The 280,786-nt window shown below is 37.4% G+C and overlaps 3 protein-coding genes, 1 long non-coding RNA gene and 1 pseudogene across 8 annotated transcripts in view; 4 read left to right on the top strand and 1 right to left on the bottom strand.

Moving 5' to 3' along the window:
- The window catches only part of LOC109065737 (CUGBP Elav-like family member 2), a 132,758-nt gene extending 102,130 nt beyond the window's left edge, over positions 1 to 30,628 (top strand). Inside the window, exons 5-15 of the mRNA XM_042742984.1 lie at positions 1,915 to 1,963; positions 4,790 to 4,924; positions 10,522 to 10,601; positions 15,030 to 15,191; positions 17,525 to 17,588; positions 21,608 to 21,742; positions 23,220 to 23,345; positions 26,437 to 26,634; positions 27,373 to 27,516; positions 27,928 to 28,093; positions 29,778 to 30,628. Of these exons, the coding sequence (XP_042598918.1) occupies positions 1,915 to 1,963; positions 4,790 to 4,924; positions 10,522 to 10,601; positions 15,030 to 15,191; positions 17,525 to 17,588; positions 21,608 to 21,742; positions 23,220 to 23,345; positions 26,437 to 26,634; positions 27,373 to 27,516; positions 27,928 to 28,055 (1,221 nt within the window). The 3' untranslated portion in view covers positions 28,056 to 28,093; positions 29,778 to 30,628. The remainder of the gene's footprint in view (positions 1 to 1,914; positions 1,964 to 4,789; positions 4,925 to 10,521; positions 10,602 to 15,029; positions 15,192 to 17,524; positions 17,589 to 21,607; positions 21,743 to 23,219; positions 23,346 to 26,436; positions 26,635 to 27,372; positions 27,517 to 27,927; positions 28,094 to 29,777) is intronic.
- Positions 30,629 to 39,633: 9,005 nt separating this feature from the next.
- On the top strand, positions 39,634 to 89,465 carry LOC109065866 (USP6 N-terminal-like protein). Of its 4 annotated transcripts, none has more exons than XM_042742970.1 (15): positions 39,634 to 39,908; positions 50,031 to 50,116; positions 70,586 to 70,659; positions 72,778 to 72,860; positions 74,216 to 74,255; positions 75,026 to 75,106; positions 79,216 to 79,323; positions 79,750 to 79,859; positions 81,290 to 81,338; positions 81,515 to 81,635; positions 82,104 to 82,198; positions 82,703 to 82,768; positions 82,894 to 82,993; positions 84,133 to 84,285; positions 86,111 to 89,465. In XM_042742970.1, exons 2-15 carry the CDS (start codon positions 50,113 to 50,115, stop codon positions 87,535 to 87,537), a joined length of 2,511 nt encoding a protein of 836 aa, XP_042598904.1. In that variant the 5' UTR covers positions 39,634 to 39,908; positions 50,031 to 50,112; the 3' UTR covers positions 87,538 to 89,465. The 4 variants fall into 4 exon arrangements, with proteins under 4 accessions (XP_042598904.1, XP_042598913.1, XP_042598888.1 ...); XM_042742979.1 differs by lacking the exon at positions 39,634 to 39,908 and adding an exon at positions 39,934 to 40,465; XM_042742954.1 differs by lacking the exons at positions 39,634 to 39,908; positions 50,031 to 50,116 and adding an exon at positions 59,352 to 61,316.
- A 6,277-nt stretch (positions 89,466 to 95,742) lies between these two features.
- On the top strand, positions 95,743 to 133,863 carry LOC109086964 (carboxypeptidase M-like). 2 transcript variants are annotated; one of them, XM_042742946.1, is made up of 9 exons: positions 95,743 to 95,957; positions 97,075 to 97,241; positions 103,511 to 103,608; positions 112,446 to 112,615; positions 125,941 to 126,128; positions 127,304 to 127,474; positions 127,695 to 127,847; positions 130,021 to 130,169; positions 133,135 to 133,863. In XM_042742946.1, exons 2-9 carry the CDS (start codon positions 97,076 to 97,078, stop codon positions 133,378 to 133,380), a joined length of 1,341 nt encoding a protein of 446 aa, XP_042598880.1. In that variant the 5' UTR covers positions 95,743 to 95,957; position 97,075; the 3' UTR covers positions 133,381 to 133,863. The 2 variants fall into 2 exon arrangements, with proteins under 2 accessions (XP_042598880.1, XP_042598873.1); XM_042742939.1 differs by having other exon boundaries at positions 95,744 to 95,957; positions 97,042 to 97,241.
- Positions 133,864 to 165,645: 31,782 nt separating this feature from the next.
- LOC109056054 lies at positions 165,646 to 274,733 on the top strand (annotated as a pseudogene).
- Positions 198,550 to 211,389, bottom strand: LOC122140198. The gene is made up of 4 exons (XR_006156899.1): positions 211,240 to 211,389; positions 210,110 to 210,298; positions 199,506 to 199,575; positions 198,550 to 199,264 (listed from the first exon to the last, which is right to left on the bottom strand). It is a non-coding gene; the product is annotated as an uncharacterized LOC122140198 (long non-coding RNA).
- Positions 274,734 to 280,786: the final 6,053 nt, after the last annotated feature.

Here is a 280,786-nt window from a genome sequence, read left to right as displayed (position 1 = left end):
CAACATGAATATTGGGAGACAGATGCCATACACACGGAGCTGTATGTGTGTGTGGGTTGGACAGATCTGGTCTCTGGCAGTATATCAAAGCTGGACTCAAACTTGTGGAGTTGACCATGAAGCTGAAGGTGTTACAAGAGGAGGAGAGGTTTTGAGAAAGAAAAAGAGAAAATAAATGAGCAATCAAAAGGGTGTAGGCTTAGCAGATGTTCACACAGAACATGTTCTTGCTTTCAAAGACCGTAAGTGCAGCAGAATTAAACAGAAAGCAGGGGTTTCAAGACTGATGTTTTGAATGTGAATTTCACAATGGTTTTAATGCAGTTAATTTAGCTATTAAGTTTTCTAAAAGTGTGCTAATAAACTAGGTTCACACATCCTTGTGTCGCAACTTTTGAGTTTTTGAGCACTAAGATAAAGATTTTGAATAGCATCTATGATTTTAAATCTTAATACAAAAAAAATGAATGGGGAAGATGGATTTATTCACACAAATCAGTTCTAATCAAAATGTTCATTGCAACAAATAGGTTTTAAAATTTGATATGTTATTAAAGGGATGCTCCACCCCAAAATGAAAATGTTGTCATTAATCACTTACCCCCATGTCGTTCCAAACCCGTAAAACCTCAGTTCGTCTTCAGAACACAATTTAAGATATTTAGGATGAAAACCGGGAGGCCTGTGACTGTCCCATAGACTGCCAAGTAAATAACAGTGTCAAGATCCATAAAATGTATGAAAGTTGTCGTCAGAATACTCCGTCTGCCATCAGACGTACAATCTGGGTTATATGAAGTGAAGGGAACACTTTTTGTAAGTAAAGAAAAAAACAAAAATTAAGACTTTATTCAACAATTCCTTTGTCAACAGTCTCCTCTGTGTCTCTCCATATCACTGTATGCTGCATATGCCCTTCTGTATCAGCCGTGCCACAAGGATGCACTGTTTCTACGTGTATTAAGCTTTGATTTGAAAGAAAACAGCACATCCTTGTGGTGCGGATGATACAGAAGAGCATACTCAGCATACGGTGATATGGAGAGAGGGAGGAGTATCCCTTTAATGTTTATATGAAATATTTGTTTCACCATTTGTTTGGTCAACATTTATTTATTTATTTTTTATTTTATTTTTTTTAGGAACAAATACCTAATTATGGTGACAGTAATACCTTATTAGGTCAAAATATAATTTCTGTTCTTTTATACACAGTCTTTTATACACAATATTATATTATGTACTATATTAATACTGATTTTATAATGTGTGTATGTGTGTGCATATGTGATATATAGTTGTTGTTGTTTTTGTTTTTGGTCATAATAGAGAAAAGAAATAACCTTGCTGTGGGACATTTTAGACCAAATGCATAAAAATGGTTATATTGTATTGCATATTGTCAAAAAGTAGGGGAAATTGTCAAAAATCCTACATGACACAACACCTTAAAAACACATTGCTGAAAATTCAGTATTACACAATGAACCCCCCCCCCCCCCCCCCCCCCCCTGCCAGGTTTGAGCAAATTATTGTACATAGACTGACAATTGAAGAACAGTGCAGACTAAATGGCATAATGCGTACAGCAAATTATTCAAAAAAATCGTCGGCTAGAGATTAAGAGAACAAGAACAAGAGCGCGTGAAAGAAAGATGGAACACAATAAACACTTCATCGGCAAAGTGCTGACAAATCACCTTCATCAAACCCCCGACACGCGTACATCTTCATTCCAGTAGCATCTATCGAGATGAAGAATAGAGTCAGCGGAAAAAATGACGACACATTAACAAGATTACAGCGATAATGTAGAACATCAGTGCGGCAGTGAGACAAGGTTGATTATGTGCTGGTGTGAGCGTTAATGAGTGTGTTGTAGTAAATGTGCCTCGTGTGTGTCCTGTGTTTCAGATGCACCATCCCATACAGATGAAGCCTGCAGACAGTGAGAAATCAAATGGTGAGTGTTTGTAAGCGTCTCTTTTTTTTTTTTTTTTAGGTCGTCCGACTGTACGTTTGTTCTGGGGGTTTGTCACTGTGTTTGTGTGAGGGACTGGGAGATGGATGAATTATTGAAACCCAGGAGAGCCGGGGGTCAAGAATAGTTTAAGTGTCTGCCCTGGCAGTGACCTAAACACATATACACACACTCACATAAGCCATATCGCTCACAAAAAGATTTTATTGATGTGCTTAGGAAGTCCAGTGTAAAGGAGCTGCTGCTTGGCCAGGGGCCCGCATTTCCCGAGGCTTGAGAGCAGATTGATGACACCTTTACTACTATAACCTGCCCATAAAAAAAATTAAATAAAATAAATAAAAATAAAACATGCCATAATATAGTCTTAATGTAGTATAAAGTTTGCTTTGCCACCGTTCAAAAGTTTGGGGTCAGTAAGATTTTTTTTTTTCAAGGCTGTATTTATTTGATCAGAAATACAGTGAGAACAGCAATATTGCGAAACATTGTTACAATTTAAAATATTATCTTTTATTTTAATATATTTTCAAATCCAGTCTTCAGTGTCACATCATGATACTTTAGAAATCATTCTAATATGCTGATTTAATTTCAATTATTGCCAGTGTGTGGAAATCATGCTACACCCCCCCCCCCCACAATTTTTTTTATAAAAAGAAAGTTCAAAAGTGCAGCATTTATTTATTTATTTATGTGAAATCATCTGCAATTTTTAAGCAATTTAATGCATGCTCACTGAATACAAGTATTAATTTCAAAAAAAAAAAAAAAAAATCATACTGACCCTCAGATTTGAAAATAAAAAATCATTTAAAACGTGTTTGTAAATAAAATGAAAAAAATATATATATTACATCAAAGGTGGTCTGTGTTTAACACACAAGCTAAAATATTTAATCAGATAGAAATTCGCTACTGTGTAGAGTAAAACTTGATTGCAAACCATATTAATGTTGATTGTTCTTTTGAGTCGACACTGTGAAACCAATTTCAGTGTCAAACTGGTTCACAAATTGGTCTGGATGATTAATTTCCAAATTACTCTGTAACAGAATTATTTGCAAAAAAAAAAAAAAATAATAATAATAATAATATCCATTGATTTTTGTAAGTCTGTGGATAATAACTTTCTTAATACTAGTTATCGGTCTTATTGTATTTGATTTGCTGCATGTTATTCCAAAGAAAAATATTTGTTGTAATATTTCATCAAAATGTAATAACTTGCTCTGCCTCTAAAATGTCTTATTATGGAAATAAAAGGGTGTGTGAATAGCATTTCATGTATTTTCTTCAGAGTCAGATCGGGCTCTGCTGCTTATCTGTGTAAAAGGATCCGTCTCTGTCTATCTCTCTGAGTGACAGTGATGTTATAGATGTGACCCTCCATAAAACGTCTCACGTAGAGGATATTACATCAGATGTTCACTGTAAGCTTAGCTGTAATGCATTGATTCTGCTTATTAGTGAACACTGTAACCCATCAAACTGAGAACCCTGCTGCTGTGTGTGTGTGTGTGTGTGTGCAGTTAATCTTCTGATATGACACTGTGTGTGCGTAAAGGCGAAGCCTTTGAAACAGCACTTATCGCTGGCTCATCCTGTCGCTGTTAAATGCACAAACAATTCAAACAGCAAAATAAACAAGTGAGCTATCGATTTCCCAGAGTGCAGCGGCTTGCTTATCGGCCGCCCAGCGGTAAGAGCTGACACATTCTTCATTAAAAAAAATTGGATTACAGTTGCCTCTCTCTCTCTCTCTCTCTCTCTCTCTCTCTCTCTCTCTCTCTCTAACTGCAAACTGTCACGACATCTTCTTGTTATGCCGATCAATTCTAATTAGAAACATCTGAAGGTTTGCACATTATCTCAAGTTGTAGGAATGTTATTTACTGTATGGGAACTCATTTCTATGTCTAAAAATGTAATTGTGGTCACAACTGTGATGTAATGTTAAAAATAAGTAATACATTAACTCTGTTAGATTAAAAATCACAGTTTGTGGCTATGAAGTTTTATTTTATTGTATTTGTAATTATTTACTAGTTTAAAAGTCTTTGAATTTTGTAAAATGATGCATGATTACTCTATGGTTAATACACAAAGTCATATTATAAGATTGCAAGTATTCATTTATGTATTTGAAGTAATTTATATGAAGTTGCAAATTATTATTTTTTTTTACATATTTGCACGATTATATTGTAATGTTAAATTGAACTGAGTGTTTTATAGTCTTACAGTAAGCTGAATGCAAAATCAAATTTGCATATTCCATATGTTCAATATACACATTTTATCTATTATTGATGAAAAATAGCAATACAGCTTGCCAGAAAACACTACTCATTTAGCCGATGAGGGGAGCGTCAAAACTACATTTCCCATCATTCTCTATGGCAGCACAGGAATTAGAATTACACAGCTAATGCACTTTTTCCTCTTCATTTTGGTGCAATAGCGCTAATAGAGCTTCCTGTCTTTATGGCGAACTGAAAAAGAAAGAAATAAAAATAAATTTGTCCAACGCATCCATTTTATTTCAAACATAAATGCACATTACATCATAATCATGGCCTCTGAGCTCATAAATAGGATCTTCCCAGTAGGACTAGAAGGCAGCTTACGAGCAAAAGAGAGCACTCGGGTCATTGAAAGAAAAGATCAAAGAGAACCAGGCGAGAAATTTGTGGTTGTGTGTGTCTAGGCTTGATGTGCTAATGAGACATTGAGCTCATGCAGTCGTAACGTCTTTTTTACCACACGTTGGTCACATTTGCTTTCTCCGCCCTTCTTTTCTCTCAGCGGTGGAGGACAGAAAGCTGTTCATAGGCATGGTGTCGAAGAAATGCAACGAGAATGACATCCGGGTCATGTTCTCTCCTTTGGGACAGATCGAGGAGTGCCGTATCTTGAGGGGACCAGACGGACTCAGCCGAGGTGAGACACATGCACATACTGTATTCGTTTTTACATTTTTAAGGGAACATATGATGGAAAACAGCATTTTTTCTCGCGCTTTTGAAATAAGTTTGATGTTTTCATCATAAAGGTGAAACTGTGAGCTAATAAGGTATGAGGCAATGAAGCATTACACTGGGTAGCCACGCCCACATTAAAACCTCATTGGTCCAATAAACCTTTCCATGTAACTAAATAGTAAAAAAAAAAAAAAAAATAAATAAATAAAATAAATCCTGATTGACAGTAATTGTTTCACGTCAGACAGAATTTCACTTTTTATGTGAACAGACTAGATGTCACAACTGTGACATCATAACCATAAGCTCATTAACATATGACCGCCCATCAACCCTCATTAATTATTAAGCAGCTTGCGCTGACCTTATGAACAACAGAGTGAGCTATCAATAAAATCTCTTGGCAGTTTGTAACTATTGTACATTTTGGTGAATCGGCGGCTAATTCGTATGACTTCGTACAATCTCATTTATCATTATCGGAGTGATATTTATGTTTAGGGGTGATTTTATTTATTTTTTCCTAAAAATCATGTGTTTCTTTTGTACATTTCGCATCATTTGAATTCATACAAAAGCGACACTTCATAAAATAGTTACATTATTCTGTGAGATCGGGTTGGAACTACAGCAGTTTGACATTTAGCCAGTCATCACAGGGCTTATTTAAATACAGAGGTCTTAAAGGTACAGTAGCACAATCAGCCTGTTAAAAAAGAGTGTGGAAAATGCTTATAAAAACTATTTTATGAGGGGTTTTGGTGCAAGAAACTAATTTTATATGTGGACTTGCAACAAAAGTGTAGAATCCAACTCTTTATATGGAGCACGTGTTTGATAGATTAATATGCTTGTGTTTTTATACTTCATTAAAGGGATATTCAAGTGAAGATCCATTGTGGATTAATATTGACCGTATTTTTAACTTGTACCTTACCTTAAATAAAAAAAAAGTGATTTAATTGCACTTACAAAGACTTAAGTCTTTGACTCATTTACACTACACCATCCAACCACCATTCCAATTTAAAAACTAAAACATCACCTCTTTTTTTTTTACATAGGTTTGTTACAGACATGTGCATACAGCCATCTTTTATCACATCCTCATCCACTCCTCTAGTTGTCCCTCCATCCTCTGCTCATTCGCGTTACTCCTCAGCAGTCCGTCTTTTCTCCTGTCCTCATGAATATTTTAATTCCACAGGAGATTAACTTTATTCCCTGAGCTCGTGGTTGGAGATATATTTAAAATGCTTCTATGAGAGAAACTAGCACCCCCTCCCATAAAAAAAGGATTGGATGAATAAATAGATGAGCAAATGTGTACTTAAAGGAGGTTTACGGTAAATCCCATGGACTAGGACAACTTTAAAAGCGTTCTTGTGCCGCTATTAAAGCGGTCTATCAATCATCATTGAACTTCACTATTAATAAAATATAGATCAGGCCACTTGTGAGCACAGTGCCCTGGGAGCTACCCCACTTTCTTCGAAAAACTCTCATCTTTTGCTCTCTCTCTCCCTCGATATCACACGTCTCCCTAGTTCATTCTCTTTTGATGACACGGACAGTTAATTGCGTTATTTTTGACACATTTGAGGGAAAATGCACAGTCAGTTGCTCATTATTATAAGAAAAACACCCAACGGTGAATTAACTAAAGAAACATTGATTTGACCTGAAATAATTTTAATATGTAAAAAAAAAAAAATAAAATAAAAAAAAAAAATTAGCAGAGGAAATCAGTTGACTAGAACAATAATGCCATTTTGCGCTCATTATGCCAAAAGAAATTGACCCTGCGATTAACCAATCACCATCAAGTATTCCAGAGGGCTGTGTGAAAAGAATAATCAATCGCTTTTCTTGGAAATTCTTTCATTCGGTCTCATCGTTAACAGCTTCTTATCTCAACAGATCATAGTTTGTTTGAACCGTGAATGAACTCTGTAGTCACAGGTCAGAAAAAACGAGGACTTTAAGAGATGAAAGAGTTTTTTTTCCGCGTTTCTCCTCTACAAGACTGTTTCTCTAGGGTTTCGCACCCTGCCAGTGCCCTCAAATATCACCCTTAGAGTGTCCAAAACTGCTTTAATGATGAGGCTAATTAAACAACTCTAAAAATAAACAGGCTTTCATTCCGCTTTCACTTGTGGCGATGCTCCAGTTCACCGGGGCTAGATTTACCCACTCTGAAGACAGAAAGAGGTTGTATCAGAGTGATAGTGAACAGAGAGATGCTAATGAGAAGAAGAGAATAAAGGTATGTTCGCTGGAGCAGGTAGACTGTGCCAGCAGATATACAGCGCAACCGTGTGGTCGTAACACCACATTGCAGTGCAAAATTATTGCCGTAAAATGTAAAATGACATGATGCTCCTTTTTTGTCCTATAATTTAATTTGAATTAAAATACATTAAAATGCATTTAAAACATGCAGTGAATACATTTCTTCTATGTGGAGCATCTTTTGATTTCTGAATGTAAAATTACTTTTGGTATTTTTTGGGTAGGGGGTTGGGAAGAGCTACTTTTTAATTTTATTTATTTATTTATTAATTATATTAAAAGTATTTTTTTTTAAATATGCCATATCAAGACAATATTAAAATATAAAGTAATAATGAAATAATAAAAAAAAAAAAAATGATTTATGACTGAACATGGTTAGTTCAAATTGTGAAATGTCATGTGGGGCAACTCCCCAAAAACAAAAATAATATTTGTGAATTAATAAATCATGATATTTGTAAAAGAAATACTGTTTACCTTAATAATATATATATAATATATATATATATATATATATATATATATATATATATATGATGAGAGTTTGGTTCCAAATGCAATAAATCCATTTTGATCAATTTGAGTAAAAATGTTTTTATATATATATATATATATATATATATATATATATATATATATATATATATATATATATATATATATTTTTTTTGTTTTTTTTTTTTTTTTTTTTTTTTTACCAAGAAAGTGGCAAGATGAAAACCACTGTTTTCTGTTTCAAACTTTCACATAGCATCTTTAAGTTATAATAACATTAAAAAATCAAGTCCAGATTTTGATTTTCAAAGATTTATTATAAAATGTTATTATAATTCTTTTCCCAAAATGCAATAAATCCATGACACGTTTTTTGTTTGATTGTTTTTTTCCATTGAATCAATATAAAAGTTATATTTCAAATTGAAACTGTTGAAAATACACAACATAGTAAGCTGATCAACATACAGTACATGAACAACATCACATTAAACCACAGAAATTCCAAAATGATATTTCACTTACATTCAACTAGCTGCCAAAAGTGCATTCATCTTTGCCATGTTACATTCATTTAGTTGACTAGTGCTATACGCCGTATTAACAAAAACATTAATGGCATTAATAAAAACACTTACACTGACAAGCTACGCAATATCACGTTCATAATCAAATGCGACTCATCTACGATTATGAACGGGATATTGCATAACTTGTCAGTGATGTACGGCTCTGTGTATTAAATGTCACTCCATTTGAAAGCACGCAGTGGAGATTTATCACAGAACCAGCTTTACTGACGAGATGCGCATGACAGTCACATGCTATTTATCATGCAGCCCTTGTTTGTTGAACACAAAGTACAAAATAGATGAGGAAAACTAGGATGCCGGGTGTATTCAGAGTGCCGCCATTACTGTCTAGAGTGAGTGGAATGGTGCGCATTGTTTGGTTGAGCGGATATATCGCATTCTGCAAAGATAGCAGACTGGCGCTTGTCGCGGTTTGGAAAAAAAGGGAGAAAACATGACAGAATAACTCCATGGATATTGCATTTTGCATAAAATTAAAAATGGACTTTTCAATTCCAACCAGACACAATAATGATTTTTGCGGAAACTACATTTAAAAAAAAAAAAAAAAATGGTGTTTATCGCGAAAAAAAACCAAACTCATCGCGATTTAAAAAACTTATATCATCATATATAAAACTTGATTAAGATGTCTGCAGTGTAGGAAAAAAATATATTTTTACTTGGTTACACAATGTTATATCATGTGACACATGACATATAAAATGTAAAAAAAAAAAAAAAAATAATAATAATAATAAAAAAACAACTTTTTTCTGGGAACATACAAAGCCAACTCTAAGAATTGTCTATGTGTGCAATTGGATTAATATTACATTTTTATTGTTTTTTTTTTGGGGGTGAGTGAATGTCATTGGATGTCATTGACCGCCTATGAGATGAGGAACCACTATGTCCTCATTTCTAATGGGAAAGTAAAGATTTTCTTAAAGAATCAAAGTGGAAATGTGGTGGTATTTATATGTATATCATGTGACTCTTATGTATTTTGTATGCAAATTATGTACTGTGGATGACGAATAGCACTAAAGCTTTCCAGAAAGTACAACTTGTTTAGCCAATTTATGAGCTGACAGGTTTGTGTGAAAAAATACATTTCCCATCACTCTTTGTGGCAGCATGGGAATGTTGCAGTAGGAAAAGAGAGAAAGTAATATGAAATTGCACATCATGTCCATGTTATTCTGGCCAACAACACTTGGACACAGATTACTTTGTAAAATAGAGTTTCCAAATTTAAAAGGAACCATTTACGAAAAAGACAGGACTCCCAAGTCTTTGTTCTTTCCTCTCCTCCATTCTTTCCCTTCTATCTCAGCGTATTCGCATATGTAGACGTGTGAGAAGTAGTTAACCTATTAACTAGACTGCCCATGCATGCGCTTGTGTGTCTCCTCCATATGTATAAATGTGCTGGACGGCACAGTAGAGTAGAGCTCTTCAAACGGGGCTGCGTTTTCCCCCAGCATGCCTCCATATGGCCTGTTCTGCTGGCTCCCACTTGCACCGCTTCGGTTCCAAGACTTCTTGTCCCAGATGCCATTGCAAGCTCTCCCGAAACACACACTCCCCTCCAGGAATTGTTCGCCTTGATTACAGTTGTTTAAAAAGAAAGAAATTGGGTGTGTTTGTACATATTTATGAAAAGACCAAATATTAATAAAAATGGGTTGGTGGGGATATCAATAGTACAGGTACTTTGGCACAAAGTTAGTATTAAAATATCAAGTTTTTGTTGTAGTATCAAAACTAAAATCGAGAATCAAGAAATTTTACTGGTATTGGTATGAACAATTGCAATTTTGGTATCACAGTAACCCTACAGGTAGAAACAATTTAGGTGTGTGTGTGATAAAACTAGCTGCACACTCTAACCCCATACTACAGTTTCCAAGCCATCACACCAAATGAAACTAAAGAACTGGTTCCATTGCTGACATTTTGTCGAGTGTGTATTTTGAGATGTTGAATGTTTATCTGAAGCTGAATGTTGAATGTTGATTGTTCTATTCTAGCAACTGTATAGCACTGTTGTCTGCTGTGTTCTTTGTACAATCTTTGTTTTTTGGCTTTATAACAACCTGTCCAACCCTTTTGTCTTGTTTTGTTTCTCTCTCGTCTCTCCTCCTTCCTCTCCTCTCCTCCCTCCCATGTTCCCCCCTCCTTCCTGCAGGATGTGCGTTTGTCACGTTTTCTACCAGGGCTATGGCACAGAATGCAATCAAAGCCATGCATCAGTCTCAAACCATGGAGGTACTGTACCCTTGTCTTCACTCTCTCTCTCTCTCTCTCTCTCTCTCTCTCTCTCTCTCTCTCTCTCTCTCTCACACTCTCTCTGCTCTGTTCCAAAACATAGTGAGCTGTGTTTTAAGGGTGCACTCCTGCTGCAAAAGTTGTTCCAAAAAACGTCCTTATAACTTTCTTCTGACCAAATTGTAAGGTACACTTTGACAAGACAATTTCATATTGCATTGTGTCACAGTGGAAAAAAAAAATCCTTCCAAGATGGCATACAATGCAGTAAGAAATCTCTTTTCTAAATATAATTCATCACATAACATCAATAAAAATAGTTATTTCTAATTAAAAGCAACCATTTTAATTTTTTGCTTACTTTTTGTTAGCTTAAATCTAATCAGTACTAAAATAGTTCTGTCTAATTAAAATGAACTATTTTACCTAGTTTTTGTGTTTTCTGTTTTGTTCATTAAAGTGTTGTGCTGTTAGCTTAGCAACATGCTAATGTAAAACTTTATAAGTCAACTGTGAGTTGAGTCTGGCTTTCACATTAGATTCTAGTTTGTTAAACCTTAAACACACACAAATTTGTCGCATTATCCAATATAAAGCTGCTGAGTTTGAAACTGAGCTAGTCATACACTATTGATCATGGACAATGCAGTTTTGCTAATGTAATCAGAGTATTGTTGTTTGCTTAGTATAATGCTAATGTGTCCACATTTACCATGGTATCATTTTTTTTTCTCTGCTTTGTTTTGCTTATTAGAATATGGTTGTTAGCTTATTGTTAAAGGGATAGTTCCCCTGTTGAAAAAAAAAACAGCATATGCTGGTTAGGTAGGTTTTGAAGCTGGGATCCTGGTTTGAGCTGATTTAATTGGGTCCTTAGCTCCACCACATCACCAGCAAAACAACAATCTGGTCAAACCAGCATCCCATCTTCAAAACCACCAGCTGAGGACCAGCACATGACCAGCTAAGGACCAATCTGGTCAAACCAGCATCCCATCTTCAAAACCTACCTAAAGATCATGTGCTGATTTTTCAACAGGGTCAACTTCAGTTGCTGGTCCCCATTGACTTTAATAGTATGGAGAAAAAAAAGAAAAGAAAGAAAACACTATGAAAGTCAATGGGGACCAGCAACTGAAGGTGAACTATCCCTTTAACAACATGCTAACATTAATTTCACTTAGGATGCTCCTAGGCAAGTAGACAGTAAAGCAGCTCACTCGATTTAAGAACAGAGCCTCTCTTGCTCTCTCTATCTTCTTCTCTCTAATTTCTGTTTGAATTGGCGGCCAGTATTACTACCTTGTACAGATTCTAATATTTTCCCTATGAAGTTGAAACAAGATGAAACTTTTTTTAAACAGAATTTTCCCTCAGTCACTCACTTTTCTATAGAACTTTCAACACCATATTAAGTGCCTCTTCGTTCCCTGTTATTACTGTCAGGCATTGCCAAAACCACCCCTGGCCAAACGGGTCAAACTAAGAAGGACCCCCCGCACCCACCGCGCAACCAGTCTGCCATTAGCAGATGGGTCTCACGGTGACGATGTCACAGACGCTTTAATAACAGCCCTCCGACGGGCCTTGCATTGTGATTGCCCTGTAGAATGCCGGCGTGCTGCTCTCAGAGTTTAGCAGTCCGTCTCAGTGCCTGTCAAGATGTCAAAGCTCTGACACACCAAATCAGAGGGTGCTGACAGCTGTCTAATACAGGGCCCTAACTATTTGACTGTGTGTGTGACTTTAGGTCTGTGCACGCATGTCACCACTCTCCGCGAATTTCCCAGTTTTTAACACCAACGCCCGGTTTTGAAGACCACCTTTTAACCAATCAGAAATCACTGACACTAATGGATGTAATCTGTCTTCTCTAGCCTCAGAAGGCCTGCAATTATCAATTTGTGGCTAAATTCACAAATATATTCATCCTTCATCTAGCTGACAATGTATAATTGATACCCCCCACAGCCTGTAAGCTACATCTTTACCCCGCAAAGGGAAAGTAATTACCTGGTTTAGAAAAGAGTGAGTGAGTAAATTGTGTTGGGTTGTTGTTTGTTTTCAGTCATCTCTCCACCCTCCCCTCTCACCGAGGAATTTGTGGCCTTTCTGAATGTCATGACTTAATGAAAACAGATATGACAGAGGGTGGTCATGCATGCGCCTGGGTACATAGATATAGTTGTGAGTGGCCTTGCTGCTTTAGTTTCGTCTGAAAGGGTTGTTTTCAGAGCATTGGTTTGCAATAGTCTCCCTGGACATTAATCTCGTTTGATATGTTTGTCTCTTTTTATCTCTGTGATTGTGTTACTGTTTTTTTTTTTTTTTTTTTGTGGCGTGTGTGTATGTGTGTCTCTCCACAGATGCACGCTTGTTTCACCTGTATATTTTATGGGAGTGTGTGCATAGCAGCCCAGGTCATATACTGTATATCTCTCTAAAATATGACAAAATATGAAAAAAGGATATATTTATATATATATATATATATATATATATATATATATATATATATATATATATATATTGAAATGTTACCGATTTTAACAATGTTAATTTAAACTAACATTTTAGCTTCATTCTACTATGTTTCACATTAGTCAAAGCCTGTAGAGAGTATTTGTGTGTAGGAGAGAAAGACTGAGACAGAGCCAGTGAGTAATGAGATTTTTTAGGTCTCTTGAGATGTTCACATGGCGATGGCACCACTCGATTGACAGCTTGAGTTAAATCTCATTTTTTTCCCACCCCTTACAAGTTTTATTTTTACCTCCCCTCTGTCTGAGAGCAGAAATAAGAAAATCAGCTCTCTGAATGGAAGGAAGACTGTAGAACGCTCCGGGTGGATGTGAGGCGCTCCACCTCCAAGAAACTCTCAAATGTTCTCTTTCGCACACACACGCGCACACATACACACACCGTCGTGTTCTAGAGGGTCTGTGATCTTTCATCTTTTTTTGTCAGACTGTGGTTTGCAGTTCAGAGAGAGCACAATAAAAGCGGTAGAGTGATTTATCAGAGTGAATCAGCACCTGTAAGGTAGAGACAAGAGACAGAGATGTAGAATAATTGCCTTGAAGCACTCGTCTCAATCTTTCGTCCTCTTGTGGCTCCATATGGCTGCCCTGCGTTAGCTGCTGTTGCCTGAGGAACAGCTTTGATATTAATATATGTAATGGTGTTGCTGAATGTTCTTACTGAACACTATTCACAAAGTCTGTTTTCTGTAATGTGAGCTTATGTGTTTGCGTCAGAGAAGGCCTGTGTGATGATTTAAATTTCAGTCTGTTCCTCACACAAAGCAAAGTCTTCAGAAGACTTTGAATATAGCAAGTTATTTGTGTGGACTGTTGCTACATTTTTGCTATGGTTCATCTTGAGTGAATCTCATGCCCAGGTCAGATTTTATCCCAAACTATTAAAATTATGTTGTGAATCATGAAAAAAAAAGAGCTAATTAAGCACATTCCTTACCATAGTTCTTATTACCATAATGAAAAAAATGCATTATTGTACTAAAAAAAAATATTTAAATTAAGTATTTTTGTTGTTGTAATGTTGTCAATTTATGCAAATTTCATTACAGTAAATTACTGTATTATAGTAATTGGAATCTGATTAGAATCACGATTGAGAATAAAATCGATATATTTAAATTGTAAAAAATTAATTGTCTTTATGCAGATTTCAATAAAACAATAGCATTGTGTTAGTTCTAATTTAGTAATTAGAATCTAATGAGAACCACTACTGACAATAAATTGAATTACAAAATAAAAATAGGCAAAAAAAGAGAAAGAAAGAGTCCTTTTGAATGAATGGAGTAAAAAGTACCTTTTGGAACTTTTAATACTAGAGATTTTTGTATGCAACATTCTGCTCAGCCTTTGTGAAAAAAGAAAAAAAAACAGTTTTCGAGGAACATAATGGTGAGCAGCTCACGAGGAAATGTTAAATTTTGCTTGAATAACCCATTCAAGAACTAACACATCACTTGCTATGCACACACACCCTTCTCTCATTATATTCTGACCCCCAGGTCTTTAGTTAAACGGGCATCACAGGTCAGCCTCATGATGTTTAGATTTGTTTGCTGTTGTCGGGGAGAGAGACAGAAAGCGCGAGAGATTAGCAGAAATGCAGCAGGTCTGTAGGCTCACTCTCTCAGACAGATGATGAAATAGTTTTATAAAGCAGGAAATCGCTTTCCTGGGAAATAAAATCAGCAGCACAGCACAGAACTCTCATTTCACCAAGAACTCCCGTCGCTCCAGCGGTTGTGTGTGTGTTTGTGTGCCATTATGGGTTTATGCAGTACCACTGCACATGATCATTGCTCTTCTAGATATTTAGTGTTCCCTCTTTTTCTTTTTACCCCTTTTCCTTTTCCACTTTCCTTCTCTCTCTTTCAATCTGTCCACACAGGGCTGCTCCTCCCCCATGGTGGTGAAGTTTGCCGACACGCAAAAGGATAAGGAACAGCGGCGACTGCAGCAGCAGTTGGCGCAGCAGATGCAGCAGTTGAACAGCGCGTCTGCCTGGGGCAGCCTGACAGGCCTGACTGGCCTAACCCCACAGTATCTGGCAGTAAGAGGACACACCCACGCAGCCATGCCAACCAGCAGCACAGCCAACGCAGCCGCCGCAGTCAGTCACTGTCTCCGCCCACTTGCCCCGTCCCCCCCACCTCTCTTGATCTCTCTGAGCCAGTCTTAACCCTTTCCAAATCTCTCATATGTTGAACTTCGATCATGCCTTGATCGAAACCGGTCCCCATACTCAATTGTGAAGGATGGTGCTGCCATTTAGAAGCTGTTAGGGCATTGGTTCTTAACCAGGGGGCCTCATCAAATGTCCAAAGGGGCCTCAAGACTTCAAATGATTTAAAATAAGACCAAACAAGCATTTAAATAAACTAATACACATGAAAATCAAGATATTCTTATTTTAATTCATACTCTCAAAAACAGTTATTTGTTTCTTAAAATAACCAGGATTCCCACTGTCTAGAAAAAAGTGTGAATTTAAAAGTGTGATTTATAAACCTGGAAAATTCATATAAATATAAAAATCTTATAAGTCTATTGCCATATATATATATATATATATATATATATATATATATATATATATATTATATGTATACATTTTCTGGTTATGCCAAGCTCTAAAATATTTTATTGGGTAGAAATTGTGATGAAAACATATTTTAAATAATCCTTATCTTTAATCATTTTCCAGTAACTCACAAGTAGGAAAAATCATGGGGCCTTTGAATATTGTTGTGGACAATTGGGGCCTTAGAGTCAAAAAGACTGAGAACCACTGCATTAGGAGCTACAATTGCTCCAGCTTTCTTATTACTTTTAAGAAGGCAGACAGAGAGGGGACAGTTTTTAAGCAGCCTTGGTTTCAAAAGTATTTTTCGCATTTGTTTTCTTCAGTGACATTTTTAAAATCTATATTAAAAAGCCTCAAAAAGCCATGATCCCAAACCAACCAATGCTGAGATCAATCACCACAATTCAACATTTCATCCCATGGCATGATGCATTGCAAAGAATGTAGGCCTAATCAAATAAAAATGTAACAATAATTTTTTTTTCTTTTTTTTTTTTTTTTTACTTAATTATAATTATATAAATAATACATATAAAATTAATATAGGAACGTATACTAGGCTTTAACAATCATGGTAGGTCTGTCTTAAAAGGTTTATGCAATATTATTAAACATCTTTTTCTCTGTAGAGAAAATGAAAGAGATTTTTACTTCCAGAATCAGGCTTGGGTTGTGTTGTGTAATTGGATTGGGTTGAGGACAATGCATAAATTCCCTGTTTCACTCATGCCCTTCTTCATCCTCCTAAATATAAAGAGGATATACCATGGTGGTGACATTTACTTGCATTTATTCCATAAGGACAGTGGGTGAGGATTTAAAGGACTATGCAAGAGCATTGGGACAGGGCCATCTCTCCCACCATTCCGCTTCTCCTTTTTCTGCCTTTTTACACTTCCCTGTCATTTTGAGGTTACGTTTAGCTTTTAAGCAGTCTGAGGGGTCTAACTCAATCTCATCCTAATCCTCTAGAGTCATTTAGAGTCTGCTTTCCTCTTCCCTTTCATATGCAGAAACTGCCCAGGACAGCAACACACTGCCAGCAGAACTGACGGGTGACTCTTAGCATGACAGTTTTCACTGGCACCGATGTATGAGGCTATTACCTTGAAGTGGTCCTGAAGTCTTTTATGATTTTGTTCCTCTGAATATTTTTACATGGTTTTCACTCTCAGCACTATGTTTTATGTTAATCGGAAATTATTGTTTTAAGAGACCACAGTTGCCGTTATTCCTTGACTAAAATATATTAATTGATTTAGCTTGACAACCTTTCTAACACAGTATTTTAATCATCCTCACTTGTGTTAAACTTTTAAAGTTTTTAAAGTTAACTTCTTTAAAATTAAAGTTTTTGTCCTAGCCAGCTGCATCGCAATAATGTGCCATGCCACAAGCCATTTTGTTGCGCTAAGAAGTTCTATTAACATTAGACAGCACATATGTTGTGTATTAGAAATCAAATATATTTTAATTGGCTGTGATTTTGTTGGTATGAATTCATTTATTACACGGAAATATTTTGTTTCATGCAAAACTAGAGCGGGCCCAATACTAATACTTGAGGAACACCAGGTGCTAAAAAACTCGAAATAACAGATAGAGGCTTTTGTGTTGCTTTACTGTTGACAGACTGCTCACTCCAGACAACATGAAACATAAAAACAAACCACAATGTTTCATTCATATTTAGCTAACACTAGCTCCTTCAAACATTATCCTTAAATATCCATCACCATAAGCCAATACATAATAGTGATTACACATTAATGGTCTGTTTCTCTCTCTTTTTGTCACAGTTGCTCCAACAAGCGACCTCCTCCAGTAACCTAGGAGCGTTCAGTGGTATTCAACAAATGGCAGGTGAGCTACTGAACTCAGATCTGTGTTAGCCCCATTGTATCTCTGCAACTAAACTTCCATCACCCCTACTAAACCATTCAAACCAGCTCTGGATTGCATTAAAAAAAAAAAAAACAGTTTGGAACCTCAACCCTGAGCAGATCTAGGATCAGCAGAGGTTCAGCTGAGCTAAACATTCTTATACTGCCTCAGAGTTTAGATTCAACATGCTGCAGAGTTCTTGGCTTAATACAATGTGCAGCACACCTGGACACATTGTAATGTTTGTAAGTGTGTGTGTGTGTGTGTGTGTCAGAATTTGATGATGAACTGAGACTTGATTGATCACATAAAAGCCATTCTTTCCACGCCTGTTCTGATGTGCATCAAACCTTTTTTTTGTTGTTGTTTCTTGGAAGAGAAGTTTGTCTCATCATCAAATCACATCTCTTTGCCTGAGCTCTGGGAGGCTTATGGGAGACCAAATCATGATGATATGCCCCATCAACCCTCAGATGTTCTCAGCTTTTTACATTTTCACTTTAGCAGTTCTCAAAGAAGAGGAAAAATGAAAGTACCCTTATCCAGATAGGCCACTTATCACAGTTTGTTTATGCCATGAATACTGTCAAATTCACCAGAAACCCGCAGAGAATTCAGCAACTCAAGATGGTTTCTTCATCGAAGCAACATGATATGTTATTCTATCTTCACGCTGACTTGTTTTAGCACTCTGGAATATGATTAGTGTTTTAAAACATCTGCCAATGAGCTCCTGCTTACTCCGGGTGTTAGACAGGTGCATGTTGTTCTCTCTTTGACAGTTTTTATGCCTCCGACATTATGCTAGATGCAACAAAAAATTAAAGTTCCTCTTTGCTCACTTTCCTTTTCTTCTTTTTTGCATTTTCAATGTTTTTTCGCTGTCTTGTGCGTTACATTCCCAGTGTGCATCTCTGTTCTTGTCAGGTCTTAATTGTGGTCTGTTTATCAAGCTGCCAGGCCTTCAAGGGAAGTGAAATATTTATAGCACACGCTCTCGCCTAATTGCAGCTTCTAAGGATGAAAGAAAAAGAACGTATTAGCATCCAAAATGGCTTACAGTGTGTGTAGGATGAGTGGCTTTATCTCCTAAAGCCTCCCCCCCCGACAACAGTTTTGCACACCAGAGAGTGGCTTCCTCATTAATGTAGGCTCTTGTGGAGAGGGTGAGCAGGACTGTGGTGTTTTTGTTTACCATTATGAAGAGTTCTGGAAGCTCTCGTTTAAGTTTAGTGGTACATCTGTGACAGCCTCTCAGCGAGAATGAAGTTCGCATCGAGCCAAACCAGCAGCAGCTGCCACCACACAATTAAAGAGCGAGAAATTCCCATATTACCATAACAATTGAATTTTCTGGACCTCATTTTTTTTAAAGCAATATATTCTTCCAAAACAGATTAGTTTAGACATTTAATCAAACTGGTTTATTTGAGGAAATGAATGGGAACTGGTCAGGCATGATGGACAAAGTAGTTTTTTATTATACATACAGATTATATACAGCAATGTGTCTGTGCTGGATTAAAGAAACTATTCAACCATTTGCTCATGTGTCGTTCCAAACCTTTTTGGCTTATTTCTTTTGTGGAACAGAAAGGAAGATATTTTTTTTAAACGTCCAAGCTGCTCTTTTACATATGGTGGAAATCAAACAGACTGTTGTTATGTACGTGTTATACATTTAAATATTGCATATAAATACTTTTCACCAGGTTCAACCAATGACATTTGACTGTGTTGACGCTAAACTTGGTGCGACACATCTTGATTTGCCATATTCGAATTTACCTCAGCACAAATGAGCCACACTCAACCAAACATCTAAGTATACAGTAGTCATAGCCATGGCCTAGTGGTTGACGTACACAAGGGGTGTCCAACCTTACTCCTATATTACCACTATCCTGCAGAATTTAGCTCTAGTCCTAATTAAACAGACCTGAACCAACTAATCAAGGTCTTAAGGATTACTAAAAACTTTGAGGTAAGTGTGTTGGGGGAGGTTGGAGCAAAACTCTGCAGGACATTTGGCCACCAGTAGGAGGATTGGACACTTCTGGCATACAGACATGTCGAGCTGTGAAGTTCATGCAAGAGGTGCAGGTTTAAATCCGATCTGCCTCATCCCTCATCAATCCCACTATACTTTTTGTTCTACTGTCTGTTAAAGTGGAACAACGGCCAAAAATTTAAATGTAAAAAGTTCAAAGTAGACCATTGCATAAACCCAAGCCAGAAACCTGCTCAATGTGACCAGATAAACATATCAGTCTGTTTGAGACACTGCTTGAAGTGCAAATCGACAGGAGCTCTCAAACTCAACAGGATTTGAAAGCTTTTCTCGGCTGAATTGTGAAATCTTTGGGCCTCTCCATCTGTCGCCTGGCAACCGTCTATGATTGGCAGACGATATATACAGCTGACATCTGCTGTGTCTGTGCTGTGGGTGGAGTTACGAGCCATAAGGAGCTCCATTACACATGATGAACATTCAGCGAGAGCCAGCATCACCTCTTTCCTGACACCTCTCTCTCCGCTCAGTACGCTGAGAGTGTGAACATACTGCATGGATGGATCTCTCTCTCTCTCTCACACACACACACACACACACACACACACACACACACTAGCAGAAGTGCCCTTCTCAACCACAGAACTCGCATTGTGCCAAATACTCAATGCCCATTTTTTGACACTTGTGTGCCAAAAACTCAAAATGGTTCCTTTTCCGCTTTATTCAGAAGCACAAAGGTGGTCACAAAGCCCTCAATTTCAGAGTCCATTTCTGTCGTAACCTCCTTCTTTGACCTCCCAAGACTGCACTTTCTCATCCAATGAAGCTTTTTCTAGCTTCTTTTATATTAAATGCTATTCAAGGTTGAAGACTTGAACCATGAAGTCAGAGATGACTTATTTTCTTCTTTTTATTTTCTTCTTTTTATTTTTACTGTTGAATATTCGTTTCTTTCGGAAATGCTACATTACGGAAGTGGACTGGGTCTTGAGAGCCATTTCATGCCAATTTTAAACCTGCTGTTCAAGATCTGCAACATGTTATGAAATCATCTCTGCTCTTATGTCTTGACCTGGGCTTTGTTTTGCAATTAGAGGTAGATTTCCTGTCTCTAATCACCTTCTGTGATGTGCTAATTAGACTCTTAATGCACTTCTCTTGCTTGCTCAGTGGATCGGGAGGGCAAACAACCGTGGCGTCCCCAGAGCACTGTCTGACCAATCCAGATTACACACTACTGATGTCTAAAGGGATAAGGCTGGAAGAAACAAAGACATTTTTTTCCAGATGGCTTTGGATCCTGTGTTTGAGCCTTTGCTTTCAGTCTCACTTGACAAACATTGATGTGTACTTGTCGCCTTTCAGGTTGTCACTTGTCCGTGAAGTCCATAATACTTTTTTATTTTCAAATGGGTGCTCACAATCTTCTCTTATTGCGCACTTTCATCGAGCCAACACTTGGGATGAATACCAGACCATCATGGGGCATTGGTGACCTAATTGTGGACTTGTAGGAGGGTGGCAGTTGGGACAGGGCATATAATTCTTCAACAATCCAAATACTGTAATTCTGAAGTCTGATGTGTCTCTTGTGCGTGCTTTTTTTTTTCTCTGTGTGTTTGCGTACTCCCTCATAGTATAGAGTATATACATTTTACATGTATATACAACACATGCTGTGCATTTTCCTGTACCACTTCCAATCTCTGTTTTTATTGGCTGTGAGCCACTTCCCATAGCGTGTTGGCATCATGGCCACTGCATGTAGCCTTGCCCCAAACACGCTAATCTAGAGTCACCTTTGGAGTACCCGGGCTCACAAGTAGAATCGGATCTTCTGTACGAAACGCCTCTACACACAACTCTACGAACTCTCGCACACAAAGACCTGCTCGTGTAGAGCATTCTGTAGCACATGTGGTTCCTTTAGTTTTACATGCACAAAACACACACATGCACACATTGACACTTTCTCTTTCTTCAGGTATGAATGCTCTGCAGTTGCAGAATCTGGCCACTCTAGCAGCAGCAGCGGCTGCAGCACAGAGCTCAGCCAGCCCGTCCACCGCTAGCGCCCTGACCTCCAGCACAGGGTCCCTGGGAGCCCTGGCCAGCCCAGGTAACCAGAGGCCGTCCCATCATCATTATCCTCTTCGAGATCGGTATCATTTCCACCATAGCGTCGTTGTCCCTTCATTTGTTGTAGTCGAGTTCACCATTTCGTGTTTATATGTGTGTGTTTGTGTGCGTAGTTCCTTGGTACCATCCATCATGGTTCATGTACATCATCATTATCTTCATCCTCATCTTGTTTGGGAGAGTGTGTCCATATGTGTGGCGTTGAGCTGTTGTGCTCCTTGGCTTTAACCGTGCTCCATTTGTTTTGGAAAAGATGAATTGTGAAACCAGGAGACACTTATAAGTGTGACACATGGTTCTCCGGTCTTGCGTTGAAACTCGAAAATTTCTTTCAAACTTGCAAAAATGAAGCAGAGAGAAAAGCTTTTATATGATTCAGAGTTCTTTTGTTTCAAGAGATGCTTTGTTTGTATCTTATTGCTCTTTTTTGAAAACATTGCCGTCATTATCATCTTCATGATTGCAATAATCTTTATTGTTGTTGATGTCTCTATCTTGTCTTTTTTTTTTGTAATTTTAATAGATTCCCTTTAGGAATTAATAAAGCACAATGCATGCATATATCTATCCATCCATTCATTTTATCCACTTTATTAGGACTGCAGCATATAGCCAAAAAAATTTACAATTATAATAAATCACAATAATTTCTAGTTCATTGGTGATGTTCAGTGTCATTAAAATAGGGTGCTTTTTTTAAATCATAAAAATCTCTGTAGTAAAGTCAATTTTAAATGCGAAATAAATACTGAATGAAAAAAAATAAAATAAAAAATAAAATATTAACTAAATAAATACACAAACATACAAACAATTTAATTAAGAGATTAAATACATTAATAATACTGAATCACAAGTTTTGATTCGATTCGTTGTACTGTCTGGAGATTAAATACATTAATAATACTGAATCACAAGTTTTGATTCGATTCGTTGTACTGTCTGGCTTTAACCGTGCTCCATTCATAGTCACCACTTATAAGCTATGCCGAAATATAATGTAGAAACTTTCATTTTGATTTGTAGCGTGAAAAACGCTATACAAATAAATGTGAATTGAATTGAACAGCATTCAAAACCATTGAACTGATAACTTACCAACTTGAATAGCATTTATTCTAAAGTTTAAATCAGGGGCACTATTAAAAAATTCCAAAATCAGTCTAATGATTCCCTATTTAGAAAACTAATAAATTTCATTATTAAAAAATAATTGCGATGTTTACAACGTTGCTTTATGTTACATTGCCATCAAAGTGGCCAACCCTATCATCTAATCAGTGAATCAATCTTCATGCATCATTCCCTCTGTGTACCTCCACCCAAGCTTTTATATATGTATCTTTAACCATTTCAGTATCATCTGCGATTGTATGTGTGCGTTCAAACATCTATCTTTTTCTCTCTTCCATTCTCCACCTGTCTCTCCTTCCTGCTCTGTCTGTCTTTCCCCACAGCAGGTTCCACGGCTAACTCCAGTGTGGGTGCGATGGGTTCCCTGGGTTCTCTGGGAACACTGCAGGGTTTGGCCGGGGCCACCGTTGGCCTCAATAACATAAATGCACTAGCAGGTAGCGTCAACAGTGAGTACTACCGTCCATTGGCCTCTCCATCCCAATCCATACAACATCACCACTGCTCATAGAGATGCCCGCTTCTCCCAAGCACACACATAGCAATTTATTTTTTAATCGATTCACTCTAAACTCTCTAAACTTACACCAGCTAAAGCAAGGGCATCTCTCTGGGCTTACGCGAGAGTATGTTGGGTGAATTTCTCACATTGAGTCTTGCTGATATATTGAAATTGTGTGTGTGTGTGTGTGTGTGTGTGTGTGTGTGTGTGTGTGTGTGTGTGTGTGTGTGTGTGTGTGTGTGTGTGTGTGTGATTTGTAAAAGGCCTCATTATTGAATCAGATCAGATCAAATCCATTTGCTAAGTCAGAACAAATGTAGTCCATCCCTTGTGTTTGCACCAATCAAACACATCTCATTCCGACATGCTAACACACCGCTAAACCATTGCTCTGGGTGTTTCTATAGACGTGCACTTGTTTTGTCGCTATCGTGTGTGTTGTGTATATGTGTCTTTTTTACTTGGGGTTTGAATGATTTAAGACTAGACTAGGTTCTCAATTCCAGTCATCTCGCACCCGCCCTGCTCTGCAGATTTTGTATGTATCTTGTATCACTTCAGACGTTAGTTCTATTCGGCCGTAAGTGCCCTGCGAAGTGTACATCACAGGATATTCCACCATGATTCAAAAATGGATGTTCTACAGAAGACAAAAGTCATACAGGTGTAGAAGTGCATGAGGGTGAGTAAATGATGACAGAATAGTGAATTTTAAGGGATAGTTTAGCCAATAGAATAGCCAAATAGAAGTTTTGTCACTATTTAATCACCCTCATGTCATTCTAAACCCATAAGATTTTGGTTTGAAACACAAATGTATTTTTAATGAAACCTGGGAGATTGCTTTCTTCATAAGCAACTTAAAAGTAATCCATAAGAGTTCAATTCAAGTCTTTTGAAGAATATTTAGGCTTTTATTCATGTAAAAACAGTAGCTCAGCCATATTTGTTTGACAGGCGAAAACAAACCTCAACGGCCTTAAGAATGTTTGAGCTTCCTTTTACCATATTTGATATGATACGGATTTCTTTTATGATCTGTTTATGAGTTGTGGTGGAATGGACTTTCAGTGGCAAGTTCCTCTGTGTTTTGACAATAAACAAAAGTCTAATGAGTTTGAAACGACAATCCCTTAGGGTTAATAGTTCTCTTCTCTGGCTGTTGTGATCTACACCAGAAGCTGGTAAACAGATGTTTCGCATTATAACTGTTACCACATTCTGTATTTTTAGCACGACTGGAACGCTGTATTGACAAATCAGCATTCAAAACCAGAACTACTCATTTTATAATAGAACGTACCTAATGGGCATTGCGGAATGTAATTAGTATGAATAGGCGAGCTAAAGATCACCGCGACCTGTGCATGTGTATATGTCAGCACGCGGACAAAATCTCTATCTCCACCAGTGACCTTTCAGCCAGGTTTCTAGTTTTATAAATCAAGCGCTCTCTAACAAAACGCCTACAATTTAAATTCATTCAAATGACTCTCTCTCTCTCACGCACTCTCCCAGTGCTCATTTAAGAGGCTGTATAGTGTAATTGAATATAAAAGGTCAGTATTGTAATTATTGCTGGATAAATGAGGGAGCTGGCCGTCCAAGCACTTCGCTCATCATTTATTGTTTCCAGGCCGTCAAGCCAAAAGGCCAGTCAGTAAATACTCATGAATCAGTCTTTATAAACACACATACACAAAGACTAAAAGATAAAAAATATTGTGTACACAGTACGTGAACACAACTGCTTCTACTGTAGCATGATTTGATGTGTTGTTTTACATTATGGATATGCATTGCCACAAGGGATTCTCTAGTTTAAGTGTCTTTTTTCATTTTGCACAAGGTCAGTTTTTGAACAAGATGTGGAACATCCAGTTAATCAGTTAATTTAGGAAATAATTGACAGATTATTTGATAATAAACTGATAAACTAATATAATATATGCTCTGTCACCCTTTTTATGTAATGAGGTTTGTTACCACTGAAAGTAAAGGCAGTGTATATGAACGAAATACTGATAATGTTCAATAATTATATTTAAAGAAATTAATTATAATTATGTAATTAATAATTATATTCAGCCGGAATGCATTAAAAAATAAAATAAAAAATAAAGTGTTATAAATAAATGTTCTGAGCTTTCTATTCATCAAAGAATCCTGAAAAAAAAAAAAAAATCTTGGTTTGATTACAAGAAATGTTTCTGTCTATAAGTTCTAAGCATAAGTGTTTAAGTAACAGCTGCTAAATACATCACAGGAATAAATGACATTTTACAATATATTAAAATAAAAACCGTTTCAAATTGTAAAATTTCACAGTATTACTGTTACTATATTTTATATCAAATAAATGCCTTTGAAAGCAAAGGAGACTTTTCCAAAACCTTTTAAACCCTAATCTTAACAACCCCAGACCTTTTAACAGTAATTTGTGTGTGTGTACATATCTAGTCCTATAGATTGGAGTTACAGGGGTTACTCCCTGAAGCACATGTGCATCTGCTTTAGCAGTCAGGGGTTCTGTCGTTAATGGATCCAAGGATGCATTTGTATTTTATTAAAATACAGCCAACTTATTTTTAATACAGCCAAGATTGCTGACACGAATAATGAGATAATTAGATGTAGATTTCCACTGTGTGAGGTTAAAAAGGTGATTGGTCAGATGTTTCAGTGTGTCTGAGGGTCGCCGTGGTGATCGTTTCGTGCTGCTATTGTGACATTAGTCTGCATGTGTAGGCCGCGCTCCTCATTTGCATACACTGGTCAGTATATTATGTATCTTTTCTATCTTGTGTTTGTGTTTATATGTGTGTGTGTGAGTGGGTGCTGTTTATGATGTAATGTCCAGCGTGTCGTTTGTGATTCTGCTGTTTCGATGATGATGTCTACGTATGTCATTGTGTTTTATGTGTTTTGTCTGTATTTGTGCGTGTCGTGTTGTGCTTTGTTGTAGAAACACACCCTGAGTCCAAATTCTAACGAGTAAGAGCACTTCTTTTTTCTTTATTGTTGGGTTTTATGTAAAGTTGCTCACATGCTCTCAGGTATGGCAGCTCTGAATGGCGGGCTGGGCAGCACGGGCCTGAGTAACGGGTCGGCCGGGCCCATGGACGCTCTCACACAGGCCTACTCAGGGATCCAACAGTACGCGGCTGCCGCCCTGCCCACCCTCTACAGCCAACACCCACTACATTTAACAACGCTGAAGTGTAAAGTGAAATCTAGTTCAACTTCATTTAAGTAACACGTGCTTAAAGGGGCTACACTAACTTCACTAAGTAACACAGTGCTTATGACAAAAATTGGGACAAAAAAGAGTTGGAATTTTTGAGGCTAGCAGTAACATGGTTGATACATAGTAGAATAATTTTTTTTTTTTTTTTTTTTTGTGAAACTTTATGTCACATCCATAAGCGAAATGACAAAAATCACACACTGGTTTTTTTTTTTGTAATGGAAGAAACAAAAACTTTGCAAAAAAAATTTGTAATTGCATTTTGGAAGGATTACAGTTATTTGTCAATCTACAGTAAACATGGTTGAATATTTAAATATACATAGAGAGAGAGAGAGATAGCGTCTCAATTTTTTTTTTTTTTGTGAAACTTGGTCATTAATTTAATATTGAAGCTGCTCCATAACGAAAATTACACACACTACAGTTTTTTTTTTAATCAACAATATTAGAATGATTTTTGAAGTAACATATACCAATGGCTGCAAAAAACTCAAATAAAAATCAAAAAAATATCAATTAAAAATTACATCAAAAAATTCAATTTCACATCAAAATATATTAATATAGAAAAGCGTTATTATCTCTCATAAAAACTTCACAATATCTCATCATTTTTTTTTTTAATTATTTTTTTTTATTGTACTTAATATCCTTTAACGCGACACCGTAGTTGTGGTTTCTTCACTAAACGTGGACACATGTATGTTTTGTGTGTGCGGAACAGGACCTGAAGGAGCCAACCTGTTCATCTACCACCTGCCACAGGAGTTTGGGGACCAGGACATCCTACAGATGTTCATGCCTTTCGGAAACGTGGTGTCTGCCAAAGTCTTTATCGACAAACAGACCAATCTGAGCAAGTGCTTCGGTATGAACTGACATTCAGTCACTCATGGGAAAGACAACACAAAAAAAAATACCAGTAACATATACACACAAAACTAAAACTGCACATACACATATAAAATTACACTAAAAAAATACACAACAAAACAACAAAAAAAAAAAAAACATCTTTTATATAAAAAATAAAAAAATAATGAATATTTTGCCATCATATTAATGGCATTATATTGTTGTTTTTCAAAATTGAAATTAAATTGTGTTTATGAACCCTTTAAAGCTTAGTATGTAATACAGTTTTTCATTTTTTTCTACATTTAATTTTATATTGTATTTCATGCTGTCGTTTAGTTTTATTGGACATGGCATGAGCAGTTGTTTTGCTGGCAAACATGACTTGATTACAATCAAAAGACATTGTGTATGTTCCTTGCAGGTTTCGTCAGTTATGACAATCCTGTGTCAGCGCAGGCCGCCATTCAGGCGATGAACGGCTTTCAGATCGGCATGAAGCGTCTCAAAGTCCAGCTCAAGCGCTCAAAGAACGACAGCAAACCGTACTGATCTTAGCACTAGGGCCTCTCTCATGTTACACTGCTAGGGTAAGTCCCCACTGCTGCCACGGTTACCAAACTGGGACTCTGGGGGGAGGGGGTGCACGAGGGGGAGTTTCACCCTTTGACCACCAGAGGGAGCCACTCTCCCATAACCTTCTTTTCAGCTTTTTGAATTAATAACAGTATTATTATTTTTGTCTCTTTTTTTTTTTCTTCACATGAACGCTTCCATTTCCGCCATTTTTTGTATGACTTGCGATGGACGAACAGCTATTATCGGTCAACTTTTTATTTATTTATTTTTCTTTTCGTTTAAGTCATGTGTAAACTATTTGATTTTTTTTAAATTAAATATTTATACAATAGCTATTTCAATCTATGATGATAACAACAGCAGAAAGAAACGATGTATAAAGTATTATTTGTTTCTCTTTGTGAACCTGAGGCTTGTAAGGACAAGTAGAGAAGGTTCCGATATGATTAAAGCACCAATATGCACATTAACCTTTGCCCTTTGGCCTCTGGTGTCGGTTCAGGGCTTTGCTGCTCCTTCGAACCCTTGGCCCACTGGCACTAGAGAGGAAAGGGTTAAACCCGCTGTGGCCTCTCTGTAGTCAACGGCAACAACTGCCAAAACAATTATTGTTTCTGTCATTTTCTGTCAGTAAGGTTTTTTATTATTACTTTATTTTTTTTTTGTTTTTTTATTATTATTATTGTTATTTTCTGTCATAAGGGTTCTTCGTTTAGTAAGGTTTTTTTTTCAGATGATTGTGGTCTTTGTCCAACATAATTTTATTTTTTGTTTTTTAAAGAAAAAAAATTAGTCCGAATTTTATGGGTCAGATGATTGTGGTCTTTGTCCAACAGAATTTGTGTAGAGCATTAAAAAAAGATTTTGATCTGTCGATGGTTAAAAAGAATAAAGCATTCTAGGTTCTATGTGGAGGTGTGGGCAACTGAAAACTTGATATTTATCGAAAGAAAAAAAAAAACATAAATTACAGAAAGCCACAGGCCTGTAAATTTTATTTGTAAAAAAATGCAGTTCTATTTTTATACAAAATTTCTACTGCCTCTGAACTAAAGGACTTTATTTATTATCTTTTAAGTTATTGGGTTTGGAAAGTCGTCTTCTTAAACCACACAATCTGTTGCGTGACGAGAACACAGAATCACGTACAAAAACCCCTCTTTTTCTTTCTTTCTCTCTCACCTTACCTCTCGCCATTTCCCACAATCCCATCCGTCACGTCCCCATCATATCTGTCTCGACTCTCTCTTCCTCTTCTCTATTTCGTCATAAGTAGTGGGCCTTCATAAGTGAAATCTCTCTTTTTCGTTTCATTTTGTTTCGTATTGTTTGGTTTTTGTTCGTACTCTCAAAAAAAAAAAAAAAAAAAAAACGCGATCCATCTGCGGTCTCAGATCGGGAGATCAGACCAGGATGGATACTTTTGGGTGTATGTCTGTATGGAGGAGATCGAGTGTGTGTTTGTATTCTCTGTGTGATTCTTGTGTACATGTTGGCAGATTATTAAAAATTTGTGTACTGTATGAAAAAAAAATGCTAATGTGATGTTGGTGAAACGCTGGTTAAAATAGCGCTGCTGCTGTTGTTTGTTTGTACGTTTGTTTTGTTTGTTCGTTTGTTGTTCTCATGGTTTAATGATGTTAGTTGTGTGCAGGAGCTGTGTGTGTAACTCTCCTCTCCCGTTTTCTTCCCTAGAACTCATCTCCATGACTCTATGCTCATCGTTTGCCTAGCATGTCTACGTGGTGTACAAAAAAAAAAGTCTCATCGTCCCGTCATTATTTCTGATGTCTTTCTGAGTTCTCCTGCTCATAATCTGGTCTCCTTTTACTGATCTTTGTACTTTGATCTTAGCCTGATCTGTTTGGAAAATTTTGCATGTGACCTCATTTTGATCTTTTTTTTTTTCCTTTCTTGTTTTTGTTTTGTTTTTTGTTTGTTTAGACTGGTGAGGGTGGGAATGAGGGAGGGAAGGAAGGGAGAAAAAAAAAAAAAAAAACAATAATAATAATGTGAAAACGCTGCATTCACACTCTAGAGACAGAGTATATTTACTAACATAACCAGAGCATCATTTTAAGATAAAAGAAAAGAAATAGAAAACAAAACAAACAAAAAAAAATCCTGTGGCAAAACAATTACGAATATTTGCGTTTGACTTTTTTATTTGTCAGGTTGTTTTCTCTCTCTCTCTCTCTCTCTCGATTGTTTTGTTTGTTTGTTTGTTTTTCATTCATTTAGAGTAAACTTGAACGTTCAATACAGGGATTGGCGTTGGGACTTACTGTCGGCAACACTCTTAATTTGAGGCCTGCCGTAAGAAACCCATGCTGGTTTCTAAACGAATAGACTACTTCCACGCAGTTTTAATAATAATAATAATAATAAAAAAAAGCTGTCTGATCGATATTAGAATCTCTCAGAGCTTGCTCGTGGTTTTTACATTTTTCAGGCAGTGTAAAGTTTTTTGATAAGGCCATTTTAAGTGGCTTGATTTCTCATTAAAGTCTATATAAAACCACTTTTTTCTAGAGTAGTAAAGGTATAAACACACACACACACACACACACACACAAGATTGCCCTGTTTGGGGGGAAATGCTACCTACGTGTCACACCTTTTGCTGAACTGACTTACAGTTAGACAATCTGTGGTTTAAACTGCACATGAAATGACCTATATTTTATACTGTTTAAATGTATAGAGGAAAAAAAAAAACAGAGTTTGTGTAACCCGCCCACCCGCGGTCCCGTCGGTGTGCTTTTCGTGGATAAAGTCGTGGTTTCATCAAGTCTAACAGTCTTATTTGTCTCATGTTTTTAAAGAGAAGACTAAAAATCAATTTACTTGAACAATAGATAAAGCCTTTCATAAGTACTATTACTACTACTCCTTTTTGTTTTGTTTTGTTTGTTTGTTCTTTTCCTTGTTTTTTTTTTGTTATTCTTTCTTTTTTTTTTCTTTTTTTTTTGATAGGAGTCCCTCTTTGCTAAATTTCTTGTTGGGTAATTAGCTATATAAAAATTCTTAAAAGTTACAGTGTCGGCTTGTGAAGCATCTATGTCATTATATTATTTCATTTCTATTGTGGGAAACAATATTTAGATGTGTTATGTTGTTCAGCAAAAATGTGATTTTTTTTTTCTTATAAAGAAAAAACAAGATGAGTGGAACTTAGTGCCAAATTCTGACGGTACATCCTGCCTACAGCTTCAGTGTTTTACTTGTGAAATTATTTGATAACATGGGTATTTTATTACGTAAGTGTTTTGTATGGAACCCTCATATTTAAAGATATAGATTTAAAAAAGGTTGTTAACTTGCTCTTCTGTGGTCTTGTTGCCTGAAACTGTTCATGTTTTTGATTTCTTTCTTTCTTTTTACTTTATTTGTAAAGATGTAAAAAGTGCCCATGTGTCATAATCACTCTCACAAGCACACACACACACAAACACACACACATACATACATTCACAGGTAAGCACACACACACACACACATACACACACACGCGCGCACGCATACACACACCTATGCTAAAGGTTGACCTCACAACCCTCTTTTCTTTGACGGTGTGTGTATGTGAGCCCCTGAGATTGAGTCTCAGCAGTTCTCCTTGTATATATATATATATATATACACACACACACACACACACACACACACACACACACACACACACAATGCACTTACACCACAGAAGGCCCAAAATTTGACCGGACAAATTCATCTGATAAATCATGTTTGTCGGTGAACAGTTTATATATGATGGAACAAAATATTGACGTATTTTTGTGAATTGTGAATCAGGCGTTAAACTTTTGACCATCATAATATAATGCAGGGCCATCAAGACAGCCACATAATCATTACGCAACAACTGATCGGTGTTCCTCTACGTTAAACTCGAAACGTCTCAGTGTAGTCTCGCTTTCTGCTGCCTTTATCAGGACTATTTTATGTTCGTAGGACAAGCAAAACTCTGTCCTGATGCCAAAGTAGTTGAGCATGATCCACAGTGTTCGATAGCGCCTGTAGCACTTTGCTGTAAACGTTTACACATCTTTCGAACGGCCCGTAAAAATATTGTTTACAAACGTAGTTTACAGGCAGCCCCCTCAAACCAGTTTACTTCACTCTATAGCACTATTTTATACCCAAGCTCTGCCGTTGCCTTAACACGTCGATCAGTATTAATGGGCTGGAATACATTGCTGCACATTTAATATGTGTGCCAAGGTTGTGTGTGTGTGTTGTGTGACGGTTCTTCGTTGTATATTCGTCCACGTTATTTGTACTCTTTAGCCAAAACCGGATCTGCCCAACTTTGTGCCAGCCAAAAAAACAAAAGGGACTCATTCATGAAACAAGAATAAATTTGTTTAAATCATTTGTAAGCATTTTTATTACAATTTTCGTACAAGCAGAACAACTTTTTAGGTGTATAAATGTTTTTCCTTAAATTGTGTGTAAGCAGCATAGACGGTATAAAAACATGGACGTAGTGTCCGTGACGTCACCCATAGGTTTCCGAAAAGCGTTTTTGAAGCTTAAAGTAGGCGGAGTCAACCGTCGCCATCTTGGCAGTGCGTCACCGTGCGTCACTCACAGATAATCGGAAATTATCAAAAAGGCGCGAGCTGGTTGCTGAAACCACACCCACCTATCTCGACAGTGGTGACCGCAGCAACAATCCACCTGTCACTCAAGTGGCCACGCCCTTAATTATGCAGAACTTTAAGGCTTCATATAATTTAAACGGTTGAGTTATAAAAATAAATTCACCCCCTCGCAGTTGTCATGAAGGGCAAAATTAGCTATACAGACCAAAATATTTTTTTTGAACCAGGCTGTAAATGTTTTTTCTGCTGTAAAGCTGGGCATTTTAACACGGGGAGTCTATGGGATTGACTCCCTTTTGCAGCCAGCTTCTAGCGGCCAGTTGACGAATTACAGTTTAAGTCACTTCCGTGTTGGCCTCACGAGAGAGAGCGGGAGGTTGCTGCTTGGTAAGCAGAACACATTTCTGTATGTATTATATATAAACCACATAAATTGCCATATAAAACCAGTCTGAAGTAATTAATTTAATTTTTTTGACCATTCTTATGTAAATTGTTGCACACATGCTGCAAGTTTAAAAACATGTAAATCAAGTGTCTGTTCTCCAAACTAACTGAACTGTTATGTGACCTATGGCTATTTTTGCACACAAGAACATTTGTATAAACTGTTTGTAAAACTGTGACAGTTTTTGTATGAATGGTTTCTACAGAAATTAATTCGACTTTTTTTCATGAAAGAGGCCCCAAAAAATGTTTTTCTGTAATTCACCCCTTAATGAGCAAATTTCGTATTGGGAAGTTCGAGTCAGTTAGTTTATGATATACTGTTGCCAAATCGTATAAACACAAAAAAGCACATGCGCACTAGCACAAAACGCACAGTATTAAAATTGACGACTCCTTACGCTCACCCGACTCGCTGCTTACCCTCTTAGAAAGTTGTTGAAAATTCTGTTCGCAAGACCGAGTTCTATGTTGCATGTAAGTAATTATTACCATGCTAAATTTTTCATGGAATGCCTCTTTGTTTGACCTCATTTTAATTGGTTTGACTTGATGTAATATCACTCTGTAATGAACTGCGGTTCGGCTTAAGTGTTTTTACCTCAGCACAGTGCATTATGAATAGTCGGCCGTTTCCATCATTTATCACACTTCATCGCAATCAACTTCAGACAAACAGGGTAAGCTTTCACGGCCAGCACAACTTCACACACACATAAAACCACACATTTGTCAGATGTTTAGTAAAGCACAAACTCACAGGGAGTTCTCGCTGAGACTCTTCGCTCAGGGGTTTTACACGCCACACGCATCTGAAAATCTGTTTGTTGTTTCTTATGTTTCTTTCTTTCTCTTAAGTGCTATTTAACAAGTGTATTTTAAAGAAAAAGAAAAACGATGTGTAGTTTCTTTGCATTTTGGCTTCTGTCAAGTTTTTTGGAAATGTATGTGTTTATCTAATGTGCCGTAACAAAAGCTTGTCGTCTGTAGATTAATATCATTTTGTTTGATTCGAAAAAGATTTCAGTAGTTTTAAGTATTGTCTTGAGAAAAGCCAAAGTCGATGCATTTCAGTGGATTATGTAAGCGTGATACATGTTTGTTTGACAACACTTTGAAAATCTGTCTTTGGATGGGAATTTAAAAATTACAAAAAAAAGCAGGCTTTCCTATTTCTATCACTGATTGTACTTATGCCTTTTGTACCAGTGGAACTTTTTATACTGGCAATTAAAGGAAAAAGAAAAAAAAAACTATCCGACAGGCTGCGGGCCGACAGCGACTGGTTCCCGAGTTTGATTTCTAGTTGGCGTCCAGAACGTTAGGTTTTGATATAACGATTTTTTTTTTTTTAGAAGAACTTTGGCTTGGTATCTTTAGCCTCCTCTTCTTTATTCTTCACATCAATATTTGCTTTCTGTTTCCTTTTGTTCGGAAAGAGGGTCGAGGAGTTTTCCTTTTTGGCTTCTAAATACGTAACACCGTTTGTCTTTACAACAGCGGTAAGTTTCATTTAGTTAAGTATTGTGCAGTCACCATGATAAAGACGATTTAGAAGTATTTAGACACCTTCAGTGGATAAATGTATTAGTTTGACAAACAAGATAAAAGTAATTTGAGGACTTTGCTTTTAGCTGTTTAGATTTTTCTGGTTTCTCTGTCTTTGCTGTTAACCTAACTGTGTAGCTGGAACAGTCAGACTTATTTTTGTAAATGTATGTTCTTGTGTGATGCAGTTTTTTGCCTCTGTCTCCGATATTAAACCATTTTTCCTAATACTCGTCTCTTTCTCTGTGGCGTGGTGTTCCAGTACCTGTCCGATGTTGTACAAATGTTCACGCAACCCTCCGGTGTTTCACGTCTCTTTTCTATCTCCCTTCTCACTTTTTTTTTTTCTGTACCGTTTCTTGGTTATTTGGTTTCTTTTACGTTGCGATTAATTTCAGTCTCATCACCAAACATGGTAAATATACATAAAGATTTATATATGTATATTTCTGCGCAGCCCAACTTGCTGTAACAGTAGATGGACAGCGGTTTTATAAAACACCCTTCTGCGAGGCCCCCGCTTTTTGGTTCCCAATGTTGGACCTCAAAGCCAAAAATGTTACATTTTTAAAAACTGACCCATTTTTTCCACTAGATTTGATTTGAAATGTAACATACATACTGTTCTGTACTGTACCGCTGATCTGGGCGAAGCCCCCGTCTGTCCTTCTGTCTGTGTCCCTATCCACTATGTGCTGTCCATGTGTCCACTGCATCCCTACAGAGATACCAGAGAGTCCCAAATCAATTAACTGCCATTATAAAGTGATATAAATGATACTTGAGGGTTCCAGTTAGAGCAGGTGCCAGGGTTTCAGTGCTTGATTTTTGTTTTGTGTAATCTCATTGAGAAGGGATGGTACACCCAACAATGAATATTCTGCCACTCTAAATGTGTATGATTCATTTTCCTCTGTGAAACACAAAAGGAGATATTTTGCCGCAACTTTATGTGATGAAAGTGGATGGGGATTTTGAATGTCAAGCTCTGAATGGGACAACAAAGCACTATAAATGTAGTCCATACTACTTGTGTGTTTTATTTTAGAAATACGATTGCTTTTGTGTGAGGGGCAGAATTGATGGCAAAAATGTGCATTTTTAGGTGCACTGTCCCTTTAACTCTGAGATTCCACCAAAAACTGTGGTTTTATAGAGAAAATAGCAGGATAGCACTTTGTTCTTGAAGAGGTTTTTGTTGCGGGAATATTTTACTACAAAGACACACATCTAAGGATGTTTTTTTTTTTTTTTTTTTTTACTTTACCTGTGGTACAAAGAAGTAAAAATGTGAGTCACAATAGTTATCCATGATGGTATGCTTTCAGATATGACATTGTCAAAATGTGTTATATCAGAATCACTTCAGAAAAAGCAGGACTAAGAGAGTCCGTGTCACTGTGTGTGGAAACTGAACTTAGGGGTATATAAGAAATCAGAAAGCTTTTATCAAAGACGTCTGCTGCTGGAACACAGAAACAAGACATCAGACAGGTACAAAAGACTTTCCTCTGACTTTGGGCGAGAGGATGATTATATTTTATGATACAAATAAATAATAATAATAAAAAAAAATGGATCAGACCGATAATGAGCATATGGCTACAGGTAAGACTAAACTTGTGATATATAATGCAACTATATGATCAAGACTCTAGTTAAGATAAAGCAAAATGTATTAGTATAACAGAGCCCATTAAAAAAAAAAAGATAGATAGATAGATAGATAGATAGATAGATAGATAGATAGATAGATAGATAGATAGATAAAATTGAATAAATATAAAAATGAATGGAACTGTTGTGTGCTTTTTAATGTAGCTTTACTGTTTATTTTACATTTATTTTATATTATTTACTGGTCAAACTACTACCATGGTGAAAAACAAACTATGTAACAATATATGAATGGAAGAAATGACAAATAATAACTTCCCAATGTGCCATAATGTGAATATTAAAGCAGTGAGGAAAAGGCTGATAATTTTAAGGTGTTTGAGGGTGAATTCTGCCTCATGAATTATGAACAAGTTCCTAAAGCATACATTACAAGGAAGTAGCTAAAGCATTAGTGAAGTGACGGGTATTTAAAGTGAATGTTTTGAAAGCAATTAACGCAAAGAGAACAAAAGAGTCCCACAGTGTATACTGTATTAGTATTACAGTTTCTATTGAAATTAACAGTAAATGAAAATGAACACTTTCAGCACACGGTGTTTGTTGCCCTTTAGTGGTCACCCGACGCAAGTGCGTTTGTGCAAGTGGAAGATCACACAAAGTGGGTATTGCCATAACTATATAATATGGTAAATAAATACACTTTAAGAGTCTGATGGTTTTAAAGGAAAAGTCTTTATGTAAAAAAGAAAAATATATGTATTTGGATTACACCGTAGCATGATAATACAATTTGTATTCATTGATGTATCTTGGTCTGACATATAAATGCTGTGGCATGTCAGTAATCTTTCACTACCATAGTAGACTACATATCATGATATAATGGCAGGGAATACCTTCTTAACGTTAAGCTTAAAGTAACTACATGTAATACAAAGGCAAACAATGCAAGGGCAACACGACCAAAGAGAAGACGTTTGAAGACAAAGGCATTTCACCGCTGGATTTGTCTAAAATACAGTAAGTACTACACTAACAAATGGCCCTTGAAATTCTCACGAAATGATGGCGTTATGGATTGTGTGTCACCTGCTCATATAGCCTATGAAAAAGCATAATACAGTATAACCCATATACATTACACACACAGACAAAAAAAAAATAATATATATATCTATATATATATATATATATATAATTTTTTTTATTTTCTGAAAATAAAGGGCTCAAATCTAGTGTCCTTGTTACGTAACAAGTATGCTACTCAGTAAAATATGTATGTTTACAAGCAACTAACCTAAACCAAACACCAACCCTGTAGTAAGTTGATGTTAATTAATATTACTCAGTACTTATTTGTGTAATTACACTGTAACAAAAGAGATTGCTAATGTGTCGTCATCATGACGTATTCCCAGTGGTAAACGCAAAGCATTTTGGGAAACCGCGGCACAAACATAACGCGCCAGACTTCTATGCATGGAGGAAGAACGCTATAAACTGGAATAGAAGTGGCGTAAAGCTTAAGAATGGATATCCTTTTATCGTTTTCCAGCGTGGAAAAAATAATAGTAGAAGCCATGTTTCAGAGGTGACAAATAGTTGACGAATGGCATGGATAGCAGCAGTAACGGAGCCCAAGATTACCTTCGATAAACACTCCACCACACACGATGGTGTGTTCAAAGCATTTTCACAAAGGTAAGTTACAATTACTCTCTGTAAATGTTATGTTGTGGGCAAAAACCAGCGTGTTTTGTTTGACTTAACCAGACCATTAGCTTAAGTTACCAACGTACTAAAGCGTAACGTTAATCAGTTTTAAATGTTGTACATATAGGCTACATAGCAATTTTTGGTGACTGTGTTTTGCAGGCAAACCTGCCTATGAAATGTTGGAGTGTGATCCTGACTGGACCCCTTCTCTGTACCTCGGCCATACTGAGGTCAAAGTCACGAACACCGACCGGTTTTTGGAGAATTATATACCATGCTCACATCTAATATGTAAATGTTTATTGTTTTCCAAAAGATTTTGTAATGTCTCTTCTCACATGTAATGATTTTTAGCCATGTCTGTAACATAAAATACACAAAGACCGAATGAAAATTCTGCCTCCTTTATCTGTATTAAGGAAGAATTGTGCAAAAGCAGTGTTCTTTGGTTGCAAACAACATTACATAACTTAAATAGTAGTAACAATCCAAAGCTTAATTTCAGTTTCTTTACATATTTAACATGTAAACACATTTAGATGAATACATTTGCCCATTATTAAAAAGTCCGTAGAAAAAAACTTCGTGTGTGTATGCACTAACACTTAGTATCATGTAGTTGTAAATATATGGGTGACTGGAAGTTGGGCAAACAGTTTGACGTCCCTTGACCAGTCGCTCTGCTCGTAAGGATATTCCCTTTTTTTTCTCGTCATATCTCGTCTTTGCATTAGGATTTAGTTTTAGGCGGATTTGTATGTACGACAATGTTTTCTTTAGGTCCGCTGCATTTTGTACGATATTTCTGGTTTTCACGCTAATTTTTCATTCTTTTCATGCCAGAACACTAGCCTGTTATGCCAACCCATGTAAACTGGCCAAACATACCCATAATTCTTTGCGTTCTGATGACGTTGCCGCCCAGTTGGTCACATGTCTTAGCAATCTCTATAGCACTAAAAAAAAGTGTAACCGTGTTTTAAAAGTGAGAGTTACATGTAGTTCCATACTTTGGCCTCCAGATGGACGCATTACTTCTTAAATTGTTCATCATCACGACATCTATAAATATATGATATTACATAATTAATATTAATACTCAGTTCTTAAATGAATAATTACACATTAACAAGGACACCTTAAAATAAAGTGTAGCCAAAGAAAATTATAGAGAATGCTAGTGTTAGTCTCTTTTTTTATATAAAGAAAGCAAATAGTAAGAATAGAAAAATAACAGAGCGTGCTAGTGTGAGAAGGGTCTCTCTCTCTCTCTCTCTTTTTTAAGAAGACAAGTGGGCCTAGTAAGAATAGAAATAGAATAGAAAGTGCAAGTGTGTTAGAGGGTCTTGTTTTTTTGGGATTGCATGTCATTCCACCAGGAGGAAAAGTCCGTGAAAGTGATTTTATTCCTCTTTGGGATGGCACAATAATGCGCCGTTCACATACAGACCGCAAGCTTCTAGAGAGGACAAATAATTCTTAAGTAGAATATTGAAATATTTTATTTTATTAATATTAATAATCCCGTCACATTTTATTCTGAACTTCGCTGGCCAATTAAATACATTATAGTAACTAAAAGTGACATGCACAGGAAGGACTCACAGTCATCACATTACACTATGGACCCGGGTATGTACAGTAACTGCATGAGTATTGCATCGTGATGATGTGGGCAGTGTCTGTCGGGCGGTGCGCGAGCGAGCACCTGAGCTGCTGCTGCAGGGGTTTCCATAGCGCGCGCACTCTCACACTCACTCACTTCAGCGGGAACACCGCGGACTTCCTGATGCGGGACAATACATTCCGCTCGCATTTACGCCACAGAACCGGCTGAAGGGATGTAGGCGGAGCGCGGACGCGAGCTACAAAGGTAAACACGTATTAATGATCAGCTGTGATCGGGAGATATTGATCTGGATGAAGTTCTGTTTGTTTACTGTGCTAAAGTAGCGCTAGCGGGGCAGTGGAGCCCTGCAGAGTCGAACGGGGCAGTTAAATGGAGTTTAATTCCCGGAAATAGGGCGATATGCTTAATCGCGTATGTTTATGAACTATTTCAGAGGGAAATGCTGCTTTATTCACTCTAAAGTTGTTTATAATTGTATTCAATGAGGCCTAGCGAGCCAAACGCTCGGACGGCCTCCTCCAACAGCAGGATTAATGCTGTTGGTCGGTTCATAAACACAAACGACGCGCGCTGATTGGCGGAGTACACAGATGCAGAACGTTGATTGGCTGAGCGCGCTGTCTTTCACGAGGTGCCCCGAACGCCTTTTAAATGTTTTGGTATATTAATTTGAGGAGCTGCAAGGAATTTCAGGTTTGAAATTCACACAATTTCAAATTAGAAATTCACAATACAAATATATTCCGGTTTTAAACCACTATTTGTCCAGCATACTGTACTGTAGGAAACCACTCAAATAGGTAAGTCAGTTTCCTGACATTTCAAGTTACTATGAAGTACTGTGGTATTACCAGTTTTTTTTTTATTTTTTTTTTATTATTATTATTTCCAGTAGTATTCTTTAAAATGCCTTGAAGTACAATGTAAATAGTTTAAATGTGGAAGTAATTCGAGAATCATAGTTTTTTGTACATGATCTTTGTGATGCAGTCACAACTCACCTCGTGAATCACTGCCTAATTAAGCATATTACATTACAAATTGATCATATTTTTTTTTTTCTTTTTTTTCTTCTTCTGTGTAGTTTATATAAATCAGTGCAGATCCCTTTTAAAGGGCTTGGGTGAGTGTGTGTTTTCATGTCTCACATTCTGCTGAGCTGTGTATTTCATCTGCACATGTACATGTGCTGAACACACACATCACTGCCCTGTTCTATAGAGCAGAACCCTAGCTACCAAGTGAACGTGTGTGATTCAGAGCAAAGAACATCCAGTGCGTGTGTTAATTTGCAAGAAACACGATTAACATTCATAAAAGGAAACGCAGTGGAACATAATGGCAATTATATTAAGGAAAACAAACTATGCATTCATGTTATGCTTAAACAACTAGATTTTGTTCTTAAATGTGCTTACAGTTGATTAGATAGAATTCATTAGATAATGTATTTCACTGATCTCATGAGGGAAACTGTGGTGCATTAGCGGCCAGACAAAACTGTAGAGTACATTGCAGATTCTTATGTATGGTTAATACAGTGGTCAAGAACATATCACAAACACACACACACACACACACACACACTGCACTTCAAATGTTTGGGATCAGATTTGTAATGTTTTTTTTTTTAAAGAAGAATCTTCTGGTCATCAATTATACCAATATAAAATAATAAACAAATAAAAATTACATTAAAAATATCAACCTAAAACAAATTTATTCTATTTAAATATACTTTAAAAATATTTTATTCCTGTGATGCAAAGCTGTATTTTCATTATCATCACATGATCCTTCAGAAATCATTCTAGTATGCTGATTTATTATCGATGTTGCAAACACTTTTGCTGCTTAATATTTTTTTAGAACCTGTGATACATTTTTCAGGATTCTTTGATTAAAAAAAATTTTTTTACAAAGAACAGCATTTATTCAAAATAGTTGAATAATTGTAACAATGTACTCTACTGTTCAAAAGTTTGGGGTCAGTTTTTCTTTCTTTCTTTCTTTCTTTCTTTCTTTCTTTCTTTTTTAAAGAAATGATGCTTTTATTCAGCAAGGATGTGTTAAATTGATTAAAAAAGTGATAAAGACTTATATTGTTATAAAAGATTTACATTTTGAAGTAAATGCTTTTCTTTTTAACTTTTATTCATCAAGTAATTCTGTAAAAAGTATCACAGTTTCCAAGAAATTATTAAGTAGCACAACTGTTTCCAACATTGATAATAAGTCAGCATATTAGAATGATTTCTTGATGACACTGAAGACTGAAGTAATGATGCTCGAAGACCAGCTTTGCATTTATTTATTTTTTGGTCAAATAAATGCAGCCATGATGAACAGAAGAGACTTATTTAAAATACATAAAAAATCTTAATGATCCCAAACTTAAACTTTTGAACAGCAGTGTGTGTGTGTGTGTATATATATATACATATATATATATACATATATATATATAGTTCTTCTAACTTCTGTGAATGAAGTAAGAGGCAGTCTAATAGCTGAAAGACAGATGTTTGATGGATGGACTCAGCCGGAGAGGTAGAGGGGAGCAGATGAGGAACTCAACTGGTTTAGTCTACAGATAAGGAAAGATCACTTCCTGTGTGTGGGGGAGGTTGTACCATGGCAACAAAATAGAGCAAAGCTTTCATAGCTGGTATATTAGACAGTTCTCTGCTTGGCACTAGTGTACTTTTGTGAAACACTTCCCCCAACCCAGAAACACACTCACACACACATTGTCATTGTTGTCTTGTTATTTGCAATTTGGAATGAGTGATGTAGCTAAAGCAATATCTCTGGATTTTTATTTATTTTTATTTACTTGCAATAAACAGTTTTTTTAAACGTTTTGTTTTGTTTTGTTTATTTGTTTGTTTCATTCAGACCAGATCAATTCAACCAAACAGCTGCAGCTGATTCAAAGCAAAAAGCAGTAATTCAGCATTTTGTTTTTTAAGTAATGATGCAAATGATTAGTTTTTAAATGTTTCATGATTTCCGTCTTTTGCCTAATGTGTGTTTTGATCCTATGATTAAAACAGACTGTTTGAAAGAACTGATTTTGAATCAGAATACTCAACTCATGCTTTATGCTATTTAAATCAGAGCTGTGATTAATACCTGTCTGCACTCTGCACCCGACCTTTAGGAAATGCAATGGGCAACTAAAAAGTATATTAAAATATTTTATATTCTCAACAAAATAATACATAACTTTATTACAAATGGTATATAATATATAGCCCAAACTTCCAAAGCTACTACTCTAACTGCAAAACAAAACAAAACAAAACAAAACAAAACAAAACAAAACAAAACAAAACAAAACAAAACAAAACAAAACAAAAAACCTTCATGTGAAGACACAGCGCTAAAGGTCTTCACATTCCTGAGCTGCTGCTCTTGCACTGAGGGGTGGCCGGTGCTGTTACTGAGAGAACTGATCTGGCACAAAACAAGGCGGTCAGCCCACAGATACAAACACGCACACATTCAGATGTTAAATCAAATATGATGTGCCTGGGTGATGCAGTAGGTTAAGTTCACTCTCCTATGGTTGTTCTTCTTTGTGTCATGCTATTGACAGCACAGGTGAACATATGGCTGCAGTAATCCCAACATTAAGAGCAGCTTTCCAGAGTTCTCCCTCTCTCTTGCTCACCTGGCTGGTGTTTGTACTGTCTTTTTGACTTCCATGTGATCTGAAGGGGATAGTTCGAAGTGAACATTCTGTCATCACCAAACCCACGTGACTTTCCTTTTTCCATGGAACGCAAAAGATTTTTTGAAGACTGGTTCACGCTTTTACATGCAATGAAAACATATAGTGACCAGTCAAACTAAAAGAAGGAGAAGAAAGAATGTAAAAAGTTTGGTACAACTTGTACTCAGTATTACAAATCTAAACGGTAACTTTGTGTGAGGAAACAGACTGAAATGTATGCCTCTGTTCATTTTTTTATTTATTTATTTTTCTCTCCACTGTAGCTGGTTAAAATAAGTCCAAGCCATGATTTCATATATGATTTTTAACGGTGCAAATTAAATGACTCTACAAATGTCAAGTGGTGTAACCAAGTAAAAATATAACCAACTTTACAAATATTGTTAAATTGCCACACACACACTTTTTTTTTACTATTATACTATATCAACATAATTATTACGTTTACAAATATTGTTAAATTGCCATGTTGCCATGCCATTTTAGTGACTTCACACAGAGGTTGAAATATACATGACTTTGATTTAGCAGGCAAAAGTTTTCAAATATTTATAGTATAATAAATACTATAAACAGCTTTGATTATAGTGTACAAGAATATTGACTGGTATTAGTCGAATCCCCCCAAAACAATATAAAAAAAAAAAAAAAACATTATATTTTATTTTATTTTTTTTATTGAACAAAGTTTGTTTTATTTAATAACTAACAAAAACAAAAAGAGAAAAAAAAAATATGTAGGCATATATATAAAAAAAAAAACTAACAAAAATCACAAAAAAAAAATTAACTGAAAATGGAAAATATAAGCTAATTTAAAATATTAATGAAAACTATAAGAAGTTATTCTAAAATAACACTGCTATGGACTGGTTTTATAGTGCTTTTTTTTTGTCATTTTTGGTCACTGTTTACTTTCATTGTGTGGTAAAGACAGGTTTGGAACAATGTTAGGCTAAATAAATAATGACAAAATTTTCATATTCTGATGAGCTATTCCTTTAACTCAAAGCTTGCTTATCACATAAGCATGCGATGGGAGATCTTATTCCTGTCCCGGGTCGACCCTTATCATTTCCTGTTACCTCCACCCGGTCTGCATCATCTTATTACAGTGATTTCCTCTTCTTGCTGCCGTCCCATTACTATCATCCACATACACACACAATGGAACTGATCATTAATCTACTATGCTGAATGGTGACTGCAGGAGACAGGGGGTGGTGTGTAAGAGAGAGGGGTTATTAGTTGTCCTAAATGAAGGAGTGAGACAGGTAAAATAAGAAAATGCAAGAAGGGTGGGTGGGACCATCACACTGGGTCATGATAGTGAGCCTGATGCGACAGTCCTGATATCATTGCTGTGTGTGTTTGTGTGTTTGCATTTAGTGCAAAGTGAAGAAATAAGCTTTCATGGGGTCTTATTTAATAGACCACTTTTTTTAAAGCATTTGAGTTGCTGTGTTTTTTCCCCCTTTCTTCTTCTTTTTTTTCCTCCAGTCGCAGCTTAATGTTTAGAGGCAATAAGTAAGCCATTTTTGTTTGACTTCCTGAAAAGTGTTGACTTCCCTTTGATACTGAAAGATTCCTCTCTTTGTTTGAGCTGTTTGACATGTCAGTTTCTGCCTGTTGAGGGGGTGTGCTGATACTTTTATAACCAGTCAGATTAGTTTTGCCAGGTGGATGATAATATTGGTGGAAAGTCCCGCAGAGTTACACTTAAGGAGGTATTTGAGCCATTACCTACAGACTTAAGATTTTTATTACTAAAACTAAAATTAAAAATTTAGAAAATAAATAATTGGAAATTTATTTATTAAATGTATTGCTTTGCTAATAGTAAGTATATATATATATATATATATATATATATATATATATATATATATATATATATATATATATATATATATCTGATTGTAAAATAATTGTGAAACATGTTTGTTGTTCATAAATATTATATGAATATAATATATTTTATATTATAATATATTTATATTTTGGTAGCATCATTTGTACTTCCTTTTATTTGTATTATTATTAGAATCACATGTATCACAGTGATGAGAATCATCAAGAATTGCTCGAAAATAAAGCAAAATAAAATGTCTCACAACAGCAAGTAATAATTATTATTAGCAAGATTGAGATTTGCTATGTGGTATACTGTATATCTTTTTAATCGTGTGATAATTATGTGAGTGTACTATATGCGGGTCAAGTAGGATATACATGTATCATGTAATTACCCTTGAAAAGCTTTTTAATCAAGTTAATCCAAATTTAGTCTTAAATATTTAGCTAGTGACAAAGCTAATTAGGGTATTTGGTGATGTATATCACTGCCATGATGCATATCGGGGTTTAAGATTTTGGTCATTTGTTTTGAGAAAAGCTCTTGTTTGCACATGATGGTGATATCATGCATACATTTTTATGTATTTAAGTCTGAAGTGCTTAAATATTTTTGCTTCGAAATATAATTTGGGTGTGTTTGACATCTGCATACTTTGAAACAGAAATATTTTAGGTACAATATGTTCTTGAAATAGCTACCAACACCACAGTGCAACAAGTCTGTAAATACTTCTAACGAGGGGTGTAACGATTCATTCATTTTATCGATGCATCGATTACAAACCCTGACGATGCATATGCATCGATCTTGAAACATGATTTTTGAATCGTGTATCGCTGATTTCGGACAGTAATCGAAAAGAAGTATAATACATACATACCTAAAATTATTGTATTTGACATTTCTGTCCTGAAATTATGGCTACACCCCTGGTGTGACAAAATGTTAGCCTATGCATAATACTTTTAAAGCTCTTTTTTAAAATCTTGGCTTACATAAATTTTTACGTATGCCATGTCACGCCATAGCATCATTAAACTAGCATCTAACAATGGACAAAAGTGTGTGTGTGTGTGTGTGTTTTTTTTTTTTTTTTTCTTTAGGCCTAATATGGTTCTGTAACCATAAAGGCTGCTGTGTAATTTGCCTCCTGACTAAGCATTTAAAGAATTTAGGGGAAGCATTTAAATAATCCTGTGAATGCACTTAAAGAATGTGAATTTAATTGTTAATCGAATCGAATTGAATCGTTCTAAATTTGCAAAAATCGTTCTTGAATCGAATCGAAAACCTATGAATCGTGAATCGAATCACTGTCTACCCAAAGATTCACAGCCCTACTTCTAACCATATGTTTTGTAACCAAATATCATTATACATTTGATATTTATGGCTCCAACACCATAACATACATTTGATGTTTATGGCTCCAACACCATAATCAAATTTGCAGATGACACCACGGTGGTAGGTCTGATCAAGGACGACGATGAGTCAGCCTACAGGGATGAGGTGCAGCACCTAGCTGTGTGGTGTGCCACCAACAATCTGGAACTAAACACCCAGAAAACAAAGGAGATCATTGTGGACTTCAGGCGGACTAGGAGTCATGCACACACACCCATCTACATCAACGGAGCTGTAGTGGAGCGTGTGTCAAGTTTCAAGTTCCTTGGCATCCACATCTCTGATGACCTCACCTGGTCCCATAACACCTCCACCCTGGTCAAAAAGGCACAGCAGCGCCTTTACTTCTTACGGAGCCTTAAGAAAGTTCACCTGAGTCCCAGGATCCTTGTGGAATTCTACCGCTGTACCATTGAGAGCATACTCCACAAACTGCATCTCAGTATGGTACAGCAATTGCTCCGCATCTGACCGCAAAGCACTCCAGCGAGTGGTGAAAAACTGCTCAACGGATCACCGGCACCCAGTTAACTTCCATTGAGAACATCTATCAGAAGCGCTGTCTGGGCAGGGCAAGAAAAACATCATCAAGGATGCCTCTCACCCTAACCATGGACTTTTCACTCTCCTTCCATCCGGCAGACGTTACAGGAGCCTACGCTCTCGGACTAGCAGGCTCAGGAAGAGCTTCTTCCCCGAGGCCGTGACCCTTCTGAACGCCACACCACCAATCTAACCGGCACCTACTGTACTTTATTACTGCACTGGTCAAAGTACTTTACATACATGTATTTGCAACTACTCATATTTTGCACAGACTCCACACTGTTCTAGTTATCGCACTGTAAACTAGTTGTTACTGTACAAAGCACAGTAAACTTTTCTATAAAAAATATAATTGCACTACTGTTTTTGCATAGAATTCATTTTAACAATACTTTTGCACACTCATCCAACCTGTATTTATTACCACTGTTCTCACGATGCTGCTGTTCATAATGTGTATATATAATCCTACATTGCTCTGTTCATAATGTACATGCAATCCTACACTGCATTCCTATTTATATTCTGTATATACTCTGCTCAATACTTTATATAGCAACCCCACTGTACATTCTGTAAATCATAGCTTCACTTATTTTGCACTTTTTATGTATATAAAACACTATATTCTTGCACTTCTGGTTAGATGCTAACTGCATTTCATTAGCTCTGTACTTGTACTCTGCATAATGACAATAAAGTTTAATCTAATCTAATCTAATCTAATCTAATATTTAACGTTCTTATGCCAGATAAAAAAAAATAATAATAATAATATATTAGGGGTGCGACGAGACACTTATCCCACGAGACGAGACACGAGACTGGGTTCATGAGAACGAGACGAGACAAGATTTTTTGACTTTTTTAAAGAAATCCTCAATGATGAAATATATAGGGAAAAATTGTCTTTAATTCAACTGAAAAATACAAAATGCAAAAGAATGTAGGTTCATTTTGAAATCAAATTGTACTTTATGAAATTATCTATTTTAATAAATTTTATGCAGGTATAAACAACATGTAAACACTTTAACAGAGACAGGCTGAACATGCAGGATTCATATTTAAATCGACTTTTTAGAGTTCATCCCACTAGTCGATGTGAGAATATGTATTGGAACAGCTGAATTTAAGGCAGATGTAAAAGATTAAAAGATAATATTTAGTTGCAGATCTCTTGCATGCAATCAGAGCAGTGAGTCTGTGACCCATAGACATCACCAGACTCTTGGTCTTATGCTTTGAAATGCTTTTCCCCAGCCATTAATGCAGCCAATTCCAGCTGTTGCTTGTTTTGGGGAGTTTCTGTCTTTAGTCTCCTCTTCAGCTGGTGAAATTAATGTTCAATCGGATTTAAATCTGGAGATTGATTTGGGCAATCTAAGACTTTACATTTCTTTGTCCTGATAAAGTCCTTGACTGAACTGGCAGGGTGTTTTGGGTCATTGTCCTGATCCAATATGAAGTGCTTTCCAATGAGTTTGGTGGCATTTTCTTGAATATAATGGTAGCCAAGATGATTTTGTATCCTTCCAAATTCATTCTGCTACTGCTGTCATCATTTAAATGAAGAGGTCCTGTTCTAGAGACAGTCATGCATGCCCATGCCATGACACCACCTCCACCAAGCTTTACAGATGAGGTTGTATGCTAAGGATCATTTGCAGTTCCTTTTTTTCTCGATACTTTTGCTTTCCAATCACTTAGATAAAGGTTAATCTTTGTCTCATTGGTCCATCAACTCAGTTACAAAACTCTACTGGCTCACCTTTGTGAAGAATCATGCCTTTCTATTTTTGGTGCTGATCAGAGGTTTCCATCTTGCTGTGTAGCTTCTGTATTTCTGTGTCAAATTCTCCTGCAGACTGTGGATTGTCAGAGCATCACCCCAGCCTTCTGGAGGTTGTTGGTGATTTTATAGACATGGATTTTAGGGTTCATTTTCACAGCTTTTATGATTTGTCTGTCATCAACTACTGTTGTTTTTCTCAGCCGATCAGGTCATCGTTGGTTGCTGATGTCGCCGGTAGTTTTCAAGCTCTTGATTTCTCCATGCCCTTTGTTTTTCCTATAGTTTTTGAGTTCTTTTAGCATTCAAATTGCTTGATTTTCTTTCAGAGTCGGCTTCCTCGTCTTCATCCTGGTTTGTGTGTGTGTCATCTTCGAATGCAAGACTTACTGTAGAATGCAGAAGCAAAGACATGTTCCCTGCTACTAATATCTGAAGAATTAATGCAACAGGACACAGCTGAACACTTAGAAAGACCTGTGAGGCAACTGTTCCAATACTTATTCTCACATCAGATAGGGAGATGGTAAAACATCTTTGTGTTGAATCACCCAATAATAAAATGTGACATTCTGTAGTTTTGTCTCATATTTATCTTTAATCATATTCAAAGATTTCTTGACTTCACAGCAAACAGAACATAATGATTTATGATATATGATACAATGATAATAACATTGATTCACAGTCTTGTGAATGACACTCATATAAAAACTGAAGCTTGTTCAGTGACAAGACTTTTTTTATGGATTATCTGCTTCGACATTCTACTTAGCATTCCTGGGTCACGTCTGAATTGGATGGAGGAATGTTATCTTTGCTCTCTTTGGGCGATAACACTGCTTCACCAAATTTGGCTGGCTGACTAGAATGCTGTGGTTTTCTGCTGGGTTTTCTGTTGCTTTTTTAGTATCAATTCAAGAGGTTTTAGTATTTGTTTCTACACCAGTTGCTTGTCATTTTTAAATGAGCATTCACAATGGTTTTTGCGTTATTAAAGAGGTATTTGTTGGATGTGTACAGGTCATGAGTGCCTTGAGGAGAACAGCTGTTGAGAAGAACCTCACCTGGACCACACACTCCTACCAACTCCCAGCATCCCAGTATGAGTGAGTACATCACCAGCATAACACTCTCTAAACAGAGACTCACCTTGTGGCAAATAGTGAAGTACTCAGCAGAATGTGATGTGTGATGAATTAAAAACATTTACCTGATACCTGACAAAAGAGCCTACAATAATACTAAATATTAAATACTGATACTAAAGTGACACTATGAGTAAATGTGATGAGACCGCTTTATTTATATATACATTGCTGTACAAATCTGATTTGAAATCAGCTTGAGCTTCATGAAATCTAGTTAAAGAACGTCCCTGATTCACATCAGATCAACGCAGATCCTTCAGTAAGTTCCTGTAAGAACAGGGTTTTATGGGAGTTTGACATGTAATCTCACAGATGGTGTGTTTTAGAGGACTAGGGGTGTATTTAAGTGTGGTGTGGGCAGTTGCTGTGGAGACTATGGTCGATTGGATTGGTCAGCTGCCGAGTGCGTTGAGAGATTTAACTGGATTACACAGTGGAGTCCACACCAAACCAGCAAACAACAGTAATGGTGCTACATACTGGACTATATATCTTTTTTTTCAGTAAAGTGAATTATAGTGATATGATGGCTCATTGACCCTGACTTGATTACTTTGACAGCATGTTAATGCAGATAGACAGAGAAAGTACAAACTGAAATATATTCTGAGCACTTTTCTTTTATACTGAATGCTTAAAGGGATGAAAATGCAAATGCTGTCATCAGTTACTCACCCTCATGTCGTTCTAAACCTATAAGATCTTTGTTCATCTTGAAACACAAATGATATTTTGATGAAATCTGAGAGATTTCTGAGATTTTCTGTCCACTAAAATGTTGATGCTTAAAAAAAAGTAATTGTAAAAGTAATACATTTGAATGTATTGAGCAGTTTTTAATCCAAGTTTTCCTATGATGAACAGACTTAGGGTTTGGTTCACATATAAATATTAATCAACAAATATTGAAACATGAATCTGTTCATGTTAAGCAATCATGTCTTTTCAGAAGACTTGGATTAAAGCTCTCTATTCATATGTTTTTTAAGCATAAATATTTTGGTGGAATGACAATTGACTGACTGACTGAGGCACTACAGTGCTCTGTCACGACACCTTAAAGAGCCACAAAACGGAATTTAAGTTTTTGAAATTCTTAAAAAAATATTACAAAATTTGAAACCGGACACTTTGTTTACCAAAAGTAACCTGCCCTGTTTCTTCTTTATAACATGATGTGTGGTGTGAGAGCACCATGGCTTTTCAAGACATAGCAACAGTAACTAAGGGGGCCGGGTCCTTGCAAAAGGTCACATTAAAAATATCAGTTGTGTTTCGAAAATAAAATATAAAACAAGTGATTGAAAAAATATAACATCTGTAAAGAAAAAAATATAATTCAATGGCAGAGGGTGAATAACTGATAACAGAAGGTTTGGCCCTTTAAAGTTGCCTTTTTCCACTGCTTTATTTTATATAATGTGGTGGCCGTTTTGAGTTCACATGACAAATTGTATATACTGCGTACTCTATCTGTGACATATTAGTACTACCGGGTCCTTATATTGCCAAAAATATCTAATTTTTCCTCATTTTTTTTAATATAATATCCAAAGCAGAGTCTCAATATATAATCAATAAATACAATTTACAACATAAACATAGACACTTTGGAACATCTGTAAAGCAATAAATATAATTTATTATTTCCTTTTACAACAGAAACAGTTTTCTATATCTTAATATTTTTCTCGTTTTTTTTGTGAAGTAACCCTTTTTTTTAGCTGTTGATATTGTAGCTCAAAAGTTTTGATTATTTTGGATGGCTATTGTTATTTCTCTTGGATGATTCATTTTGTTTTTCTGAAATGGATAAATTATGATTCACTCAAAATATTCCGTGATTGGACTCTCCTTATTGATCTGATTCTCTTTTTGCATGGGATAGGAAACCAGCAGTGCTTGAACAACCAACTGTTATATCTAATGCTGGCAAAAAGATCTGAATTTATTAATAAAAGTGCACAATACAGTCACACAATGAGAACTTCAGGTTTAGTTGCACAGAACAGAAAAGGACAAAATAAAACATTGTTTTGAAAAGCGAGGTGTATGCTGATTGGCCAGCTGTCCGGTGCATTGTGATTGGCTGAATACCTCAAGCATTATGCAAATCTTCCCACATCGTGATGTAGACATGTAGGGGTGTGTTAGAATGAGCCGTTTTAGGGGGGTATGGTTGACTCTTAACTTTTATAAAGAAAATCTCTTTGGATTTGAGACTTTAGTCTTTGCAACTTTACAGATCTTTTTATGCACCAAGAGCTTGTAACACACCAAAGAGAAAGGAAAAATGTAAATCGCATCATATGACCCCTTTAAGCGATTCTCAAACTTTTCACCAAAAGCTCTACAAGTTCTGGGAATCAAGCCTTTAAGGTTTATTTGTGTTTGTTTTAAAGTCTGAAGCTAGTTACACCCCTCTTCCTACACCTCTCCACATTTTTCATCTAGTGCACTACACCTCACGGTCTCAATTCTTTCATCTTCAACATCAATCAGGACAGAAATAGAGAAATCACACAAAGACCAATAGCAGTGACTGTAAACACACCTAAAATAGCGAGACAGCCACACAGGAGAAGTGTGTGTGTGCGTGTCTATGAGCTCGGCCACTCTTGAGGATGTGGTGTAGACAATATAACCCAGGGAACGCAAACTACAGCCTGTTTATTAGCTTCCCTGTTTCTTCTGATCTAATTTCAGCCGCTATTTTTGTGCAGAGTATTGGCAGTACAGACTATTTTTTGACCTTGCTTGTGAGTTGTTTTGATGCTGAGGGAGAGTGTGTGTGTCAGTGTGTTTATGTGTGTCTGTTGAGTTAATTACCCTCATTACCCCCTGCTTGTACCCCTGTGAGTGGCAGCGCTAATGAGAGAATGACTCATCCAGGATGGACTGAAACAACATGAAGGGGGATAAAAAGAGAAAATGCTGTTTCACCCCCCCACCCCCTCAGCATGACGTTTCTTAATCTGTAAAAGATTCGGTTGCAATTTATGATTTATATGAGTGATAATGTACTGTGACGCAGAGTGGCTTTACCAGCTTCCAACAGAAGATTGGTTTTATGGATCATATGGCCACAAATGCTTGTAGAACGCTAAGAGCAAATGGAGCATTTATTATAAATCCAAAATATTCAGCACTTATGATAATTATGTTGTATGTTTTAAATATCCTACTAATTAGCCTGCGTTCACCATCAGATTAAAATTGAATTATGAATCATTGACAAAAGCATAATGCGGTTTTCCTACTTGTTGACCTTCATAGAAAAGCTACGGATAAGTACTGTAGTTGCTTACTGGTCCAAGTTGAATGAGCTCCAAATCTCTAGATATGACTCGGATTCCTGTTTCAATGTAAGTCTATGGGATTTTTGCCAGTTTTATTTTATGCCAAGTGAAAGTAAAAGTGCACCTCTTCTGAACAAGCCGCATGATTTAAGGTCTTATTCATATTCGTAGTAAAATTGCTAGATGAGTTACTGAACTTTTATACTAAAGGTTTGGGGTTTGTTGAGATCTGGTTTTAATAATAATAATAATTGAAATTATTGTTGTTGTTGTTGTTATGAATAAATAATAAATTATTAACATTAAATAGTGAAGACTAATAATTTGTTATTATTATTTATTATTCTAGTATTTATAAATGCATGCATGCACAAATACCCAGATATATCATAAATACCCAGATTACCTAGATGCGCAGGTTGAGCATAAGGGTGTGTTTGAACAGCTAACTAGATGGATGATCATAGGAAGGAAGTCACTCAGGAATGTGATTACATTTCACAGTAAACAGTGGAACATGAGGAAATGGATCCTGTGTCTTTTTGCTGTGTACACACACACACACACACACACACACACACACACACACACACACACACACACACACACACACTGCTCTAACCTTGACAAGTGAAGTAGTTTTTTTACAGGTAGGATGAGGCAGTCACATAAGCTCTAATATAAAACCTAGCTTACCTGATGTGCAGGATCTTCTGAAAGGTAGGCAGCTTAATTGTGATGTCTTCTTTTGAACAAATTCTAGGACAGAATCACATGTATCCTTCATGGGGAAGGCAATCCCAGAATGCATTTAGTGTGTGTTTTAAGTGTTGTTGGTCATGTTTTGAAAGTTTTCTTACTGTTACACATGTCTGGTTCAAGGGTGTGCATGTGTGACTCAGTGCATACACACAAACTCATAGGGGCATGATTGTGAAATGACAGTTGCTCACTCATTTTTAAATTCCTCTTTACATAGTCACTTCCCCAGATGCCTAAATGGACATAGTTTACACTTCATTATACACTTCATTATAGGAAAGCACGCACACACAGGCCCATAAAACTTTTTTCCCCATTTTGGAAAGATTTCCATTTTTCCAAGAAGCCATTTTTGTTGCGGCGCCCTCAAGGGTCTCACCTCAGTCGTGGTATTGAGGGTGGAAGAGAGCGCTGGTCATTCACTCCCCCCACATACAATCCCTGCCGGTACCAAGACTTGAACCCGCAACCTTTTAATAGGAAGATGTAATAGCAGTACACTAAACTGTTTATACCAGTCTTATCTTTAAACTCCTATAACCTGGCAATCAGTGCAAACCTGTCAACAAGCAATAAATAAATCCACCAGTTAATTGGAACAATCAGAATTAAACATTCATTACACTATATGTGAAACATAACAGTGACGATGTGAAAGACTGTTTTCTGAATCCACTTAACCCCCTCTCTTTCTCATCTGCATTTGTCCAGTATTAGAGAGTGAATAAAAGAGGGGAAATTCATGCCGGGCATTTTAAGAGGTGCATTATGATCCGTCTTCATCACATACACTCTGATCGGAGTGTGGTGCTCTGAGATGTCACTGTGCCTCTGCATATCTGAATCAAATGAATCCATGCTTCTGCATGCATTATTAAAGCTCAGCTGAGCCATGCGCTTTCACATCATTCAGGTTCTAGACATCCAGTACTGTTATCACATCAACATAACACTCCATCGTGCTTGTTATTTCTGACATGCTCAGGGTCTGGACTGCAAGCCTTACTGTAGAAATGTTGATTTCAAATGAGTCCTGCTCTGTCCACACTGATCAGTTTAACAGAAATCTCAAGATCCAAATACAGACCAATGCCAGATACCATAAGAACCAAACCAATACTAGACACCTTAAGAGCAATACCTGACTCACTGAGATCCAGACCCAACCCTGGATAAGCCAGTGTCCAGTCTGGCCAAAACCAGACCCTTTAATGATCAGACCGATTAGAGATCCTTTAAAGGGGGTCATATGATGTTGCTAAAAAAACATTATTTATTTTATTATTTATAAGTACATTATTGTTGCTCCTCTATGCCCTGCCTTTTTGAAATTTTTACAAAGCTCATCGTTCTAAAAAGTGAGGTGTGCTCTGATTGGCCAGCTATCCAGTGCATTGTTATTGGCCGAATACCTCAAGCGTGTAACGGAAATGTTACGCCCCTTACCATACTGTAATGCTGTGTCCCGGCGCGATGAGACAAAAACAATAAAACCAATTACAAACAAGGCATTTGTTGCATCCAGTGGGGACATAATTACGGATTATAATGACTTATTTTGTCTTTTTAAGTGTTGCGTTGCATATCGTGCCCCGTAAACATAAAACCATTTGCCTGCATTTGTGATCGGAGAAACAACAAACAACAAGCGCTACACTGCTCAAAACTTTGAATTTGAATCATCACTGGCAAATTCTTTAAATATGAGAACATACTTACAATTGTGAGCATACTTACAATTGTTACAATAGGTTCAGGAAAACAGTCCTCCATTAAATGCATTGCACTGTTCTGGAACAGTGTTGTAAATACAATTTAACCACTGATTTCTAGTTGTGTCTTCTTTTGGAAGGCCAAACAAAGTAGTTTCGCTTTCACAAGGAAACACAGCATCTTCACGACATGGTGGCGGCAGCAACAATACTGCAGCGAGAATCAAAGTTACTACTCCTTTCTTTGCGTGGACATTTGGGTGGTGTTATGCAAATATTCCCACACAGTGACATAGACATGTGGGGGCGTGTTTAAACAAGGCGTTTTAGGAGGGCGTGGGACGAGTCTTAACTTTTATATAGAATATATCTGGGTTTGAGACTTTAGTCTTTGCAACTTTAGGGATCTTATCTATGCACAAACAGTTTGTAACACTTCAAAGAGAAAGGAAAACTTGAAATTGCATCTTATGAAATCAATCAGAAAGATTGGCAAGCTAAAACTGGGATAGTGGGATCCCACAGTTTCTCCTTTTAATGTTATCTTTCTCTCTTTGGATCTGTTTTACTGAAAGTTGTAGTATGTCGAACCCATTGATTTCCCATAAGGCTACAATGACAGAGACCCACATATTGATTTTTATCCGTGTTTGTTGTCTGATCAGCAGTCTGATTCTATAACTTTTTTGCAATTTAATCTCTGTGTAGGGGAAAAACAACACAAAATTACCAGAGTACAAAAGTGTCTGTCTACCTGTCTATCTGTCTGTCTTCACCCCTGAGCAGTGCTGAACATGAATTTAAAGGTCTGTTCCTACACAGATTGCAGTAACTCTAAGAACATTCCAGAAATATATTGTAAGTATTATTTACTGGTTGCTGTAATGTCACACACAGTTAGGTTAGCACAGGCTTGTGCAGTACTTTAGCTACATTCCCATGATAGCTACGGTTAAATCCAGTCACATGGATCTCATGGTTTAAACATGGTTCACTAGTGTTATTTTGTGGTGAGCAGTGGTGAGGTAATGCTGATGTAACGTTGTCAGGCTATTTTGTTTTTTTGACGCTTTCAGCACATTTCAGGGAGGTAGAGGGTAATTAGATCCAAACGAGGCCATTATGTAGAGATTGATTTCAACGGAGGTTACATGTGCTGCTGGATGTCTGCACAAGACATACACACTGCTGCAGCAAGCCATGATAACACACTGTCCTTGGGCAAGATCAGGCACTGTGAAACGTAAAGGTAGATTAATAGAATGCTTGGAGGTGGTGTGTGTGTATGTGTGTGTGTGTGTGTGTGTGTGTAATCATTTAGACATGCATTAGTATTTCTGATTTATCTCTGGGGTTTGGCTTTTGATTATAGCTTTGCAGGTTTGCTGTGTCTGCGTATGTGTGTTGTGTGTTAAGACTAAGTGACTAAAAATTACATTGGCAGCATTTACCTGACTTCAAATCTCTCCCAAATGTCTGTTTGATTTCACTTTATATTGTGAGTTGTTGCATGCTGCATGACTCTTGTGAGGAGTATTTGATAGAAGGATGACTGGCCACCTTTACGATCACAGTTGGGGCCTGTTCCAGTTATGTGATGGCATTTCAAAATCCAATCAAATAACAATTTCCAAATAAGAAATTATTTTTATTTGTTTTTATTACACACTGCTTCTGTTTGTCTGTCTGTCTGGTTCTCTATCAATCTATCGCTCTGACTTTCTGTTAACTGTTATGAAATGTCTCCATACCTGTACTGATAAAGTCAAGTCAAGTCACCTGTATTTATATAACACTTTTAACAATAAAAATTGTCAAAGCAACTGTACTGCATTAAATAGGAAAATAGTGTGTTAATAATGCAAAAAGGCAGTTCATCATTGAATTCAGTTATGTCATCATTCAGCTCAGTTCAGTTTAAATGGTATCTGTGCAATCAAGTCGACGATATCGCTTGAAATTAAGTGTTAACTACTAAGCAAGCCAGAGGCAACAGCGACAAGGAACCAAAACTCCATCGGTGATAGAATGGAGAAAAAACCTTGGGAGAAACCAGGCTCAGTCTGGGGGGCCAGTTCTCCTCTGGCCAGACGAAACCAGCAGTTCCATTCCAGGCTGCAGCAAAGTCACATTGTGCAGAGGACTCATCTGGTTCCTGTTGTCTTGTCCCGGTGGCCGTCTAGGAGACAATGCCTTCACTGGGGATCTGTCTCTGGGACTCATCTAGTTCTAGGTCTCTGTGACATTCAGGGCTGTAGAGATCCTCTCTAGGTGCTGATCCACCATCTGGGCTGGATACGTACTGGATCCGAGGTGACTGCAGTAACCATCTGATCTGGATACAGTCTGGATCTGGGTGGCTACGGTGACCTCGGAATAAGAAAGAAACAGACTAATATTAACGTAGATGCAGGAAAGATTACTATCAAATAGCACACCTAGGTTCCTAACTGATGATGAAGAATTGACAGAGCAGCCATCGAGTCTAAGACAGTGTTCAAGGTTATTACATGCTGAGTTTTAGGTCCTATAATTAATACCTCTGTTTTTTTTTTTTTGTTTTTTTTTTTCAGAATTTAGCAGTAAGAAATTACTCGTCATCCAGTTTTTTATATTGACCATTCATTTAGATTTTTTAGATTGGTATGTTTTGTCGGGGCCGCAAAGAAATAAAGAGCTGAGTATCATTAGCATAGCAGTGAAAGCTAACACCGTGTTTCCTGATGATATCTCCTAAGAGTTGCATGTAAAGCATGAAAAGTAACGGCCCTAGTACTGAGCCTTGAGGTACTCCATACTGCGCTTGTGGTCAATATGATACCTCTTCATTCACTGCTACGAATTGATGGCGGTCAGATAAGTACGATTTGAACCACACTAATGCTCTTCCATTAATGCCAACAAAGTTTTCTAGTCTATTCAAAAGAATGTTGTGGTCAGTGTCCAATAGCACTAATAGAGAGATACAGCATGATCAGATAATAAGAGCGGGTCATTTGTAACTCATTTGTATACACATTATAATCATTTGTAATGAGAGTAGTCTCAGTACTATGATACGGTCTAAATCCTGACTGGAAATCCTCACAGATACCATTTTTCTCTAAGAAGGAATATAATTGTGAGGATACCACCTTTTCTAGTATCTTGTAAAAAAAACAGATAAACAACATCCATCTTAAATTTACTAGTTCTTTGGGGTCTAGTTGTGTGTTTTTGATGAGAGGCTTTATAACAGCCAGTATGAAGGTTTTGGGGACATATCCTAATGACAATGACAAATTAATAATAGACAGAATCTATGACTTCTGGAAGCATCTCTTTTAGGAGCTTAGATGGAATAGGGTCTAACATACATGTTGTTGGTTTAGATGGTTTAACAAGTTTATACAATTCCTCCTCTCCTATAGTAGAGAATGAGTGGAACTGTTCCTCAGGGGATCTATAGCACACTATCTGATGTGATACTGTAGCTGACGGCTGCATGGTTACAATTTTGTTTCTAATAGTATCTTGGAAGTAAAATAGTTCATAAAGTCATTACTGGTATGCTGTTGGGAAATGTCAACACCTGTCGATGCTTTATTTTTCATTAATTTAGCCACTGTATTGAATAAATACCTGGGGTTATGTTTTTTTTTTTTCATATAAAAGAGACAAAAAGTAATCAGATCTAGCAGTCTTTAATGCTTTTCTGAAGGATAGGGTTCTTTCCCTCCAAGCAATATGAAATACCTCTAGTTTTGTTTTTCTCCAGATGCGCTCCATTTTCTGGGGTGCTCTCTTTGGGGCACGAGTGTGCTCATTATACCACAGTGTCAGACTGTTTTCCTTAATCTTCCTTAAGTGTAAAGGAGCAACCATACAAAACCGCCAACAAAGACAACTGGCTTCTCTCTCATTGTTTCTTCAAAATTGCAAAAAAAAAAAAAAAAAAAAAAAAAAATTAACAAGATGCATCAGAATCATTCCGTTTCCATTCTGTAATGCATCCTAGATTGAAATATTCCACATTTACCATCCCATCTATATAATCTTTTGAATATAAGATCAGCATTTACATTTTCTCATTAAATCCTAAAACAGGAGGAACAGGGGAGAAAAATGTGAGAGAGAGAAAGAAGGAAAGAGGGAGATAGAGTTAAGGGGAGGGGCTGTTGTAACAGATGCTCTCTAATTTAAAGCTAGAACGTGTGTGTCAGTGGCGAGATGGGCTGTGAAGAGCGCAAGAGACGAATATAGTAGAGCTGTGTTATACAGCTTACCCTAGCTGTATTGATTTGGATGCCAGAGACTGCGATAGAGAGAGAGAGAAGTGTAGCCACTTTTTCAGATGGTCTCTCCTACCTGACACACAAACATGCTGCGGTTACAGGAAAGAGAACTGGACAGTGACTATCTGCGAAATAGTGAAATAAACAAGTGAAGAACTGCAGATGCCCAACTCTGCTTGGAAGAAGAGTGTGTGTGAGAGACAGAGGCAAGTAACAAGATATTATGTGAGGGATAAAAAAGACAGACGCAGACCCTTGTGCTTGGACCGGTGGGACCTGAATTGCAGAAAGCAAATTCTGCAGGATGCATTGCTGTTTTTAACCCTCGACGCTGCTTCTGAATGGATTTGATGCATTTTATGAATTACAGAAGAGAACAGAAAGTGTGTTTTGGATGCTGAATAATATATTATGTGAAAAATTGATGTGTTATGAATTAGTGGTGTGATTTAATTGGTCTTACGGACCGAAGCTGCCTATGGATACATTTTGTACACAAAATGAAAGGAAGAAGCTGGAAATTAATGGAAAAGACAAGAGACTAACATCAAAGATGGTATAAGGGAAGAGAAGGCTCATGACACAATGAATGGAAGGATTTTCTATTTAAAGTATGGTGGCTGTAGAAATGTAAATTCAGCCTTTCAATTAGAAGAAACAATCATCTTTTTTTAATTTGTAGGCCTCGGCTGCTTATTTACTCTTGAACATGCATTAGCTGGAAAAAACAGTTTTGAGTGGTATTTTTCGCTAAATATTTATTTGATTTTATTATATTATATTTTGGAATTTTGACCAAATGTAATTTTTCATGTTGAGATGAGGTTTAATGATTGAAGGGTTTACAAAGATTGCCACCAATTAAACCGGAGTGATAGTTGCACTTATTTTGTAGCCAAATTTAGTCTAGTAATGCTATTTTCAGTCATTTTTGTGTGTGGGTGGCGAGAATGAAGCTCTTCGTGCTTTGCTCTGCACTGGCCCCGCCCCCCACAACACCTTCTATTCACGCCTTGGCCCCGCCCCTGCCCTCTTCTGATCATGCAAGTGCTGCAGATTGTTAAGGAGCTGGTGTCGCCCTCTCGCCGCCGTGCCAGTAGCCGATTTGCAGGTGTGTATGTGAAATTGTACAGAAGTCTACATTTGTATGTGTTTGGAGTAACAAAAGTCCCTCTCGTGATTTTGGAAAGTTTTTTTTTTGTGCTTTCGCTCTAGTGTATGTGAAAATGTTGTACATTGTTTTATATGTCTGGGTGGATGGGAGGGGAGTCAAGGATAAAGTAAAGACCCATCTATTCATAAAAGCTGCTTTGTTCTTTTAAAATTGACTCACCTTCATGTTGTTCCTAACTCATGATTTTTTTTCTTCTGTGTAACACAATATGCTGTTCTTTAAAAAAAAAAACACACACACAACTTGTAAAACTACCATTCGGCAAGGCTGATGTATTTGTCTTTTTTTAAATGTAAAATTTTCCTGTTTGGCTTATAAGTGTCTGAAGTTGGGAATTTTTTTAGGCAGAAATGGCATAGTGTTTACTTTTCTATTATTGGTTATATAAGGCAAATTATACAATACTTTCTAATATACATTAATAAGCATTTATATATAAGTGAATCTTTGAATCTCAGTTTTAATTCCATGAACCTTGCAAACTTTAGGGATTCCTCTTGTTAAATCCGCTGAAGTGTGCATGTGTAGACTGCAGAAAAATATGGATTCTGTTTTACAGTCCAATTGGTTGGAAGACAAGAGAGTTTGGCTATCACTGGATAGTTATCAGTATCAATCCTTGATTTCAAACTAAGCTGTGCTATATCAAGTTGCCTGTTATGTTCTGTATTAAAAATTACTTTTACCTTTATATCAGCTATCAGCCAGATATTGGCCAACAGGAATAGATCAAACGTCACATCATTATTTGTTGAAAATCTTCCCCTGCCAAAGAGCAGCATCAACATTATTCAAAATTTCTCCCTTTGTGTTCTATGAAACACAGAAGGTCAAATGGGTTTGGAACAACGTGATGATGTAATTGAGTGGGTGTACTTATTAATTTAGGACATGTACTGCACATTTTATATGAACCGTTCCAATCTGTGTTCATTGATTTATGTGTGGGCAGTTGCTTCACAATGAAGCATCCACTCTTGAGAAACACCGCAGCCTTGAATCAACTAAACAGAAGTCTGCTTTGCATCGTTCTGTCTTCAATTTCAAAATAATGTGAAACTTTATTGATCAATTTAAACTCTAGGTTTAGCAATCCATGCAAGTCCCCTGCTAGCTCATGGTTTCATAATCGCGTATGTTTGCTGCAGGGGTTTTATTAAGAAAGTATGTGATATCTCCAAGTGAAAAATGAGCTCATTTCACTGCGAATTTGTGTCATATTTAAAATCGTTTTGACATCTTTAAATTGTTTTTCACTTCCTCTACCAGCTTCTCCATTCATTAGCCTTTCTTTGTGTTTGTATGTGTGTGTGTGTGAGAGAGGATTTGTAAAGCGGGCACCTTTTGTAGACCATTGGATTCAAAGTGACAGTTCCTTGTTGATAATGTCGACTTATTTTTGTTGTTGCATTATTTCCTGTTATTTTTCACTAGCTTCCTGGCAGTTGGAGTCTGTGTCCCTTGCATGCTGTTAAATCTTACATCCTACACTGGAAAAAAAAAAAAAGGAAGAAAGATTCCAAAAGGGGCTTTACAGACAAATATAGCAGAAGAACCATTTTTAGGTTCCCCAAATAACCTTTCAATAAACAGTTCTTAAAATTACCATTTTATTTTTGGTCTGAAGCATATTTTAATAATCTGAAGATCTTTATGGTAAAAATAGTATATCAAAGGCCTTTTAACTGTATACAATTTTAGGAATAGATATCTGTGCATGCTTTTTAAGTTAAAATTACCCATAATCCTCTGCACAAGAAGAGAGTGTGGAGTTAGTAATGGTTTCTTTTGATTTTATTTAATTATTATTTTTATTTTTATTTTTTTTTTATCAGATTTTAAAAATTTTACATTTTAGGCTATTGAATTTAGCTTGATGTTTATGGTAGCATGCGAGGAATAATATAATGCCATGGAACAGGTTTAATACATGTAGGCCTAGCTGACAATTTGATTGGCTGTTCTTTACTGGAATGTGTTGATTCTGTCATTTGATTGGTTGATAGAGTCTCAGGTCAGTGGTGTAACACGAGGATACGTAGGGGTAAATAATTTATTCACTGCTTCTCTCATCCTTTTCTATTTATGCCTCTTTTCTTTATTTTGCTCTCTTTTTTTCTCTTCTGACTTGTAATAATCTGCCTGCTTTTTCCTTTTCCTCCCACACTGCATTTTTACTACAAGAAAAACTCAATCAGTTATTTAAATATGGTAACAGAGCCAAAAGCTAAAACATGTTGTCATCTCAAAGGAAAATTGTTCAAAGGAAATGTTAATGAGGTCTTAAGATATTAGTTCATTCAAGTATAAAAAGTATGTGATGTTTTCCCTACAGTTTATTAGGAGAACTGAAATAGACAAATGAGACAATCGTTGACAGCATAGAGCCATAAGGAGAATGTGGATTTCAGATAATCTTTAATATTTAAGAAAGGTTTGAGCTCATATTGACATCTTTTGACTGGTATCTTGGCAAATATGAGCACATTTTGAGATGTAATTGATGAGACTCTCGGAGACTCATGTTAAGATTTACCTAAGCAAGTTTACATTTCAATAACTAAGATATGTAATAGATTTGTGTGTGTGTGTGTGTGTGTGTGTGTGTGCTGTGAGCAATCTGTAAAGTGTGTGTGCCTGTGTATATGTGTGAATAGGAGCCCTTGTTTGTAAGTCAGTCTGGTATGTGCTGTGTGGGTCTGAAGTGTGACGTGTCTCTGAAGTAAACAAACAGCCGTATTGTCAGAACATGTCACGTTGCCTCCTTTCCTCCTTGCTGTCATCTTTCCTCACCATTCCTCATTCTTTTCTTCATTTCTTTCTCTTTTCTCTTATTTCTCTGCCTCACCGTAACATCTTATTTGACTCGGAGCGATAAGAATCTGGATTTCTGTAGTGTAGCTGCTGAAAGTTGACTTTTATCATGGAGAGTAAAGAAAACTGATACTTTGTTTGTATTGGTGTGTGTGATCGTCACACTCATGCATACCGAAAATCTGAACTGTGACACAGATCATGGAGAGATTGAGCCAGGTAAGATCCGATGACATCATTCATCTCTCTCTTTAAGCTGTAGCTCTATGACATCATTATATTTCATTATGATGTCAGTTCTTAGTTTTACTGTTAGTTTTAATATCAAACTAAAACATCAAATCACTGCATGTTCAACTGGAAACAAAAGTGTTTACATGCAAAATATCATTATATGTTATTTAATATATTGTTTGCCTGTAACTTTTAATGTAACTTTTACATAACAGTCAATTATGGACTGTAATGTTTTTAACTCTGCGTTAAAAAATTAAGCATAAATAGATCATTAAAATGTATGTATGAATACTTTATGTTAGAGGTTGTTATTTATTGCTAATAATAATTAGATTTTTTTGTTATTATTAGTATTGTAATTATTATTAATAACAACACCAGTAACTGATGATGATGATAATGATGATTAAATGCATTTAAATGTACACACAAATAATTATTCTACATGATTATTTAATAAAATATTAATTTTCAATATGTTGATGTAGCTTATTGTTAAATGTGTGTTAAAGCAGATAACGGTAATTAAATACAAGTTCTACAATTTTGTTATTGGACACACCATAAAAATAATCAGGATCTGGATCTCTAGTTTATGTTTGTTCCATATAGCTGTTTTTTTTTTATCTGTTTATTAACTCTTTCCCCGCCAGCATTTTTGAAAAAAATTGCCAGCCACCACCAGCGATTTTGATAATTTTCACTAAAATTTGATGGCCTACAGTATAATTTGCTGTATGAATATTTGAATATGCAATACACCAAAATAAAGTTCTTTTAAACAAAAAAGTATGTTTTATTCTAGCTTAAAGCATTCTTTTTTTTTTATCAACACTTGAATATAGGTAGGTTTCAAAAAAATGCATAATTTTGAACAAAAAAGTGAGAAAATCAATTTTTTTTATCAAAAACTGGATAATATTCAGTACGATTATCAAAGCATAAAACCAGTAAATCACTTCCATCAAGACCTCCAAAGCTTGCACAGCCATATACCATTTCCTGGATCATCATTTTACTCCATAACATTATGCAGTTTTCATTTATATGCTGTCTATTGCTGATGATCGCATTATTTCTCATATGTTTACATAACAGATCGCTAGTTTTTCCGTCCCTATTCACGTGTGTTTTTTGTTCGGGAGGTTTTGTACTCATTCAGAAGATGTGTAATAGCGCCCCCTAGAGTATAACAGTGAAAACATGAAAAGCTGTAAAAACTCGTCAATGGCGGGGAAGCGTTGTCTTCTAAATGACGAGATAACTCGTTTATGGTGGGGAAAGAGTTAAAATAAGAGCAAAGGACTAGTCTGTTCAAATATACGTCATGAAAGATGCAGCCTGTGTTGGAATCTTGTTTGTTCTCACACAGTCTTTATTCCTCAACATCTACATTTGAAAGCAACGTGTCACAGTAGAAAAGTAGCAGCAATAACCGCGTGAGATTGATTTGTCAAATATTCGATTTGTTTTTCGACCGTATGCACCCTTGGTCTCTGCGCCATCCTGTCTTTCATTAAAGATAAAATAAGTCAAGAGTCAAGAGGAGAGAACAACAGGGGGGGAATGAGCGTGTCACCAATCAGGCCTGACATTACAGTTACTCACACTCTGATGAGAGGAGTTTGACTGAGAAAAAGATGGAGGCAGAAAGAGAGAGAGAGAGAAAGAGAGAGAGCGAAAGAGGAGTTTGACTGAGAAAAAGATGGAGGCAGAAAGCATAATGAGTCTCTGAATGCAAAAATCTTCAGCACAAACTCATAGTGTGTGTTTATTACACAATAGTTAAATGTTTGTTTTTGGCATAAATACAGCTTGTACTGTAACTTCATTAGGCATTGGCTTTGTCATTGTTAATAAACAAAAATACTATTGCAATTTACTTAAATTAATTGCAATGTTTGGCCTCCCTCAAACAAATTGCTTTTAATATGTATATATATATATATATATATATATATATATATATATTTATATATATATATATATATATATATATATTATTATATAATAATAATTACATGTGCATTGTAATGTTTAACCCATTAAAATGCCATGCACCAAAATACACCATAGATTTTCCTTATAAATGCTTTAAACACTGTTATTTTGTAACTGTTAATAAATGAATTTGTTGAATTAATTGTCATGTTAACTGGTATAGTGTTTAATTTTGTACCAGACTTTTTAAAACACAGTGTATTATAACATACAACTTGGAAAAATGCCTTGCACCATTGACTTCTATTCTAAATGCATTAAACATGATTTTCTGTTTTATAAACCAAGGGACAAGTTGAAATTATATTAAAAAAGCTTTGCTTTTAGAGCTCTGATTTTTACAGTTCATCTTTTCCATCGTGGGCTGGACTTGACGTACAGAGGCTATGCTTTGAATGATGGCTTGCTGTTTGCGGCTTGAAACCGCCCATGTATGAGTGTGTGAGTGAGCTGTAATGACAGACACTTCAACAGCGTTGTGTGTGTGTGTAAAGTCATAAAGATCCAGACCATTCAGTGACATCACACCACTAAAAATACCACTCTGAAGAAGTTCTGGGTATTTTCACACTAAAAAGAGGTGGCGAGATCGAGAGAGGCAGAAGAACGTTCTGCAGGAAGTGGGGAAAATTAGAAATAAGTTTCTTAAGTGTTGATAAAAATAACCAGGGCATGTCTGCATGACTGACTTCCTTTAAGAGCTGTATGATTCTTTGTTAAATGGTGTCAGACAGTGTCGTGTGTGTGTGTGTGTGTGTGTGTGTGTGTGTGTGTGTGTGTGTGTGTGTGTGTGTGTGTGTTTGTGTGTGTGTGTGTGTGTGCGTGCGTGTGTGTTTGTGTGTGTGTGTGTGTGTGTGTGTGTGTGTGTGTGTGACAGAAAGCTGGACGGCTTTTGAATCTGAGTGGAATCGTCTGAGAGCATGCCAGAGTGAAAGAAAGAACAGAAGAGCATGTGTTGCTCTTAGTGCGTCTGCACACTAGAGAGACAAGTGTGTGGTTTATTCAGGCTGTGTCCTCACTACACTACTGTCAGATTAGCAGAATCACTTTACTGCTCACATTACACACATTGGCAACTCGTCTTATCTTTATGAGTACACTTTGGTTTCTTATAACAGTAACAATTTTCAAAGAAATCGATAGTAATTTTGTACAATTAGAAAGAAATAACAAGGAACACATTAAAGTGGTCATATGACGTTGCTAAAAAGAACATTATTTTGTGTATTTGGTGTAATGCAATGTGTTTATGTGGTTTAAGGTTAAAAAAACACATTATTTTACACATAATATGCATTGTTGTTGCTCCTCTATGCCCTGCTTTTCGGAAAATGTGAAATTCTGGAGTAGAAAAACTGAAATAGTATTCTCATTAAACATACTCCAATATTTTTTTGTTTTATTTACAACTTTGACCATTTTTTATAGTGGTTCCTAGCATAAAACAACATTGCTGTACATTAGTTTTGTTCTTGAATGGCGTTTTTACCCTACAGTGACATGTGCACAACAAAATTTTGCACTCGCACAAGAATCTGAATCTTAGTGTACATACAGGAAGAATCTTGCATGGGCACCAAAAAACTATGCATAAACATGTGAACGTTTCCCACATGCACATTAATTTATTAACTTTCTGTGTGCAAATGAGAACATTTTCCAGTGCCTATCTTAAACGAAAGTCTCTGATTCTTATTTATTTTTACTTTTTTCCTCCTCTGCAAATAGTTGTCTCATTTTTGAAGGCTGTGCCCTTTGGAGTTTTTTGTCAGATGCATATGTCACTAAAGATGACATATTTCAGAAAAATAACCATTAAGCTTTTGAAATGAGACACAACTAATATGTCAGTATATTCCAAACACTGTGTTGGTTTTTTTTTTTTTTCCCTTCTTTTTTCAAATGCAATGGCAAATCGTAGCGACAAATCGAATGTTACACTTATCTTTTTTTGCCGGGACACTCAGCTGCATCTAAATTTAATTTCAAAGTACCTAATCAAGAATTTCACTACCACTGATGACAGTGCTTTCTTCAGTTATTTGGGTATTTTAAACAAATACTTTTCCAGATACACTAAATCCTCCACTGTTGGCATTGTCCTTTGACCTGGATGTTTATTGACCTACTAGCAGCAATCGTGAAAATAATTTACTCAAGTGTTGTTAAAGATGGAGCAATCAAGCATGAGGAACAACTTTCATGGTACCTATAGAACTTACAAGTTGTGCTACAGAAATGAGTTGCTCTGCTCACAGTTTTCAGCCATTTTTCAAAACTGACCTGCCTTCATGGGTCTGCATAATGTTAATTGGTCCTTGGACTGGTCCTTGCTGGATCAAAGTGCTGAGCTAACTTTTGAGTTTCTCATGGACATAAATATAAACAAATAATAATACAAACCAGTAAGTCTCAAATTCTTATGCAAAACAAAAAAACTAATTTAAAAACTCCTCAAAAACGAAAACAGTTAATAAACAAGATCATTGAGTGATAGCATAGCATAGCTGAGTCAGTGAGTGAGTGAGTGGGTCAGTGAGTGAGTGAGTGAGTGAGTCAGTGGGTCATTGAGTGAGTGAGCCAGTGAGGGAGTGAGTGAGTCAATGGAGTGAGAGAGAGTCAGTCAGGGAGTGAGAGGTGAGTCAGTGAGTGAGTGAGTGAGTCAGTGAGTGAGTGAGTAATTGGGTCAGTGAGTCAGTGAGTGAGTCAGTGAGTGAGTGAGTGAGTCATTGGGTCAGTGAGTGAGTGGGTCAGTGAGACAGTGAGTCAGTGAGTGAGTCAGTGAGTCAGTGAGTGAGTGAGTGAGTGAGTGAGTGAGAGAGAGAGTCAGGGAGTGAGTGAGTGAGTGAGTGAGTCAGTGAGTGAGTGAGTGAGTGAGTGAGTGAGTGAGTGAGTCAGTGGGTCATTGAGTGAGTGAGTCAGTGAGTGAGTGGGTCAGTGAGTGGGTCAGTGAGTGAGTCAGTGAGTGAGTGGGTCAGTGAGACAGTGAGTCAGTGAGTGGGTCAGTGAGTGAGTCAGTGAGTCAGTGAGTGAGTGAGTGAGTGAGTGGGTCAGTGAGTGAGTGAGTCAGTGGGTCATTAAGTGAGTGAGTCAGTGAGTCAGTGAGTGAGTGAGTGAGTGAGTGAGTGAGTGAGTGGGTCAGTGAGTGAGTGAGTGAGTGGGTCAGTGAGACAGTGAGTCAGTGAGTGGGTCAGTGAGTGAGTGAGTCAGTGGGTCATTAAGTGAGTGAGTCAGTGAGTGAGTGGGTCAGTGAGTGAGTGAGTGAGTGAGTCAGTGAGTGAGTGAGTGGGTCAGTGAGTGAGTGGGTCATTGAGTGAGTGAGTCAGTGAGTGAGTGGGTCAGTGAGTGAGTGAGTGAGTGAGTCAGTGAGTGAGTGAGTGGGTCAGTGAGTGAGTGAGTCAGTGGGTCATTAAGTGAGTGAGTGAGTGAGTGGGTCTGTGAGTGAGTGAGTCAGTGGATCATTAAGTGAGTGAGTGAGTGGGTCTGTGAGTGAGTGAGTCAGTGAGTGAGTGAGTGAGTCAGTGGGTCATTGAGTGAGTGAGCCAGTGAGGGAGTGAGTGAGTCAATGAGTGAGTCAGTGGGTCAGTGAGTGAGTGAATGGCCAATTCTTAAAATATCTTTTTTTATCTAGCTAGCTATTATTTTTTAGCTTTTATTATTTTAATTTTAATATTTTATTTGACTACTGGCACAAACTGAAAAGACTTGTGATCTGTTCTCTCAATATAAAGAACAGAATATTTTTTGAAGAGGGATTTTTCTTATATACAAATTGAGGGACACATTTACAATATTTTCAGTGCATAATGTAGACATGCTGTCCATTCCGGAAAACCTTCCTATAAAAGCAGACCCAAGTTGTTTGCTTTGGATGTGAATGCCGTAGTTTGCCCTTGAGAGCCACATACTGGCTCAGACCTATTTGAACAGCCACTTGTTGCTATGCTCTAGCCCATAGAAAAGAGAGAGAGTGTGTGTGTGTGTGTGTGTGTGTGTGTGTGTGTGTGTGTGTGTGTGTGTGTGTGTGTGTGTGTGTCTCAAAAAGCAAAGAGGTCTTTTCTCTAAATGTCTGTAAACCAGGCTTATTAAAGATGATTCACATAGTGGACAGTGAAAATCACAGCTAATTGGTATCTCTCTGTTTCTCTTTCCAGCGTCTGATTCAGAGCAGGATGCTGCAGTGAAGTTGGAACAGGAGCGAGCTGAGATACTTGACAAATATGACAAGGTGAGAGAAAACAGCTGCCATTCACTCACCAGCCAAATACCCTCCAATCCATTTCCAAGAAAAACAGAAACACAGTAAAGACATACTCAGATCCAACCAGATACCTCCTTCCATCGTACAGTAGTTCACAACCTGCGCACATCACATTTGCTGTAAGAGTTTTCATCTGGAAGATTCTCTGTATTCTTACCTGGTCCTAAAATGTTGCCTGTCAGATTTTAGCAAATATTTCTGCTATGTTTCTGATTTAGAGTGCCACAGAGAATTCTCTCTTGTGATTGGTCAATAGGGCATTAAATGTGAAACACCTGTTCTCCAGCTGTTGTGTATATCACTCATGTTGGGAGGCCAACTTTTATCCTTAGGTCATGTCTGGCATTGTATCTTTAAAACAGGCTTTCCAGGCTTTCCTTTTAAAATACATATTGGAATGATGACTTACAGGAAAGAAAGTGGCCGAAAAAAGATAAATAAGAGCTTACATTGCATGAATGCAATAATGATTATGTGGTTATAAATATTAACTCAGAATGTTATGACTTCCTGTGGCCGTTCTTAGAGTAATGTGTGTCTTCACCGAAATGTTTAATGATTTTTATTTTGTATTTTTTCCTCATGAAATCTCACATGTTTCCAGTTTGTAAATTGATCGCTTAAATTGAGTGTAATCTGAGCTCTAATTAGGGGGCTCTAATTCTGTAACATGTTTGTTAATTGGATTGTGATAAGCCCCATACACTGGGATTCGTCTCCTGACTCAAGAAGCATAACACGTATGGTCTTATTACATTTACATGTACTCACATTATAGTACAATATTGTCAATGTAACTGTTTTTGCTCGATTTTTTTTTTTTTTTTTTTTATGAAAATAGTTTGTGAAATCGTTCACTTTTTTTAAATTAGGTTATCCATTTCACAAAAACAGTCTGAATAATTTGTTGGCGGACTGATTCACTGAACTCACTGATTTATCTTCAGAGCGGCGTGTTAAAACAGATGAATTTAGAGCATAACTTCCTTCCCAACAGTAACAGTTGATCTGTCAGCACAGTAAAACCTTTTCTGAGAAGATATGTCGCCTTTACAGCCATCATCTGCAACAAACTCTTTATTATGGAATCTTGCCACTGATGTTAATGTTGTTTAGGCTCTAGTTGTGTGTGCTGTCATGTTTACATGGAACATTTCAGAAGGAAGTAACAGAAGGGAAGTGTGAATGCCACTGAGTCAGGTAGTGATGTCATTTAATCATTGTTTAAATGTCAAATGTTTGCCAAATATCAAATGCAAACTTGTTATTACACGTAATATTGTTCTTGTGAGGTCATTTTCTCAAGTGGCAGGATGAATAAATGGAGAAAGACATGAGAAAAAGCCTTGGAGGATGGGTACGTCCTTGGTGCGTGTCGCAGGCCTAAATATTTCCCACAGCGATGCATGTCACTGTGACATGCTATTAGATTATCACATCCCACTGTAGATTTATGCCTGACACACACACCAGAGACAGAGATAAAGAGTGTGTGTGTGTGTCTGCCCTTGATATGGCTTCTCTCTTTACCAGTTTATACTTTGTCTCTGATTCTCGATTTCTTTCATACTCATTCTTTTTTATGGCTCCCACTCTTGTTCTCGCTTCTGCTGATTGATTCCTCCTGTTCTTTTCTCATTCTCCAGTCCTCCCAGATCTATTAAGATCTTTACATTTGTGATACATTTAAATTTGCATACATTTTCTTGCCAACATGACAAAGTGCACATATTGCATAGACAGTTAGTTATTGGCCTGACAGGTTAATGTCTTTTGGGATGAATGATTTTGTCGTTGGGAAGAAGAAAAAAAAAACTGTGTATGTGTGGTCAGAACACGACCCATGTATCTTTCTTTTTTCATAAACACACTGTTCTTACTCAAGGATGATCTGTTTCTGCCCCAGGCATCTCTCTCTTTATTTCTCTCTTTGAATTGTTTACTTTTTATACTGAACCTGTCCACATTCTGTCCACCCCTCATTAAATATGTATGAACAACGACCTTCAGCAACTTCGCACATACACACTAAAACTGTGTCTCAACTGATGTGTACTCACAGCTGTGTGTTATTTGTGCTTTCAGGGTAAAGAAAGTGCGAAGGTGGAGCCTTGGGAGGAGACCAATTTTGATCTGTATAAAGTGGTGGACCGCTTCGGATTCCTGCAGTAAGAAATGTGCATTATTCTGTTCTGAGTGAGGAGGTGCTACTGGAGAAACCCAGCAGATAGCTCAGAGAGTCTGAGCGTTCACTGTACTCCTTTATCCTGATGTCTGTCTGCTCCTTCAGCCTCTGCTCTCTTCGTGCCCTGGCAGGGAGGATTGTGGCTTACCCAGGCCCCTTAAACAGCAGTGCACTATGTGATATTTATAGGGTGCCACATGTGTCTGGCAGATCATGACTCTATAATTGTAGGGGCAGAGAGACAGGAGGAAAGAAAAACGGCTACAAAAAAGACAGTAGCAGAGAGAAAAAGACTGAAAAAAAAAAGATTGAAAGATAAGTTGCAAAACTGGAAAAGACCAAAGAAGTATATGGTGATGTAAGGCAGACCTGACCTGGCAACACATGCCATTGTTTCTTACAGTATTGTTTTTTGTTTGCTTTGTACTTTCAAGGTTGTTTGTTTTGTTTTGTTTGCTTTGTATTTTGTTTTTATTTTTTGTTTGTTTGTTTTGCTTTCATTATTTTTTTGTTCTTCCGTTTTATTTTTGTTTGTTCAGTATCTTAAGTTTTTTGTTTGTTTTGACTTGTTCTTTTGTTTTTATTTTGTATTTTTTGCTTTTTTGTTTTGTTTTGATTTTTGTTTGCTATATATATATGTGTGTGTGTGTGTGTGTGTGTGTGTGTGTGTGTGTGTATACTGCGTGTATATATATATATATATATATATTTGTTTTGTTTAAATAAAATACCTGGTTTGTTTTAAATAAAATACCGTATAAACAACAAATCAGTAATTACACTGATTGAATTGTGACTAACCTTAAAATTCACTCCAGATTTTGGTCACAGTGCTGCCTTAGAATCTAGCTGCCTATATAGACAAAAAGGAAGCTCACTAGGGTTTGGAATAGAGCCTTAATGTCACAGCTTCCCTGAGTTACCTCATGGATATCTGAGAGCAGATCCAAACTGGCTGCCATGGAAACAATCATTTCCTGTTTGTGTAGCTGACTAAGATCTCTCACTTTGAACAGATTCAGGGGTGGGGGTCACAGAGACATCGTTACCAATAGTGATGTTTATTTATTCAACTAGTAGACTTCCTGTGGAACAAAGTAATTTATTTTTCAGTAATACATGCAAGGGACCAAGACTTAACATCAGCAACCTGAACCAGTGTATAATTTATGTATGGCCATCATGCTGTGTGAACAGCGAACAGACTTAAGTTGCTATTTGAGACCATAAATCTCCAGTAGTCTGACTAAAACGCTTGATTTGTTTCAACAGAAGAAAATTAAATTGATTCTGTGTGTATTTACCGTTTTATAATGTGATGTGATTTGCCTTTCACAGTGAGGATGAGCTTCCAGTGTATGACGTAGTGGAGGAAAAGGTGAGTCAAGTGCTGTATTTGCCCAACCTAATACTGTCACAGTACATCTGTGAAAACTTGTCCACAGTGTTTTATCTGGAAAACTGGAGCAAATACATCAGTAGGATGAGAAAAATACTTTTAAATACAGTATAAACATTTTCATCAACAGGTTTTAATTAAGCAATATAAGATAATGGAACAAACTACTCATCTATTATGATTTTTGCTGACTGATTTCAGCAGAGTTGTGGGAGTTTTGAGATTTATCACAGTTAAAAAGAAATTCTCACTATAGCAACCCAGAAATCACTTTCCTGTGTAGAACTGCTTAATATATAATATGTCAAATATATGCATGACATAGGATTAGAAAACAAAATATAAAAACATGTGGCATTAATTGTAAAGAAAGCTAGGGCACCTGTCTGAACTTGAGCGGAATGGACTTCATACAGTATACATCTACTCAAAATCCCATTGTCACCAGTTGGCTAAGTGTAAATGCAAAATGACTCAAATAAGTCACTTAAATTCAAATTTAGATTTTTTTTTTTTTTTTTAATCACATTTGTCATGACAGAAAGCACTTACAGTGTCAGTTTATAAAGTAATAATGAGATCTAAATTGGAGAAAAAGTAACATTTCTGCCTCAGAGGCCATTATGTTCTTGTAGAAGAAAAAGCATAGAAGATATTCAAAATTACTTGCCTTAGATGAAACATTGAGATGAGTTTTTGTCTCTTTTGTTTAATTTATTGTACTGTGGGTTTGCACTTTGTCTGCTTAGCAAAAACATCTGGAAGTGGAGAGAACGACAAAATGGCTGAAAATGTTGAAGAGCTGGGAGAAATACAAGAACAGCGACAAGGTGCGTGCCCTTCATAAACAGACTTTAACTCTCTGAAGGACTTTGAGAAAGTCAGATTTCTCAGTCTTTCATCTTGTGTGTGTAAATGTCTTAAGTTCCCTTTGGCTGTCTCTGTCCTGTGTATTGGGGGTCATTGGACCGATCCCCTAAGAAAACCAGTCCTGCTTCAACTGAGCAAAATCTGTCGGTTTCTATCAATCTTTGTGTTTGGATATCTTCAGGCAGCTGTTGGTGTGTTAAATTTCTGTCCATTAACAGTGTCTAGTGTGAAATGAAACATTTCCATAGTGCCTGAGGTTGTGTGTGACAGGTGTGCAGTTTATTACTCAGAGTAGAACTAATTATTACTTCTTCTTATTAGATCAATTAGACTGTCACACTGCGTCTGCACTAAATGAGCATAAACAGCATCTAAAGCACAACAAAACTGTCTACAATTTTTTAGTAGCACTGCACAGCTATTCCAGCTTCTTAAACTTTAGATTACAAATATATGTGTGGATTAATAATATTTCAATTTAATATGGTATTTAATAAAAATCTGCTTGAATAATAATATCTCTAAAATTGAAAATAGTTTTAGATGGAATATAAAATGTCACATTGTTGGGCGTTAACTTCTGTGTCTCTGTTAAAATAGTAGGAAACGAGGACAGCGACACATTTTACTGTTGCTCAAGTCTAGCTCAAGCTTGAACCTAAGGCTATGTTTACACGACAACGATGTAGTCAAAAACGAAAACGTTTTTCCCTTGCGTTTTTAAAAAGTTTCACGTATACACGACAACGTTTTCAAAACGATTCGCGTTTACACATATCCGCTAAAACGGACAAAAACGCTGTATTACGCATGTCAGGCCAGTAGATGGCGCTGTCACCTTGTTAGAAAAACAGTACCTGTAGGGAAGTGACGATTATATGTTGTTTATGATGCGTTTCCGCTGTTGGTTGTAATATTGGTGAAGTAAATCCACACTTTGCTGAAGAAGCGTTAGCAAACTCTTGAGCAGCAACAACAGTACCATGTACTCCTCCATTGTTGTATATGTTTGTTCGCACTTGCCTTTAAAATCGACACGTACTGTGCATGTCTATATACCTAACACGTACTATGCACGCGCATGACATCACCACTTTCAAAGATTCATGTTTTAGGTTTTTTTCACGTAAACGATAACAGTGACGTTTTCAAAAACTTACACTTTCAGAAATATGCATTTTCAGTCCCCAAAATGCCATTGTCGTGTAAACGAACAGCCAAAACACGTAAAAAGTTTCCTGTTTTTGGCTGAAAATGTTGTCTTGTAAATGGCCCATAATTGGTCAATTGTTAGTGAATATTCAGAGGTCAGCTTCAGCACTTGCAATGTAGGCAACCTCAAGCTAACATCGGCTGCTTCTGGTGGCATTCAGAGTCCTCTTAATGCGAAAAAATTGCTGATGACATTACATTCATAGATAGGATTTCATCAACAACGGAAATGCATACCATAATGAGCTGTAGTGACTGGCAGTGACCTGGATTTGCCTGTAGACAAGTGATTTGGGAAATTTTATTTCCCTTGATCTGAGGTGGAAGGTCAGTACCCAGCTTGCTCTTCCTCTGGCATTCAGAATAGATTGGGGTGACCTCTGATCACTTTAACCACTGGAACCACTATCTAGCTCATGCTATCATTGACATTTCATCTTAACTTTTTTTTTTGTTTATGCTATTTTGCTGTTTTTCAGTATTTGGCCCATGCCACAAGTCCAAGTTTCATTTTAAAGATGGTGTCAGTTTGAAATGTAAAAACTGATTTTCTTGAATTGCTCGTATGCGAAACAGCTCATCCAGATAAATATCTATATAGTTATCTATATAGTTTTATAATCCTATATAGAAGGGATTCTCTAACTTTTTGTCAACTAAACCCATTTGACTTAAAGTATTTACTTGATTTAGCCCCTGTGATTTTATGTTAATATTTCAGTAATCTAATTTGGTTCTGATTTCACTGTACCACACACACTCACTCCAAAGACATCTTGTTCAAAGAGGTTTTTTTTTTCTTTTTCTTTTTTTTTTTGTAGAACAGATGGAGTCATTGACTTCTCACACATCCGCAATTACAAAACCAATCCCCTGTCAACAAACATATTTAAACACACAAGCAAACACACAGACACCTGCTGATTTGTAATGTCTCGTTTTAGTCAAATAAACCAACAGCCTTAATCGCCTCATTTTGCTGAGATTAGAGGCAGAAACACACACACACAAACACACACACACAAACACAGTCATTGGGTTTGTGGCTGTGGGATATGTGCCCACTGTTGTCTGTCAATAATCAGCTCCTCAAGAGCCTCCTGAAGATCATTAATTTCGTCTTTACCATTATAGTAAATGAACTACTCAGCAGCCATCAATTCTCACACACACACACACACACACACACACACACACACACACACACACACACATACATACATGGAAAGGCCCTGGGGTGGAATAGAAGTTCAGGAAATCACTTAGTGGCAGTAATGTGGACAGATGAGTGCAGGAAACGGAAGAGTGTTCATTCCTCTCTTTCACCTCACAACCCCTCCACACTCATACATCTCTCTCTTTCTCTCTCTTTCTGTTCCAGCGGGCGAGTTTAATTGTAGCTGGGAGACGATTCATGCCGGCCATTAGCTTTTGTGGTTTCAGCATTTTGCTTTTGAGCTTTTAATCCGCCCTCTGATGGGAGTTTAATCTTTAGTGACTGCACAATTACCTGTGAGCGACACAGACACACAGATGTATTCCATTACTCTGCTATTGAATGTGTTTAGACCGTGTGATTATCCATTTTGAGGGTGTCCTAACAACCAAGCCAGCGGTATCAGTGGCCACATCATTGAAGTTATGTTATATATTGTGTATACCCTGTTCCGCTTCTTTTTCTTTTCAATAGTTTGCATATCATGCTTTTTTGCTAACACTCTCAGTTCAATTTTAACATATTTCACCTTCGATTCCTAGCAGCTATAATTCTCCCAAACTCAGCACACAAAATGTGGAAAGTCTGCTAATTTTGTCTGGGTCTACTTCTAACCAAGACAAAGAAACAAAGTCATCTGTCTCTGTCTGATATTGTCTATATTCCAGATTGCAGCAAGTTAATGACATAACAATTTTCTTAAAAAAATAAATTACACACACACACACACACACACACATATATATATATAGATTTTAAAAATGAAAAACATTTTCATCAAGTCTCTGTACATATGAATTTTATTTGTAATATATATATATATTTTATTAATTTAATTCATTGTAATGTTTTGGGTGAAGTATAAATGGTGTGACATAATGAAGAAAAAAGTATTAAATTAATTAGTTTTGCGTATTTTTATTGTTTCATTTTAAAATGCTGTTTTGTTAAAATATTATTTATTCCAATATATATATATATAATTTATTTATTTTATTTGGTAACACTTTACACTGAGGTTCTAACATTAACATTAACATTAACTAACAATGGACAATACATTTGTTACAATATTTATTAATCTTTGTTAACATTAGTTAATAAAAATACAACTTAATTGTTAGTCCATGTTAGCTCAGGTCCATTAACTAACATTAATAGATACAACTTTTCATTTCAGTAATGTATTAGTAAATGTTGGAATCAACATTTAACCAACTAATTAACTAAGATTAATAAATGCTTTAGAAGTATTTTTATTGTTAGTTTATGTTAACTAATGTAGTGTGGAAACAAAAATATTAAGCAGCATGACTGTTTACATTGATAATAAAAAGAAATGTTTCTTAAGCATCAAATCGGCATGTTAAAATGATTTCAGGAATGAATTACATTTTAAAATGTATGAAAATAGAAAACAGTAATTTTTCACAATATTGCTGTTTTTAACAGTATGTTTTATCAAATAAATACAGTCTTGATGAGCATATGAGACTTCTTTCAATAAACATTTAGTTAAGTTAACTTGTTAACTCAAAAAATGTATTTATTTATTTAATATTGACTTTAATGTGTTCACTCACATGGTTGAGGTTTAGAGTTTTCTTGAATTCTAATCGTGTTTTGTGTGTGTTTGTGTAGCTGGCAAGAAGGATCTATAAGGGAATTCCACTGCAGCTCAGAGGTCAGGTTTGGTGTTTGCTGCTCGACATCCCCAAAATCAAGGAGGAGAAAAAGGACTTCTATGAGGTAAACACAGTTTCTCCATTCCAGAATAGGCGTGGCCCTCTTCAGAGCTAGTTTATTCCACAAAAACGTGTATGTGTGTATATGTGAGAGAGAAAGGCAATCAAAAACTCTCTGCTTAAATATGACTTTCTAAAATAGCCAACCCCTGAGGTTTGCAATGTAGCACTTATGTGGTTTGACACACACCGCAGAGGGAAATATCACTCCAAAAGGACAATAGCAGCTTTACTAAATCCCTGCAGCATTCAACTGGACAGAAAGCATGGTTTGCAGTCTGCATTCCCTTTTAACCGGAGGTGTTTGTGTGGAAGAAATCATGCTGTGGTCTGTGAGCGGATCGTCAGATTCATTTGTGGCCTGCAGAGTGTTGTTATATAGTTAGTTATATTTATTATGAACTCCAAGAACTGTTTTTGTCTTCCCCAGAAACTGAAGATCAGAGCCAGGCGGTTGTCTCCAGATATTCGTCAGATTGATCTGGATGTGAATCGTACATATAGAGATCACATCATGTTCATGCACCGCTATGATGTCAAGTGAGCAATCAAACACACACACCAATAAAAAAACACACAGGAGGTTTAACTGCTACTGGCCACAATAGGCAATGCCAGCTGACCATTAGAGCCCCTTGGCTTCTCTGTGAATATAGCGTGAGTCCTCCATGCCCCTCACCATATTGCATAAGCTTGAACAATAGGGCATCTAGGCCACTCGGCATGAACAGCACAAGCTTCCCACTATCGGGTACCTAGGCCCTCCTGCAAGCTGACCACTAAGCTCCCAGGCCCTTTGGCGCATAAACGTCAAAAATCTCTTTTAATATCTATCTATCTATCTATCTGTCTGTCTGTCTGTCCTACCTACCTACCTACCAACCTAGCTATCTATCTATCTATCTATCTATCTGTCTGTCTGTCTGTCTGTCTGTCTGTCTGTCTATCTGTCTATCTGTCTATCCGTCCGTCCGACGGCATGAAATATTGAGATATTAGCTTTATAAATATATATATTCTTTTTTCATTTTATATTTTTGGGTGAATTATCACTTTAATTACTTATTTGTGTATATATATATATATATATATATCAGGAAGAAAAAAACACTGGTGTGATATTGCACTTGTAAAATGTGTTAAAATATGTAACATAATTTTTCCCATAACTAATTAATTAGATTAACGTGTTAAAAATCGACAGCCCTAATAATAATAATAATAATAATAATTATTATTATTATTACTATTATTATTATTATTATTATTATTATTATAATTATTGTTATTGTTATTGTTATGGTTATTATAATTAGATGCTACGTTTATTTTTGTTTGTTCATCTGGTTATTTTTTTTTTTTTTTTGGTTTTGGAACCTAAACAAGGTATTAAAGTATCTAAACATTTTGCATTTTATTTTGATTTATTTATTTTTTTATTATTATTATTATTATTATTATTATTATTATTATTGAATTCTGAACAGTTAGTTCAAGTATCCAACCATTTATTGCAAATATTGCATACATTGTGGTGCTTTAGCAGGCTTTCATACTGTGTTGCTTTTATCTGTGAAAAATACTTTTTTTTTTTTTTTTCCTCGGATGCTTCCATTTCTCATGGCCATAAAACTGCTACATATAACCAGAATGTGAAATGGAAAAGTTGAGAATTCAATAGAGAGAGAGAGAGACGCCCAAACCCCACCATTTCTCTTCGAGTTATTGCTGTATTGAATTGTGACAGGGCTAAAGCGCCCATATTGACTGATGTGACATTTACCTGTGGAGATTTGAAAGGGTCAGATCATTCTCACAGTGTGGCCTTAGACATCCATGGTGGGGGGCAATGAGACAATGAGAGAGGGAAAGCAAAAATGTGCAAAACCTAATGACCCATGGCATGTAAAATAGAAAAACAGAATTGATCATTTGACCATAATTGTTTTGTACGTGCTTATGTGTTTCAGACAGCAGGATCTGTTTCATGTGCTCACAGCATATTCTGTATATAACACGGTGAGTAAAATATACCCACAAATATTGCCATGTTGACTTGTTGACGTCACAATTACTGATTAAAATGCTACCTCAGTAGCAATCATTTTATGAGTATGTGCTTACACATGATTTATGTGTGGAAGAAACCTGCACACTATGGATTCTCTCTCTCTCTTGTGTGTGTGTGTGTGTAGGAGGTGGGCTATTGTCAGGGCATGAGTCAGATCACTGCTCTGTTGCTCATCTATATGAATGAGGAAGATGCTTTCTGGGCACTGGTCAAACTGCTGTCTGGACAGAAACACGCCATGCACGGTACACACACACACACACTTTTACTCATTCTAGAACAGTGGTATTTAACTCATGTTGAGTACTTGTAGTTTTTGTAGTAATAATAATAATAATAAAATAATAAGAAGAAGAAATTGCAAAATACAAGTTTTATAAGGGAAAAGGAAATGCTTGCCTTTATTAGTATGATTAATCCATACAGTCATCATTTATATATTTAAATAAATATATAAAATAAACCAAAGCTATGCAGTTTGTTGTAATATTAATACATTTTTATTTTACTTACATTTTTTTCTATGATAAATTTTGGTACTGTGTTGAGTCACCACTTGATGTCCAGTGTAAAATCTGGGTTGTTAAGCAAAATGAGCAAACCACTAAGCTACAACACTCATTTAATGTTTAAGTCTTAAATTCTGTATATTGTAAACTTGTACTTCACATACAATTTTTGTACATATGAAAAATGTTGTTGTGTTCGTCTAGGTTTCTTTATACCAGGGTTCCCTAAACTCATGCGCTTCCAGGAGCATCATGACCATATCCTGCAGAAGATGATGCCTAAGCTTAAGCAACATCTAGTAAGACACACAAACATCATGCACCATTCAAACTTTGGGCCACTTCACATGTAGAAAAACTCATGTAGTAATACTTCACGGTACACATCACTTTTTTGTTAATGTAGATATTTTGTCCTGATTAACACTGTGTGTCCTAAATGGAATTTTCACAATGTCTGAAAGTCTTATTTTTGGCCTATATTGTTATCTTTATTTGTCAGTGTATTTGTGTCTTTTCTGAAATAAACCTGAGCAGCTGGCGAACCCAGAGTGATGGTATAACAATGAATTCAAAAAGAAATACCAACCTTGGATTCATTAAAGTGCAGAGTAATTAATAAAAGACAACATTAATAAATAATGAGATAGATTAATTAATATTTGTGTGTGAAGGTCAGTCTTTGATGTGAATGGCTTAGCAAGGGGATAAAAGAGAATGATAAGCTTCACTCATTAAGTGTGTTTTAATGTGTGTGTTTTGATACGAGCGTACAATACCTGTCCCTTTGCTGCCCTCTACAGGATAATCAAGAGGTGTACACCAGTCTGTACACTTTGAAATGGTTTTTTCAGTGTTTCTTGGATCGGGTATGCACTCTTTAAACATTATTTCTGAGCACTTAATTATTTTATGTTATAATTTATATTATTATTTGTTGTCCAGTGTGAAACCTTACTGATTTGAGTGCATTTATTTGTTTTTGATTGAATAGACTCCATTCACGCTCACGCTGAGAATATGGGATATTTATATTCTGGAAGGAGAGCGAGTTCTGACTGCAATGTCTTACACCATCCTCAAGCTGCACAAAAGTAATGAGTGTGTGTGTGTGTGTGTGTGTGTGTGTGTGTGTGTGTGTGTGTGTGTGTGTGTGTTTGTGCTTCAATATATGGTTTAAGAGGACAGATGCGTATAATGACATGGGTCTTACAACGTAAACATGGTTTATGAGGAGACTTCCTGTGTTCCCAAATGGCTTAAAAACATACTAAACTGTGTTTCGTTGAATTTAATAAAAAAAAAAAAAAAAACGGCAGTAGTTTTGTGTGAGAGGTAGGTTTAGGTGTAGGGTTACGGTAAGGGATAGAAAATACAGTTTGTACAGTGTAAAAATCCATTATGCCTAATGGAGAGTCACCGTAAACTATGTATACAAGTGTGTGTGTGTGTGTGGTACAGTTTCAAATGCATAAATAATGTTGATTATTGCTCTTGCTCTTTTGATATTGCTTAATTATATCATATGTTTTAATATAAAAATCCAGTTCTCATACAAGTACTGTTTTGCAACAATATCTTGAATTTACTGGGTATTTGTACGAATATACATCTTTCTAGTCATGCTAAGCTCTAAAATATTTTTGGTGAGTGGACGGGGCCTTTACATATTTTTGTGGACAATAGGGGGCTTTGAAGTCCAAAACTTTGAGATCCACTAGTATAAATCAAATTATTTATTATTGTTGTTTAGTTGTTTAATTAGTCATTGATTGCATTTAAAGCAGGAAGTTTTACATCCAGTCACATTAATGATGTGTTAACAAATAAATCAGACAATACACTGGCAATTTAGTGATATTCCCAGAGTTGTGGTCTTGATCAGTCTTGAAACAAAACTCAGGTTATTTTAATCTGAGACCAAGACAAGACCAAGTACAAATGTGTTCAAAAAATGGTCTTAAGTCTAGTCTCAAGACCAAGACCAGTCTTAAGTACTATAACACTAGTGTGTGTCTCCTCAAAAACCCATCATAAAAGCTAAAATGTTTAAATTTCAGTTTTTAAATATAAATATATAAAAAATAGTTCATTAATGCGCAAAATAAACCCTGAAAGGACTTGATGGCAGCTAGATTGCAGTAATTGTAATTAGTTATAATTAGTCTCTGATTCTTCAGAGACTTTGAACGTCCCATTCTAATAGTAACTACTCTGTGTGTTTGTATGTTAGAAATCCTCTTGAAGTTGTCCATGGAGGAGCTGGTGAAGTTTCTGCAGGTGACTTTGTCAAAGGATTTCTTTTATGAGGATGACTTTGTGATCGAGCAGCTTCAACACTCCATGTCTGAGCTCAGACGAACTAAACTGGAGCTGCCACCTCCAGGTACTTTAAACACACACACACACATGCACTGAAATCATGGCAAATCATAAAATGTATGGCTGTGTGTCACCACCCATAGAGGGACACTTCCTACTGCAGACACTCCTTTATCTCATGCACAAACACACACACACACGCACACACACTCATTCACTGCTGCTATGTACTGTTTGTCTAATCTGCGTTCTCTCCCTTTCGCTTCAAACATAGCCTCTGCTTACACTAGTGGGTCTGGGAAGGGGGGGCGCCAACCCTCCTACAAAACTAACCGGTGGGCAAAAAAGCACTGACTACTTTATCTGTCAATCAACCGACCATTCGTTTGTCTACCCCTAATACACACACGTCCCTTTCTCTGTCTCTCACGAAACCTGGATTGGGGGGTTAACCAAAACGTTTGTCACAAAAATGTGCAATGGGGTACTGTATGTTACAAACATGTAAAAGGACAGTTATGCTGAATACATTTATGAATGAGTACAATGAATACGACGTAAGAATATAAAAACAGAAGTCAGTAGATAGAAGTGTCCAAAATTACATTTTTGCCACGCCTACCAATGGCAAATTAATGAAGTAGATAGAACATAGATATTCCTTACTGGCCTTGAAACTTTAGTTTTTTGTTTTTTATATATATATATATATATATATATATATATATATATATATATATATATATATATATATATATATATATATATATATATATATATACACATATAAAAAATGCCTATCTCATCATAGTTGCAAACACAACACAAAGACTGTAAAAAAAAGTTGTCTTCTAAGATGCATAATGTTGGCCAGGCATGTGTCCTTCATGAAAAAAGTCCCAGAATGTGACAAGCTTGTGATAAAAAAAAAAGTTGACAGAAATGTTGATAATAAATGCACTTAGATTAATTTTACTGCCAAAAATTTGCAATGATAATATTTTTAGCATGGGTATTTTTGTAGGATAGGGTATTGTATCATTAGCTTAGCAACATGCTAACACCAAACTATTGAAATCAATTCTGAGTCAAGTTTCCTGTTCAATTTGCATGGGAAACCATGAACAAAATTTCTTGATTTAGACCATACATGCCATTCATTTGGCCAGCGACTCACTTTTGGTGCTCGGCAAATCTTAATTTTGGACCCGAAATATGATAACCAGCACCTTTGGAGGTGTTCACGAGTTTGTGTGTATTTGGCGTTTGCGTTCCTCAAGCCACTTCTCAATGTGCACCAATATCTGCCCTAACCATCAGTATCTGTTTGTAAACGTTCATCATTCCCTTGACGTTTCCTGGTGAATATTGTGCATATGCTGTGTGTTCCAAAATGTACCTAACACATCTTTTCTCCACATGGTTTATATGTTCACAGTCAGGCTTGAAATGTAAGTGTTGTGATAATATTTTCATTTATATTTTTAGCTTCTTGACTCCTCAGTTTTCCCAATCTGAGCTTTTATTTGACACCAGCCGTGGATGTTTGTGGTTTAATTTTATTTTGTTTTATTTGGCAGTTTTGTTTTTCTAAAAGACATTCAGCTGCATGAGTTTTGCACTTTAGTGTTTGTTATATTCTGATGGTATAAAGACTCCATGAAATGCGGTTTTCCAGCAGAGAGCATTTTATTGGTCAGAAATTTGTACACGCCCCTAAGTGCAAGAGGAGTCATCAATGTTTTGATCTGTTTCAAAGGAAGAGAGAGATTGTAAATTTTGAATGCAGATGAAGTTCGTATAAAGTTTTGATTTCATGGGGTCTTTAGTACTTGACATTTCTGTACTGATGTTAACTCTGATAGGCTATTCTGCTATCACCCATGCAGGTAACGAGGATGAGTTTCCTAAGAAACCATTAGGTCAACTTCCTCCTGAGCCTCCAGGATTGGCAGCAGCAGGAACGAATCATATGGCTAACGGGCAACTGGTCGGGAAGACAGTTGAGGGCCTTCCCCCTCATGTTTCGAGCCCTGCCGCAAGCGCCAGTAAACAAGCAGAGTCTGGTCCTGTCACTGATGGAACACCAGAGAGGTACCAAGAAAGTCGGCCACCCAGCTCATTGGACAAGGTGCCTCATCCAGACAAGAGCGAGAGGGATCGTCGAGGTGTGGACACTCAAAAGGAACGAGTCCCAACCCACATTCCCAACAGCAGCGCAACAGGTGGTGGGAAGGTGCTGACCCAGAACCAGGTGAATCACAACTCCAATGCTAGATCCAGCATGCGCAGGGACATTGCACCTCGCTGGGTCAAGCCTTCAGAGGGCAAACTGGAAGCAGTCAAGGCTGCAGCACGGGAAAGCCAGTCCAGTATAACTATGGGTGTTCCACCCTCGCCCAGCTCCCCAACTGAAGAGGAGGCCACCGGGCCACAGCACAGACCCCATTCACGAACGTTTGTTCCAGGCTCCAACCGTGGCTCCAACGCCTCGCAATACGACAATGTCCCAGGACCGGATGGAGAGGTAATGGAGATTATACAGCTTGAGAAACCGCCCTCTCGCCCCCCCTCCCGACCGTACGTTGGGCCATCTTTGAGACAGGGCAGTCCCACCCGTCTCCCTAGTGATGGAACTGGCGTCTCTCCCTTTAGAATGCCCAAACAGAGCATGATGCAGTCCAAACCAGAACCCCATGCACCTCTGCACTACCCACCTGGCATGACTCCTGTCTACACTCCCTACGTTTCTGATTCTCGGTCCGAGGACAGACTATACAGGCATCCGTACGCCGAGCAAATTTATGCAACTACGGGACGTGGCTCATCTAACCCTTCGCCTGAGAAAACACTGATGAACAACAGCTACTTAACCTACCGACGGCAACCGCCAAACATGCCCCCTCTCAGGGTTGCTCCGGCTGAGCTTTCGTCCCAGATAGACAGTGTTGGCGAGGGCGGGTATTACATGCGACAACCCACCCGACTGCTGGGCTCTCCCGCTTACCTGCCCACAGAACTGCGTTATGAGGCAGACAGACGGAGAGAGGGCTGGTATGGGGACATGGAGGCGGGGCCTCCACGATCTCCTGTAGGACTACCTCGATCTCCCAGCTTCCAGAAAGCTCAGCTCTCTCCCGTTCACCCCATTCAGGAGTTTAACTTTGCACCTGCAAATATCTCGGACGCTGTGCTCCATTTCAGAGGACCCCACCAAGAGCACTCCAGCAGGCAACAGCTCCCCCCACTGTTTGGTGGAACACACTACAGGCAGGCGCAGGAGGCCTTTGCAATGCAGGAGTCCATGCTGCTCTGAGAGGGACAGACAGGGACCAAGATAGAGGGATATGTATGAATGATGGCTAGCAAGCAGTTTTGTGTTGGTTTAATTTTTTTGCATTCCGTTTTGTTTGTTTGTTCATTCGTTTGTCTGGCAAGTCTTACCACATCAAAGACTGACTAAAGAAATTTACTTTTGATTTTATTTGTACATTTTTGTCCATAAAATAACCATTAACTGCAGATGTGAGTTATATAACAAAGCTTAAATGTGCAAAGAGAGAATTTTTTGTTTCTTTGGTTAGCACACTGAGATATTTAAATAGAGGGTTATGGAGAGTCTTTTTAATATGGACAAACTCAGTTACCAATCAATTATCATCTATTTTTTTATGCATTTCAGACATAAACATACTTTAGAGAACACTTTATTCCTTGATTGTGAATATATATTTTTAAGAACAAAGATATGTGTAAGTTGGATATGTATATTATAAAGAACTGTAACAGTGAACATAATCGCTGTTTGACAGAACATTTCAATGCAACACTACAGTGTTCAAGTGAAAGTAAGAACCTTGTTTGTAAGGCTTGTGTTTTTAGGTTATATATATATAAAATGCAGATATTTCATCTTAAGTTGAAAGGGAATTTTAGGGGTATGTAAGTTCTCAAAATCTGTTGCACTGACCAGCAAGTAGATATCATATTTTCAGTTCATCAAGGTAACAGATCAATAACTGATGACACCAACTGATGCCAGATCTTGAATTAAAATTATAAAAGCTGCCTTGGATGTGACCAGCAAAACATGACAATTGTGTTACTGTCATTAGCAGAGAATTCTGTAACAAAGGGTGAATTTAAGTAAATTGGGCCCTTTTGGACAGTTAAAGTGGCCCAATTTACCCAAATCATCCGAAAAATGTCTGTCTGTGATGCCAGTGCAAGTTATGCAAGTAGTTACCGAATCACAAATCTGTTCAGTAATTCAGTAATATGGCTGGTAGTTTGTAACATGCAGTGTTAAGCTGGTTGTACCTGTGCTGTTACTCAGTGGAATTCTTCAAAAAATCAACTTTTTTACAACAGATTATCAAATTCAAATTTCACAAAAAGCACAGGTTTTATAGATTATAACAAAATCAAGCTGTACAGCTCATTGAATCTCTGGAGATCTATTGGTAAATTTCCAGTCCGTATTTAAGTCCACTCTGTCCAACTAACCTTTTTTTTTTTTTTTTTTTTTTTTTTTTTTTTTGATTGAATACTTTTATTAAATTTTTTTTATTTTACTGTATTCCAAATCAGTACTATAGTAATGAACCAAGACAACATAAGTAAATTATCAGAAGTGCTGTTTTGCAAACCTTACGGATGTATTTCAGTGAGGTTAAGGTGAGGCTGTTAAAGGATTTATTTTGGATTTGATTTGATTATCCATTTGCATGGAGCCATTATCGGCATTATTTTCTCCAACCACATGGACATTAGGTGGACCTGTGTTTATCATCTTACTTGACGTTATTCACTAAACAGTACTTTCCATGTACCTTGACTTGTACCATTTTTCTTTTTCTTTTATCGGCAAACTTGACTTGACTTTATGGCAGGCCAACACTACCAGCTTATTTCACACATTCATTTATACACACCACACACCAGTAGGTTTGCTACTAAATAAGTAGCAAATTGATTATTTCATAATACACCCTAACGACCTGTCCAAACATTTACATGTATTCATTTGGCAGATGCTTTTATCCAAAGCGACTTGCAGTTGAGGAATGCAACAAACAATTTACCATAAGATGGCAATAAACACGAGAAGTGCCCGTTATACAAGGTTTCAGTCATCGTTCAAAATAGTAAAAGCAAGGACAGGAAGGGATAAAGGATAATAAGACAATAACTAGAAGTCACTTTGGATAAAAGCATCTACCAAATGAATAAATGTAAATGTAGGTTTTTTTTATATATACACATTTACTTGAGGAGGCAGTTAGATGTTCACAGAAGAGATTAGTTTTCAGTTGTTTCTTGAAGATTGTCAGGGATTTGGCTGTCCGGATGGAGTTAGGGCATTCCACCAACAGGGTACGGTGAAAGAAAACGTCCTAGAGAGTTATATATAACTCTCTGCGATTTCTGCGATGGGACCTCGAGCAGCCACTCATTCACCGACCGTAGGTTTCTGGAGGAGATGTAGACGAGGAGGAGAGAAAGGTGGTAGGAGGGTGCAGAGCCCGTGGATGTTCTGTAGGCAAGCAACAATGACTTGAACTTGATGCAAACCATGACTGGCAACCAGTGCAGAGAGATGAGAAGCTGTGTGACATGAGCTCTCTTGGGCTCATTGAAAACAAGACATCCTGCTGCGTTTTGAAGAGGTCTGATTGCACATGTTGGAAGTCCAGCCATTACAATAGTCCAGTCTGGAAATTACAAGGGCCTGGATGAGAAGCTGTGTTGCATGCTCTGTTAGGAAGGGTCTGATCTTCCCGATGTTGTGTAGTGCGAACCTGCATGATCGTGCTGTTTTTGCAATATGATCAGTTGTGGCCTAATGGTTGGAGAGTCAAACTTGTAACCCGAAGTCTCAGGTCCGGCAGGGATTGTAGGTGGGGGGAGTTAATGTACAGCACTCTCTTCCACCCTCATTACCACTACTGAGGTGAGACTCTTGAGCAAGGCATCGAACCCCCAAATGGTCCCCGGGCACCGCAGCAACATGGATGGGATTATTGTTGAGGAGCTCAGTTGGGTGGTAAACTGGTGCTGTAATGAATGGGTGGCTGGGAAAATGAGAAGCTGTGTCTTTGCCAGGTTAAGCTGCAGGTGATGTTCTTTCATCCATGCTGAGATGTCCATAAGGCAGTCTTAAATCAGAGTAGGTACTGTGGATCATCTGGTTGAAATGAGAGGTAGAGCTGATGTCATCAGCATAGCAATGGTAAGAAAATCCATGTGGCTGAATGATGGGTCCCTGTGATCTAGTGTATATAGAGAAGAGGAGGGGCCCAAGAACGGATCCTTGAGGAACCCCAGTGACCAGTTGATGTTATTTGGATACCTTTCCTCCCCAAGTCACCCTGAAGGACCTGCCGTTGAGGTAAACCAGTGGAGTGAAGTTTCAGTGATTCCCAGCATTGAAAGGGTGGACAGAAGGATTTGATGATTAACAAAATAGAATGCAGCAGATAGATCTTGCAGAATGAGAACATGAAAATTTGGACTCAGCTCTTGCATCACTCCATAGTGCTTCAGTGACTGAAAGCAAGGTGGTTTCAGTTAAATGGTCACTTTTAAATTAAATCCAGATTGGTTATTGTCTAGCTCGTTGTTCTGTAAGAGACACTTGGTTGAACATAATGCGATCAAGTGATTTTGCTATGAACGCAAGGAGAGACATGGGCCTGTAGCATGGGAAAAAGACAATGTGAGAAGAGATGTGTTAATGTGAGTAAATGCAGAAGTGCAGGGGAAAAAGCATGTAGGAGATGTGAGGGGATTGGGTCTAGAGGACAAGTGTTGGGGTGGCTGGAGAGGATAAGTTTAGAGACTTCATCTTCTGTAAGAGGAGAGAAGATGATCAGCTGTGTGAGTGTTTTCTGTGAGTTCCTGGGTGAGTGGAGTTGAGAACTGACTGCTGATGGACAGGATTTTGTTTATGAACTGATTAGTAAAATTGCCAGCAGTTAAAGAGGTGGTGGGAGATGGCGGATCTTGTTACGGAAGATAGTTTTGGCAGCAAGAACTTTGGTGGAAAATGAACATAGCAGTGACTGACACCTGCTAAAATCAGCTGAATCTTTTGACTTGCGCCATTTTCTCTCCGCTGCTCTGAGTTTTGAGACCTGAGTTAACCAGGGGTTCGAGGGAGTAGCATGTGCTGACCTGGAGGAAATAGGCCAAATATTGTCTAAGCAGAGGGCTTGGTGGTGCAGAAGAAGGTAGATGTAGATTAAAAGTCATAATGAAACAATCCGAGGCATGCAAGGAATTGACAGAGATGTTATTTGTGATACAACTGCATGTAAAGATGAGGTTGAGCTGGTTACCTGATTTATGGGTACCAGTGGTGTTTAGCCGCAGAAGGTCGAAAGAGGATAGGAGAGAGAGGAAGTCAGTAGCATGTGGCTTCTCAAAGTGGATGTTGAAGTCACCATAAAGTACTAGAGGGCTGCCATCCTCAGGGAATGAGGACAAACAGCTTTCAGAATGCTTCATGCAGCACACAGTCCTAATGTATCCCTTTGTGATCTTGTCTGCTATTCAGAATCATGTCAATGCAAAAATCAACTTTATTTCCATGTCTTGTACATGAACAAGCAAGCTAATTTAACCCTGCTCTAGCGCCAAATTGTTTCCTCCTTCCAGGCTTGTCATTGCAATATAATAAGCTGGTTTAGTACACTTCATTTTGACATTGCACTCCATTTCAGAATGTTTAATTAAATATTTCCTTGGTAAACTACTAAATGCAACTTAATTTTCAGAATTCCCCTTCTCTAATAAAACAACATGGGGTGATTTAAAAAAATGTGGCTTCCATTTTCTTTGTGTGTTTGACACTAAGAGATATGACATTGTGATCTAAACTTATTTGATGAATGTAATGTGTGAGATGTCATTCAATTCTAAAGACAGGAAAATATTTGGATGCATGTTCTTCTTCCAACCACCAGATGTCTCATTCTGCATAAACACATTGTGCAATTTGATACTAGAGCTCTATTTCAAACTTAACAATTCATGAAGATGAAGGTAAGGGTGGTGCAGGACTTTACTCAGTATAAAAGTTTCATCTTCATTATGACTTTATATTAATTTCACTTTAATTAAATTTTAATGTCCTTGAACAAATGTAGACAATAAAGTCCAGGCCCAGATGGCGAAGTCTGTTTTTCACCCACTAGATTGTACAATTTGGTCAAAACCCTTTAGATGTAGAGCACAGCGTTAGTAATATTAAGGCCATGGTCACAATTCCCAGTCACTCTATACTAATAAATGTGACTGTCATATGGAAACTTCTCATAGATGTTTTTCAATGCACTGCATTGTCTTGTAACTTGAGCAAATACTGTTTTGATAATAGGAGTGATTGATGTTTATTATCTCATGATAAAGACAGCCTAGGCCATTGTTTTCAGTCCCTATGACTTTGTCTCTTCCGAAAACAGACATGGAAACGGTATATGTGTCAACCTTTTTTTTTTCTAGAACAAAGAAAGAGGAGATGACTAGAGGAGTAGGAGATTTTGCCTTCAGGTCACTGGAAACTATGTGTTGTCAAGTGTTTAAAATAATAATTCATGAGCGTCCTGTCAGTGTTTACCTATAGAGGATTGATCTGTTGATTAATGCTGTCAAATTTGTTGATGCAACCCAACACATTGTTCATAAATACTGACCCAAAAATGAGTCGACCAGTAACCAAGTAAAGGACCAGACCCAGCTGAAAGAAACAACTTCAATCAAGTTTATTTACTGGTATTTATCTGGTATAGTTTTAGCTAATTTTTCTTTCTTCCTTGAAACAAAAATGTGAGATTTTAATTTCCTTCAAGGCCGTTTACAAAACATGACAGTTTATAGATACCATAACTGTAAATTACATTGTTTTATTGGTTTATTTGGAGAATAGTTTTAATTATCATTATTTTTTTAAGCAGTACTTTTACAGTATGTAACATACATAACTTGAGACCTCTGTGGATGTGTACAGACACAGTGAACACCTCCAGACATCTGAGCTCACAGATAACCTGAGACTAGATTGCAGCTGTCATGACTAATGATATACAAGAGCCATTATGTGCCTTTTTACATTGAGACTGGAATTATAGGCCTGAACGGACACATATTTTCCTCTTTACAGTGTTTTAAGATGGTGCAAGCAAACAAGTTACTCAAGACTCCTCTGCAGCGGCACCCTCACCTACATTTAAACTCATGTGAGTTAAATCTCATACAATGAGGGGCATGAACCATATCTGGAAACCAGCTGTTTGTTAGTTTTTTTTAGCTATATATAACCACTTTATTTCCACGTAACAGCTTAGCAGTGCCTTAATAAACACCCAGAACACATTAGGAACCATCCACAATAACCTGGCATCAAAACAGCAACTTTCCACATGGACATTTCAGAAGAAATAGTCAAGCATTAAGAGTAAATGTGCAGTCAAATTTTGTGGCCCTAAAAGGAAACATTATCTCCCAGTAGTGTATGGATCACTTTCCACAAAGAATAACTTTGAAACCAAGCCGCTTTCTTTTGGTCAACATCTTTCTTCTTCACACAAAAAATTCCAATCACGTGGAATCCTATTGAAATGATTGGATTTTGCCCATTCAAACAAGAATAAGATATGTTCTGATAAAGGTATGGTCACATTTGCAAAATTCCTGTGAAATTTCACAGCCACAGTTTTTTGTCAGTAGTGTAGCAATGCATGAAGCGCAGTTAACAAAGAAGTCACTTTGAAACATAGCAGCTTTTCTGCCAAATTTGCATGACTAACTTTAACCTGAAAATGCCAATCGGGTGGCCAAGCAAAAATCCCAATCAGGTGGAATCATATTGAAATGACTGGAATTTTCCTGTGAAAATTCGCCAAACAAGGGTGAATGTAACCGTGCTTTAAGAGTAAAGGTATGGTCACTTTTGCAGAATTTCGGTAAAATTTTATGGCCAAATAACGGGTTCATTGCCTGTTGTCAATAGTGGGGCAATGTATAAAGCGCAGCTCATAAAAAAGTGATTTTCAAATCTAGCAACCAAATTTGCATGACCAACTTGAACCTGTTGTGAAATCTTTCACTCTCATGCAAAAATCCCTGTCACGTGGAATCCTATTGAAATGACTGGAATGATTTTGCCCATGAAAAATTTGCCAAACAAAGGTAAAAGTAACCACATTTTAAGAGTAAATTTGTGAAATTTCAGTGACATTGTATTGGCAAAAAAAAGTACATTGTCAATTGTACTGTAGATGGTATAAAGCACAGCTCACGCAGAAGTCACTTTCAAACCAAGCAGATTTCTGTTGGTCAATGCGCTAAATTCATGTGAAATCTCTGTGTGGAAATCTTTCACCCTCACATGGATTCCTGTTGAAATGACTGGATTTCAACTGTGACCATACCTTAATGGTAGGCTACCATTAAACATTTTGGGAGTGTTTGATGAGATCATAGCTCAGGTAAAGTGGAATCCTTACTTTGACATGACTCATGTATGATGACATATCATGTTTATGGTTTGTGTAAACAAGTTTATGTTCTAGGACAAAAATTGAGGCTGGAATTCAGGACACCTTTCATTAGTGGGAAAAAAAAGAAGAAAAAAAATACAGGTAAATAGCCTACTCCTGTCACTGTTATAAGTTTGTTGAGAAATGACCTTTTCCTTCTAGAGAGCTCTTTTTAGACATTTAAAATGCAAACTGGACCAAGCTGAAGCACCCTTTTAGATCAGTATAAAGAATAATGACGGAATGCAAATGTCTCTGAGTTTATATGCAACTAGACTGTGATGGATTTATGTGATCTTTTAGACAATAATACACATCTACTTCTAGTAATCTACTCGCTAATGCATATTTATACAGTAGGTGAGTGTAAACTCAGCAGTAAAGATTAAGCTTGCAGGAACAGGTGTGTAATTTAGCTGGTTGTACTGTCGCCCCGAGGGACTCTGCAGGAAGCTGCACCTGAAATTTGACAGCAAAAATTCAAGAGATCTTCTTATGTCTAAAATGAAATGTTTTGGCTGCAAACCATTTTCTCTTCCTTCTTCTTTGTGTTGCTGTCTTATAGGCTATGCTGTTTGCATAAAATGTAAACACGCTGTTCATAGCAGTTCACTGAATGTATGTTGTTGTTGTTGTTTTATATTATGTGTTAACTTTTGAGATATATATATATATATATATATATATATATATATATATATATATATATCAAAAGTTAACACATAATATAAAACAACAACAACATACATTCAGTATGTAGAATATGCCAATTGAAGTATGTCAATAGTCAAGGTGTCACGCAATAATGGAGTATGCAATATAATTTTAATTGAATGTACAAAGTAAAAAGATGAATAAACAAAAGATGAATAAACAACATAAACAACAAACACACCAAAAGTTATGTCAAGTGTCAGTGATACAGTGCGCGTGTTTTGCGTACGTGTACGTTCGCGCCCCGCCTCCACTCATGACTCCCTACAGCTGCACCAAACACACGTGAGGCTAGACTGGAGTCAGTTGAAGTCACTGCGCTATGGAACGAGATACCGTCATTTCATCAATGACACGAGCAGGACGACAACATATGAACTTTCTTAACATGTTATGAGATGATATAATGACAACAGAGTAACTAAACAAGCAGGACAAGGTCTTAAACAGTGTCGGAGAAGCGCCAGAGGACGAACAAGAGGTAAAACTGCTCGTTTACTCTCATTAATATACTATGTACAACGTCTAAAGTTGTTTGGTTAGTAAATACCTTGCAATGTAATGCAGTTTGTTTGTTTTTTATTAACCATATCATGTTTTATTTATAATTTAAGCGCACAATGTTTTAGTCGTTTGTTAATAGTTTACTATTTATACTATGTAGCCTATGGTTTGAGTATGTGTGTACATGTACATTTATGTTGTAATAATGTAATTTTATTGATATTGATAGCATGGTTCCACCACAGATATATATAGAGAGAGAATAGTAGGCTAGAGAAGAATATAGAATATAGAGAAGAATAGTGACCTGCCTATTCATAAATTCGAATTTATGGGCATCATAGGTGTGGCGTTTGTCCTCAGCAAATATTTATTTTAATTAGCCTATTTTCAGAAATACACTGCACGCTTCTAGAAAAGGCAAACATTAATGTCTAAAAACTTAAAACAAACAAACATTAACCTGTGACTTTAAAACATATTACATTACTGCTGACCTTTTAGATGCAACACAACTATCATGTATTGGACACAAACCCTATCATGCCATTTTTGAAGTACCTTGAAATACCATGTAAATGCAGTAAAGTTAGTACAATTGCATTAATATCATACTTGTACTTGTACCACCACAATACTTTGTGTAAGGGCATTTATTAACTGCATGAGGCTTATGATAGATAGATAGATAGATAGATAGATAGATAGATAGATAGATAGATAGAATATCAATTATGCTCTAATGATGTCTACAAAGCAAGCACTAAAACAAATTATTTTATGAAGGGCGATTTTGAAAATTAGTTAATTGTATTACATATAAAGCCTTGGGTTCTCCTGTCCAAACTATATATCAAATAATTTGATATCTATCTAGACAGCATTTTTGAACATATTACACCTGTCATATAAAGAAACCTGTTTATTGAATGTGTTTCTAAACCTCAAGACTTTAAAAAAAAAAAAAAGATGAATCCATATTGGCAGACAATAGCAAGTGAAATGAAACAAGATAAGGGCACATCACGTCATTGTCTTCTCTATTTGTGTTTCTGGAAAAGGCTTTCACACTCTTCCATTGTGTTGGCTCAAAGGATGTTCGTCTTCACGCTCTGCCTGTTCTTATGGTCCTGGCTGTCATCCATTCACAGTCTGGAGTTTCGCTATCATAACAGCGTGGAAATGGGGCAGTACTTGAAAGACATCAACGGGAAGTTTCCAGATATCACGCATCTACACAGTATCGGCCAGTCTGTTGACGGTAAACAAGATTTGGTGCAGCGTTAAATGCAATCGTGACGATATTTTCCTATATTTATCATCTGTGAGTTGGGTGTATGTGCTCCTGTAGAAGAGCACAGTGTTATACAGAGGGCAGGCATAGGGTGACACATGCATGCAGCAGGTTTAAACTTATTGCCTCGCCGTCCATCAGAGAGCTTATTGTGCAACAAATATTTTTATGAGTCTACAAAAAGCAGCAGGAGTACAGTGAGCCAAATACAGCAGCAAGCTGAGCCAGTGCTTCTGTAGGGGAGAGAAAAAAAAATACTGACCTAGGGGGAGTAAATTTGTGTATTTATTTATTTATACATGCATAAAATGGTTAGTTCTGGTTATGTAATTTGATTGGCCATATATACAGTCCTCAGCACTGGGACTTCTCACGGTTTAAATTGTCTTTGTTTGTGAGTTCAAGACAGAATGTGACGTTTATTAAGACGCTATCACACTACTCTTTGAACATGAGAAATTTCTTTGGTGTTTTATTTATTTATTTATTTATTTATTTGATTACAAAGATAGCTAGTGGTACATTTGGATAAGACAAAAAAAAAAAGATTAGCAATAAAGTTAAAGAAAAACATTGAAATGTTTACAGTAAATAAAATTTTAAAAGTCATTAACACGTTTTACACATTTTTGGACAAACAAATGAGTTATGACGTCCTGTTCTGTATTGCTTTTTTTAAGGACATAGATTTAACATAACAAATAGACAGCAAACCTACATTTTTTGATGCATCTTATTGGTTAGCTAATATTTCTGTAGGTTACACCCTCACAGCAGTCATTGGTTTTTAGGTAAATTGTTGAATGAGTGAGTTGTTTGCATGCTGATTCATTCAGGAGCAGTTGATAGAAAGAAAATGTGCTGGCGAATAGTGTGTCAATAATGTAAGTTGCTCAATATTATAATATTTTTTGTAAAGATTTTTAAAAAACCAATACCATTTTTGTTAAGAATTCTAACTCTTTATCTTTTAGTGCCATCAGAATACTCTCAGTCCCTGTATCATTCATGAATGCATGGGCCCATGGGAAGAGTCATGAACACGGAGTCAAATATCAAACTTTATTGTCTCCTATAATAATATATATTGTAGGGGTGGACATATTGTGAGGGGGGTGTACCCCGTTCATCCAATAGGAATATGCATTATATTTTTTTAACTTGCATCATATAAGACAAAAACGTGTTGAAATGAAATGAAATGAAATGAAAGTAAAGGGAGAAGAATAACTTCTTTGCAGATGCATCCTATTATTCAAACTAACCAATGAATAAAACAGTAAGTGGAGACATATAGATAGGAGATATAAAGAGGGGGAACACAGAAAGTAGGAGGAAGAGAGACACAAGGATGAAACGGAAAGGAGAAAGAACACAGAGAGGCAGACTCACAGAGATATTTGGCAGAGAGCATGATATTTTCTAACAATTTGCAATCGTGGTCTGTGAGGAATAGACTTGGTCTTTACAAAGGCACACTGTATAAAGGTCCTACATCATATCATTTGCACAATTCAAAACTTTCAAAACTGATTTATGGAGTGTTTGTCATCTGAATGTTTTTGTTGTTTTTAGAAAGATTTTTATTTTATTTTATTTTAATTTTTTTAGCAGGACAATCGGTATATTGTCAAACAACATTACAATCCATTGTACTTCTATTCCTCACAGCCTCGTTTTTGTTCCTGTCAAAAGATTTAGATTTGGATTTATTTAATAATTTTGTGTTTATGGATTCGTAAGTGAGTTGTTATAAACAGACCGTTGTTTACATGAACATTGGCCTCAAAATATTTGGTCCCTTGTGTAATGTTTGAACATCATTGCATTAGATTACCAAAATGTTAAATAAACTAAGTGTCAATGAACCTTCCACATAAAAGATTTCAAAAAAAATTTTTTGGTAGGTTTAAAATGATAAATCAACAGATATAATGTTCAATATTAGGTCAAAAAAGTATCTGGAACCTTTCTGGTTGTCAAATATTAGTCTCTGTTATATTTTAAATTACACCTGTGGTTAAACTTTATGCATCCACCACTGAAAACTAGTTCTGAGAAATCCTCTAGCATCATTTGTTTGTTTATGAAGGGTTAGGCATATTTCATTCATTTAAAGTGTTTCTTAAATGTCCAAATACTCTTTAGGGCCACTTGTAAAGCAGTATTGAACTTCCATAGAAAATCTCAAGGAGAATACAGTATCTCACTATCTGTGAAATTCACATCAGTACCTCTCTGAACATGCTGGACTATCTAAAAGTTTCCCTTTGAAATGTCCTATGCAGAGGTGTCAGAGTCCGTCATAACAGCCCTTTCAGTCCTGCTACGTGTTGATAATAGTTAGTACATCAGTACTTCCTGAGATTTAAGTTCTACAGTTTTATGTTGCAATTCCAGGAGCGTTTATGAATATTTAAACCACAATGCTATCAGAGCACATTTAAGTTATAGAATTTATTTTTTGAAACTTGTATAGATTTAGACACAACATAAGAAAAAAAGTTAAAACACTCGAAGAAATCCACATTTGATTAAGATCTTGGTCTCTGTCTGAACTTTTCATCTCATAGTTTCTGAGTGCCAAATGTCAAACCACTTGAAGTGAAGCAAAGCGGTTCACATCAGCGGCAAAATCCAGCAAGATAACACAACTCGCCTTGAACAGACCTCACACTAGTTTCCCATGGTTCTACTCAGGTGCTCGGAAAGACCAGCCAGTTTTACTCTATGACCCCAACAAAAGGATCCAGGGTAGCTACAATGCCCAGCTTCAAAGATCTGTCTTTACGCCTATACGGCCTTATTGAAAGAGCGTTTTGAAGCAGTCTTTATTGTCTGGGAATGTTTGAAAGGATAGTTTGCTCATCCCATTTGTTATTTGAAAGGGAAATCAGTGCAGCTAAAGATTTGCTGTTTTCCACAGTCGGTCAATCTGACAGAGTTAAACAGAGGCGGTAAATACTGCCCACACAGGAGCACAATGCAGCGACTGTGCTTAGAGATTGGTATAACAAATAAAGCTGACCTTTGCTTGCATGTGGTAAACAGACAAGGTGATTGTCAGGCATCCTTTCCGCATTAAAGGTTAAGACATTTTCTGATTTAGTGTAGCTCGTCCTCGTCTTGTATTACTTGGAAGTGGTATTTTATTTTATTTTATTTTATTTTATTTTATTTTATTTTAATTTAATTTTATACTTAATACTAATATTCTGATCTTAAGAAAGAAATAAAGATTTCCTATTATCAGTATTGAAATCAAATGTGCTGCTTAAGATTTTTTTTTCATCAATAAAGTAATTTTCTTGGGTTACTGTAGCCATCTAGCTCACAGCTATGGTGTTTAAGATTACAGAGTGATGGAGACATTGGCTTATCTTTGAAGGTGCTGCTAGTCCGTGACATTTTAAGTTAATTCGGTCCGTAGATCAGGTTGCTCTTTTGGCTCCTCACAAAACCATCATTGAGTAGAACACATCTGCTGCCAAGTCTCTCTCGCTCTCTTCTCTCTCTCTTTTTTTTCTCCATCTTATTTAGATGCTAATATCACACTGTACGCATTCTTGCAACCTCTGTTTCTTTAAGGGTGGTCCTCCATATGCTTCAGTCCAAATCTTGTTTTCTTCATCGCTAGACAAGCGGTGTGCCCCAAGGCTGACCTTTGGGCCCACTTTAGTTGATTAAAACCTCAAGTAAACCTCTGCTTCCCCCAGTTAAAGATCTTTCTACTAATGCGGGTAGTGCCCTAAGATAATCCAAGGACACTGTGGTACCATATCTTTTCATTTAGCTGATGGAGTTGCACTTCAAGAAAGCAACCCTTAATGAAGTCGTACCCATCTCCTTCATCTCTTTGGAGCCTTTTTTACTGGCTGATTGTAAGCCCATTTCTCCAATCACTTCAGACCTCAAAGAGATTGTGTAGCCATTGTGAGCTCTTGCCCAGTCATGCTAACCCCTTGTCCTAATCCCACTGTGTCGCCTATTTAAGGCCAGGAAATAAGAGACCCGAGCTGACTAGAGGTAATCTAGGACACCAGCTGCTTAGCCTGGAAGGCCGTTCTTGTTTGTTGATTGCCCTGTCTTGGCCTAATCAGTGTTACAGTTGCCCACCGGGGCAAGAACGGGAGGTGGAGGTGGTCTATGATTATTTCTGATTTAATATTATGTTTCATATGCTTGATTAGTTGGGCCTAATTAACTAAAGCTCTTGTATGATGATTATCAACCCAGACAAATGTCATTTGGCAACAGCGTCGGCTTAATCAAGATTACACTGCAGAAATCCTGTCATCATTCATAATTCTGTACATTATTTTGTCTTGTTTGATAAACAGCAGTAATTGGATGTCAGATAGGTACAGAAATACAAAAAACTTTGTTCATGGAGGAAATTGAATAGATTGGTTATTGTGATTTGAACAATTGGGTGGTTGATTCTTCTTAGCTGCTGTCACAACGTAACGGAAGTAGTGTCAGATCTTTTCTTCCATATTGTGATGTACATCCAAGTGTAATGGATTATTGAAAAAATGTAATGTGGGGACTTTAAGATGTGGGTGGGTTGGTTATAACTATTTTGGTTCAGTTATAACTTGAAATTTGATTTAAACATAACGAGGTTAAAACATTAAGAAATGAAACCAAATTAATTGCTCACAGTATAATAGCATGCATTTAGAAAATTGATAGTCTGAAGTTTCATTTCATGCCACCTTAAAGGAGTCAAATTTTAATCCTACAAAAAAAAAAAAAAAAAAGCCAAAATCACTCCTACCCTTTTGCTGCTTTGGGGGAAAAAAAAAATCAAGGTGTGTTAATAGTAGCTCTGATTATTGCAGCATATTGGAGTGTATTTGACCAGAAGACCATCGTCTTTGCTGATGGCACTGATACTTGCTGTAAATCTGCATTTTTCTGTTTGGAGGTTGTCTGTGCACAGGACTCGCTGTCAAAATGTTGTCAAATCAGTGCAGACAATGCCAAAATGAGCTGTTAAAGTTCTCTCTTGATGGTATGTGTGAACAAATCCATAATATTGGTGTGCATGTTTGAGCACGTACGAGATGCTCTGACATACTGTACCATAAGAAGTCTGCTTTCAAATAGTTTGACGCATTCACAGAGTTTGACACTGTTAGATTTAGAAGTAAATTGTGAACTGTGACATCTTGAACAACTACATAAATTGTGCATTCAGCATCAAATGCATTTTTTTTTCTATAGCTCAAGTTGTTGGTGTCCTATTATATTTCCAGTCTCGGAAGTTGTTTAAATGACATTTTGGTGTTCAGTAATCAGTATATTTTAACAGAAAACAGAATCCAGTAATTTTACAGGAATTTAAAGTGTATAAAAGTAGCTAATCTGTAGGAGAAAGAGAATCTGACACTTTCTAACAGCGTGTCAACGAGACTAAAGAAACTATTGTGAACTTGGAGAGGGGCCCCTGTAGTAAGAGTGAAAGACTACAAAAATTTAAACACCCAAAACAAATATAAATTTACAACAAACACACAAAAACTTAACAACTTACTTAGAGGGGGCACAATAGTACCGCTACCTTTGGTGCCTGGGGATGTTCAGGATGGCATCTGATCTTTGTAAAGGTAGACTATGGAAAACATTCTCCCAGCTAGACCAACTGGAAGTTTCACATAGAAAAGTGCTAGAGTATTGTGGGTGCTTATCAGACCATTTACTGTAGTTATATTTTATAGAATATATTTTATTTATTTAATTTGATAATAATTTAATCTATAATATTAAAATTGAAAAGTTACATTAAAGTAATATAATAGTACACTTTGAATTTTGATCAAATTCAGCTTTAGGGAAAAAAAAATCAAAAGAAAAGAAAAGATTGAAACAGTAAAGGGTGGTTTGGTTTGGAAGACTTCATTTCCCCCTTTTTTTTTTTTGTCGTCCTGAAACTAGCATGCTTTAACTTGTGCAGTGAATATGAGATCCATATTCAGTAGTCCTTAGAGACTGAGACAAGCAGACAGAGTGAATGAGAGCTAGACGTGAGATTACATGGGATTGGGTTGCCAGGTTCCTGCCCAAACTGTGCAAAAACATTATTTGAGTATCTGGTTAACTCCGAAAACAGTGAGACATTAATCATGTGACCAGTACAAGATCCACAGCACTTAATTCAGTTGCAAATTCACTGATTCACTCATTGAAACATTTGTTTGCAGTTGATTAACATTTACATTTTGTCTTTCTAGGAAGAGAACTCTGGGTCTTAATACTGGGTCAACATCCCAGAGAACACAGAACTGGCATCCCGGAATTCAAATATGTGGGCAATATGCACGGAAACGAGGTAATGCAGCTGTTTCCCTTGGTTAGTTATTGCAAAAAAGTTATGTTTTTACTAAGTCTTACATTGCAAGCAGGACCTTTTGCGTGAACAGGTTTCATATCACAGAATCTCTTCCAAAGAACAGTTTTTCATATGTTTTCTTTAGATGGGGCTAAATTTGGAATTGGAAGCTGCTTTAAATAGATCCAGCTCTCTGTTTGTTTAGTTTTGTTTCTTGTTGTTTGAGCGAGAGGGGGCCAGTGCTGGTCTGAAGGGGGGTGTATTTGGTAAGGGGTGTGTGGGAAAAGGGGTTTATACACAAAAGCATTACAGTCTGAGGAAGCGGCCGGGATGCCAATGAAGAGCAGTGGACTGTGACCTACACCAAAAAAAAAAAAAAAAAACAAGGTGGGGTGTATGGGGGGATCTTTTCACCAATGGGGGAAGTCGTGGCCTAATGGTTAGAGAGTCGGACTCGCAATCCAAGGGTTGTGAGTTCTGGGGCCGGCAGGAATTGTAGGTCAATGTACAGTGCTCTCTCCCTCATACCCTCAATACCACGACTGAGGTGCCCTGAGCAAGGCACCGAACCCCCAACTCCCCGGGCGCCGCAGCATAAATGGCTGCCCACTGCTCCGGGTGTGTGTGTTCATGGTGTGTGTGTGTTCACTGCTGTGTGTATGCACTTTGCATGGGTTAAAAGCAGAGCACGAATTCCGAGTATGGGTCCCCATACTTGGCTGTACTGTATGTCACGTCAATGTGCTCCGCCCTCATGTCCATTGTTAATTCAGTACTTCCTGTCTTCCTGTGAGGGGAACTAAACAAAATGTTCTGAAGAGAAACTATGGTTGGAAGTGCTATTGGATGAATGGACTGATTTTTTGGAGATTATTGGCTAAAATAATAATTACTTTATATCCCAGTTTAATTTGCAGTAGGGATGACCATCCACCTTTTCTGAACAAGGTTTAAATTATAAATAGCACTTCCACTTTGGGAAACTTCAACTGAAAAGGACAAAAAAAATGTTTTCAAATAAGGTTGTCTCATCTGTCTGACTGAATAACCCGTGAATTTTCCATTATGCTCTATTTTATCCATCGGAGAAAATAATGAAATGCTTGGAATTTTAATGTGACATTGATATCACAAGAACATCTGTAGAACACAACAGAACAGAAGGATATAATAAAACATTTCAGTCTGCTGTGTTCTCTTCCTTCGAATTTCGAAAAATTTCTGGCAATATTTGACTTTATTGCACAGACACTATTGGAAGAGAACTGAACTGAGCTAGATGACGACATCACTGAATCAACAATGAACCAACTTTAACTGGAAAAACGGACTGTTTTCTATTGTCCTCTTGCATTATCAGCACACAATTTTATTCTGTTTAACACTGTAAAGCTGCTTTGACACAATATGTATTGTATAAAGCGCCATATAAATAAAGGTTGACTTTTCTTTTCCACTTTCATGCATATCACCGGTAGCTACTGTATATTTCTCTAATGGCCTTTTAAATTTGGTCAAAGCTTCACTGAGCTGAGGCTTCATTAGCTATCATCTAATTAGACAACATCCTGTCTGGATGTTTAAAGAGGACGATTGTTCAAATCACGCAAATGCTAGGAAGCCATATGAACATCCAGGATGGGAGGTGCATTTCAAATAAACTTGTAAACATTACTCAAATTAGTCACATAAACATTACCCATCAGCATCCATGAGTCATCTCATGGTGAGGTGTGTGCCAGACCTTTGATACACCACTGAAGTGCTCCTAAGATGGTCTGAGTCTCTTAATGTCCCAATGAGACAGAACATGATCCTTTTGTGTAAACCTGAATGGCAAAAAGTCTCTTTAAACATTTAGCTAAAGTGAACAAACAGACAGTAAACACAGACAGGGCTAGTATGGATTACTGAGGGATGAAAGAGGAGAAGAGATGGGAATTATGCATTAAATCAATACAGTACTCAGAATAAAAGTTAATAATTACATTACTTTGGGCCTCATTTATGAAACGCAAACAGAAATCTGTCTGAATCTTTTTCGCGTCTTTAATTTTTTGCAACAATTGCTTGTTTGTGTTCCTGTAGCTCAACTGCAGAGCATGGCATTAGCAACACCAAGGTTGTGGGTTTGATTGTCAGTTTGATTTTACCAAGAAAAGTTTCTTTAATGCACTTCAAGTCACTTTGGATAAAAGCGTCTTCCAAATGCATGAAAGCATATGGTTTAAAGAACGATTTGGGGCGAATTTGTTCTGCTCGTTTTTCATGATTTTCTACTGGGTAGATGCATGCTAGTGATATTCTTGGTGTGTTGCTGTGCAGTTGCTAAAGTGGTTGCTAGGGCATTGTTCTGCTGTTTCTAGGGTGCGCTGGTCGACTGCTTTATGACATTAGCCAAAAGAGCCTATGGCTGTGTTCGAAATTGCTGCTTGTACCCTTATACAGTTTGTGGTGCTATTTGAAGGGACAGTCATCTTTAGTGGTTTTAGTGGACATTGAGTGCACTCGTTCCATCCCATAATGTTCCGCAATACTGAGTGTACAAACAATGAACATTCAACAGCTCCAATACCCATAATGCTTTGTGAGGATTGAGGCAAATTAATTCCTGTGTCTTGCCAGAAGATGCTGTCCACAGCAGAATCAGTTTTGTTCATTTTAGTTCTCTTTACTTAAATTTGGTTTATGATAGATTTTAAGGTAATTTTGTTATTATTGAAGCTTACAAGATATTGAGTTGGAGAGAGTAAAAAAAAAAAAGCAAACATGAGAAAAAATTAGTCTGTACATGTTTCCTGCTGACATTTTGGAATACCCTAGGGTTTTTATGCTTTAACATCACAACTTATAAATAAATAGAATACTCTTGAGTAGAATCATCACCGGGAAATAACCATCTTTACAAGACTGGTTTAAGAAAAATCTGTTTTTCTTGCATTGTTGGGTAATAGGTTTGCATGTAATGCAAATACATGCAATGTATTTATTTTAATAAAAGTAAATCAGCTTTCTGTATGATGTGTGCATCTAAATGTGTTCCTTGCCCAATTTCACTCACTGCTCACAGTATTCGTAGACTGGTTTTGTAAAGATATGGCTTCTATGATATTCTGGTCTGTACGGCTTGGGTCCCTTTTTAATGCAAGTCTAATGGATTTTCCCTCGTTTTGTCCACCAAGTGAAAATTATAAATGTAGTTGCTTAGTGAGAGAATAGCACACCTTTTCTCAAGCCACATCATTTGAGGTATCATTTGTCTTTTGCATAAGCGGGACAGAATTTAATACAAAGAATAGGAGAAATAGTAATAGTGACGCTTGCTATTAGTGCACAATGGTTTTTGAAGTTATATCCTAGGTATTATGTAAATTAAACATTATTTTGTGTTCAAAAACTGATTGCATTATGTAAAAGTGAGAGGCATTCATGGAAAGGTGAAGTCCAGTGAATGTGTAACACAGGGTCAGATGACCTTCGGACATAGTCAGTGCAGTGTGACTGACTTCTTTTTCCAGCTCTGGTTTTACTTCTATCTTAAATTATTCCTCTGCACGCTGCTCTGGCCAGACCAGACCCGGCCCACCGGATGCATGAAAGCACGATTGTGAATATACAGACCGCTCAGAGTCCGATCTTTTCTCTGCGCTCTCTCTCTCTCTCTCTCTAGATTTGACCCTTAATCTTCTTTCTTTTTTGTCTGATCTTATTTAAGTAATGTTAAAAATTTAAGGGCATTATGACAAACCTGAGTTTGGGTGGTCTTGACAAGCAGCTGGGGGTATAGTGTGTAGTTGTTTATCTAGGACAATTCTCCTGTTGTCTACGTGCCAACTGAGACACACGGGCTACACACACGCCAACTTAAACAAGCAGCCCACGTGCCTCAGTATTCAGAAATAACCCAATAAATATTCTCCTCTGGTTTAGTCATTTCATTCACTAAAGTTTTTACAGGCTTGTCAGTAAATTTAATGTTTTTCAAGACTCACAAAGCCAGATTTTTGACCATCAGTATTCACAATAAGTCTAGTTCAAGTCTGGTCAAGAACTGCCTACTTAGGAAAAGACCATCTGGCTGACATGTAGGGGACCAATCACTGTTCTTTTCGTGGTAGATGTCATTTACAGCAGAAATAACTGCTGTGCAGGGGAAAATACGGAAGAGGCCATGAATTATAAAAAAAATAAAAATTCTGTCCTGTTTTGATAACGACTTAATATTATCTTGTGATCTCTACATAACAAAAGTTTTCTTCTCATTATGACGACTTAATATTTTCTCGATCTCGACATAATGAAAGTTGTTTTCTCGTTATCACGACTTAATTTTCTTGTGATCTCGACATGCAGAACTATTCTAAAATCTTTTAGAGCTGCTTGGATTCAACTCACTTTCAACTGACCTTTTATGTGAAATAAAATTATATATAATTTGTAATTTTTAGTAGTCATGATATGCTGTGACTGATGTCGTGTGCGTTACAAGCTTGAAAAATGTGTGTGTGGTTTCCACAAAGTAATGTAGAAAAGATTACAATACTGTAAAGCATCACTGAATTGAATTAGCCTGTATACTTTACAAATCACAATTCTAATCAATATAGGCTACATTTAATGATTAACAGTAAAGTTTAAAAACGGGGAAAAGAACACATTACAAATAGGCTAGCCTACATCATTGAAGCCCATCCCTACTGTAAATAAACAGAACATCCCCGCTTATTAACTAACAAATAACAATCATGTACCTCAAAGAAGCACAAATAAAGATATAGGTGCAAACAGAATACAGTGACATTTATGACACAGAACGTGGTGGTGAAACTCATGAATCTAGCAAGAACATTACGATACAAAAATAATCATACTGATTCAAGCATTTAACATTTATGAATGAATTAAATGTCAGTAATGAACAATACTGCACAAATTATAGCGATCATGAGGAAGGTCCTTATTGTGTCCCAAACGTGTACAGTAAAGTGGATATACAGTAAACAACACCACGTCAGTTATATTCCGGTCTGTAGTGCCACCTGTTGGCACAGTTGTGTAACTTAGAGAACAACTTTTGTTATGTTGAGATCACGAGAAAATTAAGTCGTTATAACGACAAAACAAGAAAGAAAAAAATTAATAATCCATGGCCTCTTAGGTCTTCTGTAGGAAAAAGTTTTTTTTTTTTTTTTTGTATAGTAGTATTGTGTATAATGTTTTCATATTCACTTGATATAATTAATCTGTTTACAAAATTCATTAAAATATCCAATAATAGGCATTTGCATCTTATTAAATATCTTTTTTAAAGGTTTTCAAGATGCTTAGTTTTGTACGCAGTATCCAGACAGTCAGTCAGCACTCTGAAACAGTTTCATATTTCACAGTCACTTTAAAGAAACTTTTATGCTGTGAAACACTTTCACAGCATAAAAGAATAGATGTCAGGAATCTACAGCGCTCGGCCAGATAAACTCAAAAGAATTTTAGTATGACAGCGAAATCCTAAATTCTTTCTTAAATTATTATATATGGAGATATGGAGAGACACAGAGGAGACAAATTGTTGAATAAAGTCATTATTTTTGTTTTCTTCGCGTACAAAAAATCTTCACGTCGCTTCATAACGTTACGGATGAACCACTGATGGCAGATGGACTATTCTGACGATGCTTTTTATACTTTTCTGGACCTTGACAGTGTTATATACTTGGCAGTTTATGGGACAGTCACAAGGCTCCCTGTTTTCATCCAAAATATCTTAAATTGTGTTCCGAAGACGAACAAAGCTTTTACGGGTTTGGAACGTCATGGGGGTAAGTGATTAATGACAAAATGTTCATTATGGGGTGGAGTATCCCTTTAAGCTGGACCCCCTCTACCATTTCCTCTCTCACAGGTGTTTTGTTTCACTAACAACTGTAAGCTTGGGCTTAAATATATCACCACACAGGTGTAAGGGATCTGTCTGTGCCCTCGCACACATTCTGAAATGTTTTGGGAGTCGATCTAGAGATGTTTAGATGTGAGCATCAGGGCACTGTATGTTTTTCAGGCCTTGTGTTGGGCCCTGTGATGACGTCTGGAGCACTGAGGGGACTGAGGGTGTGCTGTTTGTGTTGCTGTGGGTCTTTTGAAGAGGAAATGTAAACAGTTCTTAGATCTTCTTGTAGTTCACTGTTTTCCCTCACAATAGATAGACACTTTGTAAATGATACAGTAAACAAAAACAAAACCACATCAATAAAGTTTCAGCCACATCAATAAACTTTATAAGATAAATGTAATGACACATCAACATAAAACAATTTGCAGTAATGTAAACTATTTAAAATGTCAAGTACAGTGTTTAAGAACTTCTAAGATGTGTCGATGAGACGTGAAACCAGATTTTACTGTTTCCCGGGAACAGTATTGCTGCTGATGAAGATGTTTGTTTTGAGATGAGTCAGTGAGTGAGTGAGTATGGACACAGGAAGAACTAGAGGACTCAATTTATATTCATCAGTGGTCATTTCAAGCACTTGGTTTACAGAATTTGCTTGGAGATCTTATGGAGCAGGTGTTCTTTTTTTTTTTTTCCTTTTTGTTGTTGTTGTTGTTGTATGGACTATTTTTGGATCCAAATCAGCTGATGAAGGAACTGAAAAGACAACTGTAAAATCATAGCATCCCACAAAGTCCTCAAGTAAAACCATTAAAAAGAGGAAGGAAATTGTCATGTCGGCGGAAATGTGTAAGCAGATATAGTTGACAGAAGTCTAATCAGGGACAGCTGTAAGTCTTTTCCTATCATATGTTTATAATTTTAAAGTTAGAAATCACTCGGACAAAATGAACCTATTTAATATATATATATATATATATATATATATATATATATGTATGTATATATATATATATATATATATATATGTGTATATATATAGGGCTGCACGATATGTGTTAGGGCTGCACGATTAATCATATTTTAATCGCGATAACGATATTCACCTTTCTCGATGAATTAAAAATAATCGTCACAATATTGGCCGGCTTGTTATTTATCCTGAAACATGTTTTTAATTTGGCATTTGCGTTATCTTGCATTGCTAACAAGCCTTCACTAGCGTTCATGCAGATGTGAAGAGCTTTAAGCCCCAAAACAGAGCTTTTCTCCTTTAAGGATACACTTTCTGCCCAGTGTTTTATTTAATTTGTGCAATCTGGCAACCCTGTGCGCGCTCACTGATGGCGGAACAAGCGCTGATGATGATATGAAAACATACGAGTTTAGCGATCTCTGCACAGCGATATTCTGGTTGCATGAAAGTGTTTTTTCACAAGCCATTTGTACTGTTTGTACTGTTCATGTCACTTTTTTTTTTTCTTTGTGGGAGTCTGTTTGTATGACTGCTTGTCATTGTTACTACTCTCTTCTAAAGATGTTATAACACTGATGCGCTGATGTTTGCTGTGGTCTGTCTCAGCTGTCACAGATAACAGTAATCATACATGCTTTTAGATGCAGAGTACAAACTTTCTGGACAGAAAGTTTAACCCACAGCTCTTGTGCACTTGTGCATCATAATCTCATAATCTCAGCTCTCACGGTTTCGCTGTGTGTATGACGTGCACTTTAACCTCATTCAGAGGTTAAAGTCTCACTCAGATATAGTTTATATGAAAAAACATTGTCCTCGGGACAAATGGAGGCCGTCATTTCTCAGAAAGAGTACACGGACATCCACACCAGACTGATACTATCTGTAGTCTCAGAGCTTGCCATGTTGTCTTATGAGCACCTCGGGCTTCAGGTTCTGTGAGTAGTTTCTGGTATGGCTGCTTCTGTAAGATGTGAGTAGCAGTGCAAACTCCCACACCACATCAAAGTGCCTCTGACGGCCTGTGATGTCCAGAAGAGACCACAATGATGTGGCATGAATGATCTATTCAATGTCTTTTCTAGGACAGGAACAGTTCATTTCCTGCTTAAGATTGACACATCTCTATTAAGCATGACAAATACTAAATAAAGAAATACTGATGCAGTTAGTGTGAGTCTTTATTATTTTGTAAGTTTAATGGGCAAGAAAGAAGCTTTTATGAGGAGGTTGTTTTGGTGAATTTTAGTTGGACAGTTAATAAAATTGATAATTTTGACTCCCATGTCCTAACCAGGCATTATTTGAGAGACCAACAAAAATAAGCTATCTCTTCAGTCTTAATCTGTGTTTTGTTCTAAGTAATTGTGGATTGAAAAGGCATTTAGTCAGTTACTTGATTTCAATTTTGTAGGGCAATCTGTGTAACCTGTCCCACAACGGAATCTCATTGTTCCAAAATCCTTTAACACCTACTTTAGCTGTCTGATAAAACATTTGTTCAGAAGTTGTTATTGTGGGGTTTCTCATACCTTTCTTTTTTTTAACTCCCATAAGTCTTTGCAGTTGCTGTGATACTACTTTTACTACTACTACTTTTACTAATTTTATATATATATATATATATATATATTACTAATTTTATATATATATATATATATATATATATATATATATATATATATATATATATATATATATATATATATATATATATATATATATATATTTGTGTGTGTGTTTATTTTTTGATATTTGGTTTACTTTTTTCTTTTTCTCAATTTTTGTGTTTTTGTGTCTTTCCTTTTTATTGAACGTGTGTTTTCATATTGCTTTTATAGTTGTTTAATAAAAGCAAAAAACCATGGCTCCAGTGCTTCTTGCGTCTTTTTTCAAATAAAATACAACACTTTAGAAATAGATTACTTTATTATTATTATTATATTTTGACTGTATTTGTTCCTCTGTGTTCAGGTTGTGGGTCGTGTGTTACTGCTTCAGTTGATCAATTATCTGACCAGCCATTACCTGAGTGATCCGTTGGTGACACGTCTGTTGAACAGCAGTCGTGTGCACATCCTGCCATCCATGAACCCAGACGGCTTTGAGTCATCTGCCCGGGATTGCATGTATACAATAGGCCGGTAAGTGTGAAAGAGATGCTAAAGCTATATGAACAACGGACAGCATACACAAAGTTTAACATTGGCATAATGGTTAAAGTGCCCCTATTATGCCATTTTGAATATTGCCTTTCGTGCAGTGTGTAATGTAGCTGTCTGTAATTGTAAACGATCTGTAAAGTTGTAAAGCCGAAAGTGCGCAATAAATAAAGTTATTGTCTCCAAAAAAAAAAGAAAGAATCAACCCTGAACAGCCTAAACGAGTCGTTGGTAATTTGAATCCCACTTTCGACGGCTACACATCACGGAGTAACACATTTGCATAACCTACGCTGTGGAAGTAAATTCATTTTATTTTCACTTCCAAAAGATGAGGCTGCAGATAATTTCATAGCAGTACAACCCCAATATTTTTTGTGTTCCCGTCATTTTACTGACGACTGCTTCTCTAATCTCGGGGACTCATAAAATGCTTGCTCTCGAAAGATGGCTCAGTATCCAGTTTATTTGGACCAACTGGCATTGAACCACAACCTGTCAGTATGATAAATAATACGTTTATATTTTCTATCAAGTGTTCAAAATATGGAACTATGGTAATGGGTGTATGGAATCACAACAGACTGGGCCATCTGACCAATCAGAGCAGAGCTAGTCTCGCGTAGCCAGACCTTCAGACTGAAGGTCTGGAATAAGTGCTTGTCGTCACAGTTGTAAACACGGCAGCTTTCTTCTTTCGTGAGGGGGTTTGCCGCCACGGTATCTTTGTTTCCAGGCGGAACATTAAAGAGCGCGATGCACATGTCTCGCGGAAATCCTGTAGAATTCATCCAATCCGATGACGACTTCGACACTCCTGAAATGTTTCCACTTTTGTGTGCCATATGCATCAGACGTTCAGCCAATGGTCTGAGGGCGTGACGTCTGAGGCTGAGACTAGAAAGGAGAGGAGGGGTTTAGAGAGACTGAATCTTAGAATTGCTTCAAACAAATCATTTAAGAATCGTTGGAAAATTAGGTGATATTAAATGCATATTTTGAGAAAACAAAATAGTTTTTTGTCCTTGCATGCATGTAAACCTATTGTCGGGGAGACCCTTAAATCCTTAGGAACCTTAAAAATGGCATAATAGCGGCACTGACATAAACGATCACTGAGCCATCAACTTTGTCCTTAATTTGTGTACATATTGCGTATACTGGGATAGTTCACCCAATTATGAAAATGATTTTCCTGGTTTTCCATTCTCTGTACAACACAAAAAGACAAATGCTGAAACATGTACTGGTCACTACTGTTATATGAAAGCCAGCTTGTGATTTTTCTGGTCTTAGACCTACATAGGGTATTGTGGTGTAGATAAGGTATACAGTTTTATTCTGAGTGGATTGCATAGAGTTTTACATTAAGTTAGTACATTGAAAGCAAAATCAGTTTTTCCATAATCACACTTTAACATCCAGATGAGCAAAATCATTTTTTTTTTCTTTGAAAAGCTTAAAGATTAATTTTGCTGCAAGGAATTCAGAACAGTTTATTTCCAACTCTTCACAGACCATTAAACACTAAGACATTTAGAGATACAGAGCACTTTTTCCACAAATCTGAGACATTTAGAGATACAGAGCACTTTTCCCACAAATCATCCAAAACTTTGCTGATTAGCATGATACAAAAGTTGAAAACACACGTCTTATCTGGCATGAGGGATCTTACTCACACATACAGACGCACAAAGATAAACATCCATTATAGCAAACAGAGTGAAACTCAAACCGTGTGACCCACAGACTCCCAAACAGTGTACATAGTTTTCCTGGAGGAAAGGGGTATCATAAGCCTAAAGCAATGGAAAATAACTTCCTTGGTCTGTCGCCACAGCCTGCTGATAAACAAAAATATACGCATGTGGAAAAAATGGTGAAATCTGCAATCAGAAGATATGAAAACCCCGATGTGAACCTCCAAGTTTCATTCATCCCGTGGATGTAACAATGCATCTTTTGATCACACTGTGCCAACCGGATGACAAAATGCCATACAATCACATTGGTCTCTTCTGATTTCATGTTGTCCTTTTTTGTTCAGAGAAACTAGATAATGTAGATGGGTTGTATAGAGGCAAAACATGGAAGTTCCCACTAGGTGATCTCAATCTGTAATCCCTCCATACGATTAGCAATAAAGCAAACTTTATAGCCACCTGAAATGCATATCTAGCAATAGTATAAAACTATCCTGATATTTTTAAATAAGAATTACATGCTAAATATATTTTATAATTGTATATGCATTTTCATGTTTTTTTTTTGTTTTTGTTTTTTTGTGGGAAAGCATATACTGTTGGAAAGACTTGGAAGGGCGTTTTGAACAACTTTTTTACCACCATCACTTACATTCAGCATCAAACGATTTCCTTTTTTTCATCTTCAAAATCAATATTTTGTTTGCCGACAGCTCCGTCATCAGATCCACCATTAAGTGATGTTAAATGATTTGATTAAATATTAGAAATGAATGATGAATTGATGACATCTGAGGTCACTAAAGCCTGAAGGTGTGCATTTAAGGGTTAATTGGCTAAGCTCAAACACTGAAGACAAATAGAGATTAATTGAATAGTTTCATTTCGTTCACGAGTATTTGCTTTTAGCCACTGGCAGGTGTTTAAATTTTAAGAGCGAACAGGGTAGATATCAGCTGTTCTTAATGTTTTCTATGCTGACTTTCTGGTATGTTTAGTGCAGATGCATTGAATTGATATGTTTCCTACAGATCAATTAATGAAGGTGGTTTAAAACTGACAGCAAACTTTTTTTTTTATTGTTTTTAGTAGTAACTGAAACCAAAATAACAGTTCACTTCTTGTCTATGCTGACTTTCTAGTATGTTTAGTGCAGATGCATTGAATTGATATGTATTGTAGTTATTGTGTCGTGAGGCAGTTAATGAGACCCAGCAATCCCAACTTCGAAAACCTATAATGATCCCCTTGAGAAGAACCCCCTTCTTAAAATAAAGGAAAATATCATTGTTCTAAAGCAAATGGTTAATCAAGTTTAGAGCATATTTTTCTCTTCAGTGTCAAAAAAATGTGATCTGAAATTGTACCTTTAAGGATGGAGCAGCTTGTACCCTTAAGGGAACTCATTTTTACCTTATCTGCCTGAAATCTAAAAGTGTATAATGGGTTTTGTAGTTTTTGGTAAAAGGGGAACTTTTTTCCAGTTAGCAAGTTAAAAAGATATACCACAATAGTGACAAGCTGTTCTTAAATGCTCCTGTAGCTCAAGTGGTAGAGCATTGCATTACCAAGCGCAAGGTTGGGGGTTTGATTCCCCGGGAACACCTGATAGGTAAAAATTGATAGCCTGAATGCACTGTAAGTCGCTTTGGGTAAAAGCGTCTGCTAATGCATAAATTAAATGTTTAACTTAAAGGGGTGGTTCATTGCGATTTCACTTTTTTTAACGTCAGTGTGTAATGTTGCTGTTTGAGCATAAACAATATCTGCAAAGTTACGAAGCTGAAAGTTCAATGCAAACAAAGATATCAGATATCGTCTTTTAAAATTCTGGCTGTTTAATCCCTACAAAAACGGCTGGTAGGGACTACAACAAGTTACTTCCCAGGTTCGTGACGTAACAAACCCAGATAAACCCCGTCCTCGGGAAAAGGCAGCAAAGGGGGCGAGGCCATGCTGCACTTCTTTACAGAAGAGGAAGAGAAAACTAGAGGTGCACGTAAAAATCTATTCATATATGAATCGTGATTCTGTCTTCTAATGATTCTAATGGATTCAGAAGTTTCAAAATCAATGTTCTAAAGCAGCAGTTCTTAATACTGTTTCACACGTCCCCATGCTCTGCATCTCTCTCTCTCTCTCTCATTCAGCTCAGCTCCAGCAATGAACTGTTACAATTATACACTTATTTTCACATAGCTATGAGAAGCATTAAACATGGACGCGCGTGCAGTTGCCGTACTGTATTAAATCTTTAATCAGGATGAAACTGTACATTAAAAATAACAGCGTATCTAAAAGTATGAGACAACAACAAACAAAAAAGCCTAGGCCTACCATTAAAAGCCATCCTTGCACAGGTATCCTCTTCAATATCCTCTGCTTTTCAATCAGTTCTGATAGGTGATATTAACAACGCCGTTGTTTACGATACAACCGGAGCACATGCCGCTGAAGTGATGGGTGAGACATTTAGACGCCTACTAGAGGCGGTTTAGCCAATCACAACATACTGGACTAGCTAACCAATCAGAGCCCATCGCCTGTTTCTGAGGGAGGGGCTTCATAAAAGCAGGAAATGATTAGCATGTTTCTCAGAGAAGGGACAGAGCAGTGTGGAATATAGTTAAATTATGAGAAAAATGTGTTTAAAAACGAAGCATTAACACATGTTAGACTGCACCCCATAAACATGATCAAGCCTAGAAAAAAAACAGTGAACCACCCCTTGAAGCATACAGGTTTTTTTTTTTTTTTCACTTTTTTTTTTTTTTTTTTTTTAGTTTATTCTCACTATTACAGAATTGTTTCAGTAAATGTGTTATGTCATGTTCCAAAGCAAATATATTGCATTATAATCTTACTTGATCATTCACGATTTCAAAACAGAATTGAGTCGTATTAAATTTGGTAAATGCCACATTGTTATACTGATCTGTGAGCCACAGAGGCTGTTAGTGAATTGACAAAATTGAGCTCAATATTATACAAAAGAGCAGTCACACAGAGTGAAGTCCAGTTATAACAAATGCCAACCAACAGCACAGCGACTTGGCAACCTGCTACAATTAAGCCACTGTAAGTGTGAATGCACATTTAAAAGGTTGCTGCCTTTATAGGCTCACTAGGTTTTGCAATGGTGGCCGTGTGAGACATGTTCAGTCATATGTCCAACTCAGTAAGCCCCAAAACTTTGGAGACACATCAGACCTCATCCAATACCGTAGAAGCCACATCCTTGAATACAAAACGTCCCGCTCCTGCAGCCTGAGACCACATAAACGTTCCTGAACAGATGGGGTGCAATTGGAAACAGATCTAATCTGGATTTGATGATATGGTGGGTAAACTCAGAGAGAAAGAGTTTGAGCAAAGAGTGGAAGTGAGTTAGGGTGCTACAACAGCAGCTGTGCACATCAGCAATGATGACTATGGTATTTTTACATGCTGCGGTTCACTCTTATTGCTGTGGCTTTTGGTATGAGCTTCCTATTAGGTTTGGCACTCCTGCACGAACCACCACTCGCAACCAACTGAAACAAACAACACAACCTGTCAGCTGCCGCCACTGTCACCTATTTTGATCAAATGGACCTTAACCTATAGCCCCTTTCACACTGCGATTCCGGAAAATACATGGGTAATGTGTCCCGGCAATTGTTCCCAGGTTGCTAGATTTTGCCCCTTTCACACTGCCAGTGATTTCCCGGAACCCGTAAAGGTCCCGTAATGACACATGACATCAGGATGTGACATGTAATGTACGAGTCGAAAATGCTAGGCACGTTAACTTTCACTTAAGCTGGCGAACGATCTCATCTTCAGCGTGGATAGTGAGGAGCTAACTGATCTCTGCTTCATTACAGTTTGCACACATTTTTTCGTAGTGAACGTTCATCAGCCTTCAAAAGACCTGGTAAATGAGTTGCACGATAACGTGCGTCATCACTACGACACACCCTTTACAGCATTGGTTCTGGCTTTTGTTCACACAGAGCTCGTTCCGGGACTGAACCCGGCAATGTTACTAGGTCCCCAACCCGGGATCAATCCCGGGACGTGTTTGCGTTCACACAGAAGATGATCTTGCAATTTTCTGGCAATTTTCCGGGAACAACGTGCAGTGTGAAAGTGTCTTATAACTTTTCACGTGAGGAAGAGAGATGGGAAGCACAAGCAAATGAACCGTTCTGATTCTAGTTCTGAGTATGATTACTTAAAATGGTAATGAAATGCAGTTTTTAGATTTTTATATTATGTTTCTCAAGATTAGTTCATAAAGTTTACCAAGGTTTTTTGTAGCAAAACAGGTCAGATAGTTATGGAAATGATCAACCATTTTGCACAGCCTCAGTTACCAGTTCAGAGTACTTCAAACATTTTTTTTTTTGTCAAGTGCTTCCTCCACTCTGTCCTCCCATGGTGCTGTTAGCTCCTCAAAATATGCCAGCTTGGCTGTTGTGGACCAAAGGTCCATGTCTGACAGGAGTTTTGTAATCGCAATATCTGGGGAAAACACCAGGTTTCCACATTCGTCCTCCAGCTCCGAGCAAAATGCTTCACTGCTCAGAACTGCTTGTGTATTTCGTTGTCATGTAGTGAATTGGAGGTTGGCCTGCTGGTATGAAATGTGTAAAGTGGGAAAATCCTACAGACGTTTGTTGAGAAGCATTTGTGGTAGTTCGCCTCAGTTACAAGACTGATGACAGCTGCTTTAGAACTTTCTCGTCGATTCTCGTCACGTATAATGACCTTGAGTGAAGCTTGTAGCTCATCCTGATAGTATGTGTCTCAGTGTTTCAGGTGCTTGACACAGTGAACAAGTGGGTTCTTTTCCCAGCTGCTGATTCAGGTTCTAAGGTTTGGGTAGGAGATCATAGGTGGCCCTGATGAGAAAGCTCAGCCGAGGTCCCTCCATTTTCCAGATATCACACTAGCTGAGTTTCCTCTTTTCTAGGTTCACCCATTGAAATGGCCTTAGCATGTTGCTCTGCCACCTCATCTCTTCCACCACGAGCTGTCTCTTCTGCCTTGATGTTGCCTTGTCCCATTGATTAGCTTTTGGGATGAGCCCAATGCCAGCTCTCCCATGCTGGACTTGACCAACCACAACCCTGAAATGGAGAGCTGACTTTGCATCATACACGGTGTAGTTGGATTCAATTGGATTCCACTTTCTCCCTGCTGTCACCCGAGGGGCTGCTGTTCGAATAGCAAGATCTTCAGAGTCAGTAATGGTCATAACCACCCTAGCTTTAGTATATGTGAATTATTCGACCAGACTTGTAATGGGTAGTTCCATTTTCCACTCAATCACTGTGGAATTCCGAGCCACTGTGTGCTTATCAACAGCTTGAGTTTTCTGACCTGTGCGCTTATCAACAGCTTGAGTTTCCCTGGCAGCAAGGTCTTATTGATATGATTAAGGAACTTAATGGTATCCTTTTTTTAGTTGTTCAAACTGCCCATTGTCTTTGAATTGTGCATCCTACCTTCAACCCAAACACCTGGTACAGGTATTCCATCAGTATGAAATCTTTAATCTGTGACATGACCTTTAACAATGGAGATGGTTCTACATTTACTGGGGTTGATTTTCATCCTCGCCCATGTGATGTTTTGATGAAGCTTTTCTAGAAGTCTTTTAGTGCAGGGGACTGTTGTTGTAAGTGTTGTTATATCGTCCATAAAGGCTCGTATCGGTGGTAACCACTGACCAAACTGTAGTCGTCCCCCTCCTGCAACCCATCTTGAAGCTCTGATTAAGAGCTCTATTGCCATAGTAAAGGCCAATGGGGAGATGGTGCACCCCACCATGATGCCTACTTCCAGAGATCTCCATGCTGTAGTAAAGCTGGGTGTTGTGAGACAAAATTACAAATCTTGGAAGCAATGTTTTACCAGATTTGTTGTTAATGTATGTCCTCAGGAAAGAATGAGGAACTGATCCAAAGATGTTGTTCAGTTCCTTTGCTTCTTTTTTAGCTGAATTTGATACCATATAACACTTATGTTAAAGGCATCCTGAAAAGCTATGTTATAGCCTTTTGAACAGATTTAATAACCAATGCTAGTTTGACATTTATTACAAAAACATTTTAAGATTAAAAATAAATGTATTTTCCTGCGTTACTTCTGAAGACAAAATGCTTGGCACTGCCAGCCATATCTTTCAATAAAAGATATCTGAAAAAAAAAAAACTTTTCACAAAACAGTCAATTGTGAAATGAGAAGAACAGAGGAAAACTTTGTCGCTCAGACACATCATTAAAAATTAACTTCAGCCATGCATTCTAATGCTCAAACCTTTTAGAAAGCTATGCAAAGTTTTTACATCCCCTGACAGAACAATGTCTAAGTTTGAGGGTCTTATTCGAGATCTTTATCCAACAGCCGTATTGCAATTTTTTTTGCATTGTAGTAACCTATACATTTATATATGCATTTAAATCATATTCCAGATTACTGCAGACTCCATCATACTCTGCCATAGCAAGTCTTCATCATGTATTTCTCGTAAACCCATACCTTTGATTTGTCTGTGCGCCAAGTCTGCGAAGAAAAAATATATACACCACTTCACAAGTGGTGAGTCACTGTTTCCTTTGAAAAGTTGAGACAAAAATACACATTCTGATCACCATGTAAATGGCCTGAAACATACTATATGCAAAGCACTTGAGTTTATACTTTTGGAGACAATAAGTCATCACATTTATTCCTGTGATGGCAAAGCCATTAATCCAGTCTTCAGTGTCACATGATCCTTCAGAGATGATTCTAATGTGCCAATCTGGTCCCAAAGTACCTTTTCTTTATCAATATTAATAGTTTTAGAAAACTAAAAACAGGGCTGCTTTGTATATGAACGTTTCTTGTGGAGGACATATATGTGTGTATATACAGTATGTATATATATATATATATATATATATATATATATATATATATATATATATATATATATATATGTATATATATATATATATATATATAGCCCTCAAAAAAGTTAAATAGTTTACTAAATAAAGTCATCCATGGCATCTAATACAGTAGATTGCTTGGGTAATCTCTGTTGTTAGTCTGTGGAAAAAAAACTAACAAAACAAACAAAAAAAAACAACCTTAGCTCTTTGCAGATATGACTTACAGACCGTATTATCATGTTGTCATCCTTTAGATTGAGAGGAAATGTTTTTCTCAAAGGACAAATTGACAGGAAACAGCAATTCTGATTAATTCCTTTGGGAAGTGCTTGTGTATTTCGTTGTCATGTAGTGAATTGGAGGTTGGCCTGCTGGTATGAAACTCTGAGACAGAGACGCTGTTGTACTGTGACTATATTTGGTAGCTAATGAAATCCAATCTGTTGTCAGATTTATGTTGAATATGGCAGTACTTTGACCTTCCAAATTAAGAAAAGACAACTTTTAAGGTTTTAGATTTAGATGGTTAGGACGATCAAACGATCCACAGACATTTTGCCCTGGCTTTCCTCATTTTCTCACTGCGGAAAAGACGCAAACGCACACGAATGGTCAATTTGTCATTGGCGCAAATCAAACTCATCTGAGGTTTCAACAAAAGTACTATAATTTGATGCGGGAAGCACAGCTGGACTGCAGGAATTCTTCCTCAGGCTAAGTTCGACAGTATGCAGCAGAACGCAGCCACTACATCTTGTTTCCATCTTTTACATCTCTCATACACCGTACACAGAGAGTATTGTTCTTTAAAGGGCAACATGCATTTTCTGCCTCATTTTAATGTACTACAGGGATAATTATAACTAATCTAGGTCGACTTCCTAAACAGTGTAAACACCACGACTCTGTGGTGCTTTGAAAACTACTCTAAAAAACATTTGTGTTTGTTAGAGCAGTCTGATATGTCAAGCTCTGGCTCTGAACAATGGCAGACAAGGAAGGGTGGGTGGAATGAGGATCTGGAAATGCTATACTGGCTTACTACTTACTGAGTCCTACACAGTATATACAGTGTCCTGCACTTTTTTTAAAAACCTGTTAAGAGAAATAGTAATTATTATTGTAGAACGGATGTCTCAAACCTCATCACACTGCATGCAATGGTGTAAAGTTTTCATCTCGGAAATCTAAAGCATTATTTTGTCTTTTTTTTTTAACCAATTTATCTTGTATTTGTATTTTATGTAAATTTTTAACTTTGGGATGAAAAACTTGTATCCCTGAATGTACACAAACGTAATTATTAATAACAAATTATTTTAAACTCCTCGAGTCGAATGGATGATTTTGATACTTTTTACGGTTTTGTTTTGTCATATTTGGAATTTGACAGCCGTAGTTCCCATTCACTTCAAGATTTGGAACAACAAGATTCAATAAACAGTTACATAATTTTTGGTTAGCTATTCCTTTAAGGATCAGTGAAACACTCCAGAAATATTTCCATTTTCACAGCCACAAAGCACAACATAAACACTATTAAAAGTCTTTCACTCAGAGATTAATGGCTCTCACCAATGCAGACGCCTTGGGACAGCCCTGATACTCCTCCAAATTATACTGACAGACCCTGAGTGCAGGCTGATGAAGATTTTATGGCTGCATGTGTGCATGCTTAGAAATCTAACTGTGTGGCAAAGAATGTGTGAGTGTGTAAAATTGCACTGATTTCTAGTTTCAGAATCCTGAAAACACCATGATAGATCAACTCCAAGCTGCCATTACATATAAACAGTGATTGAAGGAAAGTAAACCCTATTGGGTTTACCTCCTTTATCACTCTATATATCTCAGATGGAGCAATGTGTCTTTTTAGACTGACCCAGGATGAGTTACCCTAACAAAATCCTGAGCTTGTAAAAGAGAAATTGCCAACATTGGTCACAGGTTCAGAAAATAGACAAGAAAGAGCCTGCAGCGATCCGTTCTGCCCCATCAAACTAACAGCTCACCACTAATGGAAACCTCAAGAGCTCTTTTAGACAAATAGTTAATAGAGCCGAAAGCTGCTAATCAACCATTTTTATGCCCGCATCTGTTTCACGTCACATCGATCAACTTAAGCATCCACCGTGATTTAGATTTGAGGGTCTTAAGAGAGGAATCAGGTGTCTGGATGAGGCCAGCAATCAACGAAAGAAAACAACCCAAGGCCAATCCGTTCCAGAGACACAAGAGAATCTGAGTGGATTTATGTGGTGCTTAATCTGTTTTCAGAAATCTTTCAAACAAGTTGAAGAGCTCCAATATTTGTGAGAGAACCTGGCATAAACAAGCTTGTCTCTGCCATTGAAGATGAGAGTGCAGGCCAGCTTTTAAATACTTTTATTATTATTATTATTATTATTATTATTATTATATTGTGAAAGCAGCTCTGTGTTTGAACATCAGTGAAATGTGGCACACACACACATCCTGTTTATTGCGCCTGGGTTGGTTTTATATGTGTTTTGATGTTGACCACCCAGTGAGACTTGACTATTGAACCTCAAAACCTTTGTACAAAACCCAACCAAAACAAGTAAACCTGTTTGTTTGTTTTAATCCATTGTCATTGGCCTCTAAGCTGCATTAGACTATGACGTTGTGTAACTCTTAATTTGGTTTGCTGTTTTTCACAATGGACCTTGTACAATACAATGTAAACTTTTTATATATGAGAGGGTTTTTTGTTATATATATAGACACAAGTTGTAAAAGGTGTAAAATTAATATTGTATGTATATATTTTTATTTTCATGTTTTTTTTTATATATAGCAATATTGATATTTCAGCATGTGTTCCTGCATCCAGACGTGCTGGTTTAGCTCATTTGCTGCATTTGTTGACCGAAAGAGGCTGTAAAAGCACTTCAAAGCATTGCAACAGTAAGCAGATAGGAATCCCTGAGGGATACACTTCTGTATGGCATAGAGCGAGTGCTCCGTGTTCGGGATTAAGAAGGATCGCTCCACCCGACGGCGTCATAGCGAACACACTAATCCACCCACACAAATTTAGACCTGTAAGCGTGAGCTAATGCGAACGGCTGTCACCGGCCTGTTAGTTTGCTAGTTAACTTTTTGATGTTCTTCATCCTTTAAGATTTTGGTGTCAGCACAGATTCAGGCAGCAAAAGTATCACGTTATTTTTTTGCGAATGTGTGAAAGAAACAGGCATGTAATGGGGTACTGAAAGTAGAGTCAGCATCACTAAACAGTGTTTCTGTTTTCTATTAATTAATAAAAAAAAAGAGCTTGTTTAATTGTGAGGGGTCTTAAAGAAATGCTAGTGAAAAAAATACAATTCTGACAGTTTTGGGGTTGTCATCATAAGCCCACATTGTGTTTTGTTCCCTGTTGATGACTGTAGATTAGAATGATTTGTTTGTAATGAGCAGGCCACTTCAAACAATTGAATGCATGTCATTCACAAAGCTCAACACATCCCATAGCCCTCGTATGTTACTTATGAAATGTTTGCTAATTTCCATTCTATCAATGTAACACATTTTACTCCTAAAGTAGCATTGAAAATGTCAGAACAAGATCTGTGTGGTCATGCTAATGAGAAGTTTAACAGTTCAAAGAGTTTACAAAGTTAGATTTTGCTTAACGTGCATTGTTCTGTTTGAAAGTGAACCTTCTTCCCAGTCTGTGGTTCTAAATGCTCTGGACTAGGTTTTCATTAAGGTTATCTCTATATTTTGCTTTCGTTTAACTTCCCTTCCAAATACAACTGCTTGCAAAAATTTTTTTTTTTGCTAATTCCAAGTGGGTTTTCATGTGTCTTCACAGAGTAGAGAATTGAGTCTGGCCCCACCACCATGAAGCCCAGATCAGTGGAGTTGGGTTGCAAAAAGTTGGAAAATTTCCAGTAAATTTTGGAAATATTCTAGAAATTTTGGAAACTTTTCAGGATTTTTTGGAATATTCCAGGGATTTTTGGAAAGTTTCCGGAAATTTACCAGATATTTTCCACCCCTTTACAACCCTAGTGGAATACTGCAGTGATGTTTGTCCTTCATGTTCTTAGCCAGGAGGCCAGCTCTAGGAAGATTCCTGCTTTTTCCAATCTTCCATTATATTAATGTAGGCTACATGCTTCCGTCAACCCTTAATGTAGCAGAATTTTTTTTATATTTTATTTTTATTTTCTCTGAACTCTTCCCCAGATCTGTCTCGACACAATCCTGTCTCTGAGCTCTACAGGCAGTTCTTTTGAACCCAGGGCTTGTTTTTGCTGTGATATGCATTTTCAACTGTTAGACCTTTAATTGAGCTGTGTGTGCCTTTCCAAATCATACACATTCAATTGAATTTGCCAGAGGGTAACTCCACTCAAAATGTAGTAGCATCTACAAGTGATATGAATGCTCCCGAGCTAAATTTCAAGTGTCCCAGAAAAGGGTATGAATACTTGTGCAATTTAATTATTTACAAAAGGCAGTTTAATATAAGGAAAGGCACTGTACGTACAATTGTATAGCAACATTTGTGTACAATTAAAGTATATAAAGTGAATTAACTTGAAACTTGAAATGAGCCAGAATGAAGGTAATGTTCTCAATTATTTCCAAAAAGCTAATTTATTGAGCCTTTTTTTCTGTAAGTAACTGGTTTCCCACCCGCAGGTATAATAAGAACGGGGTGGACCTGAATCGCAATTTTCCGGACGCATTTGAGGGGAATTCTGAGAGGGAAAGGGAGAAGGAGGTCAGGGCCGTGATGGACTGGCTAAAGACAGAAAGTTTTGTCCTTTCGGCCAATCTCCACGGAGGAGCGGTGGTGGCCAGCTATCCCTACGACAACAGCAATGGAGGTCAGTTGCTAATGAAACCATAGCAGTAGCTTTCCCATTTTTTTATTTTTATTTTGATGTTATGTTAACCCTGTAAAGCTTACTTGTATTTGATATGGAAATTGTAAGGCTTTTAAATGTTCAACATCATGAAAATGTTACTGAAACTTATACACAATGTACTGTAGCTTATGCTTTGTTATTTGATTTAGAATTTTTTTTTCTCTTTTTTCTTTAGTAACTAAAAGGTCTCTTCTAAATAACTGTAAAAGTGTCCCACCTTTAGGTGTTGGTTCATGTGCCTTTTTTCCTGTGAAATCTCAGTGATTTTTATTAAGTAAATGCAATAATAACTTGAAAGAATGTAAGAATTGTTATGTTTGAAGATGAACACTTAGCAACTTATGCTTATTTGATTATCCGGACATTTTTTATATATATATATACATATATGTATGTATGTATGTATGTATATATATCTGTATATGTATGTATGTATATATATGTATATGTATGTATGTATGTATGTGTATATATGTATATGTATGTATGTATGTGTATATGTATATGTAAGCATATAAAATAATTAATGAACACATCAATGTATATATGTATGTATGTATGTATGTATGAATTAATGAATATGAATATATATATATATATATACACACACACACACGCACTTATTTCTCTGGCGCATATGGTCTGTGTGGTAAATGATTCATAAAAAGGCTGATGTATGGAATATGAATATTTGTTGTCAACAAACACATGCAACCCGTTTTAAAATGTATTTGTAAATTAAGTTGCATTTGATAAACTTCACATCAGGTATTTATATTAATTATTATTACAATGTAATTACTTTTTCACAATAGCCTTTCATATGCTATGCTTTACAGGGTTGAAGGCATAAATCCATTTCTGAAAGCAGAACGTTTTAATATTATTATTATTCTGAAAAGCAAGTAAAATGATTGTTTGCTGTAACATTATTATGGACAGTTATAGTCTTTTCAAGTTAATGAAGGTATTGTGCCTTACAAAAAGCATAAAAATGTTGGTTACACTTTATTTTAAGGTGTCCTTGTCCTAAAATAAAGTGTTACCAAAAAGTTTTAACATGACTGTCTTGATGATGAATCTGTTGGACTTTTTTCAAGTCCAGCATCGTAATGCCATTGACTTTGATTCAGGAAGCGAGCTGCAGGGAGGCCATAGCATCTCCCCCGACGACGACGTGTTTGTCCAACTGGCAAAGACCTACTCCTACAGCCACAGAGATATGCACAATGGAAACATCTGTTACGATTCACAGGACTTCACCAACGGCATCACTAACGGATATCACTGGTATCCTCTACCAGGTAAAAGTGTTGTAAGCATCAGTTTAATAATTGTTCATGACAGTGTGCCTGCAAACATAGCTAATATATGTAGTAATTGTAACGATTACATTTGTTGTAACATGATTGTAAAGTATGGAAAATTTTATTAATTTAATGAGACTTGAGACGTTCAGATTATTTGTTGCTGCGTTAGTACCAATTAATAGTTACGTACTAGTTTCATGTGTCGTTCTCTTAGGTGGAATGCAAGACTACAACTATGTGTGGGCACAGTGTTTAGAGCTCACACTGGAAATCTCTTGCTGCAAGTTTCCTCCAGAGGCGCAGCTTCCTGGCTTATGGGAGGCCAACAAACCCGCACTACTGGCTTACATACAGCAAGTACACCTAGGTAAATACAACGAGCAATGGTAAATGTGATTATAGCAGCATTAATAAGTAGTCCTATTTATTACTGATAGTGATTTGGAGTCCATGGAGACGGTAGGTGGTTTCAGGTTTACCTGTAAAATGTGCCATCAACACTTAAATGACAACAGAATTTTTTTTTAATTATTATTATTATTTTTATATGGTACTAAAAAAAAATACTTAACTAATTGAAATTATGAAATATATAGAAATGTAAAAACAAACAACAAATTTTGATTTTGTTTTTTAGTTTTGTTTTGTTCCAGCCTGGCACATAATTTGAACAGCTCGATTCGAGTTAGTTTCTGGGTTTGATGAAGGCCCACCTTCCGAAAAACTAAATGTGTTGTGATTGGTTAGCTGTCCCAATGCGTTGTGATTGGCGAACAGCTTTGGCGGTGTTTCAGTACTGGCTCGCCCCTTGCCAAAGCAGCAAGTTCGGTCTTGCCGTATCAATTTGAGCTGGATTCAGACCCCGAGAAAATTGAGAATCGCGCAGAACCTTTGCATGCACGGATATTGAAAGACATATTATAGTGGTAACATTATTGTTGTTAATCACGTTTTAGATAATAACTCAACAACCACTTAACAATAAATCAATTTACAAATAAGATGTCAACAACCACTTAACAAAATTACCATTAACAAACAAAATGTACCCTTTCGTTGTAACTATGTAAGTGCAACGGAAATATGTATTACTGTATGTTTATTGTTCTTTAATTCTAGCATATAACATGAATTGCAGTGGAATGGTTATACACAATACCACGGAAAACAAACGAGCCGTTCGTTGTAGTTCTTGAAACTTTGTCGATTTTTTTTCAAAAAGTGAAAAAGCATAATAGGTCCCCTTGAATAAATTTGAAAAATCATAATAAACAACCATAAAAAAAAACTATGTTTTAACAATTATATAAATAAAAATGTTTGGCTCTCTAATCAAATATTTAAATATATTCACTGAAATGAAGGCATAAAATATTAACAGTTGATTTAATCAAATAGAAATGTACCTTGTTTTTGGCTAACATGTTTCTGCACAACAAATGTTTGTTAAACTTAATACAAGGAAAACAGTGATAATAAATATTATTAATATTATTACTACTACTGCTGCTACTTTTACTGTTCAGTGGTAATGTATTTGTGTCAGAGTTTATTAGTTTAATTGATAAATTTGGGTTAAGACCTTTGAGTTTCTGTGTGTTTATGAAATGCTGATAGTTGTATAAAATGAAATGGTAAAATTCTGATGAAATGAACTAGTTAGAGCAGCTTTGTAAATTAAGTTCATGGGTAGCATCTCATATAGCGAGACGGCAGGTGCTAAACACACAACTAGCATCAGGCGCACTTAAGTATGTGCGGCAGACAACCATGGTGCTCATTCACATATAGCTATGCAGATTTCACATTAAAATAGCAGTGGTGAAGAGTCTATATCTTGACTTAAGTTATACATTATAGAAATTACACATTATCCAAAATCTGTGACATTGTGTTACACTGTAAATGCCATGGCTGGAAAGTGTCTGTTTTCTGTATTGCATAAATCCAAAAATTAGGGCGAATGGATTATTGTGGCACAATAAGCGTATCCGGTTACAGTCACAATTAAATTGCATAAACACACCGTACCAACCCTGACCTTCAGCAACAGGATAGTCTCACAGCGTCGAAGGGACAAAGGCACTGTCCACACCCAGCACTGACACAACTGTCACTGTAATCCATCCGCAAGCAAACAGCAGGATGTTAAGCCAACACCGCGTTGCCACACCTTGTAAACAACTGGGCGAGAGACTAACTAGAGCAGCTAGCGTCCTCACAGAGACCACTAAATTGTTTACAGACAAGTTACGTTTGACCTTTTAATATGGACCGTGCACCTTTAAAAGTCCACTGACATATGACAGTGACTTGCCGGCGTAGCAATGCCTTATTAGATGGAGGTCATGCAGGTTTATGCAAAACACTGTAGAAAAGCAAGACAACATATTTTCCTTTTTTATATAGTGTTCCCTGTGATTGTGTGCATGTTCTGATATTAGGTGGCTGCTTACTGAAAAGAGGCTACCCCAAATAGGAGGAAAGTAACCTTCTTATTAAAAAGTCAAGTCTAAGATTGATTGGTTGATTTTGCACAGGGGTGAAAGGAGTAGTGATGGACTCGTACGGGAAGCCTGTCCAAAACGCCGTAGTGGAGGTAGCAGGGAGAAGAAACCTTTGTCCCTTCAGGACGGATCGTAACGGGGAATACTACAGACTATTGCTGCCCGGCAACTACACCATCACAGTAAGCTCAGTTCCTCTCGTGAGGAATTTCATAGCTGCTCTAAGTGTTGAGTCGTCATTGATTTCAACGGTGTGATTTACTCACTTAACATTTTTCCACAATAGTATCACAAAATTACTGTATATTTAGAAAAAAGAGCGATAAGTCATTGTTTTAAAGGCCTAGTTGAACTGTAAGTGTTGGTCTTCTCTGAGTCAGTCATAAGTCAACTCACACTGACAGTAACAAGGCAGCTTAAGAATGCAGTGCTTTGGGGTTTGAATCCACCAGGGATTTAGTCAGCAAATACTGACGGACAGTAGACACCACATAAGCGGGCTGTTTTCATGTGCCTCAGTCCAGGAAATACGGATCATTGAAGATAAATTAATTGTTTAACTGTAAAGTTGGGGCCAAAGGCTTCATTCACTCAGACTAAATAAAAGGTTTATCTTGTAAAAAATTATCAGCCGTTAGAAAAAACAGGAAATTCCCAGAGTAAGGCATGGATAAATAGAAATGTGATCGAAGCATTATTGTAAAGTAGTATCAGAAAGGTCAATGTATGTTTGTTAACCAGATTGCATTATTTTATGTATTTATTTGTTGTAGTGGTCATCTGGGATGAAAACTAGCGATCCTAAAACTGCACATTTTGAGAAAGTTGTGGAGTATAATATTAGTTTCATTCACACGTGAAGTCAGAGGGTATGGAAGCATATGGGTAGCGAAATGTAATTTGCAAAATAAATATACATTTCCCCATTAAAATCAACATTTACCCAAAAATTAAAACAAAAATTCAAAAATAAAAATAAAAATTCACATTTCCTAAAATAATTTACATTTGAAATTTCACACACAAAAACACAATAACAACAAATTAAAAACACATTTTAACACTTTGTTACAAAATTAAATTGTATTACCCAAATTGATTAAATATGTTTAACATGTCCAAGCAAAAACTGTAGCAAAACTACAATTTAAATGTTTTTTTTCCTAAATGTATTTAGACTTTATGGGTAGGAAACTCGAGATAACATTATCAAAATGCAGTGTGAATTTCAAAATGCATTCTGAGTAAAAGGGTAGCAACATGGTGATTTAAATGTCTTATTTTTATTAAATGCACTGACACTTAAGACGTTTGATTTGCATTTTCATTAGTCAATGTGATTTGCATTGAAAATGCGATTCCAATGTGGACGAAATGCATTCCATGCCCCCCTACCTGTCAATCATTATATCAAGGCGGGCCTCGGCAACAGGATTCACAATCGGTCAATATGCACCATTAACCCCAATTGATACACATAAGCAAACAGACATTTTTACCTATTTGCCACCATACATTTTTTGTTCTCCTATAAAACATTGCATGCCCCCAAGCATTGCGCACGCTGAGTGACGCAGTTGATTAAATCAATTTTAACGTTACACTTATTTACCTCCTTACATTATATTTTGTTCCTCTGTTTTGATCGTAATATAGCACGTGTTGTGTGGCACCTCCTAAACGTCACACTGCACACGCCTGCCACAAGAGCTCTCACTGTTTACAGCCACGTCTAGATCTGACTGGTGAAGCGGTAGTAGTTTTTTCTGTACAGTCACGGGCATCAAACAGACTGAGTGATCTTAAGGCATGCGTTATGCTTAGGTGCCACAGGACGTGCTCTCTATTATGGGTTAGAAGAGAGGAAGACAACACCGTCCGGTGTAGCCACAAGGTGGCAAATTATTGTAGAACTGCACCTTCTGTTTGCTTATGTGCATCAATTGGAGTGTAAAACAGTGAGATGTTGAGAAAAGCGTTTGGTTAATGGTGAATATACACAAAATGTACATTCAAAAGTCTTAATTTAAAGAAAATCAAATACAAACACACTACATTTTTCAACAGCTCGGAATGCATTTTCAAATCCACATTGACTTTACATTATCGCGGGATATTTAATGAGAATGCAATTCAAACGTCTTAGGTGATTTAAATGCATTGACACTTACACTGCATTTTGCAACAATTATCTCACTGTAGCATGATGAAAATGCATTCCCAATTTGATATGTTAAACATCTAATCAATTTGGGTAATACAATTTTGCAACTTATAAAGTGTTAAAATGTTTTTAATTTACACAATGTAGGAAATGCCAAATGTAAATTATATAAATGAAATTTCATTTTGCACTAAATGTTGCGCACATGTATGGGAAAATAAAGAAAGAAATACATTGCCATTTTGCTACCCATATGCTTTCATAAGAGGGCGCCTTTGTGCTTAAGGTTCAGAAGCAAGAGTCATAGAAGTGTGAAAAAGGCCTTGCGCTATTGCTGGAGCTCAGCAAATGTAGATGGAATTATGTTTAACAATGAAACATGAGGGAAGGAAATGATGATAGGGACAGTATGTGGCTATGAATTATGTGTATAGCAGATGGTCAGTATGTATGTGGCCTGACTTTCGTGCTGCCCAAAAGTCTAAATTACAAACCTCCATTCCATTAACCAAACATAATTACATTTTCTTGGATTAAGCTCCATCAAGGCCTTCCCTAGCCACAGGTGAGTTTGATCAGGGTTGTAGCTAATTTCAAGGGCCAATGTTGCTTTTATTCTACATACTTACCTCAGCACTGTGCATTCACAGCTTCTACTCTAACACACAAGTTAAAGTCTTTACATGGGACACACATACAATGGAAACCCTGCAAGCATTACACATACACACAAAAAAAATCTGACTCGCAGAGGTACAAATTCAATTGCATCATAAACTTATTACACAACAGATGGGGACACTACCTGCAGCCAATCATGTAGACCTGTCAGTGGTCTTCTGTCTCCTGCTGTTCACAAAAATTGTATTAGTCGTGCCAGTAAAGACATTAAATAACAGCAAAAATTAAACCTAAACAATTACTACATCTTACAAAACAGATATTAAATAACAGCTTCATTTACATCTGCTCCATTTCTCCAGGTGACATACCCAGGACACAAGACCCTCACGCAGACCATTCAAGTGCCATATGGTCCAGATGCATTCTCTGCCCTCACACACAACTTCTTCCTTCAAGAGAGTGACTATAGCTCAAAAGCAACACAACTACCCCAGTCCTGCACCACCCCGAATCTGGGAATCCCAGAGAGCGACAGTGCCACCCTGCTGCCCAGTGTGTTCACTACACTTACCTTATTACTCCTCCAAAGACTGCTGCTGTCCTGAGGGAGAAAAGACTCTTTTAAACATCAAGGACATGCTCATTTTATATTTTCCTGCACAACTTATCTTTCAACCTTTTGTACAAAATCATGACAATATATGTACAATTGTCAAGTTTCAACATTTGGAGCATTTCAAGAATATCTACAACCCACCGTAGTCGTGCTGACAGTTTTTAGAGCCGTTACCAATTCTTTGACCAAAAACCTCAAGAGCATAACATTGAGTTTCAAACTCCCTATGTTTCACTTAGTTTTATAATGTTGTCTATTTTTTTAAACATGCCTATTTTCAATTGTGAAAGATAACGTTATACTGATGAATGAAGGCTATAAAAGTTGAAGGCTGTGTGCATGTGAACAGTTATATAACATACACATTTTAATTGTTGGAGTCTGTTAGTAGTCTTGACTTGTTTGCTTTTGCAGATACTGTGTCAAGCTAATTACCTTAACCTCATGTGTACATATACACAGTCTCTCTTCACATCTGTAAAACTAAAAAAAAAACAAAAAAAAAACACAGCGCGCTCTACACCACTCACTCACACTCAAAAAAAAAACTGACAGTGCCTTCAATAAACATATCAAACACAGGATCTGCTGTCTTCTTTTTCACAAGTCGCATGCTTTATGCATATTTAAAATATGCCATGCAGTTTACATTTCACTTGCTATGTAAAGCCAATATTACATGCTAGTCTATTAAACTTCATTACACACAGCATTCAGAAAGTTTGGAACAAAAATGGAACCTGTTTTCAGGATGACACCAGACTATAGCTCAGAAGCAACAACTACCCCAGTCCTGCACCACCCCCAATCTGGGAAACCCAGAGAGCAACAGTGCCACCCTGCTGCCCAATAAATCAGCTGATTCGAAGAGGGAATTTTTTTTTTCATATTAACACCTGCAAATACAAGTGTCGAATGCTGGACTCTTATACACATTTTGCTTCTTAGTATGTAAATTATGTTGATATGTACTCATGTTGAAAACTGTCCTTCCAAGGTGACCAAACTTATTTATACTTTAAATCATTTTTTTTTTTTTTTTTGTCTAATCATATTAAACCTGAAAAAACTCTTTTTTAAAATCACTTTGTTTCAAAACATTCAAACAGCAACATACCACTGGGAGACATACTGGGGGGTCTAATAAATACCATTGCACCTTAAAAGCTCATACTTTTTCCCCCTAATAACAATAAAGTGCCAAAAGAAATGTGCACTAAGTTAACTGTTGCTAAACACAGCAAGACAAACTTCAAAACCAGCTTCAAACAAGAAATCAACCCAGCTAGATTATACAATTATAAAATGCATGTTATTTTCAACTATTTCTGCTTATGTCACAGCTTTAACCCATCTGGCCATTATTCATAAACTCAAAACCTTTGTTAATTATATCAGTACCAAGTGGCACACTTTCCCGAGACAAATACTGTCTATGTGCCACAGAAAGGATCTCGGGCAGACATTGAGACACCCCCCCCAACCGCCATAACCAAGACCTAAATCCACCCCAAAAAGTCACCATCACAATTCCGCCCCAAGGACTTATATCTGTATATTCATAAAAAGACACACTCTGAATTCCGCCCAAAGGACTTATATCTGTATATTCATAAAAAGACAAAACAGAAAACAGTGAGGAATAACTACACAGCATTATCGTTTCAGTCCTCAAATCAGTGCCTTTCCATGAATTGGTTGAGTGAAGATTCATTTACAGTCATAAACAGTCATCACAATGTGCTGGTGTAATTTTTTTTTCATGTTTTTAGAAAGAGATCCCCACCTGCAATACTGCATTAAAACAACAGTTAATACAGGATAACTTCCATTTTACTATTTAAAGTTACATTGTTTGGAACCCTATTCATTGGTGTAGTAAAGCCAAAGCCAAAAACTATATTACAATCATTTAAAACTACGGCTACAAATACCCATGTTCACAGAGTAAAAGCCTTTCAAAACTATTTTATCCTGTGCAGCTTTTAGAACTGCAGCACCCACAGCACACTGTGTTTACCAGACATAATCCATGTTACTTTCTAGGGTGCTGTTCAGCAGATCAACGGTTTAATACAAACAGACACATACATACGTTAATGCGGCGCTCCTTTTGTATACCGCTATTCTCTTGCACCCCTGGGGGGCAAGACCATGGATTTCACACCTACGATGTGAAGAAACCCCCCACCCCCCCCCAAAAAAAAAACATTAGTAATTGTGTAATATGAATAAATAGATAAAATAAATGTGCCTCTTTTTCCTGTCTCCTCTAAAACACTGGTTTTCACACTGAAAAAAAATAGATAATTATACAAATTTTGGCAGCATGTCTGGTGCAAAAAAAATAAAAAAAATAATAATTCAGCTACGGAAAATCTAACTAAATGTCAGTCATGCAGCTGTCAGCATTCTCTTAAGGGTGCATTTTTTGTAAATGAGCCACATGCATTAAGGCTAGAGAAACATAGTTGGTACATGATTTCATATACAAAATTCTTAACTGCAAACAGATTTTGTGCATAAAATTAACAATAAAATTTAACTAATGGTGAAGACAAAGCACTTATTGTTAGCAAAAAGGTTTCATTTTGTTGCAGACAGAAATGGCAAACCAGCATTCTGTGTACAGTTTTATGCAAAAGCTTAGGCATGCCTCTTAAAAAAAAAAAAAAAAAAAAAAACATCTACAGATATGAACAAGTTCAATTTAACACTAAGACTTTTTTTAATACTACCTTATGTGAAATTTAAGACCCCCATATGTATACGTAATATTTTATGTTTAATGTAAAAAAGAAAACAATATCGCTGTCAAAAATGCTATTTATTATTCCAATACATAGTGAACGTTTCCTATCAGCAAACTATTTCCATACAAAATATCCTCACAAAAGCACCATATCACCGAGATTTTTGGTGGTGTAAACGATTTATTCAGAAGAAATATTTTCATCAGTGTTCTATCAGCTTTTACATAATTAAATCTGCATATTTTTAAAATTTACCCCAGGATGTTATTTACCTTCATAAAGGCCAATACATTTTTTTTTAAACCTTTTTAATATTGTATGCATCATCTTTCATGTCAAATTCTTACAAATGATCAAGAAATTCAGTGTAGACTAAAGGGCTGTTACCAATCAAATTATATAATTTACACTGCAAAATTACAAATGCAATAAATAGTAGCTAGGAGGCTGGTGAGACTAATGTTTTAAATAATGTTTTGAATACACAAATAAGAAATGTTGGGGAAAAACATGAGACATGAGATTAAACCGGCAGTAGGTGGCATTTAGTCACTTATTCATTCAACTGATTCGTTCAAAACGCCAAATCATTCCAAGCAACTTTGTTACTGAGAATATGCAATACTTCTGTTCTGGTCTTTGTTTGGAACTATTTTCATTGGTGAAATAGAACAAAACAGTCAATATTGTGTCTAAAATCGAAGTAACTTGTTTGTTAAACTAAAATCAAATGTAACATTTGCAATCGTGAAAATATTCCGCAAAATAGCTCCCTTGTCATGGTATGTTACTTATGTTATAAATAAACTAAACCTTTTTACCTCAGTATGTTTGTTCTGTGAGTTTCTCTGTGTGCCGTGATGTTACTGTTTCCATAAGGTATAAATTACATCCAAATTAATTTGCTGCTTCAGAAGCCCAGCAGATTACAAATTGAAATGATAATTATTGGGGTGCCCAAACTTTTGCATAAAACTGTAGATTTGGAAACACTGCAGTGCAAAAACAAGTCTTACTCATCAAATCTTTTTGAATGACCATTGTCCATAAAATGCTGTATTACCGACTGCTCATCTACAGAGATGCATCCTAGACCAAAAACCTCCATTCTAAAAATCAACATTCTAAAAATCAACACTATTATTTCTAATTTTATGCCAGTAAGTGTACACGCTGAGATGAGCAAACGCCTCCCTGCTTATAATGTGCATTTGAAAAAGCAACAGGCTGAACATCTTCCCTTGTAATTAGAAGGGTTTCTAAACCTTGTGCCCCATTCCGCCCCCTTTTCTGTGGTGGGCTTTCACCATAAAAGCCCAAACTTCAATGCGCACATTAGTACAGTAAAATCAGTCAAATAAAGTGACGTGCTTGATTTATTAAAGTTTATTTGATTTGTGTTATTAAAAGCGCCAAAGAGAACTTGAGCTGTTCCTCAGGAGCTTTCTTTTAGCTTGTTGCATGCATACACAGTCAAATACACATCAAAATGTGTCAAAAACACTAAGCTTGGTAATTATTATTAACAGAAACCTTTGTCTATTATGTCATAAGTAAACAAACATTTGAGAACGAAATTATGTGTGTAACAGTATAAACAGTTTGTGCAGCTCAAGTGACAGCAGGCTACAATTCCCGCTGCCGAATGTGCTTAATATTAATCAAACAACAAAGGTCAGAGAGAAAAATCACACAGTGCTCTTGACTGAAAGACTTTTGTAGCTTTGATAAGAAACAATGGAAGTTTAAGACTATGCGGTTTTATTTTACATTTGATTATTCATTTCTGTACTACGCTGTTAGCTGAATACTGAAAAAAAAAATTAAAGCACTGTTTGTTTGTTTCATTTGTATGTTTTATATTGATTTTGTCATTTGCTTTTTTTATTGTATTATTGAATGTTAAATTATTTTCAAAAATAATTTTGAGAACCTTTTTTGGCATTTATAATTATGTATTATATTTATATTTTACTGGTATCTAAAATGTAGATGTTATAGCAACATAATAATAATAATTACATTATATAGAAACAAGCATCTCAACACACACTATGTCCTGGTTTCACAAACAGGGCTTAGGTTAAATTAGAATTAGGCCACAGTTCAATTAGGATATTTAAGTATCATTTCGTACCTTTGTAAAAAAAAAAACAACAAAAAAAAAACACCTTACTGGTTATCGTGAAACAAATCAATAACACTCCAAGTTTATTTCCTTTAAAACAACCCAGACATGCATTTTAGTCTGAGACTATACACCTAGTCTGTGAAATTGGAGGTATTATATTTAATTAAATCACAGGCTTTTGCGATTTGATAAATCTTCAGTTCGTTTCTCACGTACGTGAGAAAGAAAAGCAAAGGAGCACAACAAAAACTTCAGAGACCCTTTGCGTTATTAGTGTTAAAACCAAAAACCTCAGGACGCTGCATATATCCAAGCGTAAACCAGGCTTCAGGTGTCACCACGCTTATGTTAAACTGAATCTCTGATTTTTAGCCCAAAGAAAATTAATTATTAATTGAATTTAAGTAACGACTTCTGCCTCTTTATTAATAACCCCAAGGCAGAAATCGTTATCACACGAAGTATTGCAACAAGGAGAGAAAAAAACTCACCGACGTGCAGAAATCAGCAACGTTCTGCTTATTATTATTTCACAATAAGTTAAACAACCTTGATATCTTGATAAGCCAAAGAACACGCAGGGAAAAGGCGAACCGTACAATTCCGTTTGCAGCGACTCTCCAAGTTCACATCAGCACCACGCCAAACGACCATGTGCGCTTTTCACGCACCGCCACACTACGCACGCAAGCGGAAATTACGCGAGGCGTACCTTTTGGTTACGTAACCAAAAAGTTATACTGAACGTACTTTAAATGACACCGATAAAGAAACCCCCATAGGCACACTTCAAACCCACAAGATACTTAATTAGTCAATGAAACTCTTCAGGGTCGGAAATTAAATGAACCCCTTGAATTGAATTCCAAGTGCATTTTTACCTTTAAAATGACAAATTACTGGCATCGTTTTATTAAAAGTATTTAGTTTTTATATCAAATACTTACATTTAAACAACCAATTCCAATCAAAAGACCAATAAAATAAAACTGCCAATAAAATGATATCAATATGATCAAAATGTAGAATCTTAATGCAGAATCTCAGGGTTTCACAGAACACAACACAAAGCAGGAACAGAAGCTGGATCTGGGGCCTGTTTCAATGGTTCAACCAACTTGACAGTTGACTTAACCGGAGATGGGACACTCTGAGTTTTCAGTTTAAGGACAACTGAATTGAATTAATTCATTTAACTGTGAATGAATTGGCAATGAAAAGTCATGATCAATAGTGCTCCAATACGTCACTTTAATTCTTAATCACTAATATCAGAGGTGAAAACTGGCAGAACGGTAAGTTATTGAACTAATATTCATATTCATGGTATCCCACAGGCAATAAATAATTTAGTTTAGATTCCAAAATACTCAGTAAGAAAAGCATTTTTGCATGAAAGGCTTCCAAAGTCCATCCCCGGTTGTCCTCTCACATCAAAATCCACAACATATTTGTAACTGTGATGAAACAGTAATAATACATTTTTAATACATTTTATTTGTAATGCGCTTTTCTTAAACCCAAAGCGCTACAGTAATAAAGTAATAAATAAAATAAAATAAAAACACCAAAAGGCAATACAACAATTCATTAGAGAAAGACAGTCTTAAATAAATGTGTCTTAATCAACTTTTTAAAATAACCCAACGTTGGTGCATTTCTGACGGGCAGAGGAAGGACATTCCATAGCTTAGGGGCGTTGTATGAAAAGGCTCTTTCCCCCATGGTCTTTAGCTTACATGATGGCTGGTGAAGTGAAAGAGAGTTAGTAGAGCGAAGAGAGCGTGACGGAGTATAAGGACTGATGAGATCACAAAGATAGTCAGGTGCAGTCCCATGAAATGCCTTGTAAGTTAAAAATAAGAATTTTAAAATCAATTCTCGCATTTACGGGAAGCCAGTGTAATTGTGAAAGAACCGGTGTAATGTGGTTCACGAGGAGAAGTACAAGTGAGCACACGAGCGGCAGAATTTTGTATATACTGAAGCTTGCTCAACGACTCACCTATAATTCCAAAGAATATTAACAACAAGTAATCTAACCTAGTTGTTATGAAGGCATGTATAAGCCTTTCTGTGTCTGCAAAAGAGAGAAAAGGTCTAAGTCGAGCTATGTTTCTCAGGTGGAAAAATGCAGTTTTAGAGATGTGTTTTATGTGTGCTTCAAATGATAATTGTGGAATCAAAAATGACACCAAGATTTCGCACCTGTGAAGTGGGGATTACTGTACAGGATCAGCAATCAAACTGATCTGCTCGGCCTTACGAGTAGCTGCCACTGTACCAATCTGCATCAGTTCGGTTTTGGAGCCATTCAGCTTCAGGAAGTTGTTATGCATCCAGATACTGATCTCTGCTAAACAACCACGCAAAGCTATTAATGAGCAATGGACATCAGGACTAGTGGTGATGTAAATCTGCGTATCATCCGCATAGCAGTGATACCCAAGACCATGTTTCCTAATGATATGCCCAAGTGGAAGCATTTAAATGTTAAATAATATTGGACCCAATACTGAACCCTGAGGAACTCCCTGTCGAACAGGCACGGTATCTGAATTGTAGTTACCCAAGCCAACGAACTGGGCACGATTCGTTAAATAAGACCGAAAAACCAATTGAGGACAGCTCCAGAAAGACCCAACCAATTTTCCAGCCTGTCAAGCAGAAGAGAGTGACATATATGTGTCAAAAGCAGCACTGAGGGTCTAACAAGACCAAAATACTGCATGCACCGGAATCCGCCGCGATAAGAAGATCATTTACGACCCTAATTAAAGCGGTTTCAGTACTATGCCCTCTTCTGAACCCAGATTGAAAAGGTTCAAAGAGACTGTTCAGAGCTAGGTGATTATTTAACTGAACAGCCACAACACGCTCAAGAACTTTAGCCAAGAATGGGAGGTTAGAAATCGGCCTGTAATTGGATAAATCAGAAACATCACAACCAGTCTTCTTAGGAACTGGTGTAATGGCAGCTATTTTTAATTCTGGAGGAACAATTCCAGAAGTCAATGACAAGTTCACAATTGAAGTCATAAAAGGGCAGATTGATGCAAGGCAGTTCATAATGACCGATCATATAAAAAAATCTAAAAAAACCCTCAAACATACCGGTGAAATAATTATACTTATAATAAAATCATCTCCGACCATTTCAAAGTTTGAAAAGGTAGTAGTTGGGAAGTTTGAAGGCTGGATATTAACTAGCTCAAGAGGAGCGATGGTATTTAAAGTGCTATATATACCCTCAACCTTACCGGTGAAATAATGAAGAAACTTATTACACTGGTCAACAGAGGAATGAACAATGGCCTTAGTTGGTTTGAGAAGATTGTCAACAGTCTTAAACAGCGATTTAGAATTTGTTGCAGCGTTACCAATGATGCTTGAATAGTAGCTCTTACGTGCAGTATTCAAAGCAGAATGGTAAGCAGACTGTTGTTCAGTGTAAAGAAGCCTGTGCACTGTCAGGCCAGATTTTTTGTACTGCCGTTCTAATTGTCTTCCGGCGGCTTTCATTAAACGTAAATCCGGGGTAAACCATGGACAGGGTTTCCTAAAAGTAACAAGCCGTTCTCGCACAGTACTGATCTGTGCATACTTCTCTCCTGATTCAGATTTGACAACTTTCTCACTAGAAAAAGCAATATTATGGATAGAGGACCTTTTTATAAGTTAAAAACATCTTAACCATGGATATGTTTCTTACAAACACACAGCTTTTCACTTTTCACAATATGTTTGATGGACTGGAGTGGTGTAGATTACTTGTGGATTAAAGTTATGATTTGATTTTTCTTACTTAAGTGACACCAAACATCTTTGGAATATCTACTATTATATATATATATATATATATATATATTATATATATATATATATATATATATATATATATATATATATATATATATATATATATATCATACAGAATTATTTAAAAAAAAAAAAAAAAATGAATATGTGACAGCAGGCCAGCAGTCCTTGCAGTGTAGCTGCAGAATGCATTCTGATCCAATAAAACTGAACATCAAGCATTGGGACAAAAATTCCAGAACATTCCTTCGGGGCAATTTCTGACTGTATAAACCACACTTACCAGTTCAAATGGGCTGCAAAATGATGTATTTCTTTTAAAGCCATAAAGAAATAAAGCAAGTGGAAGGGTGACTAACGTTTTGCATTGGGTCAAGGAACAGAAGGTTACTGAACGAAAAAAGACCAGTGATGCACACTAACACTTGTATGACCAAAATAGTTCTGCAGGGGGCAATATTGCTCTTTTTTCACAGCCCTTGACTTGGATCTCATTTAAGGAAACTTTTATTTTCCCTTTCCAGTGCTTCTCCATAAAAAAAATAAAAATAAATAAATATCAATATATGCAAAGGCTATTATATAAATACTAATATTATATTATTATATTAATATATTATATTAAAGAGTAATATATAAAGATTAAAATTAAATGCATGAACCCTAAATCATTTATATGACATTTAGATATGCAATCTATCACACAATTGCATAAAATATTACATATTTAATATTATTATTTATTTCTTGAATGCAGACATTTGCATTCAGTTTGTTTCTACAATAATCTGTGAAGTAATTATTAAAGTATTAATTATTAAAAAACAATAAAGTATTTAATGATTATTTCATTTACAGTTCATTATATTATAATCATTATATTATTACATTTGGTTTAATTTTACATTTGAATTAATAATATATATATTTTTATTAATATTAATTTAGATTATTTTATATGAAATGATAGGGCATTAGGACAGTCTCTTGAGAAGGTATATGATTTATCATATGAGGAAGGTCCCTAATCATGTGCTGCATAATGAATTTGTACTTTTGTCATCTAATTGGTGATACAAGGTCCCAAGATTTAAGGGAGACTAAAACACTCTATTGTGCATAAAGCTTTCCATGAATTGGATAAGGCATCCAGGCAGTTCTATCATTCTTATCATTATCGTCATCATCATTAACTGAAAAAAATGATCAATTAATCTATGAAAATGTATCCAATACCAGATTTTTTTATTTATTTTGGACCAGTTTTTTTTTTTTTTTATTTTAGTAGACATCTAAATGTTTTAATGGCATTGCTTCTGTGTGAACAGAGAGCCTATGGCAGAATTACTTTCCATGCCCTCTGCCTCTTCCTAAAGTGAATTAAGCTCTTTTTCTTTCTGAGTTCAGAAGACGCAAATATTCTTAATGTAGTGCAAAACATAAAAACATTTGCTCCTCTCTGTGGCTCTGAGCAGATGTGGGCGTTAAAGAAGTTTGGACAATTTGGACCACCTCCGCTTCAGAGCTTGTTTAAATGTATTTTAACAAGTAATGCATATCAACAAATCTGTGTTCAGGCTCGCCTCCACCTTCTTATCTACTGTACAGGGAAAATCCAAAATATAAGTTTTTTGGGACAGAATTTGATGTGACAGCTTGAGTTGCTAAGTTTGGAGGCAGTACATTTTCTTCTTTATTCAAAGAAGTCAAAGAATTAAAACTACATTAAAGCCCGAGGCATCCGACGTTCACTTGTTATGAGTCATCGTGAAATATTCTTATTTCTACACATAAACTGGACGAGTTGTTTTATTCTAATGAATGTCTGCAGGGAACAAAAAGAGAGGGTATTGAACATGAAGAAAAATCAAAGGTGGAAAAATATGTATGTGGCCTGCAGAAATAAATGCTGTAGAGTTAAATTAGGCAGTCCTCAGGTGAACGCTTTACTGATCTGTTAATGAATAAAATGTTAATTTAAAAATGTAAAATTAAAATATTTTCTATGTTTAATAACATACACAATATATAATTAAAAACATTTCATGTTAACATTTATAACTATAGCTGTTACGCTGATTCATATAAAGCTCCAGTTGACAGCCTCACTGAATTTATTTTTTATTTTTAAATCAACAGAAATAAACACTTTCAAGATGTGTTAACCATTACAGCAGGTTTTAAATGAGACTAAGAGTTCCTTTGGCTTAAGAATTTGGGATTGTGCCCAACAGACTGTGTTTATCCACACCTGAATGATTCAAAATAGCATGCCAGCCTTCTTATATCGCCCTGTCTATTCTGCATTAACATTAAAATATGTAAACGATTACATTTTATTTGTAGATTTGAGTTCAAATTTTATTGCTATCTAATTATGTATGAAAGAGTGTGAAGTGCTGTGGCCACCAGTGACAACAGTTTAGTAATCAAGCATTCAAGAGAATCATGTCAATAAATACATCACTATTGCTCAGTCAAACCTTTATATATAGAAGATTATGGTGAAATAGTTTAGTTCACTAAAACTCAACCAAACAGATGGCCACTGTACGGATATGATTCTGTGTGTGTGTGTGTGATAAATGGAAAGGCTGAAAAGTTTTAATGGAATATGTTTTAATATTTTGTTTTGTTCCAAATGAAAAACAGTGATGGTGAAATGCCAGATCAGATACCACTACAGTCTAGTACGGATCAAATGCATACAAATGGCAGGAAATCTAGTAAATTAGTTTTGGCAGGGAACATTGGCCGGTGGACGTCTGGCAGTCGACTGCGCAGCAATCAGAAAGAAGAGCTGGACGTGAGAACACACCTGAACAGAAAGCCCAGAGAGACGTTCATGTGCTGGGGACAGTTTGTTCACAGTCAAAGAGACAAAAGACTGAAAGCTTCAAATGATTTCACTTCTACAAGCATCACATGCCGTCATCGGCATGAAAAATTATGCTAAATCATGTTAGTTTTAATTGTAAAGCTACTTCCCAATTCTCTTGCATTCACTGTCGTGTTTGTAGCAGATGTTATTGTTATCGCAGCGACTTACAAGAGCACAAAGTACATAACTGGCAACTAGCTGAAAAAACACAACACTCGCTATAAGCCAGACCTCCATTTTTCACAAACACAAATGTGAAACACTGAACATAAACTAATTTTAATTACTGTACCTGTTCTGTGTAACAACAATGTGAATTATGAACCAGCCACTGAAAACACACTGGTTATTGCACTGGTATTCACTTTTACCATAAACCCCAGACTTTCCTCCGAAAAAATGACAGACTGTACGTCTGATTGTTGTGTTGAACGGGAACTAGATGCTTGCGGTTCACTATAGACATGCCTCTCAGGTGCTGAGGGTGATAAGACGAGCTTCCAATCAGAGTGAAACAACTTAACATTCAAGTCAGGTGAACTCAGTCTGAATCCCTCACTGAGACTCAGCATACAGATATTAAACCTTTGTTAGCTAAGTTGGTAACACTTTATTTTGATAGTCCACTTTAGGGATTCTACTAACTATAGCTAACTTTGCATCTACATGTCAACAAGTAGTCATTAGAGTATTAGCAGACTGTCTGCTTAATATCTGCTAACACTTTATTTTGATGGTCGCTCACCAGAGTTCTACTGACTATAAGTAACTTTGCAAGTACAGCAACTTATTCTATTAACCCTAACCTAACAGTCTACAATGAGAGTTAGTTGACATGTAGTTGCAAAGTTACTTATAGTTAGTAGTATGTCTACAGTGGACTATCAAAATAAAGTGTAACAGCTGTACGTTTATTAATTGATAATAACTCGTTGTTTTAAACCTTTTCCATCTGTTCTATAAATATCATCAATAAGAAGAAGAATATTCCTCATGAATGTCCTTTAAATGTGACACATGGCTCATTATCGCATTTTGTGCTTTTATTACCGTACAGACGCAATCAGATGAAACAACAACAGCCTCACAATTCACTGAAAAGGTAATGAAACATTACTGATGCGTCTCTGAAGACAGTGAAGCAAAAACAATATTAATAAGATGGAGGGGTGCCCCCATTTGTGGTCAGTGAACATAATGGCGTGTTAATGATGACTGAATGCATATGGAGGAGATGAGGTGAGATTCTCATTGACTGCTGCTTTTGGACACATTATTAGTCTAATTGGAAGTGAGACGCCGTCGGTCTTACGTTGACAATCCGGCATGGCTAACAGTCCCTGAAATCTCATCGCTTGTGGACAAATCAGACATCTGGCCGACAAAATGAAGGGTGGAAAGAATAACAAATTAGTTTTATGATGAACAAATGACGATGAGAAAATGCATTTATTACTGCAAGCGACTGAGACACATGCGCAAGAAGACAAATGACTTTTTGGTGACTTTGGCTGCTGTGTTGTACTGAGAGGTTTTTGCTTGCTATCCTGAAAGAAACCGTTTATTAGCCAGTTCAAGTTCACATGCTGTCTTTGGCTACTATATATTCTTTGTACAGTTTGTCAGCTTATGGGAATATCCAATTAATAATTTAATCATTTCTGCAATCTAAATTAGATCAGAAGTGACATGCGATAATAAGCGGCTGGTAACTTGTTGTTCACCAAGCAGGCAAAACACCTGATCTCGTGTCAGTTTGAAGTGAAAATCATTGTGATAGTTTTGCAGCTGTATTGGCTCCTCTCTGTTTTTATGTCTCCCAAAATGCGGCGGATCGTCCGCCCTCCTGGTGGAGGTCCTCATTATCTTGTTCCACCCACTCGCTATTTGAATTATTTTCCCAGCTCGATTTGGCTGCATCAGGCCGACTCCATCACATGCCACAGGCTGTGCAGACACACACACGCAGAGCTCAAAATAATGCTGACACGTCGTCACAGTTGACTGAGCAGGAAACCCTGTTAAAGCTAAAACAGTTGAGGCAAAAGTCTAAAGCAGAATCAATCGATTAATTCCTAGGCGCATATATATATATATATATATATATATATATATATATATATATATATATATATATATATATATATATATATATATATATATATATATATATATATATATATATATATAAGCATTTTAAAATGTATTAAGACAAACAAACAACAACAGAGAAATCTGTAAAATTCTCCTTAAGATAAATATATAGGCGTGTATGACAATAATCTAATTTATTATCAATGGGAGATCTAATACATGAACATCTATGATCTTATGGTCATCCTGTCTGGAAAGCAAAAACATCCATAAGAATGGATATACATATAAATAAAGTGGTCAACAGAAGAAAACAAGTAGGATCACAACAGGATTATTCCCTCTTATGGGAATCTTTGGATCCATGAAGAACCTTTAACATCTATGGAACCTTTCCATTGGACAAAAGATTCTTTAAAGTGGAAAAACGTTCTTTGTGAACACACCAAGAAAAAGCTGTTTCAAAGTACTGAAGGGTTCTTTGCTGAAACCCCATTTTGGAACTTTTATTTTTTATGATTCCATTAGCAATAATTTAGGATTTTTGACGTGAGAGAAATACCAGGAACCCGAAAACAGACTTTTTGTAAAGTCAGACTTTGATTAGGAGACAGTACAGCATGAAAAGCTTTATAATTCTTTGTACCTCTTTACTACAATTTTTTTTTTCTATATTAGCTGTTGGCTACATACTATATAAAGAATGACACACCAATTAGGATTAAATAACTGACTCATCCACACCGCAATGACAATGTGCCCTTTGTGTTTCTAATTAAATACATTGTTTTCAGCGGATTATTTCCATTATCTCATGCTAACAGAACAGTTTGACCACCGTGGACAACAGAAGATGACATACTGTAAGATTTATTTCCTCACTCTGTCTCTGCTGCTGAAACAGGTGTGACAGTATTTCACTGAACTGTGCTTTAATGATTCTGTGTGTTTTGTGTGTTAATTCTATATTCATTTGTCTCAAATGCTAAATGTCACTGGCTGTTTAAATGTCAATAAGGAGGTAAATCAATAGCGAACCAGTTTTTTTCATGTGTAAAGTAAACCATTGTCTTTGTATGCTTTCAAACTATGTAATTAAACTGTTCAAAAGAAACACCCTCAAAAAACTGGAGGTTTTTCTGAACAACAGTGTGGATACAAGGTTAAATATGCTGATTTCTAACCATTTACTAGGCAAGGCAAGGCAAGGCAAGGCAAGTTTATTTATATAGCACATTTCGTACACAATGGTAATTCAAAGTGCTTTACATAAAAGAAGGTAAAATAATCATGAAGAAAAATAATAACAAAAATAAAACAGCAATTTTAAAAACATAAAACAGGCAATTTTAAAACATTGGAAATGATTTAAAAATTGACGTATTTAAAATGAACTTTAAAACAGTTAAAAATAGAAAAAATGATTTTACATAGAATATAGTGAATATGTAAAATACAGTGCAATCAATTCGGACATCGCACATTGCTCATTCAACAAATGCACAGCTAAACAGATGAGTTTTGAGTCTAGATTTAAATGTGACTAAATCTCAAGCACATTTACTATATTGAGAAAATGTAGCATTCAACTGTAAACTCCACTTCCAAGAAAATCTCATGGGGAGACAATTTATGGATAGTTTTTCCATGGGAAATCCTGTTATCAAAACTATGAGCGATGGGCTCTGGGAATTCAAGGGCCAAAAGAACAATGGAAACCACTTTAGGATCTGATTCATATACCCTGACAGGCATATAAAAAAAAAATCTGTATGCATATGTATGGTCTCATTTGTGCAGCACACTTCAGCATCTGGTGGCAGATGTCTCAGACCTCAGAGTCTTCTGAGGGACGTCTGTGTTTTTATCATTACTGCAGTTCGGCCACACTGCCTGCATTTCCTGCTCTCACATATCTTAAGCTTCTACAGGTTTACGAACGAGATGGTGTTTGTGTTATTCTGGCCGTCTGTAGTAATGCAGGTTAACTCAATCCAGACCTAAGACTGAATTGCACAGTCATCTTCAGGGAACCTACTTAAACAGATCAACAATCCTTATATAATGTAATTCTGCTTTTTATTATGTCTTGAGGTATCTAAAGTTCACCTAAAAATTCTGAAATCACTCATTATTGATTCACTGTACTTCACTGTCTTTTACTTCTTCTTCTGGGAAACCCCAAAAGGAGATGATTAGAAAAATGCCCAAGCTGGACATTTCTATTCAAAGACAGTGGATGGTGACTGGGGCTGTCAGTCTCTACAAAGCACAAAAAAAAAACACATTAAAAGTCTTGTGTGCACCAAGTTTTCTATAGTCATAACTAAGTGTGAGGAACTTGACATTTTTGGGTGAATTGTTAAGTGTGATATCACACTCATGGTATAATATAATTTACAACCTACAGCAGATTTTTGACATAAAGGGAAATTTGATACATTTATGAGCAGTTAAATGTAAACCCATTAAAAGCTGTGGAATCTTGTAACTAGTGGCTGCCCTGCTGCTGCAGTATGTAAAAGCATATATCGTTACTGTACTTTAGTGCGTCTGAATTCCCTGCGTGCGTGTGCTATTTCATATCTGACATCTTTGGAAAATAACACGGCTCACTTATGATTTATGCATGCCATAAATAGGAAATAGGAAGTGGAAAATTGAAAATGTATCAAAGCTGAACATTTGCTGCTTGACTTAGCAAAGAGAAAAGTCCTGTTTGCATGAACGACTGCTCTGTGATTAAGAAAAAAGGCCTTTGTGACCAGAACAGTGTGTCCCGTCTCTGCACACAGGACTTATGGGACGCTGCAAGAGAAAACTTTAATCAATAGGAGATTTTTGTGCCTCACTATGCAAGTTTAATGCCTCTGAAGAAAGTTCATTAAATGCTTAGTCACGTTCACTATAATCCTGACAACAACCAATCGCTCCGTGTGCAGTGATGAAATGTTTTTCACAAGCAGTTAACTTCAGACATCTCATGTCAGAAGTTTACACCGAATGCTGTGTTTATCCAGCTGATTCAGATGTGTTTGGCACCAATTATGTGCAGGTGTAATGGCTCTGTAACTTTCATCAGACTGGACACAGACAAGCAGTAATTCATATGAGAAAAAAAAAAAGCTTTGGATGCTAAATTCTGCTATAGCTTTTGTTTAAGATACATAAAAATTGAATACAGTCAAGTAAATCTAACAAGCCAAATTTAATTTTTTTAATGTTTCAAATTGAAATATTTTAATGATGTTTAAGAGCTTCAGCAGAGGGGAATGTTGGAAATTTGAGAGGGGACAAAAAAAAATTGTTTTCTTTTCTTTTTGTTTGTATACAAATGGCAGGCAGGAAATACTGTATTTGAGAAATATTAGCTTAATATTATATTATACTGTATATGAGAAATATTAGAAAGTGCCTGGCCATTAGATCTGTCCAGATTCAAAAATGCCTGAGTAACAACTGAGGATTTCCCATTTCACGTCTCCACAGTGCACAGCTGGCACATCCACCTAATGAGAAGCACCAGAGATGTATTTTCAGAGGAACGTCTCAAGTAGGCAGCCGCCTGCTGAAGGGTGAGATCTTTACAGCAGACTTTCCTAAATAATTCATGAGTCTTGAAGAATGTCAAGCAATAAAACCCCTTTTAGTCACAGACCACAGGTGCAGCAATGTTTACAGATGCTGCAGACATCAGGCATGTGGGGATTCCACATAAATGTGACGCCCAACAGTGGATTTCAGGTCTCTGTGAGGAGATGTCAGGCAAGACCTGCATGCTTTCTGAAGCTTTTCCTCTGATGCTGACACATGACCTGTGTTATAAGAGCAGATAACACAATGTGGTGCAAAACAACAAGTGAAGCCTCGACCCATAACTCACAGATGCAGACCAGAGGTATCTTCTACTGACGGTTCTTCTACATATAATTATCATATATATATATGATTTCTTCTTCTTTCTTTCTTTTTATGGACTGGAATAAAAGCCTTAGAGAGGTCGGCCATCATTGACACTCACTGGGTCTCTCGTGTTATTACAGTAAATGTCAAATCCTGTTAATTACATGTCAGAGCTTCTGCATTCAGTTAATGAGTGTCAAATACATGCATATAACTGAGATCAAATTAGCCTGCTCCTCACTGCATCACTGATTTCTAATGATTTATTTAACGGTGTGTAAGTCTAAAAAACATTTTAATGTGATGTAATGGTCATTATTAACTACTGCTTATGATCCAGACCTCAGCTGTTTAGTTATGTACGAAAAAATACATTGAAACAAATTGGAATGATAGATATAATTAAAAGTCAGTAATATTTAGTAATTAGAAACAGAAACACTGCTCTTGGCAACGAAATGATGTATTGTTACTCAGCACAATATGTTTCTTGGTGATAATTTAAAACAATGACTCAAAGTTCAGAATATCCAACTACCTTTCCAGTAAAAATATGCATTTTTACACATTTTGAAATTACTTGCATGAACTGTTTTTTTTTTTTTCTCCCCTAAAGGGCCAGTGTTTCAAAATAATTTTCATTTGCTATTTGTTTTATATAAATATAGATGTAATACAAGATCATTTAAAGGGACCTAAAAATGAAAATTCAGTCATAATTTACTCTCTCGCATGTTGTTCTAAACCTGTGTGTCTTTCTTTCTTCTGCAGGACACAGAAGAAGATATTTTTAATAATTGTGTTAATTTATTGCGCATTATCATGAGTAAATGATGACAAAATTTTGTCACTTGTTTTTACATACTTTTAAGCTTCTGTTTTACTGAGCACCTTGATTTTACATTCAACTGCTTGCATATATTTAACTTTGCCTCTCATCTGTGTGTTTCATCAAAGGTCCACTGGCTGCCAGTCAGGGATTTGTACTTTGTGCGTGACCGTGTGTGAGCAGATCAGACATGAGTCAAGGACACAAAGACGTCCTCACTGCAGTGTGACTATTAGAGCAAATTTCATTGTTATTCTATCACTCGTAGCGGGATTAGAAATATATCAAGGAACGCTCATGAGAAGGTGAAGAGGTGCTGATACACTCAGAAGAGGTGAAAAACACCAGAATTTTGTCCTACAAGAAGCCCTGTGACATTTAATCTATCACTGCAGGGAAAACGAGAGATGGGATGAGTTTCATCAAAGTATGTCAACACTGGAGAGGAGAGTGAAAGATTTGTACCTCATGTCTGAAACCCATTGCGATTGCTTGAGAAAATTGAAATATTACTAACCAATTAGCATTTAAGTCCCAGGTGTCTTTGCAGTGGGTTTGTTAGTAAACCACTGAAATTACAGGCTCAGTTATGACTGTAATTAAACATAGTCTGTAAATCCAGTACTACATTCAGCTCACACACACACACACACACACACACACACACACACATTCTCACAAAACTGTGTTTTACTAAGCTGAAATAACTACACATTGTAGAAGCAGCAAGGCATGAAATCATTTCTTTGATTTCATCTTGTGCTTCAAGGATTTCATAGTTTATAAACACCTCTGACTATCAGCATAAAGTATGATGGCAGCTTATACAAATCAAGGACCCACTTAGACAAGAAGGGATGATTTGCCTGACACGAAAAGCAGTCAATCACAATTTGTTTTGTTTTTACATGACATTTTGAACTATACATTTTGACAAATATCATGATAAAAGACCAAAATGGAAGAAAAACTGAAATTTGTGTACAAAACCAATCAATAGTTTGGGGTCAAAAGGAATGAATGAATGAATGAAAAAAATAGATTTTGATAACATTTACTTATTTATTTTACTTTTATTCGTTTAATTAAATTAAATATAACAATCAATTTCAGCATGGATAGTAATAAGTAATGTTTCTAAATCAGTGTATTAGAATGATTTCTGAAGAATTATGTGACACTGAGGACTGGAGTAATGATGCTGAAAATTCAGCTTTGCCATCAAAGGAATTAATTAGATTTTAAAATATATTAAAATAGAAAATATATATATTGTCAGTCTTGTCTCTGTTCAATCTTTCTTTGTTTTGTGTCTGAGCACATGGCTCTGTCTCTGTTTGTGTTTGCCATGTGCTTCTCTTGTCCCACCTCCTTGTTTCCCTTGGTCACGCCCCCTTGTTTAGTCCTTGTGTTCACCTGATCCTCGTGTGCTTCGCTTCTTTATATTGTGATCCTTTCTCTTGCGTCTCTGCTGGTTTGTTGTTGTGTTTTCTTGTTCTTTGTCTGGAAATTATCTTTTGATCTTGCTCTAGTGATTTATTTTTTTTTTATCTCATACCCAGTATTATTGTATCCTTGTTTCTATTTTACTTTCTCTCGTCTTGTGTTGTGCTAGTTTTTGATTTTGTGCATTCTAGTCTTTAGTTTTTTTTCTTCGATTCAGAATTTCGTTTTCATTCTGTTTTTGTAGGTCCAGTTCCTTATTGGACCTCAGCTCTTTTTTTTAATTATGCTCTGGCTAGTTTTGGTTTATTCTTTGCTTTCTCACTTTGTCTCTTTGGCCATTTGTTCTTATCTGGTTTTTGTTCTCTTACTCGTCTTGTATTTCGACTTTCTTCATTTCCTGCCCTACCCAGATTCCCTGTCCACTCACCCCCACTGCGTGGAAGCAGCTCTCCTCTCTTCTGGAGCTGCCTCCTCTGTGCTTGAGAATCTCGGACCGTCTCAAGTCTCTGGTTCTGTGAGTCCTCTGGCGGCTAGACTGGTGCGAGAATCTCGGACCGTCTCAGTGGTCATCCCTCCTACCTGTATTGTGTAGTTTGCCCTGCCCCTCACCCTCAGTGGTCATCCCTCCTACCTGTATTGTGTAGTTTGCCCTGCCCCTCTGTTTGGACTGTTTCACTCCTCGTTCCCCCTGCTGTTTTAGATTACATCTTGTTAATAAAATACCCTTGTCTGCTCATTTGCATTTGCACCCTGACAATATACTATATATATAACCTCTTTCAAAAGCATTTAAAAAAAAATCTTACTGGCCCAAAACTATAGTATGAACTTACTAAAGCAATTTAGAACAGGTCATTTTTGTGCATAATATGGTCAGTGTTCAGATTGTGGTGTGACACTGATTCTGAGACAAGCAATAAATAACCCATGTGGAGCTCTTTCAATAATTACAAATCACACCATTAGGTGTTTGTGAAGTCCTGGTGCAAAGCCAATGCAGTAATATTGAGAAATCTTGCACAATTTAACCAAGAAGCACCTGGGGTGTCAATTCAGTCATATTAAAGCTGAAGTAGAAAAAAAAAAACCCTCCTGAAACCACTAGAGTTTAAACGTAAAGTGGACTTCAAATATTTACCCTGAGGGTAAAAGTGACAAGCTCAAGTTTTAAATTCCTCTCTGCAAGCAGAGTTGTCCTTGATCGGGGGATCGTGTTGAGGATAGTGTCATAGCTGAGATTGTAATACTGTCCCTCTTCCCTGAATTTGTTAAAACACACTATATTAGATGTTTTTGTGAATGTTTTAGTTTGTCGGTCACTTTGAGCTGATTGGTGTGTTTTTTTTTTTAGTTGATGTGCTCTTATCAAGTTAATGAAGGTGGTGTGTCGATATAAAATCATGGTCATAGAAAATATGACTAGTCCCTCCTCTTGGGTTTGTAATCCCAAATGTGGCTTCACACATGAACAGAGGCTGATCTCTCTTATCAGGATGAAGCTAAATATTGTGTCACCAGCTTCTCTACCTCTGCTCCGGCTCAAGGGCGAGACACTCTGAGACACTCCAGATCTCCATCCTCATAGGAGCTGCAGTGATAGAGAAGAGCACATACATACAAATGTGGAGATTAGCAGCTGTGTTCACTGAGAGCTGGAGGGTTTATCTATTATAGGTTTCTTTTGGACCTCTGTGCTCTGCTGCTCTTGAGGGCAAATCCAGAGCGACTGTAATGCACATAGAGAAAAGTTGCATTAAAGAACAGCTCAAGTGTTTTTACCTTCGAGGTGCAACAGGTTTGTGTTGGGGGTCTGTGAATCAGGCCATGACCCTTAAGACACGGAGCAGCTGCAAATAGTTTCATATACTTGGAAATGTAAAGCAGTCGACGGCGCAACGTCAACGGATCGATTTGACTATTAAAATGATAATCTGTCTGGGAAATCCTCCAGTCAGCCGGGGAGGATTTAAAGTGTCTAAAGAGCTAATGAGGAGGTTTATGCGAGCGAGTCCCACACAGTGCCTGGAGAGATGCAGATTCAATTTGAAAACACACATATAAAATGAGTTCAAGAGATTTAATGAGAACCAGCTCCCAATAAAACAAACAGCACGGAAGAAAGAGGAGGAATGGGTGGAGGCAACAGGCGCATGAAAAATATGCTTGGAGAAGTTAAACGTGACAAAGGTGCAAATAGCCTATTTTCTCTGAGATGAACTGCAGTGGCTTCTGTGTTTTGGTGTCTGAGGTCAATGGGGACAAATATCACGAAAGCATTTTGTTTGCGTCATGCAGATGATAACAGGATTGCTCAGGCACTGCGTCCACATTGTTTTGCTTCCTCCGGTTTGACTGTTGACCTTGAGTTTCCAGCATCAAACCCAGAGGGAGAAAATGAGGCATGAACAGGTTAAAGTTCAGATGTTTTCAGTACATTCACAACCTCTTGTTGTCGACTGAGGTTAAACAAATACAGTAAAAGGCTAATTATAGCCTTCTTAAATGTCTAATAGAAGCTCCAAAAGAGCATTTGGTTTATTTACAACCTGAACAAAATGAAAGTTTGCTTTTCATTTGCATTTTTATTAAAAAGTGACATTCTTTGAAGATCTGTGACAGGGTCAGCATGAGTGAGTGAATAACAGATTTATTGAAATCAAATTCACACAGCACAGAGATGGACAATCTTGAGACAGCTCCAACCAGCAGGAAGAGAACTTTGCCCCAAGAGGTAGACCGTCTGGAGAACAGTCTCAGTTGTTGGCCAAACTGGGAGGAAGAGATGGGGAGAAGACCAGAGCAGAAAACAGCGGAGCGTGCAATCAGAGTGAAGGGACTCTAAGCAGGCCAGTATCAGAGATTGCTCCCAGCACCAGGCTCGGTTGGCAGACTGCTTAAGGGAACCAACAGGCAGCGAGTCTCAGGTTGGTAGAGCAGTACTGGAGGGAATTCACAGCACAACACACACAAGCACATAACAAGACCAAACAATACACCACTCAAGTCCACAAAACACTACTCAGCACAACATGAGGAGAAAGGGAAAAAATAAACAAGAAAAAGTAAAGTAAAACTTATCAAAACAAAAGAGTAAGTTTTGACTATTAAATAAAGTATAAAATCCAAGCAATAACGAGAATACAAGACTAGAAAAAATACTGATGATTACAATTAAATGTAAGCAAGATAACTAAAAATCAAAACCAAAAACAAAAGAGAGAAATCAAGAGCAAAAACTGATGCAAGGATGCACAATCACAGCAAACAACAGGGCAAGACTGGAATATAGAGCAGGAAATCAAACCAGTAAACACAAGAGGAAAAACACTCACAATATAAAAGAAGGAACTACATGAGGGCCAGGTGAGCACAATTAGAGAAACGAGAACAAGACTCACCCTGCGTCCCAATGTTCACACTATCCATCCAAAATAGTATGTGAGATTAGAATAAGTGTGTCCCAAAGCATAGTATGTTGAAAAGAGTATGCCAAACTCTTGGTTGGTAACTGTGCGACAGAGTGTCCATTAAAGATGCAATTGTATGAAGTGATAGAATGTTCCAAAGTTTGCATACTCTTCTACTATACACTAAAAAGTGTGTACTTTTTCTTCACCAAAAAAGTACATACTTCAAGGGTGTTGTCAAGGAGAGCGTCTCCATAACGCCCTCTTTGGGCCATCAGAGGGCTCCATCACTGGAGTTTTGATTCTTCTCCTGCACTACATTTCCCATAAGCCCCGTATCTGGTACTGATTACCTCTGACACTTGAACCTCCTTAACCCAGCTATTTATACCAGGCCCACGCGCAGGCTCTTTGTGAAGTCTTGTTTTGCCCTGGTGCACAATTTTGAGCTTTATTTCTTGTATTTTCGGACTGTCTCTTGTTATTACCCTGCCTGCCCACCACCACCACCACTGATCTCTTGTTGCCTGCCTCTTGGACTATTGATTCCGTATTTGAATTCCTTTGTTGTTTGATTGCCGCCAGCCCAGACTATTTACATGTTTAATGTTTATGATTCTGTCTGCCCTACTCTGCTACCTTGCCTGTGCTTTGACCACTGCATGTACGACAACTTTTCTAATAAAGCTGCAAATGGATCCCAGTCGTAGTGATGAATCGTTACAGGCGTAGTATAAGAAGGCACACTGGGATGCAGAAAAGGGCTAAACAAGAGGGTGTGACCAAGGGAAACAAGGAGGTTGGACCAAAGGAACACATGACAAATACAAACAAAGACAAAGCATGTGTTCAGGCACAAGACAAACAAAGAAACATTAAACAGAGACAAAGCTGCCATGGCAGTACCCTGACAATTTGATGATAAAGAGAATTAGATCAGTCAATCACAAACCGAACTCCACCGGCGTTGAGCTTTGTTGTCTGTACATTGGCGAACTGGTTCCTTTGATTTAGTCTTTTTTCTGATGGATGTTGGTGGGTTGTTAATAATGTAAGCCATCTGAAAGGGTCTTGGTGGAGTTGTGTTATCAAGCATTAAATTGCTTCCATAGTTTTTATATCCGTTTTTATTTACCTCAGATGGACCCTTTTGAACATTCTGTTGACAATAAATAATATTGCACCTACAAGTCTAATAACTCACATTAGAGTATTAGTAGACTTTGTGCTTAATATCTGCTAACTCCTTATTGTGATGGTCTCCCAACAGACTTTCTACTGACTATAAGTAACTTTGCAAGTACATGACAACTTATTCTAACCCTAACCTTACCAGTCTACTAATACTCTACTAACACTCTAATGAGAGTTAGTAGAAATGAAGGTGCAATGTTACCTGTAGTCAACAGAATGTGTTAAAGGGACCATCAAAATAAAGTGAAACTCAAATCTCCTCCCCAAACTCAATAACTCATCACAATCCTGGCCACTGATAGAAGCCCCAGGCTTCAGTTTCCCATGTTTCAGCTGCTCACAATGCGTCTGGTTTGGTCTCTTCCTGACCAGACTGTCAGAATTTAAAACGCTCAGCACATTTTTCCATATGTCTGTCTGAGAATCAGAAATGGGCCTTGATTATTGTAAAAAGCTTCTGGATGCCTTTGTGGTTCATGCCACATCAGAAAAAGAATATAAATAATTTCTTATCAAAATGCATACCTCATGATATTACATCTAACCTTCACAGTTTTGAAAGAAAATAAGTGTTATTTGGTAGAAATTCAAGTATTGAGTAGAGTATCTGCATTTAAGTTTTAGCAAATTTTATGTAAATATTAAAAAAGGCTAAATTAAATTATTTAAAATCCTTTTTTTTTAAGTTATTTGTAATAATTATATCCTTTTACATAAAGCAGCTCCTATTGGGTTACACTTTTGTTCTTCCGATAATCCACTTTAGACATTCTATTACATGCAACTAACTGCACGTCAACTAACTCTGATTAAAGCATTAGACTGTTAGGTTAGGGTTGGGGTTAGTGCGTTGACATGTTTCTGACAAGTTACTTATAGTCTGTAGAATGTCTTTTGGGGATTAGCTAAATAAAATGTTAGCAGATATTAAGCAGACACTGTGCAGTCAACAACATGAAGTTGCAAACTTGTAGTTAGTAGAATGTTAGTGGAAGTATCAAAACAAAGTGTTACCATATATTGGTCATCAGAGACTCTGTTCTCACAAATAGGCATCAGACATTAAAATCTGCATCAGTTCGTCAGTATTTAGAAATACAAATATCAAAAGTCTTTAAATCCATTAAATAAAAATGAAGCATCTTTCAACTAAATACTCTCATATCAGTGTTCTTATATAAACATCCTTCCATCTAGACTCACTCATGTAGACGTGGTGGGAAGGAAGCCAGAGGAGGCCTGAATCTGTTGATACTGTCTCACTGTATTTTCATGATGTTTGGAGAATAACGACAGACTTGTGTGTTCAAAAGACTGCAATGCATTCCCAAGCCATGAAATAAGAAAAGAGCTCTTTAGTTTCAGTTCAACACATTTCATACAGTTTTCATGATAATGCTGCACTGCGAGAAAGAGACCTTGAAGGAAGGAAAAAAAAAAAAACTTTTTCTGTGAAGTAATATCAGCAATACTAAAAGAGGAAAACATGATTCATGCACATGTAGCTCAATATCACACTTTAGTTACATGTATTTGTTCGATATCCATCTGGCTTCTTGGTTTCTCTCAAATGGATTTCTGCTCTTGACTTCCTGTATTAAATATCGTCCTTGATAAGAGTATAGGAAATAATTTACAGATGATAACACAAGATGAGTTATTTCTTAGTCTCATGATGATGATATTTTTGAGCAAATATTGCAAAACTAGATTTTAATTGAAAATTCCAGAATATTCTAGTTTAGACCCAGACACAGAGTAAACAAAAAGAGAACTGGTTTCTTTTTCACTCCTAATCCTTTTTAAAACCTAAGATTTCAACATGATGAGGTTAAAGTCCGGCAAACGAGATTCCAAGACAATATCATTTTGTGATTCACATACACGCAGTTGATATCTATCTATGTATGTATCTATTTGTGGTAAACTCTGCTTTTGTTCACAAAATTCTAAATTCACCTTGACTTCAAAAATGTTTCCCATCTCTACGCAAACTCTCAGGAACAGATGGGCCTCTGTATCAGTGTCTGGGGGCAGCTGGGCAGCCATCTGAGTGACAGTGCCTCCCCAGCAGCCTGGTAAACCACAGGGAACAAGCAAAGGCTTATAATTACAGTGTATCCCCCAGTCCTAATAGCAACTGCTTATATTTAATTATGTACTGTCACCGGCCCAAAACAGTGCTGAAAGCATAGAACACTGTTGTTGCCTTGACAACCAGTGGAGAAAATCACTGTAATAAATCAGCGGAGAGAATGACGAGAAAACACTCAGCCTAAACATTTTACAGATCATCCCAGTTTGTGGCGACTCTTTGGGAGTTTGGTGAAACTTTTCAATCTACAAGGAATGTTTTACAAAAACAGACAGGCTGTTGGTCTATTAAGGACGTCATTTGATGTTGTATCTGTTTATGGTTCAAACCACAGTTTGCTTGTTAAATGTAAAGAACATTATAACCTATAAAGTTTTATGGCTCATTTAATGGAAATGGGCTGAAATTACTTTGCAAGGAAAACAAGAACATTGTGGGATTCTGGTCCATAAACACCAGGGACAATGTGCTCTTTCCAAAGCTCCTCTATTAACAGTGTGAACGACCCTTTTCTCATCATCATCCTGATATGATGCTCAGCGGGACCATGTAAATCATCATCCCATCAAGGCCTGTGCAAATCGCATCTAGATGTCAGTCTGAATACGGCAATGATTGTTCATTTTCAACCTGCCTGGCTGCTTTATTTCTAAGCGTAGTTTGATCCTGGGAAATCATCAGAGTTTGTCAAGATGATGAGATAAAAGCTGCTGAATGGACAATAAATCATCGGCTGTCATGAGGAACTGCGTTTGAGCTGTAAAGAGAAGACCCGAGCGTCTCAGGATCGATTCATGAGTTTAATGTTGTAAAACATTTATCACCTTGGATGTCACATTGATACGTTATTTCTTCTTATTTAAAATAGGCTTCAGTTATTTATGACCAAGTGTGACGAGAATGGAAACCTCCATCATCCTCTAGTACAATGAGCTGAGATCATGGATCAGGTATCTAGTGTTTACTGAATCTTCAGCACAGTGTGACTGTATGGGTCTCCATTATGAGAGCTGAGTATGAGAGCTGCCATTAACATTCAGATCGAGAAACAGTGTCTCCATCCTCAGGCATATTTCACTCCACAGTTCTATCATTGCTAAAAGCTTTTCATTTAAACCTAGTTTAACCAAATTTATCCACGTTGTGAGAGTAAAATATTTTGTTCTTTTGGGCGCCGGGATTATGTAAGAATATTTCAGCACATTCATCTCTCTGGAAATGTCTCTAAATCAGATGCACCTCAATCTACATGTGAACAGAAGCATTTGCATCAGCCACACAGTCAGGTTTTATCATAGTGGCGGGTAAAAATACCAATTCCCTGCTGTCTTACTGTGCCATACTTACTGCTTATACGATATCATATCCATCTGACGTATGAATTATGAATGAATGTCAAATGTGTGTGTGTGTGACTGAAACTGCTGACGGATGATTTCTTGACTGATGTGAAAAATCATCACCTCCTGGACAGAATCAAATTCCCTCCAGCAAAACACTCACAGTTACATTACAAAGAGTTTCAGGATGCATTTTGTTCTGTCAAAATATACAATTACAGATTTTTAAGGCCAAAAATAAACTCAGTGCAAGTATGCCAATGTGTTTGCGAAGGTAACAAACCCCTGTACTCAAGAGGGTGACAGAGTTACCTTCAAATAACTGTGCCTTTAAATCCCAAGAGTTCTTATTCTACTGCACCTCAAGTGCACCTTGGAAGATTGTACCTCTGAGTCGGGCATTTGGTATAAACTAAATCTTAATTTATTATTATTATTATTATTATTTTTTACATAAAGCAAATTTAAACCAAATTTCTGATTAACTTCACACTTGTTCTCTATATATATATATTTCCACAATTTTTCTACCTGACATGCACCTTCCAATATCACAATTCGGAAACTCCATCTAGAAGTTTTCCACTCGTAAATAAGACTTTGCTCATTCACTCATGTGTTTGTAACTTGTAATTACGATATTTCCAACATGAAGGGCACATTATTTACTTAATAATATATGAAGAGTTTTACTAACCCTGTCTAACTTGAGCATTAAAATTCTCTTGCTACACCAAGACAGAAATTTCCTTAAAGAGAAAAATGACTATAGAAAAAGATAGTTTACCCTAATGCCCACTACAGCACCCTTTGTGGCAAGGATGATATGCAATGTGTACTTACCGACAATTTTAGTCTTGCATCTTTAAACATCTTTACAGATTCATCAGTTTAAGTCAAGCAGGTGTGTGAGGCGGATTTCGCGACGGCTCTGCAGGTGGGCTCATTATTGCCTGAAACACAACAGCTGTTTAAGATTGTAGAAGTTCCTCTGGTCAAGGACATCTGCTTGATCGCTGAGATGATGAAAAACAGCAAAACTTAACAGATTTCAGAGAGACTTCACCAGATTGCTTGGATAAGGGGCTGCACTTCCAGTTGTGTTGTGTATATCTCTGTCCATTGTTGATTGCGATTCTTCTGCTAACGTTACTTGTGGACTGCAGGGGGCGATGTGTCTCTGCACTGCTCATATAGTAACAAATCTCATTCCTTCTCTTTTTCTATCTGTGTGAGTGAGCTTCTCTTCATTTCTTCCCTCTGAAATGGCCCTTTATATATCAGCAGTTGCAGCTGCCCTCAGGGATGTTTTACTGACATTTTTTATTCAATTAGCCCTCCTCACAGTCCCTCCAGACTGATCTTGTGTTATATGTTTTCATTCAACAGGAGGTACATGGTTCATGCACATTTGCACACAATGACACAAGCTTTTAAGTTCAGATGCCAAAAAGAAAATGACTTATTTTTCTCTTTTAATGCATCTCAATTTTCATTTTGCAATAATTCAAGAATGTTCCATTTCTTCCCTATTATTTCATAAGAATATGTTTTAAATTACTTGGGGGTAAAGAGGCGTAGAGGATCTTGATTGGATGGGAATCTAAATGCATTTCCTTCCTGTTCTAGTTTAGAGAATTTCAGATGTGAATAAAATCAGTCGAACTAGAAGCCTCCTTTTCACTTTCTCCCCGTCATCTTTCCACCTCGCCTTCTCTCTCCTGGCTTCAAGGGTCTCTTCACACGCTCACGGCTCTCCTCTCGCTGTGCTGTTTAACCAGCCATGCCAATGGCTGCAAATTAATAATGTTATTTGTTGTTTGGAGCCATCATTTTGTTTAAAGAGATCTTCCTTTATGAAACAATGACAGATGTACTGAGACAAATGAGTGGTGGAAAATATGGAGGGGAGATGTGAAAGTGGTATTAAAGTGATAGAAGGTGTTTGTGGGTTTGTGAAAAAACAAATGAACAAAATCATATTATTCACAATATAACATAATAGATGACACTCACCATGTCATAACTGTTGAGGGTCAAAGAGGAACCACCGGTTCCTCATTAGTATTCATCCACACACTTGCCCAGAAATCCAGCAAAACCTCCTGGGAAGCAGACGAGTACCCATAATTTGTTTTTTTTACCATGTTATAAAAGTGCACAGAAACAACTGAAACAATATCAAGCCAGAGACAAGAAACTGACATTGATAGATCATGTTGATCTCTTTCAAAAAGTGCAGCATGACTAGTGTTGATGTTCTCATGAAAACTTGACCATTACTTGCTCCTTTGAATTCAGTTTTTTTCTTAGTCATCAGAAAATATTTCCCATCGAAACCCATGCTAGAGCTAATTTTATTTACATATCTACAATTACTTATATGCTGGTGAGATGGTTTCCTAGAAACTCAAACATCACTGATTACAGACTAAATCAATGGCACAAATTCAATATAACACAATAAAAGCCAAGATTCAATCATTTATAGTTTGATGTATGTTAAACAAAACCATTACAGCACAGATTAATTCAGCAACTGCTGTATTTCATTATCTGATACATACAAGATTAGAAGATATTCATGTGGCAGCTCAGATATCAGAACCTCAAACAACTGTTGAATATCATCAAAAACCAGCAATGCCTGATGAACTTCTGATGGAGAACTTGGAAGCATCAGGATGAAGGTCTCTTTACAAACAATGAGGCCACATTATCATCTGCAGAAGCATTTGCTGTGGTGAATGATGTCATCTTGATACCTGGAAAAGAAGATAAAGGGTGAATAAAAGTCAAACTTCATTCAGGTCAAACAGGAAATAAGATATGCAAATTAAAATTACCAACACAATTCTGAAAATTACTCTGTATCATCCAGTACACTGTGCAATTGAAGCTTATTATTTGTTAAATGTATTATAATGTGATTAATGCCTAATGACTGATGCTCTGTGCCTTACAGTCATGCATGGCCACAGACAAGTAAAATAACAAGTATGATTTTTGATATTTACTTTAGTGAAAAGTTTAAGTAAACAAATAACAAACAAACATTTTTGCCTCAATTTATTCTGTTTATTAATTAGGATTATATTCTGTATAATCTTAAAACTGCTCAAATAAAATCTCAAATGCTAAAATAAGAGTAAAAAAAATTATAAAGTTAATGATAATCTGAACTAATGAAATGATATCATTATTTTATGTTTTATGTATCTTATAAATCTTGTATTGGTGCTACTTCCACAGAAATCACTTTAAGTTTGAAAGATCCTTAGGACTTCATTAAATAAATTTTATGAATAATTTATGGAACAATGAAAGATATTAATCTACATATTATTGTTTCATGCTTAATATCTTTATAAGCCTTATAATTAAAAAAAAAAAAAAAAAAAAATCAGGGTTTAAGCAGTAAAAATGGTCAAACTCATTAACGTTTAAATGTGTTGTTTTAAATATATTACAAATCCTGTATAAATCTATACAGTTACTAATTAGTTAAATAAAAAACTATTAGTATGTATAAACTATTATGTGTAACCTATTTGTAGTTTGATTCACCCTGGGAAAAAGTGGTTCAAGGATTGTTTGAGAATCAACCAACCATGGTGTGAGCTTGGGCTGGTCTATCTGTGTTTTCTACCAATGGTTGATGGGGGGAGTGTTTCCGAGAACCTTGTTTGAAATGCAAACTTTTTTCAGTTAGGTTGCATGAGTGGTGCTGAAATACAGTAGTAGCTACTGCTTGATTCAGCACCATGGACAGCGGCCTTTAATTTTGCACAGTTGCAGCTCACATTGTGAATATATGCTTAATTATTTGGGTTTATAAAATTGAAACCCTGGTGAACCACACAGACACTGAAATACACGCTACTGCACAAAACTAAACTGCTTAATTTTAGTGATTACACATAAGAATGTGTACTCTTAGGGAGATAGTCTCTCTCTTGACTGTCCCAACCTGATGCTTTTATTGAAATAATCATTACACATCCACCTTTCATACTTCTTATGTGAAAGTACATAACCAACATGTTCTTATGTATTTGTGGGATATATATTAATCGTTGTGTTAAAAATACTGTCACAGCACTGCTGTAAGGTTTTAACATGTACAAATGTTTAACATGTCTCAAATGCGTGTATAATTTAATTCCGTTATTTTATTGAATATTCATGCAACTCAGCAGTTTTGATGTGTGTGAAAGAGGAGAAAAGTCACATCAGCCTCTCTGTATATTTCACTGTTTAATTAAATGTGATTTACTGTAACTGAACATAAGATTTAGACGGAATTACTAGACTACTGCTACGAGAGAGAGAGAGAGAGAGAGAGAGAGAGAGAGAGAGAGAGAGGACACATGAGACAGAGAGAAACCGGGATGAGGATGGAGGCAGAAATGAACAGAGCGAAGAGAGATTGACAACACTCTCGCGATTGATCAGAAAGCAGGTGCTGGACCTTCATCCACATTAGAGCAGAAACGGATGTGCAAAACTCGATCAGCTCCAGCATCTGAATGCAACGGAGGCTGATCATGAACATAAAACAAATCAGATTTGTCATATTATGGGGATCGAGGACGCGAGCATGAGGAACGGACGGGCTCTGTCCGATCAGTGGGCCGACAGCGTGGTTGTCCGGCCCCGGACGACCGAGCAGCACATCACGGTGAATAAGAGACTTGTGCTGGGCTTCGCCATCTCCATCCTCACCCTCATCGTAGTCACGGCCATCGCAATAACGCTCAGCGTCAGCTTCGAGAGATGCGCCGCGGAGAGCAGCGGGGTTCTGGCAGCGAACGGCTCCAGCAACAGTAAGTGGAAAAAGTCCCGGGACGGGAACATCAGTCACAGAGACTCAGAGGAAGAACAGCAGCCCTGGAGACACCTGCGCTTACCGGCCACCCTGCGCCCGCGCCACTACGACCTCCGACTGTCCGTGTACATGGAGAACTTCACCTTCTCCGGCGAGGTGAACATTGAGTTTGAATGCGTCCACTCCACGAAGTTCATCGTGCTGCACACGGACCGGCTGGAGGTGGACAAGGTGCTGGTGTACTCGGACAGTAAGAAAGCGGGCGCCATGAGGATCCAGCGCCGCTTCCACTACCAGCCCAAACAGGTGTATGTGATCGCGCTGCACAGAGAGATGAAGCCCCTCAGAACTTACAAGATCAACATCACTTTTCACGCGCTCATTGAGCACGAGCTCCTGGGCTTCTTCCGCAGCTCGTACGTGCTGAATGGAGAAAGAAGGTAAAAGCGCTTCAGTGTCCGAATCAAACTCTCTCAGATGTTGTTATAATGTTCTGCTGTGGAGAGAATGAGGATAAGCACAGACTACTTTAAGGATCACAGTGAATATTCATTCTTGTGAGATTCATGTGTCAGTGATATATTATTGAGTGCAAATCATGTTATGTTGATGCTGCCTGATACTGATATGTTGTTTATTGGCATCTTAGTAAAACACCTACAGTACAAGTTTTGTTTTGTATTTGTCTTAATTTATTATTCTGACTAGTATTTCTACTAGTGTTTCTAGTAGTACATCCAAATCTAATAGTTTCAATAGTAATGTTCGCTACTTCAAAACCATAATTAATGAATATGGCATTTTTATATATAAATGGAGACTAATAACAGTTGCAACCATTGCATCTTTGATTAAAATCTGGTTGACATCTGTTTTTTTGTGAGGTTGGCTTTAATTTACTGGTGTTCTCACAAATGTTTCCTAACAATGTATGTTTCAAAATAAACAAAATCTAAACAAAATCTAATCGATGCAATACGTTTTGCAAACACAAATGCCAAGGCTAAAAATGTTGCCCATTTTCCAAATATTATTACAGCATGTGTTAAAATAAACAAAATCTATTCTCCAGTTCTTCATTTATAATATTAACAGCTTTAAATCCAGGTGACGGTTCACCTATAGTCTAAAAATACTGTCTTCCAGCACAGTACTAAACATTTATAAATCTACAGAAAGTTAGATTTACATTAAAAAAACATTCTTATAAAGCATTATCTTAACTATTTAAGCAGTTATTACCATTAGTTAGATTAGATTAAGGTGTTTGGTTTAAATGTGCCAATGTTTAAACTAAGACAATTCATTTGAAAACCGTCAGATCACCCAATATCATATTTTTCAGCTCTTTGAGATTTGTCAAACCCTCATGGACTGTAATGGTTATTCATTTGATTTCGTCATTATGTTCAAGGGTGTGTGTCTTGTTATCTTCACTATTTAAGTTCTGTTCAGTTTCAGTTCAGTGTCAGGTCATGTAGAGTTCATGTAGAGTTGTGAATTCATGTAGAGTTGTGTCGGACTGGTTCTATTTGTGGAATCTGCCTTGTGGATTATTAAAGTCTGTTGGAACTTCATCTTCATCGTTGTGCGTTTAATTACCAAACAACTTGTGACAAGATGAGCCTTTGATTATCAGAAGCTCATATGTTCATTGATTACAGTGTCTTACAGCCATTTAAAGCTTCATATTCAGAGTGATTCCAGTTAGACAGCACTGAATATCTGTTTCTTGATTTGTTGAGTCTGACTCTTTGTCCTCTGTGGGAAAAAAATGGCTTATGTTTGAATCTTTGCCCCAGGTTTTCCTGCATTTGAAACAAGTTTAAACCTTGTTTTACCCTGAAGGGATCACTTTCATGGACATTAATATTTTGTCCATCCACCAGTTGCCTTTCTGTTTGCAATAACTGCTGGACCTTCTTCCTCCTTTCAGCTGTAAAACAGCATGTAAAGGCCTCAGTGTAACGATTCTTTATCAGACCCATTTTTGATTCAGCACAAATTGAGGTGTTGACATTGTAAGATCCATTGAAGAGCAGCTTTGAGATAAATCTAGCATGCTGATGTTCAGAGTCTTGCCGCACCTCTGAGCTCCACAGGCTGTGAAGATCATTGAGTTTAGTGTAATCAGCGCCTGCTGGCTGCTCATATATTTGTTAACGCAGGATTGAGAAAATACCCTGTTTTTGTCAGATGTGGGCACACAAACCGTGTTGTTAGTTCACTTCAAACCAACATCTGGTCGTCTGGTCTTTTTGGAGATTTAACAGCTTTTCCTTCATCCTTCACACATTTTCAGGTACAGTCATGTCACATTAAACAACAAACTCAAACACCCCCATGTGGTTCGCTGCCGGGATTTTCACTGATATCCTGGTAGAATCTCCTCCTGTGTGTCTGTTAGTCGTCTGATTTGATTTCTCATCACCTCCTGCCTGCATCTCAACTGTGGTCTGTAAATAGTGTTAAGATGTTTTAATGGTACTAGTGTCTATAAATCCTGAATCCAAAGAGGAGGTAAACAGGTGGGACATTATAGATTCATTATAGATTGTTACTGCATGAATAGCTGCTAATGAAAGTAAAAACTTGACGGAACTGCAGAAGCAGAAAACCCTCCTCCCCCGTCTGCTGGTGATGCTGTGGGTGGCCAAAGCCATCGTGAGGTTTGAGTCGGGCTTTGATATCAATTAATGCAGCTCACTGCTTTTCCGGCTCTCTAACTTTAATAGAAATTTCCATGATTGTTTATAGTTTAGGCTCGTAATGATATTCAGACTCAGATGTAATTTCGATGTGGTAAATGTGTCTAAATGTAGATTAATAAGTTGTACAGAACAACCTCCTGGACAGCAACCAATCTGGCTTCAAAAGTGGCCACTCAACCGGGACCTTGCCTGGTCTCGGTTACTGAAGCCCTGCGACTGGCAAGAGCAGCTTCAAAATCCTCAGTACTCATTTTGCTGGACCTGTCTGCTGCTTTTGACACCGTTAATCACCAGATTCTCCTATCCACCCTCAGAAAGATGGACATCTCTGGAACTGCACTCCAGTGCCTTAACTCCTACCTTTCTGATATATCCTTCATGGTGTCTTGGAGGGGTGAAGTTTCTAAGTCACAACAACTTGCTACTGGGGTTCCTCGAGGCTCAGTACTTGGACCGCTTCTCTTCTCCATCTACATGACGTCATTAGGATCTGTCATTCAGAAGCATGGCTTTTCCTATCACTGCTCCGCTGATGACACTCAACTCTACTTCTCATTCCAACCAGATGACCCCCACGGTAGTTTGCTCGCATTTCAGCCTGTCTGAGTGACATTTCTAGCTGGATGAATGACCATCACCTTCAGCTTAACCTTACTAAGACTGAACTGCTGGTGGTTCCAGCTAACCCATCGTTTCATCACAACTTCTCTGTACAGCTGGGTTCATCAACCATAGCTCCTTCCAGGACAGCCAGAAACTAGGAGTTGTGATGGATGATCAGTTAAGCTTCACCGACCATATTGCTACAACGACCCCGGTCCTGCAGATTTGCCTTATATAACATTAGGAAGATTAGACCCCTTCCTGTCAGAGCAAGCCACCCAACTTCTTGTCCAAGCTCTTGTTCTCTCCAGACTGGACTATTATAATGCTCTCCTGGCGGGCCTTCCTGCATGTACTATCAAGCCTCTACAACTGATCCAGAATGCAGCAGCGAGGGTTGTCTTCAATGAGCCAAAACAGCTCATGTTACTCCTCTCCTCATCAGGTTACACTGGCTACCAGTAGCCGCTCGCATTAAATTCAAGGTACTGATGCTTGCCTACAAGACGACCACTGGCATGGCGCCAACATACCTAAGCTCATTAGTTCAATCTTATGCGCCCTCCAGAAGTTTGCGCTCTGCAAGTGAACGACGCCTTGTGGTGCCATCCCAAAGAGGTTCAAAATCACTCTCAAGGACTTTTTCCTGGACTGCGCCCAGCTGGTGGAATGACCTCCCGATCTCAATTCGAACAGCTGAGTCTTTACTTATTTTCAAAAAAACATCTAAAGACTCATCTTTTTCGTCTGCACTTAACCAACTAATACTAGTACTTACCTTTTCTTTTTCTTGTCTATCATATTCATTTAAAAAAAAAAAAAAAAAAACCCTGGCTACGTGCTCTGTACTAGACTAACTGAGACTTGTCATAGCACTTGTATACCGTTGTTGTTCTCTTGTTGATCTGATTGTTTCTACTGTTCTCATTTGTAAGTCTCTTGGGATAAAATCGTCTGCTAAATGATTAAATGTAAATGTAATAATGATCCACTTACAATTCACCAATCCAACTACATGTAAGATGAATTTGACAGCTTTTTATTATTTCCTTGTCATCTAAATTGGTTCACTCTGTCAGTTTGTTGACTGTTTGTTGACAGATGGGTTTAATGTTTACAGCTGTGACAGATATATCATTATTTATGTGTAGTAATTCTGGTATGGTTTATGATAAGTTGACATTTGATGTCATTTAGTTGCCGTGGTTCAAAAAAACTGTATCAGTTTTGTCCATCTTCACATCAGGAAGCTCATTAGTGAGATAAAAATGTGCAGCGATGAGTTCAGGGATGGCAGTCAGAGCTAATTCAGGAAAGTCATGTGACAACCAATTTAATGAAGTTGAGGTGAAACGAATTTTCACTGCAGACTCCTAGGCTACATAAATTGCATATAATGTTCCCAAGATGATTTTTTTTCCATCTCACCTCTCTCTCATGTTCTTATTCCTGGTGTTATTCTGCAGGTTTCTCGCAGTGACGCAGTTCTCACTGACTCACGCTAGAAAGGCCTTCCCGTGTTTCGACGAGCCCATCTATAAAGCCACATTCAGAGTGAGTCTGAAACACGAGAGCTCGTATCAGTCGCTGTCCAACATGCCAGTGGAGGCCTCAATGTCTGACGAACGTCCGACATTTCTCCAGGACATTTCTCTCTGCATGTCAACGTACTATCTTCACCTACAGAGAAGAAGTTGCAGACAATGTGTTGTGGTGAGCCACATTTTAAGCCCCCAAAACTCAAAGTTAGAAACAGTAAACAGAGATTTTATCACTCCAGAACTCTTTTCTAAAACCTAGCTTTTTAAGGTATCACAGATGCTTTTGCAGAAGATATTCTGCTTTTAAAATGCATCATTTGCCAAATTATAAGGTAACCTTTCAAGTATGCTTCAGAGTGAAAACAATCCCAGAATGCATTGCACAGAGTTCAGTAATAAATCAATACAAAACATCAAATAAGTAGACATATATCAATATATACTTATAGAATACGCACTACCCAATGTTTGGGGTCAATAAGCGAAACATTACAAAATCTTACTGACCTCATACTTTTGGTAGTGAATGAGTAAATAAATTTTATGAAATACTAAAAAGTATGGATGAAATAGTTTCATTTAAAACTGATTATCCAATATTTGCGTGGACTATGTATTTTTATGTTCATTAATGTATTTAATTGCTTAGCAAAATGCTAATATCAGAGTCTGTTGATATCAATTGTGAGACCTTGATATCAATAGTTGTTTACATACTCTAGTTGAGTATCTCGTTTAGGATGACCCCTTATAAGACAGCTGCCAAGACAGCAAGTTTTGGAACAGAGCTATCTTACTCACAGTGGATATATTTATATGAAGCTTACTGTAAGTTTATATAGTCAATACATTATGGTTACAAAATGGATATAATGTAAATGGAAAGGGTTGTCTCCACTAACATTAGTCCAGTTTTATATCATGTATGAACATGTTTTATGTTAAGTTTAGCCATTAAGATAATGTTCGCTGTATCACTTTCATCACATGCACTTAAATGTTATTTTTTTTGGCACTGAGTCCTCACAGTCTAAGCAGCATCATCTGTCTGCCAAAGGAGAGACATGGTTTATGGGCCCTGTTGTCATATTAGACACTTCCTGACGGCTTCCTCAGTGGTTCCTGCTGTGTGCCCTTAGCCAGCCTCCTCCTCATATTAGTGTAATTAATCTGATCTGCTTTAGCATGACCGCGCTCTCCTTTAAATCACTGCTGACTGCAGTGCGTGCTTCTATCTGGGGCACTTATACCCACACTGCGGCTTGTAGTGGTTAGCCAAGCTAGCATCCCCCATCAATCACATAAAAGCGGCAGGGTAGCCCCTCTCACTATTCATCATAAAGATTTGGCTGTGTGGAGCGAGAGGAAAGACCGTGGGAGAGGAACGTTGAAGGGGAGAGTAGAGTTATTACTCTGGGTTTATGGGGAAACACTGATCTACCACACACACACACACACACCCACACACCACACCCACACACACACACACACACACACACACACACGTAAAAATCACATCAGACTCTGCAACAGTTGGTTGGGCATTATGTAATACATTTATTAAGGCTCCAGATAGTAGTGGTGAAATTTAACCATGAATTGTAACTATACAATCTTGCATTTATGAAGCATATACAGTTATTGATGCATTCGGAGCAAACATACTGATCTGTATGTTTACAGGAGTAATGATGCATATAAGATAGAACTGCAATAGAACTGCTGTTGCATGTGCTCCTTGTAATGCTCACCAAGACTGCATTTATTTGATGAAATATATAGTAACAACAGTAATATCAAATTTAAAATAACGGTTTCTATTTTAATATATTTTAAAATGAAATTTATTCCAGTGATGCAAAGCTTCCGAACAGTCATTACTCCAGAGTTACATGATTCTTCAGAAATCATTCTAATATACTGATTTTAGATGTATATTTGATACATCTCAAACTTATTGTGTTAAAACCATGATTTCTCACAGAAACAAGCAAGCTTACTAACACTCAACATAGTTTTCCTTTTCTGACCAGATATCCCTTTTACACTACATCTGTCTTGTATTTGTTAAATACGAGAACGTGTTACAGTATGTGATGAATTTCAAGAAGCATATTTCATTCATAACACTCTAGAAGCCATTATTAAATCTACTGGTTTTATGTCAGTCAATTTTTATATGTCTTATTAAAATGACAAATGTTCTTTTAATATCTAATCAAAATTCAACACCACTATACTAAAGTGCTCATTACATATTCATTAAATTACTCAGCCTGATTAAAAAACATGTTCAGTGCATTTAATGGACAAAATTCTGGTTTTAGCTGTAGAATACAAATGCTTTGAAGTTTCAAAATTAAAATACCAGCTTATACCAGCATTAATGTCCATCCTGATCCAGGCTGATTTGGTTCTGGACAAGCTGTTAAACCAGTTGAACTGGTCTACACAACACAAGCTGTCGACTAGCTAGATGTTCTAACAAGGAGAAAGAAATTTGTAAAGTGCCTGAAGTATCCCTCACATACAGACATATATAGAATAATAACTCAACAGGTTGTTAATATCAAGTCAAGTGCAGAATGTGTTGAATAAAGCTTCATCTTTTCAGCAGAAAGAGCTTGTTAGCGGATCAATGCTGAGAAACCGCTCATGGAGAGACTCTCCATTTAAGTTCAATTAACCCCATTTAAGTCTCTGTCAAGCTGCCTTCAACAAAACCAAACAAACAAACAAATGAAGATTGAACAATCTTCACACTGGCTGATTAATGAAGAATCTCTTGATTTTCAACGCGACTGCTTTGTCTAATTACAGGTTGTTTTAAAATCACATTGATTTGATTGAGCTTTGAATCATTTCCACAGCCCTGAGTGCCGCCCATTCATCTTTATATCAGACATAGAGCTGATCGATACGGCAGCAACATGTGAGATAAACAACACATTGCATTGCTGCCAGGCTCTGAAACAAAGCCTTTCCTGCTGCTTGTTTTGCACTGTAACTCTGTTAGTGTAGGAGGACATTCATTCTGACTAGATGGATGCCCGTTCAGAAAGCCGTGCCGTGAATCAGCCTTTGGCTAAAAGAGTCCAAGATCATTTTTACTGTGGGAATACATTTCCCACAGAGCCACACCTCACTCACTTTCTCTTTCACACTTGTTCTCTCTTCCTCCTCCTCACAAACAGAATAAAGAATCTTGCAATAATGCAAATGCTTTGTCTTTGCTTTTTCATTGCAATCTAATTTATTTCCAAAAACAAATGTCTAAAATGCTGTTTTATTAAACATCTGGTTTACAATTGATGGAAATAATCAAATTTTAAATATATGGAGGAAGTTTTCAGCAGCTACAGTCCAATAACATTAAGGTTTATGAAAGTGCAGCCAGTTCATTTAAAGTGCTTTAACTCCAGTAGAAACAGCTGTCTGTTCTTTCAGTGGCCTTGGTTCTGGAAGTATATGTTTTTTCACCAGTCTATAAGGATTTAAATGAGTTGCTCAATAAAAGATTAAGCCATGTATCAAACCAATCAGCTCTGAGGTGAATCAAAAAATTACAAACTTTGATTTCAACAAAACAAGTATTGAAAACTGGATGAAACAAGACTGTCTGCATGAGGGGTGGAGAAAAGTACACTTGAATAACAAATGCAAAATTCACAAGCCAGATGAAGGCATTTGGCAGATATATTAACCAGGGATTACTCTTGGACCTTAATCTCTCAAGTCCATAACCGTTGTCCTTGATGAAATTCAGGTTAGGAATAAACCCAGAGCCGTAGAGTTCCAGGAGTTCATTCAGCTCCTGAAGCAGTTTGACTTTTATTCTCTCTCTTCTTATGTTGTGTTGTTTTAGATTCGGCTGTACACCAGACCTGACGCCATCCAGAGCGGATCAGGGGACTACGCTCTGCACATCACCAAGAGACTTCTGCAGTTTTACCAGGATTACTTCAAAGTCAAATATTCCCTCCCTAAATTAGGTAAGATGGGCGGTGAAATATCTCTGCTTTGTCTGGCTTCAGTGATGCTTTTGAAACAGGCAATAACTGTTCTTCTCATGGGAAACAGAGTGATTTTTCATTGTTCCATTTGTACTGCCAGTCGGTTCTGTGTGACTTCCTGTTTCGTGCTTGTGTAGAGGTGAAAGAGTGTCAGTAGCAACTCAGTTCTTGTGTTTATTTATCCTAAAAGCATTTTAGGCCGTTTGTGGTTGTGCTTTGTCTAGGGAATTAGAGTATTTGTCACTGTATTGATGTGTGTGCTACTGTATGCAGTTTGAAGTGTGAGTGTGCTTGAGCCGGACTGGCTTACATCAGACTCTCTCTGTGCCAGTGTTTCACTCCATTGGGTTCCTGTCAGTTCTCTGTATTCATTTCAATATAGCCATCAGTCTCTCTGGGCTTCTGTCTGTCTTTCCCCCGCCTGTTCACTTCCCTTCTAAATGTGTGAAATGTGTGTGTTTGTGAGTTTGCGTGTGTATTTGAGTGTGCATGTATTATTTATCATGAATTTATCTTGTTAACTTACTCTCTTAAACACTCTCTGGGAAGCATTTGCTCTATTTGCTAATTGGGTTAAGACCCTCTCAATATTCAAAGTACTGTACAATTCAGCTATTTTCATTCAGAATATTGCAAAGGAGAACATAACTATTTTATGAGCAGGGAATTTCATGCAATTTTAGAAAAAAGCAAGCATGAAGGTCATAAACATTAAGAAAAGTCACTGGAGCGAATGAAATTGAACAAATTTATACAAATTCCAATTTGCCAAAATGTTAAATAGTTACAAATTGTCATGAGATTGTGTTGGATATACTGACTCAATAGTCTCTGGGTTTATGCTGTATACAGCTGGAAATTCTGTTCAGGATATATGATAATCAATAACTTGTTTACATACTGCTTTATATCATGTAACCTACAGTATCAGAACAAGAACAGCATCTTTTAAAACATCTCATCATCCCCTTCTGCAGCTATGGGTCTTTTTCATTACTGCTGTTCTAGTGATTGACGTCCTGCAGGATCGTTTCACTTAATTTTTTCAAACATGTCGAACATTTAAATGAGGCTGGAGATTTTCATGACCTTCATTTTGTCGCCTGCTAAAAAGAAGATCATGTCTGGCTGTTAAAATGTCACGTCAAGGATGCGTCAGTGATCTTAAGATATTTTTGACACTGAGGGGTGAGGTGGGTTCAGTGTGAAGTGTGGCTTCATATGAGTAATGATGTGGACGTAATGAATGTGTCTTTAACGTAAAGGCACCATCTGTGTGTTGAGTGTTGGAGCAGTTGCATCCCCTCTGGTCTCAAAACAGGGACATTCTGTTATTCCACTCATGCAAAAGAGTAAAATACAGAGAAATGAAATCAGAGCATACAGGTTAAGGACAGATAGCATCTCAAGTCCTTGAAACACCTCACACAGATGTTTTAAAAGCTTGTTGCAGCAGTTGAAAGCATTTCCTCACACTCTGTTAATTTGACCTGAGAGATTTCAAGTCATTTGCTTTGCTGCTTTTTTGACAAAGTTATTTGTATCCATGGCTCTTGGCATGTGATCTGTCGCTAATGGCATAATGATGTCTCTCAGATTGAGAAACGATGGAACAAAACACAACACGACTCATTCATTAAAGTGAACCACTGTTCACCCGTGGAATCTGAAGCAGAGTCCAGTTAGAGCAATTTAATCAGAGCCGTCATCTGCTGTGACTGGCAAATGAGAGAAAAAAAAAACACCAAACATGTTCTCTCTTTCTCTGTTCATCTCTTTCATTGACTCTCTCTCTCTTTCTCTCAGAGAGGGTGAAAAAGGGAATGACAGGAAAAAGATTCAAGGGATGATGTAAACCAGAGGAGAAAATTTACTTTGTTGGTTGGTAGCAGTTAATACATTCATATGATGATCAGTAATCAGTTTCATGCTTTTGACGCAAAAGCTTCCAGAAAAGTCACATGCAGAATGATAATAAGATGAATGAAAGTCCACGAAGAATCAGAGCAGAGTGTGTTTGCATCCATAACACCCTTCATCCATTTAGATTTCAACAAGTGTCCTCAGCTGTAAGAATCAAACTGTCTGATGCTTTTAGGAGTTGTTGTGAGGACGCTCTTTAGCTCATGCTGAATGGATAAATAAATAAATCAGCCATCCGTGAGCATTTGCAGCCACTTTCTTTTAGACATGTCACCCCCACAAATCTGTATGCTGTAAAAAAAACACTTGATGGCTAATTCTCAGATTAAGTTGAATCCTGCTGAAAACAAGAGCCTTTTCACCGTCTGGTGCTCAAACACTGACTCAATTTGTATATCAAATGAGATGATGCACAGAGCAAGACAATAAAATGGAATCTTCAGACGGTAGTTGAAAATAAAGCTCTTTGAGTGAGCATTCAGCTATAGGGAACTTTAGAAATTCATAGAAAATACTAGCCTATATTGATTACTGGATACTGAACGGTATACATTTCTTAAATATTCAAATTTCAACATATGTGCAATGATGTTTTTAAATGGTAGCTTATAAAAATATACAGGTGCATCTCAATAAATTAGAATGTCATGGAAAAGTTAATTTATTTCAGTAATTCAACTCAAATTGTGAATCTCGTGTATTAAATAAATTCAATGCACACAGACTGAAGTAGTTTAAGTCTTTGGTTCTTTTAATTGTGATGATTTGGATCACATTTAACAAAAACCCACCAATTCATTATCTCAACAAATTAGAATATGGTGAAAAGTAAAAATAAAAACATTATTTATGAAACTATATTTCAGTATTTATATAATATTTTATTCTTAATGCTCAAAATTAACGTACGGTACATTTAGCCAAATCTGGTACTGCAGTAAGTAATCTAATCTAGATATTATAAAATGTGCATACTATGTACTATTTACTGCAGAAATAGTAAGAACAATATGATACTTAGAACACATTTTTGGTGTTAAATTTTACTAATAAAAACACAACTCACTGGCAAATTTACTTACTTTTATTTAAATTTATACTTGACAACTGTCTTTCTGTGTTTGCTGTAAATATAATCTGCTTCTTGAAGACTGTAACGGAGCACATCATCTGTTCGTCATTTAGCATGTCCTTTGAGAGGGATGTGATCTTCCTTAGATATCGATCTATAGTAATTGCTTCACAGAGACAGATCAATGATCTATCAAGAAGAGGCCGAGTCGCTCCGGACACTTCAAAGTCTTGACAGCAGCATCTGAGTGACAGATACTGACAAAAGCAAAAGGAAATCGAATGTGTGATAAATGTGGACAGATTGATCTGCCTTTGCTGTTAAAAGTGCTGAAAGGATCAGCAGCGTGTGTGTGTGTGTGTGTGTTTGTGGGATGAGCCGGACACTGGGAAGAGATCCAGTCCTTCTAATCAGACCAATCAAATCCCAGTGCCGTTCACTGCTCTGGCTGTCATTCCTTTGAACTTCCTGCATGTTGATCAAGCAACAAGTTCCTCTTGGCTGAAGTGCATGTACCTAGAGATCAGTTCACACACACGTGACCTTCAGATTTATTTGAACCCACTGCACGAAGGGAATGATGACATTTATCACATTCACCTTTGGGGCACTTCTACTTTATGAGATTACAGTGAGAACAGAGCATTCTGGGTCATATCCTCAGTCTTGGGAGATCAGTGACAGTGCCAGAGCTGAGATCAAACTATGTGTATTAATCTGAGAGATTGAGATATTAAAGACTGACAGCACTGATGCTCACGTACAGCAGACACACTTTCAGTGCCGCTTATAGAATATTTTCCAAGGTGAGTGATTGATTTTGATGTGAATGGGACAGTTTTTTTTTTTTTTTTCAGTTTTAAATGAGTCCATTTCTTCACTCGTTCTTCAAGTCCTTTGCAAGGTCACTTTTCACTGTGCCGTTCCAGCTCTATTCCACACGTCATTGTTATTTATTAGCAATACAACTCTGGCACTGTCATTTCACTTTTAGTATTTCCTACTCGCCATTTCAGTGTCCCGAAAACATGACCCACGAATCCTACCCATCATCCATAAATACGTCATCAAAAATCTAAGCATAAGCTTCACTTTGTGCGTCTCAATCACTATCTCTGCCCGTCTCTCTTTGTGGATATTCTGGGTCTGGCCCTTAATACAAAAAAAACCCAAGGATAATGGCAATCTATTCTAGAATTTATTAAAGCTAATCATCAAGTTCAGACGAGGGGCGTTTTGAAAGCGGCTCACCATTAGTGTGAAAGTGACGGTCGTAAAACTGAAGGGTATTTCACTAGAGATGAAAATTGAGGCACATTTATAAAAGAATCACAAAGCTGCTGTATGTCTGATGAATGTTAACAGACGCCCTCCATCTCTTTTTTTTTTTTTTTTTTACTGAGAAACGACTTACAGAGTGTTTACCAAGTGCTTCTCAAACCTGACCATTGAATTTCTAAAAAAATCAAAAATAAACAATTGGTAACAAGACTGCTTACTACATACTGTGCCGTATGGAATGCTACCTCTTGTTTAAAACACACTGCATGTGAAGCAGAAAACATTATGCATCAATAAACGTTTGGTCACCAGAATAGCCCACAGATGTAGAAAATCTATGAAGAATCGGTGTTCAAAATATGTACTGCACACTGCAACAGTAGTATGAGTAGTATGGTAGTGTGCTGTTCTGAACATAGTCTGAATTGACTTTTCAAGAGAAGGAGGTTCAGATTCATTCATTTCAAAAGCATCTGTTATTGTAAAATGTGCCAGTATGATTTATGAGTTCATTTTGGTTATAGATTATCCTTATTGGAGCACGAAACCAAAATCTTCATCACAAGCATAAGAAATGTTAATTTCTTGATTCATCTGGTATAAAAGGAGAAATCCAACCATTATTAACTCCCTTTTCCTCACATGTTAATGAAAAACATCCCGGCGCTGACTGAGGCCTTTATATTGCTTTCCATTAGCAGAGAGCTTGTTCACAATGAAATAATATTAGTGTGTGTGTGAATCTGTGTGTGTGTGTGACGGGGGTTCTGCTTTATTTTGCTGTTTATTATAGAAAGCTATTAGATCACACAGGGTCACATGATCAAAGGAGACACTTGACTGCTGCTCCTCAGGTGTCATGAATCACATGAGCTGTCGCATTCATTTTTGGAAGATACTAATGAAAAAATACAGGTGTCTGCAGCTGCTCTATTAATATTACATGAGTTTTGATTTGCATTTCAATATGAGTTAGAAGCCTTCATCATCTAGAACAACGAGAAGCAGTTGTTATTGAAAAACACAAGTGTGAGAGTGTGTCATTAAATCTGTTCTAAAGTCTGGTGAGAAGTCTTTTTACATTTTAAGACGTGACAGACACATTCCTGAAGCCTGAGGAATGTTGACTATAAATTATTTTATGATTTATTATTATTATTACATTTATTTATAGGTATTTGTGTTATTTTATTTTTAGATTTTATCAACATTAATATAAAATTATTCTCCTACATGACATTTTTTGAATTATATTTTGAATTATAATTATATGTATCTAAATATATTGAGACACGTTCAGTGAAAGTGTTATTTTAGTACAATTTAGTAAAATGTTGACTGTGAATTTACTTACTACTCAAATTAAAATTGACAATTTTTTGTCAATATGTGTGCATTTTAATTCTTGCTAGTGCATCATGTCTTTAGCAGCATGCTAATGTCAAACTCTGCTGGAATGAATGGACTCTCGTGTCTCTCCTGTGATTCTCATGAGTACAGTGCAGTATGAAGAGTGAACCAACATTTCCACAATGTTGCAATATGTTCACATTTTTCTCACTTGTCATTTCTTGTGTTCTTCGTTCTTGATTTTCTGCTTTCAGAGCTGCAGTACAATGCAGCAGTGCACCTGTTTTCAAGGAAACACAATGACCTTTAGTGTGTTTAATCACAGCTGTGTGTGTTTTTCGACCTGCTTGAGGAATGATGAAAGCTGGAGCTGTATTTCACTCTTTCTGCTGAGTCGAGGTCTTGCTTTGTTTTAAAGCTGAAGGCGATGTCACAGACCTCGTGTCTCTTCATCTATCAGCCTCTTTCTGAAATCTACAGTCCTCTGGTCTCTATCGATTCTGCCCATCATTTCAGCTCTCCTCCTGCTGAGACTCAAACCTGAAGCTGAAGCAGAGAGAGATGGAGATTCAGAACAGCAAGGAGGAACTCTGCTGTTTCCTTTAAAAAGATTAAAAAGGAAGTTTGCTGATGGTCAAGGGATCCAGACATCAGATTATACTGAAAAAATACAACTGGGGAACACGGCTGTGATGTTGTGATGCCAGTTGAGTTTGGTGTCCCATGTAATCTTTTTCCCAGAGTGTGAGCGTCTTTCCCATAATCCTCAGCTACGACTAGGACTGATATATTCTGGCCGTGCTACAGGTGTACTGAAGCTGCTGATCAGTTGTTTTCTGACACATCTTTATCTCTATCGCCTTCATTGTGAGATCAAGATCAAATTTTTATCCTCCTAAACAGGCCATAGAGCAGCATGAGTTTTCATTTTGATTTATTTTGGTTCGTGTTTATCAGCAAAACTGATATATTTTTGCTGGGTAAACAAGTTAACGTACTGTATCCAAAATACAACATAAGTTGGACTATCATATGGTATTATATATATTTAACACATTTTTAATGTACATTTAGCATTCTTTAAAGTACCAACTAAATATCATGGTATCTATCTATCTATCTATCTATCTATCTATCTATCTATCTATCTATCTATCTATCTATCTATCTATCTAAAAAGTGTCTCACTGGAAGCTTAAAAAGTCCTGGTACAGTATATGGTATCATTCATTCAGTATCATGATGTATAGTGCGTTATGATATACATGAGGCATAGAAATACTGTACTATACTATTTATGAAATAACTGTACATGGTATAACCATATAACTTTATAAGGAAAGTAGGACTGAAAAGACGTATTGACTTCACACTGAACAGCAAACATCCTACTGAGTGTGTGTTAATGATATTGACCTCACTGCTAAACACAAATGAGTCTCACGCTGTCAGGACTCAGGGTTCTATCTTCACTACAGACTTCTGCCTTTGTAAGCAGTTTTACATTGTATGTGTTTGGTGGTCAAAGTGTTTGAAGTTTAGTTTCATTCACTTTTGTGTTTGATTGCAGGATCCTGTCTACATTCCTTCATTCCTATTACAGGCTTTAATTCAGCCTCAGTTTGAGTCATTTGTCTGAGAAAGTAATGCTGTCACTGGTTTAGTCAGAGCTGCGCTAGAGCCTCATTCATCACCTGTGAGGCGGCTGGCGGCTCATGCTGATCGGACGTTTAAAATAAGTTTCAATGCCCCTGTCATGACACATGTACAAATGTTTAAAAAATTCTCATGTTGGGAAATGGCAGCCAGTGAAATTCAGTCATACATGTTTGAGCCAGAGTACTGTGTGGTAATTAATCATCTGTATTTATATTTATTCTTTATGTATTTGTGAGGTAGCTATCCTATTACATTATATTAATGTTTAAATGAAGGTTATGTCATTAACATTTACAGTATGCGTATTAACATGTTTATACTTCATTGGTTGTGGTAAATACAGTTTACTGTAGAGTTGCTACAGTTACAGTTGACATAGACTAATGGTGCTTTTCCACTGCTTGGTATGACTCAGCACGGCTCAGCTCGGCTCGGTTTGCGTTTCCACTACAGTTTTGTATCGCTTTAGTGTGGGCGGGATTATTCACATGTCGTTATAGTTTTCACTCCGCATCATCCCATCAAGCTCTCGGTCTCCACTCCTCTGCTATCAACGAGAGGAACGTCTGTACTTTCTCAACAGACAATGAAACAGCCACTTTTTGGTTGTTAAATAAAGGTGCGCTCATTCAAAACAGTTGTGTTTGATCCTTTACTGGCTGTGCTGATTTAAATCTAGCGGTTCTGTTGTGTTTGTGTCGCAAGCAGGGTTGCCACATTTTCACAACAAAACTCGCCCAATTGCTACTCAAAACTAGCCCAATCACATTTCGAGGGGGATCCCCCAGTAAAAATCGCATCCGGGTTGGGTAAAATACACATTTTTGATATGGTTCTCCTAGTAAAATTAGCATTTTAGGGGCTAAATATCACGTTATTGGGGTCACTTAAACCCGCGGACATGAGAAACAACCCACGGCAACAGTGTTAAAGTAGCCCAGTTCTGTGGGAAAACCACAGACTTGGCAACACTGGTCGCAAGTTCAGTGACGCAGGTAGTGACGATTCTCTCCGGCAAATCAGTGATCAGCAGAGTTTACACGTCAGGTTTTGGTAACGGTACGGGTCAGTTGGAACCTCAACCGAGGTGGTACTAAAAAAAGTACCAGGTACCAGGTACTGTACCCAGTGGAAATCTCCCAAAAGTGAACTGTACCGAGCTGTACCGTACCATGCAGTGGAAAAGCGTCATAAAAGACGCTGTTTCATGTAAACAATCTGTTTGAAAAGCCTACGTTCTTCAAAGATGGACGCTGCTGTGATTTAGGTTAAAAATGTATAAATACTCAGTACATATCAAACTATCTGTAACAACTAAAGCAATGGTGACTCATTATGAAAACTCTGTTCACATTTGTGGGTTGCAACATTCCTATCAGATCCAACATAGTCAGCACAGCTTTTAGTTTTGGTCTCTCTGAAAAACCTGCATCAAATTGTGTCTTGTTTAGAAAAAAATCTGCGGTAAAATGAAGCAGACAACAGACCAGGTTCTTACTGACATGATCTGAAACTTTATTAAAAATAACGTTAATCCACTCTTTCCTAATGTTAGGATCAAAAGGAAGACAATGCAAAGCCTTTTTCCACTGCTAAAGAGGCAGTGGTGTGGAATTAAGGTGTTGATATTCTTCTGCAGAGGCGGGCTTTCGTTGCACTATGACGTCATAATGTCCAAAGCGAGTTGTTTTAGAAGATTGGTTATTATAATATTACAATATTATTACAATATTAGCTGTTTTTAAACTAATGATAAAGTTTTGAGTTCTTTGTTGATGTTTTCATAGTACAATGACCTCCTATATATATATATATATAAAAAATTTTCAATATATATATATATATATATATATATATATATATATATATAGGAGGTCATTGTACTATGCAAACATCATTTTATATATATATATATATATATATATATATATATATATATAAACATATATATATATATATATAAAAAATTTTCAATTCACGACCCCTTTATGATGTTTGACTGGAGACATTTAAAAATATCCAGCGCGCTGCCCAATATGCTGTAAAATGTGAAAAAATAAAACAACACATAATAAAACCACATAAACAAGAAAACACATAAATCATTAAAACTAGATTGAACCAAATGCCAGAGTAAAACATATCTCTTTAGTGAGGTTTTAAAAGTTTCAACATTAGACATAATCAACATGATCACCTTTTAACTTCAAATGGGACCTTGGCAAACTTGTTTGAGGACCTTAAAGGCCTAGAACATTTCTGCTGGAGGAGATCTATGATATAGTTGTGGAGCTTGGCCATTTAACATCTTGTACACATACAATAATACTTAAACATTTAAACTTAACATGATATTCAACTGGTAACCAGTGTACGGAAGCCAGAGCAGGAGGAATATGTTGCCTTTTTTCTTATTTCCAGTAAGATGTCTCACAGCACCATTTGAAGGTGGGCCAAAGAGGATTGAGCCACACCCAGGTACAGTGAGTTACAGTAATCCAGAGAAAACAAAAGGGTTTATTACTGTCTCCAAATCCTTTACTTATAAAAACACTTAATTTTGCAACCACTCACAGATTTCTAACTTGAACATGATAATTAACATATAAAGGACCCAGATTGTTGTTTAACTAGTTAATAGATGCTGGGACCAAAGGCTATAATTTCTTTTTTAGATTCATTCATCTTAAGAAATTTAGCTGCCAACCAGCATCTTATCTCTAAGACAATCCAACAAAGACTCCATGTCATAATTTTCCCCAATATTTCAAGGGGAGATACAGCTGGGTATCATCAGTTTGAAAATGATACGGAATATTATGCTTCCAAAAAAACAAAAAAATAAAATCACCTAAAGGAAGCAAATACAGTGAAAACAAAAGAGGATCCAAGACGGATCCATGAAGTACACCACAAGTTAATGGTAAAGCAGAGAAAGGAAAATTCCCAATGTCCACAAAAAATGTTCTATCAGAATGATACAGTTTAAACCAGTTCTGCATGGTGCATTGAATTGCTACTGTGTTGCTGTCTAAGACCAGATTGATACTTGTCTAATAAGTTATGTGGACAATTGATGGAAGATGACCTTTTCCAGTACTTTAGTTTCTAGGTCTTCAACCCTGGTCCTGGAGACCCACTGTCCTGCAAAGTGTATTTCCTACCTGCTTCAACATACCTGCCTGCAGTTTTCAAGTTATCCTCAAGACCTTGATTAGCTGGTTCAGATGTGTTTGATTAGGGTTAGAGCTAAACTCAGTGGACAGTGGATATCCAGGAGCAGGGTTGACAATACCGGACAAAATAAGGAACAGAACAGGGAGTACTTATACCAACTCAAACAAGGGACTAATGACTAGATTAGCAGAACACAGGTGAACAGAATAAACTAATCAAAACAAAAGGAAAAAAAAAACTAGGTCAAGGAACTCAAGCGAAAAAGTCCATGAACAAAACATAACCGTGACAGCTATCAGGTTAGAAAATACTTTTCTCCAGCAACCTTAACAGAGTGTTGGTAACTCACAGTCTCTCATGATTTCATAAGTAACTGTACTTATACATCGCTTATCTTTCTTCCACTTTCTTTCGGTTTTCCTCTATTCCTGTCTGGATGCATGAGTATCCTTGTTAAGCCAAGGCTGCATTCATACCTTCGGTTCCTTAATTTTAAATGGAGCTACAGAGTCTAAAACTTTGACACACCAAATATAAAAATGAGAAAGCTGCTCTTCAGCCAGCTCTGAGAAAGAGGACACAAGTAAAAAGAGCCCTGATAAAAGCATCTTCAAAATGTAGCAGAACTAACAAACCACACGCAACAACCATGACTTAACATCTAACATTGAAATGCTCATAACAGTGTATAGTCTTAAACAATATTGGTTTATTAACAGAATTCATTATTTTTTATATTACTGTGAGGGAGACCTAATGAAATAACCTGATCAAGAGTATGACCTTGTTCATGAGTAGAATCCGTCACAGACAAGGTGAGATTAAAAGAGTCAATAATGTGCAGAAACTCATTTGTCAAAGGTCCAAAGGTACAATTCACACGCATGTTAAAATCACTAAGTATAAAAAGTTTGTTGTAAAATGGTACCATAGAAGATAAAAACTCATATATAATGGGATGGTCTCTTATAATGGGATGGTCAAGACACACAAAACTGCATTCTCCTTGGATTTATCAAGTAATTGTACTTCAAATCTGCTGAAGTTATCTACTGGTAATAAATGGCACTTAAAAATGAATTTCTTAAAAATTGTCGTTACTCCCCACCATGGCTACTTGTCCATGGAGAACTGACAAACAAGTAATTGTTGATAAAAATAGTAAGGGACACATGCTCAATAATGTTTGGTGCTTTAGAGATGAACCAGATCAGCAGAAGCTTTTAATTAGTCTGGGTTTGAGGGTAATTATCACACTCCTCTCAATCTCTGTTCATTGTCTGAAGTTTTTCCTTGAGATCTGAGGTGGGTTGGAGTCTGGAGTGATGTTACTGATTTCAATCACATCTGATTTACTGCAAATATGCCATGAAGTGAGAGTTTGAGCAATAACATAATCAGCTCTACTGTCTCGTCTAGACTGGTTTTATTTGCCCACTGATTAAAACTTCATGAAAGCTCACATTCTTCAAACAAGCAATATTTAGGTGGACATTTTCAATTGAGAGAGCGTTTAGTGAGGGATTTTCTGTGCAAAGCACTTTTTCTGTTTAACAAGATTCCTCCCCACTGAGTTTGTTCCTCTGGCTTTTTTTCCTCAGGGTGTGTTAGGTCGATTCTTTAATAAACTGATTAAAAAAATAGAAGTTTCTCTTACAACAGTCTCTTTCTGCATAGTATTTGTAAGTCACCTTCGGTTTTATTGATCTTACACTTTCTGCTGTAGTAGGGTTTTCATCTTCCTTACTGAAATATCCTGTATTTTAGACTGAGCTCCCAGCTGAACTTTGAATCTAGTTTAGTGTGACAGATCACTTGATTAGATGTTGGTTTATGCTGAACATATTGTTTTATTCAGGCTGTAAAGGGCGTCATGATTGGTGCTTTTGTGTTAGTTTAGATCTGGGATGCACAAAGCCTGAGTAGAGATAAAGAACAAGAAATGTACATAACCCTTCAAACAAATTCATCCACAGAGCTGCTGCTGCAACTCACTGTCAAATGTGTGGCTACATTTAGTGAAAGACACAGAAATATGAACCTAAACTAAAATAGATGTGGACTGAAGTTGTGTCCTTGCCATCACCAACATTTGCCTGAACACAAAACGCTGCATGCATGTGTAATTAAGAATGTTTATGTTGCATGTACATGTGTATGCATGTGTTTAAGCAGTGCGTGTGTGGGTGTATGTGAGCAGAATCAATGTGGTAAATCCCATATCAGCATCAGTCAGTCCAGCCTCATCTGTTACTGTGTGGCGATGTAACAGCGTCCAGGGAGCCACAGGGGACCACCATCCAAAGAAAGATAGAGAGACAATAGTGCAGGATGAAGAATGATGGAGGGGTAAAGAGCAGGAATGTTTGGAGCTGAATCAGGAATGGATGGGTGGATGAGGTGAAAGAGCTCTGGTCCGGTGAGCGAGGAAGACTGTCTTTACGTTTTAATTGTCTCGACCCCGAGAGGGCAAATGGCCGGCTGGGCTGGAAGGCCTTGACCAATCACAGTGCTCTGTCAGCCAGTGGCTGCGGCCTGAGGCTGCAGCAGCTAAATCTATAACACGCTGCTATAAAAAGCACATCACACACACTGAACCCTGACAAAACAATGAGAGAGCACACGGACACTCCTCCTGCTGACTGCCTTTCACCATATTAAATAATAATATCTACAGTGAGGATTAACAGCATATCTTTTATGATTCATAAAAATCCAGTCATGACGACTCCAGCTCAACACATTAAACTCCTATGAATAATTAGCCCTTTAGCTTGTGTTTTGTGATTTATACACCAAACAGCTCATTGATTTCACTCATCAAGAAACAATCATGGCCAGTCTGAGCGTAAAATGAAGAATATGAGGTTAATAATGTACAAAACTCACACAACATGAAGTCAATTATTATGTGATCCAGTCACAATATCATTAACACTACAAGATGAGATCAACATATGAAACTCGTTGAGCCTGATTTATTCAGCTGAAAAATGCAAAAAGAAAGACCTTAAGGGTCAAAATTTCAGTACGTATTTGTTGAAAGTGCTCAGCAAATAATTGAATCGCTCAGGAAGTTGAAGCAAATAATGAAGCTGGTTAGATTCTAGATTAATTATATTAATCATTTCACATCATGTGATATTAGAACAACTGTTCTGCTGAAAGTCAAAATAAACTGCTGCTGCACCGAAATGAGTTCATGAAGAGTCGTGATTTTATAAATCCTCAAAAATACCTCAAAAACTGTGATAAAAATAGATGTGACTGAACACTTCTGCAGAAACTGAACTGCACAAACTGAACTGACAATTTAGTTACAAATGGTTGTAAGTGGTTCCCTTTGTTAAGGGTTTATAAAGATGTTCATCGAGTACCTCGATGGCGCCGCAGACGGCTGCTTCAAATGCTTGGCTCTCCAGTGTTTGTACTGTTTTTGTTCGTTTTTCCTGTTTTTTTTTTTTTTTTTTTTTCAAACACGATCAGTTTCACCAGGGGTGAATTGCTGAACATTCGTCAGAACACACCACAAAATCTTTTACCAGATTTCAATTATTCGGACGTTTTACTGAACGTTGTTGTCGGTGGAGCAGCGGCGCTGATCAAACGCTTCAAAAAGTGCAAATGGGGAAAGCGAGCCGGTGCGCTCGTTAAACTCAGGAAGCGCGGATTTCTAACGCCGTTGCCTAGCATCCATCTGGCAAATCTCTGCTCTCTACCCAACAAAACGGACGAAATCCTTCTGCTTTCCCGGACAAATAAGGATTTCTCACACTCTGCTGCTCTGTGTTTCACGGAAACCTGGCTCAATGACGCCATACCGGACAGCGCGCTCCATCTGCCGGACTTTCAGCTGTTTAGAGCGGATCGCGACGCAGAATCAACAGGGAAATCGCGCAGCGGCGGGACATGCTTTTATATCAATAAACGGTGGTGCACAGATGTAACTGTGTTAATGAAGATGTGCTGTTCAGATCTAGAAGTGCTTTTTGTCAACTGCAAGCCGTTCTATTCGCCGCGGGAGTTTTACTCGTTCATTCTGGTGAGTGTTTACATTCCTCCGCAAGCGCACGTAAGTCTGGCTTTACAGAAACTCACTGACCAGATCACGGAGACAGAACAACAACACCCGGACTCTGTTTTAATAATTCTTGGGGACTTTAATAAAGCCAATCTCTCCCGTGAACTGCCAAAATACAGACAGCATGTTACATGTCCCACAAGAGACAGTAACATACTAGATCACTGTTACACTACAATAAAGGATGCTTATCACTCTGTTCCACGAGCAGATTTGGGACTGTCTGATCACTGTCTGGTTAATCTTATACCAACCTACAGGCAGAAACTTAAATCTGCTAAACCTGTAGTAAAGACTGTAAAGAGATGGACCAACGAAACAGAGCAGGATTTACAAGCTTGTTTTTGACCTCACTGATTGGAGTGTTTTTGAAGCTGCTACCACCGATCTGGACGAACTCACAGAGACCGTAACATCCTATATTAGTTTCTGTGAGGATATATGTATTCCTACCAGGACTTATTTAACATTCAACAACGATAAGCCATGGTTTACAGCAAAACTCAGACATCTTCGTCGGGCCAAAGAGGATGCCTACAGAAATGGGGACAGAGTCTTGTATAATCAGGCCAGAAACACACTGAACAAAGAGATTAGAGCGGCTAAAAGCACCTACTCTAAAAAGTTGGAAGACCAGTTTACTTCCAACTACTCAACTTCAGTGTGGAGAGGACTGAGAGCCATCACCAACTACAAGACACCATCCCCCTGCACTGAGGCTAATCAACGACTTGCTAACGACCTGAATGAGTTTTATTGTAGATTTGAAACACCCCACACCCATTCTGATCATCTCTCTACACAACCATTAACACCTCCTGCAATCCCCCTCTCCCCCACTCCTGCACTTCAAATTAGTGAAAACGATGTGCGCCAGGTCTTCAGGAAGAACAAAAGAAGAAAAGCACCAGGCCATATGGTGTTTACCCCAGCCTGTCTGAGAACCTGTGCTGACCAATTGGCCCCATCTCTTTTCACAGATCTTCAACAGATCTCTGGAGTTGTGTGAAGTGCCTTCCTGCTTCAAACGCTCCACCATCATCCCCGTTCCAAAGAAAGCCAAGATAACAGGACTTAATGACTACAGACCTGTGGCTCTAACGTCTCTTATCATGAAGTCATTTGAAAACCTGGTTCTGGCTTACCTGAAGGACATCACTGGACCATTACTGGACCCCCTGCAGTTTGCTTACTGAGCAAACATGTCCGTGGATGATGCAGTAAACATTGGACTGCATTATGTTCTGCAACACCTAGACAGAACAGGGACTTATGTGAGGATCCTGTTTGTGGACTTCAGCTCGGCCTTTAACACGATCATCCCAAACCTCCTCCTGCACAAACTAACTCAGCTCTCCGTGCCCACCTCCGTGTCAGATCAACAGCTTCCTGACAGACAGGCAGCAGCTAGTGAGGCTGGGAAAATACACATCCAGCACCCGTACAATCAGCACCGGAGCTCCCCAGGGCTGCGTTCTCTCCCCACTGCTCTTCTCCCTGTACACTAACAATTGCACGTCTAAGGACCCCTCTGTCAAGCTCCTGAAGTTTGCAGACGACACCACACTCATCGGCCTCATTCGGGATGGTGATGAGTCTGCTTACAGACAGGAGGTTAAAGAGCTGGCTGTATGGTGGACTCTCAACAACCTGGAGCTTAACACGCTCAAAACAGTGGAGATGATCGTGGATTTCAGGAGAAACCCCCCTGCTCTCCCCCCACTCACCATCATGAACAGCACTGTGCCTGCAGTGGAGTCATTCAGGTTCCTGGGAACCTCCATCTCTCAGGACCTGAAGTGGGACATTCACATTGACTCCATTGTGAAAGAGGCCCAGCAGAGGTTGTACTTCCTTCGCCAGCTGAGGAAATTCAACCTACCACAAGAACTGCTGAAACAGTTCTACTCCGCCATCATTGAATCAATCCTCTGTACTTCAGTAACTGTCTGGTTCAGCTCAGCTTCTAAATCTGACCTCAGAAGACTACAGAGGGTAGTCCGGACTGCTGAGAGAATCATCGGTACAACCGTCCCTTCTATTCAAGAACTGTACTTATCCAGAATGAGCAAAAAGGCTGGCAAAATCACTCTGGACCCCTCACATCCAGCACACTTCCTCTTTGAACTGTTGCATCTGTCGACGCTACAGAGCACTGAGCACCAGAACGACCAGACACAGGAACAGTTTCTTCCCTCAGGCAATCCATCTAATGAACACTTGATAATAACTGTGGAACACACTACACTATTTATATTTACATACACATACACTTATTGATCTAACACACATACTTAGTGTACCTTAAATTTTTTTGCACATAATATACCTGTACATACACAACTGCTCATTGTAATATACCTGCCATACAATTGTCAATTTGTATATTGTCATTTCTTACCTACTTATTTGTATTTTTTTTTTATTTTTTTAATTTTAATTCTTTATGTGTTTTTTGTTCTGTCGCTGTCATTCTGTTGCACTGCTGAGCTTCTGTCACGAAAACAAATTCCTCGTATGTGTGAACATACCTGGCAATAAAGCTCATTCTGATTCTGATTCTGATAAATGACTAATAACTCATTTACAAATGCATTATAAATCATTGATAAGCAGTTATGAATGCATGAATAAATGGGCGCTTTTAATGCAATACATCCATAAATAGTGAGCCATTTTTAACTCACATGTTATAAATGCGTAATAAATCCATTTATAAAAAATAGGCTATTATAACCAGAATGAAGGGTGTTTTTATGGTTTTCTCATTTATATATCATGATTTGTATCACTTTTCTTACGATGTTTCTTACCAGAAGCTAATCTGTATCTTACCCATGACACTCTGCAATTAATTCATGAAGCCTATCCACAACCACAGCCATGATATATTAATAATGAAAATTTTAATTCCAATTTTTGGAGTTTAGGTCTCAATTCTAAACCTGGCACCAGTATTAAACATCCTTTCACATTTAATTTTCCATAGAATTCCAACCATCCTGATGAATCGATGGCTACTTTTCTGGGTACATTTTACCTCTGCAGTTCTTGTCCCAACCAATGAATTCACGTCTCTACCATCATCATTAAGATAAAGGAACCGAGATTTTCTTCTCTCAGATTAACCCACATAGCACTTGACCTCTGCAGTTCTCTTGTCCCAACCAATGAATTCACATGTGTTGTTGCGGTGGGATGTTTCTCTTTGAGGGTTTTCTGTTGTGACTGTAATTAACTATTTCATTCTTGCTTAGCTTGACTGTTGCCTTGGGCTAAAAATAGTATTATCATCAAATTAAGTGTCTGGGGAGCTTTATAATTCTCTCTTATAAATTGACTCTAGACAATGTGAGACTCAGAGAGCTGTGGCACAATTCTACACTCAAAGAGAGCTGTGGCATTATACTAAAGTTAAACACAATTTTTCCATAAAGTTGCTTGGACAATAAAAAAAGCTCATATACAGCTTTAAAATACAAAAAAAAGAAACACTGATGTGTGTTGCTTGGAGATGCACAAAGGCTCTGCTGTGGCTTTGGTTTTCAAAAATACTGTTTTTCAAAAATAGAAAATATTGTGTCTAAAATTCAACACAATATTGTCTTTCCTGTTTACTGAACTGTTTTATAAAATCAATATCACATTTGCAATCATGGAGATATTCATGGAAAAACAGCTCTTGTTTGTGTGATATTGCTAAACTATATCTTATGATATAAATATAAGACAAAGACCCATAGGGGCCATTTTCTTGTACTTATATATTTTAAGACCATATGACTGTATTCTAATAGGCTCCGTCATAACATCTCTCAGAAAGATAAGAATGGTAATATACTTGGCGATGTTAATGTATTTGGTATTGGCGGAAAATATCTGATACGCTGCTGCAGCAGAGCAAGTACCAATACTTGCTTTTGCCAATACATGCAGATGTGAGCATGTAAGACATACTGCTGCTGCTGCACATATACATTAACATGCACAGGAGAGTTCTAACAGTTTGGACATTGCGTGAATCAGAGGTAAAAAAAACTATATAAATACTTTGCACAGACTGATCGGTTTGTGTCTATACACATCAATGTATTGTCACGAGCCGCAGGATTCAATTTGGTTTTGTTTGTGTATGTTTTTTTTTTTATTGCATGTTTTAGCCGTGATTCCCATCCACTTACATTATAAGACTGCTAGACTGCAACGGTTTGAGCAAAAAATCTCAGTTTGTGTTCTACTGAAGAAACAAAGTCACCTGCATCTTGGATGCCCTGGGGGTAAGCAGATAAACATCAAATTTTCATTTTTGGGTGAACTATCCCTTTAACCAACTTCTTTTCATAGCGTTGCATTAGTATTCTATTAAAGTGTGCGGCCCTTGTTTCCCAGTATACTGAAAAACCCATGAGCAGATCAAACCGGCTTCTTTATTCATCGCTGTCTCTCTGTGTTTGGCCGCATGTCTCCACCTGTGAGACTCTCATCCATGTTTCTCTGTCTCACTTTTGCCTCTCTTCCTTCTCCTTGTCCCATTTCCACATTTGCATATTCCTCTCAAGCGCTCTTGTCCTTCTCTTTCTCAAGTGCTCCTCCTCTCTTCCCTCTCTTCTCTTTCTGAATCAGCTTTTTGTGTGTTTTTCCTGTCTATTCTCTGTCAAGTCCTCTTGTCTTTGTGAGCGATGTGACCTGGCCTCTGTTCTCTGAGGATAGTGGTTGTTGAGTTACAGAGCAGAAAGTTTTGTGGGCTTCACTGTGGATTTCTCTGCCTGTCAGTTTCCAGGCTCAGGGTCACTGAGGGTCTCCGGGGGTCGGCGGGTCAGAGCTCCATCTTGCTCCTGTGGCTTTTGAGATCCCTATTGCAGTTAGTGCACTTAAACACTCTAGTTCAGCATGTTTAGGCTTGTGTCTTGTCCTCACTTTAAGACAAAGACACTAACTCAAAGGAAATGCTTGTCCCTGCATATGTGTGTGTGTTGCCTGACCTCTTTCATGGTTGAAGAGTTGTTCATGTTTTTCCGCTCCTCCTCAACTATAATAGACCTCTCCAGATCGCTCTTTACTCCAGGGTATTGTCAAATACGTGCACTGAAAACAGGTTTCTGTCTCGACCTGGCAATGACTCTCATCTCTCTGTGTCCCTCCTTCCCTCCTCACTCAGATTTTGTCTCAAGAGATTCAGCAAATATTTATCCTCTGACTCCAAGGTGGTTTCATTTCTGTTTTTATGAGTACTCACATTTACTAAACTAATAAGACACAATTTCACACTTTTTCCAGGCCATATTGTCATTATTTGCAGACATTTTGTTGTACTGGTGAGAAGCTGCTTGAAGATCCAACTAAAACTAGCCTAAGATGGTAGTTGGTTTTATATTGTTTCTAAAAGGTCCAAGCTGATAATATATGGCCTTCTGTTAGTCCAGGCTGGTTTAAAATGTTAATAAACTGTATACCCGGTAATGGATCTGGTTTTGACCTGGTTATGCTGGATGGTGCTGGTAGAGTGCTGTAGACCAGGTCAAAACCAGTTTTATCAGCTTAAGCTGGTATTGAACTGGTTCCATATTTTACAAAATCAGTGATTAGAATTTATATTTGATAACACTTTAGATCTTAAGAAATTAAACAAAATTAATTTGAGTGAATCAGTTGGTTCAGACTGATGTTGAAATGAACAAATTAATGTTTCACAGATTCAGTAGGATCATGCACTCAACAGTGTTGTCAGAAGTCCCTATGCAGCAAAATAAATAATAGTTAAATACTGCAATCACACCTATATTTTGATTGAGATAAATTACAGTTTTTAAGTTTTATTAGTTATTTATATATTCAAGTTGGAGCTGTGGTGCAAACTGAGATCTATATGTCAGATAAATAGGCTATTATTTTAATGTATTAAATAATTTTTATAATCCATGATCTATGATCCTCATAAAAGGTTTTGGTCTAGCTACAGCTATAACTTTATAGTGTAGCTTTGCCATAGTTGAACTACTGTAAAACATGAATTTTCAAAGCAGTTTCCCCAAAATCATTTATAACAAACACATATGAAGACACAAAACTATAATACAATACAACACACACGCACAAACCATAATACTTTTTATATAAAGATGAACTTGTAAATTATATTTTCTGCTTGATTCAACATGATTTTATTTGCTGCCAGACTAACAGCAAACAGTCAAAGTCATCTATTGAGAAACGTGACATTGGAGTCACTCAGGCAGATCCAAATGCAAGTAGTTATTTTACAAAATGAGAAAACAAACATGGGTATATAACAAAGGAACACAGAGCAAGAGCAGGCGCTAGACCAGAAATCCAAGATGGGAGCATCAACAGAGAAACGACTGACATACAAGCACTGAAACACAGGGGTAAACAAACTAATAACAACTAAAAATAAAAAACAGATGGGTGTGGTCCAATGAGTTTCCATGACAACAAACAAATGGAAAAGAGAAGCAGGGTATCAAGAGGGGACCAAGGCAACAATGAAGACACAGACCTACAAACTAATAGTCCATGAACAGAGACACAAGAAACACAGAGAGGGATCGGGACATAGCCACCCTCCTAAGGAGCAACTTCCAGATGCTCCTAACAAAAAACACAAACACCACAGCTGAGCAGACTGGACTGTAAATCCCCACAATGGAGCAAAAGACCACCAGGGTGGAGCTGATGGTGCAGGGGACCACCAAGATAGCTCAGGCTGAGCAGATGTCCACCAAAGTGGAGCAGACCAGGAAAAAGACAACCAAGGTGGATCAGGTGGGACTGCAATAGAGAGCACAGAAAGGTTAACAACGGCCCCTGTGGCCATAACAGGACAGGCAGACAGTTCAGAGATGGCATCTTTGGCAGTGACAGGGCAAGTAGAGAGTTCAGGAATGGCCTCCTTGGCCGTGACGGTGCAGACAAGGGATTCAGGAATGGACCCCTTCAGGAATGGCCTCCACAGCACAAAAAGAAAATACAGAGAGTCAGCCTACATGGCCTTCACACCTGTGACAAGACAGGAAAGGGTGACCTCTGGGGTTGAGACAGGACAGGCAGGGAACTCACAAGCTGATGCCAACACAGGACTAAACTGTGGGGCTCGAGTGGACTCTGGTGCAGATTCAAAGACTGGAGTGGATTCATGGACTGGAGTGGGATCTGGAGTGGATTCATGGACTGGAGCGGGCTCTGGAGTGGAATCATGGACTGGAGAGGGATCTGGAGTGGATTCATGGACTGGAGCGGGCTCTGGAGTGGATTCATGGACTGGAGCGGGATCTGGAGTGGATTCATAGACTGGAGCGGGATCTGGAGTGGATTCATGGACTGGAGCGGGATCTGGAGTGGAATCATGGACTGGAGCGGGATCTGGAGCAGATTCATGGACTGGAGCGGGCTCTGGAGCGGAATCATGGACTGGAGCGGGATCTGGAGTGGATTCATGGACTGGAGCAGGCTCTGGTGTGGAATCATGGACTCATGGACTGGAGGACGGGCTCTGGAGTGGAATCATGGACTGGAGCGGGATCTGGAGTGGAATCATGGACTGGAGCGGGATCTGGAGTGGATTCATGGACTGGAGCGGGCTCTGGAGTGGAATCATGGACTGGTGCGGCACCTGGAGCAGATTCATGGACTGGAGTGGATTCATGGACTGGAGCAGGCTCTGGTGTGGAATCATGGACTTGGAGTGGGATCTGGAGTGCAATCATGGACTGGAGCGGGTTCATGGACTAGAGAGTGTTCTGGAGCCATGACGGGTCGAGGCTCTGGCGTGGCAGCCATGATGGGATGAGGCTCTGGCGTGAGGGATTTTTTCTTATCCTTTCACAGTCTTGCTCCATTTCATACTACTATCCCTGTTCACTGTCAGCAGCCTTCTGGACCCACAATCCCCCACGGCTTGAAAGTGCTCAAGCATGATGGGTGCACATCACTTATTTACATCTCTTTCCCTTATATATGTTTTTGTAAAACCCTGTTTTTTCACTCCTGTTTTATTTTAGTCAGATGGTGTCAGTCTGTTCACATTGCTGAAGTGTTTTAACTGCTGAAGTGTTGTTATATGTTCCCAAACAGCAAATTCTCTTTTTTAATGTTTTAGTTCGAAACATTTTTTTTTTATTATTGCTCAACACACGATTGATGTGTTTTTAGCTCTGAGTTGAGTCAAGGACCCTTGAGGCAGACAATTATCTTTTTTTTTTTTTTTTTTTTCTCAGATTCTGCACAAACATCTGAAGTTAAATGGTGATAGTCTGTCTTTGTCAAGGCGTTGGTGGGTTTGTCGCAGCACAACTCTGTAGATTGATCCCCCTCCTTTCAATGTGAAGTCAGTGAGGAGCTGTTGCAATGTGCCGCTAAAAGCAAACAGATTTCTGCCGATGACAGAATGACACATCCAAACAAGTGTAAGAAAACAGTTTCAAACCTACAGCTTGGGACAGACAGAGATGGCATTTGTTCATTCTGTCACAGTCTCAGTCATGTATGTATATGTGTAGCACTTATATAAGGCAGTTTTCACACTTGTTTTGATTTCTTCAATCTCTTTTCACTTTGTATCACTTGCATTACTGCAGTATGTTTGTGTCATCAATGGCAATGTGGCGGTGAGTGCTAGGGTTAGCTGAAAAAATGGCAAAAGTGGAAAATGTTACTCATGATTTTGTCCTTTTTTGTTTTACTACCGAAACATAACACACATGACAATTGCATCAGTCTCTTGCGGAGGTTCAAGAGATGTGAAGAATCTGAGCTGCTGGCCAAAGGCATTTTCTGCAAAAGCAGTACTGAATTCAACAACATTTGCATTTCCTGAAGGAAATACCAGAGTGATAATACGAAACCAGCATGTTTAATTGCAGCCTGCAACACAGGTGCAGAGGAATTGTTTGGTTCCTGTGGCCTTTTGCCGATGAACAAACAAAACAAATCTTTTTTATAAATAAATAAATAAATAAAAATGGCAAATTAAAAAATCAAAATAAAAAGCCAGATAGCGGTCGATATATGGTGCTAGTTTTGTGTTTATTTAGCTGAACACAAGAATCAACATAGCAAGTACACAGTAAATCTGGCTTTAAATGAGTAAATATATGCAAAAAAAAAAAAAAAAATTCAGAATTCAGTATGCAACTATTAAAGTGACATAACTGTTGGTTACAATCTGAAATAAAGTATAAATATAGTAAGTGAATTCATTTGAATGGAGTATAAAGACTGCAAATAAATAATAAAAATAAATAAATAAATAAATAAAACAGCACACAAGCACAGTGGGAGAGCAGCTGCATCAAATCCTGCGCACATCCTGGTCAATTAGTTGAGATCTGCCCAGATCAAAGAGAAATCAGGGTTTCCAAAGTGTTCAGAGAGAAACAGCAAATGAGAGGGAGCCATACAAATCAGATTCAATTCAGCCATCATCCAGGATTCTCTTCCATATACAGATACACAATTCAAGCTTTGAACACTGTGAGAGTCCCTCTGTCAAACAACCCCTAGATTCCCATTTCCATCTCAAGCCCGTCCAGCCAAAGCGAGCAAAAAATCTCCTGCTAGCTGATCTGGGAGCAGAACATGTAACTGATGAAGATGGCAGCTGATCAGTATTTACTTCACTCTCATTGTACTGTAGATCCTCTGCTGACTGTGTGTCTGCGTCCAAATGAACGCGTTCATGTTTTAGACCATGGAGAAGCACATTCAGCACTGAGCCGTGAAGGACCTGGTGCGAATTATCCATTATGATCAGTGCTTTTAAATTCAGTAACACATTAGAAGACTCTCAAAGAAACGCCACACTAAGTGAATAAACTCACAGATCCAACAGTGAACAGCAACAGTGTTTAACAGAATCATCATATAAACTCACTGAGTGCGTTTGAATGCATCTTTATCCTAATGACACTCATCAGGTTGAAGAATTCAACAATAAGGTGTTTATTCACATCTGAAATACCTCTCACCTGACCCGTGTGAACAAATTACAGCGTCTGCCAATACTATCGACCATCTGAAGCATCTGCCGTATGAACGCTGTAAACAAAAAAACAATTGCCTTATTGAGCGCAAGGATACAAGGAAAAGAAAAGAATGTGTCATAAATGGAGGATATTGATTGGTTGGTTGGTTTATCAAGCATTTGTTCTAACTGCAGGAAAGTCAGAGAGTGTAGATCATATGTTTCTCACTGTGAGTGTTTATGTGTCTAACTTCAATATTATAGAGTATTTTTGAGAAACCTTGGTGTTTTTGTGTATTGAAAGTCCTAAAAGCATTAAGAGCTGCTCAGAGAAAATGTCCATCACATTACTGCACTGGCATTCCCCTCTGAATTCTTCTCCAAACTTTTTTGCTCACTTGCCTTCAAACCGAATGAAACTCAAAAGTCCTTGATTGGCTGAAGCCTTTATGCACCCTGATAATGTGAGTGTGTTTATGTTTCGGTCTTTATCTAATGCTTGCTGTTTCTTTTCATGTGCTTTTGAATGTCACCCAACTAAACAGAAATATATATATTCTCTATTTATATTTTGTGGTGTAAATGTGAAGTTTGCGGTATATAAGATGAAATACATTTCTTTGTGATAAATAATTTAAACTAGAGTGTCAAATGTACCTCTTACACTAAAGGCTCTCATACTTGACAGCAGACTGAGATTTCTGGGATTTCAATCCTGTCCATCTGAGAGACAAAAACCACTGCAGTTTGGACAGGATGAACATAAGAACTGTGTTTACTAAAAGCTCTTCAGCTTCTCATGTGAATAACACATTTTCAACCAGTATTATGCTGTTGGCTGTCAGTAAGAACATCAAGTCCAATTTTGTTTCATCAGATGTTAAATGAAAAGTCTCTGAAATGAGATTAACAAAGGCAATTCACAATATAACAAGGTTTATAAATAAAAGGAAAAGCGAATGAAATGTAGAATATAAACCATTAAAATCTCTAAACAATGACTGGGCAACTGTCAACATAAACTGAATTAAATTGCTCCAATTTTCCAAGCATATTGCTCCATATTCAAAAAATTAAATAAATTAGTTACATATACATTTCAGTCTTCCATTATTTTCAGATTCAGTCTTTTTATTTATATATTCTTTTATATCCAAAGATAAATGTCCAGTTTACTGCCCCTAGTGGATGTAACATTATGACTTATGAGTAAAAATGTTAATTTCTAAATGGCTTGACTTACAACTATTGTGTGAACTCATTGTTATGTTTACTGTATTTGGACAGACAGATAATTGGACAACACAACAGTATGTTCACTAAAGTCATGTTGTCCTCATCTGATTGCTGATATTTATCCAAGAAATAAAATGAGGAGCACAATTTATAGGATTTCTGCCAGCTGGCATTTCTGAAACCTACTGAGATCTTAGTTGTGATTAAATCAGGGCACTGCTGAGTTTACAGTCTATTCAAGTACAGTTTAGTAAAGCTCTTGCTCTCAGCTTTCAACTTTCAGCTCTCACTGCAGTGCTGAGTCAGTTTGGCAGTGTCTGTCAGGAAAGGCTCTGTGCTGTTATTTTTTTTAATTCTATTTTTAACATTGTGATATTTCTGAAAGATGTGACAAAACACAGAAACCAGAGCCCAATGACTGACCAATCTGAAAAAAGCTGGAAAATGACAGCTCTTGAGTGGCAGAGGTCACGTCACAACTTCCCCTGAGATTGCACTGTAGATCTATAGAAGAAAACAGATCAGCACTGGTACGTTCAGCTGAGAGAGTGACTGTGTTAAACCATGTACCTCATGTTGACCAAAACACACCGGCCTATAAAACTTTCATCAACAAACACACTTGCGAAACTCCATTGCTGCCCCCCATAAATACAAACTGCATCCACTATTTACATAACGCTTGATTCTTCAGGAAGCTGAACAAGGTTATCTTTCCCTTACAAACAAAAACACACTTATTTGGAGACATTCTTTCCGAGCGAGTCCTGTGCTGCGCTGCTGAATCGCGTTGATGGGCGCGCTCTTGCTCTCTCTCTGATCTTGTGTGTGCAGGCACACTCTTCCGGTAAAAATGCCCATATAAGGAGTTTATTTATTACGCAACGAAGAGCCACGATCGAGAAAAAAAAAAAAAAAACTTTCCGTTATAGGTCCAAATCGTTTTTTTGAAACTTTGGCCATGCTTAGCCTGAGAATCCAACTCTTTAACAGTGAAATAACTCTGAATGGATAAAACACATTAGACCTTCCCTTTAAATGTATAGTTACAAAATATGCTATCTAATTGTCAGGTCAGAAAGAGGATGCAAAACTGTCTCAAAACTAGACTATACAGTTGTAAGTAGACACTGTAAGTTCTGAATGCTGAAAATGTCCTCATGATGAACAAAGCAAAATCTTCATCCAAGAGCAGGTTACTAGGAAATATTATAGAAAAATTATTTAACATCAAGATATTAGTATTTTTTGATTTATGCATTTAAAAAAAGTGCTCTTTAATGAGATGAAGACACTTAAATCTCTATAGTTCAGCTCTCCTAGTCGAGTGTTCATTGGTAACTGAAGTGTCGTGGGTTTGAGAGTCTCTATCATGATGAATCTGATCTCAGACCTGCTCTTGACTGGAGAAGCACCCGCAGACATTCGACTCAATGGCTGTTGACGCGCTCACACTGTGTATGTTACATGGCAAACATTTCATTTGACTTTCAGCAGGATTAATGTGAAGTAGAATCAGACAATTCCCAGAATTTTTTTTCCATAATAAGTAAGCCGTATTATATGCTGCTGTATTTGTTGTATGTTGTTTTCTCTAATATTAGCCCTGACATTTAGCCAAAGGTCAACAGTGAGGTTAGGATGGAAACTTTGGAAGGATTCACTAGTTTCTAGTCATGTGACATTTGAATCGAGGCATCGGAGCTTGTGTTGAAAAATAAATGGGCGTGCTAGATGAAGGCTCGATTCGAACCTTGTGTCACACAAGTAATATGGAGAATACAAATTATTTCATAAAAATGTAATATTTGTCATATGCAATTCATAGGTGTATTATTCTATTCTTCTATTACATCATATTGATATTCGTACTGGTATTAAATTGCCCAGTTTAATGGGTAAATTAATTTATCAGAGACAGAAATTCAACAAACACACACACACACACACACACACTGTTAGGCTTTTATTTGTGCACGTAACTTGAATCAATCTATGGAATGTGTGGTGGATCCTTCGTCCTATGGAGCATCTTTCACAGGCTTTTGGCTGGCACCAGATGGCACTGTTTTCGACACTCTCAAATCTTTGAATCTTTTCAAAACCATCAGAGGAAAGCTTCAGTGCTTCACATGGCTTCATTTGTCCATTACTACTGGTTACCCACCGAGTGCTAATGAGGTGCAGGTGTTGACTTGTCAGAATGCCAAAATTTAGGGTGTTGAAATCCCCAGAAATCTCCTCTCAACTTTAAAACAACATGAGCGTGTCACTGGGATTAATATTACTGTTTGCTAAGCTACGGCATACTGTAGCAATACACTAAAAAAACTATCAAAACTCTTAAGCAAATGCATAGCAAAATGCTAGCAACCAACTAACACTAAGCAAACATCACTCATTTTTATTGAAAATATAAATATCTAGTTTTATCATGTCTAATGGTGGTCAGAACACGCATTTGGCTCTGGTTTGAGTTTTTAAATGAATGTTCAGAGCAAAATAGCAAAATAACAATGCTCGCCTGTTCTCCTCTTGCTACATTTATTTTGTCGAGGTGTTTTGGGCTTTTGAATGTTTTAGGCTCAATTAGGCTCAAGACCAAGTGTGGCAGGAATAAAAGAAGAAAGGAAGTTGCTGTGCCATGAGGAAGAGAAATGAAGCAGCCAAACAAACAATATGTTGCTTCAACACGCGTTTTTAAACAAACATGGTTTCCGTTCCATTTCAGGTTTTGACAAAGCCGCACATTGTTTTCATGGACATTTTCAGGATGTACCAAAAGAAAAGCTACTATTAATTATCCCTACAATATGTTTCCTCTTGCACATTGTTGTTTTGGTTCGAACACGCTGCTGTGAAAGCACCTGACAATGCAGTTTAATAGTTTACTAGAAATGAGGGAATTTTCTAAACACTTTTCTTTCTGTTCAACCGTCCCTCTGCACTTTGGTAAATATGCTGTGTCTTCCCAGCAGTCTCTGCTGATAGTTTCACAGTCACACATATTCAAGTGCAAGTTCACGGCTTTGAATATTTCTTTTTTTTTCTGCCACTCGTACACTTTCCATCCCGATGTCAGTGCGGTTCCCGGTATCAGTAGAGAGGCAAAAAGTCAAATAACAAGCAGCTTCGCCTTTCCTCTTCTTCCAATTACTGATAAAGACGAATAGCAAATGGAGAGCAGAAAACTGCTGGAGTTTTTCAGGACAATGTCTGTGGCTCCCTGATCTGTGTCACAATAATTCCACCCGGCCCGCCACTCAGGTCCGGAATACCATCTCACGGGAGCCCTGAAGAAAAAAAAAATGTTTGTGTCCCTCCGTTCTGCTCTGGTGCCGCTCTGATTTGTTGCAAGCACCTGAATTTGACCACTTCTCACTGTTATTGCCTCTCGCCTCTAAAGACTTCTCTCCATTTCAGCAGCTGTGATTTGTGGATGAGCAGAACGGGCCGCAGACATCATTAGAGAGAGCTGATACTAGCGGGACGCTCCAGCTGGAGCTGTAATAGCACTTAAAGTGGTTCATACCGGTTGAAATTGCGATTGATTGTGTTATCAGGTTAAGAACGGGAACACTGTGGGTTTGTGAGGAAAGAGAGACCGGGAATGTCTTACAAGAACGTTCACAGGTGTTGAGTCTGGGAATGAAGCAGCCTCTAAATGAAAAAGGTTATGAAATGCACAGGATGTTACATTAGAGGATTAAAACTCAGCTCTATCACTGTGAGAAGACAAATCTTTACAGAAAACTAATAATGAAAATGAAAAGATTAAGAAAGGCTACAAAAGGAGAAGGTGTGATTGAAATTTGAACAAACTTTTTTTTTTTTTTACTTTTACTTTTACTCGATGATGAATAAATTGATTTCAACAAGCTTCAACTAATATGCATTATTCCATTACATTTTAAAACATAAAATTAGATTTTTATTGGAGAAAACAAGGAACAAACTAGCAACAAAATCCACAAAACGTTTATTGAATAAAAATATTAAAGGGAGAGGAAATGGATAGTTCTGTTTATTTTTCCTGCTTCTCTGATTATTCCCCTGTGAAAAAAAGACCCAGTAATCTTGCATGTGTCTCTTCTCAAGTTTCAGAAAAGATCTCAACAATGTCTCAAACTGTGCTCAGATTAGTCAATCTGCAAACAAAAGTCAAAGATCTTGATATAAACTCAAAAATATCTTATGAAACAAGGCTAAATGAACACAACAACCACAAACCAATAGGTCCACACCCTTATTTCACATTAACATTGTCTCTCTTTTATCTACTTATTTTCTGAGACTAGCCTAATTAAAACATAGCTAAGTACTTAATTCAATTCTTGAGCTATGAACGAGCAACTCTGAGCCATAAACCTTTATTATACTATAGCTTTAGATAGATCCTAATCAATTTTCAGAAATCTAATCATGAGTATTGAAGCTGTCAGATGATTTACTGGCGGTCAGTATTAATGAATACTTTCCAGTAATGCAGCCGTCTTGTTGAAGGGAGCAAATGTTGAAATGCAGTTCTGATAATTTGAGATAACAGAGGGAAAGGGTCTTTAGTGAATGTGTGAGATGAGCACAGAGCTTCTTGGAGATGTGGAGTGAACTGTGTGATAATGAGACGAGCTGAGAGCATCTGTTTGACCCTCTCTGGAGGCTTTTCTCCTCAGGTAGCACTGCAGCTCCATGAAGGGCCGCTCTCTTCTGCCCCGCTGCCTGTGTTAAGCGCTCAGATGTGAGAGCAGACCGCAGGGCGTCAGGGGTGCTGTGGACCAAGAACGAGTCTCTCCACTTTACCATGAACACTCTTACAGAGACTCAAATCCATCCCTCTCTCCTCATATTCAGCCTCATGTGCTCCTGAACTTAATAAAGGTCAGTGTTAAATGAGGGCCGACATTCTGCTGTTCATTATTTCAGACCATTTCAAAAAATCATCTGTCATCATTTTTGTTGGTTTCTGTGTAGTTTTGAGTGTCTCTGAAGACAAAGACAAGCTGTAGTCATGACCCTGTATTGACTTCTCTATGATGCATTGGAAGATAAAACATTGGAAGTGCTGTTTGAACTGGGTGCAGAAAGTAATAAAGAAGACAGAGACTGCAAGATTATAAAAAAAACCAAGAAAATGTGAGGAATATGAAGTCAAGGTGAATGTACGAAGCACAAACCTAGATCAACACACCTAAACCTCTTTATGACTTCATCAAGAAGTCACAGCATGTCATTAATACAAGAAGAAGCCACAAGAGCACATAATTCATTAGTCTGAAATAAAAAATAGGTCTGATGCATTTTATTCAACAGCATGATTCAGCCAAACAGCTTTGCACTAAAGTGAAATTTGTGGCCCAATTAGTCAACAAAACTACACCAATTAACAAACTACAAACAGAGTCTCCACATGCAGAGACATCTGAAGAACAACCTACTAATTTTGATAATTAATATCCAGGTGAGAGACTTTAAGGTCTGGACACATTTCACATCAGGCCTTCATGATTTAGCTTGGTAGAAAACACTAGAAACTACCATCTCAACATGAAAGTCCTTTTGATCAGCTGCTGATGAAACTCTCTGAACCTGTTCTATATGCAGACCAGATTCACACCAGCACCACTGACGAATAAAGCACAATTCTGAGTCCTAACAAAGTGTGATTGTAATTTACAGCATCTGTTCACAACACAATCACAGCCAATCAGAACAAATGCTGGTTAATATGTTTAGCTGAATGCACTTGTATATTTTGATCAAAAGATTAAGTATAAACCAAATGTACTTATAATTTTCTGTATACTTTCTAGTATAATTCAAGTATACGCAAGTATAATTTTTCTATGTATATCTCTGATTAGTGCCTACAAAGTTACTCTCCTATTTTCAGTTCTAAAGAAGTATACCAATAACTGTTTTGTAAGAATGTCTTGCTGAGAACATTCCGAACATATGAAAACTTAAAACGTGTTTTAATTTAGTCAAAAATATTCTGATCAAGCACAGACTTGAAAATCACAATTGAAAGCAGGATGTCGAAAGGAAATGCAGGAACAGAAAGCTGTGGAAAATCAAAGGAAGGATCTGTGGGAATTGCACTACAAGACAGAATTGAAACATCTAAATGTCAAAAAAAAGAGAAATACTCCAGTCATCGCTAATGCTGGATTGAATGTTTACTACTGCTGTTTCTGGGCTATTAAGAACATTTTTTTCTATATGTTACTAAGATTTATCCCTAAACAAAAGTCAAATGTTGAGTCTTAGATATTCGTTTGTCAAGATTTAACAAGGTTAATGTGATTAACACTGTCTGTCATATATTTCATGATTCCTCGCTGAACTTGTCTGGACTGCAGCAGCTGTTTAAGATGAAGTTTATCAAGCTTTTCTGTTTCTCACAGTGCATTTTCAGTGTGTTAGGAGTGAATAAACAGGTTGTTAATGAACTGCCCTTACACACAGAAGTAGCATCAAAAGAACTAGTGCTGTGCAACTACTTTAAACACAGATGCCTTAATGATCATAAAAGTGTAGTAATCTAATGAAACTTCCTTAAGTCTTATTAGTGGTTTGAGGTTCAGTGTTTATTCCTCTCAGAGCTCTGTTTTCTCTGCGACAAATACAGTGTAATAGTGGAGTTATTAATTGAGTCATAACAACATCAGGTGATGCGTGTCTAATAACTACAGAATATAATAATTGCAAATGTCTTCTTGGGGAGAGCTGTGCTCTAGATTCAAGGGAATATTTGTTAACAAGACATTGTGCAAACAGATTGTGTCAAATACGGTGCTAATTTCTCCACTTCAACTGATAATTTTGCACTTCAAGTCTAATTTTGATTGATTTGAACAAGTATTAAATTGAAGTGTGTATCTCATTTTAAAACATTTGTACAAAAATTATGTCCTAATATCTATATACCAGAATATGATAAAGACTTGGTGGTAGGTTTTTTTTTTTTTTTTTGAGTTAGACCAGTAAACAACCAACAACCTAACATCCATCCACAACACACATTAACCATGTTGCAACAAGCTAAAAATCACAGAACACCACATAGCAATGCCCTGAGATAAGAAAATATTAATAATAATCAACAAAAAAAAAAAAAAAACAAAAAAAAAAGAAAAAAAAACATAAGAACTACTTATCATCCAAAAAAAAATAATATTTAAAACTGATACCACCACCTATACCTTGACTTTGATACCAGTTCCTGAACGACACTATGCTAAGCAGGTGTAGCGATTAGCTTGATATAAAAGGCTACAAATAACATATTTCTGCAACATTATTTAACCAAAACCCTCATTATATCCCAATTGGAGGTTATTACAAACACTTGATGGTGGTTTAAAGTGAGTTTTGAATAAAAGCATAGCATAAATTTAATAAACTGTCTTATGTAGCATGATGCTACAGAGTGAATGGTCATGTAATGTGTGTTTTCCTTGATGCTTATATTCTTTTCTATTCTGCCGTTCTATAAACAGACAAGTGTCTAGCTGATCATTATTCAGTGAACATTATGAGTGTCTGTGCTGAATGAGAGCAAGTGTGTTTGTTACTGTGTCTCCTGCTGTTTACTGTGCCCCGGCCTACACACCTCATTTATTTTGTCCCTTCATCTTCCCCTTAAGGATTCCTCCAGCCTCTTTAAGTAGAAGATATGAGACAGTGAATGACAGGAAGAGATGGAAAGATGAGGGAATTTCTCCAACTTTACATCATCATGACATCTGCAATACACAGCACTCTGCCAAAACACATTAAAGCTTTATATATCAACTACAGGTCATTAAAATGACTAAAATGAATTACAATTACAATCAATACAATATATCCAAAAAATCACATAATAATCACAGATGAATCGCATTTGGTTATGAACGCGATATTGCGTAGCTTGTCAGCGAACTACGGCTCTGTGTAGTAAATGCCGCTCCATTTGAAAGCAGGTGTTGGACATTTACTGCTAATCACAGAACCGGCTTTACTGACGAGACATGCATGACAATCACATGAAATTAATCGTGCAGTTCAACCACAAACCATCTTCGTTTCATTACTGCTGTAGTATATACTGATATATACTGAAGGATTATTATATTTAGGCTCCTTTCTGATACGCCTGGATCTATGTCTTTAGGTGTCTAGATGGGGGTATTCGGATATTGTTCTGGGTCTGGATCTTGAAATTTCTGACTTCTTGAAATTTCTGATTACCATGGAGCTTTTGTCTCTCTCTTCAAGAGCATCAGTCATGTAATTGTTAGTCTCAGTCTCAGATGTCACCCCCACGGACCGTTGGCTGAACGTCTGATGCATTTTGAAGTCATCCTCGGATTGGATGAAATATACAGGATTCCCAGGAGACATGTGTGTCACATTCTTTAACATTCCATCTGGCAACAAGATGGAATGTTATGGAATGGCATGGCAACAAGATGGAATGTCAATCATGAAAGAAGAAAGCCGTTGTGTTTACAGCTGTGACAATGAGTGCAAATCAGGATCTACCAAACGTTGGATTTTCAAAAGTATGTGGAAAATTTTTAATTTGCGGTACAGACACTTTAAAAACAGCTTTACACACCAGTCTGTTAGTGTGGGGACATTTCTACGCCCCTAAACATGACACAGTACAAAACGAAACGTGATTGGCTTGTTTTATCTGTCAGTCATATGCACTCTTGGGCAGTCTTTGACCATCAAAGTGGCCAAGGATTCCCAGACCTTCTGCCATCAGTCTAAAGGTACGCAAAAATATGTAATTGCAGTCTGAGTCTGTATAAAAGCCCAATTAAAAGAGCATGAAGTCTCTCATCCATTATCATTAACAATGGGCAATTAAACCTGGACTTGCTGAAGTCATTTAATAGAGCAGCTCTTTCAGTCATTCACCTTTGCGTTGCTGTTCATTGTTCTTGGCCTCTTAAATGAGCTTGTCATTCCACCATCATCTTTGTAAAGGTAAAAGCATTAATCATGTGTGAATGTACAATCCTAATCGAGACCCGTCATTATCATTGAAGCATCTGACTACTGCTCACTTTTAAAGAAGCTTTTTTTCTTACAGAGCCCTGTAAGTTTATCAGTCGCCATGACGATAGCAGCTTCCTTTCCAAAACTCTGCAGCTGCTTTCAGCCCAATTCATGAAACATGCAAATAAGACACACACACACCAGCCCGGTGGATATCTGGGATTAGATCTTGTTCTATGATGCACAGTTATGTAGTACACAAGAACATTTGTCTATTTTAAAATATAATTTACAAATGAGCAAGATGATTCATATGCAGTGGTGTCATGGAAAATGTTTGGTTTGATCCAGCTGCTGTTTGTTGTATTTGTTTACACTTACTTCTTGTTGCACTGTATCACAATCCTGGTTTTCCGTCAATGAGCTTGGATCTTCCTCACTGTGTGCAGATCTCCTGGCAGTGCCAAAGCATCCGTATGCAGCCATGGAGAACTGGGGCCTGAGTGTGTTTGTGGAGCAGAAGATCTTGTTGGATCCTGACGTTTCTTCCTTCTCCTATCAGATGGAGCTCTGCCATCAGGTAAAACACATTTACTGGAGTAACATGAGCATGTGAGCTTCTCTATAGTATAACAATGTATTACGGTAACAGTTAAACTACATCTTGCTGGTTTATACAGTATATACACAGGGAAACAATATCAAGTGTGTAAATAATAAATTATAATGGGCTAATTTAATCAATCATATCAAGTGTCTGGGACACTTTTTTGACATCTTTTCTGCATCTCCATTTGAGATGTGCAACTTGAATCAGCCCTCAAAGAGGCCTAACTCATTTTCGCACAGTAATATTTTGGTTGTAGGTCGGTTTTATTTACACAAATGAAGATTTGTTAAAGTTGGATTTGTTAAGGATTTGTTAAAGTTTGTGGCTTTAAAAATATTTGAAAGTGTGATTTCAATCCTTAAATCAAATGAAATAATAATAATAATAATAATCATCATCATTTGTGTTTAGGTATGTATGTGATAAGTAATGATGTCTGGTTTGTTATTTCAAGAGGTTTAATAAAGAAAGAAAAAAGAAAAGAAAAAAACGCACCTGTTCCAGCAGTAATTGAGACAATGTAAGAACTAATCAACAAAAACGATGATAATAAACGGTCATTAAAATGATCTAAAACCCGATTAATCCGGTCTGCGAGCTGTGAACTAAAAAAAAAGCTCCCCTTATTTGATAGGACTCAATAAAACATTTAACGTTATATGAACTAAACGCACCTGAAGAACACCGGAGGACTCCAAAAAAGTGAGCCTCTGGGGGTAAAATGGCCGGTCAAAACTGCCCAAAGCATGAGGACATGTCAAAACATGCTTTGTATTAAGAAACTCGTAAATATTTATATTACAAACAAATAGGCGTAACGCTACTAGCAGCCCTCGCTGGCAGGTGCTAAGGCAAATGTGTCTGTTTTTTTTAATGTTCGAGACATGTTTTTTTAACTTACATTAAGCGTTTATATCCTTGTTTGTAAATATTAGAAAGAGTGTTTCCAAATTGTATAAGTACTCCTGAAAGGAAGTGAATCTCTGCCCGTCTTTACAGACTTCACTGACTAAACGAACGCCAGCACGCGCATGCGCGTCAAACACACGTGGAGCTTAACAGAGAGCTATAGAAGATGTTGAAGAGATTTTAGATATTAGATATTTTACAAACAAATAAATAAATAAAACATTGTTGTTTGGCGTTGAGTTTAAGTTTTCTACATGAAAGGCAAGGTAACGGTCATTTTAATACTATAAGGGGATTAACATGCAATTGTAAATTGACCATATCATCACTGCTGTGGAAGACAACACTGGATTTTTTTTTTTTTTTTTTTAACATATTTTATTTAAGTTCGGAATTCAAAAATTTGCAAATTAATCAATTACTAAATTAATTCGAAATAATTTAGAATCCTAATGATTATGCTAATCAATCCCATTAAAAGCTCATCTTTCTTAACACAATGTAATGTCAGTGCTGTTTACTAGTTCCCTCTGAAAGAAAGGAAAAAAGGTAGAAAGAGAAATTCTCCAGGAATTAGAGAGCAACAGAGAGTGTGAAGCTGGTCAGCAGAACAGCAGCAGATGTAATTGGACATCTGGAGAATTTGATGCACAGCTCTTATAAAAAGAGCATCACACATCATGTCCATTGGGATTGTGAAAGTAAAGATTTCTTTACGTCATCTCTCTCTCTTTCTTTCTTTCTTTCTTTCTTTCTCACTCACTCTGTTTTCTCTTTCTCTAGAGTGTTTCACACATCGTTCTTGTGTTAGATAACTTATTTATTTATTTTTTTAATCTTTGCCTCATTGCAGACTATTAGACACATATCAAACAAGCAGTTTTTTTTTTATTTTTTATTTTTTTATTTTTATTTTTATTTTTTTGCCAATGAAATGATGTGTCCTAATGGACTTTAAGCCCACAAATGCATCATCTTCATGAATTGTAAAGGAAATGTTGGAATTATTCATTGCATGTGCTAATTTTTCACCAGCTTTTGTTTGCAGCTCTTATGTTGCTGAGAACCTTGGATTTTAGTGTCTTTTGTTATGGCGGATTATTTATGAGTGTGTTGGAGATGTTCTGTGCTCTCCAGTATTGTTCTGGATTCATCTCTTGAATAGTCTTCCTCATGTGCTGCTGAATCGCAGCTCTGCATTGTGTTCTAGGTGCTGTTGCTTTGATAAAAAGCTCAATGAGCAGGGCGAAACAGCATGTCTCTTTCCTCTTTTCATTTAATTTCTTTTCTCTTTTTTATTTTAGGGAGAAGAAAATAGAGGAAAACAATCCCCTCATCTCTCATTTCTGCACAGATAATACAGCTCCATCTGAACTCACTCTGAACCTTATACAGTAAAACACTCTCACAGGGAGCATAAAATCATGATATTATTTGAGAAACAGCAATAGCGTGCATATTTGATATTTTTAGAGCTGGAATTCACGAGGGCATCCCAGATCAGACTGTTCTCAGCATATAAACCCCTGTTTTATGAGCAAGAATAATTGAAAAGAAGCAGTAGTGGAGGCTGGAACTGTAATATTGACTAGTGATGCTGTTTACAGGCAGAAACCTGAAATATGTCCAATACTGTCCTGCAGTACATTAACGTCCCCACTGAATTTACATTTATGTATGTGTACAGCACACTGTAAAGTTGAAATCTAGTGTTTGTGCTTTAAAAATATGTAGCATAGAAAAAACTTATACAGTTAAGCAGTTAAAGTTCTATTTCACTTCAGTGTTTGAAATCTCAATACACAAGTTGCAACAAATTCTCACACACTGCAAATGCATGTACGCTAACCAACCTGATCTAATGAGAAAATGTAACAATTTAATTGTGTGTGGTTTTTTTTTTTTTATGAATTTGTATATGATTCCCTTAGAAATGTATGCATGGAGTTCCACCCCTAACCCCACACATTAACTTAACCGTCACTAGAGCTTAAGTGGATTGTAATGAAATGTGCTAATGAGATTGTACAAATTAATTGAATTAGCTATCAATTTGACAAAAGCGAGAGTGTGTTGAAGCTAACGTAAGATGTCAGCTGAACATTAAAACAGTTCAAATAAGCATCAAACACAAGTGTGTGTGTGTGTGTGTGTGTGTGTGTGTGGAGAGATACTAAGTGTGTGTATTAATAAGACAAAGAAAAAGAAACCGAGAAAGAGTAAAAGACAGAGATTAGTCATCACGTGTTCCACCGCACCCTTTTGTGTCGCAGCTCTCTGGAGGTTCTGCTCATCTTTATGTTTTAATTAAGATGCCAATTTTCTATTCATACTGTTTCTTTGCATCTGTCTCATGCGAATCATTGTCATATACATTAAATAGCACACTGCTAATTGTTTTCCAGTGTAGAGAGTGTCAGAGTGGGTGGGGCTTATGCTCACCTTACATATTGATTGACACATTCATTGTGAATGCTTTAAATTAGTCCTCATCCAGGGCTTATTCTGTTATATATCAAAAGGTCTGTCTGTGCTCTAATAACTCGAGCTGGTGGCAAAGTGCCGGCATCTGATAAATCACATTTGGATCTCGTCACTCGCGCAGACTGCCTGCAGAGAATTGATTAGTGGACGACAGACTCAGGACCTACTCTCTCTCCCAGTAGGCTCATTTTAAAGCCAGATACTGTAGCAGCAGATTGTGAGTAGATTTGCCCCACCAGCGATGAGGTTTATATGTCACAGTCAGTCAATCAGGGTTCATTTCTCAACTCATTTCAGCCTCTCAGATTAAATGATACTGCCACAACCCTTCAAATGTAGTTATTCAGCCAATAACATCAGCCTATTAGAGGTCGATGCAGCTGATGTTGAGTTTTCTGAGGTGAACATGAGGTGACATTCTGTCCTCATGGTATAAATATGATGGAAGAGTGAGGCTTCAGTTCTTATACTTTACATACATCTCAAAACCGTTGCTTTAAAATAGGGTGACCATGCGTACCATTTTCCCTGGACACATCCTGACCAGGATTTCTATATTGGCTAAAATTTCCAGGTTTTGGCTCTGTTTTCCCGTTTTCATACTTACTGAAAGTAATGATCGAAAAGTAGGTTAACCAATAACATGCAGGCATTGTACATAATTGACCAATCACGGTGCATGGTATCTACAGAGAATGGTCAGGTGTGTTTGACTTGAAGCAGCGCTGAGCAGACCGATCGTTGTATGCCATCAAAGTACCTCGAGAGCAATTCGAAAGCATAAGGAGCTGTTTGCTCTCTATAGCTCTCACGGTACTTTGATGTCATCACACCAATCGGTTTGTGCGGCGCAAACAAAGCCAAAACCAGGATATTTTAGGCAATCTAGAAATCCTGGCCAGGACGTGTCTGGGAAAAATGGCACGTGTGGTCACCCTATTTAAAAGCAATTAGACATTAAATATGAGTTGCACATTAAATATGAGGATAAATGAGCCCAAATGGCTCACTTCTGTTGACTGGTGTTTTATTCTCTCCTAATTTATAAAAGACGGCATCTGTAAACACATGAAATTAAGGATTTCACACTCTGACTCTGAATACTGGCAAATAAATCAACTTTGTCAATCAAAACAGAGGATTTTAAGTTTTCTTATTGTGATTGGAGCAGTTTCCAATTCTAGTTCATAAAGTTTAGGTTTACTGAGATTCAAATTTGAACAGGATAAACAGTAACATTTTGTTAGCTCAAACATAGTGTGATGATGGCTCTGTCCTAAAACCTAGTGAGCTGCCTTGAAATCTACTGTGACTGATTTGTAAGACTGTACAGGCATTAACACAAAGCACACGAGAAATTTGATGCTCAAAGCTCATTCTAATAGAGTTTGATGTTAGCATGTTGCAAAGCTAAATACAAAATACTGCAATAAGCACAAAATACTTAGCACACTTAAATAGTGGGTCAAATATTTATTTTGCAGTATTGAATAAAAAATGTTTGTAATCAACACTTTATTCAGATTATTCAAAAGTATGCTTAAAATTAACAAAAAAAAAAAAAAAAAAAACTAAAAAGTGGGCCAATTTAGTCCCAAGGTGTACTGAAATAGTTCACTTACAACTGTATTACTAGTATATTGATATTACAATACACATATTTTACTTAATTAATCAAACAATCCTGAAATAGATTTCTTTTTGTAAGGGATTTTAGATCATGGTGCTTGCGTGGGAGATGCAAGTTTGAGTCTATGAGCTGCATAACATTTGAGCTTGTACTGAAATACAGCCTCAGGGCTTTTTTCTGTGGTTTTCTGGTTGAGAAGGCAAAGACCTTTGCCCTGCAGTCACAAGCCAGACAGACCTTGTCTGAAGCTACTTTTACACTCACACATTCAGGCATTTATTGTAATACTATTACTGTAGTCCATGCTGCTTTGCTAACAAGGCATCATATGCCATATATGCTTTGCTAACTATATATATATATATATATATAGCTTTGATTTATTTTTATTAATATTAACCACTATTTTTTTTTTAATGGTGCCGTTGAAGGTTTTCTCCTTTTCAAGTGTCCTGAATATGCTGCAGTATAGAGGTACAGCATGAACTCTTCCCTGCACGACTTCCTCCAGCGTATCTGTTAATGAAGCGGGGCTGCAGAATCCCTCTGTTTAGCTTTCATCTCACAGACACTGTTGAAGACGTAACTGAGTGAGGTTGAGTCTCATAGTTCGTACCAATCATTGACGTTCTAGTGTTGTTGAACAGTCTGTGTCATTCCTCAAGATTTCACTGCAACATCCCATTTGCATATCTGCAGCTTGTCTTTTTAAACACAATAAGTGATGTGATGTGACTCACTATGTGGGTTCACTGTCATTAGCGTCAGAACATCTGACAAATTAGAAGAGGGCAGAAAAAGTCACTAAACCTATGGGAAGCCACTTGATGTGTGTCTAGCAGAAGGTTCCTCAGAGAGCACAATACCAGCTGTCTCTCTCCACACTATCAGTCCATGTGTCTGATGATTGTCCTATCAGGTGCTTTGAGAGCTGCTGTTAAGATGTCATTTTCAGATGAAATAGCCCCGACTCCTACAGAGGTTTGTGTGCTGCAACAATGAGATCCGGCATTCAGTAGCACATCTGCTTGATGGCTTCAGAGTCTGGAAAATATTCAGCCCATTTAGAACCGCAGAGTTGCATCTTTTCCAGTCAATAGCCCTGTTTTGCACACTGTCATCTGCACACAATAGCAGGGATCATTTGGAGTCTTTCTACATTCCAGATGGGATGTTTCATAATCGAATCCTTGTGTAACTCTGTTCATTTACAGTGTCCTTGGCGACGTGCCCAGGTATGAACGCTGTGAAACTGAAAAATGTGTTTTAATTGTGTAACTGTAGGTAATTGATTGTTTAGGGCACTATTAATCATAGTTCAGAAGCTCTGTCGGGTTCTCAATGTTCTGTGAAACCTTTTTTAAACAACTTTTCTGTTGAACCAGAGTGAGACTGTTTATTAAAAGGGTTTATTTGTACTTTTACTTCTAAAGAGCACAGGTTATTTTTTCTGCAGTATTGGATTTTTGTAATAAAATGTGTTTGCCACTAGATGTAGTATGCTTTTGTGGATATTGGATAAATAGGAGGGTGGATTGCTATATATTTCTTTTCTTTAAATTGAATGCTTTGTCCAAATAAAGTTTGGTTTCAGTTTACCCATAAACAATTTTCTTGTACAAAACAGCAAAAGTTTGTTGTAATTCTTCGCCACTGAACATGAAATCAATCTTTTGTAATGGTCACTGTTTTTTTTCTGTTGATGATTGATTGTTCATTTCTTCTCTTCTAGTGGTTTGGGGATCTAGTCACACCGGTTTGGTGGGAGGACTTTTGGCTGAAGGAAGGATTTGCGCATTACTTTGAGTACATCAGGGCTGAATTCCTCTTTCCAAAGTAGAACATGGTGAGTTATGGTTTTCAGATGTATGAATCCCTTAAAACAAGAGCAATCTTTAATGATTTTCACACACAAGATCTTGAGGATTTCGTCTTGTGCCAAAATTCAGCTAAGCAGAAAACAACAATCCTTTCACAGTTCATTTGAATGCTATAGAAACATTGATTCCTCAATATTACATGTTGATAACATTTTCACAAAACCAAGAAATTTCACACTTTATGGACATTTACTTCAAGTTTAATCTGTGTCATATTGTTTCTAAACAGGTATAAACTCTCTTTTTCATACTTCTGAGTTGTTTCTGAACAGGTATAAACTCTCTTTTTCATCCTTCTGAGTTGAGCTGCTTTGTCCAGTAATTTGTAATTTTTTTTTTTTTTTTCCAGTGTTGGGTCAGACAGCTGTCAGAATATAATTATATGACAGTATGCCAGTCACTGCTGCCTGGTCAGTCTCACCAATAACAACAAAAACAATAAATATATAAAAAAAAGCTAATATTGTTTGTTCCTGCTGAAATCTTCCATAAGAGATCTCACAGTTTGCAGTCAATATTCTCAACAGGTGATTATAGAATAAGTTTTTGTAGATGTCAGTTGGACTTTATGTGCAGACAGACATCATATCTACTTGTGTTGAGCTGTGTTCGGTCCTGCTTCACTGCCAGAGCAACCAGTACTTATGCAATCATATTTTGTTGTGTTGTAATGGAATTTTGTCTATAAGTAGTTGTCTTCAGATGTTTAAACAATTATCAAAGGAGAGCTGATGTACAAGAGCCACAGATAAATTTATGATGCACTTACCATTGCAAGTCATAGGATTTGCTAAACTTATTCAGTTGGAAAAGACAACTTACATTAATATTGTCAAACTTCTGTGATAGTCGGAACAAAAACTGCTAATTTACTGCAGAGCTTCATAGAGCTGGAATTTGAGCTGCCATTAACAAAAACTCTTGAATTCAAGGCCAGCACAGACAAGCATAAACTAGAGTACAAAATATAAACCCCAATAAATAAAGTGCAATGTAAAATGAGTCATCCACATTCATTTTCTACATCCAGATGGGTTCATGTTTGGTGAAAGACAAGGCATAGCTTCAATCCACAATGCTCAGCCGTCTCACAGGAGTCAATAGGTTCAGTGATTTTCTAAATGGCTGTTTAACGGCCAAGAATTATGAGGTTATTTTACCAGACCAGGTGCGTCCAAACCATCATCTCATAATGTTCCTGTATTATAGGATGGCAAACAAATCCAGGAGTGTTTGTGAACACCAGTATGAAGCCAGACACCTTCCATGGCTTCTCCAGTCACTATATCTGAACATTATTGTAGAGTATCAGAGTCAATCAGACAATTTAAGATTCGATGAGACAATTTAAGATTTGATCAGATTGACTCTAAACTGAATGGAAGCCAGAGAGCTCCATGCACGATAGGTCAATTAATTTCATTACAAATTATGTTGCTAGAAAATAACACTTTAAATTAAGACAACCTAGAAGAGCCAAACAAAGTCACTCCTCAAAAGCCGCTTTCATGGGTAGCAACTCTCATTCTCCAACATCATAATTTCTTTCTGCTGCATTAAGTTTCCTGGAGTAAAAGGCATAAGGATAAAGCTTGAGAGGATTGCCCTGGTGTTGTGACAGGATGGTTCCGATACCTGTGTTAGATGCATCGACCTCCACAGTAAATTCGAGCTAGGGGTCAGGATGATGGCGAATTGGTGTGGTGGTGAATCGCTCCTTCAGTTGTTGAAAGGCCTCTGTTGCTGCTGTGGACCAGACGAGACGATGCTTGCCTTCCCTGAGCAATGATGTCAACGGTGCGGCTATAGTGCTGAAGTTGCATATAAACCTCCTGTAGAAGTTAGCAAACCCCAGAAAACACTGCAGATCTTTGATTTCTTAGGTGGAGGCCAGCTGAGAATGGACTTAATATTTTTATCATCCATCCCCACCCCATCTGCACTGATGATGTACCCCAGGAATAAAGTTAGGGTTCAATGAAACTCGCACTTCTCCATCTTTGCATACAGTTGGTGTTCAATTAGGCGCTGTAGAACTGCTCGTACATGTTGCACATGAGACTCAAGCATGTCAGAATATATCAGAATGTCGTTGACGTAGACAATCAACCACCGATTTAACATGTCCCGGAACACATCATTAATGAATGCTTGAAACACAGACGGACTATTGACGAGCCCGAACGGCATAACGAGGTACTCGTAGTGCCCTGTGGTGGTAGAAAAGGCAGTTTTCCACTCGTCCCCCTCCTGAATGAGAATTAGGTTGTATGCGTTACGTAGGTCGAGCTTGATAAAAGTACTTCGAGGGCAGCTGGAACTAAAGGCAGAGGGCAGCGAAACTTCACTGTGTGAAGTGACGGTAATCAATGCAGGGCCGTACTCCTCCATACTTCTTTTTCACAAAGAAGAAACCCGCTGAAGCTGGAGAGGTGGATGGTCTGATGAAGCCTTTTGTTAGTTCTTCCATAATGTAGGTATTCATGGCTTCAGATTTGAGTTGAGTTAGGGGAAAAACGCTACCTCTGGTTGGGACTGCCCCGGGGAGGAGATCGATGGCACAATCACTGGTGCGATGAGGAGGAAGTTGCATGGCTTTAGATTTGCTGAAAGCTTCAGGCAGGTCTTGATATTCGGCTGGTAACCCCTGAATGGGTGGAACTTCACAATTGTCGGGCTTAGGAGGAATGACAGAGCGGTAACAGGCAGACCTTGTGACATGATGCAGACCATTGGACAATCTGTCTTGTGGACCAGTAAATACAAGGATTATGTCTCTCCAGCCAGGGCAGACTGAGGATTATGGGTTTCTGGGGTGAATCGATGGCGAAAAGGTGAATTGTCTCAGTATGAAGTGAACCAGTCTTTAGAGTGATGTCCCTGGTGATGAACTTGCATCAGGTTTTCAATGTGAATTGCGAGCTCGATGAACTGTTCGAGTGTCCTTCCCTCACCGCAGCAAGCAAGTTCTGACTACAGCTCTGCTGTAAGGCCCTTTCGGAACAGCAGTTTCAGCGGATCATTACCCCAGCCTGTTTGAGCAGTGAGAGTGCGAAAGGTGAGAGCGTAATCAGCCGCCATGCTGCTGCCCTGGCGCAGAGCAAGGAGTTGTTCACCTACCTCTTTTCCATTGGCCGAATGTTCAAATACCTCATGGAACTGCCGTAGAAAGTTATTGAAGGATGGTAAAGACTTATTTCTACCCTCCCACACCGCAGTTGCCCAGTCTAGCGGTCTTCCAGTCAGCAGAGAACAGACCAAGGAGACTCAGCTGTTGTCGGTGGGATAGAGTTGAGGCTGTTGATATATGAATACTGAACATTGTAGCAGGAAAGCCTTACTTTTGTTAGGAGCACCGTCATATTTTTCTGGAAACGACAGTCGAGGGCTGGTAGCGGTTTGGCTGAGGTGTTGAGCAGGCGGTGATGGCTCAGCAGCTGCCCGAATAGACAGAGGTGGGGCGCTGCACAAGGCCTGTAACGTCTTGCCCAGATCCTCCATGAGTGAGGTGAGACACTGCAGTTGTTGCTGGTGGGATGCTAACATTGATGCTTGAGCGGAGAATTCGGTGTTGAGTTGATCGACAGCTGCTGGATCTTGTTCTGGCAAAGACTTCTGTAATAAGGGTTCTGAGCCATGATGATCCATTTGTAGCTTTTATTAAAGAGCAGTGTCAAACAGGCTAAGATCAGATAACAGCAACAGGGGTGTCAGAGACAAATCCAAACTCATAAACGGGTTACCAGGCAGATTTCGGGGCAGGCAGCAGAGAATCACAGAATATCAAGTAACAGTCCGGGGTAGTACACAGAGAATCAGGATACAGGTGAAAACCGCCTACTAGTGTTAGCCGTGGCAAAACAAGACTTTGCAGTGACTGTGAGTCTGGTGTCTGCTAAAGTAGGTCACTGAGATGGGAAACACCTGTGCTGGCAATCAGTCTCAGGTACGGGGTGTTATGGGAAATGCAGTTCTTAAACTAATACTCCGGAGAGGGTGCCCTCCGGTGGTGTTCTGGGAGGGCCACAGAGGCCGGATTTGTGACAATGCAGTTGCATATATTGCTGTAAACTTGGGATTTCATATTTTCACTCTTCTAAGCTCATTCAACCAAAAAACGCTAAACTGACCTGAGCCGTAAAACAGTGATTCTGTCCAAACCCCATAAAAAAACAAAAATAATCCCCTTTAACCAAAACTGACCTGTTTCCCTTACATTATTAATCTTTTATGGGAATTTCTGGAGTACAGAGTCACAATGAGAACACGACTTTCTCCTTCTTCCTCTAAAAAAACTTTTTCTTTCAGAAATATGATCCAATGTCCCACAGTCACCATCCTGTGGTTCTTCTGAAGGAGTTTCTCTTTACTAGGATCTGGATATCAGTGTATGTTAAGTGTATTGATGACTGTCAATTTAATTATTGTAGCATATGTAGCATTATGATGCTACATACAACACATTTTTTTTGTTTGTTTGTTAACTGCTCAATGTCTCCATATCACTTAATAAAATCCACTTTCAGGTTTGTTAAAGAATAAAACAACCTGATGAAATAATACAAGGACAAACAGTTCTCCCTCTAGAGCTGCTTTTGATTGAGCGTAATGGTAAATTAGCAATTAGCATAATGCTATTCCGGTCCAGCTTTAGTGGCCTGTTTTGTGGTCTTCACTGACTGTGTCCAGTTTTCTCATGACCTAGTATAAAGGTTATGGAGGGTTCTCGGTCATGACAGACCTGATGTTTAGTTTAGACTGGACATACAGTAGTGTAAACTAAGGGCAGTATAAGGCAGCCTAAAGCTAATCTTTTGCTAAAATTTTAACACCAAATGTTTTCTATTTTAATTGTCTAATTTTTACTTTATTGTTTAATTTTTATATGTCTCATTTGAATAGGATAAATGAAATATAGCACCCTTGTTTAATACATATTTGTGCTTTCAGCTCATACCTTCACATTCTCATTCACATTCAAATAAGGCCATTCCTATCTGTCTGTCCCAGTATTTCATACCTCTCTGATCCAAACCACCTTGGTTATGGGGCATCAGCCAAGCAGAGAGACCATTTAGAGAACGTCATTTCAGGAAGCAATTGGGTTTTGATGGAAACACTTCAGTAAGCTGATAGGATGACTGTAAGCATTTCTCTACCAAAATATGGATAAAATTGCTTGTTTCAGTCTAAACCAAAACTGAAAACTCCAAAATGCACAGAGAAATGTTGGGAATGGATTTGACACGGACCTGTAATAGGTCATTAAAACAGCCTATAGGTTCCTTCACCTGCTCATAACTACTGGACTGTTGGTTTTCCACTTTCTCACATCCATCATGCTAGAGATGCTTTGCATGCAGATGCACTGCCAGGCATCACTGCTGTCTCTGGCCTAAAGCGGTTGATCAGGGTGAAACTTCAGGTGCATTTACAGCAGGTGATGAGGTTGAGATATTAATAAGCAGGATCTAAATGAAGTATCATTGTGCATAAAAACCTTGTTGAGAGCACATACGAGCCAGATGGAAGCTCTTCTCATTTTATAGTGCACCTTACGTGACTTGCATAAAATCACCAGCTGTTCTCTTTCTGTCTCTTTCTCTGTATTAACATTCACTATAATGTTGTAAATTTACATGATGGCCTCATTTGCTAATAATTTTACTGAATATAAACTGCAGTTCAAAAGTTTGGGATCAGTAAGATTAAAAAAAAAAAAAAAGTAGTTTCGATAACACTTTATTTAAAGCCTTTATGTACAGTATAATGCATTATAAATGGTTATTAAAGGGTATAATGCATTATAATTATTCATAATGTGTGTAGCAATACATTATATCTTGTCGTAAATAATTATATCCAGATTTAAAATGCATAGTGTAGCAATGAATTGATTAATGTTATAATGTATTAAATGTGGTCACAAATATTCATGAGATTGTACAGTGTATTGTAAGGTGCATAATTACAAGGCATAATTAATACATTAAAATAACTTTTATAACGCATTATACATAAAGGATTTAAGTAAAGTGTAATCAAAATTTCTTAGGCTCACCAAGGCTGCATTTATTTAATCAAAAGTATGGGGAAAAAAACAGTAGTACTGTGAAATATTCAATTTCAAATATGCAATTTAAAATAATGGTTTTCTATTTTAATATAATTTAAAATCTAATTTATTCCAGGGATGCAAAGCTGAATTTTAAGTATCATTACTCCAGTCTTTAGTGTCATATTATCCTTCAGAAATAATTATAATAAACTGACTTCAATAATATATATAATAAACTAACTACCAAATAATTTATTTATTTATTTATTTATTTATTTTTTCAGGATTCTCAGGAAGTTAAAATCAACAGCATTTATTCAAAATAGAAATTTGTAGAAATTTGGGCTCAGTATTTTTTTTCTTTCTTTTTTTGAAAGCAATTAACATTTTTTTTCAGGAAGCATGTGTTAAAATGATAAAAAGTGATAGTAAAGGCTTGTATTGTTACAAAAGATTTCTATTTTGAATAAACGCTGTGTGTTCTTCAAAGAATCCTGGCAAAAGTATCACAGGTTCCAAAAAATGATTAAGCACCACAACCATTTATAATAAATAAGCATATTAGAACGATTTTTGAAGGATTATATGGCACTGAAGACTGGAGAAATGGTTGGAGCAATAGCTGATGAAAATTCAGCTTTGCATCACAGGAATAAATTACATTTTAAAGTATTAAAATAGAAAACAGTTATTTTTAATTATAATAATATTTGCAGAAAAAAAAGCAGCCTTGGTGAGCATAATAAACTTCTTTAAAAAAGCATTAAAAATCTTACTGATCCCAAAGTTTTGAACGGTAGTGTATGTACTTTAAACTTTGAGGCTCATATAAATCTGAAAAATAATGTAACTGCCCATCAGAAAAACACTGTCAGCTGTCACACAGTGTTCTCTTCTACAAGTCTGCTTAAGTGATATAAATAGCTCGAGAAATTAGGACACTGATTTCAAGAAGTCTGTACTTTCTCCAGTATCTTCTCTCTGAATTTAAATATGAGGGATAAATTATTGCTGCAGTATATTAAGCAAAATATGTTTTTTTTTTATCTTTTTCTTTTTTTAAGGTGACACAAATATCTAAAGATAATTTTACCTCTGATGTAATTCTATTTTTGAAAATGTTATCCTCCATCAGCTGCTGCCTTGAATGAAATCATTTATTTTAATGAATTCTGACAGACAGCTTTACAAATACGGCAAAAAGCCACCCAACAGCCACACATTAAACTTTGTTTGCGACTCAGATAAATATTCTACTGATTTGTATGACTTCTCAATTTTTATGTGGGTGTGACTTTTTTTTTTTATGTCTCATCTTATTTCATTATTTTGCTTTTACAAGAACTTCAGAATATGAGATTATGATGGTGCTTTGATCTCATTAGCAGTAACCAGGATTCACTGCACTGAAAACCCTAATAAGTTGACTTAACTCAACTGATTGAGTAAACTCGTTTCCTTAAATTAATTGAGTAATGGGTGTTCTAAAACTTGTATGTTTAACTTCACTCAACTTATTCACACCATAGCTAATGAAGGTTATTTACATTTATGCATTTACATATGCCAAAGTGACTTACAGTGCACTCAGGTTAAACATTTTATTTTATTTTTTGTTTACCAGTATGTGTGTTCCCTGTGGATTGAACCCACAACCATTTACACTACTAAGGCAATGCTCTACCAAGCAACAGGAACTCATTATTGCTTCTAAATTAGGTAATTGCCTCTAAATGAATTTGTTGAATGAGTCTGTAAGTCTGTTAATTTCTTAACAAGGATTTTTGTATGAAATGAAGTCAAACTGGTTAATGAAGATGCTGAGATCTTGAGGGTTTTGTCATTTATTTTTTTTTACAAACAAAATGCAGAAAGACCCTGTCACGACACGCACACAAACAGGTAGATCCAATTGCAGTATGTTTTATTAGGATAATCCAAATCTGAGAAAAAGCCAGGCAAAGGTCAAAATCCAGGTGAGCAGTCCAAAACAAGAAACATAACCAACGCAAGGGAACACGAGAAAACAGGGTAACATCAAACAAGGACTCCATGACAATGACAGAACAACCGGGGTATTTATACACAGGGAAATGACAATGCTAACGGGGAATTGGCTGAGTGCAATGATTGATAACCACGGACAGCTGAGTTGCAATGAGCAGTGAAGAAACAGACAAGACTATGGGAAATGCAGTTCTAAAGTGGGGTGACGCTAAGGGGAAGTGAGACCTTCTAGTGGCCACCCAGGGAGACACAGAACAGACACCGTGACACTACCCCCCCTCTAAGGAGCAGCTACCAGATGCTCCTCAGAACAAAATAACCACAAAACAAAGAGACCAGGAGGGAGGTGGACTGGTGGAGGCAGAACAGGGGGAGGGATGGCGGGCCAGGCCCGTGTAGGGGAACTGGGACCGGCAGTGATGGCTCCCCTGGTAGCCCAGGTGGCTTGGTCAGATCAGGGGGCCATGGTGGACCCGAAAGTTCAGGGGACCACGAGGGGACCAGGCAGTTCAGGTGGCCACGGTGGACCCGAAAGTTCAGGGGACCACGAGGGGCCAGGCAGTTCAGGTGGCCACGGTGGATCAGTCCATTCTCGTTGTGCAGACGGCCAGGGAGGAATTCGCCATTTGAGTGGCCCGAACGGAACCTGCCAATCGGGGAGCCAGTAAGGAGCAGGCTGTGGCGATGGCCAGGTCACGGCATTGGGAACGGCATCGGGAACGGCCTCAGACAAGGGCACCGCCTCGGGAACGGCCTTGGACACGGGTATCGCCTCCGGAACCATCTCGGGCCCCGCATCGGCCTCCGGAATCAGCATCGGGCACCGCCTCGGGAATGGCCTCAGGAACGGCATCGGACAAGGACACCGCCTCGGGAACAACCTCGGCATCGGGCACCGCCTCGGGAACGGTCTCAGGAACGGCCTCAGGAATGGCCTCAGGAACGGCATTGGACAAGGACCCCGCCTCGGGAACGGCCTCGGCATCGGGCACCGCCTCGGGAACGGTCTCAGGAACGGCCTCAGGAATGGCATCGGACAAGGACACCCCCTCGGGAACGGCCTCAGGAACGGCATCGGACAAGGACACCGCCTCGGGAACGGTCTCAGGAACGGCATTGGACAAGGACACCGCCTCGGGAACGGCCTCGGGCACGACCTCAGGCTCCGCCTCGGGAACGGCCTCGGGCTCGACATCGGACAAGGACACCGCCTCGGGAACGACCTCGGCATCGGGCACCGCCTCGGGAACGGTCTCAGGAACGGCATTGGACAAGGACCCCGCCTCGGGAACGACCTCGGCATCGGGCACCGCCTCGGGAATGGCCTCAGGAACGGCATCGGACATTGCCTCGGGAACCGCCTCGGGCACCGCCTCGGCATTGGACATTGCCTCGGGAACCGCCTCGGGCACCGCCTCGGCATCGGGCACCGCCTCGGCATCGGACATTGCATCAGGAACCGCCTCGGGCACCGCCTCGGCATCGGGAACGGCCTCGGCATCGGGCACCGCCTCGGGCACCGCCTCGGCAACGGGCACCGCCTCGGCATCGGGCACCGCCTCGGCATCGGGCACCGCCTCGCCATCGGACATTGCATCGGGAACCACTCGGCCGATGCGGGGCACCGCCTCGGCATCGGGCACCGCCTCGGCATCGGGCACCGCCTCGGCCATTGCATCGGGAACCGCCTCGGGCACCGCCTCGGCATCGGGGACCGCCTCGGCATCGGGCACCGCCTCGGCATCGGGGACCGCCTCGGGCACCGCCTCGGCATCGGGCACCGCCTCGGGCACCGCCTCGGCAACGGGCACCGCCTCGGGCACCGCCTCGGCATCGGGCACCGCCTCGGGCACCGCCTCGGCATCGGACACCGCCTCGGGAACCTTGGACACCTCCACCTGGACGGCAGCGGCCTGCTCGGGAACGTCCTCCTGGACGGCAGCGGCCTGCTCGGGAAACGTCCTCCTGGACGGCAGCGGCCTGCTCGGGAACGTCCTCCTGGACGGCAGCGGCCTGCTCGGGAACGTCCCTCATGGACGGCAGCGGCCTGCTCGGGAACGTCCTCCTGGACGGCAGCGGCCTGCTCGGGACTGCTCGGGAACGTCCTCCTGGACGGCAGCGGCCTGCTCGGGAACGTCCTCCGGGCTTTGAGGAACGGCTGACGCCTGTCTCCTCCTCCTGCGGCCTCTATGATGACGTGCCGGTGGCTCCTTGACGGAAGACTCAGGCGTTGAGTCAACAATCTTGTCTGCCAACACAGGTGTAGATTCGACCCTCCTGTGCAGTGGTGCTGGGCTGGTGGTCATCTCGTGCTGTTGGTGCTGGGCTGGCGGCCATCTTGTGCTGTGGCGCTGGGCTGGTGGCCATCTTGTGCTGTGGTGCTGAAACTGGCGGCCATCTTGTGCTGTGGCGCCGGGCTGGCGGCCATCTTGTGCTGTGGCGCTGGGCTGGCGGCCCTCTTCTCTGGAGACACAGGTGTGGTCGAAGTATCCCATTGAGCACGATGGCACAGGTAATGGGTAAATCCCCAAAAGTCTAGGATCTCCACCCCTTCATCTCCCATTGAGGTAAAGGGTCATCCAGACAGTTGTTAAAAAAGTCCTTCAGTGCTGCATCATTATAACCCATCCCGACCGCCATGGTCCAAAACAATTGCGCCAGGCCACCCACCTCACTCCCCCTTTGACGAAGGGTGGTTTAAGTTTCCGGAATCTCCCCCTCCGTTCCTCCATGGTGGCTGGGGAACCGATTCGAAATCCCACACCGCTGGATCTAGGCATGACGGAGTCCTTCTGTCACGACACGCACACAAACAGGTAGATCCAATTGCAGTATGTTTTATTAGGATAATCCAAATCTCATGGTCAGCCAGGCAAAGGTCACAATCCAGGTAAGCAGTCCAGAAACAAGAAACATAACCACCGCAAGGGAACACGAGGGAAAACACGGTGACATTAAACAAGGACTCCGTGACAATGACAGAACAACCGGGGTATTTATACACAGGGAAATGACAATGCTAACGGGGAATTGGCTGAGTGCAATGATTGATAACCACGGACAGCTGAGTGCAATGAGCAGTGAAAGAAACAGACAAGACTATGGGAAAATGCAGTTCTAAAGTGGGGTGACGCTAAGGGGAAGTGAGACCTCTAGTGGCCACCCAGGGAGACACAGAACAGACACCGTGACAGACCCACCTTACGTATTTATCTACCAATCAGTGCATTAGTGCATCTTGTTGCCTGGAAGAACTGCTTGCACCCCAAATCACATTAAATAAAGACCAGAGTGAGCTGTTTTAATCAACTAGGATTTTGAGTTGACAACACCTGAAATCTTAAGTTTACATTTTGTATGTAAACAAGTCACACAAACTTAGGTTTTTGATTTATGGGCCCAAAATGTAATGGTCAAGATTACTTAATTATTTAAGATAACATTTGGGTTTAGAGTGAATAGAAGATGCCTTATTATATTGACATAAAATTCTGAATGTTTTGATGAACATTTGTTTCTTGATTCATTTCCGTATGTTGTTTGTTTGAGCTCAAATCCCTTGATTAAAATATCCTGCTCTCTTGGATTAATGTCTTCAACGGGATTCTTAATCAAGCTGCCAAAAGCTTTAATGGGCAAGAATTATTCATAATGATGGAGAATAAAGGTGTAATAAAACATTTAGAGTACCAAACCCAGACGTGTTTTTAGCAGCTGAGAATGTGCTGGCATTTATTAAATACATAAATGAAAAAATAATAAAAAAATAAAAACTTAATTTAATGTCATTTTGAATTTGGTCAGTTTTTTTTTTTAACTGAATTTTATAAGTATTTGTGGTGTTACATTGATCATTTTTGTATATCTTATTTTAACACACACTAGCTCATGTAGCAGCAGTGTTTCTCTCATAAATGAGTCGTGTTGGCTCTTGTGTGTCAGCAGTGAATGTTCATCGCATCAGTGGATTGTGGGAAGCTGCTTCAGATATAAAGGTTTCAGATGTGAGAAATATGAGCTGAATTTTCCCATAACCACTTTCTAATTTCATTTATAGAGTAGCTCAAAGTGATTTTTACTTATGAAAATAAAACTGAGGCTTTTATTTGACACTTTTATGTGTTTGACACTGTAAAAAAGAATAAAGTCTCTCTCTGTCTGTCATCCACAGGAGAAGCAGAGGTTTCTGACTGATGTTCTTCATGAGGTGATGTTACTGGATGGTTTGGCCAGTTCTCATCCGATCTCTCAGGAAGTGTTTGAAGCCACAGACATCGACAGAGTGTTTGACTGGATTGCGTTATAAGAAGGTAAAAGAAGCCTCATCAGCTCCTACAGGAAATGATTATAAACCTTTGCTATTGAGCTGAGCTGAATGAACTGGTTTAATCTCAAAATTGAACACAAAAATACATTTCAATGAATTTCACTTCTCTATAATATGAGCAGCCAGCAGAAGATGAACAATGACTTTGTAAAAGAGCAGTATTGTCAGTGTAGATCATTTATTTATGTCAGGACTTCACTTCATCGCTAAACTTTATCTTTTATTAAGTCCAATAAACAACTCTGTTTGCTCGTTATTTTTCTCCCAGCTAAAGACTTCTCAGTTTATCTTTGTGAATTATAAATGGAGTTGCGTTGTTATAAGCCTCTTCACATACACAAGAAAAACAGTTTAATTAAAAGCTTTGTTGAGGACTGGAACTGTAACACTGAGAGATTGTAAGGTTTTGTGTCCTCTGAGGACTTTAGTGGCACAATAAACATTTCATCTCAGACCAGACGACATCTAATTACCTCTTTCTCACTGGAACACACTTTAAATAACTCCTGCGCCCAAATATATCCTCTCATCCTGAACATCTGAAAGCCATTAAAGGCACAAATATAAGTTAAGTATTTTTTATGTCCTCTATCAGAGTTCAAACTTTCTGCTTCAACTCTCCCTCCAGCTGTCAGTCAGCACAAAGCCAGATTCTGATTGGCTTTTGCTGTTCCTCAAGCCCCTCCCTCTGTTCCCTGCAGGATCTGTGGGGTTATGAACTCTGTCAGTCACACTGCAGTGATCCTGACACCCAGCCGTCCCTCATCACTTCCTCCTCACACTCTAAGGACTCTGATATCCCACAACACATCCCATAAGTCCTCAGTGCTAACAGGAAGAGACACTCATCACACAGACTGTGGAGGATGGGATGCGGAGGGATGGGAATTAGATGCTGTCAAATGAGCATGTCAAAGTTACTCAAAGTCAAAAAGATATGAATTTATGAAACTGCAGAAAACAGCAGGATGAGTTTTAGACAAACCTTAAAAAAAGTAAAAAGAGCACCTAAAAATAGAGCAGGGACATAATAAATAATTGAACTTTTATTGAATATTGTTAAATATTTTCTGATATGTACAAGCATATTAAAATTTAATTTAATTTAATTTAATTTAATTTAATTTAATTTAATTTAATTTAATTTAATTTAATTTAATTTAATTTTTAAGTGTTGATATTGCTTTTTACATAACTTAAATGTAAAAACAAACGAACACAAAAAAACATTAAAATAAAAGAAATTTTAGATGAGTAATTTATATATAAATTTGTTTTATAAAAAATTATAGTAAAACTGAAAAAAAAAATACAATAAAGATAAACAGAAATACTAATACAACTATTAAAAATGACTTTAATATACAAATATTAATAAATACTATAATAATATATAGATAACACTCATAAATTCAGTTTAACGGAAACAAAAATATCAGGAAGGGGACTGTATCTAAAATCCTATTTAAATAGAAAAATTACATCAGTAGCCTTTAGTAAACTTCCATTGCAAGCAGTATACTATAATTTCATACTACTGTATGTATATTTTGCGGATAGATTTGTGTGTAGAGCAGGTGTAAATGAGCGGCTTTTATTGAATGTGTTTTTCTGGTGTGTCTGCAGGGAGCCGCGCTGATCCGGATGCTTGCTAACGTCATGGGACAGCCGCTATTCCAGAGAGGCCTCAATGTAAGTCAATAGTTTTCTTTCATCTTTTCTCTTTGTGGTCACAGATGAGTTCACACGCATGTACATGTTACTTCTAATGCGTTATGAATATGTTTATAAGACTCTATTTATGAATTATACATTCTGCATAAATGCAGCTTTAACAGGCATAATACCTAAAAAAACTTCTCAATTTATTATTATTATTTATTTAAATTTCTAAATCTCAATTTTCGTTAAATCCTGTGAATAATATATATATATTTCTCACAGAAAAGTTGAGTGTGTTACAATTAAATCTCACTATGTAACACTTGAATATCTCAGCGAATGTTCAGTTCTCAAGCCTCCTCAGGCTGTTCTGGGTGTCTCGTATGTTTTTGCTACGAGCGTTTGGGAGATTTTGCATCCGTGTCGGTTTACACGTGTTTCTTATCTTTAGAGCTACAACAGGTTGTTGTCGCGTCGTCCGCTGCCATCATGCTTGAGGTGAAACAGTCAGACAAGTGATTAAACATGTTCATGTCAGAAATTAATTTCATATCTGAAACATTCACAATCAGAAGTTTTAGAATCGTTGTCTGTGACAAACCAGTTTACAGAAACACATCCACTGCATTAAAGCACATATATCTGATATTATGTAGACGTGTTGATGTCAGTAGGTGAACGTCCAGAGCTGGAGTATCAGCATGAGGCTTTTATTTTGCTGTTTGTTTATAGTCACATGGTCGTCTGCTCCAGCTGAAGTGTTTTTAAGTTCTCGGAATCTCTTCCTGTGTCTGTCTAGCAATCAGGCCTCCTCTGGAGTGAACAGCAGATCTATTTATGTGTTATTAGAGAGTATTATTCATTTTGTGGAAACCATATGGCTGCTACATGAAACTACATCCTGTAATGTGGTTAAAGGATCTGGGCAGTGAACAAACAGGCTGCAGTTTTGAATCCAGTGAGAGTCAATCTGTAAATGAATTAATGTAAACTAGTTAAAGGTAACTTTCAGTTTCAGAGCCGTAAGACACACATACTGATTCCTCACCTTCTAGATCCACATAAATCACTTTTCAAAACTCATTTCACTTCTTAATGCCTGGGATGCTGTCAACGATCAGACAGTTTCAGAGTTGTTTTCTGGGTTATTTTGTTGTTGTGGTTCAGTGTTGCTGGAAGAGCAATCAGGTCATGTTTTCTGCAGAGCAACACATTTAATGCTTCATTTACAGATGTAACATCTGCACACACAAGCTTTATATCATAGTACAAATGCATGTCAGAATAGTAGACTGATGTGTCTAATGCACATGTGTGTGTCCATTTGTCTTGAACTGGTAATAACTGTAATTACTGTGTTTGGTTTTGTGCAATATATACTATAATAAACCTGTGGTATTATTAGCAACATCAATTTACTTTCAATTTACTATACAATCAATTCTGTCTGAATCGAGACATGGTGGAGGAATATATGGATTATCCAAATATCAGTATTTGCTTACTATTACTTTTTTTAGTTGTATAACTTTTTACAAATATTTTTGAAAGCTTTATGTTTATCTTTTATGCACGGTATATTTGATCTTTTATGAAAATAAAACAGAACACAATAAAATTTCACAAATAAAACAAAATAAAAAAACAATTTCTGAACAGTGTGTAGAAAGCAGAAAGAAACATAACATTATTAAATAATTGAATTTTAACATGTTAATTCATTAATTAATTTATTTTCCTTGAACTAATTATTGTATTAATAGTTTAAAATAAAATTATTACATTTTACTGTTGTTGTTTTATTTATTATGTATTACCCTTTTTTGTTGTATTAACTGTTTATATTTTACATTATTATTATTATTAATTATTATTATTATTTTCTTTAAGCTGCTTCTTGTATTAATCAGATTAATCATAGTTTTCTTATTTATTTATGTTTTCTTTTCTCTTTTTTCCCCTTGCATTACATCATAGTTTTCACAGGAGAAACAACCTTACACATCTGCCCATGATCCAGCTCTTCTCTCTCATTTGCCGTCTGTCTTTCTCTGTTCACTGAAGCTCATTTCATTCTCTCTGTGTCTGTCTTTGCTCTGTGTGGCATCTCTCCTCCTCCTCGTGTCTCTGCAAAATTGAAGCAGCAGACAGTTGTGAATGCTGAACAGTTGAGAAGCAGCAGTGGGGCTTTAGTCTCGCCCGGACCACCATTAACCAACCCTCTCTCTCTCTCTCTCTCTCTCATTTTCGGTTGTGACGTGTGACTGCTGAGTGTGAGAGGAGCGTTTGCGTGTGAATTGGAGTTTGTGAGTGAATTCTTTTTTTTCTTTCTTTCTTTCTTTTTTTTTTCTTGTATGGGTTATTGTTAAGAAGTGGTGGGGTATTTGTTGGTTTGGGCCGCGTGCTACCGTGCTTTTTCTTCGCGGGCAGCATGACGGCCCCACGTATGCAAGGTTTGAGTAAACTCACGCGGCGCCATGGAGTAAAAGTGGCGTCCGCGGTGAGCGTGGAAGACTGTTGCCTGGCTGCAGGAGAGGTTGTTGGGCATGAACATATAATGTCGGCCTCCAGAATGAACAGTTCCATTGTCATCTTTCTTAGCTCTGTTGAAAAGGCAAATGACCTAGTTGAGAATGGTATAGTGGTTGAGAATCTTTTTACTCATGTTCTCCCACTTTCTATGCCATCAAAAAAAGTTTTGTTGTCGAACGTTCCGCCTTTCATTAGCGATGAAACTTTGGTAAGAATTTTATCACGATATGGAAAATTGGTCTCACCTATTAAAATGATACCGATTGGTAGTGGATCTCCTCTTTTGAAACATGTGGTTTCATTTAGGAGATTCGTTTACATGATCCTAAAAGATGATGAGGATTTAGATCTTTCTCTGCATATAAAAGTGGACGAGTTTGATTATGTCGTTTATGTTACCACGGACAAGATGAAGTGCTTTAAGTGCGGATTAGCGGGGCACTTGATCCGTGCCTGTCCTGGTAAAAAATACGAAAAACGGCGCAGCGGCTGATGACGTTAATATTAGTGAGCCGGTCGAGGCTGGTCCGTCAGACGCGGTTCGGCCGGCGACAGAGACGGGTGCAGCGGGCACAGGTGGCGGCGGAGACAGGTGCGACAGGGGACGGGTGCAGCGGGCACAGGGTGCGGCGGAGACAGGTGCGACAGGGACGGGTGCAGCGGGCACAGGTGCGGCGGAGACAGGTGCGGTGGAGGACAGGGCTGCATTGAATCTGCCCGCGGCCGAGAGTGCGGCGATCCAGGTAAATGAACCTGAAAATGTGGTTGAGGAAAATAGACCGGGTGATGTTAAAACATCGAATACGCCAAAAAAGTGTCAATTTACCTAACGTTTTACTGCTCGATTCGTTTGGTGATGGCATTGAAATGGAGACAGAGCAGATTGATTTCAAAGTTCCATCGAAAAGGAAAAACATCTGACGAGTTTCAGACGGTTAGAGCTAAGAAAGCTGACGTGGATGCTTGTTGTGGTGAAAGTGACAGTGAATCTTCTGATTCTAGCGTCAGTCTCTCTCAGAGTGACTTCTCTAGTCGAGGTTGTGAAGTGGAAGACATTAAACTGTTTTTTAAAAGCTACTAAAAACAAGAGAGGGGTCTGTGTGTAGCTGATTATTTTTCGGACACGAAGCAGTTCGTTGATAAAACCAGGTTTTTTATGTCGGAGAGTTTGTTTACAAACAAGGAGTTATATCGACTAAAAAAGATTGTGAGAAAACTCACTTCTGACAAGGCCAATGATGGTAGTGAGAAAGTATAGCAGCCTGGCTAGTAATGTGGGGTGTGTGTATGGAGTGCTAATTTGTGTCTTAGTCTCTTTCATTTCTCCAAGCATGAGTGAAGTGAACATTGCGACTTTAAATATAAATGGAGTAAGAGAAATTAGAAAAAGAACAGCTATGTTTGAAGTAGTTAAACAAAAAAGAATAGATGTTCTTATGTTGCAAGAAACTCATAGTGACTTGAGGAATGCTGCTGATTGGACTGAGGTGTGGGACGGGGTCTCTGTGTTGAGCCACAACACCTCCGTCAGTGGAGGGGTGGCTATTCTTTTTTTCTAAAGCTTTCAATCCAACTTCTTATCAGGTGGATGAAGTAGTTAAGGGTAGGCTTTTAAAAGTAAGAGCTATTTTTGAGAATTTTATTTTTGTTTTTATTTGCGTGTATATTCCAACTGCACCAATAGAAAGAATGCTATTTTTAAATACTTTGTGTTCGGTCTTACAAAAATGCTGTGTAGAAGAATATTTATTCGTGGGTGGTGACTTTAACTGTACACAGTCAAACTTGGACAGAAACCATATTGAACCTCACTTGCCGTCTCGTAATCGTTTGATCCAGTTTGTCAAAACCCATGACCTATGCGATGTTTGGAGACAATTTAATGGGGCACAAAAACAGTATACTTGGACTCATGTTCGTGACAGTGTGATTTCGCTGGCAAGATTGGATCGGTTTTATGTTTTTAAGCATCACTGTAATATTGTAAAGAAATGTTTAATTACCCCAGTGAGTTTTTCTGATCACAGTATGGTGCTGTGTTCTGTGTTTTTAAACTCCATTAAACCAAGAAGTGCATACTGGCAGCTTAACACTACTTTGTTAAGTGACAGGTACTTTAAGAACATCTTTAAACTGTTCTGGGATGAGTTCAGAACCACAAAGGGTTCTTTTAAGTCTCTACGACAGTGGTGGGATTTTGGGAAAGCCCAAATAAAACAATTTTGTTTGCAGTATACTCAAAACGTCACTAGAGAGACAAGTTTGATTATGAACACCTTGGAGACTGACATTTTAAAACTTCTAGAATTAGCTGAGTCAACTGATGGCCGGAGGTATTTAGATTCATTGGCAAAGAAAAGGACACAGTTGGCTGATTTATTGAACATCAAAACACAGGGGGCTCTGGTCAGGTCAAGGTTCCAGAGTGCGGACCAAATGGATGCTCCATCCAAGTTCTTTTTTAACCTGGAGAAAAAGAACGGTCAGAGCAGAGTCATCCATGCTCTGCGCTCTGAGTCTGGAGGTTTATTGACAGACTTTGCGGACATTCGCAAGAGAGCAGTTTTGTGTTCTATGAAAAACCTGTATAAAAATGAACTTGGGCCAGAATACAGGAGTGACAGTGATTTTTTCAGCGACTTACCCCAGGTGTCTGAGGAAGTCAATGCTGAGATTTCTGGTGCTTTGAGCATGGGTGAAATGTACAAGGCTCTACAAGGAATGGAGTCTGGAAAGGCGCCGGGCATTGACGGCCTGCCAGTAGACTTTTATAAGTCCTTCTGGTCAGAACTGGGTGAAGACCTTCTGGAGGTATTGAATGAAAGCTTGGCCGAAGGCCAGCTGCCTCTGAGCTGCCGTAGAGCAGTGCTAACCCTCCTGCCCAAGAAAGGAGACCTTACCAACATAAAGTGCTGGCGGCCCGTTTCGCTACTCTCTAGTGATTACAAACTGCTCTCGAAAACCCTGGCAAACAGGCTGGCAGGAGCAATGGATGGTGTCATCCATCCTGACCAGACCTACTGTGTTCCTGGTAGGTCAATATTTGACAATGTTTCTTTGATTCGGGATATTTTAGAGGTCTCCAAGATGGTGAATCTAGACTGTGGGTTAATCTCGTTAGACCAGGAGAAAGCATTTGACCGTGTTGAACATCGCTATTTGTGGAGAGTTTTAGAGGCTTTTGGGTTTTGTCAAAATTTTATAAATTGTATTAAAGTTCTTTACAGTGGCGTTTGAGAGTATTCTGAAAGTGAACGGGTGGTTTATGTGCTCCTTTTAAAGTTCAGAGAGGTGTCCGGCAGGGGTGTTCATTGTCTGGTATGCTCTACTCTTTGGCAATAGAGCCACTTTTACAGCAAATACGGGTCAAACTTTATGGTTTTATGTTTGCCAAACTGTGTAAAGAATCTTACATTGTCAGCTTATGCTGACGATGTTATAATTATGATTAGTAGGCAAAGTGACATCCAAGTTTTGTCAGGTTTACTTAAAACTTTTAAAGGGTTATCTTCTGCCAGTGTAAACTGGAGTAAAAGTGAAACCTTACTTTTAGGTGAGTGGGCAGGTGGGAAACCAGATCTCCCTAAAGGGTTAGTTTGGGGAAAATCAGGTTTTAAATACTTAGGGGTGTATATTAGGGATGAGTTAACAGTGCAAAAGAATTGGGAAGGAGTCATTGAAAGAGTGAAAGGCCGCCTAGATAAATGGAGATGGTTAATTCCAAAAATGTCGTATAGAGGGCGTATATTAATTATAAATAATTTAGTTGCTTCTTCAATATGGCATAGGGTTGCATGTATTGATCCTCCATCGCAACTGTTAGTAAAAATCCAGGCAATTTTAGTAGACTTCTTCTGGGATAAATTGCATTGGATCCCACAGAATGTGTTATTCTTGCCTAAGGAGGAGGGTGGACAGGGCTTTAATACATCTTCAAAGTAGAGTAGCAACTTTTCGGTTGCAATTCATTCAAAAACTTCTTCTTGGTTCAGCTGAATGTAGATGGTGTGCTGTTGCATATGTGATTTTACGTAAACTTGAGAATCTGGGACTAGATAAAAACTCTTTTTTTACTCGACCCACTGAAATTGAACACTTCAGGATTACCAGTTTTTTTATAGGAACCTCTTTAAAGTGTGGAGTCTTTTTGTTTTTTAAAAAAACAGAGGATTCAGAGTCACTTCATTGGCTGTTAGAAGAGCCTTTAATCCGTGGAGCACGCCTGGATTTGTCTGCCAGTGGACTGCACCCAGGACTTAACAAGACACTCACTGACAGTAAAGTCATCACTTTGGGACAGTTACTGGAAGTATCAGGAATGGATTTCATGAATGATGAAGCAACGGGCTCAACATCTGGGCATTCGATCAACCCGTCTAGTTGCACAACTATTGGTGAGTGGCAGATGCTCCTCAATGCAACAGAAAGACTTTTGTTGGCTGAGTATGGTGATGGTCGCTGTGAACCAGATCCTGAAGACTCTTTTCCTTGTCTGTCTTTTTCACCGAATCTAGAAGAGGTTTTCTGGAGTGTTTTTTAAAAACTGTTCAATCCCTGTGTGTAGATTTCTTTTCTTGTTCTGGGAGAAGTTTGTATAAGTATTGTGTTGTTATTTTTAACAAAAAGGTGTTAAGTAAGAAAATTGATACTCCATGGCGTGATTTTTTTAAATTGAATATGGATAGAAAACCTGAGTGGAGAGCACTTTATAAACCACCGTTGACGAAAAAGACAGGTGACTTACAGTGGAGAATTCTTCATGGCGCTGTCGCCGTGAATGCTTTTATTTCGGTTTTAAATCCTGAGGTTGATGCTCAATGTCCTTTTTGCACTGAGAGAGAAACCATCTTTCATGCTTTTGTAAAATGTGCAAGATTAGAGCCTTTATTTTTGCTTTTAGGAGCCATTTTTTCAGAGCTGTAATGAATTTTTTTCTACTGTGGTTTTTATTTTAGGTTTTAAATAAATATGTGTTGAAAAACAGATTTGTATGTCAGTTGTTGAATTGTGTGTTAGGCCAAGCAAAATTGGCCATTTATATAAGTAGAAAAAAGAAAGTTGAGCAAAATTTTGGGACAGAATGTAGTAGCAATGTTTTCAAACATGGTGAAAAGCAAGAATAATGATTGATTTTGCTTATTACAAGCAAATGGATGATCTCATAACCTTTGAAGGTATTTGGTGTTGCAACGAGGCTTTGTGTTCTGTATCTGAGGGTGATTTGTTTTTTACACATTTATTGTGAGTTGATGTTGCTCTTAATATTTATGCACATTGTAATTTAATTGTACTGTGAGATGTATTTGTAATAAAAGTTTTGTTAAAATTCAAAAAAATTCTCTCTCTCTCTCTCTCTCTCTCTCTCTCTCTCTCTCTCTCTCTCTCTCTCTCTCTCTCTCTCTCTCTCTCTCCCTCTCTCTCTCTCTCTGTGATGATGAGGGCGTCTTCACTGGTAAATGGAGGATGGGCTGGTGATGCAGGAGGATGAATGTCTCTTATAAAAGAAAAGAGGGAGTCATAAATGAAGTCTGGGCTCATAGAGCTGACTGGAGTGATGAAGCGCTCCCGTCTCATTTACACACACTGCCCATCGCTTTTAAAACCACTTTCAGATGGATCATATTATGGGATGTAGGAAATATTCACTCCGGTTTGAAATGTGCAAAGCTTGACCTTTGAATAGCAGAGGACAAGTCTGCCCTGCCCTGAAGAAATAAAATTCTGTGTGTTACAGTCCATCTTCATCCTCCGGATGTGATTTGGAACCGCGGGAAGCTCCTTCCCTGGATTGTGTGCTTCATAGTCCTGTTTGTCTGCTCTCAGCGGGTTCCTGACTTGGAGAATGGCAGTCCATGAGATTCCTTGTGGATGTTGTGAGCTAATAATTGGTTCTGAACAGAGATGAAATAGCCAGATACTCCTCGATTCAATTTCCCAACATTCTGGAAACAGAGAAGATCAATTTTCCCATCTTCCTCTTTTTCTCCCAGCAGCCTCATTCTTGCTGTTTTCTGTCTCTCTCTCTTTTATGGGAACTTTCAGTATCGCTGTCTGTCTCTGTGTGATTGATGGGGAGAATAGGTAAACACAGCACCTCACCAAACGATCAACCTTCATTGCCTCAAAATTATAGACATATTTCTTCTTGAATTACTTTTAAGGGAACACATTCAGTTGGATGAATAATGAATTATTTATGATCTGCTTTGACTGTTGTGGTGAAGGCTCTTGCAGAAAACTTGTGTTTTAGCTCCGGGGGATTTGCATATCGAAAGCGATCAATCTTTTGTCTCCCTTTGTAAGTAATTTGGCTTTGCAGAATCAGAAATCAAAAACGAATGTGGTTATAATATCTGATGAAGGAACATTCAGGATATAATTCTGTTCTGAAGAGTGTCAGAGGAGTAACTAGCCATTGCTAATTAGAGTAAATTAATTACATACACAACCATCCCACTGGAATATGTTGAGTTATGAAATGAGTCTTTAGATCTGTTCCAAGCTGTCTATCTAGACAGATTTTCAGAATCACAAGTACACACTTCAACAGGGTTGAAGGCTTTTCCAAAAGGCAGATAGCAGATGGCTACTAAAATATATAAAACATATTTTGACTAAAAACAGCCCCAGGATGCATTGAAACATTGAAAAAGTGTCATACAAGATTTTAATTTTAATTAAATATTGTCTCTTAATTAAAAAATGTATATGTGGTATGTAATATTTTTCTCATTACAGCATCATATTAGATATGCTTACACCAGTCTCTATTGTAATTGACTGACAGTTAATTAGAGAATTAGAGAAACACTATATACTCACTATGTAAAACATTTCAAATCAATCATATGAGGTTCACTTTAGGTTAGGATGCAGCCTTATGTAGATGTTTTCAGTATACAGACAGTAGACAGCTGTTAAAGTATATGAGTTTGCTGTCTATGTGTGTCTCTCTGTAAGAGCTTGTGGTTACTAAACAGTGATGGGTAGCAACACTAAATTAAAATACACACTTTTAGGTCAAGTGACTGGAAAATGTCAACACCAACATACAATGGCTCTGGGTGGTCCCTCACGGCTGTGCAAATCTATGCAAATGACAAGAAGGGGTATTTCATACTGCAACATTCTAATTTGTCAGCATTTAGACCTTCTAAAAGAGATTAGACAACAGTTAAATATAGAATTTATAACTCATAATCTACATATATATTAGAGATGCACCGATATTCTCTGCCGACAATGATAGCCGATAATATTCATATTCATATCGCTCAAATTTACCAAACATTGATAAGTCACATATCAAATGAAAGCTCTCATTCCCCAAAATGTGATTGTATAGTTTATTTATTTGATCTAACATATTAAAGAGAATAATTATCAAAAGAAACACGATGATGGAAATGACATGATATGTATCCTCTTGCTGTGGCAGTCAGCGGAACACATCAGTGTCAAAATAACGACAACACACTGTGGCGGCCCTATCAGAGTCGAGATTGGACCACATGGTCACTTTGCTTCAGGGCAATAACTCTACTGATGGAGGATAGAGAAAGGAAGAGGAATTGCTCTGGTTTAAAACAGATTCATCAGGATGCTAACGTGAATCTGGTTCTGCTCCAGACTCAAATCCCAGACTCTCAGAGAGCTCAGCAGAGCATGTAGAGAGATGGAGGCCAGCTGGACTGGGTCACACTTTCAGGATCCCAATGCAATTTGCTCAGACCTCTCAGCATGACGCCTGTTCACTTTTGATTTGATTCATGAAGCAAAGGCTGAAGAAATTGCCTTATTAAATGAATAGTCTATCCCAAAATGAAAACCCTGCCATAATCTGGTCTCACTCATGTCATTCCAAATACATATTTTTTGAATTTATTCACTTAAAATCTTCCCCTCTTAGAGCTTTTGCCCATTCAAACCTGCTGCATCACAATGCACACAAGAGCCAGTGAAGTTTGTCTGCAATCTCTCCTCATTTAGTGGTGTTGAGTGCTGGTATCATTGTTTAAAACTGTGAAAAAATCCCTTTTCTGACCCTTTTGGATAGTTTATGACATCAGAAGAGTTTAAACATATAAATAAAAACTACTTTTATGGTAGCATCCACTGATTATTGTATGTTTTTGGTGTATTGAAAAGAGCAACCTGGACTGCAGATTATCTCCATTTGTGTTCTACAGAAGAAACATTTTATTTATTCATTTATTTTTATTTTTGATAAGTATCCCTTTATAACAGTATAAAGGAAGTTAGAAACCAGTCCGTTGCATGTCACATGCAGAGGACATGCAGTTTTTTGACAGCTTGTTCTCTTGACTCCAGCAACAGGAAGCGGATTACAGTTGATGGGTTTATTGCTCACGGTCACTCAAGAGTTATCGAGGAATCTCATATACAGCAGGGAAAAGGCTTCTCACCAGATGTTCTTATCAGATGAATGTAAATGTGCTCTCCAGGATCAGACTCCTTCTTCGTGTCGCCTGTATCACTGAGACTGCAGGGCCAAACAGACACACTGATAATGTAGCGTTTGGCGTTTAACAGATTAAAGTCTGTTAGCAGTGAAATGAACACCCACCGGTGTCTTAGCTTCAATAATACACCACAATACAGATATTACATCCACTTTTCTATGCAGATTTGTCTGTGGTTGATGTTAAGGCACTTTTATTCTGCACTTTACTGAGTATGAGATATTTCCTTTCTTTGCAAAACTCATTTATATTTACGTGTTACTTATTAATAAATGTTTGATTAAAAAGTACGTTTTCCAAATTTTTCCATGCTTTTTTGGCATGTACTATGGTAATCACACCTAACCATCTGCTGTTAATTTGCATACATTCAGCTTGAACTGAGAGGATTAATAATGCTATTGTGTACAAGTCCAATTAATTTCTCTTCCAATATTGATCTCTGTCTCTGTCTGTTTGCAGGATTACTTGATGACGCACATGTACGGGAACGCGGCGAGAGATGACTTGTGGAACAAATTCTCTGAGGTGAGATTTCACGCATCTTCTGGGTGTGAGACCTCCATCCACGAGCAGGAATCAGTGCTGGGGTCAGTCAGTGTTGAGCAGCGAGTGAAACTGTGTGTGTTCAACCTACTTAAATTCACCCAGTGCATCTCCTGCAGGCAGGTGTTCAGAGATTCATGCGCTGCATATAGGTCAGAGGCCATTAAATAGCTGCATATCATAAGCTGTGCACAAATTTAGGCCAATACACCACCTACTCACATCAGTGCATTATGGTTCTATCGAACGGTCACATGGGAAAGAGTTTGATATGGAGGCTGGTTGTGTTTGATAGTCTGCTGTTACACTTGAGGTTGCACTTAGAATGGAAATGCTTTCTAAAGGAGAAGGTCACTATTGATCCAGAAATCTGATCACTAAAACCTGCTAAATGTAAATGTTCACAGATACTGAAGGCTTGCTGCTGCTGATTCTGGTGATTTTAATTAACTTATAAATTACTTGAATCTAAACAGACCCGATTAGTAAAGTGTCACATAATTGCTGACAAGCCTGATGAGTCTCTCAGATTAAACATGAGCATCTGCCCTTCAGCTCAGGTGTAGCCAAGAATAACCCAAGATAAGTCTAAAAATGATCTTCTGCTTAAGGAAAGCTGACCTATTTAGATGCTTCAAAAATACAGTTTTTATTAGGTTTGGCATGAGCGCCCATCTCCTGACAGAAACACTGATCCACTGCTTCAGTTTCTCTGTCTTTTAGTAGTACCATAGAGGGTTTAGCAACCATATTGTTTGTGGCAGACTTTATTTCCCATAATTCCTTCAGTTTCAGTTACTGGAACAACAAATACAAACGCTAATACAAAGTTCTTACATTAAATGATAATAAAACCTGTTTAACAAAACTATTTAAAGTATCTTTACTTTTTTATAACAGCACACATATGCAAAAATCTTTCAAAACAGAATGTATTTAAAGGTGAATTTATGTGAAGGGGCCGGATCTGGACCTCTGTATCCTCTCAGTGGCCATGTTTGTCAGACACTGATGAATTTAGCTACATTAACAGTCCGTGACAGCCCATCATCTAATGAATACTGATATGCACTGTGTTCATTAGCTATTCATGAAATCCAAATTGCTGCAATAATCTGGCAGTGCTTAGAGCCCACAAAGCCCTTTGTCAAACTCACGACTCGTCGCCGGACTGGCCTTCACTTCCTTTAATTATATCCACCAGGGCAAAGGTACAGTAGCTTCCTGAAAGCCGTCCTATAGAAAATGATTCATAATGTAGGAACATCAACTGCCATCATCAGTCTCTGTAGAGCCTCTTCTCTATGCACACAGTCAACAAAACATGAGTCACTGACAGCTGTGAGAAGTCATCCATTTCACTTGTCATTTTCTATATAATATCCCAGACACTAACTATATACAAAATACTGACTTTGCACTGGCAGTGCTGCACATAATCTTTATAAGAAGTGCATGGAAATTCAACTTGATTGATACCATTAGAGGTTGACTTAAGTGCAACCGGTTCTGCAGAGCTCAAACCAGCGACAAGGTGTTTCCAATGTTTTGTAGTCACCTGCTGTACCATTCTTTTTTAAATGGATACAGCAGCTCAAGGTGAAAAGAAGATAAAGCATTAAAAGGATCCTCATACATACAGAGAGCTTTTGAAAACAATGTATACAGAAAACAGTTGTCCACCGCTATAGTAGCATTTTCAAAGAATACGGAGCAACCGTGTACGCAGTATATTTCCCTCAGGGACAAAACTGTTTTCTCATTAATAAGCTGTGAGATCCAATTTTATGTTTTACTTCTTTAAAATAGGAGGAGCATCTTCCTCTGAAGAAATCAGACTTATAAATCTAGCTCTGCTCTTTTACAAGCGTGCTCTCATATAGAAAGATTAGATAACAGGAAATTGCCTTGTGATGTTCCTGCACATGCAGTTTAAGTTTAATCGTTTTTATTTACATCCATTTTATTTTTGAAAGACAACGAAAACTTGAATCAGTTAAGATATGTGCAGTTAAAAACATCAAATCTGAATTCATATGGTACTTCTTGAACCCTAAAGCCCACAAACACAACTCACTTCCACTCAGCTGACATTTTCAGACACAATCTGTTTTCTTTGCACCTTTTACTTTGAGCTGTTAGATGCCTGACATGATGATCTGTGTATGATGTGTTTTGATGTATATGTTTTGTTTCACAGGCCATGCAGCGGGAGGGAAAGGACATCAACATCACGCAGGTCATGGACCGCTGGACCCTGCAGATGGGCTACCCTGTCGTCACCATCAGCAAGAACGACAGTCTTGACAACAGTGTCACCATCTCACAAGAGCACTTCATCTATGACACGGACGCAAAGATCCAGAATCCTGAGCTGTTCAACAAAAGGTAGTCTGCCATATGTCAATCGTGACAGGTTGTTACATGAAAATGAAACACCATCAGTCAACTGACCCCTTGACATTGATTCTCCATGAGCTCATACATTGTTGCAGAAATCCACCATAACATATGGAGCAGAGGAGTGTACGTTTGCCGAACACTGCAATACTGAATAATGTAAAAAGCCCACAGTCAGTGATTCTCCTCCCAGAATTCAATGATAGTTTCCTGTGATCAGATCAAGCTCAGACAGAAAAAAAATATCCTGGTAGCTATGCAGCTAAAGAGATGAAGAATCTAGGAAATACAGAAGAATAGACTACTTTAGCGCTCCACAACAGCATGAAGACCCAAGTTATGTGAACAGTTTAACATAAATATGGAAGTCTGCCTTCACCTCGCCTGCTAAGATTAAACAGCTTTAACCAGCCTTAAATCATTTGCTGGCTTTCACTGGCTATCAAGCTGCTATTAACTGAGCATTTCATTTATTATTAGCGACCCATGCTAACCCGTCACTGCCACATGCAGTTTGGCACCCGTCTGCGTCGTCACGGAAAACTGCGTGTGTCACTGCCAGATAGATTAGTCTAATTCTTCGTTAGAGTGAGATGAATAATTCAGTATTGCCTCTGATCCGTTTTAGAAATCCTCCTTTTGTTTTGTATCAGACACTGTTAGCGGCACAAGAATTGAGTCAAGAATTGAATTTTAATGCTGTGCTGTCAGTTTGAGAGTGTGGTGTGTGGTGTTAGGCCGTATTGCCATTTCGATAGTGACAATGTTTCTTAATTCGAGAACAATATCAGTGCAAAACACCTGCAATTTAAGGAAATGAGCTCCTGAGCTTGTAGCATGTAATTCTGAATGTGGTTTTCTGACTATAGGTGGTTAATAATGGATAATAATAATCTTCTAGTGAGATTAAAGCATCATTTTTGTCATCATAAACATATCTGAAAGATCATCTGCAAGTACTCAAAGGCTTCCTGCTTTTACGCTCTCCACATCAAGCCATCTGGTGTCATAAAAATGAAACATGCAGGTAGAAATCTGTATGTTCACCTCTTTCCGGAGTTCATTTGTTCAGAGCAGACGAAGCCACCTTCTTTTAAATGTCTCCTCCTACATGAACGTGTTTTCTGAGTGCGGCGGTCTTCTGCAGAGGCGTTCAGAAGCAGAACTGCTCCAAGAATCAATAGCAAAGCTGTGTTGCGAGTAGGGGGCGTATCTTTCCTGCTTTGCCCCTCAGAAGGGTTTTCTGCTGAGTACCAGACAACCTGCCAGAATGCAGGGGGATTTGGCACCTTTGTAAATGCAGTGTAACACCTTACTTGAGGGTTTAAGCCAGCCTAACAAAATGTGCTGACAGAAACATTGGCTGCAACAAAAGGAAAACAGAGAAGGTCAGTTTGAGCATATTTCACACTCATTCAGTATGTTTCATGTCCACTGACATCTCATTACAGTTCATAGAGGGTTCACAGTCTGTCTGGAGAGGTACAAAATCCACAGAAAAGGATATTTCTTTCACATTGTTGTACTTAAAACACATACTGACTTTTTTGCTGCACTTTGATACTCTGTTAAAGCAAACTTCATAATCCAGCTAGCAAAGAGCCACAAACCTGAGAGGCTGTACTAATTCACTTCCTCTTTCAAATGTGCATTAAATAAATCTTTCTGGGTTAAATACAACTTCAGCTGTTCTGATATCATCTTTGGTCTATTATTGATTACCACAGTAATTAATTGTGACTCATCCTTTAGTTTAAAAAAAGAATGAAAAAACATGTTATGATACAGTGGAAGCCTATCGTGCTAGCATTCTAAAAGTAGATTGTTCGTTTTTATTCTGTTTTTATAAAGTTTGGGTGTTGAATAGATCTTGTCATTTGTATTTAATGCTAAATATTTCTTTGAAAACTGGGCGCGCTAATGAGCAGGCGATGGAATAGAATGTGTTTAGCTGAGCTCCTTTCTAATTTTTATTTAATCTTGTATTAAAAGCAACATATCCTTTGCAATTATCCCTAGCATGATTTGTAACGTATTCCCGCACAAATAGTGAGTGAAATGAACGAGCCTTGTTCAGAGTGATGGCCTCTAAGCTCTGGAATTATAAAAACTGCAGATCCTCCAGTTCTAGGCCCAATTCCTTCTTGACAAAGAGTTCAGCTTCCGACCGTGCGAGTTCAGCTTCCGACCGTGCTGACACACAGACTCCACCAAACATGACTTCAAGTGAAATTGATATGGAAGAATTGAAATCGCAGATTATCATATCCTTAAAAGCAGATATTTCCGCAGTGACAAGAACTGAACTTAACAACTCTCTCGCTGACAATTTCTACTTCTTAAAGAGCGAGATACAAGCAGTCAGAATGGAAATAGCCAACAATGCAATGTTAATCCGGGCTGACACTGAACAATTGAAGGCTACAATTAAAGATATGGATGAATTGCAAGCCGTGGTTAGCACTTTGAAGATGGAACTGAAAGAGTTATAAGACATGGAGGGTGTGAAGGTGCAATATTCTAATTGTGGGTGTTGCAAAGAGACCGGGATCAGCTTCCACAGAGTCGGTCTCTGAACTACAGTACTATCCAAGGTGCTGAAACTGGATAAGGAAGTTCTGGTAGAGTGGTATTGCAGTTCAAGACCATTGACCCCCGGAGGAAAGCTACAGGTGACTGTAGCAAAGCTACACTACTATCAGGATTGCGTTGAGGTCCTGCGCAGAGTGCGCAGTCAGGCTCTGCTTAGGTTTAATGGTGTTTCCATTGCAATATTCCCGGATTATACTGCTAGCATCTCCAAAGCATGGGCTGCATTCATGTATGTCATGTTGTACATGTCAGTTACTGTTGAATTATTCACCATCACATGTCGGTTTATGTATTGTCATTATTTATTTATTTTTCTTTTAATGGTGTGACTGTTATATTGTGTTTTGGGGCATCGTTTTCTGTCTAAAATTAATGGGGTGTTCTATTGTGTTGTTCTATCCTCCTTAGCTGGGGCATGTTGTCACATTTCACTTCCATTCTTTTGGGGTAAATAAAGAAAATAGTATACACTGCAATTGTGAAACAGAACCACATATTTGTACTACACAGGTGTGAAATTAATATTGATATATATATACATATATATATATATATATATATATATATATATATATATATATATATATATATATATATATATATATATATATATATATATACACTCTGAACCCCATGCGGATTTACACAAACTGAGAAATTCAAAAAGTATTAGCTTGTGCCCCGCTCTCTTCTACATCGGCTTGTTAGCATATTAGCAGTTATCTTATTAAACTTGCATTTGTTCAGGGTCACAGTTCTCCTCTCCAGTATAAAACAGCAGTAGTAAGTTAGCAAGATGCAATACATCACTATAAAGTGGCTATAAGTATGAAGATTAGTACTTCAACACACCTCATCTGAAATCATCAAAGGACCGTTTAGCACATCTAAGATAGTTCTGCAGATCCTGTGCTTATTTTCACCAGTGTAAAAAGTGTAGAGCTGAACCGTTCCTTCATTAACACTTTTGCAATCGTATCTTACCTGACTATTTGGATTTTCACAACCCAGATTTTATGCTGAGGTGATGTTATAGAGAATATAAACAACTTATTAGTGCTTGAAGGCACAAATTAATTTTCTCATTGCAGGCTGCTAGACTGTAATGGGGACGTGTTGTTACTCCTAAGAATTCTTTTACAGGTGGATTATAGAGTCTTATTTTGCAGGTATGTGTTGGTCTGCTTGAGGCTGTTGTGTAACTGTGTCAGACTAATTTGTGACTGAAAGTTCAAGGTCACATGGTGATGATCAGATCCCCACAATTAAATAACATCAAGATTCTGGCAATAAAATTGTCACATACACACACTCACTCACAGTATGGTTAAACGTTTCTGTCACACCCCCTTTGGAGGTTTTGTTGTGTTTTCATCCCTCATGTGTTCATTGACCCTGTTTCTGTCTCTCTTTCATTAATTAGTTCTTTGTGCCCATATTTGGTTCTGTTCCTGTTCCTGTTCTTGTTATATCATTATTAGTTTATCCTCCTCACCTGCCTGTCCCTTATTGAGCTCCCCTTTATTAAGTCTAGTCTGTGAATTCTTGAGTTGAGTTGAGTTGTTCGTGTGTGACCTGCCTACCTTCTGTGGATTCCTTCTGTGTGGACCAGTGATCCTCAAATCTGGTTCGCGAGATCTGGTATCCTGCCGAGTTTAGCTCCAACCCTAATCAAACAAACCTACCTGTGATTTTCTAATGACCCTGAAGACACTGATTAGCCAACTCAGGTGTGTTTGATTAGGGTTAGGTTAGGGTTAAACTCTGCAGGAAAGTGGATCTTGCCAGCCAGATTTGAGGATCACTGGTCTAGACAGTTAACAGTGCAAAACACACATACACATCTAAAATGCATGCATGAACATGCATCAGCTTGAACGCCACTGGGCATATAAATAAAGTAGAAAAAACTGTACTGTAGATCTAGAATGTCTTTCATATTAAGAATAAACACTTCAACTTAAATGCAGCAGTAATATTTATTGTAAACAATGCTTTATTTTGTACAAGAAACAATAATCTGTGCATGCAAAATATATGGTCTTCTGTGCAAATTAAGTATCTTCTCAAATGTTTTCTGAGCAAATGAAAAAAAAGTCAGTTAGTTTTGATGATTTTTAAATCAATAAAATTATATTCATCTAAAATCCTTGGTTGATCATTGATCTTCACAAGTCTCTGATTTGTGACTACACATCCTTTGATACATTACTGTGTCACTGTAAGTTGAAGTCAATCATTAAAAAAATCTTCCAAGAAATCTTGGACATGTATAATTTGTGCTTTTCCAATTTGTCTGTTAGCTGATGGATGATTTTAAAGGCTGATTTTAAAGTTTAAAAGCCTTGATTTGGCAATAAGAGTTCAGCAAAAAAGGTTCATTGGCATTCCAGAATTCCACCACCAACCTCTTTGTTTAGCAGATGTTTAGTTCAGTATCCAACAAAACCCAGTCTTTCTTATGTAGCCCATCCAGGAGAACATCTTTATCTTCTTTTGTCCATTTCTTCGTGGTCTCAGTGGTTTCAAACCACTGCTGGATGATTGACTGAAAATCTAAACAACATCAGTGAACATAGAATCTCAAACTCCAGCATATGTGAATCCATGGAAGATTTCAAATGAAGACACTTGTGTTTTTTCCTCTCTTCTGTGCAGCCGGTGTTGGATGTTGGATAAAAGTGTTGTGAGGATCTATCGCACATGTTGAGCTACAAAAGCCCCCAGTGACTCATTATAGACTGCAAAAGCCAGCCGTCCCTAAAGAGAGCCTGAGATATTATCACACCCGCACAGAGAGACAGTGAGACTGAGACCTCACATCCAATGAGAGAGAGAGAGAGAGAGAGAGAGAGAGGATGCTGGTTAATCGCAGTAAATTTTAAATGTAGACACATTCAGACCACAGCTGTTACTCTTTTACAGTGACTGATGTTTTGCAAATTGCAAATTGCCTGAATTTTTTATATCTATTTTTTTTATTATAATAAAAGTAAACAAATTAATACATAAACAGAACATCAAAGGAACACTCTAGCAACTAGTCAAAACACCTTAGCAACCATATAGCACCCAACCATTATGGCAGTGAATGTTATTTTTCATAAAATTACAACACTAAATCTAACATTTTTTTCAGGCTACACTTTAGATTAGGGAACACATATTCCTACACATAAACTCCTAATTTTCTGTGTGTTGAAAGTAAATAAGATAGTTGTTGTAGTAGTTATGTTTAGGTACTGGGTAGGGTTAGGGGATCTTGTATATGGTCATGCAGAAAAAGGCATTAATATGTGTTTTATAAGTACTAATAAACAGCCAATATGCTAGTAATATGCATGCTAATACGCAACTCGTTAATAGTGTTCCTTAATCTAAAGTGTTGCCATATTTTCTTGTCTATTAAGAGCAACTGAACCTCAGCTAACAAACATTGCTTCTTTCCATAAACATAACATGATGCCCTCACGTCCCATCTCACACGAACACTTTACCCATCTACTGCAGACACTGAAATCTTGATTTGTTTTTTAGCTAAAGCTCTGGGCCAAAACACAAAGTTCCTGAGGGATGTAAATAACGATGATGATAACAGACGCTTCCATAAATGAACATAAACATGAGCCACCAAATTACCAGCCTGTGGAGAACTTTAATTTTCTTTTGCTTTCTTCTCTTGTTCAATCCCGCTGATGAACAGAGTTTTATGTAAATGTATCAGTGTGTGGTTTCATCTGAACACACACAGATGCTTCTGTTATCACTGGAATTCATAAGTATTGTTATCAGCGCTCTTCTAGCACAGAATCTCTCTCTATAGTGCCCTTACAAACATACGGATTTAAACACTGTTTCCCAGCAGGATCATATTGCTTCATCTTATGCATAATGCCTTTCTGACTGTGCTATAGTTTCCTCTGTGATATACTGTAAACCTTCAGCCCAGTAACTCAATAGTCTGCTGTATCCATCGTTTTATTAACTATTTATCAGTCAGTCTTTAATCAATCCAGGCTGCTCTTCACATATTAGATGACTAAACTTTGACATTTTATTCTGAAAATTTGATGCGTGCCTGTGTAAAGTTCACTTGAGGGTTGACAGGGTGTTGCTATGTGGTTGCTAAGGTGTTCAGGGTGTTTTTTTTAGCATGTTGCCTCAATATATCATTATGCCTTGTTAAGCAGTTAGCTTGGTACCCAAAGGCATTTAATGGTAAGCTAAGAAATTAAGCTAAGTTAACCAAAATAAACTAAAAACACAGAGAAAGATGTATTGTTTAAAACATTTTAGCTTTGTTAATATAATGTGATATGTAATTTATAAGACATTCCTTAACATATTTTCATGATTAAGAATAAAAACACCATTATGCAATGTTCTATCATTTCTTATCAGGCACTGAATTGAGTAAAATGGGGCTAATGGCACCCCTTAAGGGAAATGTGCTTTGATTGATTGCAGCTTTTTTTATTGAACAACACATTTTGTGTGTGTGTGTCGGGGGGCAAAAGGCCCCTTGTATTACAGATACATAATCTAAAATAATATGTCTTGCATAATAATAATAATAATAAAAAAAAAATACTTGTTCAGTGCAGTAACTTCAACAAAGTTTGTAGCATTATTATTATTATTATTTTATGATTATTTTAGTTTCTATTATGTAAAGCACTTTGAATTACCATTGTGTACGAAATGTGCTATATAAATAAATTTGCCTTGCCTTGCCTTGCCTTACTATATCATGTTTATTTTGATATATAAAATAGTTTAAATTACTCGTATTCAATAAACACATTGATTTTTAAAAATACTGAAGAAAATTTAATGAAAAATAAGGATTATGAATTCTGGTGCGCTTATAGCCCTGTTATTCCCTACTTATAAAACTTGTTCTCAGTCAATGAAATGGCTTTGTTGAGGAAGGTGGAAAACTGTTGTTTGAAAACCGTGTTTGGAGTGTGTTTAAATGGTTCGGTCTTGCATTAGGTCTCTAAGGTTACAGTCTTTATTGCTGTTGGTCGGCTCTGCTGTGCTCTTGTCGTCTGGGGTAGTTTACGCTGGCAGACAGCAGACCACGTCCACCTGTGTGTCAGCCATTCAGACAGCTGAAAGAGGGGCGGCCATCCATAGTGACACAGCTGTCAGACAGGCTTTTACTGGATGTGCACTCATACCTAGGGATGTTTATACACACACTAACACATGAAAGCACACACTCACAGATGAAACAAAATGAGATGGTGACACAGAACATGACAGCGATCGGGTGACGAGTGATACACAGCTGTGTATGTGTGATAGAGAAATAGCAAAGGACTCTGGAAAAGAATAAAATCTGATTTCATTGAGCTTTGACATTGCTGGGCTTTCTTTCAGCTTCACAATCATCTGATATGTCTGATTTTGTCACTTTGCCTGCTTGTGCCGAGACAGAGAGGATATCGCCCATATATATTCTACAATCGCATTAAGTTGTGGCAGTCTTTATGTGTAAGATTATGTGCGTCATACAGTAGGTCTCTGCAGCAGTGACATTTAAATCCCTGAGATCAAATAGAAGCGTTTCAGCTGATATTTCTCTCTTTGTCTCATTTCAGCTTCCAGTGGCAAATACCGCTTACGCTGGCAGTGGGAAACTCCAGTCACATATCAACAGAGACCATCATTTGGGTTTCCAATAAAACAGGTACCAATTACGCAATAATGAGTGTTCTCATTAGTGTATGGACACAGACAATCACAATTTGACTCTAAATGTGTCATGTGGTGTAACCACCATATAAAAATAATAACACATTTTCCTTACACCTTGAATGCACATTTGCATGCACATCTTAATTATTATTTAAATGTTTTAATTATAATTTGTCCGTCAAGAACTAATCATGCCTTGTCAATATTTTAAGAGAATTAATGACCTTGACAAACAGTCTTGAGAATCCCCATCAAAAAATATGATATCAAAAATATTTAAAAATTTTAATTATTTAAAAAGTAATAAAAAGAGTATTCCAAACTGTTTTAAAAGAATCAAGAATCACAGTTTTCAAGAATATGATTTTTTTTTTTTTAAATGGTGTTTTTCCTTCAATATATTGTTACTATGAACCTGCAATTTTTGACATCACAATGAATTTTAATTAATAAGAAGAAATTGAAAACATGCTTGTCATAGAGTAGGTATGGAAGTTATTGCATGTATAAATTGAATTCTTTTTAGATCTGAACAGAAAATAAATGTCATGTCCTTGACCTATGGAGTCCACGACTGCTGTCATATCAGCCAGAAACACATAAAACTATAGATAAAAGTACAGATTCAATTGGATTTCGTCATAAAATTTGACTAATTCAGCTCCTGAGAGTGCGTTTATGTAAATGTCCTTTTACAACACATTCAAAATACTATTCATCTGTGAGTCACTTATTCATGCAGCAGCTCCACATCCACCATCATTATATTCAATTCTGTTCCATTCCTTTCCTCTCCATTGGGAGAACGAGGTGGATTTTCTTCGGATAGAGCCACAGCGAGTCAAATTCCAAGCGCCAGAATTGAATTTGGTCTGTGAATGATCCGAGTGGCTCAGAGCTCAGAGTTCCCCTGATTGTGAGAACATGTAACAGCCTCCATTTTCTGCTCACCTTCTCTGAGAAACAGCCCTCATCAGGGCTACAATGCAGATCCACAGCGGCACGATCAAGAATATGTCTTGAAAGTCATTAGTCTTCAGCGACTCTTGAAAGAAACAGAGACTATAACATAGAGACCCCATTTATGTGCATTAACTCACCACCTGACTCTTGCAATCTGGCCACTGATGGTTGGATGCTCCCTGGATCACGATACACTTCAAATGCACTCAAAAGCACTTAACCGGTGCATTTGTTATCCATGAAAAAGCACAAGGTCTGGCTGGAATAATACAAGATGAGAACGCGGCAAACACATTAGATTACAGATGTTGTGCATTACAAAATGCTGAATACATCGTCTCTTCCTGTACATTTTCATGCAGGACTGCCTTTATGAGTTCATGATTATAAATGCGCTGAAAATTTTAAACATTGATATGAATAAAAAGCTTTGTGAGTGCACAGTCAGGCAGAATATATATATCTGTCTGTGATTGTCTAGATGTCATTTGGTGCCGTGTGTTTCTGCTCATTTGCATGTGATTTGAGCTACACTGAGCTGTCAGAAGTGTCATTAAACATTTGTTTCATGTTCTTTTTTTACTTGTGTATTTATAGAGACACACAGAGTGGGTCACGTGGACGGTGAGACATGGTTGCTGGGCAACATCAATCAAACAGGCTACTTCAGAGTAAACTACGACCTTCACAACTGGAGACTTCTGATTCAGCAGCTGATGACCAACCCAACGGTACAGCACCCACAATGCTGTTCTTTCACCTCTCTCAGTCCATCATCTTTCCTTTTTGAGTATTTCCTTTGATTTTTCGTTCCCCCTTCTGTCACGATTCTTCCTTTTCCTCATTCTCCTCCTCATTCCCATCTATCCTGCATGTTTCCTGCTGCATTATAAATGTCTCTGCTGTTCTCCACCGGCAGATCATCTCCGTGGGCAACAGGGCCGGTCTGATTGATGACGTCTTCAACCTGGCGAGGTGGGTTCTGTTTGTTACACGGCCCCTCTGGAAACATGCAGAGTCATTCAGAGAGCCTGAAACCTGCACTACAGAGCCATTTAACATCCTTCACTCCCCCACAGAGACTTGCTGGACTATTCAGTTTAATTCAGCTTTATTTGTGTGGTTAATTTATTTGTGCACATTATTTCAGTGGCTCATTCACCTACCACTGAGCAAGTACAAAACGACAAAGGTGAGGAAAAACTATTGGAGTATAAAAGTCTGTTGAGACCAAATCTGGATTTTCAGTGCAAAACATTTCAAAAAGATTTCAAGATGAAGCATTTCATCTCTAAGAACTTTACTATGGTTAAAATTAAGCAACTAAATTAATTAAATAAATTGTATTAGCGAAATATACCAATTTATTTTGTTATTCCGTGAAAGCACAAAAAGTATGGTTTTAAACATTTTTTCTTCTTCTCTTTAAAATGTATTTAAAATTTAAAATGTCACTTTTGATAATATTAAGCTGCATTTATGGATGACACTGAGTGGATGAATCTTGAATTTCTAAAACCTAATTTCATCCAAAAGATTATTATAATTATAGAAGATTTTTTAATAAATGTCAAAGAACAGACATGACGCTTATACCTAAAGTCACAGCAGAGAGCAGTGCAAATTGTTCTTCATCTCCTTGGGATTTCAAAAGATTATCACGACTGATGGATCTGAATGGAAGTCTAAGTGTTGCTAGAGTTGAACATTTATTCAGTCTTAGTATTAACATTCATCTCAGGTATGATCACATGTCAGCTGTCTCATTAGTTTTCTATATGGACTGTTTATTTGTCACATCCTCTGAAGATGCATACGTCCATAGAAATCTCTAAGTAGATTAAAATAGCATCACCAGACACAGAGTTCATATTCTGTTTGATCTGCTTGTACTGTAAGTCTCTTTTCTTCTTTAGCCTGGAGGCGTTGCTGAAGAAAAACCCTTTAGCTCATCAAGATGAGACCTGCGGTGAGACTATTGAGCCGTTACAGCGATAGTGGATAGTAAGAAAGCGAGGGAAAACCTCTGTGTTCCCGCCTTTCCACTGCTGCCTCATTGTGTTGATCCTTTAGAGCTTCATCAGCAGCTGGAAACTCATGAACCTCCATTAATGTGAGAGGAGGAAGAGACAGAACGATAAAGGTAGATAGCGATAAGTGTGTCCTCTGAAAGTTTATAGTGCCACAAGCTGCCAAGCTGCCATTAGACTGTTCTCCCTAAGGTCCTCTCTGTTCAACACAAAAACTCTCAGTCATTCTGCTTAATGAAAGAAATATTTAATCACTGTCAGCTAGAATCAGTAGGCAGCCAAATCAGTGTTTGAGTATCTCTGATGGACTTTCTTAAACATTGAATGTTGTGTAATTACTGTAGATGTTGTGTGTATAGATTTTACAGAACAGTAATTTTTATTTTCCCACCAAACTAAATAAGGAAGCTGCCAGATGCTCTGCTAGCATTAGCTCCGCTGTTCATCATACTGAAACGACAGGCTTATCTGCCGGCGCTGTTTCCTGAGCATGCCGATTCAGTCAACTGACGACAAACCCGCAGGGAGACTTGTGTTTATTGCCATCACGTTAGGCTGAGAATGGAAACCTGTTCCCCTGGATTGTGGTACGTCATGTTCATTTAGCCTGTTTATTCGGCTCAGCCTTGTTTACCGAAGAGCTGGATAATTGAAACTTAACAGGACTGAAGGCAAATCCTTTTGAGTTTTGATTTTGGTCTTGTTTGTACATATTGTTTCTCTCTGCTGTTGTTTACAGCTAATCCTGATAAATAAGAGCGGATGTTAACAGAATGTCTTATTCAACCTCAGGGCTCAGATCTGTGGAGGTGGTTACTGCATAATAAAAATGGCATCATTGTTAATCACAATGTGTAAAATGTCTTGTTTCTCTGTAAATTACTGGGATGATGAAGAGTGTTCATATGACTGCAGGAACTGAATGGGCGTTGCTGCCTCAAGTGATGTTACCTAATTAAAGGCCCCTGATGCTCATGGGAGTCACTCACACAGATCAATACTGCCTCACAAAGCTTAGTCAGCCTTTATTGTGATTATGAATCACTGGATCAATTAAAGAGAAGAAAGCTTGTGTTAGTGGAGCATAGTTTAAAAATAAAGTCAAGTTCATTATAGCATAGCTTTTGCATCTTTTATTAAAATATCTTTAAAGCGCAAGAGTAAATCAAGAGTTATTAGAATATTCTCTATTCCCAGCTTTGCAGAGATTTTGGTTTAATTAAAAAAAATGGGTGACATTTCAACTTATGTTGAATACAAATTAAATTACTTATATATTTTATAGTAATGCTGCGATGATGATCCTCTCAAAGGAGAGAGGATCTAAATTCAGATATACTAAAAATACGGATACACAAAAGACTAAAATTGGGAACTTGGAAATGTAGAAAACAGAAGAGCACAAATACAACAAACCACTAAAGAAAGACAAGTAACCAATAAAAATGCAAAGTCTTATAGCCTGGTGTAATAAGACAAGACACAGGAGGAATCAATCAAAGAATAACAAGGGAAAACAAGAACAAGAACTAAACACGGCAAACTACAAACTAAAAGACTACAAAAAAGCACAAGGAAGACAAACAGGAAATACATGTTAATCTGGGTTTGAAATGAACTTTTTCACTTTGCCTTCAAACATTTTTAAGTAAACAGCCATTCATAACTTCTACTAGTCAAAATAAAAAATATTAGACATAAACTATAATAAACATCAATGTTTAGATTTAAATATACTGAAATAATGTCAATCTGATTCTGAAGCATTCAGTGGCTATCAGTTTTATGAATGGTTTGCAAATACCATAAAAATGCAATTAAACAGAACTAAAAATTCTACAAAATTCGATGTGATATCTAAAATATTTCTAAATATGAAAAATAGATGAAATATTTTATGGTAAACACATTGAAGATTAGCGGACAGGCTGTTAATTCCTAAAGTGATCAGCTGTTTTTTTAGCTTGGGTATGTAAACTCACAGAAAACAATGTGTTCGAATTTTACAGACATTTATCGTCCAGTGTGTCCCTGCTTACTTACTTAATTATTCAACACATTATAGTGTTAAAACAGCAGTTTATGTTAAGTGTAGCTTCAGTTCTACTAAACTAGATTAAAGGAATTAACAGTTGCTGTTAACAGCTCGCTGTCATTACTGCAATCACTAGCTACCTATCTTGAGTACTTCCATAAAAATACTCATCTGTTTCTAATCCAATATTAGCATCATCAGCAGGCTGTTGCCATAGAGACAGAAGATTTGTTTGTGGCACCTGTAAAACATCATAACATCTGTCGACAATTCTGTCACTTCTCACACAGCAGCGAGAAAGAATTACAAAACGATGCTCTGAGGATATTTTAGACTTTTTTTCATATTCCTTTCCTTAGACACAATATTTTTATGCATATGGAGCGATCTCTCAGTCTCAGTGAGTCTCAGTGATGGAGGTTCATAATAGGCCTGTTTGAAATGCTCTGCTAAAGCTCAGACTAAATGAGCTACAATTACAGGCCAATTTAGAAAGCCAATGATTTATTTAGAAGACTGTTATGTTACCCATGAGTTATTTCAATGTCAGTGACATTTGCCTTGTTTAAAAATGAAACCACTTTTTCATTTAGATAAAAAAAGTGTAAATCATGTTAAAACAGTTCCCTCTGTGTTCAAGAGCCACATACTGTTATTTTCAACTCGTTGACCTTGTGTGTGTGTGTGTGTGTGTGTGTGTGTGTGTGTGTGTGTGTGTGTGTGTGTGTGTGTGTGTGTGTGTTTTCATGTCCCAAAAGCATGAGAGTGCAGTTCATTACTGTGCTCACTAACAGCAGGAAAAACGTCAGTGCCTCATGACAGTTTTATGGTCCTGTTGTGTTCTTTTATTTTTAATGAAAATTTCCCCTGAATAATGGAAACAGAAAAAGAAAAGGGAAGTTTTTTTATGGAAAGGATAAACTAAATGGCCTTATTCCAGTCACTACTGTTGGAATGTGATAATAATGGAAGTGTTTCTAAATATAAATAACAACCATTATGTCATTTGCTTTATTTTTTTCCTCCGAAGAAGCACACTTTAATATTGTATACACACTTTAATAGTTAGGATATATTATAGCATATGTGTGTGTGTGTGTGTGTGTGTGTGTGTGTGTGTTTGTGTGTGTGTGTGTGTGTGTGTTTCTTGTCTTGAAGAGCTGAAGCTCAAGGAGAAACACAACATAATTAATGCACATGTAATATTATTAATATGAGGATTAAAAAAAGCTCTTGCCTCTGTGTCAAGACTGCATCTTTCTTCATGTCTTGTGCACACATCAATCGGGAGAATATATATTGAATATTTCCTCGTAATCAGTGTGAAAGAATGACAGTGAACGAGTGTTTCAAGTGCCTTGGCATCATTATAGGTGGATTAATTGTTTATTGTTATACAATTATTTCTCATTAAACAGTTTAATGCTTTATACTGGGTAACGGTAGCTTGTTCTCCTCAAGGTTTAGACGCAGAATCCTGAAAATGTTTTGAGATAATCGCATATACATGGGTAACTGAGGGTGTCTGTGAGTAACTGTGATTAATGTCCCAATTAAATGTGTGTTGGGTGAATCTGTCCTCGGGAATTTAATGAGTCCGTTTTCAAGTCTGATCACTTCCTTTTTTCGCCTGACCTCTGGTAGGGAGCGCTTATGTGCCCTGCATGAAACTGTGATAAATTAAGATTAATTTCCCTGGATGGTGAGTCAGAGAAAGGCCTTTAACAGGAAGACCACAGCGCAGGTGGAACATGAATATGATCTCAACTAGATTTTCTGAGTGGTGCTTGCATTTACAAAACTCTTTTCCATGATGCTTGGGTTTCTAGAACGTTGCCAAGGCATTTGGGTGGCCAAAAGTGTGCACCTTAGCAAAAACCAAAGCATTCACTGGTTTCAACGCTCTTGGAAAGTCTTGTGTCTCTTGTGTTTTTGCTTTAAGATATCATCCGCTTTTTTTTTTTTTCCGCTCTCATAAAATTCTTGTGGGAGTTTCTAAAAAGACTGAAGAGAAAGTCGGTAGGAAACATGGATAGAAAATAAATGGAGGAGGTACCGATGTGTGGCAGAAACACAGTGTCTCATTTGACTAAAGCCCAAGGTCCTGCTGAAGTTCTTCTGGGATTTGATATGCCACTCCAAATGACAGGGAATATGTGCTATTAATGCTCATGTCTGTGTTTTAGAAGAGATCTTATGTTTTATGGAGTTATGCAAATTGAACACGACTGTAGCCGTACAAAAGAAGCTGTTTTTTTTATTCTTACAGCACATTATGACTCCCCACACAAAGCACAATGCCTGGCAGTTATTCTAAACGAATAATGATGAACAAAATGAACTGTTTGTAATCAGATGTTAATGACGTGTCAAAGCAAATGGGAAATATGCATAAAAATGAGCTGCTAGTGTCTGATCCTCGTACTCTCTTTCTTTTCTCTAGAGCGGGGTATTTGCCCCAAAACGTCCCTCTGCAGATGATCTCATATTTGTCTCAGGAGACCGAGTTTCTGCCATGGCACGCTGCTAGTCGAGCTCTTTACCAGCTGGACAAACTCCTGGACCGCACTGAAGACCACAGCCTGTTCAGCGTGAGTCTGATCTCAGATCAGTTTGGTGTCTGTTGTATTTTAACCTTGACTAGTGCAATAAGAAAGACACAGCTGATATCTAGCAGCACGTCTCAGATGACTCGACTCACCGCCAGACAGATCGAACTCAGAAGTTCCTCTGAACATTATCCAAAACAGCAGTGCAAAATATTTTGTATAATACCAAAATTTTTATTTCTAAAGATAGTATGCATTATGCAGTGTGCTAGTATTCCATTTTGAACACAGCCTAACATGACAGTGTCAGACACTTTCTCTGTTCCTCTGGCTTCTGTCTTGCCTGTCCACCTGCTTTCATATTCATTTATCACTTAGTTATTCTGAATATCACTCAAACGCCTACCCACAATCCCTCAGTGCGCATGAGTCATTTCTGCCCCTCCTCTGTAATGGACGACCCTTTAGTGTCAGCAGTGAGTGTGATGAATTTAATAACATCTTCTCTCTATTTCTCTCCATCACTGTGTTTACTGTGAGACAGAGCAGATGTTTAGAATGTAATGCAAGACAAACACACCTGATCAGCTGTATGGTCCACCACAGTATGGAAAACAATGTCCTCTACCAGCGTTTAAGTGCTTTTATCCGTGTAAGTGTGTGTTAAGAATTGAATTGCGACATAGCAGGGTCTAATTGTGATCATTCAGTCATCTCAGTAAGAGGGCATGAAATAAAGCAGTCGTGCTAAATTAGCTGTGACATTACCTGCTGCGACATTTCCCTCTACCGTATGGCGAGTCAAAACACACGCATGCACGCACACACACACACACACACACACACACACACACACACACACACACACACACATTTATAATGTACCTAATGTTTTTGTGTGTGTGTGTGCCATCAGGACTATGTTCTAAGACAGGTAGAACCGAAATATCTCAAGTTGGGCTGGCCGGCCACTTCCCCCGACGGCTCCTTCATGCAGGTGGCTTATCAGACCGAGTGAGTCTTGAATTTCACATTTCTTGAATTATGTATTACAGTTATTAACTTATATGTAGTCTGAGTAAGGACACTGAATTGCAAAGTGCAAGCCAGACATTTTCCACCTCAGAGATGGGAATGACCTCAGTAGACATGTATTTAATTTTTCATTTTACCCTTCCTCCATCTTTAGCTGCTAATGTACTTCCTTCTTACCTCCTCAGAGAGTTGCAGAGGGAGGTGATGATGCTGGCCTGCAGTTTTGGAAACAAACACTGTCACCGGCAGGCTGTTTCTCTCATTTCAGACTGGATTTCCAGCAACAAGAACAGGTGAGCAAATTCAGAGAATGTCTGCACATAATGACACATTTTACAGAATGAGAATATTGCAAAATATGGTTGGTTATTGTTCTGTATGTTCAACCCTGCCAAGATTCATACAGTAGGAGCTTTATTCCAAATGTCCATGGCAACACACATTTGTTTATCTAATTAGTTTTCGCTGCTTCCCACAGCAATGTTCTCATGCATGTATGCAGTATCACACTGCCAAACACACCATGGCACCGGCAGGGACTAATGACCATAATGAAGAATAAACAGGATTGTGGGTGTATGTTCTTACTCTGCCCAAGATATTGTGTTTGCCAAGGTGTTAGGAAATGATTACAACAGTTGGCCGCATGCCTACAAACATATAAAAGAGCACACACAGTACCCACTGGCAACCTAGTACATAGCCTAATGATTAGTGATGACATATCTGAATGCCTCTGATTGGCCACTGCATTCATAAGCTTAACAGAATCATTTATGATTGGTTATACTGTGCAACACTGTAAAAACAAGCAAAAAGAAATATGATGCAACATGAGCAAATCTAAATTGAATGGCATAAGTGACATTTTCACTTTATTTGTGACAGCCGTAATAAATTTTGCATTGGAAATTTGCTTGCTGGCTTCTTCAAAATTGTGCCCCTAGATTGACAGACAGACCTTTAATAAATGCCCAGATGCTTTATTACACATAAAATGTCACATATTGACCTTGGCGTCATATAATGTGCTTTTAATGATTTCTGAGGCCTTTAACTAGACACTAATAAAAGCAGGCTGCTCAATTTAAAAGCTTTTTTGATTAATATTCTTGCTTTCAACATGTGAAATAAACACTCAGTTGGATTCAGCTAGTGTTTGACCTGCTCAGTCAAAGATGTTCCACTCAGTGGCTCTGTAATTATTCCCCCGTGGAGTCCAGTGTGAGGTTTCTGATCGTGTCTGAACAGACAGAAAGTCTCTTTACTGAACACAATCCCTCCTGCTAGATGTATCATCACGTGGACAGGATAGTCTAATCCACTGGCAGAGAGCTGGAGCTATGAGATATATATATATTACATTTAAGGCATTTAGCAGATACTTTTATCCTGAACAACTGATTAAAAAATTAAACAGATGGCAAGAAATTTGTCTGCCTTTCTTCTCCACTGTTTTTGTTTTTAGTTGTACCATCCTTTTGATACTTAATTTTATGTATAATTTTTAATACATTTGACTACTTTTTGCATTTTATTTTATGTTATAACTGTTCTGAATTGTGCCTCTGAGCTGACAGCAGAAGTCTGGATCTGCCAGATGTGTCCTTCACTGTCCTTTTCTTTAAAAATGACCTCTAGTCCTACTGGGACAATAAAAATAATCTGTTCAGTTTGATATTCAGGGATTAGCACATCATAAAAGTGGAATGCATTTGACCTTTATGTCTTTTAATGGTTTAGGTGATGATAATGCCAGAGGAATAACCCAGCAGTGTTTATGAGCTGCAAAGACAAGTTTCAGATCACTGTACAGCCAAAAACAATTCTGACAAATCACAGTAATGTGGTTTACTGATTATAAACAAGAAACCACAGCCTCAAAAAAAAGAAACTGAAATTAAAGTCAGATACCTCTGTGAAGTAAGTGAATTAATAAATACAGTTTGTCTCTATTTGAAAGAATTAATGTGACCCTGCCTGTGAAAACCAAGCTAAAGTCATTTTTTTTTTTTTGTGATTTACTGTTTTCTACATATACTTATAAAGACAATATAAAATATATAAATCAAATATATACCATCATAGTAAAATTAAAACATCAAAATAAAATTAAAATTAATGGTTAAAATCAAACTTTGATGCTTGTTATTGTTATCATAATTCGATTTTGAGACAGGGTCACAAATGCTCATAATGTAAACAAACAAACAAACAAACAAACAAACAAACAAAAACTTTGTACATTGTTTCAAGAATAAAAGAATCTGCCAGACATATATTGGAAGCTCCCTGCAGAATCTCATAACAGCCTTTTATTATAAACATGCCTCCTCCACAGATGCAAATATTTGAAAAAAAATCAAACCTTTATATTTTGGTTACAATAGGAAAGGTTATAAAAGTGAAAACTAGATTTATGTTTGTGCTGTCATCCCATTTTTACTGTGAAAATATATAAAATTCATACATTTTTCCCAATATAACTGCAGCTGAATGTCACAAACATTATTATTTAACTGTGTTTCTGAATTCACTTAGCATTCCTGTCAGTGGAAGTCATAAACAAGTTTCAGTCTATATGCTCCAATTGGTTGTGACATGATTTCATATCTTACTGGAGGTGCCGTTTTCTGTATTGCTACATTGAAAACTCCCAGAGGCTCCGACGGCTCATCCAGAATCAGCAGGTCTTTATTGCGCTTTGTTTGAGCAAATCAAAAGTTCAGTCACTGTATCGCCGCGGCTCCTCCAGAGGTTTAATGTTATTTCTTCTTCCTGTACGAATATTACATGCATCGCTTCACAGCTTGAGATGCTTTTCTCTCTGTGTAGCTCGACAGTAGACTGTTTTTCTATTCTGAGATCTGTAACCAGATGATATCCATGGGTCCATAGAGGGCTCTTACTTATGACCGATATATTGCTAGACTATACATATTGCACTGTGACTCACTTTGGGAGGCCTGCGGTGATGATTTTTCGCTGTGACAGAATTCTAGTGATTCAAAGTGACTGCAGACAGCAGAAGACCACTTGAACCAAAGCGGCCCGTTTTGAATCAAAGAGTGTCTTTTTATTTAAAATGATATTTCACGCATAGACATTTTTAGCGAAAGAAACAAGCCGAATCAACTTCTCAAATCAGCATACAAATAAAAACATGTAGAAATACACTCACACTCATTTGTTCTTCTGGAGGTGGAACGCTGACTTGTGATTTTCTATCTCCGAACAGCCCTGAGGACTTAAATTCCTGCTGTTATCTCGTTAGGAAAATGTCTTTTTTTAAGAATTTCAAACTAAAATTAGATGTGAACACAATGTGATCTAATGGTGTGTGAATAACACTTCGTAAATGTTTAATTAACCAACTTGGTCACAGTGAGGAATGCTAATCACCTGCAACATTCGGTCTGCATCTATGCTAATCAATGTGTGTCACCATTAATAAATATTTTCCTTGCATTTATGTTTTTGGCTCCATCAATACAGTTGTAAATGTTATGAACATTTAAATGTTAAAATGAACATTTCTTATTTATCAGCTTATTAGCTATATAAATGACCATTTATAAGCATTTATAGTTACCTTGTGTCTTCCCTCATATTTTTCGTGCAATCCTCTGTCTCACAGGATTCCACCCAATGTGAGGGACATCGTGTACTGCACAGGCGTTTCTCTGATGGATAAGGATGTGTGGGAGTTTATCTAGATGAAGTTTCACTCCTCTACAGCCATCTCTGAGAAGAAGGTTCTCTTGGAGGCCTTGACCTGCAGTGACAACATCTTCCTGCTCAACAGGTCAGTCCACCTCATTAACAATGACGAAGGAACGGAATTCAAATAACAAGCTACTGTAACATGACACGTTGATTAATCGATCTCAGCTGAAAGTTTTAGCTTCTTTTTAGCTTGGTACCAGCTTCTTCATTCACTTTATTCATGATTTTTTGGGGGGCTTTCTGCCATTTTATTGATAGCAGGAGTCTGGAGATCTCTGGAGCATGTATTGTACTCCTCTGACTATAACTCCCTTGTTATTTTGTAGTCTACTGTACCTCATGAAGCAATCCAATTCAGTCCTTTCCTCGACATCATGTCACTCACACCAGCAGAGCTACACTCACTCCTCTGACGGGGCAGTAAAGACAATGGCTGCCATAGGAGCTTTTCCCACAAGTCTCCAATGTGTCTTAAATCCTCTCCCAACTCAATTGCAGGATGAGGACGGTGACGGATTACACCTTGTCCAGGCCAGACGAGGATCTCTGAGCCCACACATATTCTAAAGCAATTCTCTGAGGATTCTCTGCAGGTTCGACGTCTACATTTACTCGGTTGCATTTGGTCATTGTTTTATGGATGCACTGAGAGAAATAAACATTCCCATATAAAGAGACCCACCATGACCCCTCTCTGCAGTGAGTGTTCAGCACTCAACAGGCTGATTCCTGTGGGATGGCTTCGTCGTGAGTGTGTTGAGAGGGATGTCGTTTGTCTCACTAGAGCAAGAAGATAAATAGTGCCGCACTTAGTAAGCACACATTTCAGTGCTCTATATTCAGGCAACTTCATCTTCATGTTAAGATATTACTCATCAAATTACAGTCAACAAGAAACATATTCATTTTTTTCTGTAGTGGTAAATGCCTTACATGAAGATAAAATCAATGAGTCTTTTTCAGATTGTAGAGTTCTTTTAGATGCTAGGAATAGGCTTGAGGTTGACGTTAAAGTTTACAATATAATGCACCCTTGCTTCTATTGTATCTGTAGTTTTTGGCAGTGTTGGCGTTGAGACCAATGCATTTCCGTCTGAGTCAGAAGAGAGTAAAGTCTGATTTAAGATCAAGACCAGAAGAGGATTTAGTTTGAGACAAGACAGAGACCAGATAAGAGATTCGAGTTTGAGTCAACATGAAATATGGCCTTGGACTCAGAAATATGGACTCTGACTGAAGGACCAAGAAAATATAGACTTACACCCTGACGCGAAACCGAGTCCAAGACCATAATTTCATTATCTTGGTCTTGTCATGTATTCAGGATCATGCCGTCTTGACTCGACCCTCTTCTGGTCTCCATCCTGACTCGGAATCAAATGAGCTGGTCCTTAATACAACACTGGCTATTGGTAAGGGTTAAATTTGGATAGGACTATGCATTTTGACATGTAAATCTTTGTTCCATGATCCTACTACTTTTTAACAGGATTATTTCCAAATAATATGAAAATAGCTAAAATTATTCCTATCTTTAAAAGCGGTGATAGACATCTTTTTTTCCAATTACAGACCAATTTCTCTGCTTTCCCAGTTCTCGAAAATTTTGGAAAAAACTATTTGTGTGTAGGCTAGACAACTTCATAGACAAACATAAAACTACTGAGTGAACAATCAGTTGGTTTTAGAGCAAATAGGTCAACTTCAATGGCAGTGATGGAAATGGTAGAAGAGATTTCCCACTTCAATGGATAATAATGAATATACTTTGGGGGTATTCCTGGATTTAAAAAAAGCTTTTTGACACTTTTGATCATGGTCTATTAATGAGGAAAACTGGAAAGATATGGTATAAGAGGCAAAGCCTATTTTTTGGTTAAAAAGTTACCTTGATGACAGATATCAATTTGTCCAAATAAATGATGTTAGATCAGATTTAATGAAAGTAACTTGTGGTGTTCCACAGGGCTCAGTGTTAGGCCCCATAATGTTTGTACTGTATATAAATGATATTTGTGAAGTGTCAAAAATATTAAAAATGGTTTTGTTTGCTGATGACACTAATTTATATTGTTCAGGGAAAAATTTGGAACAGCTTCTGAATACAGTGGAAATTGAATTGATGATCTTAAAAAAAATGGTTTTGATGATAATAGATTGTCATTGAATTTAAGTAAAACAAAGGTTCATAATATTTGGTAATCGAAAGAGTATTAATAAAGTTAAAATTAGGATTAACAATGAGGAAATAGATAGAGTATATGAAAATAAATTTCTAGGTGTTATAATAGATCATAAAATTAAGTTGGAAACCACATATTAATCATGTAAAAAGAAAAATGTCACAAATCCATTGCAATATTACATAAAACTAAACATATTCTGAAATGAAAATCATTATATATTTTGTATTGTGCGCTCATAGTTCCATACATGATCTATTGTGTGGAGGGTTGGGGGACATGCATAAAAACCAATATAAATCCAATATATATGTTACAAAAAAGAGCAATAAGGATTATAAAACATGTTGACTATCACGAACCAACTATCAATTGTTTCTAGTAACTTAAATGCTTTAAAAATTTTTGATTTAGTAAATTTCTACACTGTACAGACAATGTATAAAGTCTACAGTAATTTGCTTCCAAACTGTATCCAGAGGCTGTTTGAAATAAGAGAAAGTCAGTATGGAATAAGAGGAATGCATATGTTTAAAAAAATAAGGGTAAGAACTAATACAAAAAATAGATGCGTATCTGTCCAAAGGGGTTAATCTATGGAATAATTTGCATACGGAATTAAAATTGTGTAATTCACTTTGTAAATTTAAGAAAATGTTTAAAAACAAGGTGGTTAATGATTATTTAATTTAACCGGGTATTATAATTTATTTTATTTAAATTTTTTTCTTTATATACTTTGTATATGTGTAGGCTACTATTGAAAAAGTGCCGCTCATTTGATTGATAATTATGTACAAAGGGTAAATAAGCAGAGGCTTCAAGCCTACACCTTTTCGTTATTATGTACAACTTTATTTATTTTTTGTATGATTGATTGTCTGTGAGGACCGAAATAAATTAGTTTCTTGAAAACATTGACAACCTATACACATATACTTGGCAAAATCATGGTCACCTTGTGATGGTAGCTGGTTTTATTTAGTTTCTTGAAAACATTGACAACCTTGACTTTTTTGAAAGATATGAAAAAAGAAAGGGCCAATAAACCTTTCTCCCCACAACACAAAAGTATCTGAATATTAGCAAATTATTTGAAGTGCAGTAGCGATGTGGTGGTGTTGAAAGTGCTAGACATCACTGTTAGAAAAACACTCTAATAATAGTCACATGCTAATTAGAGACTGGCACCTAGTGCTACAATGCACAGCATTAGCGTGATGTGATAGCCACATCGATGTGTGAAGAACCTGTAACTGAATTTATATCAGCTCAAAGAAAAAAACTACAGCTGTTGACTGTCCTCTGAGAGTTAACCCTGTTGAATGAATTTCCATGAAATAAAGTCTGTAGGTATCTCTGTTCAATACGCAGGTAGCGCCTTATGAATCATTGTTGCCTAGTAAGCATTTGGTGTTGCTTTATACACTTCAAATATCTCTCATTATGGAGATTTGTTTTTGTGTCAGATTATAAAGATCTAATTATGTATTTGACTTATGAAGTAAATTATGGCTAATCATGAAGTTTCAAGTAGCATTTTCTTTCAACCTCATATCTGTGGTATGTTGTTGAAGACTCCATAATTGTCTCTCGATGTGAGTGTAAATGAACAGGAAACCACTCCATACCACCTCTAATATGCCCAGTTGGATTTTCATTGGCAAATTCATGACTTTATTCCTATCTACCTGAATCGTCTGACTTCAGGCACTGTTCAACTGCACCATCATGATTCAAAGGTGCATATGTCTGAGTACTTTCCTCAAATGAGGTCTCAAAGCAGTGATTTTTTTTAAACCCTGATTAAATCTAATCCAGTCTAAATTACCCAGTAAATAATGATTCTCCTTTGAAAAGCCATTTAAGTATAAAACTACACAATCCATCAGGTATCTGCCTGTATTTGAAGTTATGCTGGTGTCGGTTTATTCAAAGCGCTCCAGGAACCCAAAGACTGGGGAAATTTGAAATATTTCATGACTGCAGCATTCAAACATCCACCTAGTGCTCTAGTGTTGGATTTAAAGGAGTGGAGAAGACCTCTAGCAGCGGTTCATTGATTTCAGCCACACTTAAATTCCACATAGCGTGCATAAGCAAAGCCCCCGTCCCAGATGAGTAGCATGTGTGTGTGTGAGAGTGTGTGTTTGTGATATTTAATCTACTGCAGAGAAAACTGCCCTGTGTTTGGAGTGAGCTAGTAAATGTCTGAAGGATGGGGTGTATGGAGCTTGTGTTTAGTATTGATTTCTATGGCATGAAGTGAATTGCATCTCCCTCCTCCATGTTTTTACTACTTTTGATGATGTATGTTTTGATCCAGTGTGCCAAAAATAATTCCTCTCCACTACTGGAATGTGTGTGTGTGTGTGTGTGTGTGTGTGTGTGTGTGTGTGTGTGTGTGTGTGTGTGTGTGTGTGTGTGTGTGTGTGTGTGTGTGTGTTTTAGCTGATCCCACTTCCGCTCTGACTGCTAACCTACAGATGTTCCTGCAGACTTAAAGACTGAAATCTTAGTAAAAGAAAAAAAAACACTACTGCAATCACTTCCTATTCATTCATCACACCTGAAATTTAAGTTCAGGTCAAGTGTATTGCATTGTGGGATGGTTGTATACCATATTTCAGTAAATGTAGTAGGTATCCCTTGCATATAGGAAATGCACATACTATGCACAGTGTACATTATGTATACTTAACACAGTTATATGCTAGTATGCTAATATGAACATACTAATCTTTATGGTGACGTTATCAGTCATGAACAAACCGTTTTCACACTGTCACAAATATACCTGCTAGAATTTAATTACACAAGTCCGATATCAGAATTTCCAATTGTAAACTTTAAAAAAAAAAAAAAATGATGGAAAAATGTGATTAGTGAACGAGCAATGAAAAAGAAGCTGTTCTGAAAACTTGTTTGCACTTGTCCAGAGGAAGCAGGAGGTCACGTTTGCGAGCTGTGGAGCTGCTGTCCACATACAGATGTAAGTTTTGTCACCGTGGCAATAATCTCCAGGGTTTTTAGTTAAGAAGTGTTTCAAGTGACTCGGCGACGCATGAAGTCAAAAGCCCAGAAAATCGGTTGAACTGAAACAAGAGACCAAAAACAGCGAAGCAATTACCCCACATGTTTTTGCAAATTGAAACTTGTGTACCGTGGCAGCGTCTTTATGTGCAAAATCTAATTTCCTATTTCTTCCTTTTTCATCTACTTGACATTTCGCACCAATTTGAAGCGAATGGGTCTATCTGCATTTGATTTGGGCTTTTCAGGTTAATTACTTTTTGAAGACACTGATTCACAGTCTTAAAATATATTTGAATAATTGTGTTTCGCCAGGCCTGTCAGTGGCTGTCTTCGCTGAAAACGGTGAAGACTAATGTGTTTTGTATCTCAGATTTACTCAAGCTTTAAGCTAGCATAGCATCACAAAATTGAATATGAAAGGCATAAGCTAAGATATAATAAATATAATGACAAACTAAGGAAACTCTTATTTATTTGTCTTTTCCACAGGCTCCTGAACCTGTCCCTCACCTCTGACCTTGTGCCAGATCAGGACGTGATCGATGTCATCATACATGTGGGCTGCAATCCGCTTGGAAGACATTTAGCATGGAGATATTTCCACAAGAAATGGGACATATTGAATTCCAGGTGAATGTGGCTTCATTGATCTCTGTTTATCAGTGATTTTAACCCTCCTCTCAGTCCCTGATATAAATTTAACATTCGCACTCTCATAAGATGTTTATTGGTGAATGTTATTTCTTGTTTGCGTTTGGAGGACCAGAGAGCATCATGGGAAATATCTATTGGTGTTTGTTTGCTTGTGGTGCTCCAGTGTTTTTAATAACAGTGTCTCTCGTTGGCAGGTATGGAGAAGCCTTATTTATGAACTCCAAATTAATCAGCGGTGTGACAGAGTTTCTCAACACTGAGGCTGAGCTGAATGAGGTGAGGCTGAACTTTAATATCATCCTGAGGCTAGAGGTACACCTCTAATCAAACTAAAACAGGAATGAATTATTGACAAATCTTCATAGAACATTAATACTTACAAACAAACTCTGGTCAGCAAATTATTGAGATGGAGAAAATGAGCAAATGTAAACTCTGAAGACTGCAGAAATGTGCTCTGGACAATTTTGTTGGGTTATTTCCTCATGGTAACTGCTGAACCTTATTACAGGAAATGGAACGTATATTCACTTATTCAGCTTCGGTCCCAGAGGACAAAGACTGCTGATTCTTCTCACCGCAGCGCAGCACTTTCTCATCCAGCTGACTTCATCTTCCACAATTTATCATTCATACAGAGATAATACAAAGCCCCTCAGTGTTTTCTTAAACAGAGCATTAGCATACTGTCATTGACAATCAGCTGCTGCCAGAGCACTTCATCCACAGATTCACGAACAATCAGCACTACATCTAACTGTGGTTTGGAATGATCGTTTTACTTCTTTTGAAAGTTTCTATGAATGAACAGCAATTTCGAAATTGCCAAAATTGGACCAAAAGAGCAGCTTTAATCCTGAATCCTAGTGCATGTTAATACACATTGTCTTCATGACCTCAGGAATTGGGAATCATTTTTGTAATGTGTTGCTTGCTAAATGGAGATTTTAGGTCGAGATTGTATGCTCTTAATTGATGTTAGAGGCTAGCAGAGTTTTTTATTATTTATTATTTTACAGACACCCAACTGCCCTTACATTCCAGAAAAACATCAACACAAATAAATCTGTTTACTTCAAATGCATTTCCACACCTCATTATCATAAACATCATTATCCACTAAATAACATGTCAGGCATTTGCATGTAAATGCATTGTATATTCTGACGCTGTTTCACTATTGAAGATCCCACTTACACGCATAGACACACAAACTTTCTACATCTGATACATCAGACACGATATAATGAAATTGTTAATGATAATATTAATCATTTCTGTTTTTTACCTTCTTTTCTTCAGCTGAAAGAGTTCATCCTCACCAGCGGGGGAGAGTCAGCACCTGCGTTTGCTCGAGCTGTTGAGATCGTTCAAGCTAATGTAAAATGGCACATCCTGTTCAAGCAACAGTTTAACCGGTGGCTGCGGAAAGCTCCCGACGGTTAGCCTCTATTAGCATGGAAACCCTATCAGACATTTCCAGGCCAGAGACGTGAGGACACTTACGTGCTATTAAAAATGAAACATTTATGGGCTCTGAGAAGCAGCAAAATTAAACTCCTATTTCCCTGCTGAACAATTCCCAGAGAACAGCGCCACCCTGCTGGCCAGCACAGTCACTGCACCAGAGACAATATAAAGGGGAGGAGATGGACAACTTGTAGAAAATGAATGGAAGAAATTGCAACACTCAATATAGTAACTGAAGGAATGGAATTTGCACTTTTGATTTAAAAAACAACAAAACAAAACAAACAAAAAATAACAATCTTGACTAGATGTTTTGAAAATTTCAGTCTTTCCCCCAATTCAGGGAAATTTAGGAGATGTACTGTACATGTACGTTTATTAACAACAAAAGAAAGAAATTGACCATAAAGGGACTTTCTCTACACTTTCTCTACATTCTCTCCCCAAAGACTGCTGCTGTTTTCAGATGGAACAAAAGCTCTTTTAAAAGTTTAAAATTCAGTGACAAGCTACTCTTTGCTTTCCTTGCACAATCCATTTTATTGACTTATGTTTTATACAATATCAACTGAAGCCATATCTACCATCATCAATCAGTTAAATAAAGGTAACTGCAGGTCATGAGAGGATCCAGAACAGGCCATTGTCGTTTGTCTTTTATCATGGACAAACACATACAGGCTTGTCTGATTAAGTGTCGATGCTAATTAGGGAATTCTTAAAGGTGTCTATTTCTGTTGTCTTGAGTAAGTAGTGGATTGAAAATGAGTTTGTACAATGGAGATTCTATAATACTGACACATGATGATTATATAACTTGAAGGATATGCATTTACTTGTATGTTGTTTTATGTATATATATTTATACAAAGTTAAATAGCATATGGGGTCAATGATGTGGCACTTTTCTTTTTTTAAGTTTTTTTTTTTTGGAATCAAAAGGATTGTTCATCCAAAAATTTAAATTCTGTCAATTACTCATCCTTATGTCATTCCAAGCCCATATGACTTTTATCTTTGAAATAATAAAATTAATAATAATAATAATAAATACATTTTCTACAATTGCAATGACAATTGCTTTATATAATAAACATTGGATAAACAATGGATAAAGGCTTTTATCCATTGGTCAATGCAAATAAAGCTCATTAGTATGGTAGAAGCTCAACACAGAAGCTCATCAGTGTGCTTGATGTGCAAGAACAAACCTTAATGAATTTCATCCATCAAAAAAGCAAATTATGAAAGAATTTTAGTTTTTGGATGAACTATCCATTTATGTTATTATTGATGCAGTTTATACAGACAATGGCCTAAATGCTGAACTTCTGTGATAAAAGTGTTAAAATTCTCAATTAAAATGAATTTTGATGTTTTTTTTTTGTTGTTTTTTTTTGTGGAAAATTAAAATAAAACATGTCAGAGTGGTGTAACCATTAAAAGACCATTATTTTAACATATGTGCCATGATTATGCATAATTATTGCTTAATAATTATATAATTATATAGTATAATTATTTCTTTGTACATTTTTTTTAAAGAAACAAATAGTCACAGTGGTATAACCAGCATATAGCATTTTTGTCATTTGATATCATAACAAGGTAAAATTTAACCTTTTATGATACCCCAAAATTTGTCATTTTTTCAGATTTTCTCCTGATAACCCCGAAAATAACTTAACCCTCTGGAGTCTAAGGGTATTTTTGGGGCCTGGAGAAGTTTTGTCATGCCCTGACATTTGTGCTTTTTTCAGTTTCTTATAAATATCTAAATGGCTAAAGTCTAATCTCACTGTAATCAGCACAAACTAGGCTATAATAATATGTGAGCAGCATGTATGTACATGATTGTGTTTTTTGAGAAAAAAAATGTTATGCGTGGTTAGTGAAAAAACTAAAAATGTTAAATCACTTGAATAAAGGCAATAAAACACATACAGAAAATTGGTTCCCAGGAATTTTGAGAACTGGAGCTTGTAGCCTAGAATTTTTTTTTTTTTTTCTAAATAATGTGAAAATCATCTTGTTTACTCACTTACAGAAAACAATATATTGATTTAAATTTTCTAAGACACTTTTTGTTGGTAAAAGTCATATGCGAGTAGGCGTCAACTATCATGAATTCACACCTGAGAAGACAAAAGGCCTGCATAATGAGCTGCATAATGAGCCATTCAGTCAGCTGTGTCACTGAGAGGGATGAGTTACCAAGAAAGAATGTGAGGACAAAATAAATCTATATAATTTTATGTTTGTAGTTTATTTAGAATATATTTAATTATCCCACAACATAATTTAATATTCACTTGTGAGTGCAGTTAAACAGTTTTATTAGGAAAAATCAAAGCTGACTTTCAAACTGAATTTTTTGCATCATTACTCCAGTCACAAAATCCTTCAGAAATCCTTTTAACAATCTTATTTTCTACAAAAAATTAAATTATAGAATTATTTCTCTGTAACTAATATTTTTTTTAATATTAGAATAATTAATTTTTAAAAGAGCTGAGAATTTTTTTTTAGGTTTTTTAGGGGGGATAAATTGAAAGAACAGCAATGATTGTTACATTTGTTACAGTTACAGTTATTGTTACATTTATATTATTTACATCAAGCTTTTGAATGGTATAGTAGTGTATATTGTTATTGAAACTTCATAATATTTCACTTGATTATACATTTAGTCAGGAATTATAGTTTGGAAAAAGTATTTGGAAAAAGTCTAACTAGTAAAATGTTTACACGTTATGTGAAAACTAGTACAAGTATTATAAATAAATAAAAAGAGACTTACTCATGTTTATGAACTCTGCTGAATAAAGTGCTTCATTCTTTTTCTGAGGAAATCCAAATCTCAAATCCTCAATCACATCACATCTTTTTGGGGTGAATTATGTCTTATTCCTCTCAGTCGCGAAGCAAACAGTAAAAAAAAAAAAAAACTTGAAGAACAATCTTGCTGCGTTGTCTTCTGTTGTGTGGGCGTATTCAAAAGCCGCGCGCTTCAGTGAAACATTTGAATCTCAAAAGCGCGCTCGGCGCGGGGGCGTGGTCACATTAGAAGATAATGAAGGTAGACGTGAAAAACGGACATCGCGTTGTTTTCATATGGATTATTTTATCACAGAATATTTGTTTTCAGCAGCACTTGTTTAGTTTAAAAGTAGACATGTCAGGCTTTCTATAGATATCTCTCTCATTCTCTTCGTTGAGTATTCAACTGAGTTACAGTTCATTTTAATGACGCATTTGTATCTGAAGATCAGCGCAGACAAAGGCTGCAGACAGCACTCCTTGATTGTTATCTTTATTTTATAAGTGCACAAAGTTTTGTTTGTTATTATGTCTGTATACAAAAAAAAGTAGACCCTTTACAGATTCGATTGATGTATTGCACTTATCTGTACGATCAAAACTGAAATATAAATTTAACCTTTTATGATATGGCAAAGGTTGTCAGATGTCAAATTGTATAACCTGAAATTCAAGAAACTATTTGGAAGTAATGATGATGTCCATATTCCATTTATTTACTTATTTTGTTAACACACACACACACACACACACATATATATATATATATGAGGTTATATATATATATGTGTGTGGTGTGTGTGTGTGTGGTGTGTGTGTGGTATATATATATATATATATATTATATACATGTATGTATGTATGTATGTATATAGTAATGTTTTATTACACTATTCTTGTGCAGATACATACTTCTTGCAAAGTATTTTTCACCATTAACTTTTTGTAGATATGTTGACCTTAATCTCAAGTTAATTTGTGTGTTTATTTGTTTTGTATATGTTGCAGCCTTAAAATGCAAAAATGAAGAGCTTAAAAACATATCAGTTATCAGTGCCTTCTCTACCTCACTATTCTTTTCCAATTAGAAAGACTGGCAGTGCCTTAAATAAACCTGTCATAAACATTCCCATGATTTGGTGTCTGATTTTTCAAACAAGTCAGTCATAGCAGGTTTGAAATGTTTCAAGCTTAACTAAAAGCAGCTCGAACCCTAGAGCTACAGATGTCGACACAGTAAGATGAAGTGTAAAGCTTTATGCAGACTCCGCTCTGTTACGCTAAAGTCACTAAAAAAAGTGACTTTTTTTTACGAATGACAGAATAATAAACCAAATACAAATATTGAACAATGTGAGAACATTATTGAACCTAAAAAAAATCATCCAAATTAGAGAACAATGTGAGAACATTATTGAACCTTAAAAAAAGCATCCAACTTGAAATCATTTATGGCAGGGTAATGGATCTTTCTTTGGTTCAAGCAATATGGAGTGTATAGTGGTTCTGTCTGAAAGGAAAATCTACCAGTCACTGGCTGATTGGATTAGTCCTTCACAGTGTCTGCAAAGCTGGACGGCGACAAGAATTGCTTGAAAACATGAGCACCTTTGTACTCTTCCTACCATTTCCATCATGCTGCTGAAGTACTGATAAGTCCTGGCTGTCCTCCTTTATTCATCTTTGCCTCCAGGCCACATGTTCACATTTCGATCTTGTGGCTGCTGTCCATGGTTCTGAATGACCTTCTTTACTGGACTGATAAATAGCAGTGAACATCATTATTGCCTTTACTCTCCCAGTGTCTCTTAAAACAGTCATAATATACACCAAAGACCAGTATAACTATAATCTGTAAAACAAGCATTTTTTTTTTTTTTTTTTTTTTTTTTTAATGTGGCAATGAAAAAATAACTTTGTTAGCTGCTCACAGTTGAAAAAAAATATAGTGCCCCACAACAGTCAACAAGTTATAATTTATCAGTTGTTTTACACAAAAACATAAGTGTGAACAAACCTGTACATACCTTTAAATGTCACCTACACCCATAGAAGCAGTATTTTGATCAAATAAATGCAGACTTGGTGAGCATAAGAGACTTATGACCAAACTGTTGAATGGTGTAATGTGCGTGTGTGTGTGTGTGTGTGTGTGTGTGTGTGTGTGTGTGTGTGTGTGTATGTTCGCAATCCTTCAAATAATCTACCTTCTATAGTTTGTTTTCCCTCACAATCTTCAAATTATGTTTTGCAATTATTAAAAAGTATGCGAGTATGCATAATAAAGTGGAAATTAGGACCATAGACTTTATTTAATAGCTTGCATACATACTGTACTTGTATACCTATAGCTATATACAGATACTAAACATAGGAAGTAAAATGAAGTCAATAGAGCAGCCCAGCAGCACAAATGTGACTGTATAATTTGTTCTGTTCTATAAGGCAACATCAAGGACCTATCAAAAATTCCACAACATCCCTTCAAGGTAATTTTTATGCCTTATAAACCTTAACCTTATGATTTGAAAGGGTTGTGAAATGATGTATTTCTTTTAAGGATGACTAAAGTTTGGCGGCGGGTCAAAGATAAAATTGAAACAGGGAGGCAGAACTGGAGAAATCACAAAAATACATACTATCATCCCTAACTATTGCCAGAATACTTCAGCAGGTGTCAGTCCTTCGCTTTCTCACAGTCCTGGACTCGTTCCTTGGCAGAGAGTGCAAAACGGATGAAAGCTACACAACACGATGCCTAAAAAGCCAATAGAACCTGTTATAATACTCTCTACACTGGGAAAAACCATTTGAGTAAACTAAGAAAACTAATTGAGAAAACCATTTTTATCACCTCAACATGAATAATTGATGCTCACTGCTTTGGTCAGAATGGCTTTTTTCTGTTGTTCACTGCTCTGTGAATAAGTGGTGCTTTTGTAGCAAAAGAACAGTGAAGCCAGTATTGCATCACCACCCTTTGAATAAAAAGTACTGCTCTGTGAATAAGTGGTGCTTTTGTAGCAAAAGAACAGTGAAGCCAGTATCATCTTTGGGGTAACCTTTTCAAAATGATGGAAACGTTTGCATAATTTTGCAGGTTTTTCTTCTCGCTCACACAGCCACACATGTATACTTAGTATGCATGCAAATCCCTTGCATTTTCACAATATCAAACAATAGCTTTGCTAATGACCAAGCAAAGTAAATGTACTGTATTGTGCATCACTCAATCGCAATGTTAATTACAAAAGAGGACAGCAATGTATTTGGGGAAAAGAGTCCTTTTACATCAAATCTTAATGAATTCAAAGCATTGACAAGTTTGGAAGAGGAAGTGGCTTTAATGTTTCAGTTTAATGAATCAAAGGGGAAAATAAAGAAGTCCGTTGACTGAACATCTTAGGGGGAAAACAATCTGTCATTATGTACCCTGAGCTCTGATATTGCGTACTAAAACTCACAGTGGACATCTCATCTGAACAAATCTCATTGTAAAATAAATGTTAGTAATATAATTAATTAAAAAAAAGTAATTACATATCTAATAAAATTGTAATACAATTACAATTAATACAATTTATAAAAATTATTAATTCACTCAGAAATACAAATTCTGTCATTGTTTACTCACCCCTTACCCTCCAAACCCAAATCACTTAATTTTTTTTCCATGGAACACAAAAGGAGATGTTTTGAAAAATGTTCATGCTGCTCTTTTTCTTATAAGAAAATTGAATGGTGACTGGGACTGACAAAGATTAAGTAAAAAAATAAACAATATCAATTAAAAAAAAATAATAATAATAACAGGTTGAGATGGCATTTAACATTGACTTTTGAGGTTTGTTCAAACATTCTTAAAGACAAGAGACCAATTCAATTCAATTCAATTCAAGTTTATTTGTATCGCCTTTTTACGATACAAATCATTGCAAAGCAACTTTACAGAAAATTAAGTTTTCTACAATATTTAGTAGTATCTTATCAGTGATGACTGTCAGTTTATGTGCATACGGCAGAAATGTTCAGAAAAATCACATAAAAGACGTAAACAAACAGACGATCTAACACTATTACAGCAATTATGCAATCAAACGTATAAAAAATGTGGTAGTTCTGTATGTTGTCTCTGGGTTAGCATCATCTGAGGTCCTCTGAGGGGTTGGCATCATCTCTTCTCAGGTGTTCTGGATCCAGACTGGAGCTTGTGTAAATCCTAGTTACCACGGGATGTAAATCCCGTGGCAAAGCAGAGAACAAATAGAGACATAAGTAGCGTAGCTGCTGTTCCAGCCAAGTAAAATTAATTAGTTTAACCCAACAGTTAAAGAATAATAAATGCACATTATGATCAGAAATAACTGCAGTCCAAAATTATGAGAATGTTGAATTTTTTTTTTTTTTTTTTTTTTTTTTTTTTTTTTTTTATAAAATACTTATAAATAAATATTGACTTTTGAGGTTTGTTCAAACATTCTTAAAGACAAGAGACATAAAATATCTATATATCATTATTACATTTTCAAAACCTGCATGATCCCATTTGATTTATCTGCTTGCAGAAATACACAATAATGACCCAAACGTTCTCTGAACGATCTGAAATGGAGACAAATCTAATCTCCATAACAACATAGTGACCTTACTGTGAGTTTTTCTTTCAAAAGCTCCATTACTCTTATCAATGCTCCATTCTGTATTTTCATTTCCCATTATGATTTAAAAATATTT

Source organism: Cyprinus carpio, chromosome A4 (genome assembly GCF_018340385.1).
Source record: "Cyprinus carpio isolate SPL01 chromosome A4, ASM1834038v1, whole genome shotgun sequence".
NCBI lineage: Eukaryota > Metazoa > Chordata > Actinopteri > Cypriniformes > Cyprinidae > Cyprinus > Cyprinus carpio.
This window is presented reverse-complemented; position numbering and strand designations above follow the sequence as displayed.

Bases quoted from the DNA above. Each gene is read 5' to 3' on its own strand.
- LOC109086964 (XM_042742946.1), top strand. From the start codon at position 97,076: ATGTTCGTCTTCACGCTCTGCCTGTTCTTATGGTCCTGGCTGTCATCC. The intron at 103,609-112,445 runs GTAATGCAGCTG...CTCTGTGTTCAG, and splicing joins GCAATATGCACGGAAACGAG to GTTGTGGGTCGTGTGTTACT. The intron at 127,848-130,020 runs GTAAATACAACG...GATTTTGCACAG, and splicing joins CATACAGCAAGTACACCTAG to GGGTGAAAGGAGTAGTGATG.
- LOC109065866 (XM_042742954.1), top strand. From the start codon at position 61,247: ATGCAAGTGCTGCAGATTGTTAAGGAGCTGGTGTCGCCCTCTCGCCGC. The intron at 82,994-84,132 runs GTAATGAGTGTG...TTTGTATGTTAG, and splicing joins CATCCTCAAGCTGCACAAAA to AAATCCTCTTGAAGTTGTCC. The intron at 84,286-86,110 runs GTACTTTAAACA...TCACCCATGCAG, and splicing joins ACTGGAGCTGCCACCTCCAG to GTAACGAGGATGAGTTTCCT.